At 40.0% G+C, this 288,358-nt stretch overlaps 1 pseudogene; it reads left to right on the top strand.

Annotated features, from left to right (window-relative positions):
• Positions 1–175,791: 175,791 nt before the first annotated feature.
• On the top strand, positions 175,792–284,641 carry LOC116511673 (annotated as a pseudogene).
• The last annotated feature ends 3,717 nt before the right edge of the window (positions 284,642–288,358 follow it).

Below are 288,358 nucleotides of genomic sequence, written 5' to 3'. Positions count from 1 at the left end.
TTTGCCATTTCTGCAAATTCTGTCATCTTCACAATCCATTTCCCTTTGTAGGTATTTGAATATTTTGTTTATGCATGTAATAACCTCAGTGCAGTCACCATATATAAACCAAATATCCATAGGCCTTTTCTAATTTCTATCCAGAAGCACAATGACCACATTTTCCACTGTTTCTCTTTACTCATAGGAATTGCCCTCCTTTTGCTTTTAAGATTTAATCTTCTATTTTCAGGCTTTTCCTCCGCATCATCTACTTCTTTGCTTTGATTTACTTGAACTGTTTTTCACCACAGGTGGCCCAGAGGAAAAAACCATCAATTGGATTCTGAAGGAGAGAGGGGGGAGGGAAGGATGGATGGATGGATGGAGGGAGGGAGGGAGGAAATATTTGGAACACCACCAATTACCTGTTCCAGGCTGCAGGATCACCGCCGCTGATTGCCGCTGTTGCCACCAATCACTGCTGGCTATTACCACCTCCGTGTGCCCCATTTTCAGTCTCTGCGCATCCCATTTTTGGCATCTGCATGTCCCATTTTCATCCTGTTCCAGGCGCTAGCAATTGGCAGCAGCAGCGATCCCCATCACCTGGAAGGGGTCAAAAATGGGACACCCGGAGACCAAAAATGGGATACACAGTGGGGATCCCTGCAGCCTGGAACAGCTGATTGGTGGTATTCCAGGAGGCAGATCTAACCGTCAATCAGCTGCTTGTGCTAAATAATGCTATGCTGAAGGTGACCAGACTGTTTGCTGTTTTCTAAAATGAGGCAAATTTCTGGGAGGCAGTCAGATTTTTTTTTTCCTCCCCAAAAGCTAGCATCTTATGGTCTGGAGCATCTTATAGTGCAAAAAATACAGCATATTACATACTAGACAACACAGAGATCCATTGGGTCATAATTTGTCAGCTGTGATTGAAAGAACATTAAATTTTAGAGTGATCGTTTTTTTACCCCAATGCTACTATAGGTCATCCCATGATCATTTTAAAAGTATGCATTGGTGGGTGGGTGGGTGATAAAAAAATAATTGTAGTGGCAAATGACATTCAAGAATAAGTCTATATTTACTTACCTAAACCTTTGGCAGGAGTGTTGGGAATCATGATTGTGTGACTGCAGGGACAGTACTTTTGTGAATAAAACTTGTCTGAACATTATGGAAATTTCAATTCCACAGGAATTATGGCTCCCTAACTTTTTACATATTCTTTAAGTTAACGAATTTTAGGCACCTTGATTCAAAATTGTTGCAGCATAATGTACTATTTGGACTAATGTGAGAGGACAAGGAACAGATGAACACCAGGGTTTTAGTATTATAAAAATAGACTATAAAATTATTTATTTGTTGATCAATATTTGTGTAACAGAGGAAGAGCAAATTGATATTTTGATGATGAATGAAAAGAGTGTTTGTTTTTCATTATTCCCTCTTCATTTTTGAGTAGATTAAATACCACACATTTTGTATTATTTAATTAAGAGTGAAAATTAATCTGGTTTATCTGTTATGTATAGCCCCAGCAATTATGTAACTGTATCAATGGTGTCTCCACTACACATAATATGAGACAAGACTCCATACATCATTTTTACTCACTATTTTCATTTTAGGTTTTTTTTTAAAAACTCAGAGGTGGTATTCAGCCAGGTCTGGAGAACCAGTAGCGGACATTTTGAGTAGTTTGGAGAACCGGCAAATAGACTGGCCTCACCCCCGCTGCCTCTCAGCTGAACAGGAGAATGGAGTTGGAAAGCAGGTTAGTGGGGTGGGGAGGGAATGGGGATTTTGCAGTATCCTTCCCCTGCCACGCCCACAAAGCCACATCCACAAAGCCATGCCATACTTACAAAGCCATGCCCACACAACCAGTAGTAAAAAAGATTGAAATTAAACACCATTGTTTAAACTGATGTTAAAACTGGAATTAGAGTGGATTTCTTACTTTAAATAATCAAGCTAACTATGAGCAAAATCCATACAAGCCTAAACACTGAAATCAGCTTGGAAATCCCAATCCACAGAAACACATTTATGCAAGTCAATGACCCATGCATAAAGTTCAACTACTGAAAGAGAAACAAACTCTGACCATTGAACATTTAAGTTTAACTTTAGTAGAGTGCATACTTGTCCTTAGATTTTGTAAGTCTTTGTTCACTTAGAACATTGGTCTTTAAATTGGGGATAATTTGGACATATCTCAAATTGGGAATATCCCAAATATTTTTTTTAAATTCTTCCCATAGAAGCTGAAATGAAATAGAGTAGCCTGTCCACAAACTTCCCTGAGCAGCTTTCTTTGCCAACTTCTTCATATTTTGTAGCTGGTCTTTCATCTTCCAAATGACCTGCCAATACATTCCTCTCTTCTTGGAGTTAAGTGAGATGATAAATTAAATGAATTCCCTCCGTTACATTTAGAGTTTCACAGATATGAAACAGAAATGCTACTATATAGCATGCCTTTTCCATCATAGAAAGAGATCCACTCTGCTGGTACTTTAAAGGGTTTTGGAGAGCTACCTTTTCTCCCAGACCTTTGGTGAGGATGAGTGATGCTTCCTTTAGAATATGTGGGTTCATTTTTTTATTTATTATTTTATTTAGTTTGTCAAACATATACAAGGTAACAGGTATAAGTATAAATATGGACATGAACAAAGAAAATGTGTGCAAATAAATGGGGACAGTAGGACAGAGAAGGTAGGCATGCATGCCCCCTCTCTGTTCCTGTCTGGGGTATTTTTGTCATCCTTACCATCTTTTATTCTTTATTTTTGTCTACAGTATCATTTTTCCCCTTGATTTTAATGTTTTCGTATGCAAAATGACAAAAGTGAGTGGGAGTCATGTACCATATAAATTTAAATAAATAATAATACATATAACTTTACCAAGCCTCATGTTTTTAAATTCAGGCACTAGTCATGTCACTGCCCTGAAGCCAAGCAACATGGCTAAACATGGAATCAGCCCTTGGTTCAGAAAGTGCAGCTTCTTTTTTTTTCTGAACTTACGGGGGGAAAAAATCTCAGTCATAAATTGGACATCACTCGTCTATTGCTTTTCAAATCAATCAGATCAAAAGTTATCCCCAGATAGAAATATGACAATAGGCTTATGTTGGTTTTAATTTTCTGGGTGAAATATGGAGTTGCTGATGCAAAAGCTAAAAATCTGGCTTACTTGCCAGGATTACATTTTGTTTTACTGTACAATTTTTAGTAAAGTGAGTATTCTTGAAACTCAACTACTTTCCTTGTTAATGCATTAACTTGCTCCAGGTTAATGAGTGATGCCTCTACATATTATTCTTATACAATTATGCTTGTGCATAATGAATGGTGACAAGCAGCATAGATGGTAGTGGGGAAATGGGTATTGCTTTCACACCTGGCCATCTCTGGCCATCATAAATTGTTTAGGGCATTCTTATTTTCAAAATTAAAAGCATTTTCCCTCTTATCATCCAAAATCATAAGACAGTGACTAAGACTGTCCATAATGATATTACATACTCTATATCAGGACTATATGCTACCTCCAGAAAAGGCATGTGCTTCTGGCAAGAGTTGGCTTAATGCCATAACTTACCTTTTCCCTTGTGGCTAAAATAATTTAGCTCAACATTATGGAGAGTTCCCCTTCACTTCCTGTCACATTTATCTTGTGACAAAGATTGGTTGCCAGTTCAATTATGGCTGCAGAATGTGACTACTAATGACAAATATTGAATATATATCAGGAATAAGGTTGGCTCACAAGCAACAGCAGCATCTAGTGGCTTTGAGCTGAAGAAACGTATTAACTAGCATATGTAATATTCCATCAGGCTCCTCTTCTGCTTTACATTAATGAAGATGATGATTATTTGCATTGTACTGTATGATACATACAGTATATGTGACACTGAAGACCATTAAGCATGGGACACCAAAGTTCTGCTCAATCACACATAGCTTAATGACTTGTTCAGTAATAACAAGATCTTGATTACCCTTAATTAGCTCAATCATTCAATTGAACAATGTCCGGGGCACATATTCTTCTTTACCATCAGAACAGTTGAGACTATAAACTGGCTTCCACATTCTCCAAAAGCAGTGAAATGAATTTTAAAAAAGTGAAACAGTAGCAGTCGATGTTAAAGGTGCCTTTCCAGGGGAATTTCTTTTTTTTAAAAAATGCATAGATGAAAGATTATCTGAGGGAAGAGACCACAGCTCATTTGCTTTGTAGGGAAGGGGGTCCTAGGTTCAGTTCCTAGAACTTACAGTTAAAAGCAGACCAAGTGAGTAGATGACATGAAACACCTCTGCTCATGACCCTGCAAAACTGCTTCAAGGATGGACAATCCTGGGCAAGAAAGACAAATGGCCTAACATTAGTGCACAAGGCATCTTGCTATTCTATCAACAAATATCATCATGGAGTGAACCAGCCCTTGTGTTCCTCTGCATAAATCTTCTCAAAGGAGTTTCAGAGAATGTCTTTACTCTGTTTGGAATCTTCTATTATGATGATATATGACTTGTTGCTTCCTCCCGGGAGGGGATGATTTATAACTGTTTTCAGTTACCTATGTAAAAGCTTTAAGAAGCTTAATGGATTTTCTGAATGCACACCACTATAGCCAGCCCAGCCATTAGGGCCCAAGGCATTAAATGCCTCAAGAGGAAATTGGGGAGGCAGCAATGAGTATTGTATAGTAGATCTACAAACCACCTGCAGCTTCCAATGACAATCTTCTTCAATATCTTCAGGAGTAACAGAGGAAATACCCAATTACCAGGATTGAAGCAAAGAACTTTGGTTAGTACTGAATACTGAATGGGGCAAAGGAGAATTTTATGTTTCATTGCTTTGGATCAGTTCTAATTGATACAGGAAAGCCCATTTCTGTGCTTCGTGCTAAATGTATTTTGCAAAAGCAGTCTCAATTCATCTTTATTAACACTGTAGTGTATATATGTTGGATAGAGTCAAGGGTTTTTGGTCAGATTATCAATATAAAAATCTGATGTTGTATCTACACCAGGAAGCATAACACAATGTTGGAGTGCATTAAAGCTCCATCTGCATGCAAATTCACTCTGTGTAAAGCATAGGCCACCCAAGGCAGATTGGCCTAGTTTAGTTTAACATCAAAGTCACAACATAATTTTATTTATTTTTTATTAAATTAAATACATTTATTTTCTTAATCAAGGCCAATAAACAATACAATTCTTCACAATTAGAAGAGGCTTCTCTCGGTGTACAGATATCTTTTTCATAAATATGTATCTGTCTCTCTCTCTCTCTCTCTCTCTCTCTCTCTCTCTCTCACACACACACACACACACACACACACACACACACACAAACATACACATGGGGCTGCTTAAAATGTGCATGGAATAATACTGCCTTCTTGTTTATCTTCCACTAGAAATGTTAGCTCATTAAAGAACAGAGTGTAGATTTTTATTTTAGCAGCTCTCACACATTCTTCATCCAAAAACTGTGAAGCTTGTGGCTCACCTGCCAAAACTATTTGGTCAGGAAACCATGAAAATGTTGTAATATGTAGCAGAGAACATTTTATTATTTATTTTATTTATTTTATTTATTTTATTTATTTTATTTATTTTTTATTTATTTTATTCATTTTATTTATTTTATTTATTTTATTTATTTTATTTATTTTATTTATTTTATTTATTTTATTTATTATTTATTATTTATTATTTTATTATTTTGTCATGCATGTACTGTATTAGACAACATATATATGTATAAACATTATTTTGGATACATGAAATGGATACGAATAAAAAGAAACATTAGGACAGTGATGGTAGGCACATTGGTGCGTTTATGCTTGCCCCTTACAGCCCTCTTAGGAATGGGTTGAGATCAATGGTAGACAGTCTATGGTTAAACTTAGGGGAGTTTGGGGAAGAAACCACATAGTCAGGTAGTGCATACTTGTTTCTTATGAAGAACCCACCAATAGGACTCCCCAATATCAGCACTGATAAAGGAGCCATTATTGGGTGTCTTGAGAAGGTAGCAAATTGTGCTAAACGTCTGTTGTACCTGACTGGCAAAGTTGGAGCAGAGACAGATGGGGATTTTTTTAATTTAGGAGACAAAATAATTTGTCTGATGTGGGGATTATGCACTTAGACATTGGAGAAGGAGCTCCATTTTTTGCAACTTTTTAGAAAATTCTTAAACTATCATGGCTTCACCATACTTTCGCATCAACCAAATATAATTTAGAACCAGAACAAATACTCCTTGTTAGTCCTCTACTCTACTCAGTCGTCTGTCTTCAGCCTGGCACCCTCTCATACTTCCTTAGCCTCCAGGGTCATTTGGAAGGTTGCCCTCATTTGTAAGAAAGATTTATAGTAGTTAACAAGCTGTTTTGGAGGGTTATTCTTTCTGAGTGACCTCTGATAGGTGTCTGAGGGATAGCAATGTTCCCTAGAAAGCAGTTTTAAAACATCTGGTTTATTTGATCAAGCCAAAAATCTAAGTAGTCGACATTCTTTTTAAGTCAGTATCAGTCCTGTAACAGGGAGGAAATTTCCTTCTATTTTATAACCTCGTACAATTACTGAAAAATTCCAAGTAGTGGAAGAAGATGTGAAATAAAATATTTAAAATTCTAAATCACCTCATTAATTCTTGGCTACTTTTGCCAGTGAGAATGCAGAGCTACTAGAAGGCAAAAAGAATGACAAATCCCAAATAAATGTTTTGGTTTTCTGAGCTAAGTGAGGTCCTGAGGCAAGCCTAAATCTAACATCTAAATGACCTTCTAGGGAATATTTTGGAAAACTGGGGCAGTCATGTAGAGGACAAAATGACCATCAGTTGCATCTTGCTTCATGGTGTATTAATTTCAGCCTGTTATTCACATCTCTAAGGAAATTAATCAGTTTGGAAACTTCAAACTTCCAGAAGAAATACACATGAGAATTTTAACTTAGACGTACACATCACTTCTCATCTTTCAAAAGAAATGTGAATGTTTTCCCTATCTAGAAAATAGTGAAAAACTAAATATACAGTATAGTAGGAAAGTATATAAGGTAACCACGTAAAGTACGTTGTTGACATGAAAGAAATTTTATTATTTCCAACATAGTTGTTAATTTTTAACTGAAGTATAAGATTCACAGATTAAAAAAAGAAAAAAGATTGAACAGTAGGCTAAAAGAATGAGCATAAACATAAAAGAGCAATATGCCATTCATATTCTTAAAAAGTTTCAAAGCTTCCCACAACATTTTGCATTATTATTAGTCTTAGATTATTATTCTCATATTTTTATCCCTCCTTTTGTATATCTTGGCCAACTCAAGGTAGCAAATGCATTTAATACTCCTGCCTCCTATTTTTCCCACAACAAGACTGTTAGTTGGGTTGAGCTGAGCGAAAGTGTGATTGGCCCCAAATCACCCATTTGGATTTCATGCCCAAGGAAAGCCTAGAACTTACAGACACCCTGTTTCAGGATTTGCACCAGGGGTGGGTTCCTGCCAGTTCTAACCTCTTCTATAGAAGAAGTTCCACAAATCTACAGTGCTGTTTAGAACCGGTTCCAGCTGCCTCCCCCTGCTCGTCCGCACATCATCAAGATGAAAAGCGAGAGGAGGAATTCTGGGAGCTGAAGTCCACAAGTCTTAAAGCTGTCAAGTTTGAACACCCCTGGGGATTTTTTCCTAAAGGGTTAGGGGTGCATGGGTCTTGTAACGTGACAGCTTTAAGACTTGCATGCTTCAAATGCCAGAGTTTCTGAGCCAACATTTTGGTTGCTAAGCAAGAACGTTGTTAAGTGAGTTCCACCACATTTTGCAAGTTGGCCATGCCCACCCAGTCACATGGTTGGCAAGCCACTCCCACCCGGTCACATGGCTGGCAAGCCACTCCCACCCGGTCACATGGCTGGCATGCCACTCCCACAAAGCAGGCGACACCAACAGAAGAGGTTCTAAAAAAAATTGAAACCCCCACTGATTTGCACCTTAACCACTACACCACTGGTTGTAGTGAGAACCACCACTACTGGTTCTCATGGTAATCCTTAGTTTATTTTAACCTTGGCTTTTTGACAAAATTGGTAGCTAACTTTGCACATCACACTTTGCTCTAAAACAATAGTTTTCAAATAAACAAACAGCAAAATGGCATAACAGTATGCAGTAGAATTGTGAATCAAGAATAAGAACATATATTAGAAATTATTGCTATCTAGTTTAATATGATTATTATAGCTTAGTATAATTACCAAGTTCACAAACCACTGCTACTAATACTACCAAACTTGGAGAAATGTATTGAGATATGACATCCTGTTTTAGGTGTCAGGAGACACCTAGGGCTGTCGGTAGTGGCCATCGAAAAGTCAAAACGGTGATAATGTTATGTGCATGGTTGCCATCTTGACTTTTTTATTTTCCCAATCATAAGAAAGCATCCTCAAGTTAGCTGCTAACTTTTGTATCTTGTTTGGAGAAACTGCTAATAAGATGTTGCAAGAAAGGATGCCTTTAAAACATGCATTCAATTATTCCTAATTTTTCCCCAAAAAAATATTTTAGAAGAAAAAAGATGATAAGGCACCAATACTTTTCACAATTTCATCTGGCAAAAATCTGCTGTGAAATTCACACTTACCCCCAGAACATCAAATTAGGTAAAAGAGGAAGGAAGTGTAAGTAGCTATTGATTCCTTTCCAAAGAAAACCAGAGTTTAAAAATTGCTGTGATAGTAAAGTGTACTATAGAGAAAGCAAATTAAGTTTTCCTTGGCACAGGTTGCATTAATCTGTAATACTTCTGAAGATACCTAATCAGTATAATATCATAAACAGGGATGCTGAAATGCTTTCCAAATTCATTAAGAGATTTTCTTTTCTCTTTTCGTTTAGATGCTACAATACATTTTGCAAGTACTATCTTTTTTGTCAGTATTGTTATTTTAAATATCCCTGGGTGCTGACTGAGTTCATCATATGCTAGCCTAGCAAGGGTATCTTTGGGAAAGGTCAAAAAGTTAAGATAGCAACCACAACTGTGGGCTGAAGGCCCTGTCCTTTTTTTATATGCATTGCACGTAGATACTTCTGTCACTAGTAAATGTAATTTTTTCTATCAACCTGGTAAATAGAAATAGCAATAGGACTTAGACTTATATACCACTTCACAGTGCTTTACAGCTCTCTGTAAGCAATTTGCAGAGTCAGCATATTGCCCCCAACAAACTGGGTCCTAATTTTACCAACCTCAGAAGTATGGAAGGGTGAGTCAGTTTTAAGCCTGGTGAGATTCAATTTGCCAAATTGCAGGCAGCTGGCAGGCAGCAGAAATAGCCTGCAGTACTGCATTCTAAACATTGTACCATTGCGCCACTGCGCCATGATGCTATTCTGTTTCCATACCTTATAAAGAACGTATTTATCTTTTAAATTAAATTTAAAGATGACATAGAGCCCTCTTTACATATGGATAGGGCACCAACATTTCATGCTATCACTATATTGGGAAGAGTAAGTATCATTGCCATGGCAAGTAAATATCATTGCCTAGGCTGACATATTTAGATTCCGGGGGTTACACAGAAAGGGAGTAAAATAAGTCACAAGGTAAGAACTTCATGAGAAGATACTGGCTGCTTGAATCCTAATTCCTACCTCTCATTTTTATATTTGGCATTTGCACCAATACAGAATCAGTCATGCTCCTGTATTTTCACCGTTCTTCAGCCGCTCTTCTAATTTCTAATCCAGATGTGGCATAGGAGGAAATTCTACAAAAGGTAATTTAATACTGGAATATTATTCCTCTAACTATTATCAGGCAGCTTTCCATTGAGAACAGTTTCTACTCAGGCCACTTCAAATGCCTTTTGACTTTTTCCATCTTATCTAAAATCAAGCTACGATGACACCTTACACTCCATGCCTGTTAAACTGAAGCCCTTACAATTATGATGAAGTGAAGTGCATTCCAAACAAGCTTTCCCTCCCTAACAACAGAGCATCATTCTTTGGTGGAAGATGAAAAAACAAAGGAGGAAAATCCACTTCTATTTATATGATAGATATTAAAACTATAGAATCTGGAAACAACAAGATAATTGCAGTTAGCCTCTGGCAAGTTGTGGGGAAAAAGTAGGAAATGTACCATTTGTATTATGCTCATGTCTTGCTTTTTCATAAATATTTGGCTAGCAACTCTGGGAATACAATACAGGGTGAGTTTTGGCTGTTCCAGCAAAGGTCTTCAGATGAATTCATTAATATATTATTATGGCTGATCACACTGTCAGCCAGATGTTTAGACTGGATTTAGCATTTTATATACCTATTGAGTCCTTTCCAGGACCAGTGAAAGGTCGATGGTGTTGTTTAATGATATAAAGTTATTTTCAATTATTATAATGTTAATAATCTTTTTATGCTATAAAATTTGATATGCAGTTGTCAAGGTGCACCACCATTCTTCAGATTACCAGGTGTTTCTGAAGTTTTTCCCAAAATACAGCATTGTAATGTAGTGAGCAAGCTATTAACGTTCCCTCCTTCCTCTCACTGCCTCAGATAGTGCCTTTTCATATTAGATGTTCCAAATCATTTGATTCACTAAAAGGGGAATCAGACAGCAATTTTAGTTTTCCAATATGTCAGCAATTTTGGGACAGATATCTCATATCTAAATTCATTTAGGCAAATCCTTTTCTCTCCAGTGATGCTGAAAAACTAAGAAAGGTTAGCTGACTAGGAGTCTGAGGTTTTTTATTCCTCATCAAAACTGAGACAATTATTTTGATTGCTTCAGCAAAAGTATCATTGTCATAGTCAGACTAGCTCAAGCTGCAGACTTATACATTATCATATCGAAAGGTAGTGTGTGTGTGTGTGTGTGTATATATATATATATTTAAAGTCACAACCCCTGGTATGCCCAAATATGGGAGGAAGGTCACACTTCCACTCTCTGTCTTCGGCTCGTCACAAGAGACCATCCAGACAGAAACCCAATATTTTTTACTGTTGCCTACATATAGGAAGAAACAGCCGAGATCTCACACTACTCCTGGAAACACCAAGCCTGAAGTAGCCTGAAGCAGCCTGAAGATGACGAAGGAAGAAACAGCCGAGATCTCACACTACTCCTGGAAACACCAAGCCTGAAGTAGCCTGAAGCAGCCTGAAGATGACGAAGGAAGAAACAGCCAAGATCTCACACTACTCCTGGAAACACCAAGCCTGAAGTAGCTTGAAGCAGCCTGAAGATGACGAAGGAAGAAACAGCCGAGATCTCACACTACTCCTGGAAACACCAAGCCTGAAGTAGCCTGAAGCAGCCTGAAGATGACGAAGGAAGAAACAGCCGAGATCTCACACTACTCCTGGAAACACCAAGCCTGAAGTAGCCTGAAGCAGCCTGAAGATGACGAAGGAAGAAACAGCCGAGATCTCACACTACTCCTGGAAACACCAAGCCTGAAGTAGCCTGAAGCAGCCTGAAGATGACGAAGGAAGAAACAGCCGAGATCTCACACTACTCCTGGAAACACCAAGCCTGAAGTAGCCTGAAGCAGCCTGAAGATGACGAAGGAAGAAACAGCCGAGATCTCACACTACTCCTGGAAACACCAAGCCTGAAGTAGCCTGAAGCAGCCTGAAGATGACGAAGGAAGAAACAGCCGAGATCTCACACTACTCCTGGAAACACCAAGCCTGAAGTAGCCTGAAGCAGCCTGAAGATGACGAATGAGACTTCGTCGAAATGTCGCCAAGACATCTCCAATTCTACGCGGGAGAAAACCCGAACAACTAGAGACCTACATACTAACACGCGCGAAAACCTCAGAAAACATATATATAAAAATAAAAGTTATAACAACAGCAATTAGGTTTATATATCACTTTACAGTGCTTTACAACCCTCTCTAAGCATTTTACAAAGTCAGCATATTGTCTCCAACAATCTGGGTCCTCATTTTACCCACCTCAGAAGGATGGATGGCTGAGTCAACCTTGGGTCTGGTGAGATTTGAACTATCAACTTGCAGTATGCACTCTAACTACTGTGGCTCATAAATAAAAGTTATATTAGTATGGAACACTTATTTTATGTCAAATGATTCCCCCTCCCCAAATCCAACCAGATTTATTTATTTATATATATATATATATATATATATATATATATATATATATATATATATATATATATATATATATATATACATATACATACATACACACACACACACACACACACACACACACACACACATACACATACACATACACATACACATAAATATACATACACACACAGTATTGTGAGTTGGCAACAAGAAGTGAGAAACATTATTCTGATTGAAATGTGACAAAGTCACTAGATCGATTTTGAATTGACATGATTTTCCCAATTGCAACTAATTGTGGATAAATTTCAGAAATCAGTGCCAAACGGATTACATGGGACTCATTCAGCTAGCTTTTTTGTTTGCTTCACTGTAGGAGACTACTACTTTCAAAACAAAGGTTTCCACATTCAAATATAATGATACTTCAAGTTTCTCGCTAGTTTCATTGGGAAACAAAATTAGGTAGACTTTGCAACTTGAAGAATTTGGCCAGTTGCAAATGGGTACTGAAATGATACATTCTTAATATAAATCCAACATAAGTCATGCTCAACACATACTTATCACCCCATATACATACCCTCTAGCCCAGGGGTCTCCAACCTTGTCAACTTTAAGACTTGTAGACGTCAATTCCCAGAATTCAGCAAAACTGGCTTTACTCCATTATTACATTTTGAAGGAATGATTGCAATCATATGCCAAATTACTTGAAAGAAATTGTTAAATGAGTTTTGTTCTGTTTTACTGTCTTTCTTGCCACAGTTGTTAAGTGAATTACTGCAATTATTAAGTTAGCAATACAACTCTTTATTATTACATTATTAAATAAATCTGGCTTTTCTATTGACTTTTTTTGTCAGAAGGTCAGAAAGGCCAATCACATGACTCCAGGACATTGCAACCATCATAAATATATGCCAGTCAGATCTAATTGAATCAATCCTTTATTTGCTTACATCTAATAGACAGAAATTTACCAAATTAAAGCTATAGCTTGTAAACTACTATATACTGTATATCCTAAGAGATTCTAGGATATGCTAACCTCTTCCTCCTACTTCAGCTCAGGTCTGCGCAGACTCTTGATCCAGGTCCCTTCCTGGGAAGGCTCTAAGTTGTCCAAATTCTCCCCTTCTACTGCTGCAAGTATACATTCCATCACACATGCCCTCACAAATTATATAACCAGTTCACTACTATAAAAAGCAGCTGAACCCTGCATTCTTCTCCATTGCATTACTGGAATGTTTTTTTAAGAGTTAGGTGCAGAAACTTGTATAGCTATTCCATTGTTGGGGGACTACTAGGTTTATTCTCTTGCAGTGGGTTTTCCAATCTTCACAAAATGTAAGATGCAATAATACATCAATAATTCAATAAGCACCTTAAATCTTGTCTGCTCTGTCTCCGACATATATTCTACAAACATTTGTCCTAAACCAGCTACTTGTTTATTTATTTCTAGAGGAATAAATGCCACTTTTGCCCTAGAACTCTATATGTTCAGAGAAACAGTTAAGAGATTTTAAACCAAATTGTCTGAATAGATCCACTTGCAGACATTAGTCATAACATTGAATCAATTTATTGGGAATATGTTGTTGAATACTGGGTTTTAACTTTATGGTATATTTTCTTTTGGAACAGTGAAGGTAAAGAAAAGCACCTAAAAAATATCTTACAATCCCATCTTTATTTGGGAGTAAATTCAATTTACTTTTGAGTTAGTGCCTACAGAATCACACTATCAAGAATTTAGGAAAGTGTACATAGTTGGACAGTACAAAACCCTTAGAAAGAACATTTCACAAAATGTTCCTCCAGATCTGCAGAAAGATAAAGATATGGTGAAGCCTATTCTATGTTCCTCTCCTCATCTGGTTTATATGTACATCTGCATATAGACATGTTGAGGGCCGATATTAAAAAAAAAATCCATACAAGCTGAGAATGTGCCCATGTCGACAAAGTGTTATCAAAACTATAGTTCATGTCCTATGACACTGTACCTTCTATAACAGTGATTCCGCAACATTTTGGGCACCAGGGACCAGTTCCATTGACCAGAGGGGGGCATGGTTTTGCATGCTGCCTGCATCCTATGGATGGAGCTTTGCTTGTTTGCGCAACACAGTTGCTGGCATGCCACAGACTGAAGGTTGGGCACCCCTGTTCTATAAGGACTCATGGACCCAATGTCAACGTCTAAAGTGTTTCCATGACTACTATCAACTTGAGAAGGGAGGAGAATACCATGCATACTTTTGGCCAGAGTAAAGTCTCATATTCTTGTAATTGGGATGTGAATGCGCATGTCCAGAACCCTGCCGTAACATCTTGTTGGCGAAAGTGATTTATGACCTCAGGTAGAGGGGAGGGGACACAGGGGTAAAGTTCAGACGCCATTAAGTGGGATTCAGTTTAGGCTCCACAGAAGATCAAGCCAAGATGTTGATCCTAATAATGAATGTTTTTAGTCTCGAGGCTTGTAAATTAATTAGGTCATCTCTTGGGAACTTCACACCCATCTCATAACAGCTCACCTCATAAAATACCTGGAAAGCACTTGTCTTTTCTAGGTACAATTGCTATTACCTGATCAATATGATATAGTTTCTTTGAATGCAGCTAAATTTTGTTACATTGCCTGCAAAATGAGCTGACTTTGATTGCCCACTGACAATCCATCACTAACTGTAATATATTGTCTTTTTTTATTGTTACTATTATTTTTTAATTCTTATTTGTAGTCTGGTCTGTGACCATAATCAAAGTTATTATAATTATAGACATGACTTTATATTATACTATCAACAGATATCAATATGCTATCTATATCTATTACTACCCAAACAAAGCAGCTTCCTGAATGGTTTTCCCTGGTCTCACTTTCTAACCATCTCTTAGCGATTAATCCAAATTTTATTTTCCACTAAATATAGCTCTGCCAATGACTCCAACATTAGTATAATGTAATTGAATCTAAGGTTTAAAAGTAGAAAAATAGAATTTAATGAACTGCTGCATAAAGGTAATAGCAGTCAGATAATGTGAGGGTAATGAGGGCAAATCATTCTCTGTAGCACAGAGTGGACCTTCTAAAATAATAATAATAATAGTTCAAAGTACAAGGTGGGCAAAGGCATTACATTTTTGACTGCTTTTGAAATTATCCAACCTCAACTAAAAGCTGAATGTAAATTCTTTCAAACACATCTGATGAAAGACAGACATTATTAAATTATCACAAAGTGTTCTTATTGTTAGAATTTTTTTTAACATTCATTTAATATGGAGATTCTCAGTCATCCAGGTCATGGTTGCGTCAAAGGTGCTTTTTCAAAGGGCAACTGGATTTTCTGGATTTTCTTTGAAGACGTTTCACTTCTCATCCAAGAAGCTTCTTCAGGAATTCCATTTTCCGTTGAAAAAGCACCTTTGGGGCATTCATTAAAAATCTGTCCTTTTGTAAACTTCTTCTAGTTTGTTTGAAAGCTTTTTAATATATACAATGTTAATTATTCCTTTTTCATTTGTAATCAGATTTTTCCCCATATACTATTAATCAGAAAAAGGTCTCCCACCCTGTACTTACCATCTGATATACATTTCCTAACTGAAAAAAAATTAATTTTATTCTGCCAGCTAATTTATATAATAGACCGATTATTCTTTCTCTTTTTTAGAGTGGGATTTTTCACACTGTGTTCTGGAATCTCTAGGATTTCATGAGAAATTGATGTGATTCCACGAGAGGCTGAAAAGGAAAAATGTTTACTCTAATACAACTGATTGTCAATCACTTCATCTTTGTCAGTTGACAAAGAGTTCTAGGAAATTAAAAACAAAGTTCCTGAAAAATTAATATCATTTACATATGCAATAAATATCTTCTTTACCTTTTCATATTTCAATAACGCTGTAGGATAATAGAGAGTAGACAGTCAATGGACTGATCTGTTCTCCCCTACTCCTTAGCAATATTCAGAATTCCAAAGCTTCAGACCTCCTATGATTTACCAGAAGCCCAAAATTGTTATAATTAGTATAATTAGATTACATTTTCAAATAACCTAAATTTTCCTTGATAAAAAGATACAAGAGCTTTAGTATTAGACTCCTTTGATCTTTATTAAGGTACTTTCGATTTAAAAAAGAAAAGTGTCAGAATAAATTGATATCTGTTCCTTATGTGGAAAAAAAGCCTAGCAATTTTTAGAAAATTAGGTATCAGCGATTGCCAGCAAAAGTAATCATAAAATCTTATGGAGTATCTTAAGGCAAACCATTGTCTCTTACAGCCATTTTCACATGAAAGAATGCAAACCCAGGTTTGTAACTCGCTAGTGTACAGAAGAAGAAGCTATCCTTGTCCTGGTAAGAAATCACAATCATAGCTAACTCCCTGACATATATATTTGTCACATTAAATGTATCAAACTATCAAAATATAAACCTGAACAATATTAGCAAAGCTTGCATACAAATATGCTGCATTCAACTACATCAGGATAAATAGAAAAAAAAACATTTGTTAGTGAACTGAACTTATTCACTTGATAGGTTCACAGAAATCTGAGATTGTGTCAAAATGGCAGAGTAAGGCTATGTTGCAGATGTCCTAACATTTGATGTAAACATGAATGTAAAATTTTAGAGTCACAATCAGAAGTGATATTCAGCCGGTTTGGACCAGTCCAGGCGAACTGGTAGTGGCGACCTGCGGGTGTCCAATAGCAGCAGGTTACCTCTATCGTGCCAGGCCAGGTTCAGTAGAGCTCCTAAGGTATGCCAGAAACGAGCATATATGGAAGTGTTTATAATGCAAAAAAGACCATTTCATCTATAAAGTGAAGCTCATTTCATTACTAAAGTACACCTACTTTTTCCCAGAAAAGGTAAGAAGACTTGAGTATCATAGTTTCTGAATTTTATACAAACATATCCTAGAATTTTCTGTATTGCTAGACATTTGGCCCTGAAAAAAGTCATTAGCTGAAAACATAATATATTTTACTTTCTAGCACCAAAATCGGTCTGTCTGTGTGCATATCAAAAGTCACAACCAAATGATCCAAACACTGCAAAAAAAAACAACAACACACACAATCCCACCAAACACCTGAGTCCTTTGGCAGCATATAAACAGTCTAGGGAAAATAGGACTAAATCAGACCTGCTTCTGAGCAGTACCATCACTGATGTCTTTCCAACAGAGTTCTGCAAAAATATCACCAGCTGCTTCATGTTCAATACAGGAGAATATTTGTATCTCAGCGTTGAACTGTAGGGTCTTTGGTGCTCTCTGAGCTTAGTTGTTTTCTTGCAGTTTCACTACCCAATTAGTTAACAACAACACCGACAAAGTTACCTAGCTAAGGTAATGAAACTTCTGCAAGAAAACAACCAAGCTCAAAGTACCCACAGCTTCATGTTCAGCCTTTTCAATACTGACATTCTTCCTCTACAGGTGACACTCGAAAAATTAGAATATCATGCAAAAATTCATTTATTTCAGTAATCAACTTAAAAGGTGAAACTAATATATGAGATAGACTCATTACATGCAAAGCAAGATAGTTCAAGCCGTGATTTGTCATAATTGTGATGATTATGGCTTACAGCTCATGAAAACCCCAAATCCACAATCTCAGAAAATTAGAATATTGTGAAAAGGTGCAATATTCTAGGCTCAAAGTGCCCCACTCTAATCAGCTAATTAAGCCATAACACCTGCAAAGAGTTCCTGAGCCTTTAAATGGTCTCTCAGTCTGGTTCAGTAGGAATCACAATCATGGGAAAAATTGCTGATCTGACAGTTGTGCAGAAAACCATCATTGACATCTTCCATAAGGAGGGAAAGCCTCAAAAGGTAATTGCAAAAGAAGTTGGATGTTCCAAAAGTGCTGTATCAAAGCACATTAATAGAGAGTTATGTGGAAGGGAAAAGTGTGAAAGAAAAAGGTGCACAAGCAGCAGGGATGACCGCAGCCTCGAGAGGATTGTCAGGAAAAGGCCACTCAAAAGTGTTGGGGACTTTCACAAGGAGTGGACTGAGGCTGGAGTCAACAGCCACCACACACAGACGGATCCTGGACATCAAATGTCGTATTCCTCTTGTCAAGCCGCTCCTGAACAACAAACAATGTCAGCAGCATCTTACCTGGGCTAACGAAAAACAGACCTGGTCTGTTGCTCAGTGGTCCAAAGTCCTCTTTTCTGATGAGAGCAACTTTTGCATCTCATTTGGACAACCAAGGACCCAGAGTATGGAGGAAGAATGGAGAGGCACACACTGCACAATACTTGAAGTCCGGTGTGAAGTTTCCACAGTCTGTGTTGATTTGGGGAGCCATGTCATCTGCTGGTGTTGTTCCACTGTGCTTCATTAAGTCCAGGGTCAACGTAGCTATCTACCAGGAGATTTTGCAGCACTCATGCTTCCTTCCGCAGACAAGCTTTATGGGGATGCATGACTTTATTTTTCAGCAGGACTTGGCACCTGCCCACACTGCCAAAAGCACCAAAACCTGGTTCAACGACCATGGGATTACTGTGCTTGATTGGCCAGCAAACTTGCCTGACCTGAACCCCATAGAGAATCTATGGGGCATTGCCAAGAGAAAGATGAGAGACATGAGATCGAACAATGCAAAAGATCTGAAGGCCGTTATTGAAGCATCCTGGTCTTCCATAACACCTCAACAATGCCACAGGCTGATAGCTTCCATGCCACACTGTATTGAGGCAGTAATTGCTGCAAAAGGGGCCCAAACCAAGTAGTGAGTCATATGCATGCTTATACTTTTCAGAGGTCCGATATTGTTCTATGTACAATCCTTGTTTTATTAATTGCATGCAATATCCTAACTTTCTGAGATTGCGGATTTGGGTTTTCATGAGCTGTAAGCCATAATCATCACAATTATGACAAATCATGGCTTGAACTATCTTGCTTTGCATGTAATGAGTCTATCTCATATATTAGTTTCACCTTTTAAGTTGCATTACTGAAATAAATGAATTTTTGCACGATATTCTAATTTTTTGCATTTCACCTGTCTATACAACCATACTCAATATCCAAGTCCTGAAAATTAATACAGGTAGTTAATACAGGTAGTCCTCAACTTACAGCAATTCACTTAGTGACCAAAGTTACAATGGCCCAGAAGAAAGTGATTTATGACCATTTTTCACACTTAAAACTGTTACAGCATCCCCATGTTCACATGATTTACATTAGATGATTGACAACTGGTTCACAGAGCTGAGGTGGTGCAGTTGTTAGGGTGCAGTACTGCAGGCCACTTCAGCTGACTGTTATCTGCAGTTCAGCAGTTCTAATCTCACCGGCTCAAGGTTGACTCAGCCTTCCATCCTTCCGAGGTGGGTGAAATGAGGACCCAGACTATGGGGGTGATATGCTGACTCTGTAAACCGCTTAGAGAGGGCTGAAAGCCCTATGAAGCGGTATATAAGTCTAACTGCTATTAATATGGTTACAGCATTCTGAAGTCATGTGATAATCTTTTGCAACCTTCTGACAAAGAAACTCAATGGGGAAGTCAGATTCGCTTAACTACCATGTTACTAACATAACAATTGCAGTGATTCACTTAACAAATGTGGCAAAAAAGATCATAAAATGGGGCAACACTCACTTAACAAATTTCTCACTTAGCAACTCAATTGTGGTCATAAGTCAAGGACTACCTGTATGCAGAACTAATGGAACTAATTGACATTGAGGTCAACTGCAGAATTGCCAAGGCAAATTCTGCATTTGGCAGACTTCTGACCTGTGGGACTGCAGTGGAAGAAGCCTTGCTACACAGCTCAAAATCTACTGAGAAGTAGTGCTAACTGCCCTGGTGTATCCCAGTGAGACTTGGACTGTATACAGGAGGCACACTAGGCAATTGAACCACTTCCACCTGACCTGTCTCTGTAGAATACTGAGGATCCAGTGGCAAGACATGGTGCCAGACACAGAAGTCTTCTCCAGAGCAGGCCTGCCATCAATTCATACCCTGCTGATGAAAGCCCAGACACGCTGGGCAGGCCATGTTGCAAGAATGCCAGACCATCGCATCCCCAAACACCTCCTCTCCGGTGAGCTGTCTCAAGGAAAGTGATCGCATGGGGACAAAGGAAGCAATACAGAGACAGGTTGAAAGCCCCCTTCAAGTCCTTGGATATTGACACCACCTCCTGGGAAACCCTGGCACAAGATCAGTCAACATGGTACATGCTGATCCACCAAGGCTGCCATGTGAGGGTTGTAAATTCAGTCCTGTGTTTGATGAGGGGTGAATCGTGGTTTTTCCTTGGAGTATACCTTATGACTAAGTAAAATAAACCTGAGGTAGATTCTAAGAAAACACATTTTTATTGTAAAATAAATAACAAACAAACTTACTGGCTAATAACTACATTCTGGTAAAGTTCCTAGCCTACCTCCTCTTGGCAGGCAAACAGAAAGAGAAAGAAAAAGGCAAAAGTGACATGTGTAGTAGGCTTACAGAGAAGCAGCAGCCTACCGTATGTCTTAGAATATAAGCACAGCTGGCAAAAAAAAAACATCATGACATGCCAGACATCTGAGGACAGAACCATAGCACAAGAGAAGCAAGCACTCGGCAAAGTCAGAGCTGTAAATGCTGTAACAATGGTGCCCATACATGTCTGCCCTACATGTGGCAGAATGTTTCGTGCCCATATAGGCCTTACCAGCCACCTGTGTACACATCGTGGACAGCCCACAACCTGTTAGATGTCAAGGTCCTTTTCGAACACGATGGACGAACATCATCAAATCATGATTATTTTCATCTGATCCAAGCTTCTAGATAATGTTAGAGGTGGAGTAAAAGGCTTTTTTAGAAAGTTATTTTCCTACATTGCCCTTTCTCTCTCAATCTATCATGTGATGTGAGAAGCCTGAAATTCTCTCTTGTTGATATGTATTCCACATTTTCTAGATAATTCAATTTACTGGCTGAAATTCAGCATACTGGCCCAAATCAAACAGATGCTGAATAGTTTGTTAGTATTTACTTACGCATAATAGAACTAGGCCAGATCAATAATACCAAAAAAAAAGGGTAACCAGACCACAATTCTTCCAGAGCAAAAGGGGAAGTGACATTATCCTTAGTCATTGCCTTTTACAGTATATGATCAGTATATGAGTATATGCTTCAGAATGAGTATTTCACCAGCTGCCCTCAATATGTATGCCATATTCCTTCCCAATACTATTTTGGCTTCTACAGAAACACAGGCTCTCTGTCGAGTTTAATAATCATTTGTTTGTAAAGTCATCTCTCCTGTTTAGCTGATTGTTTCTGAGAAATTTAAATTAAATATAGTTTGTACCAATCAATGGTAAAATTGAATGCCATAGAATATGAATTATATAAACTTGTTTTTTATCTATCCTCCTAAATCTTGCTCTTATAATAATTGTTTAAATTGACAAAATAATGAGTCTGATTATCTTTTACTTATTTCATATAGAAATACATACAACATTCAGTTATTTATTGGCTCAAATAAAATGTGTCTTATCAGAATATAGAGTTATTTCTTGAATGTGATGAAAAACAGATCATTAAGATGTAACAATCAATTTGTCACACTATCTTCTGTTAGACTGGCAGACTATTGCAAGATGTTTTAATGGAAGGTTAACACAATTCACACCAATCTCTCCAAAAGCAGTTAGCAAACTGTTTTCTTGAAGCAGCAGGCATGACAGGGATTCATCCTTTCTAATAGAAAGACAGAAGATGGGAGCAGCTTACCAGAAAATATTTAACTGCCAACAATCAGTGCTAATTGAATTGCAGGTGCCCATGAATGAACAAAGGATGGCTTTCCCAGTCCAGCAAGACATTTTCTCTGTGTATGATAAATCTCAATGTCTTGTTGTGGCCTCAGATTGCTGTTGGTAAATACTCAGTCAATTTATGATAAAAGCTTTTTATCGGGGGGACCACGCCCACGGGAGAGGGTCGGAGCATTGCGGTCATAACAGGGAGAGGCAGATATGGCGGGGACTTTAGGGCTGGCCATTACCGGGGAAGGAGGGCTCGCTACATCACAGAGATCCCTCCTTCCGGCCCTATGAGTCCCACTCCAAGGTCAGATGGCGCGAGTAATCAGGACCCTGGTCTCAGGCTGCTGTCGCTAAATGCCAGGTCTGTTGTTCACAAGGCTCCCCTCGTCCGGGACTTAATTTTAGACGAGAGGGCAGACCTGGCATGTATTACTGAGACATGGCTGGGCACGGAGGGAGGAGTCCCCCTCGTAGAAATGTGCCCAGACGGATTTCAGGTGCTTCATCAGCCGAGAGCCCAGGGAAGGGGTGGCGGTGTGGCTATTGTTGTCCGGGAGTCTTTAGCACCTCGTAGGATCCCTGCTCCGGAGCTTGTCGGGTGTGAGTCCCTACTGGTGAAGCTGGACCTCAAGGGTCAAGTGGGTCTGCTGCTAACGTACCTGCCTCCCAACTGCGTGGCAGCAGCCCTCCCCTCGCTCCTGGAGTCAGTAGCCGAGCTAGCAATTGAGTTCCCTAGGCTTATGGTTCTGGGGGACTTCAATTTGCCTTCGCTCGGCGAACACTCTGATGGAGCGCAGGAGTTCATGGCTTCCATGACAGCCATGGGCTTGACCCAAGTAATTCGAGGCCCACCCACTCAGCGGGTCACACACTCGACCTCGTATTCCTCTCGGAGCAGTAGATTTGTGATCTTGGTCTGAGGGGTAACGAGATCATACCCCTGTCGTGGTCAGACCACTGCCTACTGAGGCTAGACTTCCGGAGGCCAAACCCCCACCATGGGGAAGAGGAACCGACCAGGTGGTTCCGCCCCAGGAGACTTATGGACCCTTTAAGGTTCCAGACGGAGCTTGGGGTTATTCCCGATACTCTCGCCCACAGTTCGGCGGAGACCCTTGTTGCTGCCTGGCACTCGGCAGCATCAGAGTCTCTTGACCGGATTGTGCCACTGCGGCCCCTCCGGGCCGGCGGATCCCGGAGACCTCCTTGGTTTACCGAGGAGCTCCGGGAGATGAAGCGCCGGAGGAGACGCCTAGAGCACTTGTGGAGGTCTGATAGGTCCGAATCGAACCGAGCACTTCTGACAGCATGCACCAAGGAATACATCAGGGCATTAAGGACAACTAAAAAAACACACATTGCCACCTTGGTTGTGTCCGCCGAGTCCCGCCCAGCCGCCCTGTTTAGGATAACCCGCTCCCTCCTAAATAGGAGGGAGGCAGGGGACCCCTTACAGGGTAAGGCTGAGGAGTATGTCCAGTTCTTGGCGGACAAAGTTGCTCGGTTTCGGTCGGACCTGTACTCCACTCCCGCAGATCCAGCCGAGACACAGGGGAATAGCTTGGCAGACCATCTCTGGGTTGAGTTTCAGGATGTTGCCTCCGGGGATGTGGACAAGGCTATGCGAGCTGTGAGCGCCTCCACCTGTATACTGGACCCGTGTCCCTCCTGGCTGGTTGCCAACAGCAGTGAGGTGACACGAGGCTGGATCCACGCGGTTGTTACCGCTTCTCTTCGGGAGGGGCACTTCCCCGCCGCACTTAAAGCGGCGGTGGTGAGACCCCTCCTGAAGAAACCATCCCTGGATCCAGCCGTTCTTAATAACTATCGTCCAGTCTCCAACCTTCCCTTTGTTGGGAAGGTTGTCGAGAAGGTGGTGGCCTTCCAGCTTCAGCGTACCTTGGAGGAAGCTAACTATCTTGACCCCTTCCAGTCCGGCTTCAGGCCCGGTTACAGCACAGAAACCGCTTTGGTCGCATTGACCGATGATCTCTGGAGAGCCAGAGATGGAGGCCATGCGTCCATCCTGGTTCTCCTTGACCTCTCAGCGGCTTTCGATACCATCGACCATGGTATCCTTCTGCGACGACTGCGGGAGGTGGGAGTGGGAGGCACTGTTCTGCGGTGGTTCTCCTCCTACCTCTCGGACAGGTCGCAGTCGGTGTTGGTGGGGGGGCAGAGATCGTCCCCTAGGCCCCTAACTTATGGGGTGCCACAGGGTTCGGTCTTATCCCCCCTACTATTTAACATTTACATGAAACCGCTGGGCGAGATCATTCGGAGGCACGGGATAAAATACCATCAATACGCGGACGATACACAACTGTATCTGTCCGCCCCGTGCCAACTCAATGAAGCGGTGGACGTGATGAGCCGGGGTCTTGAGGCCGTTAAGGACTGGATGAGAGCTAACAAACTGGTACTCAACCCAGACAAGACCGAGTGGCTGTTGTGTTTCCCTCCCAACAATTTGGCCAACGTTCCATCAATCAGGCTGGGGGGTCAGACAGGGTCCGCAACTTGGGAGTCCTCCTGGACCCACAGCTGACTTTTGACCACCACTTGTCAGCTGTGACCAGGGGGGCATTTGCCCAGGTTCGCCTGGTACGCCAGTTGCGGCCCTACCTGAACCGGGAGGCTCTCACAACAGTCACTCGAGCCCTTGTGATCTCTAGGCTGGAATACTGCAATGTGCTCTACATGGGGCTGCCCTTGAAGAGCATCCGGCGACTTCAGCTAGTCCAGAACGCAGCCGCGCGAGTGATTATGGGCGCACCACGGTTCGCCCACATAACACCGATCCTCCGTGAACTGCGCTGGCTACCTGTTGATCTCCGGGTGCGCTTCAAGGTGCTACTCACCATTCATAAAGCCCTTCATGGTAGTGGATCTGACTATTTGAGAGACCGCCTTCTGCCAATTACCTCCCTTCGTCCCATCAGATCGCATAGAGTAGGCCTCCTTCGAATTCCATCCGCCAGTCAGTGCCGACTGGGGACTACGCGGAGGAGAGCCTTCTCGGTTGCAGCTCCGACGCTTTGGAACGATCTCCCTGTGGAGATTCGCACCCTCACCACCATCCAGACCTTCCGCAAAGCCCTCAAGTTCTGGCTATCCCGTCAGGCCTGGGGATAAGATCCCAATCTCGCCCCGCCCGAATGTTGAATGAATGTTGTGTTTTACTGATTATTTTTTTCTTTATTCACATTTCTTTTGTGTCCTGTCTCACACTCCCCTTCTTATGAAATGTAAGCCGCCCTGAGTCCCCTTAGGGAAAAGGGCGGCCTATAAATGTTAATAAAACCAAAACCAAAACCAAATATTGATAACTAATCACAGCTTTATTATTTCAAGTTTGATAATTACTGCAACAAGCTCTATTTGCTTTTTAGATTCCCAAAGATTTTGGGCAACTCACACGCACAGGACATAGCAAGGCAAGATTTGGAAGTAAAAACTTTTGGATACTGTAATACACGGTAGGGTAGAAATATAAATCCAAAGAAGTGAATGGGAAAAGAAAGGAAAGAGAGCTGTAGCAATTGGTTTTGTCTGTCTTGCTCTGGAATTAGAAAAACCTACAGAATTTCATTTCTTGGCTGGTTAGATGAATCAACCAACCACATCAAAAGCACAACTTGTTCATATACTGCTCCATGGAACGAAGCTCCATGGATTGTGCTTGGGAAACTGCCATGCATAGAGGCTCCTTTGCAAATATCCCTTTAAAAACTGTGATCACTTGGGATGATTCTACTCCCTCTATATTTAACACAGAGATAGGCTGCAGAAACAATTTGAAAAGAGCTTGATTTTATACCAATGATTATCACCCCAGTGTGTTAATCTGGAAAGTACTATATCTTCCAAAAGCTCTTTCAGGTTTATGTTTCAGAATTCCTTCAGTGTAATTATCTTAATCTGACACATTGTTTGCAAACTGGAGGATGACAGAAGAAGAGAACATTGAATTTAAAATATTGAAACTACACAAGACTACTATGATTACGGGCTCATCTTATTTCATATATTTACTAAATAATTGCTGAGATGACCAAGCAGCAGATTGTTATATTCAGAAATAGATATCCAATGGAAAAAAATCATGAACACAGATTTAATAGAATCAGACTTGATTCTGATTGGCTGTTTTAAAGCAGAAATCCTAATCATTCTTTTAATTCATATCTTACTAGCTATATTTTCGAACATACAGTTAGCTGAGCCTTACTGCTGGTTTTTCATCTTTCCAATGGATTGCTCCCATGATAACTCCACATTGTGCCTTTGTACTTCAATTAAATTATGTAGCAAGTAATACATACAGTGTTAATTTATAGGTGTAATTTAATTGCATAGCAAGATTTATACAACAGATAAAAGATACATACATCTCAAATATTTTTTTAAATATAAGGATGCAATTTGGGACAACAATCCTTATAATCATAATTAAGCCATTACTTCTAAATAGTTTTATTTTCTGAATGCCTTCCACAAATATATTAACTTAATTTGGGGGGATTTCTTTTCCTGTATGAATTCAGTTACTTGTTCTATATAAAGCTGATGCTCATTCTTCATATGCTGCAAGAATTAAATGCTCAATATTTCATTTTAGGTAACTAGTTGCCTATTATGTCCAGATGGTCTACACATGAGGAAGTGTGCAATATATCTGGGAGAAACTTTATCATACTAACTTGATTGAACATATGGTTATAGTTTCCAAAAAGTCCTGCCAGTCTGGAGAACAGGTTTGTAAGAAATGATAAAGCCTAGATCCTACAGTAAGGGTCAAAAATACTCTCTCAGCTAGAGGATGCTAAATCCCAATAAATTTAAAAGATGCAGAATAACAAAGTTGGAAGGGAATTTGGAGGACTTCTAGTCCAACTTCCTGCCCAAGCACAAGACTCTATACAGTTATGGCGAACCACACGGGCCACCTGTGGCATGCAGAGCCCTCTCTGTGGGCATGCAAGCTGTCGCCCCAGCTCAGCTCCACCTCGCATGCATGCGCACCTCCCGGCAGCCAATGGATTTTTCAGATCTCTGCTGCGCATGTGGGGGGGGCAGGGCACATGCAGGAGATGCATGTGCATGTGTGGTGGGATCGCATGCATATGTGCAGGGCACGGAGGGACACAGTGCACCACCATCACCCCCTGGGTCCTGTTTTTGGTCCCAGGAGGCTGCAGGGAGGCCTGCTATGCTCACAACAGGCCACAGGGGGAGGGGCACTTTGCATTATGGGTGTCAGCATGCACACACGTTCTGTCATATGCACATGTGCACTTTCGGCACACAACAACAAAAAGGTTAACCCATCACTGCTCTATACCATTCCTGACAAGTGGCTATTCAATCTCTTCCATGTGTCTGTGATTGGCCTTCATTTTTTAATTAACACTTAAATAAGGTTGCTTAAATAATCTATTTTTCCTATTTACTCTTAAAAGCTGTGAGATTACAAATTTTGTCTTGCTATCAATTACTTAAATATTTTCCACTTTTGTGTAGCAGGCACTCCTTAATAGTTGGTTGGTTGGTTGGTTTGGTTGGTTTATTAGTTTTGTATGCCGCCCACTCCCGAAGGACTCCGGGCGGCTCACAATAAACAGGGGAGGGAATAAATAAGACAATATAAACAATTTTAAAATCCACAACAATCACAATTAAGACGGGGCTGGGTGCCTTAACAGACAACTTTCCCTTGCTGATGCCTAAAATAAGCAGCTCCAGGAGTAGAGGGGGAGAGACAAGTTGAAGGGCTATAAAACTTGTCCAACAAAAGGATCCCTTTGTGACTCAAAATTTAGAGACCCTCCCTGCCGCTTGGGTTCACCACAGCAGATTGGGGAAGGGTCCCTGGTCCTATAAGTTATTTGATAAACACAATATTTCTTATTTCAGTCTCTTTTAATGTCCTCTTGCTTCAGTATCTATTCTGCAAACTCCAAATTAGCCAGAAACACAAGAATTTCAGAAAATACCATGTAGAGATTTTTCTGTGCAAAATAGCTTCTAAATCAGGGATCCCCAAACTTGGCAACTTTAAGACTTGTGGATTTTGCTGGCTGGAGAAATCTGGGAGTTGAAGTCCACAAGTCTTAAAGTTGCCAAGTTTGAAGACCTCTGTTCTAAATCATTGAGGACTTCAAATGTTTAATACACTTATTAAATTTGATGAATGGGCCAGGGAAACATTCTTGTTGGGAAGAGAACAAGTGTTTACCTCCATCTGTTCAGAGATGCCAACAACTCAAAGAATCTTGTACAGCTTCTTCCATCTATTTGAGCCTGGTTACACTAATACACTGCAGCAACATACTTTCCCTGCTTACCATAGTAACAAGGAAACCACATGGAGGATAGGAAAAAAGAATCTAGGGCAAATATGCAAAAAGGATTCTCAATAAACATCAAAGTCTGCTGTCTGGTTATTATACTTAAAATAGTTTTGTTGAGAAATAATTATAATTCCTTGAAATCAGTGTATGATGGATATCTATTTCACTTTAAGAAATTAGTTCTACTAGCCAGACTTGATCACCTTCCTATAAATTGCTTCTTGGAGGTAGACTATAGGGCAATTGCTATAGTTCCCACACACAATCTGTATCACACACTTAACTCTTACAGTATTATCTTAACAATGAACCATAAGATAATCAAAAATTCTAGATTAGATTATTATTGGCTACTAAGGACATAAAGTATCATGCATTTTCACAGTCTTAGAGATATTTTAAAATAAAATAATGAAGAATGAAATGAAGTAGCAATTCTAGTGGTGTGCTTTGAGTATTCCATATTTGGCAATTTAAGGTTCTGAATATCTGTGTTTGCAAGGAGAACTAGAGCTGTCATTTCATTCTGCTGAGAAATTGCTCATGTTTAACAGCAACATGCCAAGTAAATAAAATATAGTTCTAATCTATCTCTGAAATAGCTGCATGTACTGAATTTGTCCAGGAGAGATGGATGACAATACCACTTGGTTAATTTTTTATTATTATTACATTTGTCTTCAAAATAGAGTGGAAAAAATGGAGACTTTAAAAATTCTGATATGAGAGAAATTAACGATGACAGTTTTATCTACCCCTATAGACTAATAAGAAATAATCTTTAAAAAATAGTTATTCATAGGATACAAGGTACATTCCCTTTCATTCAAAAATGGTGAATTTGTGTCCCTCCAGATGATGCTGATTTATAAGTCCCAAACTGTTCAATATTAGCTATACTATCTAGAGCTGTTGCAAAATGGAATTAAATGACATCTGGAATCACTACAGGTTACTTGAGTATTTTTATTGATACTTCTATAATTTTAAAAACATCCTTTCTCTTTTTGATCATGTAACATTACCTTACATAGGTAGTCCAAGCATTTCCGTTATTCTCTTGACACTGTTCATCATTAAACCAAATACCTCACTCACCAAATGCTAGGACTTCTTCTGCTACAAAAGATCCAAGCCTCTCCACTGTGTATCATTGCTAACTTGTCTGTTAGAACTTAATAGCTGGGCACAAACTACACATTGAGTCCCAAACCAGTTTGACAAAAAGACAAGTGCTCTGTCCCACATAACTGATTTTGCCCAATTAATTAAACCTGATGCAGCAGCATTTCCTGAAAGTGAGAACAATTAACCAATGGCTCAGCCTGCCTCCTGGAGTTGAGGGGACTCCATCACTGGAGATAAACTAGTAGATACTAGTAAAGTAGTATACACAACCACATTTACTAGTTAAACTAGTAGACCTCCAAAGTCCTTTCCAGCCCTTTGATTCATTCATGCTGAGATAAAATTCATTCTGGCAGATCTCAAAATAGATTGCCTTAATCTATGTTTATTTGTTGCTTATTTGTCTACAGAACATAAAAAATCCCCCCATCAGTTCTGCCTCTGGGAAGCTTAAAGCAGCGGTCGCTAACCAGCCGAGGGGCGCATGTGAGTAGCAGGTGCATGTGCATCCACTCATGGGAATGGGACTTCTTGTGTGAGCGGAGGGTGCTTTTGCCCACCCGTGAAGCTCAACTCACGCAAGCAGAAGGTGCTTGAGTGGAGGGCACATGTGCTTGTACATGAAGCTCCACTCACACAAGCAGACAGTTCTCCACAGATGGAGAGAAGCTCCATTCGCACGAGTATAGCTTTGCACATGAGCACAAACGCCATCCACTCAAGAGCCCTCTGCTCACACCAGTGGAGCTTAATGCAACAGCACAAGGGCCCACTGCCATTGTGAATGGAGCTTCATGTGCACGTGCTTGCCCACCACTCATCTGAGTGCAGCTTCATGAAGACGCAAGATGCATTTGTGGTCCAGTTTCAAACAGGCCGCGGCCAGGTAGTTGGCTGTGGCCTGGGGGTTGGGGCCTTAGAGAATATAATAAAAACAAAATATTAAAAGAAAGAATATACACACAAGGATCCTGGGCCTGGAGAAACAGCCAGTTTTTAAGAGCTCATTTAAATACTGCCAGAAGATTGTCCCTTCAGATACCATAAGCAAAACTGGAAAAGAAATCTTGAAAAAAGAATCTCTAAATGATCTTTAACAAAAAGTACTGTATGAAAACAGTTCTCAATAAGAACATGGACATTTCATCTACCAGTATTTCTTTTGGACGTTAATTAAGAGTCAATATTGCTACTTGTCTTTCTTTTCCTGGCTGCTGGAATTTCAGAAAACCTTTTAGCCACATGCTTTCTGTCCCCTTTCTGAAATGCTTGCAATAAATACTTAAGATCCTAGGCAAAGCTGTGCAAATGTTCAGCTGGATCTGTATTAGATGCGAATTATTCATGTATTACACTTCATTACAGAAGGAAGGTCATAGTGACATCTGGTGGCCTATTAAATATTTCCCAGCTAGTTGCAATAGGTAATAAGAGGGAATGGCAAGCCCATCCAAGCAGGAAAGTTATCTTTTCATATTTGTTTCCTTATATATTTAGTAAGGATTAATCAAAGCCTTATCAAAGGAGCCAGTAATGAATATGCTATCCCGAAGACTTGCTTTAGTACAGTAGCTTAATTAGCCATCATGTTAATGCATACTCTTAGTGACACAAGATGCAAAGCTCTGAAGGATTTTTAATTCACAAGCTTTCATAAATAAGCAATTAACGCTGATACAGCTAGTACTGTAATTGCACCATTACCATGGGAGATAGCATAGAAGTATCAACAAGAAATCGCTTTAGTAATGCATGCAGTATCATTCCAATGAATGAGGAGAAAAGGAACTATATTTTGATTAAAGGACAGCAATATTTATTAATCCAGGGTTGTAACCTATTCGAGATTTACCTAGTGGCAAAGTAGACCTGGAAGAAAGTATTTAAATCTTTTCTTGCTGAACCTGTCATAGCAACATCATTGTTGCCAATATGGAAGAACGGCTGAATGGTTTTTAATATTTGGAGAGTTGTACTTTCAAAGATAGAGAAACATGAGTGACGTGTCTCTGTCATGACTAGATCACAACAGTCTTGTATATATTACAATCAGAGTAAACATTTTACAGGAAACAAAATTTGTTTTGCATAAATGTTTGGTTAGCAAAAATCTATCCAAAGGTGAGGGAAGGTGATGATTTAGAGACAACATGAATGAGGCCTAAAATGTCTACTTTTTTTCATTCATAAAGCAAGTTTCAGAAAGTTATGCTAATAATAATGTTTATTCTATTTATATCCTATATTATCACCAATGAAGCAAAATAGAACTATGCAGTGAAAATGAGAGAAATTAATAACAATACTTAGACTATATTAAAACCATAAAGACAAAATAAAACCACAAAACAAATAAAATAGTTGTTACCCTACCAATCAAGAATATAACTTTGTTATATACTATCTCCTTGTGAAAGTCTTACAAGTCAGCCAACATCTAAAGAAAAAAAAAATCTGGTTCTATTGTACCTTCACAATGTAATTTTCAAATGATAGACATCCAGTGAATAGATTTATCACATCATCTTAATACATATGTAGATTGCTAGGAGAATCTCAACAGTTTGTATTCAGTTAACAAGTAAGTAGACAATGAATGCAATCCATTTGAACTGATATAATTTAACTATACTTATACAAACTGATTTTATACATAGATAATTAATCTGGACAGATTTCCCTATTCCCATGTCTAGCAAACTATGCAAAGATAATAAAATATATTCTATGCTACCAAAGTCATTTTAGACTGTTTTAGTATCAGAGGCAACCACAAGATATCGATTTTCTTTTTTAGAGTTGAATATTTATTTTCTAGACTTAGAACTACATGGAATATAAGCTTTGGCTCAGTTTACTAGTTTTCATCCAACAGATTACATCTAAGCGTGCTGGGATCAATCTACATAAGAAATGCAAAGTAGAGTGAGAAATAGAATACAAGCTTCTTACTATTCCATTCCATATTCTAAATTATTTAAATATTCGATCTACAATTTATTTCACAATACTTTTTACACATCCTTTTATTTTTCTACCCATTGTTACCCATCCAACTATCTCTCTCTTTCAAATATGCATTTCATGATTTCCATTGATGAACAATACAGTAGAAGAATATTCTTGCTAGTTTCTTCAGAGTCAGGTAATGTAAACAAATCCATGAAGCCTGCAAATTTTAGCATTCTGTTAAGAACTTTAAGAATATTCCACTTCCATGTATATGCAAATGCAGCCCTTTCTATTTAGCTTGTTTGCTTATTTGATGGCTAAACTATTAAGATAATTTTCATAAGACACCTTACAGAGGCAAACCTAAGTCATATAAATCTGTTGATCTTTTGTGGATTAAAACAAGTGTTACTACACAACGGACTCATACATACTAATTATTAGGATACTTCACAAATACATATCCAGACAAAGATAAATTTTAGGCTTTAATTATGTTCTACTATTCTCATTATTCTAAGTCATAACTCTTACAACAATTTTCAATTACTTCTATCACTATGAAAGTACGAATGTCTAATATTAACATTCTTTGTAGTTCATCTTATTTCTCCCTTTTACACATCATATTAAAAAGATATGCAATGATGTGGTTCAGATAATCTGAAACCACTGCACATTTCCACTAGGCAGCACTACAATTTGATGGAATGCATAACAGTTGTATGTGAATGTTCACATATTAATTGTTTTATAGGAGATCTCAAGAACAAGTGTTGGAACTCATTTTTTTCAATAAGTTTGACTATGTCATGCTTGCTTATTTATAAACAACCACATTTAACAACACACACACACACACACACACACACACACAAAGACACACCAAAGAAGAGCAGACTGCAATACTTTCTGGATCCTAACAGTCAGTAAGGAGCCCTTGATTCTCATCCCAGGAAGACTGGTATAAAAAGATAGCACCTATAGACATATTAAAAGCTACTGATAAATTTAGCAAAATCTTTCAGACCCATGAAGTGTAAAATGTGGAATCGTAATAGTCTTTAGCAACAGTAATGCAAATTTTGATGAATAATAGAAAAGTCTTCATGATAGGGATAAAAAAATTGACAATTATTAAGAAATGTAATACACTCCCTTTGCTGGATATGTTCAGGCAGAAACTAGAAGGCTATTTTTTGGGAATGTTTTGGATACTTGCAATCGAGTTTGGCCTTGATAAAACTTTTTCCAGTTCAGTGATTCTGCAATTTGAACCATATGGTCACAGAGATACTTCTCAAGGTTTCAAAAAGATTGAGAACTTATATTGAAATGGGTCTAAACTAATTGTCTAGGAATGCCTGAAATTGGCCAACCAAGTCTACTTGAAAAATCTTCCTCCCAAAAAAGTCCTGGCTCAAAGTCATAAACTGAGGGGCTTTTCACAATAATCCTTTAAGCTTTTAAGTATTAGCTATTTAGTTCCACTGACATTCCAAATCCAGGATGACCTTCTTTTCACAATTGGTCCTCATTCAATAGTCATGAAGAGCAAACCGGTTGTAATCTACTACGACATAATTTTTAGACTGTAAATAAAATTCACCCAAGATCATTTCCTTGCAAACATTGTACTGATGCTATATTCTTTCCAAAGCAATTCAGAATGGATGACAATAGCATTATTGGTGGAAAGAAACACCACAGAAACTTTCTAATGCCATGATGATATACATAGGCATAAGTACATGCATACATTTAACCTTATCTGGAAAATACAGCTAGCAAGCTATTGAAAATGAGCTATTGCTTCTGACCTGCTTTAAAGTCAGCGAGTAAAATAATCCACATATTATAGTCACATATTTTGCACCTTGGCCACTGATTTTTTTTCCTCTGCAGGTATTCATTTGATGCTCAGAGGTTCTTGCTTAAAAAGGAAAAAAACCCACACTTGATTGATTCTTTAACAGTGCTCTTTATTAATATTAACTCTTTTTTCGGTGCTCACCTGTACTATACTGTACTTGACCTTTAGACTGAGCCTCAGAATTTGGTTTATTTGCCTTTCTGACTGGTTTAGAGTTGGATGATAGGTTATGTTCACCCACTCTAATCGTGCCACTGCCTTGTCATGGCCACAAGTAAAGCATGTTTCAGGATCTGTAGGGAGCCAACACTCTGCCAGTAGTTTTTGTCCTTTAGTGCACATCACTGCTCCCCCCCCTCAATTCTTTCTGTTTTTATGAAGACACCTTCATTTTTCTTCTGTGCACAACAAAGTTCAAGAGAGAGAGAGAGAGAGACAGAGAGAGTGGGAGAGAGACAGAGACAGAGAGAGAGAGACAGAGACAGAGACAGAGAGACAGAGAGAGAGATATGGAGAAAGAGAAAGACAGAGAGAGAGAGAGACGGAGAAAGAGAAAGATAGAAACAGAAAGAGACAGAGACAGAGAGACAGAGAGAGAGACAGAGAGACAGAGAGACAGAGAGACAGAGAGAGAGATGGAGAAAGAGAAAGACAGAGATAGAGACAGAGAGAGACAGAGACAGAGACAGAGAGACAGAGAGAGATGGAGAAAGAGAAAGACAGAGAGAGAGACAGAGACAGAGAGACAGAGAGACGGAGAAAGAGAAATATAGAGACAGAGACAGAGAGAGACAGAGAGACAGAGACAGAGACAAAGACAGAGAGAGACGGAGAAAGAAAGACAGAGACAGAGAGACAGAGACAGCAAGAGAGGGAGAGGGGGAGGGTGGGAGGGAGAAAGAGAGAGGGAGAGAAACAGAGAGAGAGAGAGAGAGAGAGAGAGAGAGAGAGAGAGAGAATGAGAGAGAGAATATCGCTCCCAACCAGATCTCTTCCCTAAGACACAGAGCCATGTCTTAAAATCAGCAATCACTTTCTATCAATTCCTCTTCAGCCCAATTGATTTGCAAAAATAGGTGCATTCTCCAACATGCTGAACCCTAAATCCAGATCAGGGGGAAATGATCTTCCTTTTATGATGGAAGAATATTCCTTTTATTTTGCAAGAATATAATATATCCTTGCCAAATAAAACACCATATGGTGCTGTTATTCTTTAAAAAGAGGAATCATTTCATGTGACCATTCCAGAATCAGGAAAGTATGGAGCCAATTTTCACACAAGATGAGTTTTTTATGTACAAGGCTAACTTAATTTGCATCCCCTTAAATTTGTTGATTTTTCCCTACAAAGTCTGATCCAGAGTTTGAGAACCTCTGATTTAAAGAGTTTTTTCATGTTTAATAAAGTATCCACAGATTTGGGCTACATGTAGTCCTCGATGTACGACCACAATACAGTGCAAAATTTCTGTAGCTAAGAGAAACATTTGTTAAGTGAGTTTTGCCCCATTTTATGACCTTTCTTGCCACAGTTGTTAAGTGACTCATAGTATTTGCTAAATTAATAACATGACTGTTAAGTGAATCTGGATTTCCTATTGACTTTGCTTATCAGAAGATTGCAAAAGGTGATCATATGACCTGGAACATTGCAATTGTCATAAATATGAGTCCATTGCCAAGCATCTTGATCACATGACTTTTGATCACATGACCATGGGGATGCTGCAACGCTCATAAGTTTTAACAGCTGTCTTAAGTCACTTTTTCAGTGCTCTTTGTAAACCACTGTTTTTGTTTTACACTGGAATCCCCAATGTGAAACCCGTAGACACGAAAGAGTTATTTATTGAATTCCTACATTAAAAAAAGCTGGAAAGCAGTATCCTTCAACATAAATATTTTTTGCAAGGGAGCACTTGGCTCCCAAAAGCCTTCTTAGAAAATGAAGAAAATGAACTGCTTTGTTTGGCCATATTGAATAATTAACAATGGCATCGAGATCAACTATTTCCACTATTTCCCATTTTCACAAAGAATTTCTATCCATAATTGAATATGTTTTAACATAATGACTTATTCAAAACCATTCATCTGAACTACAAGGTTGTATTTCCAGTATTGCAAAACATTAAGTGAAAAAATGCATCTCCATTTATATATTAATCACAAATGCTGATAAACAATGATCTTCCCATTATTAAACTCAATGCTTCTAAATGTATCCTGCTTACAAAATAAACACCAATAACAGTAAATGTTGTTAAAAGCTATATATTCTGATTCATCTATATTCTATTTTTGAAATAATAAGATCCATTATTAAAACATTAACATTAAACATTAAAAAATATTTATCTGTTTCTAACCTATGAAAGTTCTGTTGAAATTTTATTATAAGTTTTTGTGCAAAATAATTTCTGTTTTTTTTTAAAAAAAAGAATATATAGCTTCATTAAAGATGAATATTCCCTGAAGAAATCAAACCGTTGTCATTTTTATATTAAGAAATTTGCTTTCAATCTACACAAACAGCCAAATTCTAGTTTGGAAAAAATGTTAATATAAAATGCATTTATTTTTTAATACCCCAGATAACTGAATGGAATACTGCAGTAATATTTTACACACATTTTAATATATGCATATAGAATAGAATTCTTTCTTTAGATATTAAATTTATATACTAAATGTATATGCAACCAATGGACTTATACATCTGTAATAAATAGGTAGCTATCTTTCACTATCAATAAAATGTATAATCAACCTTTATATTTGCAGTAGAATAAACTAGGCTTTTAAAATTGGCTTGAAAGTATGAAACACCCTTTGAGATTTCTGCCTAAATTGCTGTTTTAACAGTAGTAGTATATTATTTTTGACTGTCACATTTCCTCAAGAAACAAATAAATATCAGTTTCTTACTGCAAAAAATTGCCCAGTTTAGAACCTCTAACCCTTAGATTTTTTTCAGATTTCTGAAAAATAATTTTTAACATCTCTTCTATTGTTTTATATTAATTTGATTTGGTGTTATTTAATATTTCTATATGATCTGTAGAACCAACATCCTGTTAACAAGGCTTGGTGGACTCTTATTTTCTACAAGATTATGTAGGGATGTAAGCAGAGGTGGGTTGCTGCCGGATCGGCTGAACTGGTAGTAGCAGCGGTGGGAGACTCCGCCCACCCACCTGGATACTTCTGCGCATGCTCAAAAGCTTTTGTGCACACATGCACAAGCACACACAGGAGCACATCCAAACCGGTAGTAAAAAAAATTAGCAACCCACCTCTGATTGTAAGGAATAGCTGTTGCTGTACAGATAATAAAACAATGAATATCCTGGAATCAATATCCAGCTGTTTCAATCTAAAGATAGTTTTTTCTTTTTGTGTTGCTGTCCTTTCTGTTTACTCAAGCTGTTCTTAAGAGATTTACACATCTAATTTCTCAAAAGTGCCAAATTTCATCATTTGTAGAGTGAGTAACTTAACACATAGAATAGTTATATATTTTTGGTAATACATAACTCAGTTATTTAATTCTTTAACATTATAGATCAGGGTTGTCAAACTCAAGGTCCTGGGGGCCAGATCTGTGGGGTACATAGATCTTGCCTATGGGACTGCCCTAGAAACAGCAGAGTGGCCTGCAGTGCTTCTGCCAGCAAAAACAGGCTCTCGAGCTCCATTTTCAGCTGCCACAGCCTCCTGCAATCCTTGGCCCTCCCGAACTCCGTATTCACTGGTGGCTGTGGCAGCTGAAAATGGAGCTCAAGAGCCTCTTTTCGCTGGCAGAGTGCTGGGGCCACCACAGACATGAATGGTGTTCAGTTGGCCATGCCTCCCTGCCCCCCCTCCAAGGTCAAACACAACCCTGATGCGTCCCTCAATGAAATTGAGTTTGACACCCCTGTTATAGACCATTGTATGTGTATATTTGTATAGCAAGTGATTGCATTGTGAGTTTATAGGCAACACTATATGGTAAATAAAATGAATTAGCATTCACTGTTTTAAATTGGGACAAAAATTACAGGGTCATAAAATAGGGAAGAAGAAAAAATATTGAATGATTAGATTAAGACAACCGTAAAGTTACAAATTGCTATACTACTCTATCTAGTTCTATACAAAAAAGGGTGGCTTTTTAATTCATAATTTAATTCAGAATTATGGAATATCATTTGAATTTAAAATCAAATAAGTGCTTACTTAATTTCTGATGCAAGCTGTTGATGTTGTCTGTTGAAAATCAGAAATGAAGCATAGATCTCACAGAAGCACCCTGACCAATTTAAGGGGAATTATAATCTTCTTCATCATATACCAGTCTATCATTCCCATCATCTCTCAAATCTATTTATAACTTTGGGTGTTAATCTGTATGCGTGAGAGAAGTAAGAGGCCAAATAAAATCCATTGCTACAAATCCTATTTTTACAAGCTCTTAAAATGTGGTCCAATCTACTGCAAGTATCAAATGTTATATTTCAGTGTCACAGACACATATAAGACAAGCAAAAAAAATGGCTGGAACAGCTCTCTTTCAAATCTCATGGTAAATATGTAAGCTCATGTGAAGCGCCACTGAAAAATAGATTCTGACTGTTCACTAGATGTCTGTGCTAAGAAATTAATTTCATGATGAAGTCAGTTAAGTAGCATGCTAAAATGTTTGAGGCCACTAACTGAGCAAAGTGTTTATTTAGCTTATTGGTAGCAAAAAATAAATAATTAGGAAAGTATTCTTCTGAAGTGTTCTTTTTCTTTCCTTCCTTTCACCTCTTCTTCTGTAAAACTCTTTAAAGGAAATAGCTGCCATTTCTTTAATATCCTGGGTTTACTTCCTTCCTTACAATTACTTCCTTCAAGGCAGATTTTTTTTTCTTGGCTAGTTGTTAGAATTTTTTAAAAAGTTTCTAATAATTGCTTCCCTCTCAGGCTAGAATGCAAGTAATACAAGTGGAAAAGGAATGAGAATGCCACATTCAATAATTGTATCCACTTAACCCTTCTAATAATTGTTTCATTTGGTTCTGGGTTATTTTCCAGTTTTCTGAGACATTGGCACGTTCTTTGCAGTGCTGGAAGGCCTATACACCCTTTCCCTTCTCTGAGGTGTAGGGAGAGATAAAGGAAGAAAAAGAAAGAGAATTTCAGAGTCCACAACTAAATTGATTATCTTTTTTCATAAGGGAAGGTGAGCAGGATTTTGTACAGTTCTGTATATAAATACAATCTTTTCAATGCAAAAGAAACTACATCAATCTTAAGCAGGGAAGGTTTTTCTAAATAATGCCAACTTGAGAATGCAAATCTTCTCCCTACTCCTATATAAAGAGGTCTTCCAAATTTGATTAGTAACAAAGATATATTTATTATTTGTGAATTATTGCAGAGGCAGCATTTTCTTAGAGCAATCTCCATTTCCATCAGACATGATGTGGATTCAAATGAGCAAAGCTGGAGAGTCCTTTTCCATATGCAGCAAGACTTTTCCTATCTTGGGTCAGTGACGTGCAGTGAGGTTTATGGCTGGTGAGGCAGCAATTTTTTTAGACTTATGGGCTTCAACTCCTAGAATTCCACAGCCAGGCATGCTCAGTTCCAATTTAAAGCAACAGCATTTGTTTTTCTCCTTTGCTAAATAAGTTTCCTTCTTTCTTTTTCTTTTTCTTCTCCCTTCCCCTTCTTCTTCCCTCTCTCCCTCCCTCCCCCCTCTCTCAAACACACACACACACACACACACACAAATTTTAATTATCCAATCATAAGCAAAAACAATGTTTTCAGTAGAATGAATTTCCACTTCTACTTACACCTGCCAGCCAAAATGCTGCTAGTGGTATTGCTTATATGGGCTGAGGAGGAAAACCTAAATTTTCTGAATCCTGGTGTAACACACACACACACAAAGTGGAAATTCATTCTACTGAAAACATTGTTTTTGCTTATGATTGGATAATTAAAATTTCAGAAGACCCAAAGACATAGTATTAGAGTATTACATAGTGCATAAACTAAAGAATTGTCTCAGTATGCTCCCTCCCCACTCTCTCAAATACATACACACATACACACACCAAGTTGCATCAGGAGGATGAAGTTTGAATTCCTCCCCCTCCCTCTGACCCACACGTACCTTCTCCAGCTGTTTCAGAGAGGATTTCAACTCTGCTCTTGCCTGCCATCATGAAAAGAAAAAAATGTAAAAGGAAAAAGGCAAGAGCTGAGGTCAGGCTGAGCTAGTTGCTGTCAAAGTCACCGTGAATGACTCTGCTTAGTGCATAATTGTTTTAAAAAGCCTCTAAAAAGCACCCTCTACAGGAGGAGGCAAGAGAACTACGTGCCTCATCTACATCAGGAATTTTTCGGCTTTTAACCCTTGCTTAACTCTGCTTGAGTGATCATAAAATGCCAGACTAGATGAGGCATGTCGTTCTCCTGCTGCCTCCTGTAGAGGGCACTTTTTAGAGACTTTTTTAAATAGTTAAGCACTAAGCAGAGTCATCCACGGTGACTCTGGCAGCAAATAGCTCAGTCTGACCTCAGCTCTTGCCTTTTTCCTTTTACATTTTTTTCTTTTCATGATGACAGTGGTGAGGCTCTGCATCCCCTGACTGCATGTCCCTGTCTTGGGTGTAGGTAGGGGTTGTGTTTGTTCTGGATAACTGTCAAGGCTTCTTTTATAGGCACTTGGGTGAAGAGGGATATGACATTGAAACTCACAAGTAGGTCGCTGGGTTGTAGGTTTTGTTTCTTTATTGTTTCTATGAAATGAAGTGAGTTTTGTATGTGTGAGGTGATGGATTCTGCATAGGGTTGGAGTTGTTTGGCAAGGAATTTGGCAAGATTCTGTAGAGGTGAGCCTATGGAGCTGACTATAGGTCTGAGTGGTGTTCCTTCTTTGTGTATCTTGGGGAGGCCATAGAGTTTGGGGCATCTGGGAGATTTCTGTCTGGGGATGATTCTTTGCTCGATCTCTTTACTGATGGGAGAGGCTTTTATTTTGGATTTGGTGGTTTTTTCCAGGTAGGTGGTGGGGTCTGTGTTTAGAGGTTTGTAAGTGGGGTCTTGGAGTAGGTTGGATAGTTTGGCTTCGTAGTCAGACGTGTTCATCACCACTGTGCATTACCGTTGTCTGCTGGGAGAATGATTATGTTGTTGTCTTTCCTCAGGTTGGTGAGTGCTATTTCTTCTTGTTGCTGTAAGTTGCTTCTGGGTGGATTACTGGAGCAAAGGATGTTGGTGACTGCAAGTCTGATTTTGTTGGTTTCATCTGGGTTGATTTTGGTGAGTGTAGCTTCAACTCCACATATAATGTCTTCAATTGGGATGCCTTTAGGGGCGACTGCAAAGTTGAATCCTCTGGAAAGGACATTGATTTCAACTGTGGTGAGGGTTAAGTCTGATATGTTGTATACTGTTTGTTTCATGAGTTGCTATGGAGGGGGGTTGGTCTGTTGTTTTTCTAGTCTGTGGAGTTTGTTGGTATGTCTTGTAGGAGGTTTCTGTTTCAGCTCTCCAGAGAGCTAGTTGTTTGGATTTGTCCCAGAGTGCTGGGTGGATTTTGTTGCTGAGTTTGAGGTGAAGAGTGAGTAGGTCTCGGTTGGTTTGGTTTAGTAGGAATCTTTTCCTGTGGAGTTCGTTTCTGATTAGGACTAATTCAGTTCTTTTTAGGATCCTTTCGGTGGCTGAGGTTTTTGAATGGAATTTTAGTTGGAAGCATGTAGGGATCAGACTTTTGTCTTGGCAGTTGCATAGGAATGTGAGGTCACATAAGATGGTGGCTCTTTGGACTTCAAGTTTCTCATAGGATCTGGTGAGCAGGAAGGTTCACTCCCTGCAGAGGTAGGATATTTGTTTTCGTAGATTTTCACAGGTGTAGGTATGCTGGTCTTGTTGTATTCGGGTCTTTTCCCATGTAAGATTGAGATTGTCTTGGCAACATTTCATTGAGGTCTCACTTGCCATCTTCAGGCTGGGGTTTGGGGCTTAAAGTGTGATCAGAGCTGCCGCCTTTCTATAAATCTTGGTGGGTGGGTGTGGAGGACTGGTTTTGTTTCAGTAAGTGGAATGATTGTTTGTGTGGTTGTATCATGATTGGTCAATTGGTGCTGATTGGTGCTGGCTATGTGTCTATTGTTGTTTCGTGTTGTAATGGCCTGGATGGTTGGTGGGGCTCATTTGTTTTAGTGTATTTGGGTCTTTTCCTGTGTAAGATTGAGAGTATCTTGGTGACGTTTCGACAAGGTCCCATTCATCATCTTCAGCCTGGTGCCTTCAGCTTCATGACAAGTGAGACCTCGTCGAAACGTCGCCAAGATACTCTCAATCTTACATGGGAAAAAACCCGAATACACCAAAACATACACACACATATATATATGCTGTCTATCCAATAATATCTTAAAAACTCCTACCCATGAATAACTCTTTTTCAAAATCCAGCAATATAAATATTAACCCATATGCAATGCTGTTTATATAAACATAGTCTCATTGATTCTGTCCTTATAAAGTTCAGGTTGTATTTTCAGGTTAGACTTCCAGCAGTTAGATGTTTCTGTTTTACTTCCTGGTGCACTGATTCTCCACTTCCACTTCAAGTATGACAAGTTCCATAGAAGAATGGTCCCACGTAGGCTGCCGTTCTAATGTTTCTGAATATTTATTTATTTATTTATTTATTTATTTATTTTTATTTGTCAACAAGTACAAGGAAACAAATTTGAAAACACATGAAAAAATGGCACAAATAAATGGATATAAAAAAGCAAAGCATAGTCATAAACACATAAAAAGAGTACATATAAATTGGACAATAGGACAGGGATGGTAAGCATGCTAGTGCGATTATGCACTAAAATATAATATAATATAATATAATATAATATAATATAATATAATACTATACTATACTATACTATACTATACTATACTATACTATACTATACTATACTATACTATACTAATATAATATAATATAATATAATATAATATAATATAATATAATATAATATAATAATGTAGCTGTTCATATAGCCCTAAGCTAAAAATAGTCACTTACCATCTTGTTTCATGAAACTTTGAAATTTAAATCGAAAACAGTTCGATTTAGTATTTAAAACAAAGAAAAGGATTTAAAACTCAGAAAGTGAGCTGGGTTCAGTTCACAAAAGAGGCTAAAGTGGATCGATCTTCACTTGTTAACCAACCTTTTTAGGTGACAATATTGTACAGGAATATAGCTTGGACTTTAAGAAAAATGTGGAGCAGGTAAAATTTTGGATGTTTATTTTATGAGCAAGATAGACAAAGTTAATAAAAAAAACAAATTAACATACTCAAAATTAGCAAAGCTTAGTCATATTTTGCAGGATTCAAAGCAGTATGTCTTTGTTTTTAAGCAAATATTTTGATAGATACATTCAAATGCTTGTGATATTACTGAATTATCCCATTTCAAGCAGCAAAATAGTAAATACTAATCACATTTACAGAATGGAAAGCATGCCACCATACTGACAAGTTCTCTTGTATTCTTTCTTTTTCTATCTCTCTATGCACTAAAAATAAGACAAATATGCTACATCAAAGGTTGCCAAACCCTGTTCAATGTTAGAGAGGCAGACAGATAATTTACATAGAATGACTGCAAATTTCTTCAAATATATCACAGTTTGATTTGGAGCACCCAGCTCCACATTAGTTGTTAGTTCCCAAAATCCATGGCTTCATAAACAGCCCTTCTGATAGCAATGGTTATTTACCAAAATAAGAAATTAACCTAAAACAATAGGCGAGTGCTACAGGAAAGCCAAAGATTTCCCCCACCCATAAAAAAAAAAGTCATAACAAATCAGCAGATGCTTCTTTGAATTTTCTTTCATTGCATATGGAAGTTCTGTTGTTCTGGAATGGAAAATAAGAACATTCATCAGAATTTTAAACAACTGACTTTTTAATTTACTCAGCATCAGTCTTTGGAAAGCAGCAGAGAACCTATTTGCAAAAAAAATCCGTATTCCTTTATCTGTATCCCTTTTATTCAACATCCCTTCAACTGTTGGCTAGAATCAAAAGGTGAGAGCCGGTTTGATATAGCAGTTAAGGCATCAGGCTAGAAACTGAGAAACAGTGAGTTCTAGTCCTGCCTTAGGCACAAAACCGAATGGGTGACTTTGGGCAAGTCATTCTTTTTCAGCCTTAGGAAGCAGACAGTGGAAAACTATCTCAAAATCTTGCCCCCCCGCCCCCCAAAAAAACCTAATCTAGGCAGTTGCCAGGAATCAAAAACAGACTAGAAGGTATACACACAGACAGACAGACAGACAGACAGACGGAGAATCAAAAGCGGTCAGACCTCTTGTTTTTTGAATAATTGCATAGAAGAGACAATTTGTGGTAGGGCCTGCATGTGCCAAAATGTCCTTTTCTGTCTAAACGTTAAAGCTGGAAGAGCTTTGTTATTTGATTACTCAAATTTTAGAGGTACGCAAAACACATGGAAATGAAACATTCCGACCTAAACACTGCACAAGATGTGTTTCAGTGCTTTTTTAACCTCAGTGAAAAATTCTGACTTTGAAATACAGCTAACATAATGGAGAGAGCAAGATCGTTTAAAGAGGGTGTTTCTCTTGTTTTATTGACTGCAGCAAGGCATGTAGTTCCTCTGTATGTTTAACTGGTATAACAAATATAAGAATGGCAGCCTTGGAAGAAATGACAGCAGAAATCAAAATCAAAGGTTGAAATACTAACAGATATCCAGATATACTTTTTCACTTTCTTAGCTGAAGGAACAGTAGGTTTAGAAGCGCTCATTATAAAGTAAGAATGGAACCTGAAAAATCTCAGTGAATATTAAATATTAATAAGGCAACGATAATATTGACCATCATGATTTGGGAACATATACTTTAAAGTTACCGTATATACTCGAGTATAGGCCAGCCCGAATATAAGCCGAGGCACCTAATTTTACAACAAAAAACTGGAAAAGTTATGACTCGAGTATAAGCCTAGGGTGGGAAATGCAGCAGCTACTGGTAAATTTCAAAAATAAATAACATATACAGCCTGCCTGTGCCCATTAAATATACAGTAGCCATTGTAAAAATTTGCTCTGGATAACAAATTATTATCACACAATACCGGTGTATTCAATGAAATACTTCACTCACCTCATGATGCTGATGTCCTGCTGTGATGATGATGTCCCGTGCAGCCGCGGGAGCGATGTCCCGCCTCCTATGACACATGGCACAGTGATTCCTATCATTGGATCACTGTACCAGAGGAGGTGGGACATCGCTATGTGGCTGCTTGCCATAACAAGGAGGAGGTGGGACATCGTTGCAGAGCGGCAGGAGGGGGAGGAAGGGGAATCGTAAGACAGCCCTGCATTACATTAGAACGTGAGGAGTGGGGTTGGTGCGGTGCGCGCTGCGCGGCAAACTGACACAGAGGGAGGGGAAACTCACAGGGGTGCCGGGCCATTCACGAGTGTCACCCAGCGGCATGGCCCTGCCCCTTTTTCTCCTCCATTTTGGGCAAATTTTTCACTGACTCGAGTATAAGCCCAAAAAGTGGGCTGAAAAACTCGGCTTATACTTGAGTATATATGGTAATAAGAAAAGGCAGTAGACATTTTGTTTTTCTTGGTCTCAAGAATACAAAAACATAATATACTAGAGAAGTAAATTAGAAATTAACATGTACTAGAGAAATAATGAAGAAGGCAGTGAATAACTAGACATGTTCATGAAAGTTACAGATTACAGATGATTACAGAGTTGGAAGGGACCTTGTTGGTCATCTAGCAAGAGACTCTACACCATTTCTCACAAATGGCAGTCCAATCTCTTTTTGAAATGCTCCAATGATGAAGCTTCCACAACTTCTGAAGGCAAGCTGTTCCATTGGTTGATTGCTAACAGAAATCAATGTCAGAAAATTCCTCTTTATTTCTAGGTTGAATCTTTCCTTGATCAGTTTCCATCCATTATTCCTTGTCTGTCTTCCGGATGCCTTGTAAAATAGCTTGACCCCTTCTTCTCTGTAGCAGTCCCTCAAATATTGGAACACTGCTAGCATGTCTCCCCTGTTCCTTCTCTTCACTAGACTAGCCTTGCCCAGTTCCTGCAACCATTCATTGTATGTATAGCCTCCAGTCCCTTAATCACCTGCGCTGGGAAGATGGCTGCCTGAGCTTTTCACTCTGGCTGAGAAGAGCTTCAAACTGTCCCGAATTGAACTCCCCCACTGTTTGCCAGACTTAAACAGTGAGGGGGCTAAGAGAGGAGCTTGAGCTGAGCCTGGGGTGGTAAATGAATTTGTCAAGCGTTACCCGGAGGCTTGGTCGGGGGCTCTGGAACAGACTTCAGCGCTCCGGTTTTCAGCGTTCTCAGATGTTTGTGAACGACCTTGGCTTACTGGGCGTCTTCTTCCCCCCCCCCTCGCACGGACGAAGAGAAGCAATGTTCCCTGCTTTTTAAGGTGGAGAGCGCTCGGAGCTTAAGATGGAGAGTGCTCGGGGTGCTTGGGGCGTGTGAGGTGATATTGCTTTTGAACTGTTGTGTTTGAAGGCGTTAAAGATGCCAAAGACGTTGAAAACGCTCAGCTGACTGGGAGATCTGCCGGAGGTGCCATTTGCTCACTGGGACTCTAAGACCAGCTGGGAGCGGCGCGATTGATGTGAGCGGCGCCTGAAAGATCATTATAGCCCAGCTGCTGGGAGGGGTCCCCTCTGTTGATTTCTCTCCTTTGACTGCTACAACCATCGTGGCTACCTGAGAGCGCCGTGGCCGTTAGGAGTGCTGAAGCCTTTCCATGTGAGCTGCTGAGAACTAAGCCTTCTGTGTGAGCCTTCTGTGTGAGCTGCTGAGAACTGCTAGAACTATTGTGGCCACTTGAGAACGTTGTGGCCGTTTGATAACGCTATTGTTTCTGGATGCGGTGGAGTTTGTGGGCTTTATGATCTTGCAAACCTTGTTGGGCCACCTGTGGTGAGAGGCGGGCAGTGGCTCCCCCGACCACCGGGGCCGAAGACACCTGTTGGAACCCGGAAGAGCAGGCTGAAAACCGTCTGGCTGCCGTGGAAGTGACTGCTGGAGGGGGCGATCCCCCCCCCCGGGATTGCCTGACGCCTCCTCTGCTGTTTCTGCCGTTGTAGGGTCAGGCTAGGGACAGGGTAGGGTTAGGTTAGACTTTAGGGTGGGTTAGTTTAAAAAAGAGCTAGGATAAGGTTAGGATTAGGGTGAGGGAGGGGGAGGGGGTGGGGTCGCTAGCCTGATGGCCTACTGATGGGCTGCTTCCATGGGTAGTGTCACGGTACAGCTGGGAGTGGGGTTTCCCCCCCTTTTACCGTGGGGCTATCCCTGGCTCCCGGGTGTTCTTTGCCCCCGATGGGAGGGGGTGCTGCTGGCTGCCGTCTCCTGCAGCTGGCCCTACAACTTTCGCCATTACTTTTTATTACCCGCAGCCCACTTGACTTTCAGGCCTGCCTGGTTTCGCTCTGGAACTACTATTCTATGCCCCACTATCTTTGGACTTTGGATATCTGTTCTTCGGGAGGCTTGGACGCTATCCCCCGGCCTCCTTGGACTATTCAATTGGCTGGACTGCGCAGGCTCATAATCATAATCTTAATTTTTATATATTGGTAAATTTTATTCAAGTTTTATATTTTATGTGTATGGGGAGTGCATGGTATGACTGTAACTGATTGAATGTCCCACTTTTATTATTATATTGCTGTTTCTGTTTTTAACTTGTATTGTGGGGGAGTGATTGGCTGTATGTATGGGTTTGTCTGGCGGGCTGGGAGTTTAGCCGGGACCTCCTGCACTGAGTGCTTTGGCAGAAGTGCTAGGGGGTCCCGGGCCTGGTTCCGGCCCTCGGTTGTGTCCGTCGAAGGGCCTGCCAATGAATCCGGCAGCTGGGGGAGTGGGTGAAGGGACCACAGATGCGGGAGTGGGCCAGAACATAGGGGTCATAATGGGGAGGGGCAGATATGGCGGGAACTTCAGGGCAAGCCATTACCGGGGAAGGAGGGTTCTCTATATTAGAGGGATCCCCCCTTCCGGCCCTGTGAGTTCCACTCCAAGGCCAGATGGCGTGAGTAGTCAGGACCCTGGTCTCAGGTTGCTGTTGCTAAATGCCAGATCTGTGGTTCATAAAGCTCCCCTCATCCAGGACCTAATTACAGACGAGGGGGCAGATCTGGCATGTATTACTGAAACCTGGCTGGGCCCGGAGGGAGGAGTCCCCCTGACAGAAATGTGCCCAGAGGGTTTTCAGGTGCTTCATCAACCGCGATCCCAGAGAAGGGGCAGAGAAGTGGCCATTGTTATCCGACAGTCTTTAGTTCCTTGTAGGATCCCTGCTCCAGAGCTTGTCGGGTGTGAGTCCTTGCTGGTGAAGATGGACCTTGCAGGTCAAGTGGGCTTGTTGTTGACGTACTTGCCTCCCAACAGCGTGATAACAGCCCTCCCCTTGCTCCTCGAGTCAGTAGCCGAGCTGGCAGTTGAGTTCCCCAGACTTATGATACTGGGGGACTTCAACTTGCCTTCGCTCGGTGAACACTCTGATGGAGCACAGGAGTTCATGGCTTCCATGACAGCCATGGGCTTGACCCAAGTAATCCAGGGTCCGACTCACTCAGCGGGTAACACACTCGACCTCGTATTTCTCTCGGAGCAGTGGAGTTGTGATCTTGGTTTGAGGGGTAGTGAGATCTTGCCCCTGTCATGGTCAGACCACTTCCTACTGAGGCTTGACTTTCGGAGACCAATCCCCCGCTGTAGGGAGGAGGAACCGATTAGGTGGTTCCACCCCAGGCGTCTTATGGATCCTCAGGGTTTCCAGACGGCGCTTGGCGTTATGCCTGATACTCTCGCCCACAGTCCGGTGGAGACCTTAGTTGCTACTTGGAACTCAGTAGCATCTGAGGCTCTCCACCGGATTGCGCCTTTACGGCCGATCCGCAGCAGTAGATCCAGGAGGGCCCCTTGGTTTACCGAGGACCTCCGGGAGATGAAGCGCCAAAAGAGACGCCAAGAGCGCCACTGGAGGACCAGTAAATCCGAGTCAGACCGAGCACTTTTGAAAACCTGCATCGGAGCATATCTATCGGCAATACGGACAGCTAAGAACAATCACATTGCCGCTCTGATAGCGTCCGCTGAGTCACGCCCTGCCGCCTTGTTTAGGGTGACCCGCTTCCTCCTAAGTACGAGGGTTGCGGATAACCCCTTACAAGGTAGAGCAGAGGAATATGTCCAGTTCCTCGCGGACAAAGTTGCTCGGCTTCGGATGGACCTGGACTCCAATTGCGCAGAGCCAGCCGGGGTACCGGGGGAAGGTCTTGAACAACATCTCTGGACTGACTTTCAACCTGTTGCTCCTGATGATGTGGACAAGGCCATCAGAGCAGTGAGTACTGCCACTTGTGTACTGGACCCGTGTCCCTCCTGGCTGGTCGCAAACAGCAAGGAGGTGACGCGGAGCTGGATCCGGGCGATGGTGAATGCTTCCCTTCGGGAGGGCTTCTTCCCACCGGCACTGAAGATGGTGGTGGTGAGACCCCTCCTGAAGAAGCCGTCGTTGGACCCAGCTAGTTTGAACAACTACCGGCCAGTCTCCAACCTCCCTTTCATTGGGAAGGTTGTTGAGAAAGTGGTAGCCTCTCAACTCCGATGGTCCTTGGAGGAAACCGATTATCTGGACGCCTTTCAGTCGGGATTCAGGCTGGCTACAGCACGGAAACCACTTTGGTTGCACTGACCGATGATCTCTGGAGAGCCAGGGACGGAGGTTATTCCTCCATCCTAGTGCTCCTTGACCTCTCAGCAGCCTTCGATACCATCGACCATGGTATCCTTCTGTGACGGTTACGAGAGGTGGGAGTGGGCGGCACCGTTTTTCGGTGGTTCTCCTCCTACCTCTCGGACAGGTCGCAGTCGGTGTTAGTTGGAGGAGAGAGGTCGACCCCTAGGCCCCTGAAATATGGGGTCCCTCAGGGTTCAGTCCTATCCCCCCTTCTGTTCAATATCTACATGAAGCCACTGGGTGAGATCATTCGACGGCACGGGATAAAATACCATCAATATGCGGATGATACTCAGTTGTATCTGTCCGCCCCGTGCCAACTCAGTGAAGCGGTTGACATGATGTGCCAGTGCCTGGAGGCTGTCAGGGTCTGGATGGGAGTTAACAAGCTTGTACTCAATCCAGACAAGACCGAGTGGCTGTTGTGTTTCCCTCCCAAGAATTTGGCCAGTATTCCATCACTCAGGCTGGGGGGTGAAAATTTGCGCCCCTCAGACAGGGCGCACAACTTGGGAGTCCTCCTGGACCCACAGCTGACCTTAGAACATCACCTGTCGGCTGTGACCAGGGGGGCATTTGCCTGGTGCACCAGTTACGCCCCTACCTGAACCGGGAGGCACTCGCGACAGTCACTCATGCCCTCGTGACCTCAAGACTGGACTACTGCAATGTGCTCTACATGGGGAAGCCTTTGAAGAATATTCGGAGACTACAACTCATCCAGAATGCAGCCGCCCGAGCGATTGTGGGTGCACCTCGGTACACCCACGTTACACCTATCCTCCGCGAGCTGCACTGGTTACCGATCGGTCTCCGGATACGCTTCAAAGTGCTAGTCGTAACTTATAAAGCCCTTCATGGTATTGGACCTGGGTACTTGAGAGACCGCCTTCTGCCAATTACCTCCCAAAGACCCATTAGATCGCACAGGGTCGGCCTCCTCCGGGTTCCGTCTACCAGCCAATGCCATCTGGCTACTACCCGGGGGAGGGCCTTCTCTGTTGCAGCTCCGGCCCTTTGGAATGAACTCCCCACGGAGATTCGGACCCTCACCCCTCTCCAGGCCTTCTGGAAAGCCGTCAAAACCTGGCTGTGCCGGCAGGCCTGGGGTTGATGAGTTCCCCTCCCCTCTCGACTTGTATGGCCATATGACTCTTGTGTATTTTAATTATATGTATTGTGTTTGTATTCCCTTTCCCCTTTTGAGTTGTTCGCCGCCCTGAGTCCCTCCCGGAGAAGGGCAGCATACAAATAAATTAAATCTGAATCTGAATCTGAATCTAATCATCTTGGTTGCTTTTCTCTGCACTCTTTCTAGAGTCTCAACATCTTTTTTATAGTGTGGTATAAACTAGTGCAGTATTCTATGTGTGGTCTTACTAGGGCTTTATAGAGATCTCTATATAGATCTCTATAGAGATTTATTAGTATCTCACTTGATCTTGATTGTATCCCTCTGTTAATGCAGTTTAGGATTGCATTGGCTTTTTTGGCTGCCATTGCACACTGTTAAGTTAAGACTATTTCTGTGCAGCAAAGCAAAATCATTAAAGCAATAATGTCCAGAAATGTGGGACTATGAATGATAAAGTGCCCCTTGGCCAGAAAGCTTTTTACAGATCAAAAGGGGAAAAAAGGAAAATGTTAAACTAAGCATAACAAGTATTTAAAGATGACGTAAGGAAGACCCTGAAATGTATAAAAACATTGTTGGGATTAGCTAAGAGTTCAGTTCAGATTTGAGAACATATGATCCTTTTTTCATGGTATTTGGTCAACAATGTGCATTTTTCAATCTGTTCCAATATGTATACTGTTTCAACTTTCAGAAGTTGAAACAATTTATGTCCAGGATGCGAGGGGTCTGTAAATATTTTCATGGCCCTCTTTTTGACTCATGCAGTGTTACAGGTTCTCAATAGAAGGCAGGTTGACAGCAATTGTTTTTTCTGCAGTTCTGATTATCCTTTGAAGTCTGTGTCTATCTTGTTGGGTTGCAAAACCAAACCAGACAGTTACAGAGGTACAGATGACAGACTCAATAATTCCTCTGTATAACTGTATCAGCAGCTCCTTGGGCAGTGCAGTGTTACAGGTTCTCAGTGGAAGGCAGGTTGACAGCAATTGTTTTTTCTGCAGTTCTGATTATGTCCATTTTAAGTCTTGAGATATGATAGAACCTAGAAATTTGAAGGTCTCTACTGTTGATACTGTGTTGTCTAGTATTGTAAGAGGTGGTAGTTTGGGAGGGTTTCTCCTAAAGTCTACCACCATTTCTATGGTTTTGAGTGTGTTCAGTTCCAGATTGTTCAGGTTGCACCACGAGGCTAGCTGTTCAACCTCCCACCTGAATGTGGTTTCATCATTGTCTCAAATGAGACCAATCACTGTTATATTATCTGAAAACTTCAGTAGTTTAACAAATGGATCATTTGAAGTGCAGTCATTGGTATATAGAGAGAAGAGAAGTGGAGAGAGCACTCAGCCCTGGGGGGCTCCTGTGCTAATCAGGTATCTGATGTGATTTTGCCTAGCTTCACCTGCTGCTTCACTTTGCTTTTGACAATTTGTTTGTTATTCATTCCTGTTGCACTATATTACCAATAATTATAAACATTATTCAATGTACTTAGCAGTGGATTTCAACTGTGCTTTTTCATATTTGGTTGACACTATTTTCTTGATCTAAACAACAGTTGTTTATTTACATGTTTGTTTGTTTGTTTGTTTGTTTGCTTGCTTGTTTGTTTATAAAATTTATTGGCTTCTCATCTTACCACAGGGTATCTCTGGGCATCTTAATCATTTGATGTTGTTGTTGAGCAACATTAATGTGAATATTTCATCAAATTTACCCAGTCACATAAGTAGTAGTCAGTGACAAATAGAAAGGCAAGCTTAAGACTTAAGGAAAAGCCAGCTCAGCTAACTGAGTGATATGAGTGAAGTACAGGATAATGTCCTTAAATGCATAATAAATAATCATAGAGTGTCTCTTTCTCTTGAACATAGCAAGATAAAACTCACATTCTCTGCTAATTCTCAAATAAATTTCATTTTTTTTCCTTGAAAAGGTTTTTATTTTCCATTTTTTCATTTTCATACACTCACATATATACTGTGCATAGCCGGAGCCATACAACGTTAAACAATAATCACAGCAATTTCTCTTGTCAACAATAGCACAAAAAATAGAAACCCAATATACCTCTTCCACTCTCCGTACACGTCTTTCTTCCACCCCCCCTCCAATTTTCTATCTTCCCTCCCTTCCTGGGCGGGACCTTGCTGATGGTAGCAGTTTAACAGAGCTGCTCCTGAGTTCCTGGTCGTGTTATCTGTCTAGACATCTGACAGGTACCTTATCCTTCAGGCAAGAAGGGAAGGAGAGAGATCCAGCTGGCAAAGTGCCTTTTTGATCTTTGCAGCTTTTATGTCTGCGAAGAGAGGGGGGCCAGCCGAGGCTGAATCATCTCTGTGCCGGAATCTACAGCTGTTTTTTACAGCCCAAAGTAAGATCCTCCCACTTAGAACAATATTTGAACTATTTGATTTTAATACAAGCAGAGCCTGTATCTGAGAACTTCATTTGCTTATTTAAATCCTAGCTTCATTTTTTTTTACAAGATCTTCCTTCGTTAATTTGGCTATTTAAAAAAGCTTTTAAAATGGTGACTGTGAATTCTCCATAACAATGCTCACCTTCTTAATCTTCTTACAAAGAACAGCTATAAAACTTCAAAGGAAGGGAGTGATTCATCACTCTGCCTTATAGCCGGCCAGCAGATTTTTATTAATTAGTTTCACTTTTACAAGATTCTACAAGACTTTTTTTATCAACTTTGCTAATATATATTTTTAATATAGAGAAGTCTAAAATGGCGTTGAATATGCTGAGCTGTTTTGTTACAATGCTTTTTTTCTGAAACCTTCTGAAAAGTCCTACGGAGCTAATAAAGGGGTGATTTAATACCTCTTTTCGTAGCTGCATAGCGGGCCAGTAGAGTTTGATTAATTGCTTGAAGATAAGACTCAGAATGGACTCAAAATTAAATCCTGGTCTGAAACCCCCTCCTAGAAGTACATCCCCAATACCTGGCACAAAGTCGCAGCCTCCACCCTCTATGGCCCCTGCTGGAGATTTGCTAATGAAAGAGCTTTTTTTGGAAACTTTTAGAGATTTTAAAGAGGAGATAAAAGAGGAGATAAAAGAACTTAAGATGGACTTGTATGATAAAATTGATACTAGGATTGTTAAAATGAAAGATGATATGCTGGGACTTGTAACTGTACTGACAGAACATGTTTCTGGAATTGAAGATAGTCTAGAGCAGTGGTCCCCAACCTTTTTATCGCCGCGGACCAGTCAGCCTTTGATAATTTTACCGTGGCCCGCTGAGCGCGCGCAGGGGTGGGGGGGCGAAAATGGGGGAATACAAACATACTTTTTAAATCCACCTTCCCAATTCAACACCTGAATCATATCCCACCTTCCATTTTGTATGTAGATTTTAAGGAATAAACAGCTGAATTAATCAAGGTCAAAGATAAAAAGAGCAAGGGCAAAATTAAATAAGCCAGAGGATAGCAATGTAAAAAGAATACAGTATTAAGCCCATTCACTCTATCTAAGCCCCCCCACCTCACAAGGTTGTCGTGGGGGAAATAGGGGGTGGGAGTATTAGGTATCTTCACTACCATATATAAAAGGAGAAACGCGACCCGGGAGCGCAGCCTCCAAGAGTCCATATCGCCAATAACTACGCGTGGGGGGAAAGGAAATGTGTTTTGTGAGGAAGAGAAAGAGCGCGCTTCACCGATGCCCGTTGGCGAAATTTTGGAAGAGAGGCAAGAGACTTCAGGCACCGAGCCCCCACCCCTGGCTGCGGCAACTGGAGTGGGCGGGAGGCAGGGAAGGGGTGGGCAAGACCGCCGCTTTTCCACCGTGCGCTGCAATAGCGGCAGCGGCGGCCTGAATCTGGCGACTGCCCCTCACCACCTCAGGCGGCGCTCATACCCTCCCCTTTCCTGCGCTACCGTTAGACTCCTCTCAGCCCCCCACCCATGCCCGCGGAGGGCGCACGCGTGCCAAAATCGCGCACCCCCCATCTCCCCTCAAAAGACCCCCCCGCCCTCGGCTGCCCGACGTTCTCTCTCTTTCTCTCTCTCTCTACCTCTCCCGCCGTTCCTTCTCACAAGCCAAGGCCGGGCAGGAAAAAGAAGAGAGCGGCCTCCAAGGGCTCCGCTTCCAGCGCATGGTCCGCCCCCTCCTCGCCTCGCTTCCAGGCGAGCCGACTGAGGCGAGAAAGGAGAAAGAGGCGGAGGCGTTCACTGAGGGGACGGCTGACTCGGGGAGGGGGCGGAGGTGGTGTAGTAGCGGGGGATTCTTCCTCCTCGCCTCACTTGCTCCTGTGCTTCCGTGCAGCTCCCCCCCTCCGGCGACGGCGCTGCGCGGCCCGGTGCCAGGTACTCCACGGCCCGGCACCGGTCCGCGGACCGGGGGTTGGGGACCACTGGTCTAGAGGATCTTAATGAAGCTAATACCAATTTGACATCCATTTCATTTTTAATTATCCCAGAATTTGACATTTGCTGAACTAAGAAATTCAGAGTCAGAAACCTGATTATGCTACAAAAATATCACTAGATGACTTTGTAATATGAAAAACATTTACAATGTAAGACTCAGCTTTCATTAAATTAAGACTCTCGGAAAATCCAATTCTTTATAACAGCTTGTCTGTGCATCAGTTCTATATACAAAACCTGGTTTAGTTGAGGGGTTCCCAAACTATAGACTGGAACTTTGTATGTAGGCATCTGAAATCACAGGAAACTTAATGAGGGATACTTATTTATCTACTCAGATTTGCATGCTTTCAAACTGTTAGATTGGTAAGAGCTGGGGCAAGTAACATTTGAAATTAAATCAGGATGATTGATTGATACATTGAAGAGAGTTAGGACTATAATAAAATATTATTAATATTCCAGGTAGCTCTGCTTTGCAGATTAGTTTAACTTGACAAATATCTTAAACATTTTGTGATAGAAAAGATGCATTTTCTGAATTTTTTTTGTCTTATTTATAACACCAATATTGTTGGAGGGATGTTTCTGTTCTTTGGCTACCTTATAAGTAAGAGTTAAATGACAAAAGCAATTTCATGTTAATGTATTACAATACAAGTTCTGCCCCTTTTGTACATACCCTATAATGCCACAAAGATGTATAAAAAGGGGAGGAATTTATACAACTCTGATGCTTCTTGGGTGATTTTATTGAAATATTGTATCCTGTGGACATTTCTGACTATAGAGCTTACATTTGAGTAGTCTTAGCAAAGAAAAAATTAAATGTCACAAAGAATGATTTTCCTTTAGTGAAATCAAGCTTTCAGATTTAAAAAAAATCTCATTCAATTGAATAGGTCAATTCAAAAGTAAATCTTAATGTGTGTAATGGACCTGACAATTGCTAGTGCAATTTCTTCCAAAAAATGTACTGAGAGGCTGAAACTCCATTTAGAAAAAAAAACCAAGGGAAAATTCAAATGTCTTCCTCAAAACATATCTCAGCACTAAATGCTTTTCATCACTGCTCTATTGTGGCCTTTAGCTACCAAAATAGAGTAACGGTAAAGTGTACTGGAATTCAGATTTCCATCAATCACATTCTTGCATTCTTGTAAATCTGTTAGCAGTATGAACAATAGAGGACAGAGAATTTCTGCACCTCTATCTCCTTTGTTTATCTAAACACACAATATGCATGTCTTTATGTATCATGCCTTCTATTGGTTAGAAATATTCTCAGGGCTTCTTTCCTCCTTCAGTGATGTCTTCTTTTTTTAATTCTCAATCTGCCCTGTTCAGTTATTTACTATCTTGCTTTCTATTATGTAGGAGGCCACACTGAAGACTCATAGTTGCTACTTAAGCAATTCAGCCTTTCCTATCCTCAAATGATACGCCACTTTATTTATTTTTGAAGTATCCATCTGAAGAACATTTTCTTATAAGAATCTCCATAGCCTTAATTTTTCTCTCCATCTTGAGCAAAGCTGTCTGCTAAGCAGCAAATCCCAACCACCAAACATTTTGCAGTTCTGTTTTTTAAAATTTGTGGTAAGTGGTAGGAGAGATTATGAAGGAGAATTTAGGAGAAGTTATTAGAGCTCTGGCTCCAGTAGCTCTTCAGGAGTGATTTAAGCTGCCACTTTTAAAGCCCTACACAGCCATGGAGCAGGGACGTGCAGTCACTAGAGGCAAGGGAGGCGGAGCCTCACCAGTCTCCTCAGGAAAAAGAACGAAATTTAAAAAAAAAAAATTTAAATAATTGAAGCCAAGATAGTCGCTACCAGATTCCAGGTCACAGTGGCTTGGTGTCTGCTTAGTGTTAACCAAAGCAGGAGGCGAGAGAACTCGGGGCCTCCCTTCCATGAGGAATTTTTCGCCTTCTAAAAGTTAAGAAAGAGTTAAAAGACAAAAAAGTTCAGATGGAAAAGAGGCACTAATTCTCCCGCCTCCTGATCTGGAAGCAGCGAATCATGTCTTCTTGAGCACGCTTACGTTGAGCGGGCTATTTCGGAGAGCGTGCTTCAGAGGAGAGATGAGTGGGGGAGAAGGAGGAGATTCGCTCTTTGCTGCAGGCGCTTGGATGCAAAGTGCCCTGCCGCCACCGCCCCTCCTTTGCCCGGCGGGGCATTCCGGACGAAGGAGGGGCGGTGGCGGCGGCAGCGGCTGCTTTAAGAGCTGCCACTTGTCTCGCAGCCAGGGCCGCTCCAGGCCGCCAACCGCTGGCACGCGCTCCTGCGAGAGCCTCTGCGTAACGCCGGGAGCTGCGGAGAAGCTTCGCTCCACTTCTCACTCAGCCTTCCCCAGAGGCGATCTGGGACTTCCAGTGGTGGAGCTTGGAAAAGCAGCGGCCGCAGGCCAGGGCAGCGGGTGGGCGGCAGCATTGGGGGCGGTGGGGCAGTTTGCATCGCGGCAGCCAAGCGCCTTTGCTGCAGACCCGGGCAGTTGGCTGCTCCCGCGATGCAAATTCCCGCCCCTGCCGAGGCCGACCACTGCCCTGCTGAGCTGCTTTGCAAAAGGATGCCCAGCTGAGCCTCACCAGGTAGAAACTTCACCGCACGTCACTGCCATGGAGTGAAGTTACTTAGAGGACTGTGTATCCTCCATAGTTTCTGCCTATCCAATTAGATCTGGCAGAGATGGTTCTTAGAAAGTGGGGTTTTTTTTTGGGGGGGGGGGGGTTCGAGAATTCTGGTCCAGATTCCATGTGTAGCACAGGTTGGTTTATTTGCTAATAACAACTCTATAGATTTAAACAAGCCAAATTTCTCAGAACAATACTTGATGTCCCAAGAATCAGCTCTAAGATAGCCTTTGGATATGAAGTAGGGATGCCAAAAATTGAACAGAGGGCTTGAAGGTAGAATTGTATTCTAGTTGAGATTAGTGTTCTGAGCCTAGGACTTCTGGTTCTAACAGATGTTTGTGCCCAATTATGGCCTTAACAACAGATTATGAATTAAAGATTATTGTTTTACCCAAGAAACAATTTATTTCTAATGGCTCTGACCAGATTATAAGGATTATAAACCAAAGGCTGGAAGATGCAGAACTACAAACTAAAACCAGCTCTCTAAAGCAGATACTTAGAATGTTTATTACCAGGGATATCTGGAAACCTGAAAACTACAGACTCATCTAATTTCTTCCAATCTAAGGAAAGAATTCTTCAGAGGTGGGGTAATGTGTCATGTTCTGCCTTCTTAACTGGCAGATATATCAAAATTCTATACATGAACATCTATGTCCATGTGGCTCTGGAGAGACAAGATAATTCAGCCTGTGTTCCTGTATTGTGATTATTATAGGGACCCTTGAAAATGCCATCTAATACTCATCTTTGTACAGATTGTCCCATGATGACCTTGCTATGGGAGCTGCACTAGTTGCCAATACTAATTAAAGGTGCTGGTGATCTCCTATAAAGTCCTACATAGCATAGGGCCAGTTATTTGAGGAACCACCTGTCGTGAAGATTCTGCCCACCTATAACAACTGAAAGAAAGGTCACACTTCAGGTCCTCTCAGTCAAGCAATGTCATGTTCCTGGACCAACAAGTTTGATCTTTGTTTCAAGGCCTGCCGTCTGAATGATGTGCCCCTTAGATCCAGACAGCTCCCATACTGATAACATTTCTGGAATGCCCTACAAGATCTGGCTATTTTCTCAGGCCTAGGGATACGGTGAATGGTCCCGCCCCCCATTAAAGATGATTGGTTTTCATTTGTTTGTGTCAGTGTTGTTAATCAACATTGCCATTGTGTTATTTCTTTTACTATGTTTTTTATTTATGTTATTGCATCTGTATCCCATTGTATATTGTGAACTACCCAGAGTTGTTCTGACTAAGGCACAATACAATAGTTATAAATAAATAAGCAAATCAACAAATAAATAAAGTCTTCAATGATTTCCAGGCCACACAGCAAACTGCTACTATCCAACATAACTTGTTTAAACATATATCTCACAGTGTTGTTAATCATTCTTGGCATGCAGTGAAGATATAGCAGCAGCTTGTCCCAAACGTTAGTTTGTCAAAAGAGAACAGGATTTCCTTGTTTTTCTCTGAAGATGTTTCACTTCTCATCCAGGAAGCTTCTTCAGCTCTGGCTGAATGAAAAAAACCAGAAACTCCAGTTGACTCTTGAAAAAGCACCACGTATATTTTAATATTTTTCCTCTTAGTGTATACTAACTTAAATTTATTACTTCAATATTTTTCTTTCTTTTTTGCATAGTGACTAACTTCTGATCTTTGATCATAATTAAGATTTATCTGTCCTTGCCCTGCAATAAAATTTCCTGTAAAAATCTATGTGTCAAAATGGGGAAAAAAATCAGTTCTCATTTCTCACCATATACTGGAAATGGGATGCCATTTAGCATATAGTAAAGAAGGGGGAAAATATTTCTACTGACAATTATACATTTGGCTTTTCCCATAATCCCTCAACAATTCTATTTAAGTCACTTCTTCTGTATAACTCAATAATTTCATGGGTCACCCAAACTTTGTCCTGTGTGTTAATGAATTCAGTTAAACCATCTGGAAGGGAAGATGAGGAACTTGTTGTTAAATATTCATTAGTGGATTTGTGTATGCATTACATTCTAGCCTGGCCACAGTTACTTACTGATTGGCCGAGGTACTGAAGTCAGCGGTCACGCCCAGTCCTCGGCCAGTGATTGGTTGTTATAATTGTAAATACCTTGGCGCGCGTTCCCGGCTAGGTTCGCTCTCGCCTTCTTTTTAATGTTGAATAAACCTGGACTGTTTTGTTAACCCTGGCTTTCGCGTCCCTCTTCTGCCGAGCCACAAAACTGGCGACGAGGATGGGATTCTTTGATTCCCGCGAAGCCTAGGGTGGAACAAGAGAGAAGTGTTTTTTTTTCTGAAGGAACTCTGGTCTCTCTCTCCACTCCGAAGAGTCCTTCCTGCATCTAAGCCACGATGACTTCTGCCTTGCCTCCGTTTGCTCCCTACGGCTCGGGGGGAGAATCCTGGGAGGGATTCATGGAGCGTTTTGAGTGTTATCTCATTGCGTCTAAGAACCAGGTACAAACCGACGAGGAAAAATGCAGTTTCTTTCTCTCTTGCTGTGAACCCTCCATGTTCGCCTCCCCCCGAGCCTTTGCCGCTCCAAGGCCGGCGTACAAGTTAGGCTGGGACACTCTAATGACCAGGCTCAAAGGACATTATGCACCGACACCCTCGAAGATCGCCCGCCGCTTCGCTTTCCGTCGCCGGGTGCAGAGACCTAACGAGTCAATAAGCCAATTTCTAGAGTCCTTGCGGACTACGGCTGCCCAATGTGACTTTACCAACTTAGAAGAAAACTTGGTGGAGCAGTTTGTCTGTGGTGTGCGGGATGTAAACTTGTGAAGCCGTATGTTCCGCCATCAAGACATTACCTTACTCCAGGCCGTGGAGACTGCCAGAGCAGCGGAGCTCTCGGAGCAGTCCACGGCCGATATCGAACGGCTACAATTGGCTTCGCCTACCCACAACTCTGCTGGCCCCTCGTCGCAAACGTGCCTAGTCGATGACCTGCCACCCCCGGAGGATCCATCTGATGAAATTGTGGGGCAGCTTAGGACGCAGCCGAAGCGCAAACCTCAACCGCAGTCGGCTGCGCCTCCAACAGCTGGCGCTCCTTGCCGGGGTTGTGGCGGTCGCCATGCCCGTACAGCCTGCCCTTTCCGCAACGCAACGTGCCGCCGTTGCAATGGGCAGGGGCACATCGCTAGAGTTTGCCGAGCTTCGCTGCCTGCTCCATCTTTCCTGCAAACCACTGTCCAACCCCAAGCGCAGCCGCGCCGCCAACCACCGCGGCCCGCTCAGCGGGTTGAAGACTGCTACACCATTTGCCAACCGCAAGCCTCTGACTGCTTCCTTCACCAAGCCTCCGCCGGAGCCCGGAAGATCGCTACCTCAGTCCAGCTGGAAGGTCAGCTTTGCCGGATGGAGGTGGACTCTGGCTCCTCTCGTTCTTTGCTGTCCTGGGCTCTTTTCTCCCGCCTCTGCCCCAGGGTTTCCCAAAGCCAGCTCCTGCCTGCTGAGACCACCTTAAGGGACTATCAGGGGCATTTCATCCCCACCTTGGGCTCTTTCCCCATTTCGGTCTCTTATGGCCCCTTTGTGGGAAAATTTCCCATCCTGGTAGTTAGGGATTCTCTCCCTGCCCTCTTTGGCCTGGATTGGTTTCCTGCCCTGGGTCTATCAATTGGGGGGGTGCACCGGGTTGTCTCTTCTTCCCTAGAAAGCGTCCTGTCCGATTTCGCAGACGTTTTTGATGGCCAGTTAGGCTGTTATAAAGGCACCCCCATATCCCTTAGTCTCGATCCCCAGGTTGCTCCAATCAGGCTGAAGGCCCGCAGGGTGCTCCATTCATTGGGCCAGGGTTGCACGTTCGCCAAACTGGATATGGCACAGGCCTACCAACAGCTCCCGGTGGATGCTGATGCGGCGGCTGCGCAGACAATCGTCACCCATCGTGGGGCTTTTCGTTGCCGCCGCCTTCAACTTGGCGTTTCTGTGGCCCCAGGGATCTTCCAGAGCCTCATGGAGCGTTTGCTCCACGGGCTTCCCGGCGTAGTACCGTATTTCGACGATGTCCTGATCGCTGCTTCCAGCCGCTCAGAACTCGTCGAAGTACTGAGGAAGGTCCTTCTGCGTTTTAGGGGCGCGGGTCTCAAGTTGAAGCACAGCAAATGTTCGTTTGCTGTCCCGAGGGTGGAATTCTTGGGCTTCTTGATTGATGCCCAGGGCATCCACCCCACGCCTTCTAAGGTTGCAGCCATCAGGAACGCCCCTGCACCCACCTCTAAGGTGGAGCTACAGGCGTTCCTGGGGCTATTTAACTTCTATGCGCCATTCATTCCGCATAAGGCGTTGCTAGTCGAGCCGCTGCATCGGTTGCTTGACCGATCCGCGGCCTGGCGCTGGGAGAGCCGCGAGGCGCAGGCGTTCGCGGCTGTCAAAGGGATGCTGACATCATCGGCAGTCCTGGTTCAATACAATGATAGGATGCCTCTGACGCTAGCTTGTGACGCCTCTCCCTACGGTCTGGGGGCGGTCCTGAGCCATGTCCTCCCGAATGGTTCGGAGGCCCCAGTGGCCTTTTATTCCCGGACGCTCTCCTCGGCGGAGCGTAATTACAGTCAGATCGACAAGGAGGCTCTGGCTGCGGTGTCCGGGATTAAGAGGTTCCACGATTACCTCTATGGGCGGCACTTCACTCTTGTCACTGACCATAAGCTGCTCCTTGGGCTTTTGGCAGGTGACAAGCCGACCCCCTCCATTCTCTCCCCACGCATGACACGCTGGACGGAATTTCTTGCGGCATATTCTTATACACTACAATACCGTCCGGGCAAGCAGCTTGGGCATGCGGATGCCCTTAGCCGCTGCCCACTGCCGAAGACCGACACTGCCCCCGTGCCAGCCCTCTCTGTTCTATCCATCGTGGCCTCCGGCCTACCCATTTCAGCAGCGGAGGTCGCGGCCTATACGAAGGCCGATCCTATCCTCTCCCAGGTCTCCTCCTGGGTCTTGAGGGGGTGGCCCACAGACAAAGTGGCGGAGGGCTTCCGGCCCTTTAAAGCTCGGCAAGCGGAGCTTTCCATCCACGGGGGGTGTCTCATTTGGGGGGATCGGGTAGTGATTCCTGCTGCGTTGCGGCCACGAGTTCTGCCTCTGCTCCACAAGGATCACCCAGGCATAGCGCGAATGAAGGCCTTAGCCCGCAGCTATGTCTGGTGGCCTTTGTTGGATTCAGAGATAGCAGCCTACGTGGGCCACTGTGCTACATGTCAACTCTCTAGGCCTAATCCTCCGGCTGGGCCTGCTTGGGAGTGGGAGGTTCCGAGAGGCCCGTGGTCACGCCTCCATGTAGATTTTGCCGGTCCCTTCCACGGCCAGAATTTCTTAATTGTGGTGGACGCCTACTCTCGGTGGGTGGAACTGGTCCTGATGGCCTCCACCACGGCCGAGAGTACGGTTCGGGCCTTACGCAGACTGTTCGCAACCCATGGGTTGCCGGACATACTTGTTTCGGATAATGGCCCGCAATTCACAGCCACCATGTTTCAGGAGTTCTTGGCTGAGCAGGGGATCCGGCACGTGCCCATAGCCTCGTACCACCCGGCCAGTAATGGCCGGGCGGAGCGGGCAGTTCGTTCGGCTAAGGAGGCGCTGGGCCGTATGGAAAGGGGCGACTGGCAGTCGAGAGTGGCGGCTTACTTGTTAAGCCAGCATTCCACCCCCTGCCTGACAACCAACAAAAGCCCCGCGGAGCTCTTGATGGGCCGGCGTTTGCGGACTTCCCTGGATAGACTCCATCTGCTCTATTCCGGAGACCAGCCATGCAACCTGGGGGTTCTCCCTTCCCGTTCCTTTAGACAGGGGGATCTGGTGTGGGCCCGCTCTTTCACTGGGGAGCCCAGGTGGGTTCCAGCTAAAGTGACCGCGCTGACTGGCCCCTGTTCTTTCAGGGTCGGATTGGCTGATGGATCCGAGTGGAGACGCCACTTGGATCAGTTAAGGAGGCGCCTCCCAGCGGAAACAGGCAACCCGGACCTTTCCGGACGGGACAACGCCGCACGATCGGGGTTGCCGGGTGAGGCCTTCACACATCCAGGCCTCGCCTATCCACAGCCAGACACTGCTCAATCCGACGAATCGCGACAACGGGCTGTCTCCACACCAGGCCCGGCCTGTCCAGGCGCCCCCTGCCGGGAAGCGAATCCGTCAGCTCAAACCGCCATCGAAGAGTTGCCGGCTGATGCTCCTACCTCCCGAGACACTCCTCCAATGCCCTCCCCTACATCTGTGGACGTGCCATCCGGGCCCAGCCTACCTGCGTTGTTGAGCCCGCCTTCTGGGTCGTGCCGGGAAGGCGTCCCTCGGAGCTGCACTCCCTTTGGGGAGGAGCTACAACGAGCAGGTCCACCTCCGCCGACGACTGCTGTTGAATTAAGGAGATCTGGGCAGGTCCGGCACCGTCCCGCCTATCTTCGCGACTACGCATGCTCCACTTGGAAGCATGCGCAGAACTGGGGGGAAGGGGTGTTAAATATTCATTAGTGGATTTGTGTATGCATTACATTCTAGCCTGGCCACAGTTACTTACTGATTGGCCGAGGTACTGAAGTCAGCGGTCACGCCCAGTCCTCGGCCAGTGATTGGTTGTTATAATTGTAAATACCTTGGTGCGCGTTCCCGGCTAGGTTCGCTCTCGCCTTCTTTTTAATGTTGAATAAACCTGGACTGTTTTGTTAACCCTGGCTTTCGCGTCCCTCTTCTGCCGAGCCACAAAACTTGTGGCTAAGACAAGTCTCTCTCAACAGCTAAGTGCTAAGTTTCCATTACAGCTAATATTTGTCTATTGCTATCTAGGAATAAAGATAAATGATAGAGCTTGTTGAATGACAGACATATGGCAAAGACACACTTGTTTGTCTGGAAGTCACTTCCAACCCTAAAGCAGACATTTGAATTGATCTGTTCTTGATTGCTGAGCATAATTATTTGCCTTCAGGTTTACTTGACATGAGTGAAGAGATTCAAAGATACCCAAAGATGTTAGGGGACATGCAGGCAAATTCTAGAGCTCAATTTCCTGAAACAGCAATCAGCAACTATGGGCAAGATGCCTCCACAGGACAAAAATGCTGGCAGTCAATATCAGCTCCAGGCTAGCCAAGGCACTGGCTATTGCTGCATCAAATTAATTATTTGCCCTTGGCACTATAAAACCTGCTGCGATAGTAATTCTGCCAAGATATACACATTGGATGTGATCGTTGATAGAGTTTATTTTGGTGATTGACATCTAGAAATATTATTAGATAATAAATGTAATGGATTATTACTTAAACTTGGAAGCTAATAAAAAATATTTGTAACAGTGCTTCAGCATGTGTTTTACACTAATAAAATGGACAGATACCTATACCACAAGAAAAAAAGTAAATCATCAATTCATAAAATCATCCAAACTGACAATATTACAAAAGGATATTATCTTTAAATAAATTCTTATTTGTTGGTTAAATGTCATTTGGCAGAAATAATAGCCTTTGATCATCATCTATAACCATAGAAATGTCTTAGTGCTCTTGCTTTTCTTTCTTGCAGAATTCTACTAAACCTTCCTTCCTTCCCTCCCTCCCTCCCTCCCTCCCTCCCTCCCTCCCTCCCTCCCTCCCTTTCTTCCTTCTTGACTTGGAAGTATGTGTTATATTGTTGTCTTTTGGTGAAATGCCCAGCCTTTTTTCAGGTTCATTTTCTGTGTTGTTTGTGAGCATTAACCTCTGTTGATGTGATTTGTACTAACTGAAATGGTTTCTGAACGTTTCCAATTCCAAATGTACTTTTTAAAGCCTAACCAATTGCACATAAATAGTGCATTCAATTCTAACTTTTACAATATAGAGACTGTGTCAACTTTTGCTCACTTAGGAACTCATGCAGATGCACTGTAAGTACATATGCAATTTAACCTAACATTCCTTTTGCCTCTAAAATATTTCCTTTGCTAAAATGGCTGCCATACCATTTCAACATACAATAGAGTCGTCCTCACTCTTCAGTTGATAAAGTGATCCTTTCTTCAAATGTTTAAAGCTTCTTCTCCACATAAATTTCATATGGCTATAGCTTTATAGATCTTTTTTGTTTCATTAATCCCAAAATTTTGTTCTAAAACATTTCAAATTCAACTCAACACAAAAACAGATATTGAAAAGAAACAGTAAATTAAAGTTAAATAGAAATAAATGATTGAAATGTTATAAATATTACACTATATCTATACACTATTATGAAAACCTGAATTCAATGTCATCTAAACCTTGCAATAGATTATTTGCCAATGATTTGTAGATTCCATTTTGCAGATAGAACCAATTTTCAGGCAGTTTTTAGCAGAGGTTCTTGCTTTTAAACCCACTGAGTGGTGGGGGTGGGGAGAATGGAGAGAAAAAAGTGGGGGGAAATACCACAAGAATAGGAAGATTCTTAACTGGCTATGGGAAATATTTCAAAGATATTAGCTTTGTAAAAATTATTTTACAAAGTTATTTAAAAATGCTGACTAGAAAGATGACCACACTTCTGTACTGCTGTATTCATTGTCTTTTTATTTTGAATTTTTATAAAAATAATAAGTACCCATTCCAATTTACAGAAAGATATGTTTAATTCAGTACGATGTGGAGATTGTGTCAGATTCTGCTTACTAAGGTATTCATTGAAACAATTTGATGAAGGGGATTGTAATATTATTTAATAATAGTCTTTTTAAAAATTGGAAACCAATTTTTATCTGTATTTGAGGACTCCAGGCAAAGGGAGTTTAAGTTTAAGATCTTAAGTCACACACTTGTTCAGTCAGCAGCTGAAGGATTTGTAAATTAGATCCTTCAACAAATATTTTGTTTGACCTTCAGGTGAAATTTGAGTTGGGATAATGATGTATCCAGGAAAATGTTCAAGATCTGCTATTTCCCAATTTCCTAAAGATCCCCTAATGAAATTATACTATACACATCTATAGCATTTTCCCAAAATTTCAGGGAAAGGGGACAATGAAAGGGCATCAGGGCTGCTGGCAGCCAATTGCTAAGGCAGGACTTCATTCAGACCCTCCCTCCCTCTCATTCCAATTTCCCTCCTTCCCTCCCTTCCTTCCTGTTTCCTTCCTTCCCTCTTTCCCTGCTTCCTTCTCATTGCCATCTCCTACCTTCCTTCCCAGTCCCATCTACCTTCATTTTTTCCTTCCTTCCTTCCTTTCCTTCCTTCCTTTGTTCATTCTCCCTTCTCATTCGTATCTCCTTCCTTCCTTCCTTCCTTCCTTCCTTCCTTCCTTCCTTCCTTCCTTCCTTCCTACCTACTACTCTAACAGTAGTACCTCTATATGCCGCATTGGTTAGATTATATCTAGAATGCTGTATGAGATTTTGTTTGCCATAGTGCAAGATGCCTAAAGAACAGAAAGAATACGGGAAAGATTGATGAAGATGGTAAATGGTTGGAAGCTAATTCCTATGAACAATTAAAGAAATTCACAAGCTTAGTCAAAACAAGAGAAAGTTGAACAAAGACACAATAGCCATTTTCAGATACTTGTAAAGTATCCATAGGGAAGAGAGTGTGAATTTATTCTCCATAGTTCCCAAGGAAAGGACAAAACCAATAGTGCAATCTTTACATAGAGAGATCTAAACTGAAACTAAGAACATATTTTCTGACTATGAGAGCTACTAACTAGTGGAACAGCTTACCTACTGGAATCATGGGTGCTCCATTACTGGAGATTATTAAGCAAATGTTGGATAGTAATTTGTCTGGGATGCTATAAGGATTCTTGCCAGTGGTGGGTATGGAAGGGAAAGTTACTGCAAAATCCCCATTCTCTCCTGATTAGCTGGGACTCGGGAGGCAGAGAATAAATGGGGATGGGGACAATCAGAGGTTATATTTACCGGTTCTCAGAACTACTCAAAATTTCTGCTACCATTTCTCCAGAATTGGTCAGAACCTGCTGAATACCACCTCTGATTCTTGCTTTGGACAAGGATTAGACCAGAAGACCTCTAAAGTGTCTTCCATTCCATTCTAAGATTCATTAGAATTTGTTTCACACTGATAAAATAGTTGAAAATCAAAGGCTCTGCTCCTTGTTCTTTACCTCCACAGGAAATAATGTGGCAATTTATATGCATTATCACATCTGCAGAAGAACATCTTCATCAATAGAATGCATACATTAGTTACAGATATCTGAAGATCTCATTTTTAACTGCTGTATGATTACCAAAGAAGCTTTGCTATACTACAGTAGATACTCTAGTATCAAGAGTCTCAAACTCATATCACACCAAACACATGAATGTCAGAATGCTCTGAAATCTGCAGTATGTATAAGCACTGAGGATACGGCTTACCAAAGTCAGGCTGCTGGACATCAGGAAAACACACAGACTATGGAATGTGCTGCAGGAAGAAAAGCTTCATGAGTTTGCCTGGTAAACAGATCTCTTGGCAATCACAGAGCCTGATTAGCTGGGCTGTACAGTTTTTGCCCAAAGCTTCTCATGCAGGGCAACATTGCCATCTATGAATCCCCACTACCCTTATATTTTGTTCAGTGGAAAGAAGGAGGAGGGCAGTGCTCCTGAGGTGGGGCCAAGCTCTAGGGCAGCAGCAAAAGCAACAGAATTCTTGGTCAGAAAAGATGGGTTGGAAAGGTAGGGATACCTGAGGGAGGGCAGGAGGAGAAAGAAGTGCGCTGGACATGGCCACCTATGGATGGGTCTCTTTGCCAGACAAGATTTGGGAACAAAACAAGATGGCAAGACTTAACAAGTCAGAAGGGGAAAAAAAGAAAAGCAGGGGTTGGGTTGGGCAGTTTTCAATCAGGATTTCCTATCATTCTATCAGCCTGGGTATCTTAAAATCAGTGACGTGTGGTGGTTTATGGCTGGTGAGGCAGTTCTCTTCCCCAGCACCCCACTGATTAAAGCACTTTCAGTGGGGTGCTTGCCAGGAGAAGAGGAGAGATTAAAGCGCTTTCTTTCGCCTGCGCCTGAGGCGGGCAAACGAAAGCGCTTTAATCAGTGGGGTGCGTGCCAGGAGGAGAGGAGAGAATCTCTCCTCTCTTCCCGGCACGCACCCCACTGATTAAAGCACTTTCTTTCGCCCACCTGAGCAGAGCTCTGTCCCACATAAAAAATAAAGTGCCAGCCCGTGCACCAGCAGAGGTGGGTAAAACACACACACACACACATTACTTACAATAATACAATTACTTACAAATTACATTAATTTTGAATTACTCCCCCCTCCTTCTGACCCACATACCTTTTCCAGCTGTGTCACAGAGGATTTCAACTCTCCTCTTGTCTGCCATGATGAAAACGTAAAAAATGTAAAAAGAAAAAGGCAAAAGCTGCTGCTGCCAGAGTCTCCAATGGATGACTTTGCTTAACTGTTTTAAAAAAGCCTCTTTAAAAAGTGCCTTCTGGAGGAGGAGGTGAGAGAACCACGTGCCTCCTTTGCATAAGGAATTTTTCACCTTTTAACCCTTGCTTAACTCTGCTCAAGTGATCATAAAGATAGACTAAAGGAGGCACGTGGTTCTCTCGCCTCCCCCTGCAGTTAAGCACTAAGCAGAGTCATCCACTGTGACTCTGGCAGCAACTACCTCAGCCTTTTTCCTTTTAATTTTTCTTTTCTTTTCAGGATGACAGTGGTGAGGCCCTGCCTCCCCTGCCTCCCATGACTGCACGTCCCTGCTTAAAATACTGTTACACATCAATACGTAATAGTCAAACAGTGGTGTGAATTAAAAATGTCAGATTTATTTCCAAAGTGAATTTTCTCTTTCGTAGCTGTATTTCACGTATTACTATTTTACTGTAACTTGTCTTTGGTTTTAACCATTTTTAATGGCATTCCATCAATATTACAAGGATAAATGTTTCCACATTCTTCTCACTGTGATAAAACTAGTAGCAAATTCCTCACTGCAGCAAGAGGTAGTCAGCAAGAATATCAAAGAAACCCCACCCTTTCTGATTAATGAAGAAATAGGTAACAAATCCAGTTTACAAAATTCTCTACCCTTATGTTTTCTGTTCTTTTCAACAAAAGTACTAGGAGAATCTAGCCTTCTTGATTGTGAGCATCTGCAAGAGATTAGAGAGATTTTGACACATAAGAGACTTTTGTATTTATGTATCCAAAGATTTAAATATTACTGAATGACTTTTTGGTGATGAACTAGTTGTCACCATCATTCATGATTTGAGGTTGAGATTGCTGGGCTAATCAATTCAAGAATCTGCCTGACTCATTGGTGGCAGCAAAGAAATATAGAAAAGCACTGACTGGCACTCATGATGCTAACAATGTGGCTAATGAAACGCCTCCAAGATAACAATCTAGCTGAGAGAGCATCAAGGGCCCCACATTTCAACCCTGAGCTACAAATGAGGTCTCCTTTATTGGCTCTTCAATATCTTCATAAATTACTTCGGTGAGAGGATTAAAGGGGCACTTAACAATTTTGAAGGTGCTTTATACTGAACTAGTGAGGCCACACTGGGAATATTGCATGCAGTGCTGATTACCATGATACAAAAAAAGATGCTGAGGCCCTAGAAAGAGTACAGAGAAGAGCAACAAAGATGATAAAGGGTCTGTGGGCTAAATTGTATAATGAATGGCTAAGGGAACTACATATATTTAGCCTCACAAAGAGAAGGCTTAAGGATGACATGAGCACAGTTTTCCAATACTTGAAGGGGTGTCACAGGGAAGAGTACATTGATTTATTCTGCACAGCACTTGAAGGCAGGCCAAGCAATGGATGGAATGCTGGAAGCTTATCAGAGCCAGATTCAAACTGGAAATAAGGAGAGGTTTCCTGACAGTGAGAACAATTAATCAATGGAGCTGCTTGCCTTCCAGAGTTGTAGGTGCTCCATCACTGGAGGTCTTCAAGAAAAAACTGGACAGTGGCTTCGAGGGGAGGAGCTGCCGCCGTCGGGAGCTCAAAAAAGCTCCTGCCAGGACTCTGGTTCGTATATCTTATAAGATCTATAGATATCTCCCCTTTCTGGCAGAAAGGGGCAGAGAGGAGGTCAGTCGTTAGGATCTCTTTGTAATTCATAGCTTTTTTTTTGCTGTGAATGGAGAAGAGATTCAACATTAGCTGAGCCTTTACTCCGGCCAGTTTTCCGCGCTGCCTTTTTTTGCAGCCTAGGCAGATTGCCTCCCCCCCCCAGGACAAAGCTAAGCTATTTAAAAGCCAATCCGGGCGGGGACCATTCCCGAGGAATTTCTTCTATTACTATTTAAAATACCAGCTTCAATTTCGCAAAAGGCTCCCTTTCTTTTTTAGCTGCGTCACAAGATGGCGATCTCGTAGCTTTTGTGTTTGATGTGACGTACCTAGTAAGCCCTACCCTCCTGAAGGCTTCTCCGTACTAATTGCTAAAAGATTAACTGAGGGGAGCACAGACTTTGATTTTTGGCTCGCTTGATTGCTTGTCTTTTATTCTTATTCTGGAATGGCTCCCAAACCTAAACAGAAGCGCTTCCTTAATAACATATCTCCAAAAACTGCTATGAAGTCGCTACCCTTGTCTCCTACACCCTCCACGGGAGATTTGCTAACACAAGAATTCCTTCTCAAAACGCTTAATGATTTCAGACAGGAGATTAATCAACTGATATCGGATTTATGTGATCAATTTGATGCTAAAATTGCTCAGGCAAAGCAGGATATGATCGGAGTAATGACAGTCATGACAGATTATATTGCTGAAACGGAGGACAAATTGGAACTTTTGGAAGAAACTAATCTTAATCTGATATCAAAAATCCAAACGTTAGAACAGGAAATTGAATCTGCCCAAAAAGAACTTGTCATGATAAATTATAACAAGGCTGCCTTTGCTATACGAGTTAGAGGACTGCGTGAAAACCAACAGGAGAATTTGAAACAGACATTCTTTGAGGCTTTCAGTCGCCTGGTGGGAAGTCCGGGACTTAACTTTGATTGGCAGATTCAAAGAATTTACCGCCAGAATTCCTGGGTAGCAAAACAGCGACAGCTTCCGAGGGACATAATAATATACTTTACTACAAGGGAATCTAGAAATGAGATAATACAGAGGCTTTACGGAAAGAGGTTGATAATTGATGGGGAGGACTTGATTGTTTTTAAAGAGATACCATTTCAAATATTAAGAACAAGAAGACAGTACGCTTTCTTAACCGAAGAACTCAGAAATTCTCAGATTCCATACAAATGGGAAGTCCCAGCTGGTATTACAGTTACATTTGGCAACCAAAAACACCGCATTAACTCCGTCGGTGAAGCCCGAAAATTTTACTACGAGACCCTGAAGGCGGGACTTCCTGATTCATCCGGATCTGGGGAGAGGCAAGGAGAAGGAGAAGACAAACAGCGAGACACGTGGCTACAAGGCGGAGGGTGTTGTTTTTCTCCTCCGGAAGGGCAGAAGACTAAAGAATAAAGACTAAGCGATGTTTCTAAAGTTTTATGATTTCTGTCTGGGATAAAATGGAAAAGTGGCATATCGATGATGAGACATGGAGACTGAAAGAAGCGTTGCTGATTGTGGACATATATTGTACAGAAGTTTTGTCTGAACTCTAACTCAAATTGTGCATGAACTATTTTCTTAGGCGAGGAGAGCGGAAATTGTGATCTTTTTGAGTTGCGGTTTGGGACGAACGGAGTTGGGAGGTGCGTGGGAGAGGGAAGGGCAGCGAAAGTTTAATTAGATTACCTGGGGCTAGAACGCAAGCTGATGTTTGTTTGAGTTGCTATATCAATATAAAGTTAAGAAAGATTGGTCGGAGAATCTTCAGGAAAGTGGAGTAAACATGGGAGGAGCAATGAATGTGGATAAAATATATATGTGGATATGGATAAAGGCAGGGTGGAAGGTAAAAAATTTATATGTGGAGGTGGGTAAGGATAGAAAGGGAGGTGTTGGAAATGAAAAATGAAAGAAGTATTTGAGTTTAATGGTGTTATAGAAAGGTTTGGATATTTGGATAAAAAAGAGATAAATTAAAGGTCTGAATAGATAGGCAAAGCAAGGAGACTTTTAGTTGGGGAATTCTAATTGATCAACTTACCTGGCTCTAATACAGTTTGAAACCCTGCAAGTAGCAAAATAATCGAAATTTGGAATGAGTCACATTGTTTAAGATTTACAGATAATGGGAAGCTGTGTTAACGTAGTGGGTTTATTGACCCTTTTTGTTTCTTTCTTCTTTTTGTGTGTGAGTGTGGGTGTTTTTTATTTCTTATTTTCTACTATTTTTCCTTTTTCTTTTTGGCTTTATTTTTATTTTATTTTTTTAATTTTAAAGTTAGCTGGCCTTATTATACTCAAATGCTTGTTAAAGAATTATGCCGGGCATGGGACCTGCGAAGCCGTAAGGGGGTTAGGGAGGGGGGATTATAGGGGGGAGGGGGGAGGGTGGAATTACAGTTTCAATCCTTAGAACAATAAGAATTCACTTGTGTACTGCGGCTCGTTTTTCTTTTTTTTTCTTATTTTCTTTTTCTACTTTTATTGTAAAAAACAAATTGAATTGTATGGATACACCAAAGTGAGGAGAAGAGGGAAAGAGAAGGGAGAAGTAAAGAGGGAGTGAGAGGGAATGTATGGAGGGTGAAATGGAGGGAGGGGGAGATGTCTGAGGGGGTAGGGAAGTAGAAGAGGGGAATGCTGGAGGGGTGAAAGGAAAGTTGGAGGGGGAGAAGAGAGGGTGTATGGGGGAATGAAGTGTTATGTGGGGTTTTTTTTTTCCTTTTTTCTTTTTTTTTTATGCACAGTATATAAGTAATTGTATAAAATGAAAATGAAAATGAAATAAAAGATAAGAAAAAACTGGACAGCCATTTTTCTGGGATGACATAAGGACTCCTGCCTTGGGCAGGGGCTTAGACCAGAAGACCTTCAAGGTGTCTTCTTCCAGACCTATGATTCTGTAAATTCTGAACTGCAATTGTCCAATGCTGACTTTTTTTCTGATGAATCATTTAATACATTTACTAAATGGAAAGTGGGATTGATTTAATCATTCTTCCTAGAATGGGGGCTGGTGTTACCCACCTACCAGACTGACAAATGCCTACTTATATCTGAGATTTAAGAAGAGAAAAGAAAGAATTAGAAAAGAGGCTACCTTCACCAGAGATGTAAGCCTTAAGCCTGGATTCTTGAATGCCCAAACTAAAAAGTATTCATTGTTATAAATAAATCAGAGTATTCACTTTTAAAATAAATAAATTGCTGCTGGAGAGGAGAACAGCTGAGGTGCAGCAATCCACTCTGCTGCACAACTCGGCTGAGAAGATAAAGGCCAGTAAAGCACAATGACAGGTGGGTGGGCCCACTTGATCATTGGAGCGAACTAGTTCTCTCCCACTGATCATCAGAGTTACCGATTCACCCAAACCAACCTGAACCAGTAGAATCCCACCACTGAATGTAACATTGTTGGCTGGAACCATGACCTTTTTATGTTATAATAACTTGAAACATTTTGGTACCGGTTGCAATCATCAACCCTACACAGAACTGGGTGTAGGGTGGGGAACAGAAAAATAATATTAATATTTCCAGCACTGCCCACTGGACCTTCTTTAAAAAAAAGTTTGCTATGCCCCATTTTTTACGCACGCCAAGAAACACCAGTCGATACTTATTATCAGCAACATGTACTGTAAACTGAATCATTCCAAGCCAATTCTGCTTTTTTCCCTTTTTTCTGGGTAAGGGTAACTGATGCAGAAAGTGAGAGAACACACTGTGTGTAACTTCAGGCCTGACTAGGTTTGCATTTCTAACTGTTCTCTGTTCTGAGGCCTCCAGGACTACACACTGCAGCCAGAAAAGCAGATGTTATCATCAGCCTGCTGAATAATAAGAAGCAAGTCAGGAGGAGAAGGCAAACAGCTTTTGGTCTCAGAATATTAGCCAGCATTCTGAAAAGAGTTCAACTGATATACTTTTTTTGCCAAAGTTCAAATCACTTTAACAGTTATCACTTCTAACCTAGACGTTCTGCTCACTAATCCTAAATAAAGCTAGGCATGGCATTAAATTAATCTGAAATGCCATGGTGTCTTTATTGGAAAGAGCAGGGGGAGAGGGTGATATGGCAGGTCATGGGAGAAGCCTTTAATTACTGAACTCTATCTTTTTTAATAGCTATAATGCTATGGATAAAAAAAAAAGGAGAAAAACAAAATTAACTGCCCATCCTTGATGAAAAAAACCCTGACATAGGTACTTTTATGAGGTCAGTTAGAGGATATTCATCTCTCATTCTGGATCAGGACCAACAGCAGGAAGTTAAGTGGAGTGATTTTGCAAACAGGATATAAATTAACATTAAAAAGGTTTTACTAAATGGAGCCTTCATGTGGGTGGATAATACAGAGTATTAGTTAAGGCTATAAATAAAACACTTTCTTAAATTCCTTACAATATCTCTGTTTTAATGTCACCCTCTCCTAATTACAGAAAAACAAAGATTAAGCTATTTAAAGTACTAAGTTATCCCACGTGATTGTCTCCTATCGCTGGTTCTATTTCTGGTAATAAAATGTTTGAATAAAAATCCCTTTTGCTGGCCCCCAAGTAGACAACAAAATTACCACTTCTATTACTATTTTATTTTCTGAAATGTGCATTTGCATTTCATGATATGTTGTGCTTTTTAGTTGCTTCTATCTTCTTGAATAGTTCATCACTGTTAATTGTTATAATTCATTTAGCACAGCAGTAATTTCTGTGTGCATGGATATGTTTTGGAATACCTAATAAAGTGAAATATTGATAATAATTATATTGTGCATTTTTCTGCATTGTCTTGCTTCAACATCTAAGAAATAAAACAGTGCATCAATTTCATTTTGTTATACAGGTGGAATAATTATGCCACACTCAAGATGCAAAGATCTACATCAACCAACTCTTACCGTTCAATCAATGCAAAAATAGGAAACAAATATGAAGTAAACCAAACAAATATTTAACAGATGTTAGCATTTTATAGAAAAAAATAGAGGAAAAAACCATACACTATGAAAAAAACCCAATGAAATGAGGAAAGGGAACCACCCAAGAATCATAAAGATATAAAAAAGAGAAAATATTTCAGTTTTGAAGTCTACAAATAAAACTCAGGAATTGGAGGCCACTGAAAACATGGGCTTGGGCCCTTTGATTCAGGCTGCATCAATCAATCGGTCTTCAGTCACTACACGTGTACACCTTTAAATTAAATGTGCCCTAAAACTCCACAGTCATGCAAATTGATTTAAGTCCTTCTTGGATGTCAAATGTTGCTCTAATTTAATATTGCATCCAGCTACAGAGACTCAAGTATAAAATCCGAGGAGATTTTGCTCTGAGTTGCTCTCTTCAGTTTTATCCTGTACATGGAAAAAAAAATCCTAACTTCAAAGGTTTCTTTCCTTTCCCAATGAATAATACAATATTAACAAGCCAAATACCTGGCATTTCACAGGATGAGATCTTCATAGGTTCATGAGCCCTTAAGGCATGTGGTGAGACAAGACCTTTAAGAAGAGAGTGAGATTAGTTCAAATTAATATTGAGATTCCCTGCTGACCAGGCAAATGAGGTAATATTTTCAAGATCACTATGATGTGCTTGTTTTTCAAAGACTCCCAGAGAAATAATGGAAAAACATAAGCATCAAAGGCAAGAGAAATGTATAAGGGAAAAAGAAGACAACCATTTAAAAAGAAGAGCAAAAAGTCAGGGTTGGGCAAGGGCTGATTAACCTGCTTTGCAGGGGTGTGTTCCAGATGCTGCTACTGCCGGTTCACTCAGGGATGTGCAGTGCATGCATGCTTGATGCCTGCTACACACACATGCACAGTACTAAAAATGCTTCTGTGCCTGCACAGAAGCACAAAACAAGATGGCGGCGCCTATCAAAAACAATTACCAACCTAATCCAAAGGGAGACTCCCCCAAAAAACTGAGACACAGAACAGGACAGCAGCATCGCCCTCCTCCCTTACATCAAAGGCACCACAGATAAAATCAGCAAAATTCTCCACAAACACAATATCAAGACAGCCTTCAACACTGACCAAAAAATAGCCAACATCTTAAGAAACCCCAAAGACAAAATCCAGCTAGAAAACCAAGGAGTCTACGAAATACCATGCAATTTCTGCCCTGCAACATACATAGGACAAATGAGCAGGAGAATAAATGCACGCATCGCAGAACACAAGAACGCAATAAGGAAAAAAAGAAAAAACCTTCCCTCCTTTTCCAGCACCTTAAAGCTACAGGACATGAAATTAATTTTGAAGGAACCAAATTTGTTGGAATTCATTCCGAATGTTTGCGTGCAGGACAGCTTCGGCTGTCTGAAATACACATACACAGGGATGCAAAAACATTGCCTAACGGTCATAACTCACTATGCAGCCTAATGTAACAAGAACTGTGTGAGCCAGCTACTCCCATACATGCCCTTCCTCCCCCCTATGCTGTGCTATAACTTTCTATTCCCTCTCTCCCCCTCCCAATGCCATGCAGCTTGCAATCTTCTGTTCCCCCTTTGCCCACCCTTTGCCATGATGTGATTTTCTATTGGTTTATTTGTAGAATGCTGTGAACTTTTCATTAGCTTACTTGTGCCATGTGTGATTATATATGCCTTTTGATACGCTCCTTCTTGATGACGCTGTAACTAACTTTTTCTAATAAAAGAGCCCTTCGAGGATCATTCGAAGCTTTTGCTCATCCCAAGGAATTTTGTCTGGTGTTTTCCTTTTGATTAGGCAAGGACACATGAGCAGCCCACCAGTGTGGCGACAACGCCGCACAAAATAATCACAAGAGAATAATTATGGAAGCTATCGAAATAGAGAAACACCTCCACAACATGAATAAACGTGATGATACCTCCCACCTACCAGACATCTGGAAACCAGCCCTAGTCAACAAATGGGCCCCACCCACCACCCAGGCCTTTACAATACAAAACAACAACGGGCACACAACTAGCACCAATCAGCACCAATCTACCAATCATGATACAGCCACAGAACCAATCATTCCACTTACTGAAACAAAGCCAGCACTCCACACACACACACAAGATTTATAGAAACACGGCAGCTCCAATCACACTTTAAGCCCAAAACCCAGTCTGAAGATGGCGAGTGAGACCTCGCTGAAACATTGCCAAGACAATCTGAATCAGCAGCCTCCATGTTTCCAGTGTCGTTCTCCCTACTTGGAACAGAATCCAGGTGGACATTTCTTCCAACAATGCTATCTATATAAATATATCTATGTTAAACTAATTGTTAACATAGAAGTAGAAGAAGTAGGGTCTTTAAAAATAAGTGAAATTACACTTTCCATTGTTAATCTGCTGTAGTGTCCACTCCTTGGGATAAGGTCCCCCCTGAGATCCACATGACTCTCACCTTGATGGCATTTTGTAAAGTTCTAAAGACCTGTATGTTTTCCCAGGCCAGAAGTCAGAGTGGTTGGGGGCCTTGTTTCATATGTTTAAGGAGTGGGTACTGTTAGGATTCACTGCCTGTTCGTGTTCTTGACTTACCCAGAGTCAGTTTGGAGTCAGGAAGTGCCCAAGTGAATACATTAAATTAAATTAATCTTTAACTGTTACTTCAGCAAACATATATTTCCTCTAAATATATTTCTTTTAATTCCATCTAATCACTCTATTTGTTAATTATTTCCAAGAAACTGCTTCATCAAACTAGTTCTCCAGAAAATTTTCCACCTACTGTAGATTTTCATAATGGAGTGGTCTCCAAGGTACACAATTTTAACTTATTAACTGAATTTAGTGACTCTAAGGCATGGGTGTCAAACTTGATTGTGTCACTATTGTATTGTGATGTATTGTGATGTTTTTTTGCCTTTGAGGAGCCAGGGTGGGCGTGGTCTGGTAAGGGTTAGCTCAATTATCAGCTTCAATATATAGAAGGTTATTGAATTAGTTCACTTTGCAAAATATGCAAATATCATTAAAAGGAGTCCTGGAATCTGAGTCTGGAAGTAACTAGATTCAAGTTGATCAGCATTTTATCCAATTTGATCATTCAGAGGGAGGGACCCTCATATCTAATTATTAAATTATTAATCATAGCTACCAAGAAAATGTTCTAGAGTTGTAATTATGTTAATTTGTTAAAGCAATAATAAGAGAAAGCAATTTATTGTAGCCTAATTTTTCATAGATTCGAATTAGCATCGTGTGTGTGTGTGTGTGATTAAAAGAAGAGATGATGCTGATGATATAAAAAGCATTTAGTAACTATTAACAGCAGTAGTTAATACTTATTAGTACTTGTTATTAGTTTGGAAGTACAAAAAGTAACAGAAAACATGTGTGCTGGTTGCAGGTGAATCTTTGAAGATGAATCATTACTTTTAGAGCTCTCCTTCCTTACTTCTTATTAGTTTCAGTGGAAGGGAAATTGTTGGCAAGTTTTCTCCCTATTCTGGGACATAAAGTTCAGTAACATCTCCATCTATTACGTGAACTCCTCTTTTCCTATACCATAACAAGCACATCATCCAGGAAGCATCCATAGCAGAATCTTCCACCATCCAAAAGGACTTCTATTAAAACCTTTTTTTTTTCTATTCATAGAGAATGATATACAAAGCAGCTGCTTTTTACAATCTTCTCGAAGGGATCTACACAACGCTCTTCAATGCATGGTTCACTAAGAAGGACTTGGTGTCTTCTGAGGAGTGGTGGGATTCAAATAATTTAACAACCGGTTTTCTGCCCTAATGAATTTTTCCAACAAGCAGTTCACCAAACTGCTCAGAAAGTTCACAACCGGTTCTCCCAAAGTGGTGCAAACTGGCTGAATCCCATCATTGCTTCTGAGACACAAATGCCTATTGATTACATAGTTTTTTCACAAAAATAATTTTGGTTCTAGTTTCACTGATTTTTCCCTAATTCCCCAGTTGTGAGGCAACAGCAAACCTGTCAGCTTGCTGCTTCATGGTAGACAATTGATGACACAGAAGAAATGTCTAATTAGTCTACGTTTTTCAAAGAATAACTGCCTGTCAAGTAGTTAGATCATCTTTGTGGAAGCACATTTCCCAAGGTTGCAACTGAAATTACAGGTATGCTCATGTGAATCTTTGATAATACAAATCTATCTAAAGACTCTATTGTTTTATGCAAAAGTACATTTCTAAAATCATTTTATATTGAAAGTACAGACAATAAAATTATGGGGGGAGGAATATATTTAAACGCTTTCAGGCCTCAAAGAGAAATGCTATGTATGCTATGTGCAGCAGCTCATTTCTATTAACAAGGCCAATGACCTTTTTCTATGGCAGATGGCAAATGTTTCCCATTTACAATGGTCTTAATCCCAGCTATTACAAATGCTTTTTTTCACCCTGCAGATACCATTGGCACAAATACAATACAATCAGGTTGAAGAGGAAGGCGCTGAATATTAATGCTGACACCCAAGATAAAATGAAAGCTATTTTTAGTGCTTCTTTTTCAGTTGTGCTGAAAGTAATAATTTATTCATTATCACGCACTATAGAGAATTTTACTCAGTTAAAACTGCATTAAAAACAGGCAGATGGAGAAGGAAGTATCTCAGAAATCACAAAGCATGTTTCAATAAATATTGGTATATTTAGCACAACTTTAAGGTGATGAGTTCTATGCTTGCCGTTTTTAATGGTACTAAGATAGGATGGCCAGTGTGGAAGATCTACCTTAGATGTACCATTTGCCTCATGTTCCATCCATGTTGCTGTCCCAGAAATTCAACCCAGAATGAAGCAAACAACTGACAAGACCATTTGCATGAATGTTCCATAGATTGTAGAAAAAAACATACAGAAAATTGCTATTCTAATGCTCTTCATAAGCAAATATATAATTACTTTCTTTAAGATGCTGCTATATGAAGTGACTGTTGGTGGGACTGGTTTTGTTTTTATGCCTGGATGTTTTTTTGATGCTGAGAGATTTGGCAGAAGAGTGAATGGGGTGTGAAGGTTTTCATTCAATAATGGACAACCAGATGAAGAGTAATGGAAGGTTGCTCATCTTAATCTTAAAAAGACGAGAAGATGGAGACAGAGGAGGAAGAGGAGGAAGAGCAAGAGAATGACTGAGAGTGCAAATGAATGTTTGGTCCATTGCTGGACACCAATGAATGAAGAGGGGCGGAAATGGAAATGGAAATGGAAACTGCTTGTTCCTGTCTCACTTGCAGCTGCTGGAGATGAACATAAAAATGGAGATTGGAAATAAACATTGCATGGCTGGAAAAAAGAAAGCAAGTGACAGCAATGAGAAACTGTTGGCCTATCAGGTGCAGTTAGAAAGTGTATTGAGTGGAGAACCTGGAATTTTAGCCTATATCTAAATGGGATTTTCCCCTTATAATTTTCCCCCTAAAGGCAGTCCTTAACTTACAACCATTCATTTATCAACAATCTGAAGTTGAAACAACATAAGAGTTACTTATGACCAGTCTTTACTCTATTGCAGTACCACTACAATTGAGTGATCAAAATTCATGTATTCATAAATGCATACGCTAATCTTTCATAAGATTATGAAGACTATTCTGTTTTATTAAGCAGTATAAGTGTGCATTATTTTTGTGACTATTTTAACATCTTACTCTATATAATTTTAATAATCTTCATTCTATGAAATTAATCTGAAATTAACATTTGTTATAAGTAAACTTCATGCACTGTCAAATAAAAAGAAATATAAAATCAAAGCCATTTCTGTTCTTAACCCCTCTGCCAATATTGTATGTATTTATTTATTACATATACAACTTAGTAATTCTTATATTTGGCTATTTCCTTCAGAAAATCACCATTTTTATAAATCATTTTTTAATAAATTACTGAATCTAGACCCTGATCAAACTATACATCAAATTTGTATTATACAGAATACAATAGAGTAGAGTAGAGTAGAGTAGAGTAGAGTAGAGTAGAGTAGAGTAGAATAGAATAGAATAGAATAGAATAGAATAGAATAGAATAGAACAGAACAGAACAGAACAGAACAGAACAACAGAGTTGGAAGGAATGTTGAAGGTTGGCAGTTCAGTGGTTCAAATCCCTAGCAACGCATAACAGAGTGAGCTCCTGTTACTTGTCCCAGCTTCTGCCAACCTAGCAATTCAAAAGCACATTAAAAATGCAAATAGAAAAATAGGGACCCCTTTGGTGGGAAGGTGCACTTTCGGCATGTAGTCATGCCAGCCACATGACCACGGAGATGTCTTTGGACAGCACTGGCTCTTCAGCTTAGAAACAGAGAGGGGGACCACCCCTAGAACCGGAAACGACTAGCAGGCATGTGTAGGGGAACCTTTACCTTTACCTATGAGGGGAAAACAATCCATGAATTTATTTACTATGGTGCTGCCCTGTCCTGTGAAAGTGCCATGGCATCTTAAAAAATTATTCTTTCTGAACTAATCCTAAAACCAATTTCTTGACCCCTTCAAGCAACTGATTGGCTAGATTATAATGGACCCCAATATATAGTTGATTGTCTGTATTATACGACACCAAGTAATGCTGTCACATACAGTGATTAAACAGACAAAAACAGACACTTGGCATTCCACCTTTTTTTCCCCAGCATGACATCTATAAATAATTCAACTTGTGTATGTTTTGACATATTTACCATACTTGACTGCCAAATATAAGCAAATGTAATTCAACAGAAACACAGGGCTTTCCCAGTTCTTTACATTTTAATGTGTCCTTGAAGAAGAAAATTTCAGCATAAGCTAGTTGCAGAAGTTAAAGACATCTTTACAAATCATGTTTTCTTATGCCTCACTTTACAGATTTTGCATATAATGAAATCATAAGCCTTAATCTGGAAGAATCACCATGTAGATGTACAAAAGGGGAATAAGGGAAGAAGTTGAGGGGGGGTGCTATTCTTTTCCCCAAACGTCTTTGTTTTATCAGGAAAAATACTGAGGTCTGTGTTCACATAGAACAGAAAGTAAGGAGAAAAATAAGGTTTTCCAAAGATAAAAATTAAATTAAATATCAGTATAATAAAATATCGGTATAATTATATAGAAGATTAAAGCCAACAATAAAACCATAGAAAGATGTACTGTAAGTAACAAAAAGACATACTGTACTTTGACGAGCAAAGCATACATTTGCAAGAGAGTGATGTTTCAAGATCAAGAAAATAATAGACTAAGATTAATATGCTGATACTTATGATTGCACAATTATAAAGAATAGCCATAAAATCATTGTCAAATAGGAATAATTTGTCAAGTAGAAGTGTTGAGTGCCACCATGCCTTTACTATTTTGAAAATATCTAATAGATTAAGCCAATGGTTCAAGAGCTAAATTAAAGATTAAGGGAGATAAGGGACATCCTTCTCAAGTGCCATAATATAATATAATGGGTCTCTTATATGGATGAAGGATGAAGAAATTGTGAACCTATGAACCGATGGTAATGAAACCCTATTATGGAAACTACAGCTAATGGAAATTTATTTCACCTTCTTTGTCTGTCTTTCTGTGCATAGGTATATATTTGTGTGTGTGTGTGTGTGTGTGTGTGTGTGTGTACATATATACACATATATTGCTTGAGTAGGGATATACAGTATACCTGTGCATGAATATTTCTGTTTTTTTTTTCCTTAAAATAAAATGCCCATGGGCTGGTGATGAACTCTCACCTTTTGATGTTGTAAACTTCACACTGCCTGCAGGGGTGGGTTCCAGCAGGCACTACTTCTGGTTTGCTCATGTGTATGCGGTGTGTGCGCACTTGATGCACGCTGTGCGTGCATGCACATTGCTATTAAAATTGTTCTGTGTATGCACAGAACTAAAAAACAAGATGGTGGTGCCTGCAGTGCCTCCCGGGGAACCAGTTTGGGGTTTGGCAGGCCTGGGTCACTGCCAGTTCCAGTGACCCAGGCCACTAAACTACTAACAGGTCAGCCGAACTGGTCCGAACCAGCCCGAACCGGTAGGAACCTACCACTGACTTCCTGCCTTGGAGTTTGGGTCTAAAAAAGGTATGGGTCTTAGACATTTGGGTCTACACAATGGCAATAAGAGAGAAGGAAGTTGGGTTACTTTTATTGCATCAGTGGATCTTTGTCCACTGGCCAATTTAATGTTACTAACTCTATTTTAAGAATTCATTGCAAATAACTTCTGTCCAGGCTTTCAGTAGTCACTGATACATAATCTTGCCCTGTTACATTTTATATTTTTGTCTGTGAGGTTTGAATATGTGAATAGGCTGCTTTCTAAGCTATCCTCTGTCACCTATTGGTTGTACTTCTATTGATCCTGGCTATCAAAGGGAGTGGTTCAATGAGTGGTCTTGTGGATCTGTGAGTGTCAATGCTTCTATGGAGAGATAACTCCCAGGACAATGTAGTCAGAGGTGGGTTCCTACCAGTTCGCACCTATTCGGTAGAACTGGTTCGTCAAATCTACCGAACCGGTTAGAAGAGGTTCCACCAGTGGACCCGGAAAGCAGGCCACACCTACAGAAGAGGTTCCACAATTTTTTGAAACCCACCACTGAATGTAGTGCACCCCTGGCTGAAAAGGTTGTCTATGAAATCTGTGGCTAATTGTTTTCTGGTCTCTGTCCTTCCCTTTTGAAGGAAGGTTGTTGAGATAGTGGTGGCAGATCAGTTACACACAACTTAGAGAAAAAAAGATCTAAATTCAGTTTGGGCTCAGGTCTAGGTATGGGACAGAGACAGTATATCAGTGGTAGGTTTCAATTTATTTTACTACCAGTTCACTTTATGTGCGTGTGCATGCTCGTATGTGCGATGCTTTTGCACATGTGTAGAAGCGTTCGGGTGAGCGAGCGGAACCTCTCACCGCCACCACTACCAGTTCTCTTGATCTGAGGAGAACCAGCAGAAACCCACCTCTGCAGTGTATGTTGCTCCCTTGGACAATGTTTTACATCTTGAATGGTGAAAGAGTAACCTTTTAGACCTATCGACAGCATTTGATCCCATCAGTCATGGCATCTTACTAGAAAAGTTACACAGATTGGATATTGGAGTTAGTTCTGACCCCCTTTTCAACATGTGTATGAAACCACTATGGGAGGTCATCTAACAATTCAGGATATGGTATCATCAGTAACCGTATGATGATACTCAATTATGCATTGCTACCCCAATTGTGTGAAAATGTGATTTATCACAATGCCTTGGGATAAATTTTGAGGAGGTTTTGAGGGCCTCTAGATTGGAGCATGGGCTCAAAAAGAATCCAAGCAATATGAATTTGCTCTTTGTATAACAGGATTGTTCTGTGGGAGCAATATTATCCCTTGAGGAACAGGCCCCACCTGTCCAAGAACAAGTTCATGATTTGGAGCCTTTCTAGACTCCTATTTGAACCGAAAGTGAAGGCTGTGGCAAAGGGGGTCTTCAGCTGATATGTCCATTGCCTCCTTACCTAGTGAAAAGTAAGTCATGCTCTCATCATTACCTGCATAGGCTATTGCACTGTATTTTGCATAGCACTCATTTAAAAGATAGTTAATTTAGAATGTGGCAGCCCTTGTCCTAACAGTTTTCCAATGCTGCAAGAATATTATACCAATATTGTGGATCCTGCACTGAATACTAGTTGCAAGTATAATTCAATTTCAAGCATAATTTAAAGTTTTGATGCTAATTTATGAGGCTCTTCATGGCTTGCCAACAATAAAGCTACAGAAACGCCTCATCTAACTGGATTCAGCATCACCTTTTAGATCATATAGTGAGGGTCTTCCTTGTTGCCACACATTTCTAGCATATAAGGGAGCTGAAGCTACAAAGGGCTGTTTTTAATGCAGTAGTTTCATCATTTCTAGAATGAGCTTTCCAATGAGATTAGATGAAGACCTCCTTCTGATAGCTTTCAATATGTTCTTAAAAACCAAGCTTTTAAACTAAATGTCTTGTGGTAATATAACCTGCAGCACGTATTATTTTCTTCCTATTTCAATTTTGCTTTTTGCAATTTTGTAGAGAGTAAAGATGATGACTTTAACGTAGAGAAGAAAGATTTGTTATGAAAGCAATAAAAAGTGAAGGAATGTATTGTTCTGACCCCCCCGCTCCGGCCTGTGAGTAATGCAGACACAAGCTTGGCTATTTGCCGCTCTTTAATCACAAGAATTACAACTCCATTGGCTGAAAGCCCAAACAACACTCTTATGTAAGAAGGGTTGACAGCAACCCAAACCAAACAGGACAGAAATACAAAACAGACCAGACAAGAGTTCCTCAAGACAGTTATGAATGGTTGTGTCCTGCAAAAGGACCCCTCCTAATTTCTCACTTACATATTCTCTTGGGAGGGGCCAAGCCACAACCACCTGGGCTTGATTATCTCTTATGAGTCTGCCTCCTGAGCTGCTGCTTCCGTTTCTCCGCCCTCCTTTGCCTGGCGTCAGGTATAAACTGCCTTTGATCTTTCCCATTGCTCAATGCCTCAGGCGACTCCTGGTGGCCAACCAGCCTCTCTGGTCCCTGCTCTTAGTCTGAACTCTGCCCAGGGTCCCCCACATCTTCCATAGCAGACTCATAGGGTTCCTCACTATCCGTGTCCATCAGCAGCTCAAACGGATCCTGCTGGGCCACAACATGCATGAGTCCAAATGGTGGGGTAAAATTACAAAAAATTCTCAGAACCACACTAATTCACATGAATATAAAAGTTAGAGGAGGGGAAGCACAATCAGATTTACAAAATTAACCAGTCTAAATAAAAATAGTGTTTTGATTACTGTGGAGTCAATTTTTTGGTCTGGTCTGCCTCGTAGGGCTGACAAATTTGGATTCTATGTGTGCTTAAATTCTTGTCAGTTTTCACTATGATGTAACTGCTGAGACCTGAGAGATTGCAGCATGATTTTAAAAAATCAAATCAATCAATAAATATCATCTTAAAATGCATTTTATAATTTTGGAGGCTTTGTTAATGTCTGATGAAATTGGAACAGCTTAACCAGTTTACCTGCAGCTGTGTCCGTAACGTCAATTACAAGGTGAATATTTTCAGATACTTTCCTGTATTTTGTTAATCCGGCTAGAGATGTGTGAATTATAGATGATACTACTTTCTACAACCTTCCAGCTAGTATTGTCAATATTTTAACACCCACATTAAGGAAAGATACTGCTTTCTAGTTTGCACATCTTATAGATTGTTTCTCAGTCTTTAATATTATTGTTATATTATACTCATAGAATGATGAAGGAAATATACCATTTGACAAGACATTAATCAGGCTTTTCCCAATTTCGTAGGTTGCAATGCCTTTGTAATGTCAAAGTCTGTGCAAATATATTTTTGTTATTCCAAGAAACATTTCCATTTCAGAAAATTAATAATTTGCTGCTCTGTTCCAAAAATCTCTAATCAATATAACTGAATATAAAAATCATAAGGATGAATAGATTTTGCTTTGGAAAATATGAGCATTATTAAACTAAAATTCAGGTACAAAGTTCCATCATTTCTGCTGTTTTAAACTATAGGTCAATAATGTGTCAGCTTTCTCTCATACATGTAATATTTTTGGTTAATACATTTGAAAAAGTATTAAATTTTTTCTGGTGAATAAGATCTAATTTAAACTTTCTTGCTGATGGTGTTTCTGGCATATAACAAGAATCCGTCTGTAACCCTCTGTTCCAAATATATAAAAGTAAACTTTCTACTGTCATTATTACTTGTTGAAGTAATGTGATTTATATTCTGGACATTCTATTAATTGAAATAAATCCAATTCATTGCCTTTGGAGTCTACCATGGCTACAGATTACTAAAAGAGATTAGGATTTACAATTTATACAGGTTCGATAAATTTCCTGGTCTTGCATCGTTCTTGAAGCATATCACTATATGTTGAATTAAACATGTCTAAATATATCCATGCAATTTCACTAGTTATACAGGTGGTCCCTCCTTAGTGACTACAAGTGGGATTAGCAACTTGGTTTTTAAGCAAAGTGTTCATTAAGGATAAAATCACATGACTGTGACAGGTTTATGATCTAATTTCTCCTTCACTCATTAAGCAAAGCCCCAGAGTTGCTAAGCAAAAAGAAAACTATCCTGTGACCCTGCTAATGATTTTAGTTCCAGATTCTAACACACTCATACACACACACACACATACACACACATCACCAACATACTGAAGTTGGTGAAAAATTGATGAGGAAAGATACAAGTAAGTAAGCTTAAATCTTTCTCTCCATCCCCAAAAGGAGATATGCGAAAAAGAACCGAATTAAATCTTTGTCTGAGAAGTTGTCTTTCATAGAGGGTAGAGAGGGAAGTCTACATAACCATAAGAGAGTTTGTGAAGTTGATGAGATGGAGTGCTCTTTTGTGTATGCCAAAGTATACTTAAAGGGGGATTGCTTCATTACAAAACCAGGACAAAAATCTCACTCCAACCAACATGTCCCTCTTGAAAATAGGAACTCTGAAAACTGATATACTGTAGGCTGCTATCATGAAATGCTATATGTCTCTGTGAAAAGCTTTTCTGCCATGATCCCTGCTATCCATATCATACTTGGCACCCTGCCTGGCACTGCATTTGCAATGTTTTATTTGCAGAAACCTTAACTCGCCAGCCTTTGTGAAATCCTTAGAAATGTATGTCAGGTTGACCATCTGTATTAATTCTGCTTGTCACAAGCAAAAATGTATGCATGGAAATTACAATCGTATGACTGAGACCCTGGGACAATCACAAATGCTCAGTGGTTATGAAGCACCCAAATGACAATCACATAACCATAGGGCACTATAATGACCATAACAGTGAAAATTGGTGTCAAAGTTGTTTTCTTCAGCTATGAAACAGCGACTGCAAAAGGCAGTCAGTAAGCAAGATCTACCTGTAGTGCAATGGTTAAAATTCTCAAGGAAGATGAGCTATTATATGAATTTAATAAATAAAATATAAATCAATCAATCAATCTTTATGGTAAGATTGATGCTGTTAAAATGAATAGCATTGTACAAGATTAATGTATACGTATATTAAGAGGGATTTCAGTGTTAATTCCTTTTAGTAACCTCATTCTGGCAAAAGAAATGCAGTCCATATCTCGTAGGAATTAATTAAAAGTAGTTAACATTTGACTGGATTTCTCCAGGCATTTGGATTCTTGCAGCACTTATTCTCCAAATTTGTCTGCAGATGAATTTGTTTTTAAAGTATACTTTTTTATTTTCCATTTTCATAACATACAATCACATGTATACTATACATAGCCAGTATCCTATAGTATTAAATAGAATACATCAGTTCCCCTTGTCATCAACGCCCAAAAAGATAAAAACCCATTATTAGCTCTTCTGCTCTCCATACACCTCTTTCTTCTACCTCTCTCCTACCTCCTTTCTTCCCTCCATCATCCTTTCCTACTCTACTTCCCCTTCCTTTCTCCTTCTCCTCTCTCTACATTCCACTCCTCCTTCTCCTCCTCATCTTCCCCCCTTACCCTCTCTCCTATCCCTCTCTTCCCATCTTTCTTCTCCCTTCTGTTTCCCACTCTTCCTCTCATTGGTGTATTTCCGCTTCCATATCAATATACTTAACATATCCTAGTTTTAAAGAAAAAATAAGAGAAGACAGTATACATGTGGGATCAAATTACATTAAAATCTAACACCTCTCGTCAAACCTAATATATATCCCTCCCTCCCACCCTCTCCCCCAACTCCCCCCCAGCCTTCCCTCCCCCGACTTCCCAAAACCCATACACGGTATAAATCTTTAACAAAAACAGTCTAAAATATATTGGAAAAAAGAATAGAAAATTGATAACATCTTTACATTGAACTTAGCTCCTCCTTGCTAAGCTAACTGTAAACAATTTATATCATTCCTGGTCTTAATCATAAGCTATCTGGAATTTCTTAGTCCTGTATTTATTTTGTATATAATCAATCTATTTTTTTCAGTCTTGTTTATATCTCTCGTTTGAATGATGCTTAAGATATGCAGATATTTTAGCCATCTCAGCTAAATTTGTGACTTTCAATGTCCATTCTTGAATAGTAGGCAAGTCTTCCTTCTTCCAGTATTGCGCCACCAACAATCTAGCTGCAGTTATTAAGTGCAAAATCAAATTAATCTCTACAGCTGTACAATCAGTAATTATGCCTAACAAAAATAATTGAGGAGTAAACTTTATCCTTTTTTTAAGAACATTTTGCATAATCCACCATATTTTTACCCAAAATGCCTTAACCTTTTTGCAAGTCCACCATATATGAAAATATGTAGCGTTGAGAGAATCACATCTCCAACATTTGGGTTGTAAATTCGGATACATAGAAGCCAACTTTTTAGGATCCAAATGCCATCTATAAAACATCTTATAAAAGTTTGCTCTCAAGTTTGGGCTTGTGTAAATTTTACATTTCTTACCCAAATTCTTTCCCATGTATCCAACATTATTGGTTCTTCAATATTTTGAGCCCACTTTATCATACAGTCTTTAACTAATTCTGTTTCGGAATCCATCTGTACTAATACATTGTATATTCTCTTTATATGCATTAAACTTTGATCTCTTATTTGTTTAAATAAGTTATCCTCGACTTGCGTGAAACCAATTTTTTGATCTGCTTTCCACCTGGCCTGTAGCTGTCCATACTGGAACCATGTTTGAATTACCTTTTCCTCTTTTAATACATCTAAGGATTTTAGTTGTAATACACCCCTTTCTAGGGTAAGAAGCTGTCTGTAAGTAATTATATCCTGTTTTTGTGCTATGTTCATATTTTCTATTGCATGTCTAGGAATTGCCCACATGGGTATCTTATCATTTAATTTATATTGATATTTTTTCCAAACCCGCAGTAAAGCATTCTTTAAGATATGACTTTTAAAATTCTTGTCCACTTTCTTGTTATATAACAGGTAAGCATGCCAGCCATATACCAGATCATACCCCTCGATATTAAGTATCCTATCATTTGTTAAATCAATCCAATCACTAATTACAGATAATGCTACTGCATCATAATATAATTTTAGGTTGGGTAATTTCAAACCTCCCCTCTCACGCACATCTTGCATTATTTTTAGTTTTACTCTCGGCTTCTTTCCTGCCCATACAAATTTATTAATACCCTTCTGCCATTCTAACAGGTTCACATCTTTTTTAAGTATAAGTAGCATTTGGAAAAGAAATAAAAATTTAGGTAAAATATTCATTTTCACTGCTGCTATTCTTCCCAGCAAAGATAACTGTAACTTGTCCCATTTTTTCATCTCTGTCTGTATACTATGCCAAAGTGGTTCATAATTATACTTATATAATTTCCCATTTTTAGGTTGAAATATGAACTCCTAAATATTTGACCTTCTTAACTATTTCACATCCTATCATTCCTTCTAGTTCTTCCTTTTGTTTAGTATTCATATTTATAGCTAGTATTTTTGTTTTCCCTAGATTTATTTTAAATCCTGACACTTGACCATATTAATCATATTCATTAAGATCATACTAGATTCCTGTGGTTGGGTTAATATTATAACCAAATCATCTGCAAAAGCACGCACTCTGTATTCTTGCTGCCTAATCTCAATTCCCTTTAGGCCCTCCAAGCCCCATATTTTATTCATCAATATTTCCAAAGTTATAATAAACAGTAATGGAGACAAGGGACAACCCTGTCTTGTACCTTTTTCAATTTGAAAAGAGTCTGTTAAACTTCCATTAATTATAATTTGAGCTGTTTGCTATAGATATATTGCTTTAATTGATTGTAAGAAACGTTCTCCTATTTGCATTTTTTGCAGTGTTTTCAACAGGAATTGCCAATTAACTCAATCAAAGGCTTTCTCAGCATCCAGAAATATGAACGCGGCAGGAATTTGGTTATTCTTTCCCAAATATTCTAGTGCATTAACAATTAATCTTACATTACTTCTCATTTGTCTCCCTTGAATAAAACCTGTTTGATCATTATGAATCAATTGTTGAATAACCAACATTAACCTATTTGCTAGTTTTTTAGTAAAGATTTTATAGTCTACATTAAGTAGTGAGATAGGTCTATAGTTTTTTGGTTGGGTAATATCTTGGTCTTCTTTGGGTATCAAGGATATAAAAGCTGTCTTCCAAGATGGGGTACCTTACCTTCCATTTGAATCTTATTAAATAATTCCTTAAGAGGTTCTACCATTTCTAATTGTAAATTTTTATAGTAAGCCGCTGTCAAGCCATCTGTACCAGGTGCCTTCCCTGCCTTTAACTGCTTAATTACCTGTAAAATTTTCCCCAAAGTTATTGGTTGATTCAGTCTTTGCCTCTGCTCTTCTTTAACTATTGGCATTTTTTCTTTGTCCAAGTATCTCTCTATATCAAGACCATTAATTTTGTAACTCTTGTACAGCTCTGTAAAAAATTCACGGAAGACCTTTTGAATCTCATCCTGTTGAAACACTTCTTTCCCTCTATAGTGCAATTTGGCTATGTTACAAGATTTTTGTTTTTTCCTAATCTGATATGCTAACCATCCGCCAGATTTATTTGCATTACAAAAAGTATTATGTTTTGCATATAACAGACTAGTGGCTACCTGGTCTGAGATCAACATATTAAATTGGTCTTTTAATAAGGTAATGGCTTCTTTAATCTTTATATCTCCTGGTTTTAAAGTTAACTCTTGTTCTTTCTTCCTAATTTCATCTTCCAGTTCTGTTCGCTTTCCCCCTTGTTTATGTCTATGTAATCTATTTAGATTTATTAAAGCTCCTCTCATATATGCTTTACTTGCATCCCATACAATTTCCATAGATGTGCCCTTATTCATATTAAAAACAAAGTATTCTGTTAACAATTTTTTACATTCATTAATATATTTCTCATATCTGAATAAATTTTCATTCAATCTCCAAGACCTTCTTGCTTGTGTCACCCCTCCCAACTCCATCCCAACTGCATTATGATCTGATAAGACTCTGGCACAAATCTTTGTCTTCTTCACCCTAGAAAGCAAGTCATTGGTAAATAGTATGAAATCAATTCTGGAAAGGGGTTGATGTCTATCAGAAAAGAAAGTAAAATCATATTCTTCTGCATTTCTTTTTTGCCAGATATCTCTCAGTTCGAAATCATCCATCATATCGAAAAAGGACTTAGGTAGTTTCGCTCGCATTTGAGTATTTGGATGAGAAACCTTCTTATCTTTCTTAGTGTCCATAACACCGTTCCAGTCACCCAGTAGTATGCAAGACCTATAATCCCACTGTACTAATTTGGCATGAAGTTTTCTATAAAATACATCTTGTTGTTGATTGGGAGCATATATTCCCAGTAGCAATGTCCTTTTCCCTTCTAATACCAAGTCTATTGCAATATATCTTCCGTGGGGATCTGCTTCGATTAATTCAGCTTTCATGTCCTTTCTTAAGTATATAACTATACCATTTTTCTTCTCCGTAGCAGAAGCTATAAAGTGTTGTCCAAATCTTGTATTAATCAGATATTTTTGATCAATTGATCTAATATGAGTTTTTTGCAAACAAATTATATCATTCTTGAACTGTTTATATTTATATTTTCTTTCTTTTCTGTGGAGAGTTTAATCCGTTGACGTTCCATGTTAGAAACTTAGTTGTCATCTTTGGCTCCCTGAAGCTTTTTTAGAGCCATCTGAACCTCCTGAAGTTTAAGCTTGGGTCTGGCTCCTCCCACTGCTTCTAAGCTGGTAACTGTAGCATCTTGGGCGATGACAGATGTTTATTGTGATTGTTGTTTTTTTAATTGTTGATCCATTCGTCTGGTAATCACATGGTTTTGACTTTGTTCCATGGCTCCTTGTACTTCTGAGAGAGAAAGATGATCCATCCTTGTTGATAATTGTGTAGTTTACTGTCTATCTTGTCCTTCTTGTTCTCTTTCTCTAGGTCCAGGTGGGGCGGGATGTCCGGCCTTCAAAATATTATGGTAAAAATCTCAAGCTTTCCATACTGAATTAAGACGGTATCTTTGCCCCGCGAAAATGAGTGCTAGGCCAACTGGTGCATCCCATCTAAACTGTAGCTTATGATTTTTAAGCTCTTCGAGTAAAAAGCATTTTACTTAGCATTTGAGGTAGTATCTCTTTCAGAACAGTCACTTCCTGACCCCCAATTTGAAGCTTGGTTTTATAGGACTCTTGCAATATCATATTCCTCATGTCTCTTGTAGTAAAGTAAATCACAATGTCCCGTGGAAGCTGCTTCTGTCTCGCCAGCCAGGAGTTAGCACGATAAACCTTATCAATTTGCAAATCAAAGTTTTCCCCTGGCCTTCCCATCAGGCTATCGAAAGCTTCTGAAAGAATCTGTTTCAAGTTTTCATGATTGTTTTCATGCAAACCTCTTACTCTTAGTGTAAGTTCCATTTGTCTATACTGTAACATAATAATTTCTTTCTCAGCATTTTCGACTTTTTGTTGCTCCACATCCATTTTCGATACCAAATTAATATTGGCATCATTAAGATCTTCTAATCTGTCTTCAATTCCCGAAACATATTCTGTTAATGAATTAACAACCCCCAACATATCATCCCTGATCTTCTGAACACGGGTCTCAAGTTTATCAGACAGTTCTTTATGAGCAACGATATCTCTTCTTTAAATTTTGTTTCCATCGTAACTGCATGATTTTTAAATGCTTCAGCCAATTCCTTCTGAAAAAATTATTTAGTTAATGGCTCCCCTGTGGGGGGAGGAAGCAATGACAGCAGTTTTGTGCCAGGGGCGGGTGAACTGCCAGCACTTTTTGGAGCCAGGGGGGAACCTTTTGAGTAGGGTTTTGCTTAGAAGCCATTCCAAGTTTTAATCTTCTTCAGCCAATTAATAAGACTCTGCTGGCTGATTGTGCAGCTGTTGCTATTTAATTTAGTATTAAGTCACTCCTTTCCTTTGAAGTTTTAAACTCCATAGAAATTCAAAGCATGAACAGTGTTACGAAGCTGCTCGGCGCCATTTTGAATGTCTCTTTAGCAAGTAAGATATCAGAAGGAATTCTTGTAAAAATGAAGCCAAGGATTAATACAAACAACAATACCAGGGGATAGCAGGGTCGCCGAGAAGGAACATGAAAAAATCGCAAAATACCAGGACTTAAAAATCGAAATTCAACAACTATGGCACAAACCAGCAGTGATAATTCCAGTGGTAATTGGCACACTGGGTGCTATTCCAAAAGCACTGGAATTACATTTAAAACAGTTAAAAATTGACAAAATCACCATCAGTCAAATGCAAAAAGCCGCACTGCTTGGATCTGCACGCATATTACGAAAATACGTTACGACATCCTAGGCCCCTGGGTGGGGCCCGACTAGTAACCAATGCCAAATCTGGCAAAACAACTGGCCGCTGTGATACAATTGTATAATAATAATAATAATAAATGGCACAAACCAGCAGTGATAATTCTAGTGGTAATTGGCACACTGGGTGCTATTCCAAAAGCACTGAAATTACATTTAAAACAGTTAAAAATTGACAAAATCACCATCAGTCAAATGCAAAAAGCCGCACTGCTTGGATCTGCACGCATATTACGAAAATACGTTACGACATCCTAGGCCCCTGGGTGGGGCCCGACTAGTAACCAATGCCAAATCCGGCGAAACAACTGGCCGCTGTGATACAATTGTATAATAATAATAAATGAATAATGAATAATGAATAATGAATAATAAACAATAGCCTTCTTTCACACCTTCAGAAAATCTATGCATCTTGCAATAGGATATAAAAAAATAGTATGGTTATACTGTAACAGATATCTCTTTACGATTTTGGTGGATCAGAATAAGAACTCAGATTGATTCAATTAAGTTTTTACTTATATGAAAGTACAAATAAACATAAACTACATACTGTATATAATTATATGTTATTTGCTGTTACCCAGCATGTAATGTTTTTAAGATTGGGATTTTTATTAGTTTGCATCTACTAATTGACTTCAGAATTCACACCTTGAGATAAGGGAGACATTTCCTTGTTTCTCTTCCTTTCTCAGTAAACTACAGGGACTTCTTGTTAGAATAATTAAAGCCTGATCATGTCATATACCAAAGCTGCTATGTTTCTTTTATAGGGCTGCCTCTACATTATGTTCATACTATGAAGCCTATCCATGTCAGCCTTTATGCTTATCTTGTTTCCTTATCAATGACAAAGCGATTCTATATTTGAGAGTTTCTGCAGTGTAGACATATGACCAAACTGTCTGATCAGCATTGCCCTTGGCCTGTTCAGGTGCAAGGAATCAATAATTCATTGTAACCTGCCAGCTTTGGATTAATAAGCAATTGTTTGGATCCTCTCCAGTTACTGGCATTTCTTCAAGAGTTACTTTGCCATGACAAGACTTAGTGAATATAAATTGAGAATATATTGCAACAAAGCTTTTCAATCTTTTTTCCCACATAAACCTAGCCTTGTGGGATGGGAAAACACAGAGATATTATTTATTCCTGATCTCTCTCCATGGTAGGTATAATCGCTATAGCTAGCAGCAGTATAAACAATGGCATAGGTTTATTGAATCCTAGTTTGAATACAACTGTGGCCTTAAATACATTTCACCGCAATCAATCAAGGCACAAATCACTGATCAACATTTTTTTTCAAGTAATGTAAGCACACTTTAGTAATCAGATAATTTTAAAAATGTGCTTTGTAGCTCCTTAGTTCCTGAAGGATTCCCCAGTATGGAAAAATACAATAGCAAAAGAAGGGCCGAGCAGAAAACAGCAAATAAAATCCCACCCTATAAAATAGAGACTTTTTTTTGTTTCCTTCACTTAAGATGGAAAATTTCAGTGGAATGTATGCAGATGATATGTCTCTTATTTTCTGTCCTGAGACTAGCCTTAGAAGATTATTGGCCAAACTAACTGATTATTGTGAAAAGGAGAAACTGACAATTTCAGGAAGTCTAGGTGTTTTTCATCATGAAATTTTATGTCCTGATTCTTGGTATTTTTGTTCTGCCATCATAGTTTGAATCTTCTCTGGACTTTGCACACCATTGTTTTAGTGCATTGCAACATGATGTTGTATTTCTGTGAACCTATGCATTCTTCATATAGCTTCATATAGTTCATTAAATTCATTATCCATCATGATTACCTGAAGAGTCATTTGCTGGGTAAACCTGAAAAGTTGTTATATTTCTATTAAAACATGGATTTTATCTATTTGTCAGTTTGTCAATTTGAATAGATTTGTATGCCGCCCAATCTTGGAGGACTCCGGGCGGCTTACATAAAAGACAGTTTAAAAAGAAGATATTAAAAATTTAAAATATAAGACAGAACAAATTAAAACAGGACACAACATGCACTCGATCTTAGTGGGGCTGAAAGTCAATCAAGATCAGCAGCCCCAGGCCTGCCGGAACAGCCAGGTCTTAACAGACTTTCGGAAGGCCGAGGGAGTGGGGAGGGTCCGGATTTCAGGGGGCAGTTTATTCCAGAGGGCGGGGCAGCTACAGAGAAAGCCCTCTTCCGAGAAGCCACCAGACAACATTGTGCAGTACCCGGAGAAGGCCCACCCTGTGCGATCTTATTGGGCGTTGGGAGGTATGTTGCAGGAGGCGATCACGGAGATATCCAGGTCCTAGGCCATGTAGGGCTTTAAAGGTAATAACCAGCACCTTAAAGCATGTTTGGAGACCAATAGGGAGGCAGTACAGCTCATGGAGGATAGGTGTAACATGGGTGTATCTAAGTACACCTAATATCACTCGCGCGGCTGCATTCTGGACCAATTGTAGTCTCTGAACACTTTTCAAGGGCAGCCCCATGTAGAGCGTGTTACAGTAGTCGAGCCTTGAGGTAATGAGGGTGTGGGTGACCATTTGGAGTGCCTCCCGGTCCAGATAGGGATTCAACTGGTGCACCAGGCAAACCTGGGTAAAAGCTCCCCTGGTCACAGCTGACAGATGATGTTCTAGAGTCAGTTGTGGATCCAGGAGAACACCCAAGTTGCGAGCCCTCTCTGAGGGGTGTAAGATTTCACCCCCCAGGTTTAAGGATGGAATATCTGGACTATCTTTGGGGGGCAACATCCAAAGCCATTCAGTCTTGTCAGGGTTGAGCGCAAGCTTGTTCATTCCCATCCAGACCCTGACAGCTTCCAGGCACTGGCACATTACTTCCACCGCTTCACTGAGTTGGTACAGGACAGACAAATACAACTGAGTATCGTCCGCATGCTGGTGGTATTTAATCTCATACCGATGAATGATCTCACCCAGCAGCTTCATGTAGATGATAAATAGGAGTGGGGACAGGACCGAGCCCTATGGCACCCCTATGGGGCTTAGGGGTCGACTTCTGTCCTCCGACCAACACCGACTGTGACCTGCCAGAGAAGTAAGAGGAGAACCACCGTAAAAGGGTGCCTCCCACTCCCACCTCTTCTAGCCATCGCAGAAGGATACCATGGTTGATGGTATTGAAGGCCACTGAGAGGTCAAGAAGCACCAGGATAGAGGAATGACCTCTATCCCTGGTTCGCCAGAGATCATCGGTTAGTGCGACCAAAGCGGTTTCGGTGCAGTAACCAGGCCTGAAACCAGACTGAAAGGGATCTAGATAATCCGCTTCATCCAAGGTCCGCTGGAGTTGGGAGGCCATCACCTTCTCAACAACCTTCCCTAAAAATGGGAGGTTGGAAACTGGACAGTAGTTTTTAAGGGTGGCTGGGTCCAGAGCAGGTTTCATGTGGAGGGGTCTCACCACCGCTTCCTTCAAAGGTTGCGGGAAAGACCCCTCCCGAAGAGAGGTGTTTACAATCCTCTGGATCCAGCCACGTGTCACCTCCCTGCTGGTTGAAACCAGTAGACAGGTGGCGCACTCATCGCTCCTATGGCCTTGTCCACTTCTTCAAGAGTGGCAAGCTGGAACTCACTCCATAAAATCTGATCAAGGCTCTCCCTCGGCATCTCTGCTGGCACTGTCCAAGTGGAGTCAAGGTCCATCCGAATCCGAGTGACTTTGTCCGACAGAAACTGAACAAATTCCTCAGCTCTTCCCTGTAAGGGTTCACTCACATCCCTCCCTTTCAGGAGGGAGCGAGTTATCCTAAACAGGGCGGCCGGGCGAGATTCTGCGGATGCAATAAGGGCGGAAAAATGAGCACATTTTGCCGCCCGTATCGTTACTAGATAAGTCCTAATAAAGGATCTTAGTAGTGTTCGGTCAGATTTGGAATTACTAGCCCTCCAACGTCACTCTAGGCGTCTCTTTTGGCGCTTCATCTCCCAGAGTTCCTCGGCAATGTTCCCTCTAATTTTTTTTCAGTGTGAGCGGAAAAGTATAGTGTTTGAGCGGCACATTTTCATGCCTGAGCACCTGAATTTTTTTCACAGATGTCACCTAAGACAACAACGAAATCAGTATTATTTGAAACTCAAAGTTATGTTTATTCAAGGTACCCGCTTAATTAAAAGTGTTATATAATATCAGTATCACTTAACAACGGTCCTGCTTAGCAACCAAAATGTTGGCTCAGAAACTCTGGCATTGAAGCACGCAAGTCTTAAAGCTGTCAAGTTACAAGACCTTTGCATCCCTAACCCTTTAGGAAAAAAAAACCCAGGGGTCTTCAAACTTGACAGCTTTAAGCCTTGCTGACTTCAACTCCCAGAATTCCTCCTCCAGTCATGTTGCAACAACGTCATCTGCGTGGATCTGCTCCATCTTCGGTTTTTTTCACAGGAGGCAGGGCTGCTGTTGAAGATGCCAACGAGCCCCCACCGCCACTAGAATATGCATTTGTTTAGCATGACATAGAATAGTCTTTCAACCAGAAGTATGGAATAAAAGAGAGACTGATAAATATTAAAAAAAATAAAACCAAAAAGCAGCTATTTATTTGAGTTCTAGATAAACATTTAGTTCAGATTTAATAGTGTTTCAGAGATGTGGCTGTCAGCTATTTGTGTATGTATGTTATTATTATGGAAGGTTAGATGAGATTTCACCAACATTATTCACCCCTGATTAATGCATTCATTCTAATAATCGAGTCTGACTCTGAATTACAAATCTATGTCTGAAGAATCTGGGTTAAGTTTTGGATTGGAAATTTGGGGAACATGAAAGTTTATGCATAATTTTTGTAATTTTTTCATTGGGTCTTAATAATGATTTTATTCATTTGGGATTTTTTTCATAGGCTTAACACAGCTCTAATTTTGTCATTAGGAGCAATGTAACATTGGCCACTAATGTATTGTATACAGGTTGCCTTAGAAGGTAATACCTTTTGTATAGTAGGAACTTAAGATAGGCAGACTTCATACAAATAAACAATTGAGAAATATTGTTCTTTTTAAAAAGCAGTGTTAATTGCTGCACCTTTCTCATATTAAGTATATTAGCTCAAGTTCATGTTAGGAAAAACTTTCAGTCTTAAAAGTTTGGTGAGGAGAAATCCAAAAATTCTTTTAAAGAATTTAAATTAAATTTGAGGCTACCTCTGCTTTCGCTCTCCCTCCCTCAGTTGTGCAGCAGCGGCAGCAGCAGCTCTCAGCCTATGGTGGCAGCGTCACGCAGGCTGTGGAAGGAGGAGGAGGAGAAGGGAACCAAAGAGAGGCTTTTACCGGGTCTGCGCCCAACAGCCAGGACCGTCCTTGCGCCTCAAGCCGCGTTTCTTCCTGCAAAGCCCTTCGGGCAACCCGAGATTTCCACTTGACGCCAGAAGGGCTTTGCAGGAAGAAACGCGGCTTGAGGCGCAAGGACGGTCCTGGCTGTGGGGCGCAGACCCGGTAAAAGCCTCTCTTTGGTTCCCTCCTCCTCCCCCTCCTTCCACAGCCTGCGTGACGCTGCCGCCGTAGGCTGAGAGCTGCCGCTGAAACAAGTTTGGGGAGGTCCTTTGCAGGCGGCCAGTTCTAGCCGCCTGCAAAGGACTTCCCCACGTTTGCTTTGAAAGAAATCTCTGCGCGGCAGTTAGAAACCTCTGCGCGGGGATTTCTTGCCATGTGCGCGGCCGCGCAGCTGCACACCTTAGAGGGAACAGTGTTCCTCAGTAAACCAAGGTGCCCTCCTGGATCCACTGCTGCGGAGAGGCCGCAAAGGCGCAATCTGATCTAATGCCCTAGCCGCTGCTGTATTCCAGGCAGCGACCAAGGACTCAGTCGGATTGTGGGCAAGGGAGTCAGGTATCTCCCCAAGCTCCATCTGAAATCCCAAAGGGTCCATCAGGCGCCTGGGGCGGAACCACTTAATCGGCTCCACCTCCCTGCAGTGGGGGAGTAGCTTCCGAAAATCAAGCCTCAGCAGGAAGTGATCTGACTATGACAAGGGCGAGATCTCAATCCCCTTTAATTCCAGATCATGTCTCCACTGTCCTGAGAGAAATACAAGGTCGAGCATGTGTTCCCTCACATGAGTCGGACCCTGAATTACCTGGGTCAAGTCCATGGTTGCCATGGAAGCCATGAACTCCTGGGCCCCATCTGAGCATTCGCCCAGAGATGGCAGGTTGAAGTCCCCCAGTACTATAAGTCTGGGGAACTCAACCGCCAGTCTGGCTACTGACTCTAGGAGTGCAGGCAGGGCTGTTGTGATGCAGCTGGGAGGTAGGTACGTCAACAACAAGCCCACTTAACCTCCTAGGTCCAACTTCACAAGGAGGGACTCACACCTGACATTCTCTGGAGCAGGGATCCTGCGAGGAGCTAATGACTCCCGAATAATGACTGCGACTCCTCCACCCCTTTCCTGGTGTCGTGGCTGGTGGAGCACCTGAAACCCTTCTGGGCACATTTCTGAGAGGGGGAGTCCTCCCTTGTGGCCCAGCCAGATTTCAGTAATACATGCCAAGTCTGCACCCTCATCTAATAATAAGTCCCAGACGAGGGGAGCTTTATATACCACAGACCTGGCATTTAGCAGCAGCAGCCTGAGACCAGGGCCCTGATTTCCCATGTCACCTGGTACCCGAGTTGAGCTATCAGGCCCGGAACGAGGGATCGCTGTGATGTGGCAAACCCTCCTTCCCCGGTAATGGCTAGCCCTGAAGCTCCCATCGTACCTGCCCCTCCCAGTCGTGATTGTAATGCCCCGGCCCACCCCTATGCCCGTAGACGCCCCTCTGTCTCTCAAGGCCCCTGTTCTTCTCAGCAGGCCATTCAAACCAGACACTCTGGGATGAGAGGCAGATCCGGGCCCACATTCACTTCTGCTTCTGCACTCTAGTCAGATAGTGCTTGATATCTATATATCAAAAATACAATTCCAGTATAGACAATGGGGTAATGGTAAAAAATGGCAATTGTCCAACACATTTTAGGATTTGATTGAGCATTATAGCCAATCTATGGCATTTCAAATATAATAATAGAATTAATGTAATACAGTGCAATTTTTCATTTGAAATTACTCATGTCTTTTTCATTTGTCTTATATTTTAAACCTTTATATCATTTCCAATAAGAAAGCTGTTGTGTTTAAGCCTAAGGACAAATACATTTATTAGAATCTAATCAACTCTGAAAACTATAATGTTATTAAGAAATTCTCAGTATAAGATCTCCGGCAAGAAGCTTGAGTTTATAAGGTTGTAAATATTTTATCAACACAAAGGTAATTTCCAATTTACCACAATGACCAAACTCTTGAATTAGTTTTCAAGTATTGTAGACTGAAGATCGAAGTTAAAATAAAAAATTATCTAAATATTTTAGTAGTTCTTGTTCGGTTGCTGTTTAAAGCCAAATTAGCTGTTTAAAGCCTCATCACAAAGCAGTCATACAAAAGTGTACAGCTAGAGGCATAAGAAAATAGTTACTATTAAACTGTTTTCAAGTAATTAATAATGCAAGAGAATGATACAGAAGTGAAAACTTAATAGTATTTCTTTCCAACTAATAAGGTACATGTTGCAATTCCTTAACAGTCCCCAGACCAACATATTACAACTGTTGCAATGTTCCAGACCATCTGTGAAAGTGCTGGCAACTCCAGTATATTCCCCATGAATTAATAATAGTTCATTAACAGTTTAATCCTATGTATTTCTAGTCAAGAGTAAATTCCAATGAGTTCAGATTTATCCCTGTTAATAAGTATAGCGGAATAGATAATGTAAGGTACTCCAGATGTTACTTAATACCAACTTTCAGCATCCCTATGCAGCATACTCAAGGTTGAAGAACACTGAGAGGTGAAGTTCAGCATTTAGACTCCACAAATTCCTTTTATCTAGTGCAGTGGTTCTCAATCTGTAAGTCGGAACCCCTTTGGGGGTCGAACAACCCTTTCATAGGGGTTGCCTAAGACCATTGGAAAACACATATTTTTGATGGTCTTAGGAACTGAGACACCAATTTTATGGTTGGGGTCACCACAACATGAGAAACTGTATTAAAGGGTCGCGGCATTGGGAAGGTTGAGAACCACTGCTCTAGTGTATCGATTTTCAAAGTCCAGTATTACCAGTACCAATTTTTGAACCAATATGATTTGCAACTATTGAGTATCTGTGAATAATATGGCATGTGCACTGCCATTAGCAACATCTTTGATGGAACACTAGAAAAACAGCTTTAAAAAATCCACTGAATCAACATCATGGTTATCATGGCACATAAAATCCTGAACTGTTCCATCTTTATCAATGATCTTGACAAATCTGCCAGAATAACAATAGTTATTCTCCAAACTTGAGATATTTAAATCCCCACATGTTAGAATCCATATATGTAGCCAAATAGATAGCATCCCAATTGAATCCCTATCCTGATTGCCCAACACAAGTTATTGTAGTTGCTATTGGCTACTGTATCTCCTCTCTAATCCTCAAGGCTATGGTGATACATGAAGTAAACAATGAGGAGATGCTCAAGAGAAAGGAGCTGACATCGCGACAGTACGATGTGCGACCTTCGAGCTCCAAGATCGCAGTCAACACTTTTGCCACTGGACGGTCCATCTGGACCTAAACTGTCCGGAAGAGATGGTGACAGGGAAGAGTATGTCTTGCTGATCTCAGGGACAAAGTCCCTGATTGATCCAAGAGAATCTCTTCTAGCCAGTGATAAAAAGCACAGCCTCAAACTGCTGAAGTCAGGACAGCTCCGCAACGGGAGGAAAGCAGAAAGAAAAAGTGTGTCCTTCTGGTGAGGAAATCTTATTTTTACAAAAGACTGCCCAAAAAAGATTGAAGTTAAATTAAACTGGTAAAGAAAAGGAAATAAGCAACGAAACTAAGCATTATTGGACAGTGTGTTATCTTTTTTTTTTCTATTGATGAAAGTTTTGTGAACATTTTTTACTTTTTAAAGTGAAAGTATCAGATTTTCTTCTATTTCTTTTTTCACCTATGGATTAAATCTTCCTTTATTTCTACAATACTGGTTGGGATGGATTCTTTCTTTTTATTTTGTTTCATTTAAGAATTTTGTTTCTTCTAAGTCTGAAACATAAAGAAGATATAAAAGGAATATAAAGAGGGTAGTAATCTTACAGGGAAAAGAAGTTACACTGCCACTTGGAGGTTGGAGGTTGAGACCTGGAAACATTGCTTTTTCTTTTTTCCCTTTTTCTTTTTTCCCTTTGATCATTTGCACTTCAAAGGCTTCAGCTTGTTTATAGAGAAGAGCATGGGTTGTTTATGCAGGTGCTCTCTGGATGCTTGTTGGTAGCTGGAAAGAAGTGAAGAATTGTTTTTAAAGTAGAGTGGCAGTGTTTACTAATTGAAAGGATGGCACTACATCAAAAAGAAACCATAACATTACAACAGATTGTTTTTTTAATTCAAAAATTATTAAAAACAACAGATAGAATTGAGAAGAGATGGGAAAATATAAAAAATATAAATTTTAATGTGGTAAAACCTGATGAAAAAATGGAAGATATCCAGCAAATGGAAAAAGTGGATACTATTGTTAAGTAAATGACTGATAATGATAACAATGTAATAATTTGTATTGACATGATAAAAGGGAAATTGGATATAAATTGAAAACAATGATTAAGAAAAGAGGTCTAAAAGTTTTGTTATTAAACATAATTAATTTTTATTTTGAATGTGTTATAAAGGTATAATGTGGCTGTATGATATTGAAAATAGATAAGGGAATGCCACTATGTGGTTTTGTTTTAAATTTTGAAATGTTTGTTATAAAGGGACGTTAAAACAACTATAGTCATATGAAGGATGAGGTATGATGATAGCAATATATATAAATATATGTGATGTAAAATATATAACTTGATATGAATCTCCCCATGGAGATTCGTACCCTCACAACCCTCCAGACCTTCCGCACAGCCCTTAAAATCTGGCTATCCCGTCAGGCCTGGGGCTAAAGACTGTAACCCACCCGAATGGTATGAATGTTGTGCTTTTAATTATGTATTGTTCTTACGTGTTAAATGTTTGTTTCCCCCCCCCCCTTGAGTTGTAAGCTGCCCTGAGTCCCCCCAGGGAAAAGGGCGGCATATAAATAAACTTTCAAATTCAAATTCAAATAGGTGATGACTGTGGAAGGGATGCGCGAAATTGACACACTTTCTACAATTTGTAATGGCAGATGATTTTAAGATGTTGGTTTGTGTTTATTCAAAAAAAATAAAAATTATTAAAAAAAACAATGAGGAGATGCTCCTATCCTCTGTCCCACCCATGTTTTGGTCATGTTCTGATGATGAGTAATTAAATCACAGATGAAAGACTGTACAGCTAGTGGGTTGCAATATTTGAAGTTGCATGGAACCTTAGGAAAGAGCTCCCCACTGCCCATTTGCACTGTGCCTACTTACTTTCCTGCTAAGCTAGCAAATGCACATAGTCTGTCTACTTCCCATCCTGCACAAGGCCAATCAAGTAACAGAGGAGAAGGCCAAGGAGCATGAACTACAATAGTGATTTTTGCAGAGACTCTGCATTTACTGCTTTTTTTTGTCAGGAACAGCATTCTTCATTGTTCTTGAACAACATTGTTCTTCTGGCTATATGCTGGGCCATAAACCTCCTGTAACACATAATAAAAAGAAGCTCCTCTCCTGATGTCATTTACAAGAGCAAGAACATCTAAGATTCCACAGTTCAGTCCTGTCCTACATATATTCCTTTTAATTGGAAAGTCAAAAAACTTGTGGGGGGGAGAGGGGGAGAAAACAAACAAACAAAAATTTGTGCATCAGAAAATCCAGTTTACTTAGATTGAAACTAAAGACAAGGACAAAGCAAAGGCAATTTAAAAATGTTAAAAATGATGCCATTAGCTAGTTGATCCAAATGCTGGACAGAAAGAATTCCTTTAATTCAAAATGGTCAAGGAACCTCACAAAAAATTTAAAAGGATGACTCCGGGATACTCTGCACCCTGTCTAACTATGAGTGTAAACTGGCAGCAAGTGAAAGACCACTCTTCAGAAGGCTGTTAGACGCAAAAAAGCGCTAGACAGAATAGAAGTGAATAAATAAATATCTACATTAGTCCCATACATCTGAAAACTGTATCACTGATGTTATTCTTTATAATTAACAGATTTTTAACATGTTTAAATTTTACATGATTTAAAAAATAATAATTTTACAACACTATCCTGTCTTTAATCCTTATTTCTTTGCCTCATTGTCTTCCTTTCTTAGACATTTTAATGAGTATCCTAGTCCTGTAGTTTCAAATAGTCTACCCAGTGTTGTCAATGCCCAACCAAACTGCTCTACTGTCCAGGCCAAATCCTCTCTTCAGTCTGATATGACTGAGCAGGAACTGAAAAGTGTCCTGCCCTACCACTGTTAATTCCAGCAGCACAGCAGAGAGGCTGCCCTCCCCACACCTTGTTGGCTTTCTGATAATCTTGGAAATAAAAGGAGAAGTAAAGGAGAATGGGCATTTCTTGCTAATGTGAACAGACAAAACAAAGGTGAGCCGATATACTGAATCCTTTTCTCAAGTCACAGAAGTGAACTCAAAACTGCTTTCGATCTGCCATGGGTGTATTGCTGTATTTGTATTGGTGCATTTGTCAGCTGCTCCTTAAAGGAATTGTGTCTTTCCTTGGGCTCAGAGAATTCAGAAGATGTTAAAGCAGTGGAGATAAAAGAATAGAACCACTGCTTAACCAGTTCTGCTAGACTGACCTGACATTCAACATCAGCACTAACAGCCTAGTGGCCAAGTTCATAAACCATCTCATTAGTGAGAGAAAGTGATCATCTGATGAACTGAGCTCATGAAAACTTATACCTTTTAATAAAATATGCTACTTGGGAAAATTGCTACCAGATTTCTGACTATCTGTCACTAAAGATTAACATGTGAAATAAGGTGCCTATCAATCCTGCAAAGTGTCTCTATTAATTGCTCAGATACTGTACCCTTCCTTAAGATCAAACTAATAAATCAAACGTCTCTTTTGGCGCTTCCTCTCCCGGAGTTTCTCGGTAAACCAAGGGGCCCTCCTGGATCCACTGCCTCGGAGCGGCCGTAGAGGAGCAATCCGGTTAAGAGACTCCGTCGCTGCCGAGTTCCAAGCGGCAACCAGAGTCTCCGCCGGACTGCGGGTGAGAGTATCAGGAATAACCCCAAGCTCCGTCTGGAACCCCAAAGGGTCCATAAGTCGCCTGGGGCAGAACCACCTGGTCGGTTCCTCCTCCCTACAGTGGGGGTTTGGTCTCCGAAAGTCAAGCCTCAGTAGGTAGTGGTCTGACCACGACAAGGGTAAGGTCTCACTACCCCTCAGACCAAGATCACAACTCCACTGCTCCGAGAGAAATACGAGGTCAAGCATGTGACCCGCCAAGTGGGTTGGGCCCCGAATTACTTGGGTCCAGCCCATGGTTGTCATGGAAGCCATGAACTCCTGCGCTCCATCAGAGTGTTCACCGAGCGAAGGCAAATTGAAATCCCCCTAGAACCATAAGCCTGGGGAACTCAACTGCCAGCTCAGCTACCGACTCGAGGAGCGAGGGGAGGGCTGCTGCAACGCTGTTGGGAGGCAGGTACATTAGCAGCAAACCCACTTGACCCTTGAGGTCCAACTTCACCAGCAGGGACTCACACCCGACAAGCTCCAGAGCAGGGATCCTACGAGGTGCTAAAGACTCTCGGATGACAATGGCCACACCCCCACCCCTTACCTGGGCCCGCGGCTGATGAAGCACCTGAAAACCCTCTGGGCGCATCTCTACAAGGGGGACTCCTCCCTCCGGGCCCAGCCAGGGTTCAGTAATACATGCCAGGTCTGCCCTCTCGTCTAAAATTAAGTCCCGAACGAGAGGAGCCTTATGAACTACAGACCTGGCATTTAGCGACAGCAGCCTGAGACCAGGGTCCTGATTACTCACACCATCTGGCCTTGGAGTGGGACTCGTAGGGCCGGAAGGAGGGATCTCTGTGACGTAGTGAGCCCTCCTTCCCCGGTAATGGCCTGCCCTAAAGTCCCTGCCGTATCTGCCCCTCCCTGTTAAGACCGTAATGCTCCGGCCCACTCCTGTGTCCGTGGTCCCCCTACCCACCCCCATAACCCCTGCGTGCTCCGGCAGGCCCTTCGAATCAAACATCCTGCGGCTGGGATTGACCCAGGCCCCCCTGATACTTCTGCAGAGCACTCAGCACAGAGGGTACCTGGATAAGGCCCCAGCCTACTCAGACATACACAATCACAGAGCCATTCACTCCCCACTAACAATTTAAAACACAGAGAAAAATACAACAATAATAGGGGTTAAAAAGTGGGCACATACAGCAACAGTCACATCATTCACACCTCACTCATAAAATGCGGAGACTAGAATTGCGCAAATCTAGGATGGAACAAAGTGAGAAGGGGGAGGGGGAGAGGTACTCCGCTCCTCTCCCTTCCTATGGCAGTTAGTTGACAAGATAGTTAAGAGCCCAGCTCCAATCCACTGAGGGTATACAGAGGGGGGAGGGTGGTGTTTCCCCCCCTCTGATAAGGTCGAAAAGTCCCAAAAGTCTAGATGGTTAAAGGGACTACCAAGGATGTTGAGTCCGGATTGCCAAAGGTGTAGCAAAAAATAGGGTCTGGGTGGCTGGAGTGGTGTCACTGGGGCAGCAAGAGGTAATGTTGATTGAGCCGGTATAGATATAAAACTCTGAGGGCTGCAGTTGTAGGAAGGGTGGATAAGTGCCAATTAAGAAGATGGTAAAGGTGATAAAGCAACGACAAAAAAATGAAGAAGGCACCAATAGTGGCCACTGGGGGGAGTCCAAGCTCCCAGCACGCTGCCTCTCCGGAGTAATGGTGTCTGATGCAAGGTGACTCAGTAAATAGCAATAGTACTGGCCAGCACAACACTCCTGAGGCAGTGGCAGCAGCTGATGGTACTGGCCGCAACAGAGGGCCCGTCGTTGAATTCCTAGAGTCCCAGTCCCAGTCCAAGCAGGCAAATAATCAGGCAGCGTAAAGCCCCGCAGGAACAGCGGCGAGATAGAAGAGAAACGCCGCACCAGGATGGAGGGGGGGGGAGTCAACAGAGCTGCGGTGGGGACAGGAAACCAGTTCCTCCGTCTCCCAGTCCGGTCCAAACATCTCTCCTGGGCTCCCACCCCCTCTTCGGGGCACAAACTAATCCCTCGGAACTGCTCAATCAAAGGGAAAATCCGGCACCTCCCAAAGCAGCGGGGCCAAAACCGCCGCCTCTCACACAGAGCCGCCGCCGCCGCTTCCCAGCTGTACAAAAGGGCCGATGAGAGAGACCACACCGAGGGAGGTAACGCCGTCCAGGAGCCGCTCAAAGGCAGCCCCCTCCTCAAACAGCCACCTCCCTGGAAGGCCCGAACATTGGCGCCCCGCAGGAACCCCTCAATTACCATATCAGGGGTCCTGGTCGCCAAAACTAGTATTTTGTTGTCTTCTAGCAATCGGAGTGATGAGGCTCGGCAGCCATTCCCGTTCTCATGCATGTTCACATGCTCATGCAGCATATCTCTATCATCTCTGAAAGCCTATATCCATAAATACACTAACAAAGGACATTGCATATCCTTTCCTATACAACTTTAAACAATTATTAAGCATTTCATTTATTCTCATGCATGCTTTCATTTCTTTCACAAACAGACATCTTCATTCGTATATAGTATACATTTTATCTTTCATAAACTCACAGAACTATTCATGTTTACTACCATTTACTGTTCTTACATAGTCAGGAGGGCAATGGCCAAGCCTACAAGTGATGCAGCTAAGGTTAAAAAGGCCTCCCTGTCCACTTTATTAGGAGTCACACTGCCACAGGCTCAAAAATGTTTCAGACAACATTCTCCCTGCTATCACATTGGATTCTATGACCCAGCAGATATGAATTCATCCACAACATGATAAAAATGCACACTATCAGGGTGCATTGATTGATTTTTTCCAGACCACTTTTCCCAAGAAGGGAACAGGCTTGAACATTATAGATCAGCTGAAAGTTATTGGATTTTCCCATCCATCATGTTTTGAGTCAATTGTGTTTCACATCATTCTTTTAAGTAAAATAGAGAAGGTATAAACTAAACTACAGAGTAGGTTAGTCATACATGTGCCATGATGTATTATCTGCTAATGATAAATTTACTAGCCAATTTTGGCATCCTCTGGCCAGTATGCCATATACTCAACCAAAACTAAGTTGATTTTTTTTCTCAAGAATACTTACACTATTCTGTGTAAATTAAGATTACCAATATGCATAATATCTTGCAATCCAACTGCAATGGGCAACTGAGCATATAGGCTTCAAAATTCTAGAATCTGAGTGGATCTCCATCTCCTAGGCCCACCCCTACTTTCAGAGAATGATTTGGTGATTCCTGCTGCAATTAGCTCCATTGAGTTGGCAGCTCATATGTACTCATTGGTCACCACAATTTATAAGAGAAATAAGACTCCCGATATGTGCTTTTTGGTGATTACAGTCAAAATACAGAAAATGAAATATCTGCAGTGTCACATCCTGACCACAGTTTAGATAGATGAAGCTAGAGAATTCAACTCTTCCTCTCCTGCTTGAAAAATAAACTAATCACAAAAGCTATTAACAAGATGAAACTTTACATTAAAAAAGAAAATAAAAGGTCAAATGTAAAAAAAAATACTGCTGAATTATTAAAATGGAAATATTCCATGTTAAAGAACACAACATAGAGAATGGCTCTACTCATGCGGGGAAGGGACTTTTAACATATGAGAAAAATCCCAAAATAAAATGCAGTATTTTATGTTCACTATAAGATGACTCAAACATAGCAAGTGCTATCTCCCAGATCATGCATCAGAAAGTGAGAGTACAAAATATCACAGATCCCAAAAATATTTTAGATGGAAAAAAGAGTATCTTTTTGTCATGCCTATACTGTTAAGGAGTTATGCAAAATTCCTTAACATTTAAAAGGTAGCACAACATAGGCACATCAATTAAACCTAGTACAATCCCAAGCTAAACATTTTACCCATTTGTACTCAAATAGCAAAGGTCTCCTGCTTCCCCTTACATGGCCTTCACTTTTTCCAGAGATTCTAGGCAAATCAGAAGTTGTGGGGAGATGATACATCTCACTCTTTGCCAGCACCACTCCATCTGCTCTGACTAGCTACCTATCCACAAAATAACCAGAGATATTATTCTAACAATTCTCTAAATGTGACCCATAGCATGCATCTCTTCTTTGTCAGCATGATACTGTCACGAAAGACTACTCCCTTGTGGGAATTTATATTTATTTTGATTAAAAGTGTTTTGCTGAATTTTCTGTTTAAAACATCTGTCATTTTAATTTTATTAGGCTTTAATCAATTGTGATGGGACATGCTCCAATAGATTATGGGCTTCTTGTTTTTTGGATGTCATATCATATACTGAGGAGTCTATATCTAATGCAATTCCATCAGAAATCAATTAATATGGAATTATTTTGTCAAAGTCATTACTATAAAATCAGTGTTTTGTGTTCGCACAAAATATTATATAAAAATTCAGAAGTTATCTTATGCTAAAAGCCACATTGGATTCCTCAAAGGAAATGTTCCCTATCTCCATAACCACTGTCAGACTTTATTTCTAAGAATAATTCTTAACTGATTTGCAACTGTAATAAAAATAAAAAAAACCATTACACAAATCCTAGAAGATACTAAAAAAAAAGAATATTGCAATCATCTACTGTTGAATGGTAGAAATCCCAAAAACCATTCCACATTTTTGTGATTGTTTGTATATACACTAGCACCAACATAGGCACTGTATATCTGTGTGTTTTCTTGAAAATAAATTACTATGTTCCCAGGATAAATATTCAGCAAAATGAAAATAGAATCATAGCTGTATCACATTGTTTCAAAAGAATTGGTTTTGAGAAAATAATCAGATTGTTTAGTGAAGTATAAAAATCCTCAACAACAACAAAACAAAGCAAAAATCTGTTTTTAAAATAGAAACAACTGTTTAATAAGGTAAAGGCTCCCCTCACACATAGGTCCTAGTTGTTCCCAACTCTAGGGTGCGGTGCTCATCTCCTTTTCAAAGCCGAAGAGCCAGCACTGTCCGAAGACATCTCCGTGGTCATGTGGCCGGCATGACTAAACACTGAAGGTGCACGGAGCGCTATTACCTTCCCACCAAAGGTGGTCCCTATTTTTTCTACTTGCATTTCTACATGCTTTCAAACTGCTAAGTTGGCAGAAGCTAGGACAAGTAACAGGAGCTCACTTCGTTATGCAGCGCTAGGGATTCAAACTGCTGAACTGCTGACCTTTCTGATTGACATGCTCAGCATCTGAGCCACCTGTACCTGTTTAATACTGAGTAGTAAAATTATTATTTATTGTTTGAGTCCACATGTTAATCTTTGAGTTCCTTGAGTTTTATCTTCCCACGAAGAACGTTTATGGTCATCATAATGTCATTCTGTAAAGCAACTGTCCATTTTGTTTTAGATTTACTCATTCTTAGCTACTATCCTGTAATAGATCATTTAAAACTAAAATATTTAAACATTTAGTAAGGATCATAGAGTTTATCTTGGATCAGAGGCTGTCATATAATGGTTGATTAAACCATTCCTTGAATTCTTTTATCATAACTCCTACATGGCCTTCCTAACACTTACCATACCAAAGTGCAATCTTCATCATTGTAGCAAAGGATGCTATAATGCTACAAGTCAGGATGGTTGGAACCAAGACCTCCCACAAGGAGCCCAACAGGAGACAGCCTGTGTGAGAAGAGGAGAGGGTGTCAGGGAGGCAGTGGAGCAGCTTGGGGCCAAAATTCAGTTCATGGATATCTGAGGAAACCTGCTAATGAGCCTGCTATGAGACTCCAGGAACAGTGATGTGATGGCAGCGATGATCAGCTGGGCTTTGGCAGATCAGAGAAGCAATTACTCAACTCCAAGCCAAAGACTAGCCTATGGAAGAGCTAGGCTACCGGCCCACCAGAGAAGCAACTGGCCAGAGCCAGAGTTCATTGGGAGACCAGTGAGCTACACCCAGATAGAAGAATGGTTTGCACAGCTCAACATGGAGCAGTTCAGATGGTGGGTGGCCAGAAGATCAGTTGAGAGGTTGTAGCAACTGTCCATCTGGCAGGAGGAACAGCTGAGCCACTGACACAAAAACAACAAGGCACCAAAGTTCATTTCCCTTCTGGAAACCCTAGGAGAAATGCTTGCCATGTCAGTGCATATTCTGAATGGCATGCATTCATTCAAGAATTTAACAGTGCATCTTAAATATTTTTAATCTCATTGGCTAAGAGATGCTGGAAACAAAGGGCAAGTGGCATTTAAAAGCCCTGTATATTATGTTCTTTAACTGGAATGTTAAAAACAACTGGATGTTAAGAGGTAGAATAGTTAAGGAATGATTCATAGGCTGATTTCAGGGAAAATATTGTCTTCCCAATGGCAGTATAGTCACTTAAGTTTCCCAAGGCAATATACAAAAGGTACAAGTCTGGTCAAATCATTTTAGCTCCCAAATGTAAGAATTGAATTTGAACATACTTGTTAATCTAAGACAAATCTCTAAGAAAATTGTAAACAATAAACAAGCCAATACTAAAAATGTATTTATCAAGTTAAAATATGGTTCTGTGGAAAACAAAACTCAAATCTCATATGTGGCATAAAAATGTATATAACATTATAATCCATAAATATTTTAATTAGAATTAAATTCTGCATTATATTTACTTTTTATGTATGAAGTTATTTTTGACATTGAAGCCTCTTCCCACAATTTTTCCAAAGGTTTCAAAGGTATTTTACAATAGAGATAGATAAAATTCTTCTACAGTAGCTATTGACCAATTTAATGCTAGTTCTGTGAATCTGAACGAAATATATGCTTTAGAGAAATTTAGTAAACAAAGTAAGAGTAAATAGAATTACAACCTTCAAAATTTGTATAAAAATGATTTTCTAGTGTTTGTGGGTTTTGCAACACTGCCACCATGTATTTTTTTAAAAAGGATCCAACCATTATATTTTTAGAATTTTTTGTCTCATTTTAGCAATCAGCATTGGTATAATGTACCAAAACAAAGATTCTTTCTAAGTATAATTTTCAAATTTTCATTGTTGCATATCTATAACTTACATACAGATTCTACATCTATGTGTCTTTCCACTAAATGAATTTCTTAGTATCTTTACATTCATAAAAGTAAAAATTTAACAACAAAGTGAGAGGTGAATAATTGGGAATTTATCTTTTCCTATAATTGTACTAAACAGTCACTTAACATGGCATGACCTTTTACAGTTCATTTATTTCTATCTGTATCAGCCCAAATATATCTATGCAACTCCTCTGGGAGATTTGTTCTTTCTATCAAGGTTATAACAACATATGGAGATATAATCCATTCTGAAATCCACACTAAGCTGATACCACAGTCTAAAATTCAGCACCACCTGCATCTGCTTCTTTGCATGTGATACTATTTTGGCTTTGCCTTGAAGGACCTCAGGATTCGACTACCGTAAACAAAAACAAAATAGATCCAAACTGTATATTTTTGAAACCTCTACCATGGGTTGCATAAATTGTAATTTGAGGAAGTTATGGAATGTCTCTCCACACAATTACAATTCCTGCAGTGTCTAAGGAGCAATTAATTACGGTTAAAGAAGTGAAGTTGTACAATGTCAATTTGCCTAATAATACAGAGTTATAAATAAAGGGACTCTTCTAAATCTGCCAAGACTAGATATTTGTGGAACAGGACAATGTATTACAAGTTACAGAAGCAATCTGTCACGGCCCAGAGAAGAAGATGGAGCCTGGGCCAACAGAGGTGGGTGGCACAGTCCCTATGGCCCAGGAGGAATGACCCAGGGAGGAGGACGAGGCAGTCCTGAGTCCCTCCGGCCTCGGAAGAGTAAGCAGAGAGGAAGAAAGGACACTGGATGACTGAGAGAGGTGGGAGGAGAGGGAAAGAGCAGGCAGCAGTGCAGAGGAGTGATGGAGCAATGGAGATAAGCAACTGTCTCCCCCACCCCATCTCTGAGTGCAGAGAATGGAAAAGAGGAGGATTCAGCTCAGAGAGGCCCCACTACTTGGGAGGAGGGTGCCCCTCCCCTCCTCACAAGGCTCACCTGTGGAATAGTATTTAGGAAGATTCCATGAGGAGGGACTTTTGCAAAGAAGAAGTGTTTGTTTTCGGATCACAGTCCCCCAGCTTTGACTCAGACCTTTTGCCTTGCTGTGAAGACTGTTCTTATCTTGCTTTAGCCTTTAAGACTTTTGCCTTCGAAACTGCCCTTGTCTTATGCCTGGACTTTTGCATTGTGGCCCAGCTGGGTAATCTATGAACTGTGGTTTGGGGGACTGAGGGTGGAATCTTATTGGTCGGTGGAGGATCATTTGTTTAATCATTCCCAAGAGAAATAAAGACCTTTCTGAAGGCTTGCTAACTATGACCACCTGGGTCATAACACAATATTTCAGGTGTCCCTGAATTACCACTACACATTTCCATTGCCCATATGAACTGATCTCTGGGTGTTGGGGGATTCTGAATTCACCAAACCTGGATGACCAAATGTACCCTCTATTGGCAAATATATTAAGAAATAACAACCATACTTTGCATCATGGAATAATTTGGCTGCCCAGTCTTTATTAATTAACTGAATCCAGAGTTTTGAATCCAGAAGGTTATAGACAGAAAACTCAGATGAGAAACTGTAAAAGAACACTTCACAGTTTTAAGATAAAAGACCACATCATAGAAGTGATTGCTTTTTTAAAAAAAAATAGACTGCTTCAGTAAAAAAATATCTTTCCAAGTTGGCTTACAGTCATCAAAGATCTAAAGCCCTAAAGATTACTTTAAAGCCACTTTTATATTGATTCATTCAACACAACTTTGTTCAAGGCAGCATAAATATTTGCATCAGCCATAATAATGAGATATGATTACTACAAACAAACAACATAGACAGAGGCATTCAGAATTTACATTTCTGCTTTTTCAGCAGATTCATTGAATGTTTTATTCTGTGCCTTAATACCAATAAGGAACTGTAGAAAACAAAATTCACTTTTCCAGATGATTTTGCCTCTTTAGAAAATCAAGTTGACAGGTGTAGGATGGGAAAGCAAAAGATGATCCATTATTTTATTCACTGCATCTGTGATGGAACCACGAAAGCCTAGAGAAAAAGCATTCCCAGCCCTTCTTTTAAGCTAGTGCGTCTTAAACTTTTGAAGACTATGGAATATCAACTTCTTTAATGAGAGGTATTTACGATGGAGCCTTTATAAAAAGAGAAAAATAAAATAGCAATGTAGATTATTTTTCATAATATTCCTTATTTTTCTTTACATATAAATACCTCAATATATATTAATACCTTAAAGAACCAATTTCTAGTGGTTAAGGCACAGACTAGAAAGCAGGAGTTCAAATTTTGCCTTAACTATGCAAACTAGCTCAGTGACTTTGAGCCAGGCAATCTGTCTTAGTCCAACCCACCTCACAGGGTTTTTGTAGGTAAATTGATGGGGAAGAAGGTGTGTTGGATATGTTCACTGCTGAGTTATTTGTAAAAATAATAAGAATAAGAGATACCCATCTCCATCTCCACACACACACACACACAAACACACACACACACACACACGTTGTATTTGTGCTGATAAATAAATAAAGGGAGACTAGTATAGATCTATTTCAAGCTATTTAGCTCTCATCAGCTAGCCATAACCTTACTGGGATTGGAACCTGTGCTGTGTGTGTGTGTGTGTGTGTGTGTATGTGTGTATATATATATGTGTGTGTGTGTATGTGTGTGTATATATATATAGTCACAGTGGATGACTCTGCTTAGTGCTTGACTGTTTAAAAAAGCTTCTAAACAGAGGCTTCCGGGGAGGGACTTGCCGTCGTTGGCAGCTTAATGGAGCTACCAAAAATCCCAGTTTCAACGTGATAAAAAAAATCCCTTTGTGTAATTGGTTCTAAGATGGCGATCTTGTAGCTTTCGCATTTGTATATTTTTAGCTTCCTGGCACAGCCGACAGAGAGAAATATCAAAGGTATTGCCTGATAGCATTCTCCGACTAATTAACATTGTTTCCTTGAAGACCTACCAAGAATTTCCTTTTCTTTTTCTTATCAATTTTTAAAAGCTGTTAAGCCTCCTTGTTAATATAGAGATATTTTAAACACAGATGAATATGAACTGTTTCATTACAATGCTAATTTTTTGAGATGTGCTTTGTTACAACGCTCTTTTTTGAAATCTTTTGAAAAACCTCTATGAACAAATAAAGGGGGGACTCAACACTTTCTTCTCTTGCAAGTTACATAACGGGCCAGCAGAGTTCGAGTAATACTTGACTAATTGTTTGAAATAATGGCACCAAAATCAAAGTCGGGGAGACGTTCTTTTAGCAATACACCTCATGCATTTGGCATGAAGTCGCAGCCTTTACCTTCTACGCCCCCTACTGGAGATTTGCTAACGAAAGAATTTCTTTTTGAGACACTTAGAGAATTCAGAGAGGAGATAAAGCAACTTATTACAGACTTTTCTGACAAGTTTGACACTAGGATTGCTAATACAAAGGAGGACATGATAGGATTTGTAACTGTATTGACAGAGTATGTTGCTGGAATGGAAGATAAGCTAGAGCTTCTGGAGGAAGCCAATACCAACTTGACATCCAAAATCGAAGTGATGCAACAAAAAGTTGAAAAAGCTGGAATGGAAGATAAGCTAGAGCTTCTGGAGGAAGCCAATACCAACTTGACATCCAAAATCGAAGTGACGCAACAAAAAGTTGAAAAAGCTGGAATGAAAGATAAGTTAGAGCTTCTGGAGGAAGCCAATATCAACTTGACATCCAAAATCGAAGTGATGCAACAAAAAGTTGAAAAAGCTGGAATGGAAGATAAGCTAGAGCTTCTGGAGAAAGCCAATACCAACTTGACATCCAAAATTGAAATGATGCAACAAAAAGTTGAAAATACAGAAAAACAAATCGTTATGATAAATTATAAAAAGATGGAGCTTGCATTAAGAATCAGGGGACTACGTGAAAGGGAACAGGAGAACCTGAAACAGATTTTCTCAGAGGCCTTCAGTCGTCTGGTGGGAAGACCGGGAATCAACTTTGATTGGCAGATTGAAAAAATTTACCACCATAATTCTTGGACGGCAAAACAGAGACAGCTTCCTCGAGATGTAATCATATATTTTGCTACAAGAGAGTCTAGAAATAGGATACTACAAAAGTCTTATAATACCAAGCTACAAATTGGCGGACAGGATCTGATTGTCTTCAAAGAAATACCACCCCAAATGTTAAGAGCCAGGAGAGATTACGCTTTTCTTGTGGAAGAACTCAGAAACCGTCAGATACAGTATAGATGGGATGTGCCATTTGGTATTATAATTACACTTGGTGAGCAAAAATATCGTCTCAATTCTGTATGGGAAGCCTGAGATTTCTATCATAAGACCCTGAAGGTGGGACATTCTGAATCATCTGGATCCGGAGAAAGACAACGAGAAGGACAAGATAAACAACAAATTACACAACCACAAGATAGAAAGCATCATCTTTCCCTCCCGGTAGGGCAAGGGATCAGAGAACAAGGACCTAGTGGTACGACTACCAGACGAATGGGGAAATAAGGCAGACTGCAACAACTTTAATAGTTATTGGCCATTGATTAAGGAGTTATGTCCGAACTTTTTATAAAAGAGAAAGAAAATATTTTGCTATTTCAAACAGCCTCAATCTTGAACATGGTCAATACTTTGTGACTTCTGTCATGCAAAAGAAAAATGACATAGTTGCATACTGAAGAAAAGATATTGACTTGATGGATAATTAGGAACTTTTATATAAATTACTGATGATTTATTTTCTGGGGCGAAGAGGACGGAGATTGTGGTGGGGGTTTTTTTGGATCATGGCCCAGTTTGGATGGAATTGGGAAGGGTAGTGCAGGTAAGAAGATCTCGGAGGTCGAATGGGAGCTATTTTGATATGAAAAGTATATTAATGATTGTAAAAATTGCTATCTGAATATCATGTTCGGAATATGAATAAGGGCATATTTAGGGAATTTCTAGGAGACACAAGAAAAGCATATATGAGAGGAGTACTGATGAATATAAAAATATATATGTATATATATGTACGTATATATATATACATATATAGGTGTGTGAAGGTGTATATAGATAGACAGACAGACAGACAGACAGACAGACAGACAGACAGACAGACAGATAGATAGATAGATAGATAGATAGATAGATAGGGATACAAATACAAGGCAAAAAAAAAGAGTTGGAAGAGGAAATCAAAAGAAAAATTCGAAATGTATCTAAATTGTGTTATAGAGGAAGGAGGCACAAAGGGAACAAAATCAATGGGTTTGGAAATAGACAGAACAAAGCAAACTGTTTAAATTTGTGTAATGGTGAGAAGCTGAGTTTAATGTATACGAACAATGTAAACTGCTCATTATGGGACTAAGAAATTCCAGATAGTTTATGCTTAACATTAGTAATAACTTAAACTGTTTAAAATTTGGGTAACAGTAAGAAGCTGAGCTCAATGTTGAGATATTTTAGACTGTGATTGTTAAAATGCTATACCGTGTATGGGCTCTGGGAAGTCGGGGGGAGAGAAGGGAGGTGGGGTTCTAGGGGGAGGAGGGGAGGGGGGAAATACAATATGTGTTAAATTCTAAAATACATGATTCCACTTGTATACTGTGGCTTTTTAATGTTAGTGTTAAAATAGAACAAGCTGAATATATTGGAAGGTAATAGAAGTACACCGAAGGGAGGAGTTGAGGGAAAGAAGAAGGAGAGTGGAGAGGGTGAGAGAGAGGAGGAGGAGAAGGAAGGGAGGGAATGGATTAAGAGAGGGAGTGATAGAGGGGGGGAAGTAGGTAGTAGAGGGGTATGTAAGAAGGAAGAATGAAAGTTGGAGGGGGTTGAAAGAGGGTGTATGGTGGGCCAAGGAGGTATATTGGGTTTGTATTATAGAGGGCATTTTCTATATAAGTGAGGGCTGTGTTTATTATTCAATGTTATATGCCCCGGTTATGCACAGTAAACATGTGATTGTATAGAATGGAATGGAAATAAATTTTTAAAAAAATAATAATAAAAAAAGCTTCTAAACAGTGCCCTCTACAGGAGGAAATTCATTTAGTCTGAATTTATGATCACTCGAGCAGAGTTAAGCAAGGGTTAAAAGCCGAAAAATTCCTTATGTAGATGAGGCACGTGGTTCTCTTGCCTCCTCCTGTAGAGGGGTTTTTTTTAGAGGCTTTTTTAAACAGTTAAGCAGAGTCATCCATTGGGGACTCTGGCAGCAGCTAACCCAGCCTGACCTCAGCAGCTCTTGCCTTTTTCCTTTTATATTTTTACATTTTCATCATGGCAGGCAAGAGCAGAGTTGAAATCCTCTGTGATTGTGAAACAGTTGGAAAAGGTATGTGGGTCAGAGGGAAGGGGAGGAATTCAAAATTAATATAATTTGTAAGTAATTGTAAGTAATTTGTGTGTGTGTGTATGTGTGTGTTTCTTCACTTCACTCAAACTCTCTCTCAATTTGAGAGAGAGTTTGTTTGAGAAGAGGGAAGGGGGTAAGAGTCGGAGAAGCAGGGAGGGCAGCTTGTTGGAGAAGAGAGGGGCAGCCTTGTTTGAGAACAGAGGGGCAGCCCGCCAGCTTTCTTTCTCTGTGTCGGGGCAGCCCGCCAGTCTTTTACCTGCCTCTGCTAGTGGGCTGGCGCTTTCTTTCTTTTGCCACAAAAGAAAGAAAGCGGCTTTTGGCCGCTCTGCTGCTATGTCCGACTGCAGGCACCTTGGTATTGTGGAGGCCCAGCGGCTCAGCGGCCAAGCCGTAAGCTCCGTCGGCCAAGCCGTGGAGCAAGCACAGCATGCCTGGGTAGTCCCTGCATGGATTCAGGCTGAGAGCATGGTGCGTCTGCGAAAGGAGGTCCCCCACCACTGCAGCCGCTATCGCTTCTTCCTGGCGCACCCGCTGCAAGGGCCAGCCACTCTACTGGTGCTGGTGGATGGGGTTGAGGCCGCCATAGGGGTCCCCCAGGTGCGTGTAGGTGCTCTCCTGGCTGTGTGCATAGGGCAGCGGCGGCTACGGGTAAGGTGGTGAGAAGTAAGGAGGCTGGAAGTCCGAGGCCGGCGTGTGGCACAGAGGGGGAGCTGAGGAGTATGCCACCACCTGGTTGAGAGACGAGAGCTGGGGAGGCAGCCACTGGCGGAGGTCCCATTCAGCCCATCCAAGCGGTCCTGGTGGGGGAACGTCAAAGGGAGGGAAGGTCACCACACAGCCAGTCGCTCTTGGAGCGCAAGGCACTGGCTTTCCCTCACTCCAAGCAGCACACATCGCTAGGGCTCCCAGTGAGAGAGAGGAGAGACCCGCAGAGACCCGCAGGCAGAAGACCCTTTCCCCATGTCCTGATCCCAGCCTTTTCGGCCAACTTCTGTTTGTGGCAAATAATCCAATTTATCCCGCCTCTATGTTGGACATGTATATGTATATGTATATATGTATGTATGTATGTATGTATGTATGTATGTATGTATGTATGTGTGTATATATATATTCCAATTGGTTGCATGCATCTGATAGTATAACATAAGCATTTAGAGAGAGATCTGTTAAGAAAATTTAGTCAAGGCCACATTCCAGTTATGTCCATATTTGGGCAGCTTTAGTGAATGTTGAAAATCCTTTGCTATAAATATGCATCAAGGAAAAAGGCAATAGAACCTTTAATGCTTTTTCACTTAGGTCTTTTATTTTTTTCTGCTTCCAAAATACCTCCAGATTGCCTGGGGAATATTAGTGCTATGCTGAACATAGCTAAAGACACATTGCGCTGCACCACATTGGCAGCTTGCAATATAAACAAGACCTGTTGTCACAAGAAGAGAGAAGACAAATTGAGCCAAACAATAAGGAACGATGCATGGCACAAAATGAAAAAAGTCAACAGCGGCAAAAGAGCTGGGCAAGTAAAGGGAGGCATGGAAGGAAGCAGCATAAAAATAGGATTTAGAGGGGAAAAAATTGAGAAGAAAATTAACAGAGATTTTTAAGTAAACGAAAAGCATTGAAGCTCCTTCTCTCTGTAGCAAGTAGGAAGTGGGCATGTCTACTCAGAAACGGTTCCTCTATCACAGGGGTGTCAAACTTGTGTCATCATGGCATCCTCACCTAACATATCAGGACTTCCCCCCCCTTTTGCTAAACCGGGCAGGGGCGGGGCCAGCACATGATGCATCCGGCCTGAGGGCCACGAGTTTGACAGTCCTGCTCTCTCAGAATAAGAAAGAGGAGCAGCCTAAGAGTGCCTGGGAGAGGGATAGAGCTAGCAGAGCAGCAAGTGGAAGGGAAGCACCTTGGGATCACAGCTGCAACCCAGATGAGTTGTAAGAACAAAGAGAGGAAGAGACAATTCAAAAGGGAAGAAGCTGGGCAAGAAATCTACTCAGTGACAAGGAGGAACTCAGGGTTGATAAAACTGTAAAGAGATGAAGAGTTTGTTTGGTTTGGTCACGTGGTCACATCAGCTACTGTAACTTGACGTATGCTGCAGCTTTCAAGTTTTCAAGCTTTCAATCCTGCAGTTGCTATCAAAGGGTCAACCTTGCCATCTAGCAAGAGTGTTGTCTTTGAATGTGCATTGGGACTCTAAGTTTCTATTGTACATTTATTTATTTACTTATTTTTAAGATTTATAAGGCAGCCCAAATCAAACAGTGTAACTCTGGGCAGCATACCACATAAACAAACAATAAATCAAAAAGAAGAAGAAATAAAACCATATAGCAATAAACAGACAATATATAAATACAAGATATAAAATGCATTGTATTTCCCTGCTTTACAGAAAAGAAAGGGATTCATCACACTGATCCCAATAGGTTTTTTTTTAATGTTCTTCCTGTTCTAGTGTGAAAGAAGGATTTTTTTTCTATCTTTAACTGTGTTATTATTTTTGTAAAATAGTCTGAATAAATATGAATTGTAAATCTATTTTCTATTCCCAATCCAGAGGAGATCATTCTGTTATTTTGACTGGATTTTCCCTGGAAGAGTTTGGAAGTCTATTTGCATAGCAGCTCATTGTCTAAACAGCTACAAAAAAGGTATATAGTAGTGAGGGAGAGTCAAACAAGATTCTTGGGGAAATCTGCTGTCATGTCCAGAAAAGTCTAATCGGCTCCTTATGAATATGACAGCAGATTTCCCCAGTAATCTTGTATAGGAAGTAAAAAATGAAAAGTGAAATGAAAAGAGGCCCAGGTTGATGTATAGGAAGGGAAAAGAGGTCCAGGTCATCAAATATGAGTTTACACAGGTAGCTTGGAAATTGTAATGAGGATGTCAAGAAAACTACAATTCAGACTGAATAGACTTTAGCAAAGGCCACAAAATATCATGTCACACTGGCAGAAACATTTCTTCCCAGTGATGTGTAAAAGGGGAAGGCCTATGCCCTATGGAATGTTTTAAGAGCAAAAGTGATGCCCAACAAAGAGTGCTGAGCTCAATATTTCTTGACAGTGTTGCTTTCAGAAATTCTTTCTGTGTTACTTATTTTCTTCCAACTAGAATCTTGGGCGGCCAAAGTCTATCTGAAAAACACAGAAAGCATGACAATTACAGAGAAAGAAACACTGATCAAAATAATAATATAGGAGAGTGTTTACTCTTTCTAATCTAAACCTTCCTGTGTTGCTATTAGACTTGGGAGAAATTGCGTCCTCTTAGCTGAGTAGCATTTGTTTCTACAAATTTTAAAAGCAGGATTTGGTGTGTTCTTTGTGTGTTCATTTACCTAATGCAAGCTCACATAATACAAATATTACGTGTCTAATTCACTGAACTTATTTTTACTGAAGCAGAATCTTCTGTGACAGTTGTTCAGTCAATTATATCTTTTAACATACATACATACATACATACATACATACATACATACATACATACATACATACATACTGTACATACATACCCTCATATATTGTTTTGCTTGCTGTCAAGTTGTATTCTTTGTTTTTAGTATCATATTATTTTATTATTCTGTGTGTTTTGATCCATAAACTGGCCAGTCACTGGGAGTCAGGCAATGTATTAAAAAAGGTAACAGATATGATAAAAAATGCATTCATGAGTCCTAACTCACAATATTTATCCAATAAGATGACAATCTTAAATGTAATACTATTTCCCCTGCCACAGGATTGTCAGAAAGAAAGGATAACCCCAGACAAAAATACTGTGGAGCTCAGATTTCTGCCTTATCAAATCTTTGATTATCAACTCCATCTAAAAACAATGTACTCGGTATGCAATCTTAATGCTACAACTGTCATCTCTCACATCAGAACCCTTGACGTTTCTCCCTTCAGCAGAAAGAATAGAAATACAAAATGGATAATCGTACGTGGTTTTCAGTAGCGGCCGAAGCTGTGGAAGAACATTCTCCAAAGATTCTTCAAGATCAAAGGCTCTGTGCAACTCAGAGCTCCCTTGGATAGGCTACAGGCACCTGTCAATAGAAAGAGAACACCACCTGATGATAATTGGCATGAGGAAGATCTTGATAATCACACATGATTGGATTGTTGGCTTGTTTTAATGAAATGTGCAGTAAAGAACTGTTTCTGTTTTGTTTAAAGATAGGGGGCTGGAAAACCTGCATAGTCACATTAGACATTTTCCAAATTTTTGACATGCTGGGCTCAACATTGCACTAGAGCAGGGCTGTAAAACTTGCAGCCTGCAGGGCGGATATGTCATGTACTGGCCACGCCCATGCCCGGTATAGCGAAGGGGGGGAAAGTCCCAATACATCACGTGATGCCACTGTGATGATTTGAGTTTGACACTCCTGTACTAGGCTTGGTAGCATGGACTGCTTTTCATCAGTTTTGGCCTTACTTGGAGACAGCCTCATAACAGCTTTACAATTCATGCTTTAGTAGTTTCCTGGATGGCTTACTGCAATACATTATATGTGGTGCTGCCTTTGAAAAACAAGCCAGAAACTTTAGTTGGTTCAAAACAGAACAGACAAACTGTTTCCTTGGAGTGACAATATGAACATATTATTATGCCAGAATTTCATCATCTCTACACTGGCTGCCTGCCTGTTATTGGTCTCAATTCAAAGTGCTGGTTTTGATCTTTCAAAGCTATAAATGACTTCAAGCTAAGTTACCTGAAGGAACATCTCCTACCTACCTGAACCTAAAGATCTTTTAATGATATGGAGTTTCTATAAAAGAAAGAGATTTTTTTTCTCCTTGATTAAAGTTTTTTATTTTTCCATTTTCATAACATATAATCACATGTATACTATTACATAACCAACATCATATTGTATTATTAAATGTTTATATCCATTCATCTTACCAATAACTCCCAAAATCCAGTTATTGGCTCTTCTGCTCTCCATACATATTTGTACTTTATCCATCATTTTCTTCTCCCATTCTCCTTCCCCTCCCTACCTCCCTACCTCCTTTCTTCCCTCTGTCCTTCTTTTCTCAACTTCCCCTTCCTCTCTCCTTCTCCCTTCCCTTACCACTCCTCATTTCTCTCCTCCTCTTCCCCCCCTTGCCCTCTCTCCTATCCTCTCTTCTTCCCTTACCTTTCTCCTCTACTTCCCACTCTCAGTTACTTGGTGTATTTCAGCTTCTGAGCAAGCTCCCTTTTATGTTGATGGTATTTATAATTCTTTTTCAATATGCATATTTAATTTTTCTCCTCTTTTTTAGTAAAAACAAGTGATATAACAGTAAAGTATACATATAGAATCATTGTGCTTCTAAACTCCACCCACTACCACCACCCCGGGCCTAATTTAGTCGAGCTGTAGGCCTGGTTACAATTCCCAGATATTCTCATCATTATCTTTATATAGTTATACATCCTTACATGCCCCCAATTTGTGATTCTGTCTTTTTATCACAATGGTTTCCCTTTGTAGGTATATTTCATATTCCCTCTCCATTTTTTATACCTTGAATTAGATTACCCTTAGTTATCTCTAGATGACAATCTTCGCTATTCAGTGTTCATTACACTTCCCTTAATGTATTATATAAAGTAATAAGCAGTAAACATCTCACTTTGTTCACCATCTTAAAGGTTCTATATATGTCCATGTTACATAGATTTTGACCCATGCTTAATTGTCCTTCTATTGTCATATTCATTTAATTTGCAACCTGTGGGAGGGGTTGTGGGGTCTACGGTAGCGGGGGAGGGCCGGAGCATTACGGTCACTATGGGGAGGGGCAGGAATGACGGGAACTTCAGGGCTGGCCATTACCGGGGAAGGAGGATTCGCTACATCACAGAGATCCCTCCTTCCAGCCCTGTTAGTTCCACTCCAGGGCCAGGTGGCGAGAATTGTCAGGGCCCTGGTCTCAGGCTGTTGTTGCTAAATGCCAGGTCTGTGGTTCACAAAACTCCCCTTGTCTGGGACTTAATTTTAGACGAGGGGGCAGACCTGGCATGTATTACTGAGACCTGGCTGGGCCAAGAGGGAGGAGTCCCCCTCACTGAAATGTGCCCAGAAGGTTTTCAGGTGCTTCATCAGCCGCGATCCCAGGGAAGGGGTGGAGGAGTGGCTGTCATCGTCCGAGGGTCTTTAGTTCCTCATAGGATCCCTGCTCCGGAGTTTGTCGGGTGTGAGTCCCTGTTGATGAAGCTGAATCTTGGTGGTCAAGTGGGTCTGTTGCTAACGTACCTACCTCCCAACAGCGTTGCAACAGCCCTCCCCTCGCTCCTCGAAACAGTAGTCGAGTTGGCGGTGGAATTCCCCAGGCTTATGGTTCTGGGGGATTTCAACCTGCCTACACTTGGTGAACGTTCTGATGGGGTGCAGGAGTTCATGGCTTCCATGACAGCCATGGACTTGACCCAAGTAATTCGAGGTTCGACTCATTCAGTGGGTCACACACTTGACCTTGTATTTCTGTCAGAGCAGTGGAGATGTGATCTAGAGTTGAAGGGCATTAAAACCTTGCCCTTGTCATGGTCTGATCACTTCCTGCTGAGGCTTGACTTTCGGAAGCCAATCCCCCACTGTAGGGAGGAGGAACTGATTAGGTGGTTCTGCCCCAGGCACCTGATGGACCCAATGGGGTTTCAGACGGCGCTTGGAGAAATACCTGATACTATCGTCCACAATTCGGTGGAGTCCTTAGTTGCTGCTTGGAATACAGCGGCGGCGGGGGCTCTAAACCGGATTGCGCCTTTGCGACCTCTCCAAGGCGGCGGATCCAGGAGGGCTCCTTGGTTCACCGAGGAACTCCGGGAGATGAAACGCCAAAACAGATGCCTAGAGCGCCGCTGGAGGGCCAGTAAATCTGAGTCAGACCGAGCACTGATGAGAGCCTTTATTAGAGCCTATCTCATGGCAATACGGGCGGCGAAATGTTTGCATTTTGCCGCTCTTATTGCATCCGCCGAATCGCGCCCAGCCGCCTTGTTTAGAACAACCCGCTCCCTCTTGAAAGGGAGGGATGCGGATGACCCTCTACAGGGTAGAGCTGAGGAATTTGTTCAGTATTTGACGGATAAAGTCGCTCGGATTCGGACAGATCTGGACTCCAATTGCACGATACCAGCCGGGGAGGGTCTTGAGCATGCTTTATGGATTGAGTTTCAACAGGCTTCTCCTGATGAAGTGGACAAGGCCATGGGAGTGGTGAGTGCCTCCACTTGTATACTGGACCCGTGTCCCTCCTGGCTGGTCTCGACCAGCAGGGAGGTGACACGCTGTTGGATCCAGACGATTGTGAACACCTCTCTCCGGGAGGGAATCTTCCCACCCCTCCTAAAGGATGCGGTGGTGAGACCCCTCCTGAAGAAATCATCTTTGGACCAGCCATTTTGAGCAATTATCGTCCAGTCTCCAACCTTCCCTTTGTAGGGAAGGTTGTTGAGAAAGTGGTGGCCTCGCAACTCCGACGGTCCTTGAATGAAGCCGATTATCTAGACTCTTTTCAGTCGGGTTTCAGGCCTGGTTACAGCATGGAAACTGCTTTCGTCGCGCTGATCGATGATCTCTGGCGGGCCAGAGATAGGGGTCACTCCTCTATCCTTGTGCTTCTTAACCTCTCAGAGGCCTTCGATACCATCGACCATGGTATCCTTCTGCGACGGTTGCGAGAGGTGGGGGTGGGAGGCACCGTTTTGCGGTGGTTCTCCTCCTACCTCTCGGACAGGTCGCAGTCAGTGTTGGTCGGAGGGCAGAGATCGACCCCAAGGCCCCTCAAGTATGGGGTGCCGCAGGGTTCGGTCCTGTCCCCCCTCCTATTTAACATCTACATGAAGCCGCTGGGTGAGATCATACGCAGGCACGGGATTAAGTATCACCAATATGCAGACGATACGCAGCTGTATCTGTCTGCCCCGTGCCAACTCAGTGAAGCAGTAGAAGTGATGTGCCAGTGCCTGGAGGCTGTTAGAGTCTGGATGGGAGCAAACAAGTTGGCACTCAATCCAGACAAGACCGAGTGGCTTCTGATGTTCCCTCCCAAAGATTGTCCAACTGTTCCATCTCTCAGGCTGGGGGGCGAAATTATACGCCCCTCAGAGAGGGTTTGCAATTTGGAAGTCCTCCTGGACCCACAGCTGACTCTAGAACACCATCTGTCGGCTGTGACCAGGGGGACCTTTGCCCAGGTTCGCCTGGTGCACCAATTGCGACCCTACCTGGATCGGGAGGCCCTTCAGACAGTCACTCACGCCCTTGTGACCTCAAGACTGGATTATTGTAATGCGTTCTACATGGGGCTGCCCTTGAAGAGTGTTCGAAGACTCCAATTAGTCCAGAATGCAGCCGCGCGAGCGATTGTGGGTGCACCAAGGTACACCCACGTTACACCTATCCTCCGCAAGCTGCACTGGCTACCTATTAGTCTTCGAATCCACTTCAAGGTTTTGGTCGCTACCTATAAAGCCCTACATGGCATCGGACCTGGGTACCTGAGAGACCGCCTCCTGCCGATTACCTCTCTCAGACCAATTAGATCGCACAGGTTGGGTCTCCTCCGGATTCCATCTGCCAGCCAATGTCGGCTGGTGACTCCCCGGGGGAGAGCCTTCTCTGTTGCAGCTCCAGCCCTCTGGAACAAGCTCCCTGTTGAGATGACCAGGGGGACATTTGCCCAGGTTCGCCTGGTGCGCCAGTTGCGACCCTACCTGAACCGGGAGGCTCTCACAACGGTCACTCGGGCCCTTGTGACCTCTAGGCTGGAATACTGCAACGTGCTCTACATGGGGCTGCCCTTGAAGAGCATCCGGCGACTTCAGCTAGTCCAGAATGCGGCCGCACGAGTGATTGTGGGCGCACCGCGGTTCGCCCACATAACACCTATCCTCCGCGAGCTGCGCTGGCTACCTGTTGATCTCCGAGTGCGCTTCAAGGTGCTACTTACCACCCATAAAGCCCTCCATGGTAGTGGATCTGAGTACTTGAGAGACCGCCTCCTGCCAATTACCTCCCTACGACCTATTAGATCACACAGATTAGGCCTCCTCCAAGTTCCATCCGCCAGTCAGTGTCGACTGGCAACTACGCGGAGGAGAGCCTTTTCAGTAGTAGCTCCGACCCTTTGGAACGATCTCCCCGTGGAGATTCGCACCCTCACCACCGTCCAGACCTTCCACACAGCCCTCAAGACCTGGCTATCCCGTCAGGCCTGGGGATAAAGATTCTAATCCGTCCCCGCCCGAATGATGAATGAATGTTGTGTTCTATTTTTACTTATGTACTGTCTCATGTCTTGTCTTGTATTCCCCTCCCCATAAGTTGTAAGCCGCCCTGAGTCCCCTCAGGGAAAAGGGCAGCCTATAAATAATAAACAAATAAAAAATAAAAAAAAACAAAATAAAATCCGGATCCTTACTACCCTCCCGGCCTTCCGCAAAGCCACCAAGTCCTGGCTGTTCCAGCAGGCTGGGGGGAGCTGAGAAGCATCTACCTCCATAGAAATTGTGAATGTTAGTTTTGTTTTTAATATGTTCTCTTTGTCTTGTTCCCCTCTTTCCCTTGTCTTTTGTAAGCCGCCCGGAGTCCTCCGGGAGTGGGCGGCATACAAGACAAATAAATAAATAAATAAATAAATAAATAAATAAATAAATAAATAAATAAACTCAATTTAATTATCATGTTAAAAAGGTAAATCACAAACCTCTGCTTTACAAGCTCCCCATATCAGTTTTATATTTATCCATATTCCATATATTTTAACTTTTATTTAGTTATCTTTCCATTATGATGTTCAACCAGGTAGCAACTCCATTTTATTATCATATTTAGGAATAAAGCCCTTATCTTAATCTTATATTTTTCCATTTAGTAGTTTCTAATTATCTGTTTTTTTTTCCTGATAAGGTTTTTGTCCCACTTCTCTTTTCCTGTCTTCTCTCTTTTCTTTATTTTAACACATCCATTCCCTTCAAATTTCCCCAGGTGACCAAAGGAATAACTTATATTCCTCTTTGCTGGGGGATAACCTCCTGCTTCATTTTTCCTTATACCACTAACAGCCTCCAAGAACATTTTTGTCAGCTTCCTTTTCCCTTTTGTTGGGATACCTCTCCTTTTCACAATTTTCCCTACACCATTGCCGGGACCAAATGAGTTTTTTGTCTGCTTTTTATTTCCCTCCGCTTCTACCCCTTCAATATCTTACCCCCTTCTTCTTTGAGTTCTTCTATAGCTATCTACTTCTCTGGATTAAAAATTCTAATTAGGCTTTTACTGATTTATGTATATTCTTTAAAATTCCACATAGTTCTTCAAATTTCCAGTTTTCCATGATGTCCAGTTCCAAAGTTACAGTTAATTATACAGTTATGCTGTTCTTCTTTCAGAGTTCTGTTCCACCTTATGTTTGTCTGCTTCAATTGCTGTGGGGAAAAATGATGGTGGCCATTTTAGTCTTTTGTTCTACCTTAATTTCCAGATCCAAAATTGCAGTTATTTATACAAATCCCACTTCGAGACACTGGACCACCTTAAATTTAAACCAGAAGAGAAGCTGGGGCCATCTTATGAAAGATATTTTTTTTCTGTGGCAGTGCCTCATTTATAAAAGACCCTTCCAAAAAGTTTGACAGATGCTACAACAGGAGTCCCCAACCTGTGGGCCAAGGTCCACTATGGACTGTAGCCTATTTGCAACTAGGCCATGGCCCGAGTCATACAAGCAGTGAGTGCCAACACTCGCAGCCCAACTCATGCTCACAGCTGGCACCAGCGCTCGCAGCCCCCTCACACCTGTGGCAGGTGCCAGTGCTCGCAGCCCCATTTGCACAAGCAGTGGGCACTGCCACGAGTAGTGGACACTGGGACATACAGCCCCATTCCCACTCACACAAATGAAGCTGTGTGCATGCTACATTAACCTCATTTTGGTGAGGTGAAGACTGGTTTTTTTTCAGTTTTTTTCATTTTCATTTTTTTATTATTAAAAGGTTTTTTATTTTTCTCTTTCAGATTCATTCACAAATATACACTCTTATAACTACTATGAACATTTATCGATTCATCATTAATCTTTATCGTTCTTTTCTTACAAATATATAGAATATAGTTTGGGTCACTTTCTTGCCACCTCATGCCTCCATCTTATTTTGCAACAACCTTGCTCCTTCTTTTTCATTTTAATTTTTTCATTGAATTTTAATTGAATGTTAATAGCATTTTCAGTTCATATTTTTATATTTGATTGACCAGCATCTATTGCATAGTTTTTATTACGATCATTTTGTATTTTATTTGTGATTATTGTATTTGTTTTAACTCAAATTATAATTTTAGCATTTTTTTATTTTAAACTCCCCTGAGAGATTTGGTGATTGGGTAGTTTTAAAAAATTAATTTTTTTTAATGGCTAGTTCAGAGTTTTGTACATATACGTAGCCTACCTCTTGGTAAATGTACTTAGCTAGGAATAAATTGTTACATTTATTCCTTGCAATGTTGTCACAGAGATAAGCTGAGTGAGATTTCCACTTAAAAGAGACAGATACATTCTCAGTGCACATAGATAAAATCTATAGCACCAGGTAAGTGCTCTGTAAAAATTATATTCTGTCCTTGCTAATGTACCAAGTGATGGAATGCTATTGAACCTTTGTTACTGAGAAGGCACATTATGTCAAAATTATTGATGTTTGTTGGTTTGCAGTTAGGCAGCTCAGATATATTAGCCATTTCACATATTAGGTATTGCTTGTTGTGGGTTCTTCTCTGAGGTAGTAGTTTAATTATCCCAACTAAATAACATAATTAATCTTGCTTCACGACTGGTTGGTTTGGTTTGGTGCAGTTATTTATATACATATGACTGTCTGACAGTAAATATAAATTTAACACATTAAAAATAGTTATTAGACAGCCTCTTGTCAAAGTTCAGTTTCCAGCAATACTTGAGCTTTTCTGTCAGATACTGCTAGCGCACAAAGAACTGTGATATGATATGCTATTTTGATAGAAATGTTTAGATTAAAAAATAGATAGTGATCTGTTGTGGCCCAGCAGGAGCCGATGGAGCTGCCACCAGACTCCGACAGCAAGGAGCCCTATGAGTCGGCTCTGGAGGATGTGGAGGACCCTGGACAGGGTTCCCACTCCGAGCAGGAGACAGAGAGGCTGGTTGGCCACCAGGAGGCACCTGAGCCTTGGACCAGTGTGGAGGAGACAAGGGACTGTGTTCCTGATGTCAGCAGTGAGTTGTTCCTGGATGCCCAGCACCGAAGAGCTAATAGGCGTCAGGAACAGTTGCGCAAGTACATGAGGTAATTGCACTCAGCTGGCAGTAATTAGGCAGACTATAAAAGGACTGCTTGTGCACACACCCTTTTGCAGAAGTCAACGCAGGAAGGAATGTTGGAGAACATTATTGTGAGCATGGCAGGCTGCATTGCTGCCATGGCTTATCTGTGCTGGATTGCTGCCCAAGCTTGTTGGTGCCGGTTTGCTGCCAAGGACCTGTCTGTCTGTTAATTAAATGCAGTAACTTATCTTTGGCTTGGAGTGTGTTGGTGTGGGATGAGGGGAGTCAGAACAGTGATCCTTCCTGATTTCTCTGTAACCATACCTGTTCTGTCCCCCCTTCTCCGCTCGTTAAACAGACGACAGGCAAACAACTTAAAAGGAACTTTCTTTATCAGTTCTCGGCTCAGACTGGCTTCGAGCCCAAAAATAACATAAATACAGTCTCTGACCAGATAACAGAATACAAAACAAATCTCTCTTACGGCAACACAAGTTGAACAAAATGAAAGCAAAGCACTTCTTCCAAAGTCTCTACGAATCAGGGTTACAGAAATCAAAGCACTTCTCCAGGTGTATCTTCTTGAATCAGGGTTACAGAAAGCAAAGCACTTTTCCAAGTGTATCTTACATAAACCAGGACTGATGATCAATCAATGTTGAACGAACCAAGGAACGTTGACTCCTGCAACCAGGGCGTGGCACCATCTGTCCTTTTATCTCCAAAACCCCACTAACGAGCCCCAGCTGCATCGTTAATCTTGCATCCCGAAAAGACTCACAGAAGACTGCTGCTGAGTCACAACACATACCAATTTCAGAATTTATGTATGGCATTGGATAATGGATTAAAGCGTATTGCCTTCATAATTTTGATCACAGTTGGGAAAGGCAGCAAAATCTTTTGCCTTTTGACCTCTTTGCTTATCTGTTCTCTACTTTTCCACAAGAAAAGATCACCATCACTACTACTTCTTTTCCTTTGCTAAAGAATGACAAAGGGATAAATCTTCTATTAAGGCACCTCTCAGATTATTCCTGAACAAAAGATGGCATAACTTTATATTTTCAGCAGAAACATTTGCTAGAGGTTTGTATCTCTTGCAATCAGAAGGACTCTCCAGAATGAAAGAGCATGGTTGGAGGCAGAGGTGGGTTTCTGCCAGTTAGTCCTGGACTGGGTGAACTGGTAGTGGCAGTGGCGGGAGGCTGTACCCACCAGTAGTGGGTTCCGGATCTCGTCGCAACCAGTACACTGGTTTGGTTGAAATTGCTCGAGACGTACCAGAGTTATGCTGGAACATATACACACACACAGCCATTTTTATATAGAGAAATGAAAACTTACCTTTGTACCTCAAAAGTAATGAAAGCGCACTCTCTAGGAAAGGACATTTTTTTCTCATTCAATCAAAGAAATTTCAAGTTAAGATCAGAGAGGGAGGAATGTTCACCAGATTACTTTTTTTTTCCCTGTTGAATTTTCAGTCTTTGTCTACAACCTAATTTGTGATTCTAAATCTTTTCCCCCAGTTAAAGCAGGAAGTCCATGTGGTGTGAAGACTTTATTTCCTCCCTATATTACTAAGATGGTGACCATTGTTTTATGTGAACCTACAGCTCAAACTCAAGCAAAAGTATAGGAACCTAATCCCTTCTGGATGATTTAAACACCAATCCCACCAATCCAGTGAACATAAATAATGTCTATGAAGAAATTTGGATTTTTCAGTTAGAAACAACCTGCAGTAACAGTTCTGACCCCCCCCCCCTCATCCTACACCAAAGCACACCGAGAAAAAGATACTTCAAGGATTATTAACAAACAGACAGGACCTTGGCAGCAATCCAGCACAGTCCATCCAGACTTTGGCAGCAATCCAGCACAGACAAGACGTTGGCAGCAATCTAGCATAGACTAACCTTGGCAGCAATCCAGCCTGCCAAGCTAGCCACAAGAGTTCTCCAGCTCTAGTGAATATGTTGACTCCCGCAAAAGGGCGTGTGCACAATCATTCCTTTTATAGTCTTGCGAGGAGCCAAATTACCACCAGCTGAGTCCAATTATCTCCTGTAAGTGTGTAACTGTTCCTTATGCCTATTAGCTCTCCATTGCCGGGCATCCCGGAACAACTCCCTTGGCTCCTCCCCACTGCTCCAGTGCATGATGTCACAATCACACTCCCTTGTCTCCTCCCCACTGGTCCAAGGCTCAGGCACCTCCTGGTGGCCAACCAGCCTCTCTGCACCCTGCTCGGAGTTGGAACCCTGTCCAGAGTCCTCCACATCCTCCAGAGCCGACTCATAGGGCCCCTCGCTGTCAGAGTCTGGTGGCAGCTCCAACGGCCCCTGCTAGGCCACAGCAAGTAACCTACTCACAATTATATAAACTATTAAACATAAAGGGTAAGAGCAGAAAGGGTGCTCTTGGATGTGGTTCTGCTACAGAGGTTACATTATATTGTATTATCATTTTTCTAAAAAAACAGAGATTGATTTATGTAAAGATGCCCTAAGCCATTTTTTGCAGTTGCCATCATAATCATAGTGATAATATCTCCCAGAAATTTTATATCATTTCTAAACAGTGTAGGAGAGATGCCCGAGCCCAATGTCAATGCACACTGGAGCAATTAAGGGTTTGATTGCTTCTCCCTTATAGCAATAGCACTTGTATTTATATACTGCTTCACAGTGCTTTACAGCCCTCTCTAAGCAATTTACAGAATCAGCATGTTGTCCCCAACATTCTGGATCCTCATTTTACTGATCTTGGAAAGATGGAAGGCTGAGTTAACCTTGAACAGTTCAGGATCCAACTCCTGGCAGTTTGCAGAGTCAGCCTGCAATACTGCATTCTAATGACTGTGCCACCACGGCTCTTATTATTACTGACTGGAGTGCCCCTGATCTCATATAGGTGGTTTAGAAGAATATCATTGTCAAGGGTATAGACTTACATTAGAATGTCTAAAAGGATCAGGAGTGGTATTTGCCCAGGTTCTAAAGATGTTAACTACTAGACACTAGAGTAGCCAGTGATGTTCCTGTTCCATGTTAACTCTAACTCTCAATTATCCACTGCAACTTTTGTAACTGATTCCATTTATTTAACCAGTGTTAAAAGTTACACTTCTGAAAAATGTGATTTATGGCCAGTCCTGGCCCTTAACAGCTATTACATAATTCAGCTGTTTCACAACCAGCATGTATTTATGACATTTCCAATATCCTAGAGTCATATAATTGCCATGTATGATATTCCAAGTGGCTTCCTAAAAGCAAAATCAATGAGGGAAGGTGGATTCATTTAAGAACCACAGAGTTCACTTAATGATCAAGGCAAAAAATATAAAGTTCAGCACAATTCACTTAATGACTGTATCTTTTAATGACAAAAGTTACAGATTCAAATATGAACATAAGTCAACAATTACCTGTAGTGAATTCAAATAAATAAATAATTTTCCAATGCACTGGAATTCCAACAATTCATTGGAAACAGCTTATGATATTTAACAAATGTATTAATCCAGCTGCCATTTGCGCACTAGTCACATTTATTGAATACACCATATATTATCTTTCATTCTTGTCAACTGCTTTGAGCATTGTTTTTACATCCATTACTTAATGTCTGCCAGTGTTGGTGTAAATTTCTTCTGCAACTGCCAGCAACAACCTGTTTCTGTAGTCTCATACATATGGCCTTCAGTCGGTCGTTTGCATAATTTCTGCTCAAATTTGAATTCTGAATTGCCTTCAGCATCATCAAATCGATGAAGGGATGAATCATTAATCTTTCAATAATTCCCTTCCCTTAATATCTGATGAAAATCAGTTCATTCTCTGAAGAATATTCTGCTGTATATCTGAAAGTCTTGGAGCAAAATTGAATACTTTAATTTTGTTTTCCTCAAGGTGATCTCTCAACATTCAGTTTCTGTGTATGTATTCTAATCAATGTCCTTGCTTTTTCATTCTAATTCATTTCAGTGGCTGAGAAAATGAATAAAACTCCTGAATAATATTCAAATTCAGCAAGTGAATGAAAATAAAATCCTTTTCTGTGGTATTCTCATATAAGCCCATCTAAGTAAAGTATTTCCCTTGTGACTTTGAATTTTTGTTTCTACTTGCCATGTAATCAATGTGTTAGTATGAAACACAAATATTTTATTCTGTTTCATTTTCAGTACTAGTTGATGTATAAGTCATTTTATTTATTTTTAATTGCTGGTTGAAGTTCAGATCAGGTTGAACACAGATTTTGCTTCTTCAAGTTGTTCATCAATCACTTTTATTTTTTTAGCGAATTTGAATTCTGTTTATTTGTAATTATTCCACAACACAAGGTGTGGAAAGAATGATTTGCTTGCTGTCAAATATGGCTTTCAGTAATGAGTAACATAATTGTTTTTTAAAGCCTTCCTTATTTTTATTTTGCATATGTTTTTCAATTAATGATTAATTTTTGTGTCTTAAAATATGTTCACTGTGTTCTAGCATATACTTATAGTGGAATGTATTTATTTACATTTTTATTTTATATATCATGAATACCTTTAAGTTGCTTCTGTCAACTAACACTAAGAAGCTTATGCAAACAAAACAAACCATAATTGGCAACTATTTAAAATTGTCTAATAACAAATAATAAGTATAATTATATAACATAAATGCAGTATAAAACACAGCCATAAAAATCATAATACTTTATGACATCAAAGCATAAGATTTATACCAAGCTCAGGTACATTTCCCACTCTTGCTTAAATCTGCAAATACACATTTATAAAGTATAGATGTCATCGTCAACTGTCGTATTTGGCACATTCAACAAAAGAAACTCCCAGCTCTTTAAATTAAGAGTAAAACTTTATTGAAAGATCAATTTAGGCACAGCAGAAGCAAAGTCAGCTCTGGGATTTTCCCATGAAAACTCCCATAGGTAAAACCCTTTTTTCCCCTCTGGGAACCCACAGTTCATACTTCAATAACTGAGTTCAGTTCTTTTGTTGTGGGAAAGCAGTTCTGCACCATTCAACGTATTTCATAATTTGACATCGGTATTACATCTCACAGGCACCACCCTCCTTCCATTTCTGTGTGGGGATATTTGCTTTACTCATTAGCTGGCAAACCACTGCTGAGGAATGCAACTGTCAGCACAATGATCCTTAATGATTAATAAATGTGAGACATGAGATTTGGCATGTAGGCACATTACATCGCTTGCAGCAGGAAATCATGAGCTGTCTATTAACCTTCTCAGTCATAGCCATGATCTTTGTTTAGTCAATCATTACAAGTGAACTTTGATCAATGAATCAGTTTCTGCCACGCTAACGCTAACAGTGTATAACAATAAAAGAGAGCTCCAACGAGCTGTTCGGAGTGCCTTCCCATTAACCTTCTTCCTGCCTGTGTGCTTTTTTTCTTCATTACAACAACATTTCTGTTTGGCAAAATGCGAGCTGGAATCAGGTGGCGGCAACAATGGAGCTGAGTCAGTTTTGACATGCCAAGCCTTCAGTTAAATAATAATCCTGGAAAATAGAATACAACATTAGCCATTGCTGCCAGCTTCCAAGGTCTCCCTACTAGAGTCAACCTGGATGTTTGGCTTGAAATTTGCATACCAAATTAGCTGCCTTCACATCCGTTATTGACACCCATTCTCCATTGGGTAAAGGATAGCCTTTCTACCAAGTATAGCAGTTTCCCCCTATGGTACTGAGAATTTCCTTAATTTTGCAGTGCACCCCTCCTTTTACCAGGATGGGAGGAGGAGAGATGCTTCCACCACAGGTTGTAATCCCGGAATGCAGAAAGCTTTCAACAGGCTGCAGTGAAACATGGGATGAACTCCTCTGAGGCTTTTTGGCTGCTGCAATTCTATGGTAATCAGATTTAAGATTTGGGCAATCTGGAAAGGTCCTATATATTTAGGACCCAACTTTTTACAAGGCTGTCTCAGGTTGAGAAACTTAGTACCCTGTTCTGACCCCCTCCTCCGTCCAGTAACGAAAGCCGAGACAAGCTTAAATGGAATGTCCTTTAATAACAAGACCAGAAGCTTGGTGGCTGAAAGCCAAGTAAACAAACAGATAAGGACCTTAGCAGCAAGTCTGACAAACCTTGGTAACAATTCAGACAAACCTTGGCAGCAATCCAACCTGCGAAGTTAGTTTCTCTTTAGTCAAAGCGTTGACTTCTGCAAGAAGGGCGTGGCACAAGCAGTCTTTTTTATAGTCTGGAGAGGAGCCTAATGACCACCAGCTGAGCGTAATTACCTCCTGTAATTACGTAATTGCTCCTGACGTCGAGTCGCTCTTCGATGGCGTGCATCCAGGAACAACTCACTGTTGGTTTCTGGATCACTTTCCCTTGTCTCCTCCCCACCGATCCAAGGCTCAGGCGCCACCTGGTGGCCAACCAGTCTCTCTGCGCCCTGCTCAGAGTCAGAACCCTGTCCAGGGTCCTCCACATCCTCCAGAGCCGACTCATAGGGCCCCTCGCTGTCGGAGTCTGGTGGCAGCTCCAACGACTCCTGCTGGGCCGCAACAGTACCCTACTTCTCCCAAAATAAGACTGCATCTTATTTTCCTTTAGGCTTGAAAATAAGCACTCAGCTTATTTTCGGGGACGTCTTATTATTTTTGAGGTGCAGGAGGCGGCAAGCATAGTCACCTCATAGCTGCTGGGCCCCTTAACCACGGCCCACAAATCAACTGATCCAGTGAGGGCCAGGAGTTCTGTCTCTCTGGGTGCCTGGAGATATTTCCAGTGCACACTTGCTAGCCCCAGCCCTGCCCACAGCGCCAAGAACATTACATCTGAGAGACCCGCAGCTCACCTTGTGCCTATGAAACAGGCAGTGACTGCAGTTTCTGCTCCACCAGGCCTGGAATCAGGTGTTGCTTAGGCTGCTGTTATGATGAGGCAGAAAGGCATGCGGCCCATCAGAATCAGCTCTGCCCTGCTTCTTCTTGAGGAAAGGACAGGCAATTGTGGAAGATTGCGGGAAGTGCATGCTTATAATAGAAGCAAAAGTGGGATTCAGCTGGTTTGAGCAAACCAGTTGTTAAAATTCTGCCCAGTTCAGTGAATCAGCTAATCCCACTACTGGCTGGCCCGCCCAGCCCAGTTTTTGGCCGTTTTTTACACAACACTTGGAGAACAAATCTGTAATAGTCCAAATTACAGTATTTCCCACACTCTATGACAAGTCCACAATAAAGCCCATAGAGAGGTTCGTCAGGTTGGCTACCAGCTGCAATAACCATGGGGGCTTCCTGGGCATTACTTTCATTGATGTGCATGCAGGACAACTGGCCATATAAGCCTCTATATCCTTTTTTCATTTTTGGCCACCAGAATTGCCTCTTCACTAAGTAGAGGGTCTTTATGAATCCAAAATGTCCTGCTGCCTTTACTCATGACTCCTTTGTAAAATCAGGTCCAATGGCTGGCTGGGACATATATATTTGTGCCCTTTTCTTTTTTTAAAAAAAGTTTTTATTTTTAGACAGACATAGACAAACAAAACATAAAACCATCTTCAATTACAAACAGGTTTATGTGGTTTTTTGAAAGGCCGAGAGAGTGGGAAGGGTCTGGATCTCTGCGGGTAGATCGTTCCACAAGGCCAGAGCAGTTACAGAGAAGGCCCTCCCGGAGGGGCCACCAGCCAGCATTGTCCAGTCGAAGGCACCCGGAGGAGGCCCAGTCTGTGAGTTCTTATCGGCCGTTGGGAGGTATGCGGCAGGAGGCGGTCTCGCAGATATCTAGGTCCTATGCCATGTAGGGCTTTAAAGGTGATAACCAGCACCTTGAAGCGCGTCCGGAGACCAATAGGGAGCCAGTGCAGCTCGTGGAGGATAGGTGTAACATGGGTGTACCTAGATACACCTGATATCGCTCCCGCGGCTGCATTCTGGACCAACTGTAGTCTCCGAACACTCTTCAGGTACAGTCCCATGTAGCGCATTGCAGTAGTAGAGCCTTGAGGTGACGAGGGCATGAGTGACGATTCGAAGTGTCTCCCGATCCAGGTAGGGCTGTAACTGGTGCACCAGGCGAACCTGGGCAAAAGCCCCCCTGGTCACAGCCGACAAATGGTGTTTTAATGTCAGCTGCGGGTCCAGGAGGACACCCACGTTGCGGACCCACTCTGAGGGGTGTAAAATTTCACCCCCCAGGCTAACGGATGGAAAACCTGGACTATCCTTGGGGGTCAACATCAATAGCCACTCAGTCTTGTCTGGGTTGAGTGCCAGCTTGTTTACTCCCATCCAGACCCTAACAGCCTTCAGGCACTGGCACATCACTTCCACCACTTCACTGAGTTGGCACAGGGCAGACAGATACAACTGGGTATCATCCGCATACTGATGGTATTTAATCCCGTGCCGGCGAATGATCTCCCCCAGCAGCTTCATGTAGATGTTAAATAGGAGGAGGGACAGGACCGAGCCCTGTGGCACCCCATATTTAAGTGGCCTAAGGGTCGACTTCTGTCCTCCAACCAACACCGACTGCGACCTGTCTGAGAGGTAAGAAGAGAACCACCGTAAAACGGTGCCTCCCACTCCCACCTCCCCCAGTTGTCGCAGAAGGATACCATGGTCAGTGGTATCGAAGGCCGCTGAGAGGTCAAGAAGCACCAGGATAGAGGAAAATCCTCTATCCCTGGCCCACCAGAGATCATCGGTCAGTGCGACCAAAGCAGTTTCGGTGGAGTAACCAGGCCTGAAACCCGACTGAAAGGGATCTAGATAATCTGCTTCATCCAAGGTCCATCGGAGTTGAAAGGCCACCACCTTCTCAACAACTTTCCCTACAAAGGGGAGGTTGGAGACTGGACGATAGTTTTTAAGGATAACTGGATCCAGAGAAGGTTTCTTAAGGAGGGGTCTTACCACCGCATCCTTTAAAGGCTGCGGGAAAGATCCCTCCTGTAGAGAGGTGTTCACAATCCTCTGGAGCCAGCCTCGTGTAACCTCCCTGCTGGCCGAAACCAGCCAGGAGGGACACGGGTCCAGTAAGCAGATGGAGGCATTCACCGCTCCCATGGCCTTGTCCACTTCCTCAGGAGTGACAAGCTGGAACTCGCTTCAAGAAATCCGATCAAGGCCCACCCTCGGCATCTCGGCTGGTACTGTCCAAGTGGAGTCCAGGTCCCTCTGAATCTGAGCGACTTTGTCCGACAGAAACTGAACAAATTCCTCAGCTCTTCCCTGTAAGTGTTCCTCCGCATCCCTCCCTTTCAGGAGGGAGGGAGTTATCCTAAACAGGGCGGCCAGGCGGGATTCTGCGGACGCAATAAGAGCGGAAAAATGAGCACATTTTGCCACCCGTATCGCCACTAAGTATGTCCTAATAAAGGCTCTTAGCTGTGTTCGGTCAGATTCAGAGTTACTGGCCCTCTAGGCGTCTCTTCTGGCGCTTCATCTCCCGGAGTTCCTCGGTAAACCAAGGGGCCCTCCTGGATCCACTGCTGCGGAGAGGCCGCAAAGGCGCAATCCGGTCAAGAGCCCCAGCCGCCGCTATATTCCAAGCAGCTACCAGGGACTCTGTCGGATTGTGGGCAAGGGAGTCGGGTACCTCTCCAAGCTCCGTCTGAAATAAGATTTTTGTGCATCCTTTCCATAGTCCTCACTTACAATTTATATAAAATCACATATTATCAATCAAATATATAGGTATACATTATTATCATTATTATCATTTGTGCCTTTTTCATGCCAGCTCCTCCTTCATGGACAAGTCATTTTTGTGCTGCTGGAACCACTTATCTCCTACTAAGGCATCTTTTAAGAGTAGCGCTAAGTCTTGCTCTGGCTCTCTCTGGCCCATAATTTGCTGTCGGGTGGAGGCCAGTGTTGCTTGCTGTTTAGATGGGATGATGGATGTCATCTCTGTCTCTTGGGCACTATTGTACTGCAGCATGCAAGATAGAATCTGCAAGGAAGTCTCCTCCCTGGCAGGTACCGGAGAGTGAAGCTGAACCAGTTAAAGTATTGGGCCCACTGAACTTGCTTAGGAGATAGCTTCTGAGGGGTGTTGTCTTCAGCTCTTGTAGGCTCTTATGATCCATCCAGACTTCAAAGGGGATCTTGCTGCCTTCCAGGAATTGCCCCATGTTAGGAGAGCCCATTGGATGGAGTAATCTTCCTTCTCCCAGATAGCCCAATGCCTTACAGTATCAGACAGCTTGCAAGATTTGTAGAAACAGGGTTGTAATTCGCCTTTGGCATTCCTTTGGAGTAGGACTGCTCCTATTGCTACATTGCTGGCATCAGCCTATATTACGAATTGCTTCTCTGGATCGAAGTATTTTGGGACTGGCTCTGTAGCAAACAGGCACTTCAGCTTTATAAACGCACCTTGGCAGTAGCAGTACCAATTCAGGGGCTGGTGGGTTTTGGCTTTGCCCGTCCCCTAGTTCTCGATAGGTTTGTGATCAATAGGGCTATCTGGGCAAAGGTGGGGATGAACGGGTGGTAAAAGTTCATGAAATCCAGGAAACCCTGTATCTGCCACCTGATTCGAGGGTGCGCCCAGTCCAGTATCCCTCACTTTTCTGGGATCCACCTTTACTCCCTCAATGAAGATATGGCACCCCAAATAGTCCAAATGGAGTCAACTATAACAGGGGTCTTTAACATCTGGGTCGTGGCCTACTACCAGTCCATGGCCTATTCAGAACTGGGCCACATGAGCAGCAGGCTGATGTGCATGCACATGGATGCACAAACAGAGCTACACATGCATGCGTGCATGCATGCCCTCTGCTTGTGTAACTTGAGCTACATGCGTGCCTGCATGCCAACCTGCTGCTTACTTGGTCCAGTTCCCCTCTCCTTCACCAGGCCACCAAGCCGCAAAGGTTGGGGCTACTGAACTACAACATACAGTGTAAGGATCATTAACAGCTGCTATGTAACCATAGTGCCAACTAGGGGAATGGGAGCATTCTAGATCAAGCCAAGTTTAAAAATACTAGCTAGGAAATTCTTGGAGGCTTGATACTCAGATAATTTAACCATTAACAGGCACATAGACATAAACATTTATTCAAAAGAAACAATGAAAAGCTAAAAAGAAAACAAACAAATCAGACCATTTCCTTGCCAGCAATTAGATAAGCAGAAATTAACCCAAGGTTTAATATCAGACCAACAATCTAGTAAACAATGCCGCAATCATTAAGGTGACCAGACGTCCTGATTTTGGCAGGACAGTCACGATTTATAACAATTTGTCTCGTGTCCCGGGGCATTTTTAAAAAGTTCTGATTTTCTGGCTTCATGTTGATAGCCCAGTGGATTTGCTTAAGAAATCCTAACCGGGGCAAGACAAAAGACACTCTGTCTAACCTCTCTCTCTGTCTCAGTACTTTCATTGAAGATAAAACATCAAAGCAAGAAAACGGACACACACACCCTGCCCATTTCACTTACTTTTATAAGAAAAGATGACCCAGTACCATAGAGCTCCAGGAAATAGTTTGGCTAGAGAAGTAGTGAGTGTTCCTTCCTGGATTTCCCAGAGGGGAGGGGCACGGAGGTTGGAGGTCGGCTCGTGTGGGAAAAATTAATTAAAAATTAATCCCTGGGATTAATTTCACCATTTTAATTTGCTCAATTCTTTGTATTAACATCTACATCATTCTGGATTGACTTGGAGTGCCTGCCTGCTGGTAAGTGAGCTGGGTTTTTTTTCTTTTATTTTTTAATGTATTTTAAAATAATATTTTATTTATTGTGCATAGAATTTTTTAAAATAGTTTTATTCTGTGTGGATTATTTTTTTAAATTGCCTTAGACTATTTAAAAAAAGATTCTATCCAAAATACAAAATACCAGCTGCAGTTATTCACTTAAGAACTGTGGCAAGAAAGGTGGTATAGTGATCAAAGTTACAATGGCATTGAAAAAAGTGACTGATGACAATTTTCCACACTTAGCGACCATGCTCACACTTAGCGACCGTTGCAGCATCCTCATGGTCACGTGATCAAAATTTTGATGTTTGGCAACAGTTACAATTTATATTTGTAAATTGTAGTTATGTTGAAATTAAAAAAAATATTACAATACTATTTTTGCGTTGTATGAAAATTTTTGTTGCTCCATATAAAATTTTTAATCAAGCCCCCCCGGCTCCCCGGTCAAAGGTGTCCCTCTTTACCAATCTGAAAATCTGGTCACCTTAGCAATCAAGGAATCACTGACTCAGACAAACAATCATATAGTAAACAACTTTATTTTTTATTAACAAACATGTAAAATACACATACAAAACTTAGACATACACCACATTTACACAATACAATACAAACAGGAGCTTCATGTTCTTTATAATAGCAATTATCAATAGATACCGCTCACCTTATATTATTTCCCCTTCTATTGTATTTCATTTGGATTTCACCATTCTTAACCCTCTTATTTTACTCATAACTATTATTTTTTTGAGTTTGTTATATTCCTTTATTGATTTTTATTTCTTTCCTCCATCCACCTATACCATTTATCCCGTATCTGGTAGAATTCTGATTCTTCTTTTCCCTGGATTTCTTTAGTTAGTTTGTCTATTTCAGCACAATCCATAACTTTTCTTATTATTTCATCTTCGCTTGGAGTTAATTTGTTTTTCCATTTCTGGGCAAAGGCCTCTTTCTAGAGGCTTCTCCTGCATAATGTAAGTTGAGGAGCAAATTCCTTATGCTCCTTGTTCTTTTAAAGTAAACAATCTCACACCATATAAATATTTTTATTAGTAAGCATTTCAGTGTAAACAGTTTAATGAAATTTAATAGATGGAACAAAATCTAGAAAGAAAATAACTTTTTTCTTCAACAATTTAGCTTAGACAAAATGATATCCAATAAAAAAAAATATTTTATCACTAGGTGTGAAAAAATAAACCATTACTTTATAGCATGTACTCCAAATTCTTTATGCATTTGTTTAATCAGACAGAAATAATTAAATTAAGTATTTTGGAAAAGTTCTAAGGAAACTTTAAAGGCAGAAATAAAAGGCTTCTGGTTCAACACGTTAGGGTTAATTTTCTACAATGCATCGCCCTGAGCTTGTTATATTAAATGATTCACCAAAATGAAGCACTATTTTTTTCAAGTATTTGTTTGGGGTTTTCATTATTAATCAGTACTGTATACAATATGCTGTTGGTCAATTCTGGTTGCTATAAGTGTTTTCTAATACTTGATAAAGCTTCAGTTTCAAATAATTGCATAAGATCCATGTAAACAATGGTAGAACATACTTTCCTTGAACTAAATTAGTAATTTGAATTCCTGCCAATATTAACAAAAGGATTATTAATTTTCCTCATTTGGAATTCATTCATTGATTCATTCATTGATTCATTCATTCAACATCTTTCAAAACTGATGCCTCTATTTCCTGTTAAAATATTTTTAAGCAATTCACATTAATATTTAGGTCAAGCCATTCCCCACCAGTGACGTGCGGTGATGGTTACCATTGGTGAGGCAAGACTGCAGCAGCGGCGAGAAGCAACGTCCCTGGCACTGTGTCCGACAGGCATCTCGCATTTATGGTGGACATAAATGCGAGACGCCTGTCAGACACAGTGGCGGGGGTGTTGCGCTCCACCGCCTTGCCCCCTGCCTCCTCCGATGAACAATCCTGCTGGACTCACCGCTCTTCTCCTCCTCCTCCTCCTCGTCCCCGCTCGGTGCTGGGCTGGCTGCAGGCCGGGGCATCAGGATTGTTTGTCGGAGGAGGCGGGGGGCAAGGCGGTGGAGCGCAATGGTGGCGAGAAGCATCTCAGATGGAGCCGGGACACCCGGAAGGCAAGCCGGCACTTCGGCATGCCTTTAAGTGCCGGCTTGCCTTCCGGGTGTCCCGGCTCCATTTGAGATGCTTCTCGCCACCGTTGCGCTCCACCGCCTTGCCCCCCCCCGCCTCCTCATACGAACAATCCTGCTGCCCCAGCCTGCAGCCAGCCCACCCAGCCAATTCCTCCCGCCACCACCACTGTGTCCAACAGGTCAGGTGTCTCGTGTTTATGGCAGACATAAATGCGAGACGCCTGGCCTGTTGAAACACAGCGGCGAGAACGTCCCTGCCGCTTCCGTGCTCCGCCGCCTCGCCCCCCTGCCTCCTCCGACCCCACCGCTGTGAAGAAAGAAAAAAAAAACACACAAACCTCACAATAAAAAACTAAATTTTTTATTAAATTACCAATTGCAAATTAAATTGCAATAAATTTGAATCCCCCCCTCCCTCCGTCTGATCCACCTTTTCCAGCTGTGGAAACTCTCTCAACTCTCCTCTTGTCCGCCCAACGTAAGCATGCTCTTTTTTTTTTTTAATAAATGTTTTTTAATTTTAGTTTAAAACAGGTACACATCTTTCTTTACATCTGTAGAAAATGTTTCAATCAATTCCAGATAAGTTTTGGTACATCTCCTCCACAGTCAACCAATATAACTCATATTAACTAAAGCATTATTATATATCCATTTTCATTTAACTGTAATTATTATTTAGAAATATTGATGAAAGTAATAATCTTGAACAATCCCTGCCCACACCGGTGGGAGAGGAAAAAATCAAAAAGAAAAAAGAAAGAAAGGACAGATAAAAAATAAAAATTAAAATAAAAAATAAAAAATAAAAATAATACAAAAAAAGACAAAAACGACAAGAGACAAGGCAGGAAAACAAAACAAAACACAGGTGTCTATCATGAGAAAAAAAAGAAGTATATCAACTGGTTACAACATGCTTTGGTGCTTCTCTTCCATTAACTCATATTAATTCAAATATCTTAACTCGAATATTTACCATATCAATATCATTATACCTCCAGTTTTAATTACCTATGGTTATTTAAACATCCTTCATCCTTAGCTATGCATTACATAATTAATCCATAACACATGCTGACAATTCATTTACTTATTTGTAAAATCCTCTATTATCATCAAATCCTCATATCCTATTTTAGCTGGACATCCATAATATTTAATTATATCATATCATAACATTTTCCCAGTATTGATTAACATTTGATTGTATGTATTTTATTTAGTTTTTTAATAGTGATAATTTAAAATCTAGCTAAATCTGATTACCTTAATGTGTAATAGATATAGCTGAATAATGACTGATATGGATAGTAATATATATAATTTGGAACTGGCTGATAGATTGAAGAATACAATTGAAAACTAGTTAAACCTAATTGCTTTTTCTTGTAACAGATATAGTTGAATAATAATTGATATTGATAGTAATGTATATAATGTGGAGTTGATATGACAACTAACAATTGGAAGATTATACATAAAGAGTATTAACTACAATAATTATCACTAGTAAGCATGCTCTTAAGGCATGATTCGCTGCTCCCCGATCAGGAGGCGGGAGAATCAGTGCCTCTTTTGCATATGAAAGTTTTCGCTTGTTAACTCCTCCTTAACTTTTAAAAGGCGAACAATTCCTTAGGCAAAAGAGGCCCCGAGTTCTCTGGCCTCCTCCCATAGTTAACACTGAGAGCAGACACCAAGCCACTGTGACTTTGAATCTGGTAACAACTACCCTGGCTTTAATTATTTAAAAAATATTATTTAAAATTCTTCCTTTCCCCCAGGAGACTGGTGAGGCCCCGCCTCCCCTGCCTCTAGTGACTGCACGTCCCTGCTGCAATGTTACTAATGGCCTCTTGGATCATCCATATTTTTTCCTAAAAGAAGACAAATTGGCAACCAACCAGTTTCGTTATTTCAAAGACTCTCCACTTTATGAAGTCTGTGGATGCATTTAATCATATTGCAAAATGCCATAGCTTATTTTTATACTCATTGCATCCTTCTCTAATATGGAAACTGTCTCCCGCTCTCCAGCTTTGATGGTCTTGAATCTCTGTGAATTAGTTATATTCTTGAGTTGGACACAAAAACCAGGCATATTAAAAACTACACACAAACAATATATTTTCTTTTACCCATCAAAAAAGCCAATGTTTGCAGTTAGCTATCCCCTTGCCTATGGCAACTCGAGAGCAAGCCAAAGATGTTTTGCGAGTTAAAGAAGGTTTAAAATGGTGCTCTACTGCTCTAAACCAAATAATGCACATTAGAGTAGGGTACCAACATGCCTAACATTTCACATTAACACTGTATGCGAACCTAGTCAAGCACCAGAACATATCTTGATGTAGACTACATTTGCATTATATACTTAGTTTCCATTTTAATTGTAAAAATATATATCCTATAATGTGTAGTGGTGTGTTATGAATGCAAATGAGGCCCATAGTTCTCGGGCCTCTTCCTCAAGAGGGCACGTGGTGGCTCTAGGAGCCACTATCCTAGCCTGCCTGGCCCTGGAGCCTGGTTAGACCAAATCTGGAATTTTGGCGCAGCTGGAAGGTATGTGGGTCAGAGGGAGGGGGGAGGAATTCAATTTATTTGTAATGTAATTGTAATTTGTTTTTATTGTGTGCATGTGTGTGTGTGTGTTTTATTTTTTAAAGTGTCTTCCGGGCCGAGTGAAGCAACACTTGGAGCCTTGGACCAGTGGGGAGGAGACAAGGGAGTGTGATCATGACGTCATGCATTGGAGCAGTGGGGAAGAGCCAAGGGAGTTGTTCCTGGATGCCCGGCAACGGAGAGCTAATAGGCATAAGGAACAGTTACGCAGTTACAGGAGATAATTGCACTCAGCTGGTGGTAATTAGGCTCCTCTCAAGGCTATAAAAGGAATGATTGTGCATATGCCCTTTGTAGGAGTCAACGTATTCACTTGAGCTGGAGAACTCTCATGGCTAGATTGGCAGGCTGGATTGCTGCCAAGGTTAGTCTGTGCTGGATTGCTGCCAAGGTTCTCTCTGTGTGTTAATAAATCCTTGAAGTATCTTTGTCTCAGTGTGCTTTGGTGTAGGATGAAGGGGTCAGAACATTTATCTATTTCGAGCTATATTTTTATAATGTCTTCCATTTTAAAAAAAGGAAAAATCTATTACAAACACCGTAAAGGTATCAGGAAGAACATCCATCCAGTAAATATCACCCCGACTGTACCCTGAATTAAGAGACTACAGGGTGATTAAAAGGAAGTTTTTCTTTCACCAGCAAAATAATTTTCAGGTTATTTTACAATATAAAAACATTTTTTTAAAAAAAATCAAAATTTTAATACACAATTCACAATTATTCACTCTAAACCTGGTGTTTTAATAACCTTGTTGATTGGAATGATTTTCAATCATAGGAGTGGTATTAATTAAAACAGACATATAGTAAACAATTGGATTTTTACAGTCTGTTTAAGAACAAGTTAATATGGCAATAAAAGGAATCTGTCCTTAAACATCAGAATGCTGTAATGAAGAATTCAAACACATTAGAGTTGTAATTGGTAATGTTTTAAATGAGCAAACATTTATAGAACAGTGCTATGCCATTTGAAGAAACAAACTACTAGAATAGCATAGATTGTCTGTGAATTGGTTATTTAAACAATTATCATAACCTACTGATCGTTTATTTGAATGGAAAATTGGAATGCACATCCTGATTGTGTGTCAGTATTACATGTACCTTCAAGCTAAAGAGAGAAGAGCAATAGTATGCAAGATACTATCTAGATTAGAGAACCTAGCTTGTAGATAATAGCATAATAATGTTTGGGATAATATTAGATTTGGTTGTGCTTTGGCATATTAGCCAATATCTACAATATAAGATCGTACTCTCCCATAAACACATTTAAGTAACACAGGAATCTGGTCTGATCTTAAATTCTGGAGTTCTTAGCAAAATGTATTTTGCAAGTTGGCCATATATCCAATTTTACTGAGAATAATTTAAAGGGTTGTCAAAAGCCAGTTTACTCACCATCTATCTGAAAGGTTATCCAATCCAAATCTGTTACAAGGTAAACAATTATAAGAGAGGAAGTAAGGGAATTTCCCATTAACAACTATAAGCTATTATCATATAGCCTTTTCACTATGGCAAGAAATGGTTATTTAACTAGCAATTATTTTTCTGATTATTTGCCTTTATACTTTATCCTAAACTGCACATTTAATGTAAAAATATGTTTTGTTTTTTCCTTTTTGTTGATGATGCAAAAGTAGCTACCTAAAACTTTTGGTGGGCTGTCTCTTGTTAATAATCTTCATTTGGGTAGCCTGGTTACAGTTACGGTATGTTGTAGTATGATGGATGTTGATGGCAGCAGTATGTAAATCAGCACAAGTTTTCGATTAAATTTCTCATAACAGACTTGACTGGTATTATTCAAAATATGTTTGGCTGGGCATATGTCATTGATTTAAATAATATTTATTTATTTAATGAATGTGTATCCTGTCTTTTTTATTTTTACAAAAAACTCAAGGCAATGAGCATATCCAACATAACTTCCTCCTCCCATTTTCCCCACAGCAACACATACCAAAGGTTTAGAGTGACCCATGAGGTGTCTCTCTCTCTGGTCTCCTGCTAGACCAATGGTCTCAACCTTCCTAATGCCGCGATCCTTTAATACAGATCCTCATGTTGTGGTGACCCCCAACTATAAAATGATTTTATGTTTTCCGTATTTTTTTGAAAATATGTGTTTTCTGATGGTCTTAAGTGACCCCTGTGAAAGGGTCGTTTGACCCCCAAAGGGGTCCCAACCCACAGGTTGAGAACCACTGTGCTAGACTCTTCTGATCTTCATAAGTCTTTCCGTTCTCCATCTCTGGGCTATTTTCTGTCTGCCAAGAGGCACAGAGAAGAAAGATACAAGAAAAAAAAGATCTGGGAGTCCTGACACTTAGATAAGTTTCTTTTCTTCCACTTTCTTTCCAAGGTATTGGGCACACTGCTTACAAGAAAAAAAAAGTGTATGCTCATTGGAAATCAACAGAAAATAACTAGATATATCAAAATGACTTATGATGTACAACTGTTTATAGAAAAAGAAAAAGGCCTGCTGATACTTTAAAGTAATTACCAAGCACCTTTGCTATGTCATCTGTTTCATTCTCATTTACTAGTAAAAATTAGAATTGTAATTGCCTGCTAAACAAATTGCAGCTATGCTCTTTTCTGTCATATATCATATGACTTGTACCTAGTATCTAATTCACACACTTTGGAAACTTCCTATCTATGAACTTATCCAAAAGTTACTGTGCCTTAAAACCATGTTTCTCATTGCATAGAACTTGAAGTGTATCTGTCATTCTATATGCCAGATGTGTCAAACATGCAGCCCATGAGTCAGATCCGGCCCATGATAGGCCCAGAGTTGTCCCGTGGGGCTGTACCAGAGATGGCGAGGGTCTGGCCCATACCGCCCTGGCCCATCTCGGTCATGCCCAGTCAGCTGTGACTACCAAGTCACACCAACCCCAGCCCCCAAAGACAAACAAAATATTGATATGGGCCGTAATGCAATCAAGTTTGACACCCTGCTATATGTAGTTAATAGAACAGAGCTATACACCACCATTATTTGATATACACTTTCACTTAGAACCATTTGTTTAGCAACTGTTACAGAGGCCCTGAAAAATGTGATTTACACATTTTACCAGTCCTTTCACAGCATCTCTACAATCATGTGATCAATATCCAGGCCCTTGGCAACTGGCATGTATTTACAATGGTTACAGCATCCTAGAGTCATGTGATCACTGTTTGCAATCTTCCCAACCAGTTTCTGATAAGAAAGTAAATGTGGTAATCTGGAATTGTTTAATAATCACAGGATTCATTTAGCAACTGCAGTGATTTACTTAACAAAAACAGAAAAGGTCATAAAATTGGGAAAAAACTCCCTAAATAACCATGTTGTGCTGCAAAGCAATTGTTCCAATTGCGATTATAAGTCAAGGCCTTATTTGTTTATTAAAACTCATCTCACATATCAAAATAGGGTTGCCATCCTTTATTAATACTGTACATCAAACAACAGCATTCCTAATAAATATTCTGACACTTCAATGTTTTTTATAAATAGATTATAGATTTTTTATAGATTGCTTTTATTTATAGGCCACCCTTTTCCCTGAGGGGACTCAGGGCGGCTTACAACCTATAGGGAGGGGATACACGTAATGACATATACAGACAATACACAATTAAAAATAGAAGCAACATTCATTCATCATTCGGGTGGGGACGGATCCCAATCTTTAACCCCAGGCCTGGCGGGATAGCCAGATCTTAAGGGCTGTGCGGAAGGTCTGGAGGGTGGTGAGGGTACGAATCTCCACGGGGAGGTCGTTCCAAAGGGTCGGAGCTACTACTGAAAAGGCTCTCCTCCGCGTAGTTGCCAGTCGGCACTGGCTGGCAGATGGAACTCGGAGGAGGCCTAATCTGTGTGATCTAATCGGTCGCGAGGAGGTAATTGGCAGGAGGCGGTCTCTCAAGTACCCAGATCCACTACCATGAAGGGCTTTATGGGTGGTAAGTAGCACCTTGAAGCACACCCGGAGATCAACAGGTAGCCAGCGCAGCTCGCGGAGGATAGGTGTTATGTGGGCGAACCGAGGAGCACCCACAATCACTCGCGCGGCCGCATTCTGGACTAGCTGAAGTCGCTGGATGCTCTTCAAGGGCAGCCCCATGTAGAGCACGTTGCAGTATTGCATCTCAATACTGCATCTCAAACGACCCATCTGTTAAACTACTGAAGTTTGCAGATGATACAACAGTGATTGGTCTCATTCAAGACAACAATGAAACTGCATTACAGATGGGAGGTTGAACAACTAGCCTCGTGGTGCAACCAGAACAATCTGGAACTGAACACCCTTAAAACAGTAGAAATGGTGGTAGACTTTAGGAGAAGCCCTACCATACTGCCACCTCTTACAATACTAGACAACACAGTATCAACAGTAGATACCTTCAAATTTCTAGATTTTATCATCTCAAAACCTAAAATGGACACCTAACATCAAAAGTGTCATCAAAATGCACAACAAAGAATGTTCTTTCTTCGCCAACTCAGGAAGCTCAAACTGCCGAAGAAGCTGCTGGTATAGTTTTACAGAGGAATTATTGAATCTGTCATCTGCACCTCTAAAACTGTCACACACAGACTGACACACACAGACTTCAGAGGATAATCAGAACTGCAGAAAAAACAGTTACTGACAACCTGCCTTCCACTGAGGACCTGTACAATGCACGAGTCAAAAAGAGGGTCGTGAAAATATTTACAAACCCCTCGCATCCTGAACATAAATTGTTTCAGTTCCTACCCTCAAAATGACGCTATAGAGCACTGCACAGCAAGACAACTAGACACAAGAACATTTTTTCCCAAACGCCATCACTCTGCTAAACAAATAATTCCCTCACCACTGTCAAACATTCACTAAGGCTGCATTACTATTAGTCTTCTCATCTTTCCTATCACCCATCTTTTCCCACTTATGATTATATTGATATTGATTGTTTCCTGATTGCTTATTTGTACCCTATGACTATCATTAAGTGCTGTACCTCATGATTCTTGACGAATGTATCTTGTCTTTTTATGTACACTGAGAGCATGTGCAACAAAGACAAATTCCCTGTGTGTCCAATCACACTTGGCCAATAAAGAATTCTATTCTATTCTATTCTATTCAATGGGGTATACAAGTATAGACCCTGAGTAATAGCAGAAGGGCCATAACAAAAGATAGAACACACATTTTACAAGCTGGACATTCAAATTTCAACCTACATAATTTTTAATCTACAAGAACCACTGCCAGTATAGGTAAATACTGATCTAGATAACTTTTGGTTTAATTTGATATAATGCAGCTTCCCTTACTGTCTTATATAGAACCATTATCATTAAACGAATTAGCTGCTTAGAACTAATAGCCTATTTATAGTAGCTGCTCAGAAAAAAACAGTTAATACTGTGATACTGTGCCAATGGGAAATGCCTCACATCTTCCTTCTAACAATCTAAGCTGTGTGTGTTATTTGAAGGTCCTTGAGGGCTATTAAATGTTCTTCCAAATCTAGCTCTTTATACATGTTCATGGCCAGGGAAAAATACGAAACGACAGGCTTACATGTAATCTGAGCTCTTATGAGATCTAATGGCTTTATGTCATGCCAGTACTCAAGCAAAATATTTGATGTTTTGCAGCTAAGAAGAGTAGTAGCTCAGTCTTTTTTAAATTAAATCTGAGCTAAAAATACTATCAATTATATGTGGATTAAGCATTATCCATGAAGAGAAAGGAGATGCATCCATTCATGTGGAACTGGTAGAGTTATCTGTCTTATTGAATGCACAGAAGAAAATGCATATAATTTTGTGGGATTTTTCTATATTGTTCCTTAACACTGTAAATGAATTCTCTATTCTTTATACCATAGCTCATAGAACACTTTGCTTTTGATGTATGGTTTAACACATTCTTGTAAAAAATAAAACAAATGAAAACAGGTGTGGGTTTGTACAGTTCTCACCCTGTTGAGGTAAACTATTTCATTTAAAATATTTTTATTCGTTTTCATTTTCATTTTATATAATCACATATATACTGTGCAAGATTAAGGCCATATAACATTAAGCAATAAACATAACTCTTCTTATATTCCAAAATACAAAACCAACATAACGCTTCAACCCTCCATACACCCTTTCTTTCTCCCCCCTCCAACTTTCCTTTCTCCCCTTCAACATTCCCCTCTTCTACTTCCCCTCCCCCTCTAACATTCCTTTCTCCCCCTCCCTTCCATCTCACCCTCCTTCCATTCCCCTCTCACTCCCTCTCTGCCTCTCCCTCTTCTTTCCCTCTACTCCTCACTTCGGTGTATTTCTACTATTCATCAATGTATTCGGTTTCTTATTTTATACTAAAATTAAAAAAAAAGAAAAAAGCAACAGTATACAAGTGCGTTCTTATTGTTTTAAAAATTGACATAAACTATATTTTCCCCCTCCCCCCTATGATCCTCCCTCCCTTCCCCCCTTCCGACTTCCCAGATCCCATACCCGGTATAACTTTTTATCAAACACAGTCTGGAGTATATTAGAACCAAGTAAGTTAAAAGTTAAAAAAAAAAAAGAGTAAAAGAAAAGAAGAATAAGAAAGAAAAAAAGTCAATAAACTCTCTGCTTTGAGCTCAGCTTCTTATCACTACAAAAAGTTAAACAGTCCTAATCTCAATTAATTAATTACTTGCAGGTTTTCAGACTATGTTAAAACCAAGTAAGTTAACCAAGTAGAATTCTTCTCTAGCTAGAGGCCTTATCTCTTTATCTAAATATCTGTCTGTTAAACCCTTAATTTATCCCTTTTATGCCTCCTTCCTCTATGACACAATTTAAACACATTTCGAATTCTTCTCTCGATTTCCTCTTCCAGCTCTTCTCGTCCCTGCCTCTGTCCGTATCCATATACATATATATACACATACACACATATATATATATATGTATGTATGTGTGTGTGTATATATATATATATATATATATGTATATATATATATATATATATATATATATATATATATATATACATACATACATACATACACACACATATACATACACATACATATGTTTTATATTCATCCGTACTCCTATCATATATGCTCCACCTAGATCTCCTGCAAACTCCCTGGATGTATCCTTCCAAACAGTATATTCAGATAACAATTTTTACAAACATCAATAAAGTTTCCATCTCAAAATAAGCTCTCATTCGACCTCTACTACCCTGCCATCTACACCACACCTCCCAACTCCATCCGAACTGGGCCGCGATCCAGGAAAATCACCACGATCTCCGCCCTCCTCACCCTGGAAAATAAGTCATCAGTAATTTATATAAAAATTCAAAATTATCCATCAAGTCTTTTTAGATCCCATACAATATATCTTCCAAAGAGATCAGCATCAGTTCTTTCAGCCTTAATGTCTCTTCATCGGTAAACAACTATACCATTTTATGCAAAACAAAAGTCACAAGATATTGACCAAGTTCAAAGTTAAGCAAATATTTTGAATCAGTTAATTTAATATAATTTTCTTACAGAGAAGTTACGTCGTTTTTGAACTGTTGATATAGCAAGATGTTTACTTTCTCTTTTATAACGGTTTCGTAGATATCTCCTTAATCAATGGCTGATAATCATAGATGTTGCTGCGATCCACCTTATTTTCCATTCGTCTGGGAGCATGGCTAGGTCCTTGTCCTCTGGTCTTCTGCTCTTCCGGGAGGGGAAAGCGATACTTCCTGTCTTGTGATTGTGTGTTTTGTTGTTTCTCTTGTCCTTCTCTTTGTCTTTCTCCGGGTCCAGGTGGTTCAGGAGGTCCTGCCTTTAGGGTCTTATAATAAAAATCTCGGGCTTCCCATACAGAGTTGAGACGATGTTTTTGCTCACCGAATGTAATTATAATACCAAATGGCGCATCCCATCTATACTGTATTTGATGATTTCTGAGTTCTTTAACTAAAAAAGCATAGTCTCTCCTGGCTCTTAACATTTGGGGTGGTATTTCCTTTAAAACAATCAAGTCCTATCCGTCAATTCACAGCCTGGTATTATAAAACTCTTGTAATATCGCATTTCTGGATTCTCTTGTAGCAAAATATATAACTACATCTCTCGGAAGCTGTCTCTGTTTCGCCACCCACGAATTATGACAGTAGATTTTTTGGATCTGCCAATCAAAGTTGAGTCCCGGACTTCCCACCAAATGACTGAAAGCCTCTGAAAAATCTGTTTCAAGTTCTCCTGTTCGTTTTCACGCAATTCCCTAACTCTTAATGCAAGCTCCATCTTTTTGTAATTTGTCATAACAAGTTGTTTTTCTGCGTTTTCAACTTTCTGTTGCAGCACTTCAATTTTAGATGTCAGGTTGGTGTTGGCTTCCTCCAGGAGCTCCAACTTATCTTCCATTCCAGCAACATAATCTGTCAATACAGTTACAAGTCCGACCATATCCTCCTTTGTTTGAGCAATCTTGGTATCAAGCTTATCACATAAGTCTGTAATAAGTTGCTTCATCTCCTCTCTAAATTCTTTAAGAATCTCGAAAAGAAATTCTTTCGTTAACAAATCTCCAGTAGGGGGCGTAGAAGGTAAGGGCTGCGACTTTGTAGCAAATGCCTGAGATGTATTGCTAAGAGGACGTCTCCCCAATTTTGATTTTGGTGCCATTATAGAAAGGAAGCAAACAAAGTCTCTGCTCGCGTTAGATTCAAATAAAATAATTTCAGTAAATTTTTAGAGGTTGATAAGAAAAAATCTTCAAGGGGGCTAATTAAATTGTGAGAAGTTATTCCTTTGATTCTGTGCCAGGAACTTGGAGATATATCGTTATAGCAAATGCGGAAGCTAAAAAGTCGCCATTTTAAAAACAATTAAACAAAGGAGTTTTTTATAACATTGAAGCTGGTATTTTGATAGAAAAAAAATAAAGAAAAGTTCACAGGTTTGGTCTCTGCTCGTATTTATTTTCAATGACTTAGTTTCAAAAGAATGTCCTGAGGGGGGGGGGTGTTCCTCGCCTTGAGCTGGAAAAAAAAACAGCTGAGAAGATCTGGCTGGAGTAAATGACTCAGCTTAAGGTGATCCTCCTTCTCCGTTTACAGCAAAAAAACAACAACTGCAAACTACAAAGAAGGATCTAACCGACTGGGTCCCTCCCTGCTTTTTTCTTGCCTGAAAAAAGAGATATCTATAGATGTTAAGTAGATATACAAACCAGAACTCTGGGGGCAGCTCAGTTAAGCTGCCGACGACGGCGAGCCCCTCCCCCAGAAAGGTGTGGGTTTGTACAGTTCTCACCCTGTTGAGGTAAACTATTGAAAACCTGATTATTCCATGAAATGATGATGGTGTTGGTCGTAGTGGTGATGATAGTGGGTGGGCTTTTTTTGTTATGTTTATCTTGTCTGCATGATCATGAATCATTTTCCAGTCCTTAGTGGTCCTTTTTTACTTTTATCTCAGTAGATTTTTTTCTCTTTTCTTTATAAGCAGTTCAGAGATGTCAAGGAATAGGACAAGGTCAAATTGGAAAATAATGTAACAACATAAACAAAAATCAAATATATAAATGGGACTCCTTCTCCAAAATGGTTGCTGCCCAGTAGGGAAATTTTTCTCCCCTGCCATAGATCTGCTGTTTTTGTTGCCACAGCCAGTTCTTTGGCAGCATTGCTCCGACTTTTGGATGGCTGTAGACCCCCAGAGAAGGGCAATCTGGAAGACTGCAGCTCCCTGTGGGATCAGCTGCAAAACCATTGGTCTTTTTTCCCAACTCTTCCTATCAGCAGATTGTAAGCAAGCCCTGGTTTTAACTTCACTTTTTAAAGTTTTGTTCTTTATCTTTCAATCTTAATTGGCTGGCTGAATTTATTTTACCCCCCTGCTGGGTTTTATCTGTTTTTTTCTGCTTTTTTTCTTTCATCTATTTGGTTATTGTTATGAATTTCTGCTTTTCTGTATGGAAACAAGGCATGTGCCTTTGGATGGTGAAAGTGCTTCTACAGGATTTATATTTTATTGGACATTTACTATGAGGAATTTGCATTTTATTAACTTGCAAAAAGGTTTGGGATTGAAATATCCAGTAAATAGTTTCCCTATTCTTTTGTCTTTTCCCTGTTTTGCTTATCTACTACTTTGAGCAACAACATATTGGATTACAGAGAGAAGAAAGCAGACAGTCGGGAAAAACATAGCAACATGCAACATTTAGCTAACCTTTTCCAGACCAAGTGCCCAAAGCATGCCCAAACCTCAAAATGCAATGCCCGCACGCACACACTCATGCACCCTACACCCATGCACATGTGTGCATGCCCCCTGCATGCCCCATGCACATGCATGGCAGAGACCAAACCATCAGCTGGCTGGCGGGAGGCACACCTGGCACACATGCCATAGGTTTGCCATCACGGATTTAGCTGAAAGTTTTTCTTAAAAGTTTGATGAATTCATAAAAACTATGGAAAACATTCAGGGAAACTCATTGTAAATGAATCACATCACAAAAGGAATGTGATTTCATATCAGTAGATTTCTTGGGAAGAAATATAGACTCATATACCTTCCTCAAGTCCAGACCTGTACTTTTACATAATAGTAGAATTCTACTATATATAATAGAAAACTGTCTGGATGGCTAAGAGGTAAATGGGTCTTTTTTAAATGGATTGAAGGAGATTGGAGAATGAATCTATTTCATTTAACTGGGGAACAATTTCATCTTGATTTTTTGGGAAGATAGACTGGCTTTGGAGATTAGACTTCTTGTATTCAATCAAATCACAATTGATAAGAGACATTATTAAGAAATAAGCATGGATATTTGATCAGAGACCTGGCCTTCCCAGGAAAGTCCCTCTAGTGCAGCAGGCAATGGGATGCGTGTCCCCAGACGGCGCAAAGAACAGGGGGGCAACAGAAGCAGCCTTTTTGACACGTTCAGGGCCTCTGGTAGTTTTTGGTGGCCTCTAGCCAGCCGCTGCTGCTGGCAAGTAGCTGGCAAAGAGGCTTCTCGTAGTCACATTGAAAAAGAGAACATGCCTTCTGGAGTCTGGACCAGCCGCTGCAGGAGGAAGGTAAGCCCAAAGAAAGAGGCGGTCGTGGGGGAGGAAGTGGGGCTAGAGCAGGGGTCTCTGAAGAAGCAGAATGGGACTGGCAAAGGGAGAGCGGGAGGCATGCAAGAGGAGGCCTGGGAAGGCCAGAGCCGGGGAATGGTGCGTTCTCTGACCCGGCCAAGGTGAATGGCAAGTGGATGGAGGCTCTGGGGCCTCAGGAAATGGTGTGTTCCTGGGACCCAGACCCTGACCAAAGGTGAAGAGTGAGAAAGTGGCATACTTACCTTTGGTGAGCTGAGCAGAGTGGGTGAGGCACAGAGGCAACTGGCAAGGCGATTAGCTGGGCTTTGTGGTAAGGGCAACATAGATAGGGTTGGGATGAGTGGGGCAAGGGTCGTGGGCAGGTGGGGCAAGCGAGGTTGAGCGGGCAGGGCAAGCAAGTGTTGAGCAGGTGGGCAGGGTGAGTGAGCGGTGATTGGGGTGGGGGAAGGGCTAGCCAGAGATCACTACCGGTTCAGCAAACCAGGTCAAATGTCCCTTACTCATTCACCCAAATAAAAATAGTTTTTGTCTGACCCCACCTTCAATATCATGACTGGATACGAATAATTTAAACAAACTGAAACAGATTCAGAAACAGTGGACATAGGGTTAGAAAACTAAAACTAATTCCTCCAAAGAAATATTGAAAGGAAGGAATATTGAGCCTTTGCCCTCAAGAAGAGACTGTTGAGAGGGGAATATGATTGTCCTCTTGAAATACCGTAAGGATGTCACATAGATCACGATCATCCCACAGTACTGGACACAGAATAATGGATTTAAATTTATTTGTATTGTTCAATTGCATTTACAATTTATTTGTTGTGTTGTTTATTTATTGCATTTACAATTTATTTGTATTGTTCAATTGCATTTACAATTTATTTGTTGTGTATTTGTTGTGTTGTTTATTTATTGCATTTACAATTTATTTGTATTGTTCAATTGCATTTACAATTTATTTGTTGTGTTCATGTTCACTCTCCCCTTCCCCCCCAGTTAACCGGACACTCACAATCTCATATTCCTATTTGCATATACCATTAGCATAACACATTTGCATATACACCATTTACATTCCCCCCCCCCACCGGTTCCATATATTTCCAGTGCAAAAAATGTCCCTATATAAAGATCAGTCAGATTAGGTGATGTGTCATTCATGCAATTACTGATTTTTTTAAAAAGTGAATAGAGACATGCTAAATAGGACTGTTACTGACATGCAGGGATAAGAATAATTCTTTACTCCCTTGATGTAGCTATCATCTGAAAGGGCTAAGGGGACCAGGACCATTATTTGCACAGATAATGTGAAATAAAACACACACAGGGACATGAACAGTCTCAGGTCTATGAAGCTGTATAACCTTTGACTCTATTTTTTAAAAAAAAATTGTGTAGAAAGTTAGCACCCACCCCTCTCCTACAAGAATGAAATAATTTAGGAAATATTAAAAAGGCAGAATATTATATTTCCTATAAATTTTGAGTAGCTCTGAGAACCGGTAAATTCCACCTTGACTGGCCCCTCCCCCATCTATTCTCTGCCTCCTGAGTCCCAGCTGATCGGGAGGGAATGGGGATTTTACAGTATCCTTCCCCTGCCATGCCCATCAAGCTTGCCCACCAAGCCATGCCATGCCCGTAAAGCCACGCCCACAGAACTGGTAGTAAAAAAAATTAAATCCCACCACTGCATAATAGGATATATTTTATATAGTATTCAGCCATAGAACTAATTACCAAAACAGGCTGGATGTGTTAATGTGAAGTCTGGAAATCATTTATCACTCTATCATGCTAAGATGGTTTGCCACATATTAAATGTATTGAATTGAATGAATGGGTACTATTCTTCTAAGGCAGTGATGGTTGACCTTTTCGGCAGCAAGTGCTGAAAGTGGAGCATGTGCGCATGCGCCGGAGCAGCAGAACCTGGAAGAGAGCAGCTGGCAGTAATAATTTTTATGAATTATTCTTTTTTTATTATTATAAGCAGTCCTCTTATAGCAACTGCCTCATTCAGCAACTGTTTGCAGTTATAATAATGATGAAAAAGTAATTTTCAACCAATCCTTGCATTTCAGGTCTGTAAAGGAAAGGAAAGCTGAAGCAAGATCATAAGCAGAGTCCTGGTTTCACCTAGCAACCGCTTCGCTTAATGACTGACTTGATTCCAGATATGGCTGTTTAAAAGAGGATTAACAGCAATATATACAAGTTGAGGCCTCAAAATCAAATGTTGCTTATGTAGGCAGTTCTCAAAGTCTTCTAGCCTTCACTTTCTGATGTAAGAAAATTCTCTAGGCTAGGATGCATTGCTACCTTATTTGTATTCTCAAGTGCCCTTTGACTTCTTCCCTGTAAAAATGATAATCTTTGAATTGAAAATTCAAAATGAGAAGATCCATGAGTTTAAACGTATTCCTTATACTTAAATCTAATTTGCTAGTTGTTTTGAAACTTTCACATATTCTTCTACATGCCTTAACATGCCTACATATGTGCAGTCTGAAATCTCTTTTTAAATAATGCTTGTACTTCAGGACTAGTCTATCTCTGGTGTTATCTCTCTCTGTGTAATATACTATTTATAAAACAGTCACTTTCATTCAAAATAATTCCAGTATGAAGGGCAATAAAATAAATTCACAAAAGATATCTGTTGAATACTAGCGCGGGAAATACAAGCGCGGGGATAAAGGACTCCCTTTCTGATTGGTTCCCGGGCGGAGCCGGTTCAATCCTCGCCCCGATTGGTCGAGCTACTCGACGCCCCATTGGCTCCTCGTTCAAACCCGGGGGTATAAATGTTTGGCGCGAACCACGCCACGTTGAATCGTAGTCACTCTGTTCTCAATAAAGGTTGCTGTTGCATACCCGCTTGTCGCGTCCCTTCCCTTCGCTCCAAGATGCAAAACTGGCGACGAAGGTGGGATCCCGATTCCCGCGACCACGGAGGAGAACGAGTCAGCTGCCACCGCGTCTGAATCAGCACGAACGCTATCTCAGGCTGAGAACTCCGGCAGCGAACGCAAAAAATTTCTCCGCCCTCTTCCTCCCCCTCTCTGGCTCCACACCACGATGGCATCAGCGCTTCCTCCTTTCGCGCCATTCGGATCTGCCGGAGAATCATGGGACGGCTTCATGGAGCGTTTCGAGTGCTACCTAATCGCATCGAGGAACCAGGCACAGACCGACGAGGAGAAATGCAGTTTCTTCTTGTCTTGCTGTGAGCCTTCCATGTTCGCCTCTGCGAGAGCCCTGGCCGCCCCGAGGCCAGCCTACAAACTTGGGTGGGACGAGCTGATGTCCAGGCTGAGGAACCACTACGCTCCCTCACCCTCTCTGATCGCACGCCGCTTCACCTTCCGCCGCCGAGTGCAGAAGCCCAACGAATCCATCAGCCAGTTCCTAGAGGCTTTGCGCACCGTGGCCGCCCAGTGCGATTTTGCAGACCTGGAGGAGAACCTCGTAGAGCAGTTTGTATGCGGGGTCCGCGACGCACATTTGCGCAGCCGCATGCTCCGGAACCACAAAATCACCTTGGTGCAAGCCGTGGAGACCGCGCGAGCAGCGGAGCTCTCCGAACAATCCACGGCCGACATCGAACGCCTCCAGCTGAAAACCCCCGCACAAACCGCCGCGGGGCCTTCCACCCAGACGAACCTCGTCGACGACCTCTCTCCTGCTGAAGACGAGGAGGAGGAAACCGTCGGACAAATGAGGACGCAGCCGAAGCGGAAGCCACACCAGCAACCACCGACGCCAGCTCAGCCAGTCTCAAACGCACCTTGCCGCGGATGCGGCGGCCGCCACAGCCGCGCATCCTGCCCGTTCCGTTCTGCCGTCTGCCGCCGCTGCCGAGGAGAAGGACACCTCGCCAGGGTCTGCCGGGCTCTCGTGCCAGCCCCATCGTTCATGCAGCCCAGCAACCAGCGCCAGGCACCGCAACGCCGCCAACAGCCACGTCCCGCGAGGCGAGCTGAGGACTGCCACTCAACCTACCAGCCCTCCAGCGCCGACTGCGTGGTCTACCAGGCTTCCCACGTTCCCGCCGGCGATCGCAAAATCAGCACCGCCGTCCGACTCGAAGGTCAGCTTTGTAGAATGGAGGTGGACTCCGGGTCTTCCCGTTCTCTCCTATCTTGGGCCCTGTTTTCCCGCCTTTGTCCCGGGGTTCCCCAGAGCAAATTGCGCCCCGTCGGGGTCTCCCTCCTAGACTATCAGGGAAATGGGATTCCCACGGCAGGAATATTCCACATCCGAGTGGAATACGGAGATTTTAAGGGGAAACTCCCAGTTCTAATCGTCAGGAACGATCTGCCCGCCCTTCTGGGGTTGGATTGGTTTCCCGCCTTGGGCCTCACCATAGAGAGGGTGCACAGGGTAGTTCCCCTCACCGTAGATAGCGTTCTAGACGAGTTCGCAGATGTGTTCGATGGGAAATTGGGCTGTTATAAGGGCACCCCCATTTCCCTCTGCCTCGATCCCCAGGTCGCTCCCATTAGGCTGAAGGCACGCAGGGTCCCCTTCGCATTGAGAGCAAAGGTAGACGCTGAACTTGATAAGCTCATAGAGCAAGGGGTAATCGAGCCCGTAGATCACGCCCGTTGGGAAACCCCCATAGTCCTCCCGGTCAAACCCGACGGATCGGTGAGAATATGTGCCGACTATAAGTCGACCATCAATTTGGCCCTGCAGGCAAATCCATATCCGGTCCCCGTAGTGCAACACCTACTCCACTCCTTAGGGCAAGGCCGCATTTTCGCCAAGCTAGATATGGCACAGGCCTACCAGCAGCTTCCCGTAGACGACGATGCGGCTACAGCCCAGACCATCGTCACCCACCGCGGGGCCTTCCGCTGCCGCCGCCTCCAATTCGGCGTTTCGGTTGCCCCGGGGATTTTCCAGAGCCTCATGGAGCGGTTGCTCCACGGGCTCCCAGGCGTCGTGCCCTACTTCGATGACGTCCTGGTCGCAGCCCCCAGCCACTCGGAACTCCTGAAAATACTGCGGGAGGTCCTCACACGTTTTAGGGAGGCAGGACTGAAACTAAAGCGCAGCAAATGCGAAATTGCTGTTCCCAAAGTAGAATTCTTGGGGTTCCTCATTGATGCCCAAGGCATCCACCCCACTCCTTCCAAAGTTGCCGCCATCAAAAACGCACCTGCACCCACCTCTAGAGCGGAATTGCAGGCGTTCCTGGGGCTTTTAAATTTCTACGCCCCGTTTATTCCCCACAAGGCGTCGCTAGCTGAGCCGCTACACCGACTGCTTGACCGGTCAGCGGCCTGGCAATGGGGTAGCCGTGAAGCGCACGCGTTCGCGGCTATAAAAGACATTTTGACCTCATCGGCAGTACTAATTCAATATAGCGATAGGATGCCCCTAGTTCTGACTTGCGACGCCTCTCCCTATGGCATAGGGGCGGTCCTGAGCCATGCCCTCCCGAACGGCTCAGAGGCCCCCATAGCCTTCTATTCCCGGACACTCTCCTCCACGGAGCGGAACTACAGCCAAATCGATAAAGAAGCCCTGGCTGCAGTATCCGGCATTAAGCGGTTCCATGACTACCTCTATGGTAGGAATTTCACCCTTGTCACGGATCACAAGCCGCTCCTGGGGCTACTGGCGGGCGACAAGCCAACCCCCCCCATTTTGTCTCCCCGCATGACACGCTGGACGGAGTTCCTAACGGCGTATTCGTATACGCTGTTATACCGTCCGGGTAAGCAGCTAGGGCACGCAGACGCCCTGAGCCGCTGCCCCTTGCCAGAGACGGACACTGCCCACGTGCCCGCTCTCTCTATTTTGTCCATCGCCGAATCCGACCTCCCCGTCTCTGCCGCGGACGTCGCAGCTTGCACCAAGGCTGACCCCGTCCTATCCCAAGTAGCTTCATGGGTCTTGAGGGGTTGGCCCACGGAAAAGGTAGCGGAAGGATTCCGACCATTTAAAGCACGACAAGCAGAACTCGCCATACACGGGGGTTGTCTTGTCTGGGGGGATAGGGTAGTGATCCCCACAGCCCTGCGGGCACGAATCCTGCCCGCACTCCACAAAAACCACCCAGGCATAGCGCGAATGAAAGCCTTAGCCCGTAGCTATGTGTGGTGGCCCTTGCTAGATTCGGAAATTGCAGACTACGTAGGCCGCTGCAGGATCTGCCAAAACTCTAGGCCGATTCCCCCCACAGCCGCACCCCGGGAGTGGGAAATCCCTAGAGGCCCATGGTCCCGTTTACACATTGACTTCGCCGGCCCCTTCCACGGCCGAAACTTCATGATAGTAGTCGATGCTTACTCCAAGTGGGTGGAGCTGGTAATCATGACCTCCACCACAGCAGAGAGTACAGTGAGGGCCCTTCGTAAGATGTTCACCACCCATGGGTTACCGGATGTGATAGTCTCAGATAATGGGCCCCAGTTTACCTCCACCACGTTCCAAGAATTCCTGGCAGAACAAGGAATCAGGCACGCAGCCACAGCCCCTTATCACCCAGCTAGTAACGGCCGGGCGGAGCGCGCAGTTCGCTCGGCCAAAGAAGCCTTAGGCCGCATGGACCAGGGCGACTGGCAAGAAAGAGTGGCAGCTTACCTCTTGAGCCAGCACTCCATACCCTGCCCAACGACTAATAAAAGCCCCGCGGAGCTCTTGATGGGTAGGAGATTGCGAACCTCCCTAGACAGGCTCCATCCACTTTACGCAGGGGATCTGCCGAGCAACCTGGGGGCCCTCCCTTCCCACACGTTTAAGTTAGGGGATCCTGTATGGGCCCGCTCCTTTTCGGGGGATCCACGGTGGGTTCCCGCAACCATCACAGCTCTGACCGGCCCCTGTTCCTTCAGGGTCGGTCTGGCCGACGGAACACAATGGAGGCGCCACGTGGACCAGTTAAGGCGACGCCTCCCCACGGAAACAGACGGCCCGAGCATCTCAGACACCCACTCTCAGCACGGGCCACCCTCGATGACCTTCCCCCAAACGGACCGCCTCTACCCGGGGAACGGGGGACAAGCCGATACGAACTTTTCGGACAGACGCGCCTCACCCGGCTACTCCCTTCCTCGAAGCCCTTATCGAGACTCTGAACCTACACCCCAACCAGACTGCGCGGAGCCACTGTCGGACACTCCTGTTGCCACGGAGACGCCACCCCGGACAAATGGACATTGGACACGGGGCCCGGGGCCAGCGCCATCTCACGAGGCCGCGTCGCAGATCCACCGCCCCGCCACAGGCACACCTCCACCGGCGGTTCCCCCCCCATCGACAACCGCCGGGGAGCTACGAAGGTCGGGACGAGAACGTCGCCGTCCCACCTACTTACAAGACTATGTTTGCCCTTCCTAAAGGGACTCTTTGACTAGGGGGGGAGGGGTGTTGAATACTAGCGCGGGAAATACAAGCGCGGGGATAAAGGACTCCCTTTCTGATTGGTTCCCGGGCGGAGCCGGTTCAATCCTCGCCCCGATTGGTCGAGCTACTCGACGCCCCATTGGCTCCTCGTTCAAACCCGGGGGTATAAATGTTTGGCGCGAACCACGCCACGTTGAATCGTAGTCACTCTGTTCTCAATAAAGGTTGCTGTTGCATACCCGCTTGTCGCGTCCCTTCCCTTCGCTCCAAGATGCAAAAATATCAACGGAAGCTAACTTCATAAAATATAATAAAACAACAGTACACATTAAATGGCATAAACATATAAATCCAACTAAAATTAAATAAATCTTCAGTAAATGATAATGAGCCTTGATGACAACCAAAATAGCCTAAACAGATGCAAATACGGCTAAGCTGCAACACATATGTGTTAAAAACTAATCAGGCTGCGTAATCAGCTAAAGCATGGATTGACTTTCTAAAATATTCTATGATTGGTTCATGTCCATATTCTATAAATAATTTTGGCTTGCCATAATACCCAAAGTAATAATACATGAATAAAATAGAAAGTAGAATTTCATAAGAACCTTCCTTATCTCTGTCATATGAATACATTTGGTTACTTTGCATTAACTTTAAGTTATCCACTCTTAACATCAAAAAAGTTAATTATTGATAATAGGATTACTTCATTATGTTCTAAGTATATTGGCAAAGATCAGGTTTTTTACAAATGAATGCAGTTAACTGAATCAATGAAGTAATGAAGACAAATTGAGAAAGAGCATTATGCTAATTACTGATTACTTATATATGAAGGCAAATAAAAATAAATTTCCTTTCTACTGAAAAGACCAATCAAAAAACCTATTTTAAATGTTATTAAATTTTTAAAACATTGGTAATTTATGCTACTGCAGAAAACAAATACTGTACATCTGAAAATGTATGACACCACTTTCTCCACTAGATGTCAGAATTATACAGCAATATTTTTTTCAAAGCAAAGCTACCCGCTCACTAATGTGATGTTCCAGGTACAGATGTAGGGTAGCTAATAAAGTTGCTTCATCAAGATCAAGTACTTTCAGGAACATGCTTTTCATGTTTTCTCTCCCCGTGGTATTTTTTACTGCAGGATTTCAAAATATGTACATTTTGTCATAAAAAGAGCATGTTTTGTAGAGAGACTTTCTACTCCAACCTAGTCCCCAATGTCCAGGTTTTACGTGTCCCAAAAAATTTAGTCAGTTTTAATATTTTGTCCAAGGCATAAAAAAGTATTAAAAGAAGACAGTTGATGACCAGTATATTAGATATGAGGAATTGTTTTATTACTTTTTACTGCAAGGGAAACATGCATGGATATGTATCCAGGAGTCTGGATACTGACAGGCAAAATGTTCAGAGAAAAACGATTAAACATCCTCAATCAGATCATCCTGAGTCATGGAATTGTCATGTTGAACCCCTTTTTTTATTCCAAACAGAAAAGACTTGGAAGTCTTGAAACTGCCTCTTTGTTTTGGAAAATAGTCAAATGTTGCTGAGTTGAAGCAGTTCACCATGGAGGAAAGTGCTAAAATGTTTTATCAGTTTCAGAAAGAATTGAAGCAAAAAAGTGATTTTACCCTACTATGTTCTATGGACATAATTTAATAAATAGATGCACTAACGAGTAAATTTCTTAAAGCATGGCAATATACAGGTGAAACTTGAAAAATTAGAATATCGTGCAAAAGTTCATTTATTTCAGTAATGCAACTTAAAAGGTGAAACTAATATATGAGAGAGACTCATTACATGCAAAGCAAGATAGTTCAAGCCATCAATGGAGGAAGTTCAAATAGAGTAGTCAAGTCCCTCTAGTGTCCATCCCAAATCACAATGCTGACCTAGAAAAGGAAATGATTCCCATCACCTAGGTATACATGCTATTCTGCATGTGTGGTCCATTCCTTTTACACATATGCTGCTATCTGATGGAATTTAGTAACTAAATTCAACTTTCTTGTGCATGCATTGGTAGTCATTATCATAAGGTTCCATATATTTCCAGTGCAAAAAATGTCCCTATATAAAGATCAGTCAGATTAGGTGATGTGTCATTCATGCAATTACTGATTTTTTTAAAAAGTGAATAGAGACATGCTAAATAGGACTGTTACTGACATGCAGGGATAAGAATAATTCTTTACTCCCTTGATATCATCTATCAAGATGATATCAATCTTTGATATTATTGATGATATCAATCATCTATCTATCTATCCCTTGATATCAGCTATCATCTGAAAGGGCTAAGGGGACCAGGACCATTATTTGCACAGATAATGTGAAATAAAACACACACAGGGACATGAACAGTCTCAGGTCTATGAAGCTGTATAACCTTTGACTCTATTTTTTTTAAAAAAATTGTGTAGAAAGTTAGCACCCACCCCTCTCCTACAAGAATGAAATAATTTAGGAAATATTAAAAAGGCAGAATATTATATTTCCTATAAAAGAGAAATAGAAATTTTAAGAGAGACAGAAACTCAGAGCCACAGTTCCCTGCCCCTAAGCAGATACTAAGATGTGGCCAGCTTTTAGAAATGCTGATTTAGTAATCCATTTAAGACAGGTGTCGGATCCTCTTCATTAATTAATTAGGAAAGAAAGACCACGAGACTCCATGTGTGGAAATCAAGTGTACTTTTACTAATTAAGAATGATTAAAGGCGAAGCGTAGGGAAATCTGAATAATTAGGCGCGAAAGCAATTGATATATAGAATAGCCCATTCCCCACCCCTTGGCATCATAGTCTCAGTCCAATCATAAGTCTTCCAAGTGTCAGGTGTGAGATAACTTCAAAAGGCATCACGAAGATGGAATGTCGGTGCCGTTAGTCCTGGCGGGAAACACCCATGCATGCGTAGTCCAATCAGTCGGTGAACTCCAGAACCTTCCTCCAGCACAATGAGTAACCCCTCCCAAATACCATGCCCTCCCTCCCCGTTTCATGGCAGCTGAAGCGATAGCAAAGCAGAAGCTGACAACAGGATATTTTGAACAAAGGCAGGATTAGGCAGAATGGTAGTATCAGCCCTCACTCAAGATCCAGACCAGGAAAACCATTAAGACACAATAGCCCAACACCCTTTCAGACACAAGCCTCTTCACTGAATCCCCCAGCAGGCTTCAAAGTTGATTCAGACAAACTGACCCCACATGGCCACATGGGAGTGTGACTACAGCAACCAATACAACATATGCTCTTGCCACAGGAATAGGAAGCTCAAGGGCAAGGCCCAAGAGAGAGTATAAATAACTCTCACTCTCCACTCCATGTGTTCAGCTGCACCAGGATCTCAAACCTATGTGGTCCAGCTCATCAATAAACCATCTTTCCGGGGTAAGAAGGCGGGGCTTAGCAGTGAGAAGACGGATTTTCAGGCTATTCCTGAAATTCCCCTATTCCGAAGCAATTGGGACGGTTCTTTTTTGAACCCAAGCTGTCCCAGAGAGACAGTGAAAGGTAGGAGGAGATCCAGTGACCCCAGAGACGTTCGCAAAGTCTCTGGGGGCTTGGAATTTAACCTCCTTTGCCAGTGACTTCTGGATTAGCCATAAGGCTAACTGAAACTGCAGATAGCTCCAAAGAATGGCGAAGTGTTTCCAGCTGGTAAGCTGATTTTCTTACTCAGAGAAAGACAGTCCGCATAAAAATTCAAGCTAATTTAAATCAAAGAACAGAAGAATCTAGCGGTGATTTCGATCTCTTTATTGGTTTATGGACGGTGGTTACCCTATTTTTTAAATGTTTTAAATGCTATTTACATGGACAAAGGATAGATTACTCCAACATCTCCTCTGATCCGCTGTAAGTGGGCTGTAAACCAATTCACTATAATTTGGCTCCTTACAACTTGACACTTTTATTGCTTGGCTGGATTGGTCTAAGATCAGATAAGATTGTACAGTTCCCAGCTTGTTTTTACTTGCAAATACCTCAGAGTTTCCAAAAAAATAAAATAAAAATTAACTGCGTACAAATATGGCGTCTATTCAAGTTTCTATTCAAATGATTTCTTCGGCACTACAAAAATTATCTGCCACACATGATAGAATTGAGAGGAAACTGGATTATTTGCTGTTTCTAGCAACAAAATATGAAGGAAAAAATGAGAATGTTGAACGTTTGAATGTTTTTCAAATACAAACGAAGGATGTCAGAGATGAAGATTTTCAACTTGCTGATACTCGGGGCAACTGGTTTACCTCTGAGGGAGAAAAAGATGGAATGTCTGAAGGGGGGGCAGCCACACAGAAGATTTACTTCGAAAGACAGAGCATAGGAGGAGTGAGAAGCATTAAAGAATTTATACTTTATGAAATACCATTTGCAAAACTTTTGATACCACCACTGAGAATTAAAGACAAGCTGATAAAGAAAACAAATGGAGGACGCAGCATTATATGAGAGGCACCACAAGCAAAAAGGTGCAAAGATTTTTTTGTATGGACTTGCTCATAAAGATGTTTGGAGAATTCGACCCACGAATGGCAACAGGATTAAGGAGGTTTTGTTACTGGAGAGACACAGGCTGATAGATGGAAGAATACAATTCAAAATTAGCTAAACCTAGTTAAATTCATTTGTAATAGATATAGTTGAATAATAATTGATAATGATAGTAATGTATATAATGTTGAGTTGCTATGATAAATAACAATTGGATATGAGAAGGGAAGGTTAGAAATATTCTTGGACTATATATAAAGATTATTAATCACAATAATTATTGCTATTAAAAAATAAAATAAAACTATATACAGTTAAATCTTAAGTAATATGGGGAAAATGCTATGATATACGATATAATTACATAAAGAAAGGAGAATGATAATAAACTATATACATGGAGGATGGAATTTTTGGTATTAAATATTATGGATGTTTAGCTAAAACAGGATATGAGGATTTGATGTTAATGGAGGATTTTATGAAGTAAATGAAATGCTAGCATGTGGTTATGGATTAAATCTTTGGCATAGTTAAGGATGAAGGATGTTTAAACAACTGTAGTCAACTAAAAGTGGAGGTATGATGATGTTAATATGGTAAACACTTGAGTTAAGATATTTGAATTAATATGAATTAATGGAAGAGATGCACAAAAACTTGTTGCAACCAGCTGATATACTTTTTTATAACATATACTTGTGTTTTTCTTTTTGTTTTTTTTTTCTCTGCCTTGTTTTTTTTTTTTTTTTTTTTTTTTTTGCTGCTGTTGTTGTTTTTCCCCACTGTTGTGGGCATGTGTTGTTTATGTAACAAAAAATAAAAAAAAAATTATTAAAAAAATAAAAAAATAAAAATAAACCATCTTTCCAATCAGCCTCCATGTTTCCAGTGTTTTTTTCCCCACTTGGAACTGAACCAGATGGATATTTCTTCCAACAGTTGCATGTGTGATATTTAAACTAGATTAAAAATTTTATTTATTTTTCACCTAGATCCTTAAGGATGCATAGCATAAAGACTTTCACATTCACTTCCTAAGGTATGAATCTCAGCTGTATCACTCAAAGAGAAGAAATCCAAATTAAAACCTCCAAATCCGAACTTGTAAATCTGCATTCCATAATTTGGAAACTGGCATACAGGTAGTCCTCAACTTCTGAACACATTTAAGTCCAAAATTTCTATTGCTAAGTGAAACAGTTATTAAATGAGTTTTGCCCCATTTTCTTGCCAGTTGTTAAGTTGTTAAGTGACTTCAGTTGTCACTTCAATTGTTAAGTTAGTAATACGGTTGTTAAGTAAATCGGGCTTCCCAATTAACTTTGCTCTTCAGATGTTGGAAAAGGTGGGACACTGCAACTGTCATAAATATGATCTAATTGCCAAGCGTCTGAAGTTTCATCACATGACCACAGAAGTTATGCAATGGTCGTGTTTTTTTGTCTTTATTCCAGGATTGAAGACTGCAGGACCCAAGCCAAACCAGTGTAAAATAAATGTATTTTTTTTTAATTTGTGTTAATAAAGCTTAGGGATGGTATTTTCTATCAAATTTAGCATTATACGTAATGCTTTTGGGCTAGAAAGGGTAGCAGGAACCTTCCAAAAGTTTGTTTTGCCGAAAAATTCTAATTTGCAAACTTTTTTACGATGTTAATTTGATGATTATTATTACTAATTCAAAACATTAAGGTTTTTTTTTTGTTTTGTTTTATACAGTTCTTGCAAAACTTGATTTGGATAAAAGTGATTGAGAGGACATTGAATGCTATGCTGCAACCACTGACAACCAAGCTCTGAGAAATAAAAAAAATCCAACTTTTTGTATTGATTTTATAAAGCAGAGGATTTGGCAACTTTAAGACTTGTGAACTTCAACTCTCAGAATTCTCCAGCCAGCTGGGAGTTGAAGTCCACAGGTCTTAAAAGTTGCCAAGTTTGGGGACCCTCTGTTATAAAGTTTTCTGAGCTGCATGCAATAAGCTCGAAGCCAAGAACGGCATGCATCAAACTCTTGGGTGCAATCTACTTTGTGTTCTCGTCACTATGCTCACGACCTAGTTTCAGGCTGGCTTTTACAACGGCCACGGTCACTTCCCCCAACCCGTTTTTCCGACCTCCTTCAAGCGGCCAACTTTCCCCGGAAACTCCGCAAGCAATGACAGAAGACTGCGCCTGCGCCTTCGTTAAAGCAACGTGGTGACGCCAAAAAAAACCCACCCCAAACAAGTTTGAACGCGCGTGCGCAGTGTCGCCCCGGGAAGCTGTTGCCTTGGCTATCGCGCTCCGGCTTGCCTTCCCTCTGACGCTGTTAAGAATCGGTGCCCGCGGCTCCTTGGATGGGACGCCCCGTTCCAACTGCCGTCGCGCGGCCGGAGCGAGCAACCGGCCGTTGACCTCGTCGCGACTGCCCCGCGAGCTCCTGACCGCAGGGAAAGGGACTCGGCGGCGGCGGTGAATGCTGCGACTCGCGTCGTGACTCCGAGCCTTCCTCCCCTTCTTCCAGCTCCTCGGTCGGGAGGATGAAGAAGGTGAAGAGGATCCTGGGACTGGGGAAGAAGAAGAGCGAGCGGCAGTCGCCGTCCCGGAGCCGCGTCGTGGCTTGCGCCTCAGCCCGCCTCTGTAGCGGCGGCGACGGCCGCAAGTTGCAGGGCAAGGAGCTGAGCAAGCTGCACCGGGCGGCGGCCGAAGGAGACCTCGGGGAGCTCCGGCATCTCCTGCAGAAACAAGACATCAACGCAAAGGATAGAGCCAGCAGGTGAGAAGGAGAAGAAGGCCTCGATCCCCGCCTCGTCTTCAGGCCAACGCCAGCTCTCCTCTTCAGCCTTCCTCTTGGAAGACTTGGGCTATTCCTCTTCTCTCCCCTCAACGGGCTTCCGAGGGTGGGATTTCACCCCAGTGACGCCCTTTCACTGGTCGAAAACATGCCCACGTGGAGGGCTGTGTGGATGTCATAGGTAGCCTGGTAGCGGGAAATTTGTTCCTGAGGGTCTCTTCCTCGGAGTCTGGCGCTGAATAGAAGTGAATAGGAATAGGATAGAATTCTTCATTAGCCAAGTGTGATTGGACACAGTTTGGTGCACATGCTCTCAGTGTACATAAAAAGACAAGATACATTAATCAAAAATCATAAGGTACAACGCTTAATGTTAGTCATAGGGTACAAATAAGCAATCGGGAAACGATAGCAAAATCAGGATACATGCAACAAAATTACAGTCCTGCAGGCATAAGTGGGAAGACATGGGTGATAGGAACGATGAGAATAGTAATGGTAATTTAGCCTTAGTGAAAAGTTTGACAGTGTTGAGGGAATTATTTGTTTAGCAGAGTGATGGTGTTCGGGAAAAAACTGTTCTTGTGTCCAGTTGTTTTGGTGTGCAGTGCTCTATAGGGGCATTTTGAGGGTAGGAGTTGATACAATATATGTCCAGGATGCGAGGGGTCTGTAAATATTTTCATAGCCTCTTTTTGACTCTTGCATTGTACAGGTCCTCAATGGAAGGCAGGTTGTCAGCAACTGTTTCTTCTGCAGTTCTGATTATTCTCTGAAGTCTGTGTGTGTCTTGTTCGGTTGCAGAACCAAACCAGACCGTTATAGAGGTACAGATGACAGACTCAATAATTCCTCTGTAAAACTGTACCAGCAGCTTCTTGGGCAGTTTGAGCTTCCTGAGTTGGCAAAGAAAGAACATTCTTTGTTGTGCATTTGATGACACTTTTGATGTTAGGTGTCCATTTTAGGTTTTGAGATGATAAAATCTAGAAATTTGAAGGTATCTACTGTTGATACTGTGTTGTCTAGTATTGTAAGAGGTGGTAGTTTGGGAGGGTTTTTCCTAAAGTAATAAAATGACATCCTTTCTATTGATTCTTCTGTTCGAGTATCTTTTTTCATATATCACTTTTTTATATGTTGAACCCTGTCGCTAGTTCCTGTACAGATAGTTCTTGACTTATGACCACAATTGAGGTCAAAATTTCTGTTGCTATAAGTGAAACATTTCTTAAGTGAATTTTGCCCCATTTGACAGTCTTTTTTGTTACAATCGTTAAATGAATCACTGCTGCTGTTAAGTTATTAACATGGTTGTTAAGTGAATCTGGCTTCCCATAGACTTTACTTGTCAGAAGGTCGGGAAAGTTGATCATCTGACCCCGGGAGACTAACTGTCATAACTATAAGTCAGTTGCAAAGTATCTGAATTTTGATCACCTGATGTTGCAACGGTTGTAAGTGTGAAAACTGTCATAAGTCACTTTTCAGTGCCATGGAACTGTTACTAAATGAACTGTTGTAAGTCGAGGACTATCTGTATTAAGTAAATGTCACAGTGAAAGCTATATATGGAGGGAAGACTGGCTATAAATAATAGATGATAATGCAAATGTGTTAGAGTTCTGAAAACAGCTCAGTATGTAACTGTGGATAGGAAGCAGTTCTCAAGTTTTAAAAAGCATACCTTAATTAAGATAATGTTTGAATAAATAATGGGAATTTTCTCTTTCCTCCTTTCTGTAGCCATCACATTAATATCTATCAGTGACTGGGAAATAGTGGCTGGATTATTTTAGAATTTGTACTAAATGTCATCAGTTGTTAATTTCAATTGAATTGTATCAAAAGATTTGTATTTGAAATCAAGCAAATAATATTCAGTTCTGCTGTATTTTAGGCTTTATTCTTTCTTGCAAAGTATAATTTATTTTTTCAGCTAGGAAGAACTAATTAACTGCAATTTATATATCGTAGAGCTTTACCAGAGTATATTGAGTACATACATGGGTATATTCCAGTTCATCATATGCCGTACACTAGTTTTGAAATACAGTTCAAAGATGCAAAATCAAAATGTTCTTAAGAAAAAGAAAGGTGTACTCTACTGTTAGTTACTTACTGACTGACTATGGTTTCTTTTATAATATCATTTCTTTTAGAACACCTTTGCATTTTGCCTGTGCTAATGGATATACAGATATTGTTACTTTCTTGGTGGACAACAAATGCCAACTAGATAGCTGTGATGAAGAGAAGAGATCTCCATTAATGGAGGTATGCATTTAAAATAGTGCAAATTTACTAGTAATATAAAGCCAAATTTCTATAATTTCTGTTTTAATCAAAACTATCAGTATAATAAATTGTTAGTCTTGCTTATAATCAAAAGGGACCAAGGAAAATCTGTAGCTTTATTTTGTTTAAATTATAGACAGTATTGCCTAGATTTATGAATTGTTGTAGACCTAACATCTTCTTAAATATTTAGGCGGTGGAATGTCAGCAAGAATTCTGTGCAATTTATCTGCTTGAACATGGAGCAGATCCTAATCTGAAGGACATAGACAATAACACTGCCCTCCACTTTGCTGCCGCTTTTTCTAGTGTATCTCTAGCAAAATATCTGCTTGAAAAGAAAGCTGACATTGAAGCACAAAATAAGGTAAAATCCCAGTAGTTTACTTAATATATTAAGTAGTTTTTGATTTTGTATAAGCTAATACATATTCTGATTTTTTTAAAAAATTAACATCATTTACAGAAAAAAATACTGCATTATTTACTGAGAGACTAATGTGTAATAATAAGTATCTATTGCATAATAAAGTGTAACTTGAGACTCTTCATTTCTTATTGTGCTTGAACAAGTTAACTAATTTGTAATTTACCTTTAAATAAGCTTCTGCTAGCTTTCACATAGGGTTTGTTTTGGGCATACTTAATCATAATCTCAGGGTCAAATGTCACATAAACTACCCCTTCCTATTGTTAAAAAAAGTAGGAGGAACTTTTTCTTCTTTTCCATCAATTTGGGTAACAGACACAAACTGCCCATTATCCCTCTGCAAACAAGATGTACTTGCTTTTTTGTAGAATTGTGACAGTATCCAATGGGAGTAAATAGTACAAAATAAAGGACTCGTTAGATGTAGTGGTTAAAGGCATCAGGCTAGAAGCTGAGAGATTGAGTTCTAGTTCCTCCATCTATCTGGGTGATTTTGGACTAGTCATTAACTCTTTCAGCCTTAGTAAGAAGCAAATAGCAACCATTTCCAAAAAACATCGCCAAGAAAACTGCGTGCAGCTCTACTTTTTCCAATATAATATTTGCATATAATAGTCAAATCTGTAATATTGCACAAATGTTTGAAATTATCTGAAACTTTAAAGCCAAGTACCAGTAGAAATACAGAAAATATTATTTTAGAGATGTTTAACTCACACTGAAACCCACCTAGAAGCAGTCTGAAAGAAATAAAACTTCTTTATCTTTTTTGTCTGCCTTGGGTACAGAACATTGCATTTGTTAAATGTGAAACAGAAGCTATGCATATATGTATTCCTTTTTTTTATTACAGGATGGTTGCACACCGTTAATTGTTGCTGTGGCTGAAAATAATCAAGAAATGGTAGAATTTCTTCTTCAACAAAACGCATCTGTGCATGCCACAGATAAATTGGGAAGGTACAGTTTGGGTCATGTAGTTAATACCCTTCCAGGATTTTAGGATTGTTTTTAAGTATTCATGCCCCTGAATATAAGGGATAATTAGTCAGCTGGAATAATATTTTCTCAATATAAAAATTATTTATCAATGGCTTGGTGCTATTGTTAACATTACACTGAAGTCTTATATGAAATTTTTGTTTCCAGTTGTATTATAAACTGCCTTTGGGATCAAAAGATAAAACCTTGAAAATAAAGAAAAAATATAGGCTTCTTAAAATAGTTTACATTTAAAGAAAATACTGATGTTTCTGTTCAATGCCATTTTCAATTTGTTTTCAGTATAAAAAAAAAAGCTCATGGGTAGCGTTTATACTTAAGCTTATTATTTTTTTTGTTATAAACAAAACTAGACCTTTGGGGTCTACTTAAATAACAACCTTCTCCCCTATGATCCCCATCCAAAGTACCTTGAGTAACATTGAATTGGATTCTCTCCTATCCGATAAACCTAGAGAATATGATGCAAAAATCAATAGTAGGAACAACATACTGCAGAAACTATGTGGAACAAAGTGGGGAGCTTCAACTGTCACCCTCAATCTAGCAGCACTAGAGTTGGTTTACTCTAGAGCAGAATACTGTGCCCCTGTATGGCTGAGTCCCCTTTGGGGAAAAGGGCGGCATATAAATGCAATAAATTCAATTCAATTCTTAACAGCTGACATACTAATAAGTTAGATGCCAGATTCAACGACACCAGTGGTGGGTTGCAGGCGGTATGCCCTGGTACAGGTGTACTGGAGCCTGCCCGGAGCACCAGATACCATTCCGGTATGGTGCTCTGGAGGGCCCGCTCACCTGCCCAAGCTCCTTACCTGTCTTTTAAGTCTTTGGTGCTTACGTGCATGGCACGTATAGCGCCTGCGCAACGCTTTGCTGAGCAGCTGGAGCGTTGCGGAGGCGGTGACGCATGTGCACGCTGTGCGTGCACTGCGCATGTCCATGTGGATGTCGTAGGATCTGGAACCCACCACTGAATGACACCATGAGGATTATAAGTGGATGTTTTAAAACCACTCCAAATTTCTGGCTTCCTGTTTTGAGGAATATAACACTGCCAACTTTATGAAGGCAAGATGCATAAATGAGAGAATACAGAAAAATTAAGAGCAACTCACTCCTACCACTGCATGCTGACCTTCCTCATTCATTAACCAGAAGCCCCCCAGTGGCCAACATCTGCCCAACAACTTTAAATCAATTCCTAGTGGAAAGCCAAATGGATCATGGAATGTGCAGAGATAGGAAGTCATATAAATGACTCCACAAGAAAAGTGCCAGGCTTTGAACTATCATGACTACAATGGAAAATCCTGAACAGGATTCTTGATAGACAGAGTCTTGATAGATGCACCTCACACGGCATCTATCAAGACTCTATAAATGGGACATATTATCCTCCACTCTCTGTGACTGCAGGGTCCCATGTCAGATAGTAAATCAGTCATAACTTAATGTAAGCTGAAAGCATATACTCGTCCAGTATCTGATTATTATTATTTTAATATGAATGATGCTGTGCTTCAATGGTTAGATGGCTTAGATATTGGTATTTAAACATAGATCTGTTTAACATTTATATTTTATTGTGTTTACTAATCTAGGTGAAATGTTCGTATTTAGTTCATGTATGAGATGCCATACGTTAAATAAATAATTGCAGCTTTGTTTAATGTGAAAGCTCCCCTGTCTTTTTGCAACAGGGAATAATGCTGAGTAAATACTCAGGATGTTAAAGTATTAGTGAAGGTTTGATTATATGCAGTAATTGAGGGGGCATTTTTCTCTTTCAGAATTCCACTATTGATTTCTTGTTCTAATAAAAAACGTGACATAACTCATCTTCTCCTCCTTCATGGATCCAATGTTGCCCATAGAGATAAAAGTGGATGGTCAGCAAAAGATTATGCTCTGTTTAGTAATGATTCTATGTAAGCCGAAACATTTGTCTTTTCATTGTCACATAACCAAGAAACAAAACTATCCTATATGAAAATAAAAAGCATAACATGGATTAAGATTAGATAACATATTAGCAGGCTGTTAAAGTAGCATGCAAACAACTAAGTTATTGCTTTTTATTTAATATTGTTCTGTGTTGAGATTAATTGTGCTTTATTAAAATGTGTCAATATTGAGTAAAATATTTTTTTCTTTTAGCCTTAAGCAATATGTTGCTAAATATTTCGGCTGGGATGATAGAGAAGAGAGCTCATTACATGGTCAAAAATCTCTGTCTACATTAAGCAGTCAAGAAAAAGGCAGAGATACTGGTTTGACACTTGGTGCTCCTGCTAAAAATAAAGAAGGTAAAGTTTAATGTAGTACAAATGGCTGGTCACTTAGTACAATTCTGTCCTTTCCCAATGGAAGTAGATGTTATTGCTATTGTTTGTAAAAAAATGTTTATTTTGTGTTCTAGGTCTGCAGAATATTTTTAACACAGCACAAAGGTGACAAAGATGCTTCAATAAGAAGCAGGTTGAATTTATGCTTTCCCAAAACTAAATTTCATGGATGTTGCCACTACAGTGAAATTCTGGTGGCCTGTTATTTAAGCAACTGATTGGATAAGAGTTGCTGGTGTATGACATAGCAAAGCAAACAGATGCATTTCCTTAACTCCTGGAAGCTCATGTCCAAAGCAGTTTTGGAATTTTAAGTTAAAGCTTATGAATACCAAGGAAATCATTGAGCAAGCTATTTTCGTAGAAAATATTTTGAAAATAGTCAAATTTTAATGAAGGTTAGGTTTTGGCAGAGTGATGTAAAGTTAGCATAGTGTGTTGCACATTATAATTGAGTCACATGATACATATGTGTATTGTATGTTTGTAAGTGTTTATATGCTTCTAAGGGAAGCAGCATCAGCATTTATTTATTTATTTATTTATTTATTTAATTTATTTAATTAATTTGTATGCCGCCCACTCTCAAAGAGACTGTTGTGAATAAACCTGCTGGTTGCAAACTAGTCTTGGCGTAGGAGAAATAACAGGCCATAGGCAGGAAAAAAAGGCTAGAATGTAACAGGTAGCAACTGGAGTCCAATTCCAGCCATGGATTTCCCTTGGCAACAGGGATGCCAGCCACTTCTTGAGGGATAATAACAATTTTGTCAAGGAAAACTGTGTTGCAGGTTCCTTGAATAATTCATTGAACTCCATTAGCAAGGCAAAGAAAGATAGATTTGTTCTTTTTTGGGGGGAAGCCAATAAACAATTCTGGTCAGATGTAGTAGTGGTGATTTACCAAATTTGCATTCCAGTTAGACTTCTGAGATATGGGATATTTTCTAGGATAACTGATGTACTGACATCGTGCTATTTATTTTTTCTTCATTTCTTAATGAAACAGTGGTATTTCTCAAGGTGTATGTCCCCATAATCAGTTTCTCAGTTTGTTCTTAGAAGTTGAATGCCAATTGCTTCCTTTTCAAGACTATTCCCCTAACTAACATTTTATTGTTGACAAAGTTGCTACTAAGTCCTACTCCTCATCTATCCTGAAGAATGGGGATAGACAAGAAAGCTTGGTTTGATGCTACTCTCAGCAATCGGTTAGCTCAATTTGCTTGGTATGGAAAATTCCTGCTGTATTTAATGTTTTAGCTAAGGGAAAATTAAATGCTATATACTGTAGTGATGTTCTTGTGTGTTCTGTAGATGAGCTTTCTTTTACAGGGAGGCTGCTTAAATACAAAAATGGGCTGAGAATAATTGATACAATTTTCTTTGAATTTTTAAGTTGAAAATTCTGAAATCTGTTTATGTTACTTGAATATTTTGAAGCAGTGTGCTCCAAGTTCAGTTCAGTTTTATAGACAGAGTTTGCAAAAAAAAAGTTTAATTATTACTTCTATTGTTAAGTATTATTATGGTTCATTTTGCAGTCAGCCAGATGTTTAGACTGGATTTAGCGTTTTTATCCACTTATTGAATGCTTTCCAGGGACCTGGGATAGACAGACATTTTTTGATCATCAGAGGATATAAACTATTCCAAATAAAGCTGCCTTTTACAATTGGCTGATTATTATTATTATTGTTGTTATTGTTATTTTTAATATTTGGTGGCCTGTTTTGGTAGAGGCTGAATGGCTGAATTGTACTCTTGCTGATTCTAGGAAGAAAAAAATGAGGGAACAAGGGGCTTTTTAATTTTTTTCTTGCATTTTAAAAATCAAAATTTTGGGAGTTGGGGTTGGAAGGAAGCAGTTTGAAATATTTCTTTAGAATGTTCGAGGTGGAACAGCTTTGTTTTATACTCTGCCTAAAACTATTTTTGCTTTGTGCATATCTCTATTGCAAATATTAGAAACAAAAAAATGTATAGTTTCCATATTTGCAATATCTTTAGGAATTTATAGAAAATTCCCATTTTCTATGAAATGGCAATTCTGAATAACAGTAAATAGCCAGTTTGGGCATTAGGAAAGAATCTACAAACAATATGACAGTTGAATCAAAATTTAAACAAATAATTATGATATTCCATATAAGGTGGGATTTGGATATCTAGTTGTAGTTTTAATTTTCAAAGAACAAGGGGAAAATACCATTGGACAGATAATTTAAATGTATTATTCTTTTTTTAATATGATTTCTACAATTCTTACTTTATAAGATGATACATGTTTACATTCTGAATTTTTACTGTCACAGGCTTTGTGCTAAATAGAAAAATAGATAGCGAAATGCAGGAATTGCTCAAAAATCAGAAAAGGAGTAACTCTCTACAGGTCAAATCTGTAATAATTTATTTAAATGTTTAGTTCATAATATGGATAGCTTTTTTCTTTTCTTCTTACTCCTTTTAGAAAAGGTAGTAATAGAGGACAATATTTTATGGCCAGGGTTGAAATGAAGAGTGGGTGCGCTCTTCACTTGGTTGTTTTCTTGCAGATCTTTCATTACCCAAACTTGATAACACCATCAGTGCTGGTGGGGAGTGGGTTTGCTCTCAATTTATATGTGACTTGCTCTGTCAGTGTTGGTGGGAGTGATTTTGGTAGTTATTTGGTTAGGCTGTTTACTATTAGTTTGCTTTGTAAGTCCTTGATTGCGGTATTGTTTAATTGGTGATCTGATGTAATCTTGATTAATATCTGCTAATCTGAGTGATGAATGCTGGTGGAATATTAGTCTTTTTGTTGCCTTTTTGGCTTGTCGATTGTCTCTTGAATGATATTTATATGTTGTTTATGTCTATGTATGTATTGATGGCTGATTTGTCAATGCTAAGCTTCCAGAAATTAATTATCTTAGCATTTTTTGGGCTTGGCTTAGTTTAGGATAGTCACAGTGTTCCTGTTAAAACTATGGTTGTCTGTCCATGTGTTGTGAAATTAAGGAAATCATGTCTTCTGACTGCTAGTTGTTGTTCATTGATGCGTTCTGCTAGTCTTCTGTCTGTTTATCCTACGTAGTGGTTGTTGCAGTCATTACAATGTATGTTGTAGATGACTCCTGTTTTTTTCTTCTGAAGCTGCTGGATCTTTTGGTTTATTTAGGATGTTTTGGAGGGCTTTAGTTGATTTCTATGCTACATGGATGCCACATGGTTGTAATAGTCTGTTGGTGGTTTCTGAGATGTTTTTGATATAATTTATCCTTTTTAGCGCTTGGGTTGTGATACATTGAGTTAAGTGATCAGGCACTTTTTGATGAAATTGTCTGGATATCCATTGTGTTGAAAGATATTGTATAGATGATATGTTTCCTTTTTCAGATATTTAGGATTGCTGCAGTGTGATTGTACTTGTCTAAATAGTGTTTGTTTGTTTGTTTCTGTGTTAAATGTATAGGCCACCCATCTTACCTCAAGGTATTTCTGGAAGGCTTACAATCATAAAAGATATGAATTATATAAGAACATTAATAGTTTCAACTGGGAAATTGTGACTATCCTAAACCAAGCCAAGTCTAAAAATGATTAATATCAGACCAATAATGAAGAAGTAAATAATATGCAAATCAAGGAACTGTCAAACTATGTTTCTCTTGGTTGACCCCTATAGCAATTTTAGCTTAACACCAGACTTTCCCTAACTAGGTCCCTAGGAGATCATCGAATCCATTTGGTTGGGATAACAGTTTCTTTTACTAAGGATTAGTGGTTACAGTGAAAGTAGGCTAGTACTAAAGTTTGTATGCAAAGAGTTACAGTATTCCCCCTTCTCCCCAGCCCTCCCTCCTTAGCCAGTTTGCCTTCGTCCAAAGGTGACCGGCTAGGTGTTTTGGGAACTGCTCGAATATTTGGTGCCACTTGGTACAGTTTGTGGCCTTGAAGACTGGAACAGGCTGGTTCTCACATCTCTGGCTTCTGTCAAACTTGTCATCTCCTCCCCTTTGGCTCGCCTCGTCCCTTTACATGCCAATTGCCTATTTCCTCTTCCCACCAGCCCCTAACAATTTATGGCAGGCTGCCAGAGAAGCGCTAAGCTGAAGATGGCAGATCTGACACTAACAGTAAAGAGCCCAATTAAAGAATCATCAAGACTCTCCCACCAACAATGACAGGGTAAGCCACTAGGATATAAATTGAAAGCAAACCCCACTCCTTACTAGCACTGATGATGTTACCTAGTTTGGGTAATTAAAGGTCTGCAAGAAAACAACCACACTCAGAGAGCACCAAGGAGCTTAGAACAGAAGGAAACTGATGAACCTAGATTGGTTTCAGAGAAAAGAATTTTGTGACGGGGTATGATTCAGTTAGTCAGTTTGAGTGAATTCCACTTGAAATTGGCTTCTGACGGGGGGCTCTGAATTGTTCCTATTGGTGTATCTTCATGTTTTTTCAGTCCATGGAATTCATTGATTTTTTAATAAGATCTGGGGGATGAAATAATCGAAGAATTGCTTAGCCAACTATTGGCCTCCTACCCACCTTGGCCTCCTACCGACTGCCCCACCCACTGGACACCCCTGATTGCCTCCCTGCCTGGTCCCCAGAGGCGCCCTCCATGCAAACTAAGTTGAACTGGCCACATCCCCCTCCACATACCCAGAGGATAAGCACAATGCTGATCTGGCCCTCAATGAAATCGAGTTTGACACCCCTGATCTACATCATATGCTTGGGTGCTTATTAATATAAAAATTGGGCTCAGACTGCTGAATGCTTTTTTTGTGTGTTTGCATGTGAGCCTTTTTCATATTTCATTCTTAGAATAACATGTCATTCTTTTATTGAACAAATAGAAAATTGCTACAATTGAAATGGAAATTCCATAAAACAAGCAATAAAAGTATTAAATCATAAACTTCTGTGCAATTTAAGATGCAATTAATTGCAAATATTTATACCGAATATAACTTCCAGTTTAAAAATTAGAAAAGTTTACAGTAAATACAAAAATCTAATTAAATAATGTTTGCCAACTTTTGTATAGCTACTGAGTAAGTTATTTTTTTTATTTTTAAGATATTTTTCTACATTTAAACTTCTGCAGTTTGATTTACTGTAATATAAAAAATCTTTATAGTTTTTTCCCTTGATTTGTCTGAATTTTTATTTTTCTTTGTGTTTGGGTTTTTTACAGTTCTTGATAACCACTCTTCTGTAGACTCTACAAGGTAAGATTTAAATTTTGATTTAAATTCAGGAAGTTCCAGAAAAAGATAGATTCTTATTTATGTGTATATATGCATTTGTGTTTAAGCAATTCTGAAATAATAGTTGATGATAGCTGGCTTTCTTCAGAAGAGGAGAAACTAGACTCCAGTCCCAAGGTAAGATTTTGTACAATGAACACTCAAAACCTCTAACAATGAAAGACTTGTTATGATAATAATTTAATACTTTTTTGGATGGAAAGAAAATATAAACTTCAATTTATATCAGCGATTCTCAATCAGTGGGTCACAACCCCTTTGGGGGTCGAACGACCCTTTCACGGGAGTTGCAGAACATCCCAAAACCGATGCCACCACATCTTCGGGACAGGTCCTCTTCAGAAGAACGAGGCCCTACTGGTCCCCTTCGTGTTCTTCGCCTTCCAGCTGTGGCCCCACGCTGTGGAAAACATAGGCGCACGCACATCCTGCACAATTACAGCCCAGATCAGGACCAAAGCTCCTCTGCCAACTGGCCCTTCCTCCCTCGGAGGGCTTCGGAGGGAAGCTTCTGCAGAAGCCCGGGTAAGTGAGAACAAGTTCACACCATTACAAAGTCTCTGAGGCTGTAATTGTATGGGGTGTGTGCGCACGCCTATGTTTTCCATGGCGTGGAGCCGCCCCGAGGCAGTGGGCAGCCAGTGATGATTCTGGAGCCCATCCACGGGGGGTGGGGTCCCCCTCGCATTCCTCGTCTTCCCAGAGTTCCCCGGACTCATCGCCAGCCGCGCAGAACCTCGGCGAGGCTCCACGCTGTAGAAAACATAGGTGCGCGCACCCCCCCTGCACAATTACAGCCTCGGATTCTTCGTTAACGGCGGGAACTTGTTCTCACTTGCCCGGGCTTCTGCGGAAGCTTCCCTCCAAGGCCCTGTGAGGGAGGAAGGGCAGTTGGGAGCGGGGCTTTGGTCCTGTTCCGGGCTGTAATTGCGCAGGGCGTGCGTTCGTCTATGTTTTCTAGGATGTGAGGCCGCGGCTGGAAGATGAAGGACGGGAGGTTAACCAGCAGGGCCTTGTCCTTCTGAAGAGGACCTGTTCTCGAAGAAGGGAGATGTGGTGGCATCGGTCTTGGGATGTTCTGCAGGGAAAAATGCCACTGCCAGGTACTTTTAACCATATATTTTGGTCCCATGACTGCAGAATGCTGCAAAAAATCATAAATGCAGGCCAGTTGTTGAGTGTTTCAAATGTGATTGGAACACTCAACAAGGTGACCACAGTATGTCTGTCTGTGTGAGAGAGACAGAGGGAGGGAGGGAATCAGAGAGAGATGGACAGACATATAGAGAGAGACAGAGAGAGGGGGGGAGGGAGGGAGAGACAGACAGAGTGACACACAGTGAGTGATTGAGTGATTGAGAGACAGACAGACACACACATATACACATAGAGTGACAGAGAGACAGAGACGAGAGGGAGAGAGACAGAGACACACACACACACAGAGTGGGTGAGAAACACACACACAGTGACGGAAATGGGGAGAGAGGAGAGAGAGACAGAGAGAGAGATAGACAGACAGATAGAGAGAATGACAGGCAGGGAGGGAGAGAGAGAGAGACAAAGAGCTACACAGTGAGAGACAGACAGAAAGAGAGAAGAAGAAAGAAAGAAAAAAAGAAAAAGAAAGAGAACTTATGACCACAATTTAGCCCAAAATTTTGGTTGCTAAGCAAGAGCATGGTTAAGTGGGTTTCACCATATTTTGTGCAACTGTGCAACGATGCTCTGCTATTTCACATTGCGCATACTGTCGCAAAATGTAGCAATGTAGCTTACTGTTGTCATATTAAGACTGTTACCCATGCTACATCATGCTTCAAGACAAAATTTCATTTATTTGTAATTAGAAATAAATATTTCACAATATATAATTACATATTTTGTGATTAATCACTATGCTTTAATTATGTTCAATTTGTAATAGTGAAAATGCATCCTCCATATCAGATATTTACGTTACAATTCATAACAGTAGCAACATTACAGTTATGAGGTAGCAACGAAAATAGTTTTATGGTTGGGTCGCTCAACCATAAGGAACTGTATTAAAGGGTCGCAGCATTGGGAAGGTTGAGAACCACTGATTTAGATCTTAAATTTAGTACATAGAGCTTGAGCCATGGTGATGCAGTGGTTAGAATGCAGTATTGTGGGCTAATTCTGCTGATGGCCAATTTGTCGCACTTTGGCAGTTCGAGTCTCACTGGCTCAAAATTGACCCAGCCTTCCATCTTTCTGAGGTCAGTAAAATGAGGACCCAGATTGTTGGGAGCAATATGCTGTCTTAGAAAGATTCATGTGCCTTGTTTCTAACACAGCAACATTCAAAATGCTTTTAACTGTTTCATGTGAAATAAAATAATTCATAATGTTCCACTGTGGAAAATGATGAGAATTTAAAACAAATGCTTTGTTTTTTATTCTAGTTTCACAAAAATAGGAGGATAAGTAGACCGTTCAACCTCCACCAATACCCATTCTACAGGAAAATAGTTTAAAACGTTAAAAAGAATTCCTATAGCAAACAATGTAAACAGCAGTTAAGCCCATATTTTGTACCCTGGCAGACCTGTGCGAGCAGCCACAGAACTGAGCCCAGAGAAGAAATAGGGAACAGATGATAGATTGGGTTCAGTAGCAAATGCATACTTATTCACTTTCATACTAATAACCACCCAAGCATATGATGTACATTAACTACATAAAATTGTAATTTAAATATTGTAGTATAAAACTGCTCTATAACCAATTATTCCGAAATTTGCGGCGTTGTCGCCACACTGGTGGGCTGCTCATGTGTCCTTGCCTAATCAAAAGGAAAACACCAGACGAAATTCCTTGGGATGAGCAAAAGCCTCGAATGATCATTGGGCTCTTTTATTAGAAAAAGTTAGTTACAGCGTCATCAAAAAGGAGCGTATCAAAAGGCATATATAATCACACATGGCACAAGTAAACTAATGAAAAGTTCACAGCATTCTACAAATAAACCAATAGAAAATCACATCATGGCAAAGGGTGGGCAAAGGGGGAACAGAAAATTACAAGCTGCATGGCATTGGGAGGGGGAGAGAGGGAATAGAAAGTTATAGCACAGCATAGGGGGGAGAAAGGGCATGTGTGGGAGTAGCTGGCTCACATAGTTCTTGTTACATGAGGCTGCATAGTGAGTTATGACCGTTAGGCCAGAAAGATGTTTCTGATGCGATGTTTTTGCATCCCTGTGTATGTGTGTTTCAGACAGCAGAAGCTGCCCTGCACGCAAACACCCGGAATGAATTCCAACATAAATTGATTCCATTCTCTAAATATGAGCTTTTAATTGCACTTCTGCACTCCAACCCTTTAACTAGTTCCATTGAATAGTAGCAAGAATAGGATGAACTTGCTATTTTATTGATTGATAATTCTACAGGTCTTCATGGTGTGTAAGTATTTAAAACTAGCCAGTCACTGAACATAAAATTATGTAGAACAAAATACCCCAAGCTAGTTTTGAATTTAGAAAAAAATGTTGGAACAGGAAATGGAGGAGCACTTCAATATAGAAAGGGAAGAAGAAAACATAAAAACAATTTGGACCAAGGCAGAAGATAAGGAAGATGAATATGTTGACAAATTAGGAGGGAAAGAATATTCCAGAGAAAATAAACATGAGAGGGAAACAAAACTGTTTAAGTGTAATGATGAACTATGTAATGTACAAAATGAAAAGATGCAAGATGGTACTAATATTCCTGAACCTTTTAGTTCTGGTCATTCTGAATCTTCACATTACCATACAATTACTAACAAGGTAAATAAGGAACAGCCTGAACATTCTGTTGAAAAAGAATCTAATTATGAAAATCAATTTCAGAAGTTACAAAAACTCCAGGACACACAGAATAATAATAAATTGTCATATGAGAATCAAAAAGAGTTTTGCAAATCTGTTTTTTCTTTGGAGAATATTGAAAAAACTACATTTATTTTCTCAATTAACTCTCAAGAAAATGGCATGGATTCCGTTCTGGATGATATTGAAAGTCATAATTCTGCATCAGAAGCAGAACTCAGAAAAAATACAAGTACACAAGAGAATAGTAGGGATCCCGATTTTGCAGGATATGAGATCCCTGGAAAAAAGGAATGTGTGGATTCAAAAAAACTGGAAGAAGCAATATATGAGCCAACAATATATAAATACAGTGACAATGAACATCTGAAAACTTTCCAATCTGATTTGAAAGTAAGTGAATCTATCGTAAAGGCAAAGACTTCATAAATAAAAATCTGTTTCAACAAGCTTGTTCATTAATGATATTTTAATGGCACAGGAGAAATAAAATCCATTCCAAGTCATTTAGTCCCCAATCCCTGGGCTGCAGCCTTTTCAAAATCTGATCGCAGGAGAAATGGGCAAGCATGTGTGTGTGAAGCTCCACTCGCACAAATGATGGGCAAGTATGTGCACAAAGCTCCACTGGAACTAGCAGAGGGTGCTTGTGATCACACATAAAGTAGGAGCGCAAGGACCCTCCACTCCAGGGGTGTCCACTTGCATGAGCGGAGTTTCAGTCACAAGTGCAATTACCAGCCGCGAATGGAGCTTTGCATGTGAGTGCAAGGACCCTTCACTCGTGCTTGATCTCCATTTGCATGAGGAGAAGGCATGCATGCGCTCTATTGCACAAATGGAACTATGTGTGCGCCTGCCACTCATATACCCCTCCTCCTGCGTCAGACCACCAAGGTGGAAAGGTTGGGGACCATTGATTTAGAACACAATCAAGATTAATCATAGATTTGATCATATTCAAATGAAGCAAAAATACCCAAACTGGCTTAATAGTTCTATATGCAATTCAAGATGTTGATTTTCTATGAAGCCATAATTACTTATAGCTAGAATACCCACTATTTTTTATTTAATTATTCATTCATTCATTCATCAAACAAAAATTACAAATTTGAACAAACAAAAAAACTAAAATGTGACAGGGATAATAGGCACTTAAGTGCACTTACACACGCCCCCCAATTGCATAACCAGTCTTTAAGAATGGCTTCTAATTTTTTTCTCAAAATCAATTTTGTAATTGCTAGATTGTCTTTTAATTATAAATTGCTTGGAAGATGGTACACAGAAAATAAGGCATATAGATTCATACTATAACACAATTATGTATATTTATAGCTTAATTTGATTAATAATTGTTTTTATTGTATTTATTAATAAAATGATGGTAATAACAACCACTATTTTATTAATAGTAATAATAACTGCATAACATATGTAACAAATAAATAATAAGTTTACATAGTGAAAATGTATAATTTATGGTCTTGGTCATTTAAAATAGCTTTTCTAGTATTATAAAATATCACATTTTACACTGAAGATGCTTCAGTTCAGTGTTTCTTAAACTTTTTTCTCTCAGAATTCTTCCCCACTTTTAAAAATTATGGAGAACCCCCAAAAAGCTTTTGTTTGGATGGACTATATATATAGCAGTATTTATCATATTAAAAATTAAAATTGATGCATTTACTTCTCATGATTGTTTGATGGAATTTTATTTTTCAGCATAGACTGCCAAATAATTTTGATTTTTTTTATTCCTGGGAGAGTCTTGGAGCACCTTACTAGTCCTAGACCACTACTCTAGTTTATTACTTACAGTACATATGTGAATATATATTCTTGGCAATATCCCAGACAGTTTATGACTCCCTGATAAAATCACATAGATTAAAATTTTAGTCATAAATTCTAAAGACTTCTTTAAAGTAATAACAGGTCATTACAATTTCCAATTGCTATATACAATAAACACTGAATGTTGTTCTTTCTGTTAGGAGAAGCCTTCAAATGATGAAGAAGGTGATGAACAGGATATTGCCAATAAAAAAAATATTGTTTGTAAGCAGTCTTCGAATATCTCACCAAAAGGTATAAGTTTTAGTTATATTAACTAGTCTGCAGTCACTTCACATATTTATGCATTATAATTTCATTAAGCTAATAGTTTAATGCATAAAATTCATGAAACCAATAATTAATTGGTTATTGCCACGAATCTTAATATAGTTTAATATTATAAGATTAAAATATATAAACAAAACTGTTTCTGGAAATAGCCTATTTGTAATTAAGTTCTTTATTATGAACTGAACATCTATTGGAATGCTATCGTTCTTTAATTCTTTAAAGTGTTATATATCAGTTTTCATGCTCTGTGTTTAAAAACTTTTGTGGCTGGTTTCTGAAAATCTGTGTAAGGAGAAGGTAGTTTTCTGAAAACAACTTTTTTTTTTAAAATTGGGGGCTGAACAAAAAGATTAATTTTGCTTTCGCTTCTCAGCAATATTTCAGTAAAAGTAGTGTGCATAGCTAATGTCAGAAGGCAGCTATCAAAATTATTTAGTTATTTAAATGTAATAATTGCCCTATAATCTAGTTAACTCTTTTGTCTTGCCTTGTCAAGGTGTGATACAAGAATAGGACTGAGGCATGATAAATTGGCAGAACCAATCAAACATGGAGGTGGAGGAATGAATAGCATTTGGCAATACTTTTTAAATCTGAATTGCCACAAACTCAATTTTTGAATAATGGACACAGTATTTTGTAAACAATTTACTAATTTATTTTATAGCTAAATCAACTTTGGGTGAGGACAAAGATGAAGAGGAAAAGTATACAGAATCTCCATGGGATTCAGAAGTAGGTTTTTAAATTTTTTTGTGCTCTATGATTTAAAAAAAAGCTTCCATTTTAAAATCTGTTTTGATTTATTGTTTCTCATATTAATCAGTTTTAGCTTCTAGTGTCTATGGATATGTTTTTAGCTTGCTAACAATAATGTTGTTACCATTAAATCAAAATATTTATTTGATGCTCCAAGGCGTTTGAGTTTATTTTCCACACAGTTACTTATAAGCTTTACCCACTTTGTATTTTCAAAATGGCCAGTGAGAAAAATATTTTTTCAAGGAAAATATTTTTTAATTTCAAACCATTTATTTGTATACAGAATTCTAGGAATTCATCTGCCTATAAAGATAATGTTATATATTATATGGATAATATTTTCCATGTCAGTTGGTTACAAAACTTCTGTGCCACCTTACCAGAGCCATCACTTACAGTTTATATAAATTCTCATATTATCAATCCAATATATATGCATGGAATTATCATCATTATTAAACATTTATTTGACTACTACAATTATTACTTCCTTTTATGTGAAATATTCTAAGTCTAGAATAATTTTGTATTATGGCATTTCATCACATCATCCCAAAACCATCCATTAATATTACATCTTTAAATTGTATTCTATATAAAATTGTTTATCTTTGAGTACAAAACTTTTGTGCATCCTCTCCATAGTCCTCACTTACAATTTATGTAAAATTCCATATTGTCAATCAATTTATGTATGTGTGTATATATATATATATATACATACACACATACATACACACACACACATACATTTATTATTATCCTTGTTAATCATTTATTTGACTATAACTATTGTTACTTCATTTTATGTGTAATATTCTAAAAGGCTTCAAGAAAGGGTGAAAAACTGTCTCAAAAGAAGGCCGAAGTCAGCTGGCCAGCGCGTGAATGCATGCTGGCCAGACAGCAGGCAACACCGCGCGTGCCTGACAAATGGCTCCGTGTGCCACCTGTGGCACCCGTGCCATAGATTCGCCATCACGGTTATAGGGTCCATAGTTGGAAATGTGTTATTATTGAAGGCTTTCTCTGATGTTCTATAGTTTTGCTTTATGGAATTGTCTTAATGCTTAAAGTTATAAATATATACTTTTGTGTTTAATAAAATGTTTTTCTTGTATGAGATTCTAGTGTCTTCTCTTACATGGCACATGAGAATAGTGATAACTGATACTGAAAATTTTTGAATACTAGTAGTTCACTTTGCTTTTGGTCCTGAGTTATAACCAACTCATTCTAGGATGCATTCTTAGTTGAAGTAGGTGTGAGGTACTTCAGAAAGGAGATTTGAAATTTAGTGTATCTGAAATTCAGATTTTGTAAAAGTATTTTTTTTAAAAAATCATTTTATTTCCAGCTAACTTTTCTACTTTAATAAATTAAAATGGGAACGGTTGCAATCCTTAATACGAATGTCTGTTCAAACATTTCAGTTGTAAGTAAATGCAAATCAACAATTTCTTAAAAGCTAAACTTACAAATTCAAATGCTTTTATGTTCTTTGTAATTAAAAGCTTTCATAATCTATTAAGAAATATCTTTCTTTTTTGTAGAAAAATAAAGATAAACAAAATGGGTATATGACTATAGTTGTATGTATGTTTCTCACATATGTGTGTTTCCAATAGTGTACTTCAGAAAGCCCCAGGAAGCCAACTATTAGTTCTCTACCTACATCTCCTGCCAAAACTGGAATACATATGCACAGTATTATAGAAGAACCATTTAATGGTAAATTCATCATAAATTATCCCTTTTGTTATATCAACATACATAAATATTTTAAATGTTTTTCAGTTGTTTAGATATGGAAAATATAATGGAATGGCTAAGGGTTGTGGGGGGGTGGGGGGTAGGTGGGTTGATTTATATTTATTGCCAATATATTCCCAACAAATTTCTATAACTAGTAAGACTTTATCCTGGGTCTACCTGATTCAAGTTGTGCCTTAATGTACAGGTTATACCTATATATTTTCCTCCTACAATAACCCTATAAAATATCTAACAAAAGAATAAAAAGAAAGGTGCAGATAAGAAAAAATAGAAAAGGAAAAAGAATAAAGTAAAGAAAAAGAAAAAAAATATAAAGAATTATCACAAGTACAAACAATTTTAGTAATTTATCACCTTCTCTTAAAATACAACAAATGATCTATTCTTCCCATATTCTATTTCTTATTTATAAACAAACATATAACACCTAACGTATTTTTCGGAGTATAAGACACACCTTTTTCTCTCAAAAAAGTGTGAAAATCTGGGTGTGTCTTATACACTGAATACAGCATTTTTTGCCTTTTTCCCCCCCTAGGAAAACCAGGTTTACAGGTTAGTACTACTTTTGTTACATGAATTTATTTAACTATTTTTACTACTACATTGTGGTATCTTATTTTATTCTTCACTGAATTATCTTTATAGCAAAATATCTCAAAAAAAACCTTGGTATGTGAATCTCCTGCTCCTGTTGTAAAAAAGACAATCATAGAAAAGCAAAAATCAGGTAACTACATTATATGGGGCTTAAAATATTATATGATACATATTATTACATATTTTAAATTCTAATATTAATTTCTTTCAGATTTAATGGAAGAACTTGGTCTGGATGAAGCAGATGATATTGAAGGTCCTCAAACACTATGCATATATATGTATCATACATTTGAAAGTATTTAATTTTGCCATATATTACAAAAAAATAATAATTTTTGCTTATGAAATTAAATGTTGTATCCTCAAAAAAAAGTAATGTACTTTTCTGTTAAACTATAGAAAATTGAATTCTTTTCATTTGAGATATGTACAAATAAATGTAATGGTTAAGTCAAAATAGTTTCTAGGACCTATCAATGTTTTAAGAACCAAATGCTGATATACTACAAATGTAGGAATGTTTCAGCCATAGACTTTTTTGTTGTTAATATTGGCAACCTAATAGATCTTTATATTAACTTGATTTCAAAATACATTTGATTAACGTTTGCTAAACTATTGTATGTTGTTGTATTTACTGCTTTAATCTTTTTAAATATTTTTTTGTTGTTAGATACATCTGACTGGGATTCTACCAGTATTTCTCTTAAAAGTATTCCATGTGTTAAACCAGATCACATGTTTATGTTGGAAGATCATGTATCTCCACAATTAATAAAAACAAATGTTACACCTGAAATCTCCGTGCCTGTGAAGGAAGTCTCCCGTGCTCAAAATATAATTTCTTCAAAAGGTAGTTGATGTCATTTTTAATAAAATCAAAGTTTTCTGCAGGAGGGGGGGGGGAATAATTCTGATCCCAATTTAGTTAACCCTAATCTGAAACAAATAATTCATTGTTTCTTTCATTCTTCTGCTGAAAACATTCTGCCACCCAGAAATGATTCAGAATGATAGTTTATTATAGGTATAAGTTTTAGTTATATTAACTAGTCTGCAGTCACTTCACATATTTATGCATTATAGTTTCATTAAGCTAATAGTTTAATGCATAAAATTCATGAAACCAATAATTAATTGGTTATTGCCATGAATCTTAATATAGTTTAATATTATAAGATTAAAATATATAAACAAAACTGTTTCTGGAAATAGCCTATTTGTAATTAAGTTCTTTATTATGAACTGAACATCTATTGGAATGCTATCGTTCTTCAATTCATTAAAGTGTTATATATCAGTTTTCATGCTCTGTGTTTAAAAACTTTTGTGGCTGGTTTCTGAAAATCTGTGTAAGGAGAAGGTAGTTTTCTGAAAACAACTTTTTTTTTTAAAATTGGGGGCTGAACAAAAAGATTAATTTTGCTTTCGCTTCTCAGCAATATTTCAGTAAAAGTAGTGTGCATAGCTAATGTCAGAAGGCAGCTATCAAAATTATTTAGTTATTTAAATGTAATAATTGCCCTATAATCTAGTTAACTCTTTTGTCTTGCCTTGTCAAGGTGTGATACAAGAATAGGACTGAGGCATGATAAATTGGCAGAACCAATCAAACATGGAGGTGGAGGAATGAATAGCATTTGGCAATACTTTTTAAATCTGAATTGCCACAATCTCAATTTTTGAATAATGGACACAGTGTTTTGTAAACAATTTACTAATTTATTTTATAGCTAAATCAACTTTGGGTGAGGACAAAGATGAAGAGGAAAAGTATACAGAATCTCCATGGGATTCAGAAGTAGGTTTTTAAATTTTTTTGTGCTCTATGATTTAAAAAAAAGCTTCCATTTTAAAATCTGTTTTGATTTATTGTTTCTCATATTAATCAGTTTTAGCTTCTAGTGTCTATGGATATGTTTTTAGCTTGCTAACAATAATGTTGTTACCATTAAATCAAAATATTTATTTGATGCTCCAAGGCGTTTGAGTTTATTTTCCACACAGTTACTTATAAGCTTTACCCACTTTGTATTTTCAAAATGGCCAGTGAGAAAAATATTTTTTCAAGGAAAATATTTTTTAATTTCAAACCATTTATTTGTATACAGAATTCTAGGAATTCATCTGCCTATATAGATAATGTTATATATTATATGGATAATATTTTCCATGTCAGTTGGTTACAAAACTTCTGTGCCACCTTACCAGAGCCATCACTTACAGTTTATATAAATTCTCATATTATCAATCCAATATATATGCATGGAATTATCATCATTATTAAACATTTATTTGACTACTACAATTATTACTTCCTTTTATGTGAAATATTCTAAGTCTAGAATAATTTTGTATTATGGCATTTCATCACATCATCCCAAAACCATCCATTAATATTACATCTTTAAATTGTATTCTATATAAAATTGTTTATCTTTGAGTACAAAACTTTTGTGCATCCTCTCCATAGTCCTCACTTACAATTTATGTAAAATTCCATATTGTCAATCAATTTATGTATGTGTGTATATATATATATAAATATAAATATATAAATATATATATATATATATATATATATATATATATACACATACATACACACACACACATACATATATTATTATCCTTGTTAATCATTTATTTGACTATAACTATTGTTACTTCATTTTATGTGTAATATTCTAAAAGGCTTCAAGAAAGGGTGAAAAACTGTCTCAAAAGAAGGCCGAAGTCAGCTGGCCAGCGCGTGAATGCATGCTGGCCAGACAGCAGGCAACACCGCGCGTGCCTGACAAATGGCTCCGTGTGCCACCTGTGGCACCCGTGCCATAGATTCGCCATCACGGTTATAGGGTCCATAGTTGGAAATGTGTTATTATTGAAGGCTTTCTCTGATGTTCTATAGTTTTGCTTTATGGAATTGTCTTAATGCTTAAAGTTATAAATATATACTTTTGTGTTTAATAAAATGTTTTTCTTGTATGAGATTCTAGTGTCTTCTCTTACGTGGCACATGAGAATAGTGATAACTGATACTGAAAATTTTTGAATACTAGTAGTTCACTTTGCTTTTGGTCCTGAGTTATAACCAACTCATTCTAGGATGCATTCTTAGTTGAAGTAGGTGTGAGGTACTTCAGAAAGGAGATTTGAAATTTAGTGTATCTGAAATTCAGATTTTGTAAAAGTATTTTTTTAAAAAAATCATTTTATTTCCAGCTAACTTTTCTACTTTAATAAATTAAAATGGGAACGGTTGCAATCCTTAATACGAATGTCTGTTCAAACATTTCAGTTGTAAGTAAATGCAAATCAACAATTTCTTAAAAGCTAAACTTACAAATTCAAATGCTTTTATGTTCTTTGTAATTAAAAGCTTTCATAATCTATTAAGAAATATCTTTCTTTTTGGTAGAAAAATAAAGATAAACAAAATGGGTATATGACTATAGTTGTATGTATGTTTCTCACATATGTGTGTTTCCAATAGTGTACTTCAGAAAGCCCCAGGAAGCCAACTATTAGTTCTCTACCTACATCTCCTGCCAAAACTGGAATACATATGCACAGTATTATAGAAGAACCATTTAATGGTAAATTCATCATAAATTATCCCTTTTGTTATATCAACATACATAAATATTTTAAATGTTTTTCAGTTGTTTAGATATGGAAAATATAATAGAATGGCTAAGGGTTGGGGGGGGGGTAGGTGGGTTGATTTATATATATTGCCAATATATTCCAAACAAATTTCTATAACTAGTAAGACTTTATCCTGGGTCTACCTGATTCAAGTTGTGCCTTAATGTACAGGTTATACCTATATATTTTCCTCCTACAATAACCCTATAAAATATCTAACAAAAGAATAAAAAGAAGGGTGCAGATAAGAAAAAATAGAAAAGGAAAAAGAATAAAGTAAAGAAAAAGAAAAAAAATATAAAGAATTATCACAAGTACAAACAATTTTAGTAATTTATCACCTTCTCTTAAAATACAACAAATGATCTATTCTTCCCATATTCTATTTCTTATTTATAAACAAACATATAACACCTAACGTATTTTTCGGAGTATAAGACACACCTTTTTCTCTCAAAAAAGTGTGAAAATCTGGGTGTGTCTTATACACTGAATACAGCATTTTTGCCTTTTTCCCCCCCTAGGAAAACCAGGTTTACAGGTTAGTACTACTTTTGTTACATGAATTTATTTAACTATTTTTACTACTACATTGTGGTATCTTATTTTATTCTTCACTGAATTATCTTTATAGCAAAATATCTCAAAAAAACCTTGGTATGTGAATCTCCTGCTCCTGTTGTAAAAAAGACAATCATAGAAAAGCAAAATCAGGTAACTACATTATATGGGGCTTAAAATATTATATGATACATATTATTACATATTTTAAATTCTAATATTAATTTCTTTCAGATTTAATGGAAGAACTTGGTCTGGATGAAGCAGATGATATTGAAGGTCCTCAAACACTATGCATATATATGTATCATACATTTGAAAGTATTTAATTTTGCCATATATTACAAAAAAATAATAATTTTTGCTTATGAAATTAAATGTTGTATCCTCAAAAAAAGTAATGTACTTTTCTGTTAAACTATAGAAAATTGAATTCTTTTCATTTGAGATATGTACAAATAAATGTAATGGTTAAGTCAAAATAGTTTCTAGGACCTATCAATGTTTTAAGAACCCAAATGCTGATATACTACAAATGTAGGAATGTTTCAGCCATAGACTTTTTTGTTGTTAATATTGGCAACCTAATAGATCTTTATATTAACTTGATTTCAAAATACATTTGATTAACGTTGCTAAACTATTGTATGTTGTTGTATTTACTGCTTTAATCTTTTTATTTTTTTGTTGTTAGATATATCTGACTGGGATTCTACCAGTATTTCTCTTAAAAGTATTCCATGTGTTAAACCAGATCACATGTTTATGTTGGAAGATCATGTATCTCCACAATTAATAAAAACAAATGTTACACCTGAAATCTCCGTGCCTGTGAAGGAAGTCTCCTGTGCTCAAAATATAATTTCTTCAAAAGGTAGTTGATGTCATTTTTAATAAAATCAAAGTTTTCTGCAGGAGGGGGGGGGGAATAATTCTGATCCCAATTTAGTTAACCCTAATCTGAAACAAATAATTCATTGTTTCTTTCATTCTTCTGCTGAGAACATTCTGCCACCCAGAAATGATTCAGAATGATAGTTTATTATAGGTATAAGTTTTAGTTATATTAACTAGTCTGCAGTCACTTCACATATTTATGCATTATAGTTTCATTAAGCTAATAGTTTAATGCATAAAATTCATGAAACCAATAATTAATTGGTTATTGCCATGAATCTTAATATAGTTTAATATTATAAGATTAAAATATATAAACAAAACTGTTTCTGGAAATAGCCTATTTGTAATTAAGTTCTTTATTATGAACTGAACATCTATTGGAATGCTATCGTTCTTTAATTCATTAAAGTGTTATATATCAGTTTTCATGCTCTGTGTTTAAAAACTTTTGTGGCTGGTTTCTGAAAATCTGTGTAAGGAGAAGGTAGTTTTCTGAAAACAACTTTTTTTTTTAAATTGGGGGCTGAACAAAAAGATTAATTTTGCTTTCGCTTCTCAGCAATATTTCAGTAAAAGTAGTGTGCATAGCTAATGTCAGAAGGCAGCTATCAAAATTATTTAGTTATTTAAATGTAATAATTGCCCTATAATCTAGTTAACTCTTTTGTCTTGCCTTGTCAAGGTGTGATACAAGAATAGGACTGAGGCATGATAAATTGGCAGAACCAATCAAACATGGAGGTGGAGGAATGAATAGCATTTGGCAATACTTTTTAAATCTGAATTGCCACAATCTCAATTTTTGAATAATGGACACAGTGTTTTGTAAACAATTTACTAATTTATTTTATAGCTAAATCAACTTTGGGTGAGGACAAAGATGAAGAGGAAAAGTATACAGAATCTCCATGGGATTCAGAAGTAGGTTTTTAAATTTTTTTGTGCTCTATGATTTAAAAAAAAGCTTCCATTTTAAAATCTGTTTTGATTTATTGTTTCTCATATTAATCAGTTTTAGCTTCTAGTGTCTATGGATATTTGTTTAGCTTGCTAACAATAATGTTGTTAAATCAAATGTTAAATCAAAATATTTATTTGATGCTCCAAGGCGTTTGAGTTTATTTTCCACACAGTTACTTATAAGCTTTACCCACTTTGTATTTTCAAAATGGCCAGTGAGAAAAATATTTTTTCAAGGAAAATATTTTTTAATTTCAAACCATTTATTTGTATACAGAATTCTAGGAATTCATCTGCCTATATAGATAATGTTATATATTATATGGATAATATTTTCCATGTCAGTTGGTTACAAAACTTCTGTGCCACCTTACCAGAGCCATCACTTACAGTTTATATAATTCTCATATTATCAATCCAATATATATGCATGGAATTATCATCATTATTAAACATTTATTTGACTACTACAATTATTACTTCCTTTTATGTGAAATATTCTAAGTCTAGAATAATTTTGTATTATGGCATTTCATCACATCATCCCAAACCATCCATTAATATCACATCTTTAAATTGTATTCTATATAAAATTGTTTATCTTTGAGTACAAAACTTTTGTGCATCCTCTCCATAGTCCTCACTTACAATTTATGTAAAATTCCATATTGTCAATCAATTTATGTATGTGTGTATATAAATATAAATATATATATATATATATATATATATATATATATATATATATATATACACACACACACACACACACACATACATATATTATTCTCCTTGTTAATCATTTAATTTGACTATAACTATTGTTACTTCATTTTATGTGTAATATTCTAAAAGGCTTCAAGAAAGGGTGAAAAACTGTCTCAAAAGAAGGCCGAAGTCAGCTGGCCAGCGCGTGAATGCATGCTGGCCAGACAGCAGGCAACACCGTGCATGCCTGACAAATGGCTCCGTGTGCCACCTGTGGCACCCGTGCCATAGATTCGCCATCACGGTTATAGGGTCCATAGTTGGAAATGTGTTATTATTGAAGGCTTTCTCTGATGTTCTATAGTTTTGCTTTATGGAATTGTCTTAATGCTTAAAGTTATAAATATATACTTTTGTGTTTAATAAAATGTTTTTTCTTGTATGAGATTCTAGTGTCTTCTCTTACATGGCACATGAGAATAGTGATAACTGATACTGAAAATTTTTGAATACTAGTAGTTCACTTTGCTTTTGGTCCTGAGTTATAACCAACTCATTCTAGGATGCATTCTTAGTTGAAGTAGGTGTGAGGTACTTCAGAAAGGAGATTTGAAATTTAGTGTATCTGAAATTCAGATTTTGTAAAAGTATTTTTTTTAAAAAATCATTTTATTTCCAGCTAACTTTTCTACTTTAATAAATAAAAATGGGAACGGTTGCAATCCTTAATACGAATGTCTGTTCAAACATTTCAGTTGTAAGTAAATGCAAATCAACAATTTCTTAAAGCTAAACTTACAAATTCAAATGCTTTTATGTTCTTTGTAATTAAAAGCTTTCATAATCTATTAAGAAATATCTTTCTTTTTTGTAGAAAAATAAAGATAAACAAAATGGGTATATGACTATAGTTGTATGTATGTTTCTCACATATGTGTGTTTCCAATAGTGTACTTCAGAAAGCCCCAGGAAGCCAACTATTAGTTCTCTACCTACATCTCCTGCCAAAACTGGAATACATATGCACAGTATTATAGAAGAACCATTTAATGGTAAATTCATCATAAATTATCCCTTTTGTTATATCAACATACATAAATATTTTAAATGTTTTTCAGTTGTTTAGATATGGAAAATATAATGGAATGGCTAAGGGTTGTGGGAGGTTGGGGGGGTAGGTGGGTTGATTTATATATATTGCCAATATATTCCAAACAAATTTCTATAACTAGTAAGACTTTATCCTGGGTCTACCTGATTCAAGTTGTGCCTTAATGTACAGGTTATACCTATATATTTTCCTCCTACAATAACCCTATAAAATATCTAACAAAAGAATAAAAGAAGGGTGCAGATAAGAAAAAATAGAAAAGGAAAAAGAATAAAGTAAAGAAAAAGAAAAAAATATAAAGAATTATCACAAGTACAAACAATTTTAGTAATTTATCACCTTCTCTTAAAATACAACAAATGATCTATTCTTCCCATATTCTATTTCTTATTTATAAACAAACATATAACACCTAACGTATTTTTCGGAGTATAAGACACACCTTTTTCTCTCAAAAAAGTGTGAAAATCTGGGTGTGTCTTATACACTGAATACAGTGAAGGAAGTCTCCCGTGCTCAAAATATGATTTCTTCAAAAGGTAGTTGATGTCATTTTTAATAAAATCAAAGTTTTCTGCAGGAGGGGGGGGGGGAATAATTCTGATCCCAATTTAGTTAACCCTAATCTGAAACAAATAATTCATTGTTTCTTTCATTCTTCTGCTGAGAACATTCTGCCACCCCGAAATGATTCAGAATGATAGTTTATTATACTGCTTGTTAATTAAAAGCAAAGGTTTGCTTTTTTCTTTTTCTGTAGAAAAGAATTCCCTTTCCTTCCTAGAGAAGATTGAAATCTAATAAAGCTGCCATTGGCTGCAGATAGAGGATGACATTTTTTTTCCTTCTGATATTCCATTAATAAATCCACAGGAAGGAAAAACAGATAAAGCACTGTTGTCCTTTCCTGGGTAGAATTCTATAGTGGGTCCAGTCATTTCTTTCTTCATTCCATAGTGAATAACCCAGCACCCATCAGATTCCATAGCTAAAATCTAGAAGAAAAATATTTATATTTGAAATCATTTTAATAAAAGTTTAAGTGCAAAGTTTCCTTGAAGTTGCTTCCCAAATCAAGTGAAGATCCTTCAATTTTTTTCAAATGTACTAGTCAGATTTATCATATGTTACTGGAAGATGCTTCCTCCAATAAGCTCACCCAAAATTTTGGGAATTTTTGCCCAAGGATATACCTTTCTGTTTTCATTTTGAGCTCTTCACATCCAAAATGCTTGCGAATAAGTTTTTTTCTGGCTTTGGCTTGTTACAGGGATACAAGGAGAAGTTTTAAAGCAATACAAAGCAAATTCCATTGCGTTTTTCCTTTGATGGAAAGATTCAACATTTGTCTTCATTTACAAATCTGTTTGTGAAGGTGAATCTGAATTGCTTTGCATGAACCTAATGGATAACCATGTAAACGTGGAAGCTGTCTAAATCAATGAAACCAGACCTTGTGCTCCATTAAGAAATAGAGAAATCAAAATTCAGAGTTTTGAATTGCTTGTACTTATTCTAAGGTATAGAATCTTTGACTGAAAAAACTACAGTAATATATAAAATACTCCATATTAAATTGCCCTATGTTTAGAAAAGAATGGATACAGATAGAATGAACTACCGCAGACTGAAAATGTGTATCAGGAGCTAGATACATGAAACTGTTGGTGAAACTGTAATTTCTGCCTTTTTACACATCTATTTTTTTAGCATCTTAAAATGATATTCAGAAGTACAGTGCACTCAAAAAAATATTCAGATCCCCTTCACTTTTGTCAATTTTATTATGCTGTAGCATGAGTCTACCATTGTTGAAATTCATTTTTTCTCATTACTTTCACTAAGTACTCTATAATGACAAAGTGAAAACAGAATTTTAGATATATCTGCATATTTATTAAAAAGAAAATGAAATATCACATTGGCATAAGCATTCACTTTGTATTTTGTTGAAGCACTTTTGGCAGCAATTATAGCCTATAGCCTTTTGGGATATGACGCAACTAGTTTAGTACACCTGGATTGGGGAATTTTCTGCCATTCTTCCTTACAAAGGGTTTCATCAGGTTGGATGGTGACTGTCAGGCAGCCATTTTCAGGTCCCTCCAGAGATGTTGAATAGGGTTCAAGTCAGGGCTCTGGCTGGGCCACTACAGGACATTCACAGAGTTATCCCTAAGCAATTTCTGTGTTTTCCCTGTGTGCTTAGGATCATTGTCAGGTTGAAAGTGAAGTTTTGGCCCAGTCTGAGGTCCTGAAAACTGGAAAAGTTTTAATTGAAGATATCCTTGTATTTTGCTCCATTCAGCTTTCTGTTAACCCTGACCAGTCTCCCTGTCCCTGCTACTGAAAAAACACCCCCACAGCATGATGCTACCATCATGCTTTACTGTTGGGATGGTGTTGGGCAGTTGATGAGTAGTGCCTGGTTTCTTGCAGACTTCTTTAGAAGTGAGGCCCAACAATTCAATCTTGGTTTTATCAGACCAGAGACTCTTGTTCCTCACAGTGTGAAAGTCCTTCAGGTGCTTTTTTGCAAACTCCAAGTGGGTTACATGTGTTTTGCACTGAGAGGGTCTGTCTAGCCACTGTGCCATAAAGCCCAGATCAGTGGAGGGCTGCAGTGATGGGTTGTCCACCTGGAATTCTGTCCATTTACACATAGGATCTCTGGAGCTCACTCAAAGTAACCATTGGTTCATGGTCACTTCTCTTCCTATCTCCCAATTGCTCAGTTTGTCCACGGGGCCAGTTCCTGGTTGTGCCAAACATCTTTCCTTTGAGAATGATGGAGGCGACTATGCTGTTAGGAACCTTCAGGACAGCAGAAATTTTATTGTAGCCTTTCCCAGATTCGTGCCTTGCAATAAACCTGTCTCTGAGCTCTGCAGGCACTATGCTTTATCAGCTGTGAGGCCTTTAATAGAGAGGTGTGTTCCTTTCCAAATCATGTCCAATCAGTTTAATTTACCATAGTGACTCCAGTGAAGGTGTAGAAACATGTCAGCAACAATCAAGAGAAATGGAGGTACCAGAGCTAATGTACTTCATGTGGTGTTGCAAAGGATCTGAATACTAATCCCAATGTGATATTTCAGTTATATCTTTTTCATAAATATAAAGACGTTTCTAAATTATGTTTTCACTTGTCTTTATGGGATACTGAATGTAGATCAGTGTTTTTCAACCACTGTGCCGCGGCACATTAGTGTGCCGTGGCATAGTGTAAGTGTGCCATGGGAAAAACACCTGCCTATCAGCGTTTCGCTCTAAGCTGCGCGCTGTGAGCAGCCGCGCAGGTAACAAAGAAACACCGCGCACAAGTTTCAAAGTGCAGCGCAGTGTTTTGAATGTCTTTAAATGTGACTGGAAATATCCCCCTTCCCCTCCTTTCTGAACTCTGATTTCTGATTGGTGAAATCAAGGAAAACTCTGCCCGGAGACCGATGACGCTGCAGAAGGGAGAATTCCCATTGGTCCCCCACGTGTCCACTCCATTCCCTACCCAACTGCGCATGCGACACACACACACACACACAGAGAAAACGCATGGACTTCCTCTCCCCAAAGACTTCCTGAAGCCTGGGGGGGGGGGCAGAAATGGCCTCCCCGCCCTCCTAGATGCCCCCTGGAAGTCAGAGACAGATCATGTCTGAACTTGCAGGTGGCCCTTTGGGGGCGTTTCTTGCCCTCTGCAGCCTCCGGGGGCTTCCCTGAAGCCACGTCCGGCTTCTCCGGGAGGCCGTTGGTGCTTCCGGAGACGGTGGTGGAGAGCCTCGGGGCTCCCGGGCGGCCGATGTGCGCAGGGCGCTTGGCTGGTTCCAGCTGCAAAATGTCAGAAATCTCCCCGTTCTGCCAGGCGGCTGACAAAGGGAAGGGAGGGTTAGGGCGCTTCTCCCAACAGCCCAGGGCCGGCTCCTCTGCCTTCCTCGGCGGTTGGAGAGCGCTGCGCCCCTTTCAGTCTCCCTGTGGGCCGCCAAGGCTGCTGCGGCTGGAGACGAGCACTGCTGGGGAGAAGTCAGCGTGGGGAGGGGGGAGGAGAAGGGAAAACTTCTGCTCGGGACGCCTTTTCCCTCCTCTCCCCGGATCTCCCCCCGGCAGCGCTTGCCCGCAGGGGCTGCCTGGCACCGATCAGCTGAGAGGCTGGCAAAGAAGCGGCTTTGGGAGGAAGGAAGGCAGGGATACTGGCTGCCATTCGCTTCCCTTCCTGTTCGCCCGCCGCCTGCAGCCCACAGCACCCACTCTAGTTTAGCTGGTGTGGGGGTGGCTTCAGGCTGTTCCTGCCCTTCCCCTTTTGGCTGCCGCTGCTTTTCTGCAGTGCCCAAGCTGGCCCAGCCCTGACTCGCTGCCCTAAACTCAGGGAGACCCTCTGCAGTCCTCTCGTACTGGCCGGGATGCCAGCGAGAGTGTGTTGGGCTGAAGGAAGGATGGATTCTCTCTCTCTCTCTCTCTCCTCTCCTCTCTCTCTCTCATCTCTCTCTCTCTCCTCTCTCATCCCTCCCTCCCTCCCTCCCTCTCCCTCCCTCCCTCCCTCTCTCCCTCTCTCTCTCTCTCTCTCTAGAAACATATATCATGTTTGCAATAATTTACCTTCTTTTCTAAATAGGCACAGTTCCCTTACCGGAACATCGCTCACAGTCAAACCCACATACCACAACGCACAACCATACACACTCAGCACAAAACCATTTTTCTCCATTCCAATTCAGATCTTATAAATCAATTGCTCTGTGAAACATCTATGAAAAAAATTCAGGTGCTCAGACATGAAAATGTGCCGCTCAAACACTATACTTTTCTGCTCACACTGAAAAAAAATTAGAGGAACATTGCTGCCTATAGTCAATATAGGCACAGAGTTAAAAAAATTTAACATTTTCTAATGGTGGTGTGCCTCGTGATTTTTTTCATGAAAAAAGTGTGCCTTTGCACAAAAAGGTTGAAAAACACTGATGTAGATTAATGAGAAAAAATGAATTTCAACAACTGTAGAATCAGCTAACATAACAAAAATGATAAAAGTGCAGGTGGTCGAATGCTTTCTGAATGTATTGTAATATTGAGAAGCATCTCATATCTTATGAATATATACCGTCTACTCAAGGTGTATGAGGGACAGCATGGAACTGCAGAATTAGGCAAAAATAAGTTGTAATAGATTTTAGATACATGCTAAAAGTTAATCCACCTCTATATTTTTAATGCTTTGTAAAACAAACAAATGTGAGTAGGAAATTAACAGATAAATACCACTGATCTGTAAATAAAGGACATTATTGTTCATATGCTAGGTTCCCTTGCTATGCTGGGAATTTTTTATTTGATAATATGCAAAATGCACCTTCACTGTGAAACAATGTTTTATATACAATCTCATTTCAAGTCAAACATATCTTGGAAAATGCAAATCAACTAGCAAATTATAATATGTTATTCAACATTTATTATAGGTCAGCATATATTGAACACAAAACCATCAAAGAATTTAAAAGTAAAAGCAAGGTATGTATACAAAGGTTCATTTAAATATTGATATTTCTTGTATTATGTGCCTGAAACAAATTTTAACATTTCTGAAACTAAAGACACATTTGATATTAGTTATTAAAATGTAATGAAAGAATATTAATCCTATATCATTAGCTTTGTATTCTGCAGTGTGGATTATGGAATGCTCAATGATGTATATGTAAAGGAAAAACTAAAAGCTCTGCTTTTGGGACAAAAATGGTATTGGGAGCGGTGTCTGTTTCTATTTCTAAATAGAATAATTGGGCCTTTAACCCTTATTTATATGATTCCCTGTATATTAAACCATCAAGACATACTACGTCCTTACATGTTTCCTGACATATCTTGTCACCAAAGCACACAGTTTTAATTTTCTTATTCTAATATGTTTTTCCCAATCTGATTAATTATATAAAAATAAATTAATATCATTTATTATACAAATAAATATAAGATGATATTCCTGTCCTTTGTCTATCCACACCCAATTTTAATATTAAAGATTCCTTCTTGGCATGATAGGTGGCCTTCCTCAGTCTTCGTATTCCAAATTCATGGACTTAATTCTTGGGTTCCTCAGCAATGGGGAATTTGTGAGAAGCCTGAGAGAGGAAGTCTAGACATTCAAATTAGGAAAGTCTTTGATGAAATGTTACTTGCTTGGAAATTATAGAAATTATTAGAACCAATGAATTGTTTTTAATCAAACACACCTATTCTTGAGCTAACAGATACCCCTGGGAGCTTTATTCATAAAGATGTTCCTAGAGAGAACCATTACCTGCCCTAAAACTACCCTACTTAAACTAGAAAGATTCTACCTTGCAGATTAAATTTCACATGTTTTCACTGGAGTTATTTCTATGGGGTTACTTTACTGTGCAAACTCAACTAAGTAATTCCTCCAGCAGCAGAACAATGGAACAATTGTAAATTTGCATCTTGTAAGGTTTTCAGCAATACTATGAAATTCTGTTAGATTGAGTTGTGCTTTATTGTACTGCTAAAAAGGTACACTGTAGGTATGAATTTGATCAATTGGAAATTAACATTTCAAATTCAAGAATTTAAATAATTTACCATATTTTTTGAAGTATAAGACGCTCTGAAGTATAAGACGCACCTAGATTTTGGGGAGGAAACAAGGGAAAAATATCTGCCTCTGCCTCAGCAATTTGCCTCCTTGCAATAAACAATACAAACAATATACACCATTTGTAGTGTTATATTTCAGACTATACTTGTACAAAGGCTGTTAAAATTGATGTGCTTTCTGGAAGTATAGTTATTCTCTGCGATTTTAAAAGAATAGCACTTTTTAAAACAATAGCCTGGGCCTCTTCAGATCAAGCATTTATTTAAAATACTTCTTCATTTGTTAAGTTGACTAAAATTTATAATGAAGTAGTTTTTTAAAAATAAGTGTATAATTTGAACATTCTATAGGCATTTATAGTTGTTGACTTACCTCCTTCCAGCAAAGAGCCTGATTAGCACAAGAAAAAAAAATCTGCCTCCCAGCAATTTGCCATGTGGAGCAAACAGCAAGTTTCATCCCAATCATCAACTGTTAGAGCCTGCAGGGATTGCTATAGCTTATTGAAGCCTCCGCAAGCCCCCCATTTGTTGCAAAGAGGTAAATTGCTGGGAGGCCGAGGCCAAAGGGTGTGGGGCCGGTGGGTGGGTGGGTGGGTCTACATTCAGTGTATAAGATGCACCCAAATTTCACCCTCTTTTAGGAGGGGGAGGTGCGTCTTATACTCTGAAAAATATGGTAGGTGCATTGCTAGTTGAGAGTGGTACTTGAGATAATTTTTTTCTCTCACAAAGACCTGGCTGGCATATACAACTGTCATGCTCCTGGTTGATTGTGTCATTAATTTGATATCAGCTTTGAATTTATTTATTTTTTTTGTCACCCATTCTCTGGAGTATCTTTTTACCCCATCTCAAATGGGGTACCTTATTCAGTCTCAGATTAGAATTTTATTTGCATATGTTTTTAAAGATTTGTTAGGATTATGGTCCTTTTAATCAGTAATGCTGATAATGACACATGATTATGCTTGGTATTTATAGTCTATATTGGTGATAACGCTTTTGCTGTGCACTGGCATAACACATATTTGATATTTCATATAAAAATAACATTCAAACATAAATGTTATAACATTTCTATGAGATATGTTTTTTGCTGTGCACTGGCGTAACACATATTTGGATATTTCATATAAAAATAACATTCAAACCTAAATGTTATAACATTTCTATGAGATACGTTCAGCAGTTGCAAAATATGACTTTCATAAAATTCTAGTAGTTGGTACCACTTCTAGACAGGATTGTGTTTAGTTTGGGAGAGCCATCAGTGAGATATTGACTGAGTTGAGAAGTCACTACATATTATTGTACATTCCTATCCCGAGAGAGAATGCCAGATATAGAATACTTATTGATTTGACGATTATGACCTCCATAGATAGGGAGAATCTGAAACTGTTTTTCCCAACTTCCCAATTAGAGGGACGCTGCTAGATAGGAATTGACAAGCTATTAATTATAAATATGCCCATGACAAAAAAAGGAAACCTATTTTAAGTTTAATTATGGTATACTGTGCTACATGAAATTAATCTCCAAACATTTAAATTATTTAATAAAATATATAATTGAAAAAAAGTTTAGTAAACCAAAAATATTAAAATATCTCAAAATCCAACCCTTTGTGACATTTAAAACACAATTTAACACACTGGTTCTTGTTTATTAATTTTTCTCATCCATACTCCTTGCATAAGGAAAAATACCTGTTAAACACATCCAGCTATGTAGAAAAATCAACACATGAAAAAAAGACTGACAAGACTGAAATTGAATATGCTGATGATGAAAATGTAACTAAAGCACTCATTCATAGCGAAGAAGCACATAATGACTGCAATCATTTTAATTCAATACATTGGGAAGAAAAATATGAAAAAATGTGGGTTGCAAATGAAAAAAAGGAAGTCAAGGCAAATTTTTAAGAGTATTACAGCAGAACTAAAACAGATGTTTGGAGAAATTAAAGTTTATGAGAAAATGAGTAGCACTCCAAGCAAGATGGTTTCTATGGTGCAGTAGAAGACATAAAGAAACACCACCTCATCTACAAAACATAAAATGGATATTCAAGGAAAGGGTGACATTGAAGATGTAAGATCTGCTGTTGCAGAAAGGGAATTAAATACTGATGTCTGGAACACAAATAAGAAACCCACTGTCTAATAATGCAAATGGAACGAAAGTAAATCAGTGAAGGAAGGAGTAACAATTCGATTATACAACTGAAAGGAAATGTAGATGGGACTACAGCTGTAGAAAAATGTCTGAATATCATTGCAAAGTCATGGCAACATTACCAAAGATGCTAATCAACCAATTACCCCAAACAACGTATACAAACATATTGGTGTAACAAAAAATCCAAGTGAAGAAACTGAATACCATTTTAATAACAGTATCAATAGTTCTAAAGGTACTGATTTTGAAATTGGAAATAAAGCAAAAAATCATAAACGAGTATGTCCCCAAATATCCAAAAAAGATCTGGATGAAGAATTAGAAGGTGATGTTGCAAGATTTAAAAATCAGGTGGGAATACTGCATTCAGCTTTCCTCGCTTTGGAGAAAGAAAAGAACCAACTGCAAAAAGAGGTAGAGAAGTACCTGCTGCTTTCATTCTTTCATCTTTCTTGCATTTCAGTCATTCTGTTCATTTCAGCTCTTCAGCACTATAAAAAAGCCTTTATGCATTTATCGCATAGTAATGCTAATGTGAACATGGGAAGAAATTACACCTTTTTCATTTCCTTTTTATTTTAAGAACATTCAGAAATTGAAGTATGATTACAACTATCATAACAAAGACTCAAAAATTTAATTTATATAGGTGCTGCTTCATTAACAAATGAACTGCACCACTGTTATACTAATTATAAATTCGGTCCAAGATGTGAAACTGGCTTTTGAACAGGTTCTTAACTGATCTTTCCATTTCTTATCATGCTTGCCTAACACTCTGTGTGAAACATTTCCTATCTTATACTTAGTTTCTATAGTAGGTTGTTGTTGATCACTTTTTAAAATAATATCTGTTTTTATAATAAAAATGTATGTTTCTAATTTTTCCTATAACTAATATATATGATTTTCCCACTATTTCTGATTAGATCATACTAATTATTAATTTGTAATGATAGTATTGAGTGATTATATTCTTTTCTAGGGCTGTTCTGAAATATTAAAATCTGTAATAGAGCAAATAATTTTATTGATATTTTTATTGCTATTCTTAAAGCAATATTTCAATATATCACTTTTAGATTGAAGAGGAAAAAATAAAAAAAGAATTTGAATCCGAAGGAAAAAAAAGTGCTAATGCTGAAATTCTGGCTGTGAATAATGATGAGAAAATAGAGCAAAAACATTCAATAATTGAAATCCGACATATTACTGCAGAAAGTGTTTTCCCAAAAGATAAAAAGGAAGCAATTTGTCCAGGGTGAGTATAGTAATAACATTAAGTTGATTTTCTTATATGAACTGATTTCACTACCGTATTTTTCAGAGTATATTTTTCGGCAGAGCGTACAACCATAGACCGTGTGCCCAGAGCAGCCACTGCTGAAAGACTCAGTTTGGAAGTTACGGAAAAAGCCAGGCTGGATGGCGGCAGCGGCAGTGGAGGTGCCCTGGCTCCGTAATGAGCTGGGCCATGCATCGTGAGCTGGGAGGCGGGTGAGCGGGAGTGGAATAGCAGCTTGCGCAATCCTACTCTCCAGCCATGCAGAGCACCATTCACTGGTATTTGGAAGGCACCAAGCCGCGGGAGCCGGGCAGCAGCAAACAGGCGCTCACACAGCTTGGCACCTTTGGGATACTGCTAGGTTTGTGAGCGGCGCGCTGCCTGGCCAGAGGTGGGGGGTTGTCTAGGGGGCCTGTATGCGGAGGGCTTAAATTTTTTCCCACCCAAAAAAGTGGCATGCCTGTATTATGAGGACATGTTGTATTTTCAGGGAAACACAGTAGCACCATCCGACAAGCCATCTGAATTGGCTTTCCCATTGACTTTGCTTGTCATTAGGTTGCGAAAAATGATCATATGATCTTGGGACAGTGCAACTGTCATACCATATTTTTCGGAGTATAAAATGCACCGGAGTATAAGACGCACCTTAGTTTTTGGGGAAGAAAATAGGGGGGGGGGGAGTTCTGCCTATCAGGTATTTATTTTTATTCCCATAGCACTAGAGAAGCAAGCAAATACAATAGTTAATAAAACGACACTTTTTGCCACTTTTTTCCTCTCCTCAGAGGTTGGGGAAAGCTTAATTAGATGTCTGGGCATACAGCCAAAAGCACTTCATACCTCTAAAAATGTAACAAAGCTGAATCAACAAACCAGTCCAGGTTTGCCTGAAGGAAACCATTGAGAAAACTCAGATAACTCAGATAGCCGATTGAGATAACCTCAGATAGTCCCTGTCTTGCCCTTAAAGGGATTATCCCCAAAAGAATAGAAATCACATAGTCACAGGAACTCTCTGCCTTGCCCTTGAGAGGATTATCTCTCCAAAATAGAAACCGGACAAAAAAAGTACTTCTTAAAAGAGTCTTCAAATCTTTTGGCTTCTCCCAGCTGGAACGGGAAATTTTTCCAACAATAGGTTGCAGTAAAAATATTCAAAGCTTTTTTTTTTTTAAGCTTCCAAAAAGCTACATTCAGAGTATAAGATACACCCAAATTTTCAGCCTCTTTTAGGGGGGCGGGGGGAAGTGTGTCATATTCTGAAAAATATGGTAAATAAAAAGGTCATAAGTCACTTTTTTCAGTGGCTCTGTAACAGTCACTAAACAAACTATTGCAAATTGACACTACCTCTACTGGAGATCAGATAGGAGTTGTGAAGGTTGACAGGATTCCATCCTGTTCATCTTCTAAGACTTGTCAGAAACTTTTTTATACATTCTCCTTTTCCCAAACTAGGAAAAGCACTCATTTTGTTTATTAGCATAATCACAATTAGTTCAACTCCCCATTGGTGGTATCTGCTTGAGATATTTTCAAAATGAAAGGCCTAAGACTTGAGAGGGTAATTGGTTATCATGTATGCGGTAACTATTCTGACTTTTTCTCTTCCTGGTAGTGAATGGTCTCTAATGACAGAAATCTTCCACTCTTTATAGAATGTTATAAGAGTGATGGTGACCATAAATTCGAGTCTTGGTAGTTCGGACATTATAATGGTTAAAATGCTTTTCTAAAAACCAGGAGACTGAGTTCCATGCCTCCTTTAGGCATGAAAGCCAGTTTGTTGACCTGGGGCCAGTCATTTTTTCTCAGCCTAATCCACTTCACAGGGTTGCTGTTGTGGGGAAATTACAAGGCAGCTGTGTTAGGTATGTTTTCTGCCTTGAATGTATATACATGGGATAAAAATCTAATAATGAAATAATAATTATCTGCCCTTCCGGACTTTTACTTGATTTTAAATATGATGTTTGTGTACTGATAACAGAAATATTTCAGTTTAAGCATAGGCGAAGACCAAAATTCCTTTGATTCAGTGAGAATCATTATGATAGATGCTTTGGGGCTTCATTTCAGATTTTTTCCAGATGCATACAGCTATATATCATTTAATTGATACAATTAACACTTTAATCATATAGTGAAAATAAAAGGCGGAATTCTAAACAGAAGGTCAGTCAACAGCTTTGTAATAATCTGCATCAGCCACAAGATGAGAGCAGTTTGAGTGAAGGATCACTTGAAGAAAGGTATGGGGATCTTTTTTTAGAATTCATGTAAAATTCTGTCTCATTAGGAATTAGACCAATGATACTCCTAGCCAAAACTTACTAAAATTCTATAAGAATTCACCCTTGAGGTGCATCCTCAGTGCCCTGTACAGCTTTGCTCTCAAATTTGCATATCAACTTTTGGATTCTAACGGAAGTCTACACATCATACGTATGCTGCAAAGAATTCCAAAAAGAGAAAACTGACTAATTTCTTAAAGGAATCATGCTGGAAGTCCACTTGATAGTGGGAAGAGCCAGAGATTCATAGATATCTAGGCTGCACTTCTGCTGCATCATTAAGATCATTAGATTCAGAATGGATGATCCAGGATTAGCAGCTCTAAATTTTCAGAATTTCAGGATAAAAATACATTAAAATCTTATTACATTTTTATACTTATTTTCAGATATCCAGCCAAATCTGTGAAAAGAAAAAATAAGGTAGGATAAAACAAGCTTTGAAAATGTTGCCATCAATTTAATTCTTATTTCTTAAGCTTTAAGTGAAAAAAACAATAGGCCAGTTTGGATTTGACTTTAAATACGAAGATTTTTAGCAAAGCTTTGGTAAGATAGATAAATTGTGAGTTCTCAGTATGCTCATAAACTACTGCCCAAAACTATGGAATGTATAGTTTGATTAGTTACAAAATGAATCAGTTAAGCTAAGGTTTCTTGTATCTCCACTGCAATAACATAAAAAGTCTAAAAATAGAATTGCGGAATAAATTCTCATTAGTTTTTTTTAAAAATAAGCCAACTTTATCCCTCTAAATTATCTACCACAATCTCTGCCTCGTTCCTAATTTTTATTGGTAAACATTTGTAACAGAGATTGTCAAACTGATTCACAAAACCTAAATGCAATAGAATTAATAACAGAATTGATTTAAAAATGTTCTTCAATTATTTAAAAAAAAAACTTCTGTCTTTGGTCCCTGGCCAATCACAGTGATATTGTCTCCATCACCTTGTCTCCAGATAAAGATAGATACTCCCAAAACATGCAATATCCATATGTCTCCTGCTTCAAATTTAGGTATCATCAGAAATCAAAATCTATTACTTTCTTGTAATACTGAAATCAAAATTCTCCAGGTTGCTTGCTGTGGTCCAGGATTGAATGTAGTATATTTCCTTTGCTTTAATCCTGAGCCTTGGGCAGAGTTCTTTTGAGCATTGTGTGCAATTGTATTGTGCTTATATGTCACTGAATGTAAGCAGTTAATAAAGAATGAAGACGCATACAGTTTTGAGGGAAGAAATGAAAGATTTTGAAAAACAGAAACAATTGTTTATTTCCCTACATGTTGCTGCTCACAGATTTAAAATCAAAAGTTGGAACTAGGGAGCAAGTTATGGAATTAGAGAACATATTTTGGTAATAATACTGTAGAAATAAAGAACTGTAGGTCAGTGGGGCTTTAACAGAAATTGGTGCCTTGGGGAAGCTCTGCAACTGGAAGCCCCCATTGACTGTTTGTTGTTAAGTCCTCTGGGAAGGTCTCAATGACACTGCTACCATCATAAATACATGCCAGTTTCCAAGCGCCTGAACTCTGATCCCATGATGATGAGGACACTGCAGAAGTTATATGTAAAATTTCATTTGTTTCAGTGTTGTCAATAACTTTGAATGGTCACTGAATGAATGGTTCTATGTCAAGGACTATCTGTTTCTGAAAATTGCTAATTAGGAATTATCAAGGCAGAATCGTCAAACACAATTTAGAATGCATAAGAACATAGCTCAAATATGGAAGCTTCCACAGAAAGCAATATATTAATAGCTTTGTATATTTTGGTATAAATGATTTAAATAATAATTTATGATTAAAATACAGTCCTTCATGCAGACCGATATATTGGTGGGTTCATGTCTCCTGGTTGTGCTACAAGGGTAGTCATAACTCTTAATATTAAGTCGATGTACTAGAAATACTGCTTTGTGAGCGATCAAATCATGATTTAATGTGGCGTCTGATTAAGTCAGTCTCTCCATTTGTAAAATTTTCTTAGTAGAATTCAAAGTTAATAAAATAGAAATGAAGGACGTTTTGATTTACAATATAATTATGTTTAATTCTACTTGTTTCATTTATAGCTTTATAGAACATTGAGTATTACTAATGATCTGGATGACTTAACTCCATCTTCAGATTCAACTACAGAGGATATTGAGTCGCTTTCTTCCATTTATAAGGAAGCTATAGTGCTGATAGAAGAACTTAGTTTAGATTGTAAAGGTGAGCACATTTGTAGTTGTTCAAACATAAATGTTTTCTTATGAATACAAAATAGTGTTTCTTGGATAGCTGCTTTTTTATCAAGAATTATCAAGTTTTTTGACTCATCTTTCCGATATATAATGAAAAAGAGTCAACCAATTAAATAAAAAATCCCAGCATTCTCAGCCAGTATGACTGTTGGCTGTACTGGCTGAAAATAATAGGTGTTGTAGATCCTATTTTAGAATATGAATGTTCATTTAGACTACAGTTGCACTGAGTCATCATTTTCAGAAACAAAAAGAGATATTTTTGAACTATCAAATAAAAAACAAGAAAGTCCATTTGCTTCTTGGAAAAGTACCTTTGGGACAACAGGACCTGGATGATTGAGAATCTCGATATCAAAAAGGATATTGAAAATAATAGTAGGTTTTCCTTCTGTTTTAATAGTAGCCGGGGAGTTATGTGGCTTACAGGTATATCTTCCATTCACATAATTTATCAGAGACTTTGAAATTGTAGTTCCCTGAAGGCATGTAATATTATCTAAAAGGTATTCCCCTCACACATATGTGCTAGACGTTCCTGGCTCTAGGGGGTGGCGCTCATCTCAAAGCCGAAGCACTGTCCGAAAATGTCTCTGTGGTCATGTGGCCAGCAAGACTAAATGTCAAAGGCGCACAGAGCGTTGTTTCCTTCCCACCAAAGTGGTCTCTATTTTTCTACTTGCATTTTTTACGTGCTTTCGAACTGCTGGTTGGCAGAAGCTGGGACAAGTAACGAGAGCTCACTCCGTTACGTGGCGCTAAACTGCCAACCTTCTGATCAACAAGCTCAGTGTCTTAGCCACTGAGCCACCGTGTCTGTTCTAAGCCACCATGTCCCTTTATAATCTTTTACCATCTAATTACGTCAATAAGAATATTCCTTTTTAAAAGATTTAAAGAACTGTAATTAAAAAGCTCTTGAATTTATCTTCATCAGTTTTAGCAAAAACAGGAACTTATCTGTAATATCCAAGGTAATCAAATAATAAAATATTAAAATGCTAAGAACAGATGTCTTATTTAAATATCTATTTGATACTTGGTAGTTGAATTTACAATTCCCATACATAACTCTAAAATTTAATCATTAATCTATTCATGCCAGTATTCTATAAAAGCTTTTGAAAGTTATTACAATTTGTGCTTTTCCACATTAGTTAATAAAAAGTCATTAATAATTCTGATTTAGGACATGAGTTGAGCAGGCTTTGATTTAGTGTGAGCTGAAGAATGATGTTTTCAAAAAGAATGCACTCAGCCTTTAGAGCTATGTGTTCATACATGCTCAGAGAAGATATTGTAGCTATATATTAAGAACATTTAAAAAAATTAATGGATAACATGACTTATTAAAACTGGGATTATGTTGTAATTTGAAAACTAATGCCCAATGGTAATTAGTAAAGCAAAGGGAATTGGTTACTTTTTAAGTGCCTATTAAAAATATAATTAGAGCTGCTGTCCTAATCAGTGGGATGTGTAGAAGGCATTAATATGAGGAGAAACATTCTGGAATTCTCTGACAAGATATACTTCCACAGAATGCCAGATTTGCCTCAAAATTACATGGTTCAAAAGAAATTTGGCTTTGTCTCAAGCCAAGCAATTGATATTAAGATCGCAATTTTGTAAATCCTCAACTGGCACAAATAAAATTTTGTGTATCTTGCCTTTTCTCCAGTTTGTGGCTGATAAAAGAGGTTTTACAAAAACTGTTATTCTGTATAATATTGCCAAGAAGTATTTTTCTTACCCCTAATCTCAGTCCTGATGACGGAAAGATACAGCATTGTCAGATCTGAAAAACGAATCCCTATGAAATGGAGGAAGTAGAGTTTGTGACAGGTCTTCTGGCAGTGCCAGTTCTCTGTGCATCACTACTAGCTCTTCACCTGGAAGAACATTGTTGTATTATCTGGCAAGGTTGCAAATAGTGATCCAGTTGCCAACTTGCCCCCGTTTGCCAGCTTGCTAAAGTAAACTAATGAGCATTGGAGAAAACCTTTTTGTGCTACTTGAATTTTCCTTCCATAATTTTTTCTTTACAGATAAATATAAGGACTATATTGCGATATAATTGCAGTAATTACATTACTGCAATGTAATATAAATAATTCAACTTAAAGAACAAAACTAATATATTCTGCTTGGGTTTTAAAAATATTAATATGAATATATATTTGTGTGTCTTTTTTTCATTAAATTGTAATGCAAAAAACATTTTAAAAAGTGAAGCCACATTGTTTCCTCAGTTATACTTTATTGATTACAAATAGTTACACAAGAAGGAAAATGGCCCAAAGAAGATATGCAACTCTGGAAGTTGAAATATGGAGCTTGTTTTTATCCTAGGCTATCTGGTTGGCCCAATCCTGTTACTAATTTTGCGAATGGTGACTTTACAGATTTTCTGGAACTAACCATGCTATGACTTTTTTGGATAGCTTTTCTATGCCCTTGGGCTCCAAGGAATTCCTGAAAACAGGATTTAGATACCGTTTGCTATTGTAAAAAGATGGGTTTGTTGACTTTGGGATCCTCCCGAATAACTGAAGACCCCTGCAGTTTGACTATTTACAGAGACTGGGAGAGTAGTAGAGATGGAGGAGGATGAGCCTTAATAACAAGAAATGAGGGGCTGCTTCCAATGTTTCATGCATTTGTCTCTTCACTTAAATGGATAATAAGTATGTGATAATTTCTGAGAAAGATTTATATTATACTTCCGCTATGGTAGTAGCAGCAGAAGTGACCAAGCAAGTGTAATGTTTCTACTATGGTCTATAAAGAGTGCTAAAGTTGGTGTTTTGCCTGCTTTTTTCTGGTTATGAGGTGATCCTATTATCAATGCCTGATCATCTCCTTGTCATATGTTACTAACTTCCACAGGAGTTGGAGCTCTTCAAACATTTTGCTCTTCGCGTCCCATCCTTTCCACCCCCAAAATTTGTGACATTCCATCTCAAAATTTGCTCATGATTCCTCCCAGAGATCATAATCCACATTTTTAGTAAGTTTAGCCTAAAGCTAAGTAAACATATCCATGTAGTTTAAAAAAGTAATTGGATCCCGCTTCTTTCTTTGAGACTGACCCATTGATTATTTCTTAGCTGCCATTGAAGAAAACATTTGAGTATTTTTTCAGAGGATGGTTTTCATTCTTCTTTTTAATCAAATATCGTATTGGATAAATAATGTTAACACATGATTTTTTCCCCAAAGTAGATTCTGTAAATCTCTTGAAAGTTCAGAATATATTTCATGGATATGAACGACTAATTGAACATGAGAAGGGGCGTTATACTCAATTGCTTGAAAAAGTAAAAAAATTTGAAAATCAGAGAAATGAATGGCAAAAAAATCTGGAAGACTTGAAGGAGATGAAATCTATATTGGATCATCAAAAAGTACAATATGAAAGTGAAATCACCAGTCTGAAGTAAGAACTTTTAAATAAATAGTTGATCTTGGTATAATTTCTCCCAGCACTTTTTTTGAGTTAAAGAAACATTAAAGCAAATTGAATCAATTATTTATTGTTTATTATTATTTATTAAACTTGTTTGCTGCCCATCTCACCATAAAGCAACTCTTAATTTCTGTTTGGTTGTTAAACCATGTAATATTGTCTGAAATAAAAAGAAGATTCAAATTTTTAATGTGAAATGTATCAATTGGAAATTAAATGACAGATTAAACTATTTGATTCACTAGATTTAAACTATTTTGTCATAATCGGACCACCAGAGCAAGTAAGCAAAGCTAGTTCCATTTTACACGTACATTTTCTTGCTTTTCATGTATTTATTGCACAAATCTATCTTAAATGTTTACTCATGTATTCCAGATTTTGTCTGAAACAAGAGGAAGAAAAAAGAATAGGAGCTGATGTACTAAATGAGAAAAATCAAGAGCAGTTAAAGAAGATGAGCAGTACTGTATGCAGATGGAAGAAAAACAAGAGCTTGAATTGATGTTGAGAAGCAAAGAAATGGAGTTAAAAACACTAACAAACCACCTGAAACAGGTATACTTAAATAAAAAAAAAATTTTGGGATTTTTGAATGGGATTATGGGATTATGAAAATAAACATATTCATGTTTTCCAATAACCAACATTTTAAATAAATATTAATACACCTGTTAAAATTTCTTCAATAACATGCTTCCCAAAAAGCCAGGGCTAACCTTTATAGAAGAGCAGTGCTCATCAGCAAAAAAAACCAAGCAGTATAAATGTCAGCAAATAATAGAATTAATATTAGGTATAATAATATAATGGCAATGCCCAAAGAAAACTTTACACCTTCTCTAAGGTAGCAGCACTTGCTACCCTGTAGTAAGAGCCTTGCATTTTTTTCCTTTGGTCTATAATAAATTGACTGATACAAGTGGTCTTCATTTAATGACCTTTTGTTTAGCAACCATTAAATTTGCAGTAGCATGAATGAGTGGTGGTTATGACCAGTCCTCAGAGTTCCAGTTGTTGCAGCATCTCTACAGTGATCGAGATATTCATCACCTGTTTCAAAAATATGATATAACTACAGCAGCCTCCATTCATGTAGCCACAATATTCAGCATTTCCTGTTGGCTTCTCCCTAGCAGAGTCATTGGGGAAGCCACCAAGAAATCCTTACTTAATGACCTTTGGGATCCTCACTTAACAACAACAGCCAGGATTGCTGGAAGGTCTGTCACTAAGACGCATGGTCACGTAATGTCATTTTTATGACTGCATTGCTTAGCAATGACAATTCTGGTCCCAATTGCTATTGTTAACCAAAGACTACCGTAATGTGATAAAAGGTCCTCTTTATTTTAATATTTTATACTTGAATAAATATTGTTGAAATTTTAGAAAACTCAATTAAATGTAAAAAAGTATACAAAAACACAATTTAGGATTTATTTTTTTAATCGGAGGTAGCAGTAGCTTCCTGTCTTCTATGATGAGCTGCCTTTTTTATTTTGAAAGAGATTTTCCTATTAATTTCTTTATTACATGACTCAGTCTCTTAGTCTTTCTGTCCCATATTGATTTTTGCTATAAATTATTATCTAGTTGACTGCTTTTTATCTATATTTTTCTTTTTATCTTAAAAACATAAAGATTAGCAGTGGATCAGACACCTGGCCCAGCAATTTGCTTTCACAATGGCCAACCAGTTGCACAAGGAAGCCCATTAGTCTCCCACCTGTTGACTTTCAGAGGTAGTTAGACTGCTGTCAAGGCTAATAGCCATTGATCACCATGACTTTCATGAATTGGTACAGACTGTTTTTGGAAGCAAGTCACTCTGGTAGCCAACACCCTATCATATTGCTGTAAATTGCTAAGTTTAATGCTATGCTGTGCAATAAATAGTATTTTCTTTTATGTGTCCTGATTTTTTCAGGATTCAATTTTATTGGATAATCTCTGTTTCTCCAGCTGATGGTGCAGGACGGTCCAGAAGTGGGTTGTTCAATCTTTATTTGCCCAAGAGACTGAGTCACAATTGAAGCCATGCCTCCAGCTCCTTCCTGCTTGGCTCCAATTCTGACTCAGTCTTGCCCATAAAGAGACACAATTTTGGTTTGCTTGTGAGTTGGGATTTTAATTAAGTGATTTCTTTTTTGTTTTACCTTCTATTTGTTGTTGTTTATTTTTTCCTGTATTGGTGGCTGATTTGATCTCCAAATCGTTTTGCCTTGTTTCTTTGGTTTGGTTAGTCTTCTGTTTCTGTTGTTGGAGGCTCCCCAGTGTTGAGGGGAGTGCCGCTGGCCGCTAACTGGTGTCGCTATCAGGTGCTTGTTGTGGCTTCCTGCCTGTTGCCATGTCGCCGAGCTGCTGCTGGACCGGTTGGGAACTCCTGTAATTGCCTCCTAGTTATCAGAGGCAGGATATTCGGTGGTCCTGTGGATGAGGGGAAACGTTGGGAGAGCGATGGCACCTCCATGTGGCAGCGGCTGTGTTTGGCGAAGCCAGGACACTGTTCTCATGGGCTTGTGGAATGGCAGGGTTGTTTTGGCTTTTCAGGTGTTTATGGAGCCGTTTACCTACCCGTAATCGTCCTATGGGAAATGGCTGCCAGTGAGTACTACAGTCCCTGGGGGTGGCCATCTTGAAGTTTCCTGGGTGGTGGCCATCTTAGTAAGGTCCTCGTGGCGGTGGCTATTTTGTTTGAGGCCATAAGATGGCAGCCATTTTGGGTTGCCTTGTTGAGTCAAGATGCGGTGGCCATTTTATTCGCCCTTCTCTGCCAGCACGGAACTCATTTCGGCTGCTGACACCTGTAAGCATGGTCGCAGGTTTGAGAGCAGCAGCGCGGCGTCGTTTCTTCCAGCAGGCTTTGGGCCTAGTGCGTACGATCTGTGGGTGGGTGCAGCAATAGCTGATTCCCCAAGTGAAGATACCTCTAAAGCTGCCTCTTCCTCTCACAAGAAAGGCTTCAGGAAGAGGAAGGCTTCCTCGGCTGACCTTCCAGCCAGCTCTAAGCAGAGTGGCCCTACACATGGCAGCAAGGAGGATGGTGGGACAGAGAGGTCCAGGCAGGATGGTGGCAGTGGTGGGTTCTGGATCCCGTTCCAACCGGTATGGCTGCTGGTACGGTTGGAACGGGCTCAGCGGCGTCTACATGGACGTTCACAGCGTGCGCACACACACGCACAACATGCACATGCATCTTAGCACCTCTGCGAGCCTCTGTGACACTCCAGCTGCTCCACAGAGTTTCATGCAGGCACTGTACTTGCCATGCGCCTGCGTGGAAGCGTGGAAGCCTTAAAAGACAGGTTAGGAGCTCGGATGGGCCCTCCAGAGCACCATAACAGAACAGATGGTATCTGGTACTCCGGGTAGGCTCTGGTACGCCTGTACTGGAACCAACGTTCCATCTAGTATTTTGGGAACCAGAAATTAGCTTCCCCTTGTCTGCTTGCCTCCACAATTGATTTACATAAGAATATTATATTTCCATCTCCCTTTCGGGGGATGGTTATCCATAGTATGTTATCCATAGTATGGTGTAGGCTTTTTTTACAAGAAATATACTCTGTCAACTATAATGAAATGTTTATGATTACTTCAGGATCTTTTCCTTATTAGTCACTACTAGCTGTGATCCCATTTTTAGCATCAATATGCATTACTTTACAATTGCTCATGTTGAATGATAACTGCCATTTAGACACTAGGTCTCCGGTTTCCTAATGTGCAGATAACTGTTTGGAGCTTTTTGCAATTTATTATTGTTTTTACCATTTTATACAATTTAATGTAATCATCAAATTTTGCTGTTGCACTAGTCACATCCATTTCCAGATCATTTATACGTATGTTAAATATGTTAAAAAAGCACCAGCCCTATGACAGAACCCTGGAAAGTGCTGTTAATTATATCCATCCAATGTAAGAAATGCCATTTACTCCTATTCATTATTTCCTATTCTTTATCCAGTTGTTTATCCAAAAAAGAATTGCCCTTTATATTCCATGCCTGTTAAGCTTACGGAGAAGTCTTAATGATAGATTTTTATCACATAGGAGTATCAAAGGCTTTTAAAAAAATCTAGATATGCATATGGATGCTGTCTCACCCTTATCCATATGTTTTTTAACATCTTAAAAAAACTTTAGGAAATAAAACCTTTCCTTAATAAAGCTATGTTGGTGATCTTTGGGCAAAGTTTGTGTCAACAGTACTTGCTAATTTTATCTTCAATAGTAGCTTCCATTAACAGAACAGATAGATGACAGGCCTGTAATTTCCTGAATTTCTCATGAGCCATTTTTAAAAAACAGAGTTATATTGGCCACTTTCCAGTTTTCAAGGAGCAGAGGCTGAGTGTAGAGATAGGTTGTATAATTTAGTTAGAAGGTCCACAGTCTGAGTATTAAGGTCCTTAATAATTCTTAGTTCAATTTGTTAGTAAAGCCTAGAATAAATAAAAGCCCACAACTGAACATCCTGGATGGATACAGCAGGGATATGGCAGAATATTCCCAGAACAAAAGTGAACCTTTTGTTGAAAGTTTTCTTATCACCTTGAGACAACCAGTGCAGAGATTTAATCAACCAAGGAATATGAATAGTAAAGAAAATATTCCTCTTTTTATCCCAGCTGCTCTATGATATCCATTCTATAATAATACCTTATTCTCAATGAAACACTTATTCTGGCAGATAGATAGATCCAATATGACCTAATTAGGGAATTATACCAGGTGACATAACCATGATGATAAAATAAGAGGCTTTTGTGATTTGCTTGGTACGTGGCAAAAATATAATACTGTTGAGAAGTATTCCCTTACAGTGTAGTTCACCAAAATTACAAGTTTTATTAAAGAAACATTAGAGGAGCTAAAAGTAGGGGAAATTAAACCACAGTGGGATTATGAAAGGCATATGTGCCTTAACTGATGTTACCTTTTCATAGGTATAAATGCAAGGAACTCCTTGTTATACTTGCTTTGCTAAGGAGGGATACTAGTGATATGACTAGTTGCATTTTCAAGGGTTTTTTGGGGGGAAGGAACTAGAATATTTAGAAATTGTATATTATGTGGAAAAAATAACATAGAACTGAACTGCATACTTCTGAGTTTGCTACAAATTATTACTTACCCATTATATAAACATTTTGATCTGCTATTTAACCACATTTCTTTCAGAAATCCGATAGCTGAAAATTAAGAAGGCACTTCCTTTTAATTCTTTTTTTTCCTCTTAGAAAAATTAGAATAAAAAATTAATCATTTTTAATTTGATAATACATATATTTTATACATTTTGCTTATAATCAGGAAAAAGCTTTGAGAGCAAAAAGAAAATAGACTTAAAAGAATTTTAGTGACCTCATAATTAGTTAGAGACATTGTCTTGTTTATGATGTCAGCTGAAGCAAGGAGATTGGATATGCCAATAATGTAATAAGGAACTTTGCAGATTCTATCCACGTTCTAATGTTTTCGCTCAAACAATAGCGGGGGCATAATCTGCACAAATTCAAATTTAATAATTTTTTTTGTCCGTTTCTTCTTTTGACATTGAGGAAGGAGCAAATTTGAGGATTTTTTGTTTAATGTGTCTGTTAAAGTGAGCAATAATTGCCTAAGTAGAGTAGCACAATGAAGAATGCGCAGGAGGCTCAAAAATCATATGGGCAACATCAAATCAAATTATTAAAAATTATGAATTGTTCAGATATCATATAGAAATATCATAATTGGGGAGCTATGGAGGATGAGGCAAACTACCAAGGATATCCTGATTTTTATATAATGAAAAATTCTGATCAGCCTAATCAGGATTTGATCTCTTCATTCTCCAGCCCTTCTTTGGGAAGCTCTAATGCTTATAATTCTTTGGTCAGAAAAAACATAACTAATAGTTATCAGGGAAGCTTGCTTCCTAGTTTTTCCTTTTCTTTTCCTCCTGTGAAAGAAAATAATTTAAAGAAGACTAATTTCCCACCAAGTACAACAGATGTAGGTCTTTCTAAAACCCCTCAAGAGTTATTAAACCTTGTGAATGCTGTTCGACAAATGGTAAGCTTGTTCTAAAATCGGTATACGATATTTTTTCTTTTTTATGTTTTATTTATACATTTTACTTTAGTAAACATAAAAACTCAGTATCTACATAGGCAGCATGTTGTCTCCGTACAGTTAGTTTTGAAAAATAATAACAATAATAATATACATATCATTGATGATAATCACATAATTATAGTAATATTAGCTTATCCATACTAGTAAACTTTCATTATATAGTTCATTCTCTTAAACTTTTAAGTTTCTAAATCCTGTTTCTGTTAATTAACCATTAGTAAAACAAGTCCCATGCTTAAAAGTATTCTGTTTCTTCCTTCTCCTTGTTAATCTATCCATCTCTGCGCATTCAGATTTATTCATTTTTATTATACTTTCATTTGTAGGGATCTCTTCATTTTCCCACTGTTGTGCAAAAACATTTGTTGCTGCTGTTAACACATGTAAAATTAAATATGTATTCTCTTTATTGTACTGTTCTGGTAAAATATTCAACACAAATATTTCTGGTTTTAAATCAATGTGTTGCTTTACCATTTTTTCTAACCATGTATGTATTTTTGTCCAATATTTTTTTGCCTTTGGACATGTCCACCACATATAAGAGTATGAACCCGGTGTCTGATTACATTTCCAACATTTGGCGGACATGTTTTCAAACATTTTTGCCATTCTTACTGGTGGTAAATGCCACCTATAAAACATTTAATATAGATTTTCCTTATAGGGAGTTGACATTGTTAATGTATAATTTCTATTCCACAATTTCTGCCATTTATCTAACTATAGTAAATCCAAAGCTTTTGACCCATACTATCGTGTTTCTTTCTTCAATTGTTGTTTTTTCAATTGTTCTTCAATTTTAAAGCTCAATAAATACATTTAAATACAATTTTATTAGTTTTTCATCTGTTCCTAGTAGTATCTGATGTAATGCTGTTGGTGCTTTATAAAAACCATACATTTTTATATCTTTCTCATACTTTGATTGTTTTTGCATATGCAACCATCATGCTAGATCAATCCCTTGAGTTTACAATTCTTGCTTAGTTTTAAATTCCCATTTTTCATTCAAAATGTCTTTATATCTTGTAATTTTTTTCAAGTTAACAACTTTAGGATGTATCAGTGCCTCCATCGAGGAAAGCCAGACTGGTATTTTCATATCATGTTTTTCTTTGATTTTTCCCTATACTAACAGCAAAGCATTTCTAACATAATGTCTTTGGAAATATCTGTGTATTTTGTTTTTCCCATACTATAGAAAGGCATACCACCCCAGTTGAACATCATGTCCCTCCAAAATTAATAGTATTTTATGCGTAAAATGTATCCATTCTTTCATCCATGTAAATACAGGCCTGGTAATATAGCTCCAAAAACTCCTTTGTTTTTAGAGTCTTGTAGCATTTTCAATATTATTCTTGCTCTTTTCTCTTGCCAAATATATTTTAACATTATTTTATTTAGCTCCTCAAAGTATTTTTGATTTGTAATTTTATCGGAATTGTTTGGAACAAAAATAATGATCTCAGCAAGATATTCATTTTTATTGTAGCTATTCTTCCTACCATCAATAATTGCAAGTTTTTCCACTTCTTCAGATCTAGTTTAATTTGTTGCAATAGCTTAGTATAATTACCATATATTTTGGAGTATAAGACGCTCCAGAGTATAAGACGCACCTAGATTTTGAGGAGGAAATCTCTGCCTCCCAGCAATTTGCCTCCTTGCAACAAACAGTACAGACAATATACACTGTTTGTAGTGTTATATTTCAGACTATACTTGTACAGATGCTGTTAAAATTGATGTGCTTTCTGGAAGTATAGTTATTCTCTGCTATTTAAAAGAACAGCACTTTAAAAAAAATAGCACTGGGTCTCTTCAGATCAAGAATTTATTTTAAAAAGCTTCTTCATTTTGTTAAGTTGTCTAGAATAATAATAAAACAATATTTAAAAAAATAAGTCTATTAATTATTATTATTAATTTGAACATTCTATAGGCATTTATAGTTGTTGACTTACCTCCTTGCAGCAAACAACCTGATTAGCCCAAGAAAAAAAAATCTGCCTCCCAGCAATTTGCCATGTGGAGCAAACAGCATGTTTCACTTTCAATTTCTCCCGATCATTAGCTGTTAGAGGCTGCAGGGATTACTATAGCTTATTGAAGCCTCCACAAGCCCCCGTTTGCTGCAAAGAGGTAAATTTTTGGGAGTAGAGGCCAAAGGGTGGGGGCTGATGGGTGGGTGGGGCTACATTCAGTGTATAAGACGCACCCAAATTTTCACCCTCTTTTAGGGGGGGAATAGGTGCATCTTATAGCATAGCTGATAGGTAATCCGTTATAACTACCTGCATGAAATTAGCAACCTAGTCTCATACTAGGTAAGGCGAGATGAGCTATGGGAGATGAAAATATGTAAAGAGCTTTATCTATTTTTGTATCTTGTATTTTGTAAATCTTGCCTTTTTTTATATAACTTTCAAATAAGGAAAAAAAAAGAGAACCAGGTCATCCCCTGAAGAGGAGAATATGTAAACACAACAACGGATAGAGTGGATGGAGGGAGGAGTAGAAGGAAAGATAGGAAGGAGAGGAGAAAGGAGAGGAATAGGAGAAAGGGAAAGGCAGAGGAAGAATGGGAGGGAATGTAAGAGTAGGAAAGAGGGGAGGAATGGGAAGAAGAGGGGAAGGGTAAAGGGGAGGAAAGGGAAGGAGAGAAGGGAAAGGAGAGGAGGAAGGAAGGAAGGAGAGAAGAAAGAGAAGAAAGGGGGTAGGAAGGAGGGAGGGAAGCAAGGAGGGAAGGAAGGAAGGAGAGAAGGAAGGAGGGAATGTAGGAGAGAAGGAAGGGGGGAAGGAAGGAGGGAAGGGGAAGGAGGGAGGGAAGGAAGGGGAGTAGGAGAGAAGAAACGAGGGAAGGAAAGAGGGAGGGAGGGAAGAAGAAGTAGGACCATTGTGAGATAAGATGGATCTATGGGATGTTAAGAAAGCAATATTCAAGTATATTGCCAACTGTAGGGAAAAATTGTTATAAATACATATTATTAATAACAGTTATGAGATCATATAATTGTGAATGTATATATGAAATTGATAAAATAAAACAAAAATAAAAAAAATTCACCCTCTTTTAGGGGGGGAATAGGCGCATCTTATACTCCGAAAAATATGGTATGTTATTTAATAGTTGCACAACATGCTGTTAATTGAATTCCTAAGTAACTTACTTTCTTAAATATCTGAATAACTGTCTTAATCGGTTCTTTGTTTTTCTTTGTTTGTTTATCTTTAAATTTTTTGACTAGTATCTTGGTTTTCTCTTTATTTATTTTCAATCCTTATTCTATTTATTTCACCATATTCTATTTATTCACCATATTCTATTTATTCACCATATTCTATTTATTTATTATTAATTTGGGTTCAGTTCAGTGGTGGGTTGCAAGCGGTACGCCCCGGTATGAGCATACTGGAGCCTGCCTGGAGCACCGGGTACCGTTCTGGTACGGTGCTCCGGAGGGCGGGCCCACCTGCCCGTACTCCTTACCTGTCCTTTAAAGCCTTTGGCACTTCCGTGCACACGCATGGCCCGTACAGCGTCTGCACAATGCTCCGCCGAGCAGCTGGCATGTTGCAGAGGCGTCGCTGGAAGGTAAGATGCATGTGCTTGCTGCGGCATGTGCGCGCTTGCCCGCACACGTTCATGTGGAGGACGCCAGATCCAGAACCCACCACTGGTCCAGTTTCTTGCAGTTCTTCTAGAATAAATACCAGGTCGTCTTCAAACACCTACAGTTTTTTTTTTTATTTCCATGCTTTTTATTTCTGAATCTTATCTAATGTTTCTATTTAACACTTCCAATGTTAATATAAATAGCAGAGGGACAAAGGGCATCTTTGTCTTGTGCCTTTTCTTATATTAAGATTCTCTGTCATGTCCCCATTAACCATCACCTTTAGATTTTCTTTAGAATACATTGCCTTAATCATATTAGTAATTTTTCACCAAAGTCCTTATATTTTAATTGTAGTGACATGAATTGCTAATTTACATTGTCAAATGCTTTCTGTACATCTAAAAAGATCAGCGCTATTTGTTTTTCAGAATGTACTTCATAATACTCCAACATTCAAAATAATTCTCAAATTGTTTTTAATTTGCCTTTAAGGTAAAAATCCATTCTGGTCCGAATGTATAAATTCATTCAAGAATCTTTTTTGTCTCTCTGCTATTATTGAGGCATATATTTTATAGTCTACATATAGTAATGATATTGGCCTATAATTTTTTATCTGTGTTAAATCTGAATCTTCTTTCGGTGTTAAAGTGATATTTGTTCCATCCAAGTATTTGGTATCTTGCCTTATAAGTACACAATATTTTCATTTCTTTTGTGATTTATTCAATAGAATAAATACATTCTGAAAAGAATCTCACAAGGTTGTTTTTTCATCTAAATGCTACATAAGATTGAAACTAATATTTTATTTCAGAAAATGTAATATTAGTCCTTATCAATTTCTCAATTACTTAGTTTTACTCAAATTTTTAGCATGAATCAATTACTTTGATGGTTAAGAAAACTGTTCATAATGAACCTATGTAGAACATTACGATGTCTAAAGTGACTAGAGAAATCCAAATCTATATTTTATTCAGCTGTAGATAATTACTAACATTATGCTGCCAAAATGACTGTAACAATGTTTCTAATTTTCCTAGTAATTACTTTACATATGTTTAACTATTAGTATTAGAAATTTTTTTATTTAGTTGCTCAATTGTCAGTATCTATTTAAACCAGAGATGCGTTGCTGCCAGTTCGGCCCGGTTTGGCCAAACCGGTAGTGGCCTGGAACAGCTGAGAGCGAACCGGTACAGTAGCTCTTTTGGCCTGCCCACCCACATTCTATACCTGTATTTATGGCAAAAGGTAAATTACACCTGCGTGCACAGCATGCGCCGCCTGTGCGAGCCCCGACAATCAGCTGGTTGTTGCAGAGGTGGCGGATAGTGTATGTACGCACAGTGCAAGTTGTGCCCGTGCGAACGGAACGCGTGTGCAATCAGCAAACCAGTAGTAACGGTAAGTGCAACCCACCACTGATTTAAACATATATTGTATTGTCTGATATAATACAATGTCTCAATGTCTATTCCTTATAGTTGTGGCTGTATGCACAAGCACAGTCCGTCAGATCATAACAAACTGGTCAGTTTGTTACTTTACTACAAGGATGCTATTTTATAGGTTGAAGAAGAACGCAATGAAACACAGAGACAACTTTGTCAAGAACAAAATGCCAGAGCCATACAAGAAGATACTTTAAGTACCCACTTCTGGAGGCAGAAGGAATTGGAAGAAGAATCCAAAAAAGTAGCAAGTAAACATTCAGAGGTATCCGCTTTGCCAAATACTTTAAAAATATAAAACTGTTTTCAGTTTCATTGACTACAAATCAAAGTTCTGGTCATTACCTGTAAAGCTCTGTGTGGTTTAGCTGCTAGATATTACACTGGATGGAATTCTCTCTCTGTCAGTTTCAATCCTTCCTGTGTGTATGTCCAGGGAAGAGATGCTAAGGATTGTCATTCTATGTGAGGGGAATGGGTTGGAGGCCTTTGGAGTGCCTGTTCCATGCTCTGGAACACCTTGCTGCTTGAAGTATGTGATCTTTCAAATTTATTGGCTGTTATGAAGGCTCATATAATTGTTTTCACCACAAAATGTATGACCCCTAAGAGAGATAGGGCTGTTCCATTTAATTGATAACTGTTTTGGGGTTTTGCCCTTATATTTAGATATTTGTACGCATGTATGGGAGAGAGGAAATGGTAAACTACCTTCAATATCTTAAGTAAGGATGTACTTTTATACATCAGTAATTAAATCTTAAACTGTGATGTAGATTTGGAACCTGTGATTCAGTAAGAATCAATATTAAAAATGAAATACTGTTTATACATTTGTTTATACATAAGAAGTTCCTTTACCTTTTTTGACAATGATGTATTTTAGAGAAAAATATTTGTAAGAAAATTATTTTTTAATTATTTAAGAGAGCAGCTATTCATTTTATGGCCTTATTAGATAGAAGAGGTGGCTGAATTTGTTCAGTTTTGCAATACAAGCTGAGTCAAATTTGGTGAACCTTTTGGTGGGAAATTCTCAGGAAATATTAACAACAGACTAGATTAGCAAATTATAAAACATCTTTGTAGACAATAGTGGCAAACATTTTTTCACATTATTAAAAAGATAATTCATAGATGACGCCATGAATTTACAAGGAGTCATGTGACTCAAAGGAGTCTTTTTCTTACCTTAAGAGTTCATTTTAGTCATTTTTCAATTTAAAAAATACCCTTCTTTTGACCATAGTTGAGACAGGAATATGTATCATTAAGTGGTATGGTTGTAAATGTGACTGCTTTTTAGCAGCAGTAATCCAGCAGTCCTGTCATTAACTGAATGCTCTGTTTGTTACATGAGTCAACTGCCTGCTGACTTTCTACAATCAAGTCAGTGGGGAAGCCAGCAGAAAGTTGTAAGCCCCAGGAACTGCCAAGTGGAGGATGGAGTGAGGAAGTACATGGGAATGTTGGACCTAAGAGCCATTTGGATTTTCAGCACTGAATTGAAACCCCTTGTTCTGGAGTTTAAAATTTTCCAATGGCTGAAAATCCTGTTTCTATTGGCATGGAGGATTTTCACTTCTAAGTAGAGAGGCAAGTCTATTAGGACTGAAAATCCTTCATGGCAAAATCTAAGCAAGATTTTCAACCAGAAAGCAGGGAGATTTTAGAAGCCTTTTCGCTTAGTGGCTGAAAATCCTACTTGGATTTCAGCATGGATCTTTTTCAACCAGCCCCAAAGATTAAAAAGAGTCACCTTGGCAGGTGGTGGTAGCTTACAACTTTCCCTGCCAACTTCCTCTGTGAACAGTTTGTCAAGTGCCCAGATTACAATCACATAGGCATTGTGATGGCCATAAATTCAGTCATGGGTTATAAGACCTTGTTTTTAGCACCAGGGTAACATCAACCCTTTGCTGAATAAGTGGTCATAAATTGTGAACTAACTATTTAAAACTTTCTGAGCATGCCGTATTTTCACGCATATAACCCGCGGGCAATGTGCGTTTTTACCTACCCCGCATGCCCCCCGCGGGGTATAAAAGTGGGTGGGGTATACGGAAAATATTTTACACGACAGCCCTCCCGGAACTCCTTTTTAAATGAAGTACTTTAATGTCATGGCGAGGCAAACCCCAGTGACCCCGAAATCCTCATCCCCGGTAGCACGGTTTCAAAATACGCACCCGCCAGTTGTGACACCCGTGGCCTTTCACACGGGGACGTAGTAGCGACAAACACGCCAGACCCACAATCCCTTTCGGTATGAATAATTGTGACGTCATAATTACTCGCCAGAGGAACTTCTCATCGACGCGTTTTACACAGCCAATTTAAAAGCAGTATACAAGCAAAGAGAGCCCCCGATATGAGTGGTTTTTTACAGAGAAGTAAAAATAAAATACTATATTTGCAAAGAAAACCACCTTTTTTCTTGTACGTGAGTTATATCTATCTTACAAGGACAGAAGCGTCGCGGGTTATATAAGAAGGCGGGGTGTATAAAAACTTTTTTGCATAAATCTTGAAAACCGGGTTATTTGCATGAGCGGGTTATTTGCGTGGGCGGGATATATGCGTGAAAATATGGTACTCTGCAAGGAACACATTTTATGTAAACAGTAAAGAAAAAGGCACAGTATGGAATTTGTTTCTCTTTTTTTTTTTTGTTAGTTCAGTTCTCTCTCAGGTTCTATAGACAGACTATGAGGTGCGTGCTTTAGAAGTGTGGTTTATAAATAAACTTAATAAATGCAATGTCTAATGAACTTTTGCTTAAGAAATTGAGAGGGTTTTTTATATTGCTATAAATGATCTCCACGATAGAGTAAGCTTGATTAAAATTAAGAAAATATAGAGTATACTATTTTGAAAAGAAAATACATAGTTGTCATATTATCACACATCTGTTATGCTCTATAAGAATGAAAAATAATTGTTGTTCATACACAAACTATCCAGATACAGTATTTGTTCTCAGTGTGTTTAATGAATGCTTTGAAAGCCACAATTAGAATGCATGTGTAGCAGCGCCTTTTACATAGTCTCTCTTAGAAACTCATGAGACACATAATGTTTCCATTTCTTAAGTAATGTTTAGATATGTAGATGTTTAGAGCAGTGTTTTTCAACCTTTTTTGTGCAAAGGCACACTTTTTTCATGAAAAAAATCACGAGGCACACCACCATTAGAAAATGTTAAAAATTTTTAACTCTGTCCCTATATTGACTATATATAAAGTAATTTTCCCACGGCACACCTTACACTATGTCACGGCACACTAGTGTGCCACGGCACAGTGGTTGAAAAACACTGGTTTAGAGTGTTACCTGTTGATTGATAACATTTATCCAACATAAATTTGTCTGATCTCTTAGAATGTAGCTTACATCTCTGGATTCTATGAATTTATTTATTTGTTAACCCTCTGCTTATTAAATATTCAGATAATTGATAATCATGACCATGAAACAGAATTATTACACAGAAATCAAAAACTCCAAGATGAAGTTGCTCTATTAAAATTAGAACTTGAGCACATCAGGATTCAACATCAGGAGGATGAAAGCAAATATTTGGAAGAAAATGAAAGTTTGAAAGAAAAAAATGAAGAACTTAAAAAAGAACTGAAACTAAATGAAGACGCTTTGACTCAAACGGTTTTTCAGTACAATGGACAAATAAATGTATCACAAACTGAAGTTGCAATGGTAGCATCCAAATTGGAACATTTCAAGGAAAATAAAGAAAGATTGGAAATAGAACTTGATTCACTACGGTCTCGTTTGAGTTCTGCTCTTCAGGAACTTGATCGTTGTCAGGTATCAAAAAGTGATCTTGAACGATTGCTTCAGCGAGAGAGGGATGAATGGCTCCGCTTAAAAGATAAATTGAACCACGATGTATGTACTGTACGAGAAATAAACAGTGGCTTGTCTCAACAGTTAGCGAAAGCTGAAAGTAAAGCTAATAGTCTAGAAAAGGAGCTTCACCATGCAACTCACGGTCTCCGGGAAAAGAACTTGCTGTTAGATAGTATTCAAAGAGACCTAAACCAGTCACAGTGTCAAGTGAAAGAACTTGAAAATGCACAACAAGTCGCAAAGGATCAAATAAACAAATATGTAATAAAACAGGAATCTATGCAAGAACGTTTAGCACAGGTCCAAAGTGAAAATCTCTTACTTCGACAACAACTTGAAGATTTTCAGAAGAAGGGCATTATCAAAGAAAAAGCAGTGACTGATGTTCAAGATAAATTCAGTGATATTTTTAATAAGCTCAGAGCTGATACTGAAAAGCAAGCTCAGATAATGGAAGAGAGAAATAAAGAATTAATCACAAAATGTAATAATTTAAAGGACCAAGTCATTAAATATGAATCTGATAAAATAGACAGAGAGGTAAGTATGATTTATGTTCTGTCAATTCCAGCAATGATCATTTTTCAGGATACAGAAATCTAATTAAGCTTAATTTCCCTTGTCTCCAAGGGAGATATTAATTATATATTTATTGAATATGATAATGAACTTTATAAGGAAGTGAAATACTGCCATTTTACAGCACAACTATTAGATGGTATATATAAAATTAAGCACACTTCAAAGTTACTTTAAATAATTTTTGTATTCCTTCTGCTAGTAAATTGTTCATTGCTTTGGTTGATAGCAATGTTGGTCAGGAAAGAAAATTATTTTTGTATGATATATATATGAACATAGAGACATATGCATACATGCACAAACTATATGATATTTCATATAGACATGAAATATACATGATTGAACATTTTTACCTATTATAAATATTACTTGGATAAATTAAAATGCAACCATTTCAGTCTATTTTGTATGAATTATTTCATTAAAAACCTTTTAGAGTACAATAAGGCAATTGCAGCAAGAGCTTGCAGATTCCCTCAAAAAACAATCCATGACAGAAGCTTCATTGGAAGTTTCAACACGTTATCGTATTGACTTGGAGGAGGATAAACAGCAACTTCTGAAGGAAATAGAAAGGATGAAATGTAAGGTATGCTTCCAACAGTTTATTAAATGCTTTACTATGGGAGCAGAAGAGATGACATCCAACTTTCTGATGCATTAGTTTTTGAAATAGTTTTGTCATGGTTCTGTTCCTACATCGAGAATACCTTCCAGAAAGTAGAATATCATTTGGCTCTCTGGCATTTTTACTGAGGGATACATAAAGGTTATGGTGTCCCCCAGGCTACTCAACTTCTGTGTGTAATCAGTGCATTAATGATTATCAAAAATTACAGGTCTGGCACCTTCTCTATACAAATAATATTGAGGTTTCTTCTTTCCGTCATCATCAAGTATGCTGAGCTTGTTGAGTTGTTGCTTGGATTGAAGACATTCTTGTTGGAGGAAATCTCAGCAAATGGGGAGGGGCTTTTCCTGTTTTGTTCTTCCTTCAAAGGAGCAGTTGTAAACAAAAGTGCCTATTTGCCATTTGTTCATGATGTTTCATTGTATGTGAAACAAGAGATTATCTTGCTTCTATTATCTATTCACTAGTTATTTCCCAGTAAAATTACTTCAATGTGTTCTGTATAGGGATGCCTTTGAAGGAGATTTAGAAACTACAGGGGTCTAGGATGGGGTGACTAGACTGGAATAGGGTATATCATAGCAGGAGCACATTGCACCTATTTTTTGGCTAAGCCACATTGGCTCTCACATTTTACAGTTGCAAGATTCAGAAGCACAGACTATCCATTGTGAAAGATCTACTCATGAATTAAAACATGCTTTGGATATTAAGGAACGTGAAGCAAGTGTGGCATCTCAGAAACTACAGGATCTTCTGGTAGCATCATCAGAAACAAATAATACTATAAAACAATTAGAAGAGCATATACAGAGGTAAAACATGCTGAAATTTAAATGTGCTAAATTATGAGAATTGATAAAAAAAATTCTTCAATTTATATTTCCATATGGTATAGAATAATTGAAACACATAAAGAGGAAGAAATATAGTTGCATTGTATCCCGTTTTGAGACTATGTGTTTTCCTTTTAAGACTTGAAATAGAAAATGCCAGATATGAAGCTACAACGAACCAGCAATGTAATAGAATTGAGATACTTCAAAAAGACCTACAGGATAGTGTTTCTGTAAGTCAGTCTTAATATTTTGGGGAAATAAGATTTCATGTTTAATTACTGTTTTTTATAATTTTAAAAAATGAAATATTTCAGAAGCTATTATAGCATAATTAGTTTCTTTCATTTTCAGAAGTCCTAAATAAATTTATTAAAAATTTTGAAATCATGAATGTAACAATAGTAAGGAATGTAAATAACAAAATAGATTTTTAGAGAATTTCTGAAGACTGAAGACTTTTGCAACTTGCATAATGACTTGATTTCTTTTGTGGTGATCTAGGTTCATAATCGTCTTGAAGAATTGATAACCAGTTTACAGACAGCAAAAATCAATTTAGAGGAACAACTAAACCACCAGGTATTCTGCTTTTTTTAAAAAAAATGAAACGATCAGTAGTATTTTCGAGACAAGGATAATTCATATATAAGATAATCAACACATTTCACATAGATCATTCCCTTTTATTTCTGTTAATCTTTATATATTGCACAAGAAAAAAATAGATATCAGAGAGTTTAAGAGAACTGCGGCTTTTACACGCTCCTGATGGGCCGCTCATGCTTGTAGCCGAATGAGAAGAAAGACACCGGACAAATCCTTCTTGTGATGAAGCTTGGCCCCCAGCGATGCCCGGGGGGCTCCTTTTTTATTAGTTCCAAACAAAGGGGTATGTGAGATACAAGGGGGAAGAGAAAAAGAAAGAAAAGGGGGCATTGGCTTCCAAATCTTCTTGGCGCAGTACAAGATAAACACATTCCAAACTCAACTTTTTGCTTTTTGCTACATTAATATATAACTAGCCATTCCTATAACACCAAATCTTTCTAATCAACAAAATCAAGGTCAAAGTTTCATTTTTTTTCTTTACAAGCACAAATTCCAGAAGTGATATCCAAATAAGAAAAAAATTTCCTCTTTAAATAAAGGAGTCAATTTAACCATTTCTGCTTTATCTTCCTTGCTAGGGAAATAATGTGTATTTCTATTTCCACCTAGTAATCTTTGTGAATTGTCACCATTTTCATTTATAAAATTTATTGTATTCTTTCAAATTCTTTGGCCTTACTGGAAAAAAAGGGGGGGTTTCACCCATTTTTTTCAAAGTACTAAACTTTTTAAAAACAAAACACTTTTAAAAATCAAAACTTTCTAATATGTCTTTTTCTTTGACTTTTTAACATACGTTTTGAACTTCAGTATTGCATTTAGCTCCCTTCTTTTTTCCTTTTGTAAACATCCTTTTTAACATACAGTTTTTCTTTAAACTGCTACATTATTTTCTTTAACTTTCTCTTAATACAGATACTCTCAAATACATTTTCAATAAGTTTTGCCTACTGTAAGAGTTACTTAAGCATTATTTATATGTAAAAAATACATTTTCAAATTTTGTCTCAGAACTTTCTTTTAGCTGCACATATCAAGTAGAGAAAAATGCATCCTGATTTCAGTTAACTCATTAAGTTTAAGTCACTGCTTCCAGCTTATCTTCATGGAGTAAAATCTTTTTTATTCTCTGGAAGTATCAAAGACTTGTAGGCCTTTCTTTTTATCACAAGTTCCTCAACCTTATTAATGTCTTTAAAGAAAAGTTCCCAATTTCTCTTTTTTTCTCGACATTCTTCTTTCAGTTGTGTTGAGAGGTTTTACATTTGAACCATAGTAGTGAAGGTGAAAGAGAAATTTAATATCCCATTCTTCCAAATCTGCGATAAAGTCCTCTGCATTTTCAGCTACTTGTGAAATTGCATTGGCAGTTTTGTAACATTCTCCACATGTGTACATTTCAGAAGTAGTTTGAGAGGATTTTTTTGTCATCAGAGAACAACTCTTCAACAAATTGGCACATTTTATTTAGGGACCTTTCAAATATATATCTAATACTTTGCTCCACCAACTTGGCTTCCTCTTGTAGTCAATATCAGAAGATTTTAGCCACCCACAGCTAAGGAGATCAAGCTACCAGTTACTTCAATAGTAAACTAAAATCACAGCTTTCTATCTTTATCTTTCTCTAACAGCTTTTATTTTCTCAGCACACTTCCTTATTTGGCTTGCCTTAGCAGCCTTCTCCATTGTTCATTGAGACAAAAAAATTCCTCAAAAAACAGCTCTTCAAGAAATAGTAGGCCATTGCTAGAAAGAGCCTCTTTGAAGTTGGCTTAAGATAGAATAATAATCGTTGAAGGTGATTAAGAAGAGGTAGGCATAACTTACTGTCCGTTTGAAAGGTGGATTTCCAAATGACAGCTACTTCAACCTCCAAACAGATTGCAGCCTCTTCCCTCCCAGTTTTTGGCATGTAGATACCTTTGGGGTTCAACTCCAGAAACCATTTTCTGGCTTACAGCTGTATTGAAGGATTCTGAGGGGAAGTTCTTCAACACACCATCGCCAGGTGGGTCATAAAAGCTGATGGGATATCAATCCCTTCAGTTAGAAGGCAGAAGAGCAACACCCCAGGGAAAAGTCCTTTGGAGATCTCTCCCCGGGTGTGTGTTCAGTTAGCCATGTTCCCTGGAAGTGAATTTTGGGTGTAAGTCTTGATGGTCATAAGTCAAGGCACCGTGTGCCCAGACCCAATTTTACAACCATTTTTATGACAGCCATTAAGCAAATTATTGAGTCATTAAACAAGCCATGCAGTTGGAAGTCCAAATCCAACTGCATGGCCTGAATAGGAGGGATACGGGGGAACCCTTGCAGGGTAGGGCTGAAGACTATGCCCAGTTCTTAGCGGACAAAGTTGCTCGGTTTCGGTCGGATCTGGACTCCACCCTTGCAGATCCAGCCGAGGCACAGGAGGATAATCTGGTAGACCATCGCTGGGTTGAGTTTCAGGATGTTGCCCCCGGGGACGTGGACAAGGCTATGAGACCTGTGAGTGCCTCCACCTGTGTACAGGACCCGTGTCCCTCCTGGCTGGTTGCTAACAGCGGAGAGGTGACACGGGGCTGGATCCAGGAGGTTGTTACCGCCTCCCTTCGGGAGGGACTCTTCCCCTCCGCACTTAAAGCGGCGGTGGTGAGACCCCTCCTGAAGAAACCATCCTTGGATCCAGCCGTTCTTAACAATTATCGTCCAGTCTCCAACCTCCCATTTGTTGGGAAGGTTGTTGAGAAGGTGGTGGCCTCCCAGCTTCAGCGGTCCTTGGAGGAAGCCAGCTACCTTGACCCATTCCAGTCCGGCTTCAGGCCCGGTTACAGCACAGAAACCGCTTTGGTCGCATTGACCGATGATCTCTGGAGAGCCAGGGATGGAGGCCATGCCTCCATCTTGGTTCTCCTTGACCTTTCGGCGGCTTTCGATACCATCGACCATGGTATCCTTCTGCGACGACTGCGGGAGGTGGGGGTGGGAGGCACTGTTTTGCGGTGGTTCTCCTCCTACCTCTCGGACAGGTCGCAGTCGGTGTTGGTTGGGGGGCAGAGATCGACGCCTAGGCCCCTAACATATGGGGTGCCGCAGGGGTCGGTCTTATCCCCCCTACTATTTAACATCTACATGAAACCGCTGGGCGAGATCATCCGGAGGCACGGGATAAGATACCACCAATACGCGGACGATACACACTTGTATCTGTCCGCCCCGTGCCAACTCAATGAAGCGGTGGACGTGATGAACCGGAGTCTTGAAGCCGTTAGGGACTGGATGAGGGCTAAGAAGCTTGTACTCAACCCGGAAAAGACCGAGTGGCTGTTGTGTTTCCCTCCCAATAATTTGGCTAGTGTTCCATCACTCAGGCTGGGGGGTCAAACATTACACCCCTCAGACAGGGTTCGCAACTTGGGAGTCCTCCTGGACCCACAGCTGACCTTTGATCACCACCTGTCGGCTGTGACCAGGGGGGCATTTGCCCAGGTTCGCCTGGTGCGCCAGTTGCGACCCTACCTGAAACGGGAGGCTCTCACAACAGTCACTCGTGCCCTTGTGACCTCTAGGCTGGAATACTGCAACGTGCTCTACATGGGGCTGCCCTTGAAGAGCATCCGGCGACTTCACCTAGTCCAGAATGCGGCCACGCGAGTGATTGTGGGTGCACCTCGGTTCGCCCACATAACACCTATCCTCCGCGAGCTGCGCTGGCTACCTGTTGATCTCCGGGTGCGCTTCAAGGTGCTACTTACCACCTATAAAGCCCTCCATGGTAGTGGATCTGGGTACTTGAGAGACCGCCTCCTGCCAATTACCTCCCTGCGACCTATTAGATCTCACAGATTAGGCCTCCTCCGAGTTCCATCCGCCAGTCAGTGCCGACTGGCAACTACGCGGAGGAGAGCCTTTTCAGTAGTAGCTCCGACCCTCTGGAACGATCTCCCCGTGGAGATCTGTACCCTCACCACCCTCCAGACCTTCCGCACAGCCCTCAAGATCTGGCTATCCCGTCAGGCCTGGGGTTAAAGATCATAATCTGTCCCCACCTGAATGATGAATGAATGTTGCTTTTTATTTTTAATTATGTGTTGTTCTCTTTTAACTGTCATTGTGTGTATTCCCTCCCTATATGTTGTAAGCCGCCCTGAGTCCCCCTAGGGAAAAGGGCGGCCTATAAATAAATTTAAACTACAAACTACAAATCTTTTGTACTGTATGGAAACTGGAAAATGACATCACAAATCATTGGGCCATAAAACACCCATTTTGAATGTGAGCGGGATCTGACTGCAATACCTGTCACCCCATTGACTACCACGGTTGATTTGGCTAATCTGTCTGGATAGTCGAGAATCGTCTTCCTCCTGCATTGTTTTATGTGCATCCCTCCCGAACTTGGTAGAAGAGGATAACCATCCCAAATAGAATAAGTATACCGATCTTGGTCAAAGGTATATGATAGCTGCACTCTCCTAGAACCTCAAGACAAGCACTCATTCTGAGACTGTCATACCTCTGAATGGTAATTAAACAACCAGTCATAAATCAAGGACTACCTGTAATTCAGGGATCTCCCATTCAACACACTAATCAGATCTGATCCTATTTAGTTGATTGTCAAAAAAACAAAATATGAATTGAGACTTGGTATCATTATTGGCAATTTGCTAAAATGTATTCACTTTGAGAGCTATTGGTGTTTTGAAACTAGTTATGGCTAATATAATATTTTTCAAATTTAATAATTGTTACTATTAGATATAAATATTTCAGCTATAAAAACAGTGTTAATAAAAAGATCTAAAGGGGGAGCCGTTGGAGCTGTCACCAGACTCCGACAGTGAGGGGCCCTATGAGTCGGCTCTGGAGGATGTGGGGGACCCTGGACAGGGTTCCAACTCTGAGCAGGGCATAGAGAGGCTGGTTGGCCACCAGGAGGCACCTGAACCTTGGACCAGTGTGGAGGAGATAAGGGAGAGTGATTGTGACGTCATGTATTGGAGCAGTGGAGAAGAAACAAGGGAGTTGGTCCTGGATGCCCAGCAACGGAGAGCTAATAGGCGTAGTTTAGTTTTAGTTTAATTTATTATTTATAGGCCACCCTTTTCCCTGAGGGTGCGTAACTGACAGTGCGTAAAGAACAGTTACGCAGTTACAGGAGATAATTGCACTCAGCTGGTGGTAATTAGGCTCCTCTCTAGCCTATAAAAGGAATGATTGTGCACACACCCTTTGCAGGAGTCAACGTATTCATTAAAGTTGAAGAACTCTCGTGGCTAGCTTGGCAGGCTGGATTGCTGCCAAAGTCTGGACTGTGCTGGATTGCTGCCAAGGTCCTGTCTGTGTGTTAATAAATCCTTGAAGTATCTTTGTCTCGGCGTGCTTTGGTGTAGGACGAAGGGGGTCAGAACAGGACACTATATCAAAGGAGACCATAATCTCCTCAGGAACCACATTTAAGGCTTGTAGTTTTGTCAAAAAGTGTAAATTGACCAGACTCCTTATTGTGCTCAAACACAGCCTTATGCAGTGCTGTGGACACATTTTATAAAATCATATATAACCTTTATGATTATTTATATTTAAAGAAATATAACAGTAATGTATGTGGGGATTCAAAAGAAGCAGACTTTATGATACTTCTTTTATTATTTTAATGAAAGTATTTGATCCTGTGGATGTCTGAATAGGCATGCATGCTTAAAGTGTCAGGTTTCGAAGGGATAATGAAACCAGCCAAACACAGAAACGGTTTGAAATGCAGTTTGTATTCTTCCTTTAACACGAACTGACCAACCAAGCATAAGGCAATGAATAAATTGTCAGAGCTGCCACCCTGTGCTTCCCATCACCTTTTATAACTACCTTGGTAATTAAGATAAGCTGCACTCCACGCATGCGCACACCATCACCTTGTGACCCAGAGTGGAACCACCTGGCAATTAATCATGGATTGTAAGCATGAATTTCTTCAGTTTGTGTAGGTGGGATGGTGAGTCTTGGAGGCTGGCCCAGTCTTCTCCCCTGAATGGCAGCTTCAGGCCTCGGAGTTGACATAAAGTGTGAATTTTCTTAAGAGACTATTGTATCTTTGCTTAATATTATTCTCTCCCGAGAAATAAATATTTTATTTTATTCTCAAATAAAAGCACACAATCATTTATGTAGCCATTGATTGTCAAATTAGCAATAAAGATGTAAAGGAAATATGAATAATAGCATTTGAAATGGATTTCAAATGGACTAAACATGAGTGTGGAATCCTGCTCTTGTATTAAAAATATAACAAACTTTAGGAAAGAAGGTATACCAACCCAGAGTCTGGGTATTTTGAGCAAGATGGCTATAACCTTGTCTCCCAGAACTGTAAATCCAACTGTCTGGAACATTTGTGGATAAGTCGTCTGCTTGCCTGGAGAAAGATTACAGAGCCCATTTACTTGTTGACTCTTCATTTACCATGGCCATTGGCACTGTCTTCAATCTACCATTTCCACACAGAAATCTGATCTTTGTTATCTGAATTAAATTCTGTACCTACATAAAGGTGCCTTGGCTATTTCAAGGGCTTCTTTGTAATGCTTTTCATTCAAAAGTAATTCAATTTCTCCTCAGGCCCAGAAGGAAAATATGCTTTCAGTAACGGCACATGATGCTCATCAGAATTTGTGGGAAAAAGAACTGAAATTGAAATCAAAACTTGAGATTCGCCTTTCTGAGCTTGATAAGGAAAAGACAGAACTAATATCTCAGGTAGGTTCAGTATCAACAATTCACTGTGTTGGAAATGATGAAGAAAAAATGGTATTACGGTTGAGGTATCAGACTCAGACTAGGGAGAGCAAGTTTAAGTCCATGTTCAGCCATAGGAAACTCACCGAGTCGTGGTGCTTTAGACCAGTCACTAAGTCACTCAGTTCAAACTACCTCACAGGATCATGGAAAATTGAAGAAATAAAGCATCCATATGAGCTGATTCATATGAACAATAAATAAGCCTTAAACATCTTGGATTCAAAATTCATTAAGGATTTCATTATGTATGTGATCAGAATCAGAAGTTATCTGGATGAGAGAAGCAGTCATAACTGATTCAGATGTGAACATCATGCTGTAAAAGTGTGACTTGTCTTTTCCCTCACAGATTTTTTAGTGGGCATGGATTTTAATGGTGCAGATGAGGGTTCTTTATGTTTTTATATTATCTGCTTATGTATGTAACTGATAGATTCACAATGCTTTTAGGAAGCAGTATTTTTAAATCCTTCTAGCTGTTTAAATAATAAATTTGCATTGAGAATTTTGAAAGATCATAAATAAAACAATATTTCCTAAGGTTCAAATAACAGTAGAAAAACATTTTTTACTTCTGTACAAACTGAAAAAAGTTGAGTAAAAGTTATTTTTACTCTCTATCCTTTGTGAGTTCTGAAAATGAAAAGGATTTAAATCCTTTTTGACATGGTTTGGCATGCTGTTAGCCTTCACAGATGGGTGCGGTTCAAAAATTTAATTGCAAAAGCTCATGAAAACCCAAAACTTAGTTCCAAATTACCTTATTTGTTTCATAGTACACGCTTCAGCTTCTTAGCAGAAAGTTTTACCACCACTGGAACTTTCTGATAGATTGCTCCTGCACTGTAGCATCAGGATGCTCATTTAAAATCTGGGCAGAGTATCAGTGTCTTAATAAAACTGTCATTTTGAAAATTACAAAATTTGGAAATAAATATATATGTCAAGAAATAAAATATATTTCAATATAGTCATTTTATTTCACAAAGATCAAAATGAAGGTGGAATGCCATCACAGATTTATCTGTGCGTTAAAACATATGCTATTTAAAATGTTGTCAAGTCTGGAAATTATGTTCTTATTCTTTTACAGTTTGAGAATGAAAAGAAAAAAATAAAGAAGGTACTAGAATTAAAGCGATCAGTGGAAACGCGACTAGATCAAGAAATGAAAAGAAACAATAAATTACAAAAAAAATATAATGGGTAACTTTATTGTGCAGATGCTTTCTGTATATAGAATTTTTATTTTAAATATATTTAACATTGCTATAATGAAATAATCTTACATATAAAAGCTAATATCCCTGTTTCTGTGACCTGTGTTTTCTACATTTTATGCACTACCTCTTGATTTATAATATAGATACAGGTAGTCTTTATACTATAACCATTTATTTAACAACTGTTTAAAGTTACGAGGGACCTGAAAGCAGTGACTAACTACCAGTTATTGCATTTTCAGCTTTGGCAATGTTCCTGGGCTTATGATAAACATGGGTGCTTGGCAATCAGCATGTTTTTGCAGTACTTGCAGTGTCTGTGGATCATGTGACCATAATTTATGACCTTCCCAGGGGACTTCTGAAAAGCAAATTAAATGGGTGAATTTGCTTAAAGACCATAACAAAATAGTTATAAAACTGGACACAATTCACTGAAAGTCTGCATCACTTAGTTACGGTTCTGGTCCCAATTGTGGTCATAAGTCAAGAACTACTTATTGTCCTCACTTAACAGCCACAATTGAGCCCAGTCATTAAGAGGTGCAATACATGACCTGACTTGATTTTACAATCCTTTTTAAAATGGTCATAAATTGAGTCACTGTGTGTCAGCTCCTCTCCATAAGTTAATTAGAAAAGAAAGACCATGAGACTCCATGCGTAGAAATCAAATGTACTTTTACTAATTAAAAATGGTTAAAGGCAAGGCATAGCGAAGTCTGATTAATTAGGCGCAAAACAATTGATATATAGAATAGCCCATTCCCCACCCCTTGGCATCATAGTCTCAGTCCAATCATAACTCTTCCAAGTGTCAGGTGTGAGATAACTTCAAACGGCATCACAAAGATGGAATGTCAGTGCCGTTAGTCCTGGCGGGAAATACCCACGCATGCGTAGTCGGGTCAACCGGTGAGCTCCAGAACATTCCTCCAGCACAATGAGTAACCCCTCCCAAATACCATGCCCTCCCTCCCCGTTTCATGGCAGCTGAAGCAATAGCAAAGCAGAAGCTAACATCCGGCCGTCCCCCGGAAAAAGGCGATCAAGCCTAGAAAACGAAAAAACACAAACAAACAGACAAACAACAAAACAGAAAAAGAAATAGGGGGAGGGGAGAGAAAATTAAGGCTTTTCAGGATAAGCGGCATAAAACTTCTGAAGCAGGCGGGGAGCACGAACATGGGACTTGTCAACCCATTCCGTATGGGAAGGAGGAAAATGCTTCCAAGCTACCAAGTATTGGATGCGATTACGCTGCTTGCGGGAGTCCAGAATTTCACGAACTTCAAAATGTTGTTCACCATCAATCAACAAAGGAGCGGGTGGAGGGTCATCTGGCGGATGTAAATGCGAAACACGAACAGGTTTAATGAGGTTAATGTGGAATACTGGGTGAACACGGTTGAGATGCTTGGGCAGCTGCAATCGAACGGACACAGGGTTGATGACTTTTATGATGGGAAATGGGCCCACATATTTCGGCCCCATATTTCTTGGACCTCTGCGTGGTGCGAAGAAATTTCGTGGAGAAGTAAACCAAGTCACCCTCCCGGTACTGATAAGGCTGCGTACTCTTCTTATCATCCTGTTTCTTATGAGCACGATGGGCAGCATCCAAAGTTGCAAGAGTTAAGGGCCAAACATGGCTCAGACGTTCGCTCCACTCAGCGACTGAAGAAACTTGCGGCTGGTCCCAAGGCAACTCAGGAATCGGAACAAAATCTTGACCATAAACAACCCGGAAAGGTGTGAAACCAGTGCTGGTATGGACAGAATTGTTGTAGGCCACCTCAGCATGCGGTAACAAGTCCACCCAATCATCTTGCTGATAATTGATGAAACAACGTAAATATTGTTCCAAAACAGAATTAGTCCTCTCACAAGCGCCATTAGTCAGTGGATGGTAGGCGGAGCTAAGGCCCTGGGCGGAGCCAATGCGTTTGAGAAATCCCCTCCAAAAAACAGGTGAATTGCACACCCCTATCGGAGATGATGCGATCAGGCACTCCATGCAACCGGTAAATGTGGGAAATGAAAAGTTTAGCTAGTTCCTTAGTGGAAGGAATTTTGTGGCACGGTACGAAGTGAACTTGTTTCGAAAATAAGTCTGTAACCACCCAAATGACGGTGTGCCCCTGGCTCTCGGGGAGCTCAACAATGAAGTCCATAGAAATTTCCTTCCAAGGGGCGACAGGTCGGGCGACAGACTGAAGCAGGCCCTGTGGTTTCCCAGGTGGCCTCTTTGCGGCCGCACAAACTTGACAACTGGCAACATAAAGTTCAATGTCTTTCTTCAAAGAGGGCCACCAAAATTGTCTCTTCACTAAATGCAGAGTTTTTACGAACCCAAAGTGACCCGCCAATTTGGAATCGTGAGCTCGTTTGAGGACGCCCAGACAAAGTGAGGCGGGGACATACAGTTTGGAGCCGATACACGGCAAATCGTCTCTCATCGTGCACTCATCCTGATGTGTCTGGAACCAGTCATCCTGATGGAAGGCGCATTTGAGGTCAGAAAGAAAATCCTGAGGCACCTCCACTTTCGAGCGTGCCTGCTGGCGAGTAACCACTGGGGCTGCCAGGCTGGAAGTAGGAACAACAGGTTGAACAACGCTCAGCTTAGAGCAATTGTATTGAGGGAGTCTGGACAGAGCGTCCGCCATGAAATTCTTCCCCCCAGGGATGTACTTGAGAGTGAAGTTGAAACGGTTGAAATGTTGGGCCCACCGCATCTGTTTGGGGGATAGACGGCGCGGTGTCCTCAATGCCTCCAAATTCTTGTGGTCAGTCTACACCTCAAAAGGGTGCTTAGCGCCTTCCAGAAAATGGCGCCACATGGTCAGGGCCCACCGCACTGCAAACGCTTCCTTTTCCCAAACAGCCTAACATCTCTCAGTGTCTGTGAGTTTGCGGGAGGTGTACGCGCAAGGTTGCAAGTTACCTTGGTCGTTGGCTTGCAGCAAGACGGCCCCAACAGCGACGTCGCTGGCATCAGCTTGGACGACGAAAGGCTAGTCCGTGTCGGGATGCTTCAGCACCGGCTCCGCAGCAAAAAGGCGCTTCAGTTTCTCGAAAGCCGCCTGGCATTCCATGGTCCAGTCTAGTGGCTTGCTAGGTTTAGGTTTAGGTCCACCCTTGGATTTCAGCAAATTTGTTATGGGAAGCGCAATTTTGGCAAAAGAAGGAATGAACTGGCGGTAGAAGTTAGCAAAACCCAAAAATTTTTGCAACTGCCTGCGAGTCCTGGGTGCTTCCCACTCAGTGACCGCCTTCACCTTCCCAAGGTCCATCTCAATGCCAGCAGGAGAGATGCGATACCCAAGGTAGTCAATCTTAGCCTGGTGAAACTCACACTTGGACAACTTGGCATAAACCGGGGTGGTTGGGGGGACTACGGCCACGGGAGTGGGTCGTAACAGGGAGGGGCAGATATGGCGGGGACTTTAGGGCTGGCCATTACCGGGGAAGGAGGGCTCGCTACATCACAGAGATCCCTCCTTCCGGCCCTATGAGTCCCACTCCGAGGCCAGATGGCGCGAGTAGTCAGGACCCTGGTCTCAGGCTGTTGTCGCTAAATGCCAGGTCTGTTGTTCACAAGGCTCCCCTCTTCCGGGACTTAATTTTAGACGAGAGGGCAGACCTGGCATGTATTACTGAAACCTGGCTGGGCCCGGAGGGAGGAGTCCCCCTCGTAGAGATGTGCCCAGAAGGATTTCAGGTGCTTCATCAGCCGAGAGCCCAGGGAAGGGGTGGCGGTGTGGCTATCATTATCCGGGAGTCTTTAGCACCTCGTAGTATCCCTGCTCCGGAGCTTGTCGGGTGTGAGTCCCTGCTGGTGAAGTTGGACCTCAAGGGTCAAGTGGGTCTGCTGCTAACGTACCTGCCTCCCAACTGCGTTGCAGCAGTCCTCCCCTCGCTCCTCGAGTCAGTAGCCGAGCTAGCAATTGAGTTCCCCAGACTTATGGTTCTGGGGGACTTCAATTTGCCTTCGCTCGGTGAACACTCTGACGGTGCACAGGAGTTCATGGCCTCCATGACAGCCATGGGCTTGACCCATGTAATTTGGGGCCCAACCCATTCAGCGGGTCACATGCTCGACCTCGTATTCCTCTCGGAGCAGTGGACTTGTGATCTTGGTCTGAGGGGTAATGAGATCATACCCCTGTCGTGGTCAGACCACTGCCTACTGAGGCTTGACTTCCGGAGGCCAAACCCCCACTGTAGGGAGGAGGAACCGACCAGGTGGTTCCGCCCCAGGCGACTTATGGACCCTCTGAGGTTCCAGACGGAGCTTGGGGTTATTCCTGATACTCTTGCCCACAGTTCGGCGGAGACTCTGGTTGCCGCCTGGCACTCGGCGGCATCGGGGTCCCTCGACCGGATTGCGCCACTACGGCCCCTCCGGGTCAGCGGTCCCCTGAGGCCTCCTTGGTTTACCGAGGAGCTCCGGGAGAAGAAGCGCCAGAGGAGACGCCTAGAGCACCTGTGGAGGTCCGATAAGTCCGAACCGAATCGAGCGCTTTTGACAACATGCACCAAGGAATATATCAGGGCATTGAGGACAACAAAAAGAACATATATTGCCACCTTGGTTGCGTCCGCTGAGTCCCGCCCAGCCGCCCTGTTTAGGATAACCTGCTCCCTCCTAAATAGGAGGGATGCGGGGGACTCCCTGCAGGATAAGGCTGAGGAATATGTCCAGTTCTTAGCAGACAAAGTTGCTCGGTTTCGGTCGGACTTGGACTCCACCTTTGCAGATCCAGCCGAGACACAGGATGATAGCTTGGCAGACCATCTCTGGGTTGAGTTTCAGGATGTTGCCTCTGGGGATGTGGACAAGGCCATACGAGCTGTGAGTGCCTCCACCTGTATACTGGACCCGTGTCCCTCCTGGCTGGTTGCCAACAGCAGTGAGGACACGAGGCTGGATCCAAGCGGTCGTTACCGCCTCCCTTCGGGAGGGGCACTTCCCCGCCGCACTTAAAGTGGCGGTGGTGAGACCCCTCCTGAAGAAACCATCTTTGGATCCAGCCGTTTTTAACAATTACCGTCCAGTCTCCAACCTCCCCTTTGTTGGGAAGGTTGTTGAGAAGGTGGTGGCCTTCCAGCTTCAACGGTCCTTGGAGGAAGCTAGCTATCTTGACCCCTTCCAGTCCGGCTTCAGACCTGGTTACAGCACTGAAACCGCCTTGGTCGCATTGACCGATGATCTCTGGAGAGCCAGGGATGGAGGCCATGCGTCCATCCTGGTTCTCCTTGACCTCTCGGCGGCTTTCGATACCATCGACCATGGTATCCTTCTACGACGACTGCGGGAGGTGGGGGTGGGAGGCACTGTTTTGCAGTGGTTCTCCTCCTACCTCTCGGACAGGTCGCAGTCGGTGTTAGTTGGGGGGCAGAGATCGTCCCCGAGGCCCCTAACATATGGGGTGCCACAGGGCTCAGCCTTATCACCCCTCCTATTTAACATTTACATGAAACCGCTGGGCGAGATCATTCGGAGGCACGGGATAAAATACCACCAATATGCGGACGATTCTCCTTCTCTCTTTCTTTCCCTCCCTCTTTCCCTCTTTACTACCCTCTTCTCTTCCCTCCCTCCTTCCTTCCCCAGTTTTTCCTCTTTCTCCTCTCCTTCTTTCTTCCCACCTTCTTTCCCTTCTCTTCTTTCTCTTCTTCCTCTTTATCCTTCCCCCCTTCTTCTGCCTTTCCTATTCCTCTCCTTTCTCCTCTCCATCCTGACTTCCCTACTGCCCTCCCTCCCTCCCTTCTAACCTTTATTACATTTGCATATTTTCCTCTGCTGAGGACAACCTGGTTTTCTTTCCCTTTCCTTGCTTGAAGAGGCAAGGATTATAAGTCCTCTCGCCTCATCTAAAATGAAGTTTGATCGCTAATTTCATGCAGGTAATTATAGCGGATTTCCTATCAGCTTTTTAAAGTTTTCCCAACATTGTAGCGTAACAAAATTGCTCGACGGTGGGTTCTCGCCCCTGATACATTTCTCCTTTCGTTTATCTCTCAATTGTTGTATATTGTTCATTTGAGTTATTGGTTTAATCGTATTAGGTTAGTCAGCTATCTCTTTTTATGTCTAGGTCTTCACTGACTCATCAAGCCATTTGTATAGCTTCTCCCAGACTGTGTAAAAATCTGTGTCTTCTTTGTCATTAATTCGCATCGTCAGTCTGTTCATTTCTGCTAGTTCTAAAATTTTATTCATCACCATAGTGTTGGTGGGGGCATTTTCACTCTTCCAGCACTGTGCGTAAACAATCCTTGACGCTGTCAGAATATGGACTAGGAGGTATTGGTCAGATTTGCAAATTTTTTGATCTATTATTCCTAATAAGAAAGTTTCCGGCTTAAGGCATAGTTTAATTGACAGGATTCCATTCAGCCATCCTAGTATTTGCTTCCAATATGCTTTGGCTACCGGACACGTCCACCACATATGGTAGTACGTGCCCAGCACCGTTTTACATTTCCAGCATATGGCCGAAACTTTTGAAGACATTTTCGCCAGTCTTGTCGGTGGAAGATGCCAGCGGTAGAACATTTTATATATATTTTCTTTATAGGCCGTCGACTTTGTCAATTTTAGGTTCCATTCCCAGACTCTTTCCCAGTCGTCTAGGTCTATTGTGTGGCCAATGTTTTGGGCCCAGGTTACCATGACTTCTTTTACCCTTTCTGCTTCCGTTTTTCGAATCAGTAAGCAGTTGTATATTTTTGAAATTAATTTCTCATCTGGTCCAATTAAAATTTTATCTAATTCCTGGTTCTTGTTCTGGAAGCCAGGTTGTGCTAGATCGAATTTGTGTTTGTTTTGAATTTGGAGATATGGCCACCAATCAATGTTTATTCCCTTGTCAGCCAAATTTTCCCTGGGGTTTAGTTTGTTTTGGTCGTCTAGCAACTGTTGGTAGGTAACAATTTTATCCAAGTTTATCAAATTCGGGTATATCAGGGCTTCCGTCGGAGATATCCATTTAGGTAGTTGCGTGTAGTATCTCCTTCTAATTTCGAGCCAGTCCTTAATCAATACCCCCCTTAAATGGTGACTACTAAAATAATTGTGAATTTTATTTCCCTCGCACCATAGGTAGTTATGCCACCCGTATTGCAGGTCGTGGCCCTCTATTGTTAAGATTCTTTTATTAGCTAACATTACCCATTCTTTTATCCACATAGTTGTTGCTGCTTGGTGATATGTTTTCCATTCCGGTAATCCCATTCCCCCTTGAGTTCTTTTATCCTGCAGGTGCATATATTTTATTCTGGGCTTTTTACCATTCCATATAAAGTTTCGAATCATTTTGTCCAAATCATTATAAAATTTTTCCCCTAGCTTGACCGGTGCCGTTTGAAATAGGTAGAGGATTTTTGGCAGAACATTCATTTTAATTACTGCGACTCTTCCCATCAGTGATGGGAAGAGTCGCAGTAATGTTTTGACCAGGTTTTTAAGTCCTTTTGGGTATTCTGTAACAACTTATCATAGTTGTCTTCTTTTATGGAAGAGCATTTCGCAGACAGCCAGATCCCTAAATACTTAATTTTTTTAGTTACCTTTAATTCCATTGTTTCCTCTAGTTCTCCAATCTGGTTTTTGGGGAAGTTTTTTATAATCATTTTTGTTTTTTACTTGTTTATTTTTAAACCGGCCACACACCCAAAGTTCTCAATGTCCTTCATCAAATTCGGTCCTGAAAGTAAGGGGTCTTCTACGATAAAGACCATGTCATCCGCGAAGGCCTGTACTTTATATTGTTCTCTTTTTATGGTCAAGCCCCTAATTTCCTGATTTGATCTTATCCGATTTAAAAGGACCTCTAGTGACGTAATAAATAGTAGTGGGGAGAGCGGGCACCCTTGTCTAACACCCTTTCCAATTTGTATCCTCTCCGTTAATTCCCCATTGACTATAATATTTGCAGATTGCCGTGAATATATAGATTCTATAATCCTAATAAATTTATCGCCAAATTTCATCATTTTTAGTTGAGTGGTTAGAAAGTTCCAATCTAGGTTATCAAAGGCTTTCTGAGCGTCGACAAAGATTAATGCGAGTTGTTTCTCGGATCTTGTTTGATAGAATTCCAAGGTATCAATTATTATTCTTGTATTGTTTCTAATATGTCTTTTTGGGAGAAAGCCGTTTTGATCCGAATGTATACTCTGATTTAATATTATTTTTAGTCTTTCCGCCAATATTGATACAAAGATTTTGTAATCTGCATTTAACAGGGATATGGGTCTATAATTTTGGACCTTGCTACTGTCCGCCTCTTCCTTTGGTATTAGGGTGATGTAAGCTTCCCCCCATGATTTTGGGACCCTACCATTTTGTAATGCCTCATTACATAGTTCTAATAATTTGTCTTCCATGGTATTTTGAAGTTTTTTATATATTTCCGACGGAAGCCCATCCGGCCCAGGTGTTTTATTGTTTTTTTGTTTTTGAATGGCCTTTTTCAGTTCTTCTTGTGTGATTTCTTTATCGAGCATCTCTCTCATCTCCTCCGACAAGACTGGAAGCTTCTGCTTTATAAGGTATTTTCTAATGTCTTGTTCATTAATTTCGTCTTGTTTATATAGTTTCCTATAATAGTTCTGTACTATCTTTTTCTTTTCTCCTATTTCTTGTTTCAAATTCCCCTCCTCGTCATACAGTTGTTTAATAATTCTTTTGACCTTCTCCTTTCTTATTTTGTGGGCCAACCATCTCCCAGTTTTATTTGCATGTTCAAAATAATTCTGCTTCATTCTCTTAATGTTTTGTGCTATTTCCTCTTGAGAGATCAAATTTATTTGGTGTTTAATTAACTCTCCTTTTTCCCTGTGTCTACTATTTTCTGGCTCTTTCTGGGTCAGCAATTCCGTCTCTCTTAATTCTTTGTTCAGTGTATTAAGTTTTTCCCTGTGTATTTTGTTTCTTCTTATTATATAGGCTATGGATATTCCCCTCACAACTGCCTTCATCGTGTCCCAAACATTTTGTATTGAGGTCTGCTCTTTACCGTTTTCTTTAAAGAAGTAGCCCAATTCCTTTTCTATTTGTTGTACAAATTGTTTCTCTTGTAGTATGTTCTGGTTTAATGTCCACCTAGCTTTTATCCTTGCCTTCCCTTTCCATTGCCATAAGACTGGGTGATGATCGGCCCACTTGTTGGTTATTATTTCAATATTTACAGTATCCATGAGTAGCTCCGAGTTTGACCAAACCATGTCGATACGGGACCATGAATTATGTGGATGGGAGTAAAACGTGTACTGTTGCATCTTGTCATTCATTGCTCGCCAGACATCATAAAGATCTAGATCCTTCACCATATTTACATAGGCAGACGGTAGTTTCCTTCTTGTGCTTTTCTTGTGAGTACTCTTATAGTCCATCTTACCGTCTGCTATAGCGTTGAAATCCCCTAGAATACATATATTTTGCCACTCTATTTCATTTATCCTCTTATATAGATTAATATAAAATCTCTCTTGTTTTTGATTTGGGGCATAGATTCCAACTAGTAAAAAATTTTTCCCACCATTAATTATCTCCACCATTAATACCCTACCGTCTTTGTCTGCATATATTAATTTGGGGTTCAACCATTCTTTTATATACATTACAATTCCTCTTTTTCTGGTTTGTGCTGACGAGCAGAATGTTTTACCTAGTTTTGGACAGACCAACAGGTTATTGTATTTTTCTTTAATGTGGGTTTCCTGAAGACAGATTACATCTAACTTTTGTTTCACTAGATCCAACAGTACACGTTTTCTTTTGGAAGTTATGTTAAGACCATTTACATTTGCTGATAGTACATTCGTTTCCCATTCTTCAATTCCCTTACACGTTATTCGCTTTGAGGGCGCCTTTGGATCGAGTCTCGATGGGTGACCTTGCTCTCGAATCTTCTCTGCCATATCTCTCTCGTTCTCTGGCCTCTCCTGGCCCCCGCCCCTCTGGTTGAGTTTCAATTATAGTGTCCTCCTGTCTTAAAAGTCCTTCTTTATTAAATCTCTCATCGTCTGCTAGTAAAAGTTCCTGGAATTCTTGAGCTTTCGCCAAGGTGTCTATTCGGTATTTCTTTTCCCTCCATGTTATCAGCATTCCTTCTGGAAGGAGCCATCTGAACTGGATTCTGTCTCTGTTTAAACGTGTGGAGAGGAAGTTGTATTTCCTTCTCTTCTCTCTGACTCTCCGTGGAGTCTGCTTTAAGATGAGAATTTCTTTACCTTTGTATGTTAGAGAGTCCCCTCTTATTGTACTTAGAATGTCCTCTCTCAGCTGTCTTCTCAACACCCTCACATGGATCTCCCTCGGAAGCCGGTGGCGTCTCGCGAAGCCTGTATTGACTCTATAGGCTTCGTCCAGATCATTAATAACCTCTTTTTTCGGCCTGCCGAGGACTAATCCCAGGATTTCTCCAATCAGCTCCCGGAGGTTTTCATCTTTTGCTTCCTCCACGTTTTGTAGTCTTAAATAATATGCTGATCGCTCTAATTCTAGCTGGAGGATGGCCTCCTCCAGGCTTGAGTTTATAGATTCCAGATTGTCCTCTACTTTGTCTATCCTTTTTTCCGCTATTTCCGTTCTCCCCTTAACATTTTGGATTTCCTGCTCATTTTTCAGCAGCGCTGTTTGTATTACTCCTATGCGTTCCTCAATTCTTCCCATATTGTTTCTTACTTCATGTATTTCATTCTTTACTCCCTCCAGGCCTTTGGCGAGACTTTCACCCATCTTCAATATTGTCTCTTGTAGGGAGTCCATTGTTACTTCCTGGTCTTGCAGGGTTGGGGCTGCCTTATCTCCCGTTTGCCTGCCCTCAGGGGACTTTTCCCTCACCGGGGTAGATAGGGGGGTTTGCTTTTTACTCCCTTTAATTAAAGTTACTGTTTTGGTTGCCATTTGCTTTAATTCAGCTCTTCCCCTTTAAGGTGTAAGTCTAGTACCTTCTGAATGCTATTTGAGTAGTTATACAGAGCCCGGGGTACATACAGGGTAATTAAGCTGGAGCAGGACTGTGAAATATAGGCTCAGTTAATTCTATAGTATCTGGGAGAGTCAGGAAGAGAAACGTTTCAGCGTGATACGACAGGGTGCAGGAGAGGCCAGAAAGTATTTAGAACTCACCCATCAATCTCTTCCTGTTGTCAGTGTAGTGTTTTCCTTCTGCTGTCTCTGGCTGTAATATGACACCGCGTACTTCAAACCCTTGTGATTAAACTTCTTTCCTTTTTCCCAGGCAGGCAAATCCAGCTGACTGCCTTTCTCTTCTTAGTCTCGTCCTCTGTTAATCCTCAAATTTAAATAGTCCAAAGCCTCAGTCTTCTTCTGTCCACTACGTCAATCAGCTTTCACAAAAGTTTACTGTTTGTATTTAATAGCCGCTGCAGATAAATGCGCCCACACACGTATCTGTATTTATTGCAGTAAAGTTGTTTATCTTTTAGATTTAGGCTTTTAAGTCAGATCTTGTGATTACCGTCATTCGATCCACTATGTTCCCTGCGGCTGTCTCCCTTCCTTATTAGTGGCTGGCAGTCACGCCTTCTGGTCGGCCATTAATCAGCCGACCTCTTTTGCACGAACTCTGAGGGAGCCTCTTGCTTCGTGGGGGGAGATCGCCTTTCACCCTCCACTGCACAGAAGCTTCCCCTCTCCAAAGGTCCTCGCACCTCGAAGGGACCTTGCCTATTACGGCCACGCTCGTGGAAAGACCGGGCGAACCGAACAGAGAGTCTGTCAGCAGCTCGTTCCAGCGTGACGGAGGGAAGGAGGGAGGAAAGGAGGGAGATTAAAAGGAAGGAGGAGGGAAAGAGGCAGGGAAGGAGGAAAGGTATGTGAGAAGGAGGGGGGGACCGAGGGAGAGAAAGGACGGGGAAGGAAAGGAGGAAAGGAGAAAAGAAAGGAGGGAAGGCAGGGGAGAAGGAAGTAAGGGGGGGAGGGAAGAAAAGAGAGAGGGAAAGATACCTAACCTTTGATGTTTATAATGATTTGATAGTATGGGAATATCTCGAAATGTAGTTGTACTGTTTGTTACAAGTTATGGATGTTGTATTTTCTTTTTACCAATAAAATCTTTAAGAAAAATAAATAAATATGCGGACGATACCCAGCTGTATCTGTCCGCCCCGTGCCAGCTCAATGAAGCGGTGGATGTGATGAACCAGGGTCTTGAGGCCATTAAGAACTGGATGAGAGCTAACAAACTGGTACTCAACCCAGACAAGACCGAGTGGCTGTTGTGTTTTCCTTCCAATAATTTGGCCAGTGTTCCATCGGTCAGGCTGGGGGGTCAAATTTTACACCCCTCAGATAGGGTTCGCAACTTGGGAGTCCTCCTGGACCCACAGCTGACTTTCGACCATCATTTGTCGGCTGTGACCAGGGGGGCATTTGCCCAGGTTCGCCTGGTGCGCCAGTTGCGACCCTACCTGAACCGGGAGGCCCTCACAACAGTCTCTCGAGCCCTCGTGATCTCTAGACTGGAATACTGCAATGTGCTCTACATGGGGCTGCCCTTTAAGAGCATCCGGCGACTTCAGCTAGTCCAGAATGCGGCCGCGCGAGTGATTGTGGGCGCACCGCGGTTCGCCCACATAACACCTATCCTCCGCGAGCTGCGCTGGCTACCTGTTGATCTCCGGGTGCGCTTCAAGGTGCTACTTACCATCCATAAATCTCTCCATGGTAGTGGATCTGAGTACTTGAGAGACCGCCTCCTGCCGATTACCTCCCTTCGACCGATTAGATCGCACAGATTAGGCCTCCTCCGAGTTCCATCCGCCAGTCAGTGCCGACTGGCGACTACGCAGTGGAGAGCCTTCTCAGTAGCAGCTCCGACCCTTTGGAACGACCTCCCCGTGGAGATTCGTACCCTCACCACCGTCCAGACCTTCTGCACAGCCCTTAGGATCTGGCTATCCCGTCAGGCCTGGGGATAAGATTTCGATTCGCCCCACCCGAATGTTGAATGAAAGTTTCGTTTTATTTTTTATTTATGCACTGTCTTATGTTTTTTGTGTTGCACCCCCCTTCCCATGTATTGTAAGCCGCCCTGAGTCCCCTCAGGGAAAAGGGCAGCCTATAAATCATAAATAAAATCCTAAAAAAAATCCTAAGGGTCTGCGGCCCTGAGTTTTTTCAGAACCGTGCGCACTAGAGCGACGTGGTCGTCATAGGAGTGAGAATAAATGAGGATATCGTCCAAATATACGATAACTCCTTTGTAGAGGTGGTCATGCAAGATCTCATTAATTAATTGCATGAAAACTGCAGGCGCCCCCTGCAGGCCAAAAGGCATGACCCGGAACTGGAAGCAACCAAGGGGGCAGTTGAAAGCAGTATGCTTCCCTGAGGTCCAGTTTAGTGAAAATGCGACCCTTTCCCAATTGGGCTAACAAGTCCTTCATCAACGGAGGCGGGTATAAATTCTGGGTTGATATGGCGTTAAGGTTTTTAAAATTAACACATAATCTCAGAGAGCCATCTTTCTTTTCACGGAACAGCACAGGAGCAGCAACTTTAGGGCGGGCAGGCTCAATGAATCCCCGTTCCAAATTTTTATCTATGAACTTCCTCATCTCTTCCATCTCTCTAGGTGACATGGAATATATCTGGGGTTTAGGTAGCTTAACCCCGGGTAGAATGTCGATGGAGCAATTCATAGGCCTGTGGGGCGGAAGTTTGTCGGAAGACTTTTCACTAAAAACTCCTCTTAGGTCCCAATACACTTTAGGAATTTTTTCCTCTCCTTCAATCCTCTCCTGCCCTCTGGCGGCCAAATCAGGATTGCAGCTAACAGGCTCCGAAGGAACGTCCTCCCCTTCCGGAGGTGCTTTCGTGCGAATGCGTAACCAGCCTTCCCTCCAATTTATGCGAGGGTTCCATTTTGAAAGCCAAGGGAGGCCCAAAATGAGTGGTCTGTCCATACCAGGAGCCACAATAAAAGAGATTAGTTCCGTGTGGGATCCCATTTTCATTTCTAAGGGCTCAGTAAAGAAATGGGCGGGTCCCCCCCCTCCGCGATGGACCCATCTATCTGGCAAAAGACAATGGGGGTTTTTAAAGTACGTAACTTGAGGCCCAGCTTCTCCACCGTAGCGGGGTTGATCATTGACCGGGAACAGCCTGAGTCAAGTAGGGTGGGAAGGTTTTCCGGCCCCCCCATCGGGCGGAACTCTCAATTCTATGGGGATTAGCATAGGGCCTTTGGTTGAAGTCACCCAGCGAGGCGAGGCGTCGTCATCTGAGTCATCAGAGGAGCTGGTGGAGACGTCTGCTTCTCCCTCCAAGGCCTGGCTGAAGTGTGGGGGTTTGGAATCCACAGCGAACGCGGCTTCCTTTCTCTTCTTGTCTGGGGACTTGCCAGATTTCCCCTCCCGTTTGAAAGGGGTTTGGGTGGTTGAGGGTAGCTTGGCCCGGCAGTCTGGCGCGCGATGGCCTACTTTCCCACAACGAAAGCAGGTAAACGGTCTGGATTTCCCAGAGGGGCCACCCCTCCCTTCGCCTTTCACTCCGAAAGGGGTTTTGCGGCTTGGGTGGGAAGATTTCGCAGCTTTCTCCTTTTTCTTCTGCCTCTCCTCCTTTGCACAACGGAGTCTCATTAAATCTAATTCAATATCAGCAGCGTTCTCAAACCAAACTGTTAAGCATTTGGGAAGGTGGCGATTAACATATTGCTGATAGATATCTTCATCCAAGCCCAAAGCAAATTTGTCCAAAAGGGCTTCTTCACTCCACCCCCTCATGTAATTACAGAGGTGCTGAAACTCTTGAATGTACTCGGACACTGGCCTGTCCTCCTGCTCGAGGGTCATAAATTTCAGTTTGCCCCGTTTCTCAGTCAGGGGGTCATCAAAACGTCTCTTGAAAGCTCCCATAAACGCATTGAAATTCCTCAGGAGGGGGGAATTCGATTGATGTAAGCCTGTCCCCCAGTCAGAGGCTTCCCCGTCTAATGCAAGTAAAACCATTCGTATTCTCATGGTATCTGATTCAAAATCTAGGCCGTAGATTTCCATGTAATTATAAACCTGCATGATGAAAGACCCCAACTTCTTAGGGCTTCCATCATATTTCACAGGCAATGGGGGGATTTTAGCCATTCTGCGTCTTCTGGGGGGTGGGGCCCCTGGTCTGGCAGCAGCCCCGGCAGGGGGTGTGTGAAACTGCTCGTGGGTTTTCTTGCTCCCACCCCCTCTCGACCTCTTCATCCTCCCCAAATCTTTGCCCAGAGTACCTTTGTTCCAAGTAATCAGGTTGATCTTTCCCCTGGGGTGTTCGCTCGGCTCCCGCCTCAAGCGGTCTTTCCTGGTGTCTTCTTCTAGTAACGGCCGCATCCCAATTTGCCCCCTCCTCTCTTTGTCCCACCGACGTGGACCATCGGGGGGGGGGATCAGCCGGGCTCGATATCTGCAGCTGAGCCAACTCTTCAGGAAACAAGATTTCGGTGGGTTTTTCTTCATCCTTTTCTTCATCACTGGCTGGCGAAGACATATTTTTTTTCGCCTTTATTCTGTCTCCTTGAAGTTTTTCACCTTCCACGGTAGATTGTAGTCTCCTGGAAAGGTGTTGTTGAGACTTCGCTACTTGTCAGCTCCTCTCCATAAGTTAATTAGGAAAGAAAGACCATGAGACTCCATGCGTAGAAATCAAATATACTTTTACTAATTAAAAATGGTTAAAGGCAAGGCATAGCGAAGTCTGATTAATTAGGCGCGAAACAATTGATATATACAATAGCCCATTCCCCACCCCTTGGCATCATAGTCTCAGTTCAATCATAACTCTTCCAAGTGTCAGGTGTGAGATAACTTCAAACGGCATCACGAAGATGGAATGTCAGTGCCGTTAGTCCTGGTGGGAAATACCCACGCATGCGTAGTCAGGTCAACCGGTGAGCTCCAGAACATTCCTCCAGCACAATGAGTAACCCCTCCCAAATACCATGCCCTCCCTCCCCGTATCATGGCAGCTGAAGCAATAGCAAAGCAGAAGCTGACACTGTGTTAGATAAACTAATCTTGATTGTTAAGCAAATCCATTCTCCCAATTTTTTTGGGGGGGGGGGCGGTGTTGCTGGAAAGCAGCAAAAAGCCTTGCTAATAATTGTTGCATGATCATGGTATGCTACAACTGGTCGTTAAGTGTGAGTAGGCAGTGAAATATCCAAAATGTGATCATGTGACTGCAATGGGGTGTGCCAATCATAACTTTGAGGAGGAGTCATAAGTAACTTTTGGAGAGTTTTTGAAACTTTGACTGGTTGTTAAGCACGGAGCAAGAAATGCATGGTGTTAACAAAGAAATGAAGACATTGAATAGTACATTAATAGAATTATAACCTCCAAAGGAATTAACTACAGTGACAGTGAAAGCAGTTTTACTGCAAAATAGATGAAAGAATATTATAGTGAAGAGAACATTGTATACTTTAGCAGTGCAAACTTTTATGTGAATTATTAATTAATTTGTGCATCTACAGTATCAGAAAAACAATGTTAAATTGGAATTTTGGTCATTTAAAAATGGCTATTTGTAGAGTAATGAACAATGTCTAAAAATAGCAAATCATTATTTTTCACATTCTTTCCACTCATTCAGCCTTGGTAGAATTGTGCAGCAAAAGTAGCATCTATAGTATACTTTAAACAATTGCAGTAAAATTTATTTTTCTTTGCAGTATAAAAAAAGCTCTAAAAATAACAAAAAACAAATTAGAAGGTTATGAGAGTGGAGAAAGTTCATCTCAAGTCAGCTTACACGGAGAAATAAAGAATAAATATTCAGAAATCGACAATGAAGTTGGAAAACTTAGAAAAAGGGTATGTGACAGCTATTACTTTAATTTATTTAAATTTCACTCTTACATGATTACACTTACATAGTCCTTGTACTAGTGAACAATAAGCTCCAACCTCAATTCAGAGTACTAGTCATTATCTATAAAAAAACAGTACAGTGGGAAACTGGATTAGTTTACTTACCGTATTTTCACGACCAAAAGCCGCACCGGATTATAAGCCGCAGTATCAATTAACGTTAATTTTTCAAACTTTTTCCACATATAAAGCGCACCGGGTTATAAGCCGCACGTTTCCCAACGCCTCTGGACATCTGTTGCAGTCGCGAGGAGCAGAGAAGAGCGCGAAGGTTCTTGGCGCTCCAGGAAGCCGCGAAAGCAGCTGGGAGAGGCGCACGGCTTGGTTTATCCTCCCTGGACGTCGCAGCAGCAGCCCCAAGCGCACCGATCTCTGTGTTTTTTGCATCGGGGCATGCTCTTGCAGCACACCCCGATGCGAAAAACACTGAGATCGGTGAGTTTGGGGCTGCTACTGCGACATCCAGGGAGGAGAAACCAAACCGCGCGCCTCTCCCAGCTGCTTTCACGGCTTCCTGGAGCGCCAAGAACCTTCGTGCTCTTCTCCGCTCCTCGCGACTGCAATAGATGTCCAGAAGCGGCTTTTGGGGCTAATGGGGATTGGATTTCCAGCTCGATAGCCCCTGCCGCTTCTGGACGTCTATTGCAGTTGTGAGGAGCCGAGGAGAGTGTGGAGAAGAGCGCGAAGGTTCTTGGCGCTCCGGGAAGCGGGAGAGGCGCGCGGTTTGGTTTCTCCTCCCTGGATGTCGCAGTAGCAGCCCCAAACTCACCGATCTCAGTGTTTTTCGCATCGGTGTGTGCTGCAAGAGCACGCCCCGATGCGAAAAACACAGAGATCGGTGCGCTTGGGGCTGCTGCTGCGACGTCCAGGGATGATAAACCAAGCCGTGCGCCTCTCCCAGCTGCTTTTGCGGCTTCCTGGAGCGCCAAGAACCTTCGTGCTCTTCTCCACACTCTCCTCGGCTCCTCACAACTGCAATAGACGTCCAGAAGCGGCAGGGGCTATTGAGCTGGAAATCCAATCCCCATTAGCCCCAAAAGCCGCTTCTGGACATCTATTGCAGTCGCGAGGAGCGGAGAAGAGCGCGAAGGTTCTTGGCGCTCCAGGAAGCCGCGAAAGCAGCTGGGAGATCTTTTTCCATATATAAAGCGCACCGGGTTATAAGCCGTACTGCCGGTTTTGGATCAAATTTTAGGATTTTCAGTGGGCTTATAGTCGTGAAAATACGGTACTTCTTTAAATTGCTTCTTCTGTGGGATGGTGCTTAGGTTTGGACTTGGGGGCAGTTTCTTTCCACGGAAGTCTCAAGGCTTTTGAGTAACTGGTTCTCTTTCTTGTTGGCCTTCTATAATGAAACAAATCTTTCATTTAAGTGGGTAGTGGTGAAAGTCCTTTTCTGGACTTTTGTTTGGTGCACAATTGGCTGCTTTATATAAAGCTTTATATAAAGTTTAAAATTATAAAAACTATAAAACTACCCAGAAACCTGAGATAGAGGTATTTATTTATATGTTTATTTTGTGTCTTTGAATCAGTGTTGACCCCTGTTTGTAAAAATCTTTGCACTTATATTCCGGTATTAGTATTTGGTTTCCCATTTGGAATTTTTTTTATTGTTTTAATCATTTGAACATAGAATATATTAACTAAAACTTAATATAAAATGTATTAAATTTATATGCTGCTTGAGTCACCTTATTGGTGAGGGGAGGAAGCATATGAATTTAATAAATAAATATTAGTTAAAATGCTTTTGGTCCACTTAGCTGTTACCTCTCTATATCTGCCATCAAATATGATAGGATTCTTTGTATCCCTGAGCAAATACATTAAATTATTACTTGGCTTTATAGAAAATCCTCGAGGTACGAACCTCATGGAGCCTGCCCATTAGGTTCGTAAGTCAAAAAATTAATCAAATGAATCTGACCATTTTTAAAATTAAATCCATTAAATTAATCAAATGGCTCATTAAATAAATGAAGATCTGTCTGTCTTCCAGCCCACAACCAATCAGCTGTTTCTGTCTCCACTGATCAGCTATTTCCAGTACAGCTGAATGAGAAACTAAATTGCTTCCAAGCAGCTCCATTTAAAGTTTACCAAAAAAAACCCATTTGCTGAAATATCTTCAGACAGCTGCCTAGAGTTGGGGTGGGACAGTAATTTACAGAACTCTCCATTGCAGTTGCTTTAAAAAAAAAAAAACACCTTCCACTTAGCTTACAGTCTCTAGCCAACCAGCGAGAGATGGGGGAGGGGTTTTACAGAACTCTTGGCTTGCAATAGTAACAGAGATGAGGTCATCTAGTCCAACCCACTGCTCTCACAAGAGTACTTCTGATAAATGCCTTATCCAGTCACTTCTTAAAAGTCTCCAATGATGAGGCACCAACGACTTCTGGAGGCAATTTAGATTTAAAACCTCTTTAAAAAAAAATACTGTCGTAATCAGCACAAACCTCTCCACGCAAAATCCAAAAACCCATATACTGTACATTCGTTCTGATGAAAATTCGCTGAAGGAACCTCGTATCCGGGGGTTTACCTGTATTTTGAAAAGATGGTAGTCTTTTTCTTTTAAGTGTTTTTTGCTTGTTCAGGTTGATGAACTTTCTCGCCATTTGGAGGTTATGTCAACAAGAAGTACCCAGTTGGAATCTACCAATTGTGAACTGCGTGAACAATTAGCATCTATGAAGATATTCCATAAGAATCATGAAAAATTAGAAAAAAGCAAATTGCAATTAGAAGAAGAGGTAGCTAAGCTCAAACGCCAAGTACAGAGTAACTTAATAGATCTCAGCCAAGTGGAACAATACAAGAGAGAGATCGAAGAACGAGCTAAACAAGAGATAAGACAAAAACTGGAAGAAGTCAATTTCTTTTTGCAGGTAACTTACTTATTTCCTATTTTTATTATTTTTATCACTAACTCAAGAAAGAGAACATATATGCTATTCCTTCTTCCTCCTATTTTTCCCACAATCACAAATCTGTGAGTTGGTTGGGCTGAGAGAGAATCGCTGGCCCAAAATCACCCAGCTGGTTTTTACATATCCAAGACAGAACTATAATGCACAGTCCCCTGGTTAAGTTGGTGCCTTAGTCATTAGACCAAACTAGCTCTTTTAAATAATTGTCAAATGTTAATTGTAAGTTATTTCATTGACAAAATTGCTTAACATTTTGATTTAATCAACTTGCTACACTCAGACAGTATATTCTCAGGTAATTGTTTAATTAAGATTTGGGTGTACAGCAAGGACTTTTCTTCTAAATTAATATATTTTATGAATTAGACACAGGCTGCTTCTCAAGAAACTTTGGAACAGATAAGAGCTAATAGTAATGCTTCTTTGAGAAATCAATTGGAGAACAAAATTAAAGAATTAGAATCAGAGTTGACCAAATTTAAAAACAGCCATCAAGATAGCATATTACAAAAAGAATCTACACATACAGAATTGGAAAAATATAAAGGATTGTATTCAGAAGAAATAAAAATACGGAAATCTTTGGGGAGCAAATTGGATAGGTAAGTAAAAAATGTTTCAATTCTTGAAAATGTATTTCTTCATATTTATTTCAGATTGGGTAATGTCAATATGAAAAGAAAAAAATTAGTATTGTAATATCACTATGATAGTGATACCTGGTTAATGCAAAGCTTTCTGTTGAATGGTTTCAAAGATACCATATGGTAACAGCAACATTTAAGTATTCATGTATTCATGTAGTAAGTCTGTATGCCTACCCATCTTACTACCAAGGAATTCTAGGTGGCTTACAATACCACAAATAACAGAATAAAACAACTATATCATTGGACATTAAAATAAAATATTAAAACTAATATTAACATAGAATATCTAATATTAAATATAATATTAAATTTTATATTTAATAACATTTTCTAATAAATATAGTAGTAAAGCAGAAAATATTTCTTCAGATTAGTGTTTACCAACACTAATCTGGTTCGCCTGGTACGTCAGTTGTGCCCCTTCCTGGATCGTGATGCTCTGTGCACAGTCACTCATGCCCTCGTCCTTTCTCGCCTGGACTACTGTAATGCTTTCTACATGGAGCTGCCCTTGAAGAGCACCCGGAGGCTTCAACTGGTCCAGAATGCGGCTGCGCGGGTTATCATGGGGGCACCTAGGGAGCACATGCTACACTCCTTTTAGGCGGCCTGCACTGGTTGCCGGTTGTCTTCCATGTGCGATTCAAGGTACTAATTATGACCTTTAAAGCGCTTCATGGCTTAGGCCCAGGGTACTTGTGAGACCACCTACTGCCACTGGTAGCCTCCCACTGTCCAGTGCGATCCCACAGAGTTGGCCTCTTCAGGGTGCTGTCGGCCAGACAGTGTCGGCTAGCGACCCCCAGGGGGAGAGCCTTCTCTGTGGGAGCGCCTTCCCTCTGGAATAAGCTGCCCCTGGAGCTTTGTATAATCCCCGACCTCCGGTCCTTCTGACGTGCCCTAAAAAGTTGGTTTTTCCAGCAAGCCAGCCTGGCCTGAACAAAACAAAATAAATTATTGATCATTGTTAATTTTAATTCGAATTTTTTTAAAAAAAAATGTTATTGTCAATTCTAATAGGGTTTGTTTGTGATATCCTATTTAATTTTTTTTAACTTTTGCATTATGTATTTCTTTTAATGTTGTACACCGCCCTGAGTCCTTGGGAGAAGGGCGGCATATAAATCTAATAAACCAAACCAAACCAAACCAATAAATTAGGAAAATAACCTTTCTCTTTATACGTCTGTTTGTAATCTGAGAATATATGATATTTTTCACACCATAAGACGCACCAGACCATAAGGCGCACATTAGCTTTAGTGAAGGAAAACAAAAAGAAAAAATCTGCCTGTGCCTCCCAGCATCCATCTGGTATTCATCTGGCTAGCATCCTTGCAGCAAACAGCAGGGTCAGCTTCAGCACGTTTTTGCAGCCCCAGCACATGGCTTGTCAGGGCTCCACTCCGTTGCGCCCACCACTGGTCAACTGAGTTGAGCCTCTGCCGGGGAAGACTGGAGCCTTTGCTGCTGAGCAGCTGATTAGTGATTGGATAGGCCTCCTGGAATACTACCAATCAGCTGTTCTAGGCACCACTGATCACCGCAGCCATCATTTGGTGATTTCCACCATCTAGAACAGCTAATCAGAAGTATTCCAGGAGGCCGATCCAACCACCAATCAGGTACTCGGCAGAGAAGGCTCCAGCGTTCCATGGCAGTGGCAAATGTCCCAATCCCCTCTCCACCACCGCAATATTCGCTCTATAAGATGCATAGACATTTCCACCCACTTTTTTTTGGGGGGGGGGTGGATCTTATAGTGCAAAAAAATACGGTAGTTCTGCAAATATAGTTCTTTTTGACATATATGATGAAGACTTAAATATTCAGGGGTTTAACTTGTAGAAATATAAAAGAAATGGAAATGGGATATTAGCTAAATAAGTCCCTAATATTTTATCATTGTTCAGATAGGTTTTACCCTCATTCTTGATTAGGCCTGGGGATGCACTTTGTCAGATGTAGTGTTTTCTCCAAAACAAAGGTGATTCTTTTAGACTTCTATCAGCTTTGGGAGAGAAGAGGTTGATAGAATTGGAAAGAAGGTATTTTATCTAATCCTAATTAATGTATGAAATGAACAGAATCTTTCTGCTTTCTTGCTGTGAATGAAAGAAAGGTAAATAGATTTCATCTATCTTACAAAGTGATGGTTAGATTTGATTTAGTATAAATTATATCACCCCACCCTCCCAAGCTGAGCAATCTTCTGCTAACTTTATTTCCCTTTCCACTTGAAAGGTGTAAATGTATAATTTCTAATGCAAAACTTGGAAATCTACCTTGTCAGGAAAACATCCATATGATTTTTGTACTATTTTGTACTATTACATAAAGTATTGATTATTGCATACCATATTTTTCAGAGTATAAGACACTCCTTTTTTCCTCAAAAAAGAGGCTGAAAATCTGGGTGTGTCTTATACATCAAATATAGCAATTTTTTTGCCTCCCGAAGCCCCTTCGCAAAAATGGCCGTGCATGGAGGCTTTCGAAGAGCTCTTGGAGAGGTCCGAAATGAGCAAAAAATGGGCCGTTTTTTGCCCCCATCCCCCATCAGCACTCTATAAGCCTCCATAAGGGTATTGCATGCAATTTTTTTGACAAAAAATGGGCCTGTTTTCACAAAAAATGGGCCATTTTTTGCTTGTTTTTGGACCCCCCACCCCCCGAGGAGCACTCTGCAAGCCCCCCCCCCAAGGCTATTCATGCCTTTTATTTGAAAAAAACAGGCCCGTTTTCACGAAAAACAGGCCGTTTTGGGGAGGTTTGCAGAATGCAAAAACTTTTTTTTTCTTTTCGGAAAGCTCTTTAGTTAGAATGATTGATGAGAATTAGATTGAACACGTGCTCTGCCAGCAGAAACAAGTCTTAGGTGCTGCAGGTTGTCAGCGATTTTCTTCTCCAGCACATGGATAAATACACCTGGAAACATCTACCTACCTACTCTCTCTCTCTCCCTACCTACCTATTGTATTTTTTCTCTCTCTCTCTATCCCTCTATCTACCTACCTACCCTCTCTCTCTCTCTCCCTACCTACCTACTGTATTTCTCTCTCTCTATCCCTCTATTTACCTTCTTACCTAACTACTCTCTCTCCTTACCTACCTACAGTATTTCTTGCTGTTTCTCTCCCACTCTATCCCTCTATCTACCTACTTTTTTTTAAAAAATTGCTTTTTCAAAACCTTGGTGCGTCTTATACTCCGAAAAAATATGGTACTTAATTTTGCACAGTTATGCGAACGGTCGTTTTGTTTTTCAAATTAAATATAACATTGACATTGAAAAATTGAACATTAATTGAAAAAGAAAAGAAATAGAAAGAAAAACAATTACTATGTTAAGGATTCCCCGTAGGTATTGACTAATATTTTATGGCAGGAGATACATTCCATTATGAATAAAATGTCTTCCCTTGTGTTTTATTGATATATGTTTTAGATATGTATCCTGTCTTTTCTCATTTATACTGAGGTTTCAAATCAAAGAAAAGAAAGACTTCATATTCTGCTTTGTGCCTGGACATACAGCTTACTTTAGCACAGGAGGATAGAGAAAATTGTTAGGACAATAGAGAAAAAAACAAGTGTTGATTTTTAATGACCGTTCCAGAACTTGGAACACAATAATGAGGCTTCTATTTAGACTGGTTAAGGTACATACACTCTGGATAGATACATTTTTGGAACAAGTTAGAGATACATTACAATTTGCCTGGAGTTCTGATTTTTTATGCAATTAAGTGCATCGTTATTCTAAGATTATATCTTGCTTAACTGTTGATTTGTTCCAAATCTTTTGCAGAGCTAATGCGAAATTAGCAGAAGCCAACACTCAACTCTATTATAAGCGTCACAAAAACAAGTCTTTACTTGCCAACAGCTTTATAAGTGGAAACCTCTCTTCAAGTCCTATCCTGGAAACAGTTCAGATGGGAAATCTTGGCAACAATTTAGCATTAAATAAATCTCTTAACCTTGGAGGAGGATTCCTGAACACAAATGGAACTGCATTAGCCTCAAAAAACAGAAGGGAAGCTTACATAGCAAAGGTTAGTAATTGTGAATGTCATTCTAAGCTGTAATTTCTGTTCCAACTTTAGGTTATATGTAAAATAATGATTGAAATTTTGAACATTATTTAAAAGTTAAATTTGATTGTTTGTGGTTTACCAGTTAAATGTGTAGCAAATTTTAGAAACATGATACTCATCCCATCTTTAGAGACTCTTACGCAGAATTTACAAATAGCAGGAATAGCTGCAAGAAAGTAAGATTTGCAACTTAATAGACCAGACTGATATGTAAAGTCCATCAAGAAGGCACAAAATGCCTGCCTCATTTTAAAAGAATGCAGTTTTTGTTGGCATATATAATAGCACTTTTGATAGAAATAAAGACTCCAACTTTGATACAAACATTTCTGTGAAAGATCATTGTTTACTGCTGTTCATTTCTGTAAATACTACATGCTGACTTTTGTAAGCTATATTGGTTTTCAGTTTCTTTGTTTGTTTAAAACATTTGTATAGCCTCCCATCATATATCAATTGTGGGAGGCTTACAACCAGTAGAACAATACAAAAAAGCAAAAAAAAAAAAAAAAAAAAAAGCTGACACCATAGCCCCACTTATCTGCAGCCCACATTCTCATCCCAGCTTCATCTTTGTCCTATTCCAATATTTGGGAGAAGAGCCAGGTTTTAAGGGCTTTCCTGAAAGACAAAAGACATGGGACCTGTCGGTTCTCAGAGGAAAAGGCATACCTTAGGCAGAGGTTTCAGCACAAAAGATAAACTTCCAAAGACTCCAAGATGGCAATGCTTAAGAACCAGGACCTGGAATGTGCTGCCCTATTCCTTCTGTTGGGATGGGCAGATAGAAACGGCGTTTCACAGTTGTACAATTGTTCTTGGAGGAGGAGGAGGAGGATAGCATCAACAATGCCTTTATTTCTCTCCATTAGTTTGCCATCACTATAAACTGGTAATAAGGTGTACTGCAATTTAACACTTCATTTAACAACGAGAAAGGAATAATGAAACAAAACAGTGAAGTGTATAATAAATTGCTAGCGTATAATGAATTAAAGAATGAACAGAACATGTGATTTTGAAACTCCCTACAAGTTCAGTAGTGAACAAATTAGTCCAAAAATGAAAGGGGAAGAAAAGGAAATTGAGCTAATAAGTCTATTAAGGGGTCTGAAAGTAAAATTAATGGGAGTTCAAGAAAGGAAGGAAAGATAGCATAAAAAGAACTAGGAAGCTGAATAAGGAGTGGTTGAAAAGGTAAGGGAATTGTATGCAAATCACAGCTTTTTCATTCCCATGGTGTTTTTTTAGATATTACTCTTTGGTTAAAATAGAATAAATAACAGAAAACAAAACAAAGCATTTCATAAAGCCCAACATTTTCTCCAAAAGCATTCTAATCAGGGACCCCCTAAGTAAAGTACTGGTTTTTCTTACCATGATACTTTAAAATTTAATAATAATAATAATAATAATAATAATAATAATAATAATAATACCAGGACTTAAAAATTGAAATTCAACGACTATGGCACAAACCAGCAGTGGTAATTCCAGTGGTAATTGGCACACTAGGTGCTATTCCAAAAGCACTGGAATTACATTTAAAACAGTTAAAAATTGACAAAATCACCATCAGTCAAATGCAAAAAGCCGCACTGCTTGGATCTGCACGCATATTACGAAAATACGTTACGACGTCCTAGGCCCCTGGGTGGGGCCCGACTAGTAACCAATGCCAAATCCGGCAAAACAACTGGCCGCTGTGATAACAATTGTATAATAATAATAATAATAATGGCTTTTGTGAGTTGTTTTCTGTAGTCTACTCAAGTATTCAGTTTCTCACGTTACTTCATGTAAGTCTGAATTCAATTCTAGTTTATGTCTTATGAACTCACAAAATCTCTCCAAAGCACATATAGCTTAATGTGTTAATGTGACTACTGAATTAATTACCCTTCTCTGCTCTACCTCTCCCCAGAATGGGACCATCTGGTTCCCACCCTTGGCTGCACCTCGTTCACCTCCAGTCTCCCGCCTCAGCCCATTTACAGCCTGCTTTTCTCCTCTGCTGGCCCTTCCCTGGCCATTTATCCTGCCTCTGGCCCTCCACCCTCACGCCATTTGCCCTGGCCCATTCACCAATACAGTGTTTGTCTTTGTCTTGCCTTTGGCAGAATGGGACAATTAGCCACCACCCAATTGGGTGGCAGGCAGAAGCCATGATGCATGAAATAGGTGATTTACAGGGGCTGTGAGGCTATGAGGGAGGTACAGCAGCTGAATGACGGTGGTGCACAGCTGCAGGCACAGGGGAAAGCAACTTCTGGCATGGAGCAGAAAGCCAACTGCATGTTCAGTGTCAGGCAGGCAGGATCAGGGTGTGGGGGGGGGGGGGGGAGAGCGGAGTCCATGACCAGAAGCAACGTAAGGGAAGGCTTTTGTTTTTACTGCTCAGCAACTATAAGCAGAGCAGAAAACAGGCAGGAAGTGGTGGGTGGTCTTCCCCCATGGCTTCAAGCATGGGGGAAAGCAGCTTCTGGCATGGAGTGGGAGGCCAACTGCCCATTTGGTGTCAGGCAGGCAGGATCAGGTACAGGGTGGCATGAGGCTGGACAGCTCCATCAGCAGGGAGGTCAGAGAGGAGGAGGGGGGAAAAAGAAGGCGCTGCTCTGCAGCTTATGTTTTTTTAAGCTGTCAGTGGCTCCAGGCAGACTGGACAACAGGCAGGCAGCGGTGGGGCTTCCCATTTTTACCCCTCAAGGGAAGGAGGAAGAGTGGAAAGGAAGGAAGGATAGAAGGATAGATAGCTGAGGGCCTGGGTATGGTGTCTGGCGGCAGGGATCTCTGTGGTACTGGATAGGACCTTGGCAGCTGCTGGATCTTGACATGTAGGGTTTATTTCAAAAGAAAATAGATTGAAAAAAGAAAAATTAATCACCACAGAAGGCTGCAAGGGGGCGGTGAGGGGGAAGATATAGAGGCAGGCTGTGACATTGGGGAGGAAAAGGAATGAGAGAGATGACAGAAGCTGAGATGGGAACTTGCAGCCTTCCACAGGACAGGGGATAGAATTGGCGGCGGGCAGGGCACAATGCGATCTCCCTCCTCCCCTTCCTTCCTTCTTTCCTTCCTTTCCACTTTCCTTCCCTCCATTTATATATCATAAAAGAAAGGTACTCAAAATGAGTCAAACACTAATGAATATACATAAGGAGAAAAGTGAAAACAGTAAGTAATGCAAAAGAAGTAGATGATGGAAAGAATACTTGCTATTAGGATAGACAAAATAGATAAGCTTCTTACTTTGTTTTAAACAAACCTGTAAAGAGAGACAGAGAAGGTAAAGAAAAACTAGACATGAGTGAGGAAGAAACTGGAAGTGGAAGGAGACAGAATGAGAATAAGGCATGTAAAGAGAAAGACAAAAAGCAAGTAGGTTAGTATTTTTTAAAAAAAATTTCATTACATATATATATCTATATATTTAAAAGGGGGATTAAACCCATGTTTGCTGAATTCACTTTATTATCAAATTAAATTCAGCTGAAAAAAAATGTAAAGTACAATGATAGTTTAATGTAAAAATCCCAAATTTCTGCCATTAAAGTACCTTGAAATTCAGTGCATTGAGGCATATCTATAAAAGAGCATAGCAATTCTGAAAAACTGGTCTATTAGATTGTGTTCAGTAACTGAATACAATTGTTTCCCTGTAAATACCAAGTGTATTCACCTAACCAAGTTATGTGAACTTTTCTCATATACATATGCAATATTCTTTCTTCTTTAGGTTAGGAAATATTAGATCAAAACATCTATAGCCATAGTTTTCTGTTTCCTCCAATCTAGAATGTCAAACTAATAGGTAACCATGATTTTTATGTTGAAAGAAAATAGGAAAAATGCACTTTTATTTTTGTAATTGCATACGTGTTCATTTGATAGAATACATTTCCTCTGAATTTTGGGAAAATCTATAGATTATATTGCCAAAATTTCTGCCACATATATGCTCACAGGATGGCAGAGAGAAAAAGAAGCATATTTCTCTGTTCTAGTCTGAAGACTATTTATATTATTAACAGTTTTGCTTCCATTGCATTTAGTAAAACAGAATAACAGAGTTGGAAGGGACCTTGTAGATGATCTAGTCCAACAAACACACACCCATCCAAGCAGGAGAGCTTACACCATTTCTGACAAATTGAAAGCTTCCAGTGATGAAGCTTCCATAACTTCTGAAGGCAAGCTTTTCCATTGGTTGATTGTTCTCATTGTCAGAAAATTTCTCCTTATTTCTAGGTTGAATCTTTCCTTGATCAGTTTCCATCCAATATTCCTTGTCTTGTCTTCAGATGTTTGGAAAATAGCTTAACCCCCTCCTCTCTGTGGCAGCACCTCAAATATTAAAACACTGCTATCATGTCTCCCCTGGTCCTTCTCTTCACTAGACTAGCCATGCTGAGTACTTGCAACCATTCATCATATGTTTTAGCCTCCAATCCCCTAATCATCTTGGTTGCTCTTCTCTGCACTTTTTTAAGTCTCAACATCTTTTTTATAGTGTGGTGACCAAAACTGGATGCAGTATTCTAGGTGTGGTCTTACTAGGGCTTTATAGAGTGGTATTAGTACCTCACTCGATCTTGATTGTATCCCTTTGTTAATGCAATTTAGGATTGCATTGGTTTTTTGGTTGCCGCTGCGCACTGCTGGCTCATATTTAGCTGGTTGTCCACTAAGACTCCAAGATCCCTCTCACAGTTACTGCTATTAAGCCTGGTTTCACCTAGTCTATATTTGTACTTTTGATTTTTCTTGCCTAAGTGTAAGACTTTACTTCTCTCTACATTGAATTTCATTTTGTTAGATAGGACCCAGTGTTCAAGTCTGCCAAGATCCATCTGGATCTTGAGCCTATCATCTAGGGTGTTAGCTATTCCTGCCAGTTTAGTATCATTTGCAAATTTGGTAAATTGCCCTTCTATTCCCTCATCTAAGTCATTTATAAAGATATTGAAGAGACTGGGCCTAAGTGGTACCTCATTGCCCAATTCCCTCAATGTAGTTGTAGTACAATTAAGGACTACTCGTTGAATACAGTTTGCCAGCCAGTTATGAATCCATCTGATGGTGATGCTATCTATCCCACTTTTTTCTAGCTTACCAAGAAGTAGGTTGTGGTCTATTTTGTTGAATGCCTTGCTGAAGTCTAAGTATATATTATGTCCACAGTATTTCACTGGTCTACTAATTTAGTCACCAAGTTGAAGAATGAAATAAGATTGGTTTGGCATGATCTGTTTTTAACAAATCCATGCTGACTTCTAATTATTACTTTACTCATTTCTAGATGTTGGCAGATCTGTTTTTTATTATCTTTTCTAATATCTTCCCAGGTATTGATGTTAGGCTGATTGGTCTGTAGTTTCCTGGGTCTGGGTATTTTTCTTTCTTTTTTGAAGATGGGAACCACATCAGCTCTTCTCCAAGCCTCTGGTAGTTCCCTGTTGCTCCAGGATTTTTGAAAGATGTGGTACAGTGGTTCTGAGATGACATCTGCCAGCTCATTTAGAACTCTGGGATGTAATCCATAAAGTCCCGGTGATCTGTATTCATCAAGATCAGACAGCTGTTCTCTTACCATTTTTTGCTTATTTTAACTTTTATTTATAGTCTGTATTTTACAGTTATGTTTTGGCAGGTTGTAAAAAGGCATTGTAACACTAACCTCAAGAGACAACAAATAATCTGACAATGATTTAGGAACATAAATTGCAACTTTGCTGTCTACTTCTCATGGCAGTTCCACAGAATACTATACAGAAGGGCCCTGCTGAATGGGGTCAGGCCAGAATATAAAGGATTATAAAATGTATACCACAGACGTCTCTGTTTATTTAGTCAGCAAGTTTGATATTTTCAGACAAGAGAAGCTGTTATGGGAGCAGAGGCATGAACACCTCCTTCCCACACCCAGTTCTATATATAGCTACAATAAAGCTGGATCCAGTCCATAAATGAAAAGTTATAAAATATTAGTTTAGGTGACTCTTCAAAAAAGAGCAGCATTTCTTACTGCATAAATCGGTATGCCTGTACATTAAGTACATTGAGGTGCAGACTTTAGATTGATTGATTGATAAATATTTTAATAGTTCTATACTAAATTACAATTAGGGATGTTTTTCATTTACATGTATATGAACCTTCCGGATTATATGCTAAATTATATTTCAAATTTCCTTATAGGTTTCATTTCCTGGTTTATCCATAACATTTTTTGTCAGAATGCAGATCTGAATAAATAATGAAAAACTACAAATAAACATTAATACACTGCAAACTATGTATTACTTATATAAGTTCTTTTGCTTTTTATATCATTTAGAAAAAGTTTTGTTTTTTTCCTCTTTCCATAACTCTTTAACCTTGAATCAACTTATAGCAGATTGTTGCTGAACTATTGGCATTTGAAAGATAATAAAATATTCAAAGACTTTAGAGTTATTAAGTTTATTGTTGCATATTTCTAGATAGAAATTCTAGCTAGAATCTAGACAAGGTTAGCCATGTTTTAATCTCATTGAAGTTTGAAATAGTTAACATTGATCTTGATTAACATATCTTATTACTTTTAATTAGGACCAGTATGAATAATGTCTTCTGAAATCAGCTTTCTAGGTAGAGCAGACAGATGATATACTGTACATGTTTATTTAGAAATAAGACACATTGAATTCTTTTGGACAATTAAATATGCATGATTGGTTCCTCCAAAGTAGTTTACCATTTCTTTTCACATAGTAGATAACATTTCTCTTTTCTGATACTCCTTTGTAGATTAGTCACTTTCATTTCTGTCATCAAAAACTATGCACTTATGCCTTGCTCTTTACTTCTTCAGCTCCTTAATCAAAAATCTAATTCTCCTTTCTCTTCTCTGCAACCAGAGATTTAACAAGGTGTGTAGTCAGTATTGCTGAATACCATGTAATTTCTTGTGCTGAGCTATTATATTGTCTGATTAGCACATTATACTGTAAGAAAGTAGCAGTGAAAATTACAAATATGAATAAAAGAATCATAAATAACCCATTACATTTATGTAATGTACTTAATGTGTTTTATTATATTTAGAGTAATTGAAAATTACAGTCATTTTAGTAATTCGATATGATTCATATTTAACTTTCTAATTAGGAATTTCCTTGTTCATAGTTCCACAGTAATCTAAATTGCACATCAATATGATTTCAGAATATGGCTGTAATATTGAGATCTATAGAACTATGTTCCTGATTAATTTTCATGGCTAGTTTCCTATGCAAATTTACCAAAACTAAAGTAATTTAATGAAACATATCTACAGCAGGAATGTCAAACTCACAGCCCAAATGTTTCATGAACTGACCAAGCCCACCTCCATTTTAGCAAAGGAGGAGGAAAAGTCATAATACGTCATGTGATGACAATGTGACAATATGAATTTGACACTCTTGATCTACAGGGAAAGCAGTTACACTCTTTTATCTCCCTTGAAGCACAGATAAGCTATTTTCCCAGATTTACAGCTTTCTAAATTTATTTTCATTCTAGATAAGCATTTTTTAAAGATTGGCAAAAAGCAATGACTCAGAATCAGAATTCGAGAAAGGATTTTAAAAGAGATGCAACAGCACTATTAGCATGTCTGCTATACTTCCTCTGCTGTGTTCTGACCTCACTATCCTCATAGAAACAACTAAAAAGGGCCATATTTTTATTTGGCTTTCTAAATACTTCAAAGTTTCTGAGAGGTGGGCAGCATATAAATGTAATAAATTATTATTATTTGTAAAGTTCCTTTTTATTATAGATATATTTCAGGAGATATTGACTGAATAAACAAGACTGAGCAGCTAAATATATTAAGAACTGAAGCAGAATTGTAGGTAGCATTAAGTTAGATTTTTTTTCCTTCTCTTTCTGGACAGTCTTTCTGAGAAGGTATGCTGGATGTTATTTGTAACATATGGAGTTATCTGTAAAAAGTGGGATACAAATAAATAAATAAACAAAATTACAAATTGGAAAAAAGCCAGGAAAAGTATTTATTGGAGTTATATATTGTCTATCATTGTGGTTAACAACTATTAATTATAAAATACAAATAATAAAACTTAGTGCCTAATTAAAACACATCATAAAGCAGCTTAAATATAGAATATCTATATTGATAAATAAGTAAAATTGTGCCTTTGAATCAGTATTGACTCCTGATGACTGCAGGCTTTTTGGCAAGATTTCAGAAGTGATTTACCATTTCCTCCTCCCTAAGGCTGAGGGAGAGGCCTCTAGTGACTGAGCTGGCTTTATGTCTTAGTTGGGACTAGAACTCACAGTTTCTCAGGTTCCAGCCTAATGCCTTAAGCACTTCACCAAACTGGCTCTCTAAATATAGAATATTTGCCTAGATTTCTGCCTTTGTTTTATTTTGCCTAAATAAAACAAAGGGCATTCCAAAATCTTACATTAACCAAATACATTTGTAATGATGCCAAGACAATATTTAGGTAAATTCAAATGCAGGAGAATACAGCTTTAGCTTTGTCTGAACACACGTTTATTAAGTCCTAACCAGTATTCTTATTTATTAGATAGCGCATATCATATAGGGTATAGCTATGGCATGTTTCATCATGACCAGATCAGGCATCTTCAGAATGATATGTCTGGCACGGTAATCTTAGCTGTGCATCCTTAGTTTTTAAGATTCTGTGGGTAATCTTGGACCCAAGTTGTAAGTTTTCAAAGAGTGACAGCATCCAATATATCAAATTCCTATTAGTTAATTTGCCTTGTTTACCTTAGGCTGCAGTTTACCTTCCTTCAACCCATTATTGGTCTTATTCACTGATAATGTGGTCCTGGTGCTCTGAGATGTGATGCTGCCTACTAGCAGGGCCAGCTTCAATTGGACCCATTCATGGAAGTCGGGGGACCAATGACTATTAGTCTTGATGGCAGTATTGTCTTTGAATGCCATCTGCAGGCAGACCAGTGCACTTCCTTGTGCAGTTGGTTCACCACTATTAGAACAGATGGTGGGATTAGATGAACCTTGGATCAATCCAGCAGGACACTCTTTATATTCTTAGGTATTTAAAAAACCTCCCTAGTTTTCAGCCAACAGTAGGAAGATATTGTAGTGGATTCCACATTTATTCATTTAAAAACAAGATATTCCTTTGAAGATCTGGTGTTAAGGTTGTTCAGTTCCCACATAGGCCAGAAAAATGACTTTTAGATACCTAAATGTGCAACCAGATGCAAAATCTGCAGCTCCATGAAGTACTTTACTTTGTGACATGTTATGTGAGCTAATGGAAAAATAATTAATCCAGATTGTAAAAATAAAGTGAACTCCAAATCCTAGTGAGCTAGTTCTGGTTAGCTCCATGGCAAGTACTGGTACCACTGGTTCTTCAGTTATTCTCTACAGGATATTTGCCAGTGTTTCTAAGATGATTGAAATTATTCTGAAATCAGATTTCCCTCATCTTGATAAATCACATGAAATGATCAATTCATGGAAAAGCGCTGCCAGAAACTAACAAAGACTTGTGTTTTTCCTAATGCAATTTAGTATATAACACTAAATAACAAAGCATACAAAGAAGGAAAATACATAGGTGCATTTATAGTGCAGTTTGTGCATATAAATTGCAATCACAACCAATGTGGAAGCTGCACCTGTAAAAATACATAATTTACATATTTTTTTAAAATTGCCTATTTGCACTTCTTAGTAATCTATGATTTTATACACACACACACACACACACACACATGTATATACACACATGCAGACAGATTTGTTCTTTTAGTCAAAACATTTTGATTTTGCATTTTAAGCCATCTGTGAAGTCTATCTTCGATTGGATATTGTATTATTAGCAAGTGTTGATTCCTTAATGCTAATTCATGATGTAACATTTTGATAAATGCTAATTGAAAGCTGGGATATTTTTTAAAAAACTAAGAGAGAAACCTATGTGAAATTTGCTAAAATATCTTATTAAGTGATACTGTGTTTATGTATTTGTAGTTTATATTTAGTAATATTTCAACCGTAATCTAAATATAATTTCAGATGCGGATGGAATTAGACAAAAGAATCACAAAAGAACTGGACCAAGGTAAATAGCAAATTATATGCTGACAATTTGAAACTTGTTCTGCTGTTTACTTTGTTTCCCTACCCCTATCCTGCTGCCGGCAAGAAAATACTAACTGAAATTTTGAGACATTGCACCTCATCCTTTACATTTTAGAACAGGGGTGTGAGCCCGTGGGCCAGATGCATCACATGCTGGCTATGCCCTGGTTTAGTGAAAGGGGGGGGGAGTCCCAATACATCATGTGACAATGCGAGTTTGATACCCTTAGGTTTTAGAACCTAAATATGGCCACAGTAAAAGCTTTAGCAATTTATTTATAGAACATAAAAATATAAAACCCATTACCTGCTGATCAGTAAACTAATCTACATGATAGAAAAATAGTTCTAATGTATAATACCCAAAGTAATATAAATAAGAAGGAAAAAAGGGAGTATCTAATATTTTAGATACACTATTAGATCATAGAAATATTATAAGCAATTGTTTTAGAGCAGGGGTGTCAAACTGGATTTCTTGGAGGGCCAGATCAGCATTGTAGTTGTCCTCCGCGGGCCAGTTTGGGAGTGAAAGGGAGATGGGACGGATGCCCCCTTGCAGCTCCCTGCCATGCAAACCAGGGCACAGAAGGCCACAGGCAGCCCCCATGTGTCCCATTTTTGGCCTGGACTGCCTCCTACAGCACCCTGTCAGCCAAAACAGGCTGCACAGGGGTTGCCCACAGGGCCCGTTTTGGCTGGCAGGGTGCTTGAAGCCATTGCTTGTAGACATTTCATTACTCAACTATGTAAGATTACTATTAAGTAGAGCTTTGTGTGTGTGTGTGTGTGTGTGTGTGTGTGTGTGTGTGCACTCGCACATGCGCACCCACATACTGTACATACAACTCCCTGTATATAAATATAGCAAATAACTCACTAGCACTGATGTTGGGTAATGAAATGCCTGCAAATAAAAAAACAAGCTCAGAGCACCAAGAATTTCACAATTCAGTCCTGAGCTACATGTATTCTCTTTTTATGGAATGTCTCAATTAAAAGCATTCCAGAAATTCTACATTATTGGGTTTATTGCTCTATATATAGAGCGCTGTTTTTTTCTTCCATAGCAAAATAAACAGTTGAAAATATTGCTCATAATATCCGTCAAAATTGGCATTCTGATATCATTGTCTCTTCAGCAGATATTGTGAAACCTGTAAAAAATACTGTTGTTTTTCAGCTAAAGCTGAACTTGATGCTGGATCTGTTAGAGTCTCCCCTGTAGGATCAGTTAATGGATCTTCAACAAAATCAGATATATACCAAGATCAAGTTTCCAAGGCAAAACAGCAGTATCTAGATGTTTTAAAGAAAAACTATATGATTTGAATAAACTCTGCAAACTTGTAGATATGACTTGATTACTTAACTTTTCAATAGGATGCATATTTGGCACAGTGCACTTGTTATGTACAAAAAATACTTAATAGTCTTGTGGTCCCTATTTTGTTTTTTTCACAACCCCCATATTTTTTCTTTAGTAAATTCACACTAGCCTATGACCTATAAAACTGCCTTTGTTAAGTTTGTAATTATATGTATATTTAAAAAGTCATTCCTAGGTCTGTTCTTGTACTTTTAATTAATTTGCATGTTGTCAGGTAAGTTACTGTTTTTCTGATACATTTACTTTATGCCCTCAAATGCATTCCATATATACGGCTTTTACACACTTCTGATGGGCCGCTCATGTAGCCGAATGAGAAGAAAGACACTGGACACTCTCTTGGGATGAGCTTCACTGGCTGGCCCCGAGCAATGCCCGGGGGGCTCTTTTATTCGTTCCAAACAAAGAGAAGGTGTGTACAAATTACATCAAAAGGCACATGACTAAATAATCCAATAATAATAATGCAGCGTGGCAAAAGGCTTCGTCTCTGGGCAAAAGAGGATAAGAAAAAAGGGGGCTGCTTGTCCTTGGACAGAAGAAGATATATAGATGAGAAGGGAGGGAAGTAAACAGATAGGGAGAGTGGGGGAAAGCTAGCAGCTCGCATTCCTGCATTCCTTTGAGGTGTTAACTGCTAAATAAACTAGTACAGAGTGGTATACTAATTAGCAGGAAAACTTTTTATTGCTAACAAGAATGTTTTTGTTAGCATCCATCTCTGGGCCTGTGTTTTCCAGACAGCCATATAGCCGCCCTATACACAGAACTGGTAATGGATCTCAACATCTCCTCATTTTTCTTTTAAAATGAGAAGGAGGAAAGCAAACATATCAAAATGCAGATTCTTCATCATCACTGGTTATAGCAAACACCTTTACAAACAGATTGTTGTCCAGCTCATGGTCGTCCTCAGTGTCCAGAAGGCATTTAGTTTCGTTGATAAGAGCGTCCTTCCTAGCTGAGGAAAAAAAGCCTTTGCATAGCTGAAAAAGGGAGGGCAGGCATTGAATACAGCAGCACAGCATTATTAACAAAGCAACAAGGGTTATAATGATCTTGGCAACATTTCCCAACCAGCTAAAATTGGGTAACCAAGAGATCAGCCAATCCCACCAGGAATCCGAGGCCTTATATGTTTGTCTAACTGTTTGAACAATATCATGTAATTTTTCCACACTGGTTTCAATTTCTCCGGACTGGTTCAAATAATGACAACAGGTAGCATTCAACCAAACACATAGGCCTCCTTCCTTGCTTAACAAGTAATCCAAAGCTAATCTATGTTGAGTTAATATTCCAGCTAAAGAGTCCACTTCGGCCTGCAGGGCTTGTAGCCCAAATATTGTGGTGTTAGCTAGAGTTTCCAGTTGAGCAGATAGAATGCGCAGTTGTTTAACGTTCCATGCAACACCCAAGAATGGTAGGGCTATAGCAATAAATCTTTCACCTTCTGTCAGATAGGTATTGTCAGGATCATAACCTAAGGCTGGATCGATTGCTTTCTTTTGTCTGGCCCACCCAAATTGTTTCTCCCAGGCACTATCGGGTTGAGACATAGGATGTGCTGAGTTTCCGGCAGGTGCCAGAGTTCCAATAGTGCAAGTACCATTCCATACAGGGGGCAACACCTTTCCAGCCCAATGACCACAAAGCCAGTACAGACCAGGTGGTAACCCATACAAGTAATGCCCATTATGGCCCCAGATTTGTTCCTGTACGCTGTTAAAGGCAATCATCCCTCTCCTGTTAGAGAATAAATTTATGATTATACTATCTTCTTTTCTACACTTAAAATGCTCAGGTAATGATAAGTGTGAACAATCATAGCCAGTTTCTGTAATTTTGAAAGTAGCATTGCAGTGGGGATAATCCCCGACAGAAAAACGGGTCAGAGGAATTTGCTTGGTGATACCACCAATGGTTACTGCTTCATAACCTTCATGTGAAACATTCCACCATGTAATGCAAATGGGAGCAAGAGGGGGTAAGACCCGATGTGTCAAGATATACTGGGCAGAATTGTAGATAGTATGTGCATGATCACTTGTTGTAGCATATAACACAGTAACATTCCAGCCTGTGAGGTTTAAAGTTCCAGAGACTAAAATGGGCCAACCCTGCATGTTAGAGGAAGGGCCATGCGTACAAACCCAGCAATCAGACAGGTTATTAATACGGGTAAGGTTATGTATAAGAAGATGAAACTCATTTACATGCCAATCCATTGTGCGTTTGGGCCGATGATGTGGGGTGGAGGCATCCTTTGCCCCAGCAGGAACTGCCCCACATTTCCCAGCCCAGATAAGCAAAAACAAAATGACCACCAATGAAGCAAAGATAACCATGTGATATGAAAACGCTCTGCAGTCCATGGGCTTAGAAACTTCCTCCGGGGGAGTGGAGGGTGGAGGGTGCTCTGCCCTGTTCTCCAGGTCAGAGACAGAGACAGCCTCAAGCTGTGGTTCCTGCTGGTTGGTCATGGTCAGGCGGCTTCTGTGTTTGTGTAGGTGGTTGTGTAGGTGGTTTTGGCAAATATGGTCTTATGTGCCGTCCTGGGATCCAAAGAACCTTGTCTTTTAGTTGAATTGCAGCGTAGCCCCTTCCCCAGGTGATCAGGTCAGCAGGTCCTCGCCACGTCAGGTCAGGCAGGCAGCGATAGTAGACAGGTGGATGGGGGGGTGTCTGCAGTAGATGGAGCTGTAAAGTGACGAGTCGCTGCTGAGGATGGTGGGCTGCCGGTAAGATTTAAGAAATTCAGGGTATAAAGGCAAAGGTTAAGCGTGTCTTGCACTGCTGGGAGGCCAGGGGGCATTTTTCCCCTATTGCCAATATATCTGTCCAGGGCATGTTTTAATGTCTGGTTGGCGTGCTCAGCCAACGCCTGACCCTGGCTGTTATAAGGAATGCCAAATTTATGTACAATGCCCCATTGGTTACAAAAGGCAGCAAAGGCTGCACTTGTGTAAGTAGGGCCATTGTCTGTTTTTAATTCTTTTGGGCGTCCCAGCGATGCAAAGGTCCGAATACAATGATTAATAACATGTTTGGTGGCTTCGCCCCTTTGGGGGAATGCCATAATGTAGCCTGAATACGTATCAATGGAAACATGTAAATATTTCCAAGGGGCAAATGGAGGATATTGGGTAACATCCATTTGCCAAATCTGGCAACACTCTGTCCCCCTGGGGTTTACCCCCATAGGGAGAGAGTTTGCCTGCTGGCTACAGGAAGGGCACTGCTGAATAATAGCAGAAGCCTCATTTGCAGTAATGCCAAATTGTTTCATGAGCGCTTTTTTATTCTGATGAAAATAGGAATGACTCTCCCATGGCGTGGGAGCTATCAAAGTTAAAAGAGAAGAAAAGTTGGCAGCAGCCGCTGCTGCAGTGTCGGCCACATCATTGCCTTCCTGGAGAGGCCCAGGGAAGGGCTGATGGCTTGGAATGTGGGAAACATGAAAAAAGTGGGTACGGGCAGAAACTTCTGCAAAGATAAAAAGAGCGAGAGTAACTGTGGTTCCAATGAGGGAGAAAGATAGGCCTCCTAAATTGATTTCACAATCTGAGTTACATAGAGGCTATCCAAAATCAAGTTAAAGGGTGTATTTGGAAAAGTTGAAAAAGCCAAAATAGAGGCAGCAAGCTCCGCACGCTGAGCGGAAGTCTGCGGGGGGGTGATTTTTGTGCACCACCGACCATTCTCCTGCCAGGCACAAGCACCATAGGTTTTGCTTCCGTCAGCAAAAATAGTCATGGCTTGAGGAAGCGGGAGAGGGGAATATGGAGTGTGCCATTGCAGGTGAACAGTTTTCAAAAGAGCCAATCTAGGGTCGGGAGGTGCATGGCAAGAAATCTCACCTGGCCAGTCAGCAAATGCGAATTGAAGATTTTCCGAATTAACAAATAAGGTCTCCCAAGTTGATAAAGAACAAGGGACAAAAATCGTGGAAGGTTCAATTCCGGCCAACAACTTTGTTCT

The sequence above is a fragment of the Thamnophis elegans genome, chromosome 7 (assembly GCF_009769535.1).
Source record: "Thamnophis elegans isolate rThaEle1 chromosome 7, rThaEle1.pri, whole genome shotgun sequence".
In the NCBI taxonomy this organism is placed as follows: domain Eukaryota; kingdom Metazoa; phylum Chordata; class Lepidosauria; order Squamata; family Colubridae; genus Thamnophis; species Thamnophis elegans.
Note: the sequence above shows the minus strand (reverse complement) of the source record. Positions and strands in the feature narration are given on the sequence as shown.